Source organism: Gossypium arboreum, chromosome 12 (assembly GCF_025698485.1).
Source record: "Gossypium arboreum isolate Shixiya-1 chromosome 12, ASM2569848v2, whole genome shotgun sequence".
In the NCBI taxonomy this organism is placed as follows: domain Eukaryota; kingdom Viridiplantae; phylum Streptophyta; class Magnoliopsida; order Malvales; family Malvaceae; genus Gossypium; species Gossypium arboreum.
In genome coordinates, this window is record NC_069081.1 from 2,295,647 (window position 1) to 2,584,004 (window position 288,358).

General features: G+C 32.3%; 18 protein-coding genes, 2 long non-coding RNA genes and 1 pseudogene across 32 annotated transcripts; 16 read left to right on the forward strand and 5 right to left on the reverse strand.

Moving 5' to 3' along the window:
- Positions 1–36,341: 36,341 nt before the first annotated feature.
- On the forward strand, positions 36,342–63,412 carry LOC108478545 (MADS-box transcription factor ANR1-like). Of its 3 annotated transcripts, none has more exons than XM_017781007.2 (9): positions 36,342–36,486; positions 36,747–36,931; positions 44,929–45,007; positions 61,355–61,416; positions 62,285–62,384; positions 62,487–62,528; positions 62,622–62,705; positions 62,877–63,031; positions 63,134–63,412. In XM_017781007.2, exons 2-9 carry the CDS (start codon positions 36,750–36,752, stop codon positions 63,147–63,149), a joined length of 720 nt encoding a protein of 239 aa, XP_017636496.1. In that variant the 5' UTR covers positions 36,342–36,486; positions 36,747–36,749; the 3' UTR covers positions 63,150–63,412. The 3 variants fall into 3 exon arrangements, with proteins under 3 accessions (XP_017636496.1, XP_052879283.1, XP_052879284.1); XM_053023323.1 differs by having other exon boundaries at positions 36,695–36,931; positions 63,134–63,403; XM_053023324.1 differs by lacking the exons at positions 62,487–62,528; positions 62,622–62,705; positions 62,877–63,031; positions 63,134–63,412 and having other exon boundaries at positions 36,695–36,931; positions 62,285–62,390.
- On the reverse strand, positions 60,364–64,389 carry LOC108478546 (uncharacterized). 2 transcript variants are annotated; one of them, XR_008276075.1, is made up of 5 exons: positions 64,227–64,389; positions 63,759–63,844; positions 62,962–63,062; positions 60,850–60,972; positions 60,364–60,626 (listed from the first exon to the last, which is right to left on the reverse strand). It is a non-coding gene; the product is annotated as an uncharacterized LOC108478546 (long non-coding RNA). The 2 variants fall into 2 exon arrangements; XR_008276074.1 differs by having other exon boundaries at positions 64,116–64,389.
- A 14,949-nt stretch (positions 64,390–79,338) lies between these two features.
- LOC108479206 (heat shock 70 kDa protein, mitochondrial) lies at positions 79,339–82,897 on the forward strand. Its single transcript, XM_017781666.2, has 6 exons — positions 79,339–79,589; positions 80,139–80,200; positions 80,283–80,361; positions 80,457–81,023; positions 81,111–81,731; positions 81,942–82,897. Exons 1-6 carry the CDS (start codon positions 79,515–79,517, stop codon positions 82,569–82,571), a joined length of 2,034 nt encoding a protein of 677 aa, XP_017637155.1. The 5' UTR covers positions 79,339–79,514; the 3' UTR covers positions 82,572–82,897.
- Positions 82,898–98,538: 15,641 nt separating this feature from the next.
- Positions 98,539–102,074, forward strand: LOC108479482 (heat shock 70 kDa protein, mitochondrial). Of its 2 annotated transcripts, none has more exons than XM_053023262.1 (6): positions 98,539–98,821; positions 99,301–99,440; positions 99,523–99,601; positions 99,700–100,266; positions 100,356–100,976; positions 101,187–102,074. In XM_053023262.1, exons 3-6 carry the CDS (start codon positions 99,590–99,592, stop codon positions 101,814–101,816), a joined length of 1,830 nt encoding a protein of 609 aa, XP_052879222.1. In that variant the 5' UTR covers positions 98,539–98,821; positions 99,301–99,440; positions 99,523–99,589; the 3' UTR covers positions 101,817–102,074. The 2 variants fall into 2 exon arrangements, with proteins under 2 accessions (XP_052879222.1, XP_017637606.1); XM_017782117.2 differs by having other exon boundaries at positions 99,379–99,440.
- Positions 102,075–126,399: 24,325 nt separating this feature from the next.
- Positions 126,400–132,946, forward strand: LOC108465781 (fatty acid amide hydrolase-like). Of its 2 annotated transcripts, XM_053022695.1 has the most exons (20): positions 126,400–126,738; positions 126,850–126,959; positions 127,080–127,140; positions 127,349–127,539; positions 127,619–127,748; positions 127,863–127,940; positions 128,036–128,183; positions 128,348–128,460; positions 128,550–128,625; positions 128,806–128,877; positions 129,074–129,125; positions 129,318–129,398; positions 129,478–129,561; positions 129,662–129,765; positions 129,920–130,012; positions 131,052–131,120; positions 131,507–131,571; positions 131,834–131,895; positions 132,526–132,621; positions 132,718–132,946. In XM_053022695.1, exons 1-20 carry the CDS (start codon positions 126,660–126,662, stop codon positions 132,778–132,780), a joined length of 1,827 nt encoding a protein of 608 aa, XP_052878655.1. In that variant the 5' UTR covers positions 126,400–126,659; the 3' UTR covers positions 132,781–132,946. The 2 variants fall into 2 exon arrangements, 1 of the variants encoding a protein (XP_052878655.1); XR_008275757.1 differs by lacking the exons at positions 131,834–131,895; positions 132,526–132,621; positions 132,718–132,946 and adding an exon at positions 130,359–130,476 and having other exon boundaries at positions 131,507–131,574.
- A 301-nt stretch (positions 132,947–133,247) lies between these two features.
- On the reverse strand, positions 133,248–136,616 carry LOC108458697 (uncharacterized). Of its 2 annotated transcripts, none has more exons than XM_053022697.1 (8): positions 136,316–136,616; positions 136,165–136,216; positions 135,596–135,866; positions 135,429–135,490; positions 134,777–134,975; positions 134,578–134,674; positions 133,994–134,076; positions 133,248–133,567 (listed from the first exon to the last, which is right to left on the reverse strand). In XM_053022697.1, the coding sequence occupies exons 2-8, from the start codon at positions 136,210–136,212 to the stop codon at positions 133,560–133,562; spliced, it is 768 nt and encodes a 255-aa protein (XP_052878657.1). In that variant the 5' UTR covers positions 136,213–136,216; positions 136,316–136,616; the 3' UTR covers positions 133,248–133,559. The 2 variants fall into 2 exon arrangements, with proteins under 2 accessions (XP_052878657.1, XP_052878656.1); XM_053022696.1 differs by having other exon boundaries at positions 136,156–136,216.
- A 1,211-nt stretch (positions 136,617–137,827) lies between these two features.
- Positions 137,828–139,653, forward strand: LOC108458489 (uncharacterized). Its single transcript, XM_017757911.2, has one exon. It carries the CDS (start codon positions 138,242–138,244, stop codon positions 139,394–139,396), a length of 1,155 nt encoding a protein of 384 aa, XP_017613400.1. The 5' UTR covers positions 137,828–138,241; the 3' UTR covers positions 139,397–139,653.
- Positions 139,654–140,686: 1,033 nt separating this feature from the next.
- LOC108459448 (mediator of RNA polymerase II transcription subunit 32-like) lies at positions 140,687–142,693 on the reverse strand. Of its 3 annotated transcripts, none has more exons than XM_053023321.1 (3): positions 142,507–142,672; positions 141,914–142,371; positions 140,687–141,380 (listed from the first exon to the last, which is right to left on the reverse strand). In XM_053023321.1, exon 2 carries the CDS (start codon positions 142,349–142,351, stop codon positions 141,914–141,916), a length of 438 nt encoding a protein of 145 aa, XP_052879281.1. In that variant the 5' UTR covers positions 142,352–142,371; positions 142,507–142,672; the 3' UTR covers positions 140,687–141,380. The 3 variants fall into 3 exon arrangements, with proteins under 3 accessions (XP_052879281.1, XP_052879280.1, XP_017614304.1); XM_053023320.1 differs by lacking the exon at positions 140,687–141,380 and adding an exon at positions 141,415–141,449; XM_017758815.2 differs by lacking the exon at positions 140,687–141,380 and having other exon boundaries at positions 141,569–142,371; positions 142,507–142,693.
- A 23,810-nt stretch (positions 142,694–166,503) lies between these two features.
- LOC108478292 (deSI-like protein At4g17486) lies at positions 166,504–169,832 on the forward strand. Its single transcript, XM_017780735.2, has 4 exons — positions 166,504–166,799; positions 167,413–167,658; positions 168,245–168,532; positions 168,915–169,832. Exons 2-4 carry the CDS (start codon positions 167,448–167,450, stop codon positions 169,154–169,156), a joined length of 741 nt encoding a protein of 246 aa, XP_017636224.1. The 5' UTR covers positions 166,504–166,799; positions 167,413–167,447; the 3' UTR covers positions 169,157–169,832.
- Positions 169,833–170,066: 234 nt separating this feature from the next.
- LOC108478591 (4-hydroxy-3-methylbut-2-enyl diphosphate reductase, chloroplastic-like) lies at positions 170,067–173,465 on the reverse strand. Its single transcript, XM_017781054.2, has 9 exons — positions 172,883–173,465; positions 172,568–172,764; positions 172,250–172,429; positions 172,022–172,153; positions 171,680–171,785; positions 171,487–171,581; positions 171,127–171,312; positions 170,938–171,024; positions 170,067–170,430 (listed from the first exon to the last, which is right to left on the reverse strand). Exons 1-9 carry the CDS (start codon positions 173,145–173,147, stop codon positions 170,365–170,367), a joined length of 1,314 nt encoding a protein of 437 aa, XP_017636543.1. The 5' UTR covers positions 173,148–173,465; the 3' UTR covers positions 170,067–170,364.
- A 2,582-nt stretch (positions 173,466–176,047) lies between these two features.
- LOC128285728 (serine/threonine-protein kinase TOR-like) lies at positions 176,048–184,434 on the forward strand. The gene is given in 24 exon segments (XM_053023633.1): positions 176,048–176,468; positions 176,675–177,013; positions 177,087–177,161; positions 177,322–177,494; positions 177,876–177,974; positions 178,174–178,333; positions 178,446–178,589; positions 178,719–178,888; positions 178,973–179,177; positions 179,249–179,443; positions 179,568–179,720; positions 180,375–180,496; positions 180,565–180,664; positions 180,785–180,880; positions 181,105–181,235; positions 182,359–182,461; positions 182,538–182,720; positions 182,825–182,917; positions 183,036–183,071; positions 183,155–183,253; positions 183,343–183,441; positions 183,549–183,711; positions 184,042–184,166; positions 184,290–184,434. Coding segments are annotated over 24 exon segments (3,240 nt in total). The 5' UTR covers positions 176,048–176,348; the 3' UTR covers positions 184,347–184,434.
- A 207-nt stretch (positions 184,435–184,641) lies between these two features.
- Positions 184,642–192,253, forward strand: LOC108465101 (serine/threonine-protein kinase TOR-like; annotated as a pseudogene).
- A 176-nt stretch (positions 192,254–192,429) lies between these two features.
- LOC128285230 (serine/threonine-protein kinase TOR-like) lies at positions 192,430–195,653 on the forward strand. The gene is made up of 10 exons (XM_053022632.1): positions 192,430–192,453; positions 192,727–192,822; positions 193,047–193,177; positions 194,300–194,402; positions 194,480–194,665; positions 194,770–194,862; positions 194,971–195,010; positions 195,093–195,190; positions 195,279–195,377; positions 195,486–195,653. The coding sequence occupies exons 1-10, from the start codon at positions 192,430–192,432 to the stop codon at positions 195,651–195,653; spliced, it is 1,038 nt and encodes a 345-aa protein (XP_052878592.1).
- On the forward strand, positions 195,106–210,184 carry LOC108479367 (serine/threonine-protein kinase TOR). Its single transcript, XM_053023634.1, is given in 40 exon segments — positions 195,106–195,190; positions 195,279–195,377; positions 195,486–195,648; positions 195,979–196,103; positions 196,227–196,279; positions 196,682–196,805; positions 196,904–196,937; positions 196,940–197,088; positions 198,191–198,340; positions 198,411–198,563; positions 199,074–199,148; positions 199,234–199,368; positions 199,475–199,536; positions 199,711–199,808; positions 200,667–200,776; positions 200,850–201,023; positions 201,105–201,170; positions 201,526–201,594; positions 201,691–201,801; positions 202,558–202,698; positions 202,786–202,867; positions 202,870–202,913; positions 203,053–203,218; positions 203,389–203,603; positions 203,801–204,007; positions 205,194–205,307; positions 205,399–205,602; positions 205,846–205,926; positions 206,306–206,380; positions 206,451–206,517; positions 206,600–206,760; positions 206,940–207,113; positions 207,240–207,368; positions 207,455–207,538; positions 208,200–208,261; positions 208,346–208,418; positions 208,547–208,681; positions 209,038–209,211; positions 209,309–209,577; positions 209,943–210,184. Coding segments are annotated over 37 exon segments (4,347 nt in total). The 5' UTR covers positions 195,106–195,190; positions 195,279–195,377; positions 195,486–195,648; positions 195,979–195,995; the 3' UTR covers positions 209,962–210,184.
- An 886-nt stretch (positions 210,185–211,070) lies between these two features.
- On the forward strand, positions 211,071–214,571 carry LOC108479706 (pyruvate kinase isozyme A, chloroplastic-like). The gene is made up of 7 exons (XM_017782448.2): positions 211,071–212,265; positions 212,406–212,493; positions 212,594–212,784; positions 213,011–213,129; positions 213,308–213,551; positions 213,671–213,905; positions 214,050–214,571. The coding sequence occupies exons 1-7, from the start codon at positions 211,741–211,743 to the stop codon at positions 214,379–214,381; spliced, it is 1,734 nt and encodes a 577-aa protein (XP_017637937.1). The 5' UTR covers positions 211,071–211,740; the 3' UTR covers positions 214,382–214,571.
- A 160-nt stretch (positions 214,572–214,731) lies between these two features.
- Positions 214,732–217,249, forward strand: LOC108479708 (uncharacterized). Its single transcript, XM_017782450.2, has 4 exons — positions 214,732–215,316; positions 215,553–215,782; positions 216,384–216,491; positions 216,901–217,249. Exons 1-4 carry the CDS (start codon positions 215,130–215,132, stop codon positions 217,021–217,023), a joined length of 648 nt encoding a protein of 215 aa, XP_017637939.1. The 5' UTR covers positions 214,732–215,129; the 3' UTR covers positions 217,024–217,249.
- Positions 217,250–239,033: 21,784 nt separating this feature from the next.
- LOC108478860 (phytosulfokines-like) lies at positions 239,034–239,814 on the forward strand. Its single transcript, XM_017781318.2, has 2 exons — positions 239,034–239,267; positions 239,376–239,814. Exons 1-2 carry the CDS (start codon positions 239,139–239,141, stop codon positions 239,508–239,510), a joined length of 264 nt encoding a protein of 87 aa, XP_017636807.1. The 5' UTR covers positions 239,034–239,138; the 3' UTR covers positions 239,511–239,814.
- A 29,338-nt stretch (positions 239,815–269,152) lies between these two features.
- LOC108477253 (uncharacterized) lies at positions 269,153–272,718 on the forward strand. 4 transcript variants are annotated; one of them, XM_053022569.1, is made up of 11 exons: positions 269,154–269,577; positions 269,664–269,737; positions 269,897–270,039; positions 270,116–270,162; positions 270,276–270,384; positions 270,717–270,778; positions 271,048–271,162; positions 271,434–271,603; positions 271,690–271,765; positions 271,848–272,163; positions 272,365–272,718. In XM_053022569.1, exons 1-8 carry the CDS (start codon positions 269,407–269,409, stop codon positions 271,583–271,585), a joined length of 873 nt encoding a protein of 290 aa, XP_052878529.1. In that variant the 5' UTR covers positions 269,154–269,406; the 3' UTR covers positions 271,586–271,603; positions 271,690–271,765; positions 271,848–272,163; positions 272,365–272,718. The 4 variants fall into 4 exon arrangements, with proteins under 4 accessions (XP_017635235.1, XP_052878529.1, XP_052878528.1 ...); XM_017779746.2 differs by having other exon boundaries at positions 269,153–269,577; positions 271,443–271,603; positions 271,690–272,163; XM_053022568.1 differs by having other exon boundaries at positions 271,690–272,163.
- On the reverse strand, positions 271,962–272,569 carry LOC108477254 (uncharacterized). The gene has a single exon (XM_017779748.2). It carries the CDS (start codon positions 272,567–272,569, stop codon positions 272,081–272,083), a length of 489 nt encoding a protein of 162 aa, XP_017635237.1. The 3' UTR covers positions 271,962–272,080.
- Positions 272,719–273,730: 1,012 nt separating the features above from the next.
- On the forward strand, positions 273,731–274,947 carry LOC108478356 (uncharacterized). 2 transcript variants are annotated; one of them, XM_017780808.2, is made up of 3 exons: positions 273,731–274,359; positions 274,456–274,502; positions 274,582–274,947. In XM_017780808.2, the coding sequence occupies exons 1-3, from the start codon at positions 274,101–274,103 to the stop codon at positions 274,714–274,716; spliced, it is 441 nt and encodes a 146-aa protein (XP_017636297.1). In that variant the 5' UTR covers positions 273,731–274,100; the 3' UTR covers positions 274,717–274,947. The 2 variants fall into 2 exon arrangements, with proteins under 2 accessions (XP_017636297.1, XP_017636298.1); XM_017780809.2 differs by having other exon boundaries at positions 274,566–274,641.
- A 5,450-nt stretch (positions 274,948–280,397) lies between these two features.
- Positions 280,398–281,436, forward strand: LOC128285753 (uncharacterized). Its single transcript, XR_008276302.1, has 2 exons — positions 280,398–280,688; positions 281,032–281,436. It is a non-coding gene; the product is annotated as an uncharacterized LOC128285753 (long non-coding RNA).
- Positions 281,437–288,358: the final 6,922 nt, after the last annotated feature.

The window sequence follows — 288,358 nt, forward strand, 5'->3', positions numbered from 1 at the left end:
CTAAGTGTGCAATATCGTTATAGCTTTGGCTAAACATTTATGCACTAAGTGTGCGAGTTCTTAAAGCATTGAAAGATTTCCAAACGATTTAACGAATTGAACAAAGATGTGAGAATGAAATAAATAAATACGGGAAAGTACAGGTATGTACGTTGCCTATATAGTAATTGATACTATGTGTATGAAGCTTGATGAAATTGTATATACATGATAAATGGCCATGGATTTGAATTGAATGATGATATGAGAATTACTAAGTGTTTATTAATTGATGGTTTGTATATTATGAACTGTTGAGTATTTTTGGTACGAACTTACTAAGCTATAAAACTTACCATGTGTTTTTTTCTTAGTTTTATAGAGTATCAAAGCTAGCTCAATGATCGGGGATCATCGGGAACCATCATCACATTATCGACTACTTGTTGGTATTTTTGGATGCTTGTAAATATGGTATATGTCATGTATAAGCTAGTGAGTTGATGTTATGTTTTGAATCATGATTTAAGCCATGAGATTTGGCTTCTTTTGGTTGAAAATGTTGGTATGTATTTGGTCATTTAAGTTGGCCTAAGTGATATATTTGAAAGGTGATTTATGTGATGTATATAATGCCTTAGATATTGGCTTGTTTTGGATATGTTTGATTAGTTGTAGTTATAGCTAAATGGTATGTTTTAATTATGGAATTGAGTAATTGAAATGGTTGAGAATAGATGGCATGATATGTGTGTGAATTGGCATGTTTTGGCTGCCATATATGTGATGAAATGATACCATTTTTGATGGCTAGGTGAGCATGAGAAAAGGGTGGCAAATTGGCTTTGCAAATGGCCTATTTTTGTCTACACGAGCAGAGACGCGGGCGTGTGTCTCAGCCATGTACGACACACGGCTATGTTACACGACTATGTGTCCCCTGGGGTACCCTTTGAATTAAAGTTAGTATACCCTACAGTTTTGACACAGCCTAGACACATGGGTGTGTCCATTGGCCGTGTGTGGCACACGAGTTGGCACATGGGCATGTGGTCGGTCGTATGACCCAAGTCAGTAACCTCCCTAATTTTCCCACAGCCATGGCATACGGGCGTGTCTCCAGTCGTGTGGTGCAAGTCAGTATGTATGCCCTGTTTTCACACGGCCTGTGACACGAGTGTGTCTAATAGCTGCATGAGGCACATGGCCTGTTCACACGGGCATGTGACCCTTAAATGTTAGAAAATTTTATAAGTTTCCTAAAGTTTCTAAATGTTATCAGTTTAATCCCGAATCACTTCTAAGTATGGTCTAAGGTCTTGTAGGACCTTATAAGGGACAAATTAATTGAAATGATTGAATTTTAATTATGATTGCACAAATGTATGATTTATGTTGTGGTTGATCAGTAATGCCTTGTAACCCTATTCCGGTGACGGATGTGGATTAGGGGTGTTACATCTATAGTGAGTAATCAGTGAGTAATCTATCCTGAGAGGCAAGAAATGAGCAGACTCGGTCCATCAATCAACAATGACACAAATTGAATCTACTTAGTGTGTGTCAAAGACAACCCACTAATAAAGTCCACCGTTACATGTTCCCACTTCTACAATGGAATCTTAACCGGTTGAAGAAAACTAGAAAGCAACTGATCCTCGACCTTAACCTTCTGACACATCAAATAGTAAGACACAAAGGTAGTCACATCCCGTTTCAGACCAAGCCACCAGTAGAGTTCTTAGAGATCCAGGTATATTTTATTCCCACCAAGATGCATAGCATAAGGACTACTATGTGCCTCCTCTGGGATTTATTGCCTCAACTCAACGTCGTTAGGCACACAAATCTGACCCCTGAAACATAAAACCCCATCATTGTTCAAACCGAAATCAAAAGTTTCACTCGATTCAATTTGAAGCAGTAATAGTCTGATTTTGACCATAGTCGGAATAGTGGTTTCAGGACCACAAATTTGAGTCAAAAAATATTTAAATATTATTTTCCTTGTTTATGATATGTGAATTAGCATGTGTAAAAGTTTCGTATTAAAATCTAACTGTTTGTGTGCTTAATTTGCAAAAAGGACCAAATCGCGTAAAATGTAAAAGCTATGTGCTAGATGTTAAAGTGCCTATTTGAGTTGGCGTTCCAAAGTAAAGGTCCTTATGTTGTTATTTGTCCATTGGGAATGTTAATGGACTAAAACAACCATCCATTAAATGGTTTTATAATTGTTTACAAAAGGGCAAAATGGGAAAATATTTATTAAAGTCTTTATAATAAAAACAAAACATAAAATTAGGCCATAATATGTTCATATAGCCGAAAATAAGAGAAAAAGAAAAGAGAAAAGCTTTGGCTAGGGTTCGACACTTGCAAGCTTTGATTTAGGTATGTTTTTGCTTCAGTTTTTGATAATTTCTACGTTTTTGAGATCGTTGCTTTGTGTTTTATAAAACCCATGCCTTAATTTGTAATTTTGGTGATGATTTTGAAATGTGCCATTGATGAAACTATGAGTTTTGTAATGTTAGTAGATGAAATATGGAAGCTTGATGTTGGGTTAAAATGTTTTGTCTTTAAATTTTTGATGAAATTGAGTAATTTGGGTTAAATTGTAAAAATGCTATTTTGAGGGGCTAAAATGTGAAATAAATGAAATGTGTGGACTAGTATGAGTACTAGGAGAATTCGGCTAAGCTTGTGTATGTGCAAATTATGTGTATTTTGTGATTTTTTGAAATAGGGACCAAATTGTCGAAATGCGAAAATGTGACAGCTAGTTTGCAAAATGCCCTAAATATGTGTCTTTGGATTGAATTGAATTAATTGGTGAGTAAAAGGGTTAATTTTGAATACATATAGACCAAGAAAGGAGGAATTCAGATTTAGATCGAGGGAAGTCGAAGGTTATCGAGTAGACAATTCAAATCAACAATTCCGAGTACGAGGTAAGTTCGTATGTGATAAATGATGTTAAAGCTATGTTTTTAAGGCGATGGTAATGCATAAATTGTATAGATAATTGATTATGATTTGAGCATAATGATATTCAACTATGCTTGGCACTAAGTGTGCGGTTTAATATAGCTTCGGCTACAAATGGCACTAAGTGTGCGAGTTGGAATAGCTCTGGCTATATAAGGCACTAAGTGTGCGATACTGACTTAATTTCGATTAATTGAAATGGCACTAAGTGTGCGGAGTTATTTTAGCTTCGGCTAACCTTTACAGCACTAAGTGTGCACTAATTGAAATACTCAAGAAAGAGGTGAGAATGAAAGTGAATAAATATGGAAAGATCCAGGTATGTATGATACCTTTGTGGTAGATGATATTATCTAGGTGAAGTTCATTGAATTGTTATAAACATATGGATTGGGTTGGTATAGATGATTTGAGAATTCCTAAATATTTATGTGTTGATGTTTATGTCTTATATATTATTGATGATTATAGTACAAGCTTACTAAGCTTTTGAAAGCTTACTTTGTGTGTGTTGCATTGTTTTATAGATATCGAAGCTATCATCACCACACTATCAAACCTTAAATCGGTACTTTTGAAAATGCATAATTTTGAAGTATGGCATGTATAGGCTAGTAGTTTGGGAAATATGTTTTGTATGAATATGCTTAGCCATGTGATTTGGCTAATTTATGCTTGAACTCATATTTGATAATGGCTTATGATATGTGATGCTAATTTGCATTTGTGGTATGTTTTAGTTGTGGAAAGGAAATGGTGAAATTGGTAAGTTCATGGCATGAAATTGAATGAAGTTTTAGTATAATATTATCTTATGATTGGAATGAATTGGTAAAGTTTAGGAATATGAATTTTGGTGACTATTATATGATATGAAAGGGTCATGTTTTGGTATTGAAATTGGCTGAAAAGGGTGATATATTTATGCTTGTTTCTTTGCTTATAGGATGACCATATTGGGGTGGGAAATTGGCTATTCAAATGGCCTGTTTTTGTTCACACGGGCAGAGACACGAGCGTGTGTCTCAGACGTGTGTGACACACGGCTATGTTGCACGGTCGTGTATCCCCTAGGGTACCTTATAGTTGTAAGTCAGGTTCGCACACGGGCTAGACACACGGGTGTTGGTCTAGCCATGTGACCCTTGTTGGTATGCTGACGTCACAAACAGAATATCCCCTATTTTTGGCACGGCCTAGCACACGGCCTGGACACTGGTGTGTGCATAGCACACGAGCAGGACGCACGGGCGTGTGGTCTGGCAGTGTGGACAAGTCAGTAGCTATGCTCTGTTTTGCCACGGCTTAAACCCACGGGCATGTCTAGACCGTGTGAGGCACACGGCCTATTAGCACGGGCGTGTGACCTTTGAAAAGTAGAAAATTTTTATAAGTTTTGAAACTTTTAAATGTTATTGATTTAGTCCTAGATGCATAGATTAGACCTTGTATGTTCGGTTTAAGTTCGTATTGAATATGAATGATTGGTATTTATGGAAATGAGATGATAATTGATATTTGATTGTTCTGAATTGTGTTATGAGTCCAATAATGCCTCTTAACCTATTCCCGCGACAGTTAAGGTTAGGGGTGTTACAGAAGCAAACGCTGAACCAGAGACTCATCACCTAGTTGTTTAGCTCGAATCTAATCAACCCAAGTTAGTTTAACCTGTAGCTTAGCTAGCAGGCTCTCATCATTGAACAAACTCATACAGGTAAACAACATTCTCAAATCAGTCATTGCTCTACGACTAAGAGCATCGGCCACCACATTGGCTTTGTCGAGATGATACTTTATTGTACAGTCGTAATCCTCAAGCAATTTAATCTATCTATGCTACCTATGTTTAACTCCTTCTGAGATAACAAATATTTGAGTCTCTTGTGATCGATGTAAATCATACACCTTTCACCATATACATAGTTGCTCTCATACGACTTAAGTTGTCGAGACGCATAAGCCACGACCTTACCATCTTACATCAGAACACACTCCAAATCGACATGTGAAGCATCGTTGAAAACCACAAACTCTTTACTAGATTCAAACTGAACCAAAACAGGAGCTTGTGTCAAAACGAACTTGAGCTTGTCAAATCTCGACTACTGCACATCAGACTACACAAATGAGGTTTTCTTACACAATAGTATACTCAGGGGAGACGCAATTAGAGAAAACCCCTCGACAAACCTCCAATAGTAACCTGCCAAACCTAAGAAACTTCGAAGCTCAATCACATTCTTCGGCTATTTCCACTAGATCACAGCCTCGATCTTTTTGGGATCAAACCAGATCTCCTCGGCAGTCACAACATACCCTAAAAAAGTAACCTTTGACAACCAGAAATCACACTTGCTTGACTTAGCGTATAGTTGCTTTTCACGGAGTACTTACAGAACTATTAAAGATGTTCGTCGTACTCATTCTCAATCTTTGAATAAATCAGAATGTTGTTAATAAACTATAACAAACTAGTCCAGATATGGCTGAAACGCCCGATTCATCAAGTCTATAAATGCAGTCGGAGCATTCATCAAACTGTAAGGCATAAATAGGAATTTGTAATGCCTATAACGAGCCTTGAAAGCAGTCTTTGAGCTGATAGTAACCAGAAAAAAAATCAATTTTGGAGAATATCGATGCCCCACAGAACTGATCGAATAAATCGTCGATCCTCAAAAATAGATACTTATTCTTTACTATCAACTTGTTCAGCTGATGGTAATCTATACACATTCTCATTGTACAGTTTTTCTTCTAAACAAACAGAATCGGTGCTCCCCACAGAGACACACTGTAACACCACTAACCCGTATTCGTTGCTAGAATTTATCACTCTTCGATTTAATATTTCATATGAATTCGAGAATTTATAATCAAACAATGCCAACAGGAAAGCATAAAAAAAATTAAACGTTAAACTCTTAACCCAAATGCATTTCATTTCACATACTTATCAAATATGTATACTTTAACTTTGATGACATTTGAATAATTCAAATATAAAATATTTTAATTATCAAACAAATGTTATGCGCATACTTTATACAATCAGACATACATTATTTCCTTTCATATAATGAAACATTCCATAATAACATTTGTTTGCCTTATTACTACATTTGCATAACTTGAATAAATAATTATATGTCATCAACTCAGCCAATTAAACTACTCATATGACTAGCCTAAATTTACAAATAATGTACCCTTAGAAATCGAAACAAAATCCATATTAATCTTTTATTCATTCGGTTAACCAAAATCTACCTATACATATTTGTAGATTTTTTATTAGCTATTAAGCCACATAGCCAAACATATTTTCTTTACATAATAAGCATACACCAAATACACCTTATATAAAGGACATGTATCAATTTACTAAAGCATTACATGTTATAACACAATACTCCTCCATCTATTACCCAATAACCAAAACACATAATCAAACACTATTATATAAAAATACCGCAAGATCATGTACTTACATATAACATTACCATATTATCCACCAAAACATATTAAAAAGAGCAAGAACCTAATTGCAAGGCAAGTATTTATCTCGTCTAAATTTCAGCATATGACCGAACACATTTAACAACCACAAATATCATACCAAGCCTAAAACATATTTGTAGGTATACCATGACCAGTTCAATCTAATCATATCCAAGTTCATCAACGACATTCAATTTATGAAACACATATCACAACTACCTTCCATTCTTGACACATGACATTATATTCAAATAAACTTAAACCATGACAACCAATCATTAATTATACATATCAATAATATTAACCATGAAAGAACACCGTATATTCCTCATATACATATCTTGATTTTTACCTAACTAATATATGAAATACCTTAATTCATTTTACGACTATTATATCCGACCATGGTTCACATGAAAATATATAAGGTCGAACCAAAAAAATCACCACCGAACACAACCATTATCAAAACGAAGCATTAAATCCTAGCATAATAAATTATTAAGCCATTTTCGCATGGCTCATGGTTACATTAACCAAAATCAAACATTTCAAAAGAAAAATCTAGCCTATACATGCCATAGATTCGAAAGTTCACTTCAAAGATACTGAGGACAGTCGATAGTGTGATAGGCTTCTCTAACGATTCCCGAGCTCATAACTTGAATCCAAAATCTATAAAACAAAAACAAACATACACACACAGAGTAAGCTTTCATAGCTTAGTAAGTCATAAGCAAATAAATGACTGAATAACATATTCGAACCATTTACTTTAAACCAAGTTATACTATCGTAGTTAATTTAAATCTTAAGCTTACTATTTCATGTATTTTATATGTACATTCACATATAGATTACTTATGGCCAAATGAACATTTACACATCTTAACAGACTAACATTCAACTTCCAAGTCAAAAATATCTTTACCATATCTGGTACACATACACTCTTATAAACATAAATTCATAAATCAAATGATAATAATCACATACATAATTAAGTTATATGCCGAATACACACCTATATATATACAAAATATCTTTTTGATACATATGGATTACCTTGGTGGATACTCATATAGTTAAATTAACAAATTATCATTAAATTTTTCAAAGCCAAAATGTTATTATATAGCCAAGTATATCACCACTCATAAACACAAGCTCATAATCCAATATATAACTTCATATATGTACTCTAACTATATGGCCGAATATACAAGATTATAAATACACATATTCAAGAATCATTTTAACAACCATTATATTTCTTGTTCACAAAGTCAAATACACATCTTTTGTTCATATACAATCATCATTTACATCACACACAATTTGTAACACATATCAAATAGCTTATTTACCTTATTTCAAGTAGATTATAAGCTAATTCATACCTGGTCATTCAGCTTGTTTTACATTTTCGTTCACAATTTGTCGTTGCCCGATGAACCACTCAGAATTAGATAGGACACTCGAATAATTACACATATTGTACAATGCCAACATCCCAGATGTGGTCTTACATGTAATCACATATCGATGCCACTGTCCCAGACAGGGTCTTACTCGCACATCACATATCGGAATCCTATGTCATGAAATATGTGTCCTAACTATTCCTAAGGTTCATACGGGGCTTTCGGACATTGTAACTCGGTCGAAACGAATTCAGAAACATAGTAGCCAAGCTTATTCCTAAGGTTCAATCTAATCATATCCAAGGTCATCAACCACATTCAATTTATGAAACACATATCATAATACCTTCCATTCTTGACACATAACATTATATCCAAATAAACTTAAACCATAACAACCAATCATTAATTATACATATCACTAATATTAACCATGAAAGAACACCGTATATTCATCATGTACATATCTTGATTTTTACCTAACTAATATATGAAATACCTTAATTCATTTTTCGATTATTATATCCGACCATGGTTCACATGAAAATATATAAGGCCGAACCAACAAAATCACCACCGAACACAACCATTATCAAAACGAAGCATTAAATCTAAGCATAATAAATTATTAAGCCATTTTCGCATGGCTCATGGTTACATTAACCAAAATCAAACATTTCAAAAGAAAAATCTAGCCTATACATGCCATAAATTCGAAAGTTCACTTCAAAGATACTGAGGACAGTAGATAGTGTGATAGGCTTCTCTAACGATTTCCGAGCTCATAACTTGAATCCAAAATCTATAAAACAAAAACAAACATACACACATATAGTAAGCTTTCATAGCTTAGTAAGTCATAAGAAAATAAATGACTGAATAACATATTCGAACCGTTTACTTTAAACCAAGTTATACTATCATAGTTACTTTAAATCTTAAGTTTACTATTTCATGTATTTTATATGTACATTCACATATAGATTACTTATGGCCAAATGAACATTTACACATCTTAACAGACTAACATTCAACTTCCAAGTCAAAAATATCTTTACCATATCTGGTACACATACACTCTTATAAACAAAAATTCATAAATTAAGTTATATGCCGAATACACACCTATATATATACAAAATATCTTTTTTGATACATATGGATTACCTTGGCCGAATACTCATATAGTTAAATTAACAAATTATCATTAAATTTTTCAAAGCCAAAATGTTATTATATAGCCAAGTATATCTCCACTCATAAACACAAGATCATAATCCAATATATAACTTCATATATGTACTCTAACTATATGGCCGAATATACAAGATTATAAATACACATATTCAAGAATCATTTTAACAACCTTTATATTTCTTGTTCACAAAGCCGAATACACATCTTTTGTTCATATACAATCTTCATTTACATCACACACAATTTGTAACACATATCAAATAGCTTACTTACCTTATTTCAAGTAGATAATAAGCTAATTCATACCTGGTCATTCAGCTTGTTTTACATTTTCGTTCACAATTTGTCGTTGCCCGATGAACCACTCGGAATTGGATAGGACACTTGGATAATTACACATATCGTACAATGCCAACGTCCCACACGTGGTCTTACATGTAATCACATATCGATGCCACTATCCCAGACAGGGTCTTACTTGCACATCACATATCGGAATCCTATGTCATGACATATGTATCCTAACTATTCCTAAGGTTCATACGGGGCTTTCGAATGTCGTAACTCGGTCGAAACGAATTCAGAAACATAGTAGCCAAGCTTATTTACATTCGGCTATAGCATAACTAAATTCACATATTTCACTTCAGCATATATATATTTAGCATTTAATTAAAATTAAGTACGTCTATTTGCTTATAAACTTACCTCGGACAATGAAAAATCGGTACGGATCAGCTAGTCAACAACTTTCGTTTTCTCCTTATCCAAATCTGATTTCCTTGGTTTTTGGTCTAAATATATCCAAATTAAGCTCATTCAAACATATTTTCATTCAATTTAGTCCAAAAACACATAAATGGACAAATTACCATTTTACCCCTGACATTTACACTTTTTACAATTTAGTCCCTATTACACCAAACACAAAATTTGCAAAATCTCAAGATACCCATGTTTGGCCAAATATTCCTAGTGTTCGTTCAAGTCCATATATTTCATTTATTTCACTTTTTAGTCCCTCAATTTTTTATTTTTGCAATTTAGTCCTAATTACTCAAAATCATCAAAATCTCCAATATAAAACATGTTAATGTAAGACATGTCTTTCATATTTCATTATCAAACAACAAAAATCACAAGCTTTCATCAATGGCATAACTCAAAATATTCATCAAAATAAAAAATTCAAGCATGGGTTTTGCAGTACTCGAAGCAACGATCTCAAAAACGTAAAAATTATCAAAAATAGAGTAAAAATGAACCTTGAATCAAACTTGGAAGTTGGCCAAACCTAGCTTTCTTTTATTTCTTTTCTTTTGTTTTCATACTAGGTGGATGAACAAAGGAATATAATGAATATAATGGCTTTATTTTAACTATTATATATTTATTAACTAAATTACTTGAATAACCTTAATGAAATAATAATGAAATCATATAATATATGTCTTTTACCGACCAAAAAATGTACTAATGGATTATTTACAACAATAATACTACAATTTAAAAAGCCATTAACAAATCATCCCTTTACAAATTGAACTACCAAATTTTCAACTTACGCGATTAAGTCCTTTTATTTAATCGGACACTCAAACGATAAAATTAAATCACAAAAATTTCACATATATAAATTCACACAAAATAAACACAGAAAATAATTTTTAAATATTTTTATGACTTGTATTCGTAATCCCGAAACCACCATTTCGATTAGGGTCTAAATCGGGCTGTTACAACTCTCCCCCTTAAGGATTTTCCTCCCCGAAAATCTTACCGGTGCATAAGTTCGGATAACGTTCTCTTATTGTATCTTTTGGCTCCCACATTGCTTTCTTAACCCCATGTTTACACCATAGTACTTTAACTAACGTAATCTTCTTATTTCACAACTCTTTAATCTCGTGAGCTAGAATACAAATCGGTTCTTCCTCGTACGTCATATCCGGCTTAATCTCAATCTCAGACGGACTAATCACATGTGAAGTGTCAGATCGATATCTACGAAGCATCAAAACATGGATTACATTGTGGATCTTTTCTAACTCAGGTGGCAACAATAGTCTGTAAGCAACTGGCCCGATACGCTCTATAATCTCATACGGTCCAATAAATCTAGGATTCAATTTGCCTTTACGACCAAATCTGAGTATTTTCTTCTACGGCGAGACTTTCAAGAAAACTTTATCTCTGGTCTGAAACTCTATATCTTTACGTTTCAAGTCTGCATATGATTTCTGACGATCTGATGCCGCTTTTAGACTTTCACAGATCACTTTCACTTTTTGCTTAGTTTCTTTGATCAAGTCAACCCCGTGTATCTTATTTTCACAGAGCTCGGTCCAGTATATTGATGTACAACATTTACGACCGTACAAAACCTTATAAGGTGCCATTTTGATACTCGATTGAAAGCTGTTATTATATGCAAATTCAAGAAGAGGTAGGTATTGTTCCCACATACCTTCGAACTCGAAAATGTAACATCTCAACATATCCTCAAGTATCTGAATGATTCGCTCAGACTGACCATTTGTTTTCGGATGGAAAGCAGTATTGAAATGTAATTTCACGCCTAGTGCATCTTGTAGTTTCTTCCAAAACCACGATGTAAACCTCGGATCTCTATCAAAAACAATAGATATAGGTACACCATGTAATCTCACAATTTGAGAAACATACAATTCAGCCAGCTTATCAAGTGAGTAGTCTGTACGTATCAGAACAAAATGAGTCATTTTAGTCAATCTATCCATAATAACCCAGATTACATCTTTCTTGGTCGGTGTCAACAATAAACCAGATACAAAATCCATAGTAACTCTGTCCCATTTCCACTCAGGTATCATGATTGGCTGAAGTAATCCAGAAGGTACCTGATGCTCAACTTTTACTTGTTGACAGATTAAACATTTCGAAACAAAGTCAGATATGTCTCGTTTCATACCATGCCACCAATAAAGCTGCTTCAGATCATTATACATTTTCATACTACCTGGGTGAACAGATAACCGACTACTGTGAGCTTCAATCAAAATCATTTGAATTCCTCGGAACATATATTCGGTTTCTGAACCTCAGACAACCTTCAGCATCAACTCGAAACTCTGAATCAACCTTCAATTCATCTTAGACCTACTTTGCTAACAAATCATTATCAACTTTTTGAGTATCACAAATTTTACTGAATAAATAACAGTTTTGCTTTTAATTCAACTATTATTGAACCATCATTAGACATAGCCATATGTGCATTCATTGCACACAAAGCAAACAATGATTTTCGGCTTAAAACATCAGTAACAAAATTAGCCTTTCCCGGATAGTAGTCAATCACAAGCTCATAGTCTTTTAACAATTCTAACCATAAAGAATCACAGGATATCTCTGTGTACTCCATTATTAGAATATACTTCAACCCGTTCACTGACACATGACTGAGGTTCGTAAACTCTTCATTCAAGCTAAATCAGAACTAATATTTTTAGTGGATAATGTCTTTGTGCAAAAGAAAGCTTCAACAATTGAACTAACTTTAATTTACCACAACATCTTTTAGATAGAATTGTTCCGATAGACATAATTCTGTATCAAATCCTCAAAAATACAAGTTCTACTTCCATACTATCCTTCAGATCGCACATGTACATTTAAAGTTTATTTCTGATCTAGTGGATAGATTCAAACTCATATAACCCAGTTACATTTTCAATCAAATAATTTCAGATCAGATTAAACCACAGAATCAATCTTTTCGAAGAAATCTTTTCTTCTCGTTAGAAAGAATAATCTAGACATATCTTTATATATATATATATATACTACAATCATCAAATAGAAATCATATTGTCATAATAGGATTGTCGTCTTACCCGTGACAATAGATAATATCCTGACTGTTAACGAAGCATCTAAACCTAGAAGAAAATCAAATATGATTTGAACAACAACCAATGCAGAAACACAACTTTTATAACTATTTCCTTCAAATGGACATCTCTTATAGGTAATCACATAGAATCATGAGAAAACTAGAAAAACTAAATTTTCAACATCTAAAGTTACACTGAATATCAGAAAATTACAACCCATATAGAATGATATCAATCCCGATGATATTCCAGAAAATGTGTAACACCCCTTACCCGGCCCAGACGTTATGGCCGGATCCGACATGCCACATCGAAGCATTCAAAACATTTCCGATCCAGAAAGAAAACTTACTGAGTGTTTTAAAAGATGATTTCATTATAGGTTAAAGTGAATGGAAGCTGTGCACCAAGTAGGAAACCGGAAAAGAGGAGGTGAGTCCATCGGACTGCTTAAGTACCAAACTCCCTTCGGATCCAATCCTAGACATGCAAACCGCCATTGCCATACCTTAACGTCATGTATATTTTTAGGAAACCGATTTGATTAAGTCCTTTTTAGGAAAAGTGATTAATTTTGGAAAATATCTTCATTGCGAAAGCTTTGCTTGTTTTCGTGTTATTTTGAAATCAATTACTGTTTTTGAAAACGCGCCCTAAAGCTATCCAATTTCAACAGTTAAATATAAATATTACCTATCTTAATAAAACATATAAAAACCATCAAAAATAAATAAGCGGCCTTATTACATTTAAAAGCCCAAAACCTCAAACGTAATTAAAAGGATGTCCAGTTCACGGAAGAAAATCAAACTTTTAGAGCGGGTGGCCACTCAAATTCCCTCACGACTCCAAACCCACTATGGTTGGGGATTACTGCGTGGATGAAAATAAAAGGGGTGAGTTTGGGAAACTCGGTGTAAATTAACCCAACCATAGCCTATATCAGCTCAAACCACGAAATAGAATAAGTTGGCCTTAGCCGAATGCAATTGAATAAAGCCAATAGGCCCATAATGAACGAGCGAGATATTACATGTTTATGCGTAAACCCAACCCAGATTCATCCATAACAACCCGTACCAGCCTTACACCATGTGGGAGACTACTCGACCCACCCAACCGCTACACACCACGAAATCGCAATGAGGTCGCCGGATATTGTGACGAAGTCACCAGATACTGAATATTGTGGCGAGCCACCGAATCAGATATATGTGGCGAGCCACCAGATCGAATAATTGTGGCATAGCCACCGGACGCTTCCTCCATAGTATAACCCAAGTCCCCATGCAAGATATATAATCATGGCATACATCATACAGAATCAGATCGTCATGCTTTTCAGTCAAAAGTAACCCTAGGGGTATAATGGTAATTTTGTATCCATAGGGGTATTCAAGTAATTTAACTATTCTTAAGGTTTTCATACATAACATAGCCATTTACGTACGATCAGAAACACTTACCGCGTTTTCTTACCAATTTGAGCCCGTTGGCCCATTATCCCGATTTTGGCCCATTAAGCCCAAAAATATCGAAATGCACAAAATCGCGCACTCTGCAGTCTTATCACTTTAATTTACTATATACATCAAACTATTAATCTCATGAGCATTCACACACTTGCAAGATCTCAAAATACCTGCTTTTCGGCATTTCGGCTTTTCGGCTTTTGCCAATCTAGTCTATGAAAGGGTGTCAGTTACACACCTGTTTGCGACGATATGCTGACGAGATCCACACACGAACTGCCTACAATTGGATTACTAACACGTTAATCTAACTATTCAAACACGAACTACATATTAACCCCATACCATATTCAGCCAACCACACCTACGGATCATAGTAAGCTTATAAGAAATCAATAAGCAACTCATTAACAAATTTTTGTCAATGTTTACCACATAATCAAAATTTCACTGCAAGTTGTCTTCCTGAGCAACAGTCACTAAATCATTTACAACTGGAGCTACGAAACTCCAAATAAAGTTCCGTTAATTTTCCCTGAAAATAGACTCATAAATATTCTATCCATAAAATTTTCAGAATTTTTGGTTTAGCCAATCAATACCAGATTTTTCTCAAAGTTTCGCATGTTTCACTGTTTGACTAATCTGACCACTCTTCATTACGAATCAAATTTCTCATTGTACAGAATTCAAAATATGTTCTTGTTTATTTCATTTGAAACTAGACTCAATAAGCTTTAATTACATAATTTATTCAGCTTCTAATTCATCTCTCACAATTTATGGTGATTTTCGAAAGTCACGTTACTGCTGCTGTCCCAAGCAGATTTATTACCAAATCACTCTTTCACACATAACTTGCATGCATGTTATTTAAACATGTATATCACCAATCAATCATCACATATCTATGATTTTACTTAAGTATAATCTCCATTTCATCATTTTAAAACACAACATGTTAGCCGATTTTTCCCTTTAACATCTAAGGCACATGCATGCTCATTTGTTTGGCTCAACTTCACCTATCTTCCATTTTTCATCAAAAGAACATGAAACAACAACCGTGCATGACTAAATGCTCATAACACAACTAAAAACCAAAATATGCTTCAATAGTTAAGGTAGAATCAAGAAGAACTCATGAACCTCAAAATAAAAGCAAACTACCATGAACTTACCTTCAATTTTCTTCCCTAAGTGACCGAACATTCAAGAGCTTTCTCCTCTCCTTTCTCTTCTCTAACTTTAGGCTATGGTGAATAAAGATGGACAAAACTTTGTTCTTTTCACCCCTTTTTTTTAATAAAATTTCATATTTCATCCATTTAATTCTTTAATACAAAAGACATGAAATTCCCATCATTGAACATTTACCTAACACATTATCATGGAACATTTACCTAATCAATTATCATGAAACATTTACCTAACCCATTATAATGGAACATTTACCTAACCCATTATCAATTTGTATCAATTTGTACCATAAATTATGGATATCAAGTGCACATTTTGTCTACAACAACATGATGGCTGGCCACTTCATGTAAAATGGGAGGTTTGTCATGCCAATCCTCCTATTTTGCACTCCTATTTTGCACTCCTATTTATTTGGCCACTCCTATTTATTTGGCCACTTCAATTTAGCCTATAGCATTTTCAAACATTTTCACATAGGTCCTATTTCATAATTTCACCCCCTTTTTCTTATGGAACAAAAAATTTAACTAAAATTATCGGGTTCTATCTTAAGCTTAGGCCTTCTAGAGGCCCACTAACATAATTAAACCTATTCCAACATTCACAGAATTCCCGAAAATTGGGGCGTTACAAAATGTCTAGAAAGAACAATATTACACGTAAATACTGAAATCCACAGTAACAGAAGCAATATAATCTTCACATATTTTCAATAGAACAATAGCCAGCATAAATAGAGTATTAGCATTATACAGATTTCACCATCGTCTTTCATATCCATACAGAGGAATAAATACCAAAGAAAGACATAACAATGTCGAATACAACCTCAGACAAACCAACGATACTTTCGTCTATTAATATGTTTAGCCAATGTTCTCTTATGATAAGAATTCCCTTCTGAAATTAAACAGTCACGTATACTTCTGAGAATAAATATACACATAGAATGCCCAAAAGGAATCATAATAACTGCCCAACTATAACCACTACACTCAGCCCTCAATACAATTCAAACATTATTTCAACTGTCTAATTCTGCCATCAGAAATTTTCACATTATCCCTTCACTAACAGAAATCAATTCAGAAAAGCTTTTAGCTAATATTTTCATTAGTTAACATACCTAAATAGGCCATTTGATCGGAGATAACTACTTCTTTAACAGTGATGTCACATAATTTGAATAATCTGCAAAACTATCCAATGTCTCTTTTAATACTATTTTCATTTACTGATTCAATCTCTTTTCTGGCCACATTATTAATCTTCCGAACATGAACTTCTGTAACTCCACACTCTTGAGCTTATTCAACCCAGATCTTTTAAATTTCACAGTAACATTTCACTAATAAAGGGGATGAGGGTAATAAAGCCTCAAATTTAACTTACACATAAATACACATAACACATACTTTCACTAATAGTCAATTCATTAATAATTTTACATTGTCAAAACATTTAATAAACATTTGCTTTTAATCACCATTGTTCTTAGCACTTAATTCATATACCAACTCAAATCATTAATTCACAATCAAAACATTTCAGATAGTAATCATAACTCACATATCATAATCTATATGCTCATATAATTATAACATTCGTCAACATCAATATATCATACTCTTCAATCCATACATTTATGAGTTTCAACTCATCATCAACACATTTCCATTCAAACATTCGAGTACACATTCCGTACTATCAAAATTAGCTCAGTTGAAAACTTATCTGTCTCATCAAAATAATTTTCGTTAGAGTCAGGAGATATCGAACTATTACATGTTAAATATGGCATGTATAGCTAGACTCACATACACTATGATAGTCCTAGAATCGACTAAACCATAACTCTGATACCAATCAAATGTAACACCCCCAACCCGTATCCGTCGTCGGATTAGAGTTACGAGACATTACCGATCAAAATGTATCTCAAATCAGACTTCCAATAATAATTACCAAATAAATCTTATAACAAATTATCACTCTTCGATTTAATATTTCATATGAATTTTAGAATTTATAATCAAACAATGCCAACAGGGAAGCATAAAAAAAATTAAACGTTAAACTCTTAACCTAAATGCATTTCATTTCACATACTTATCAAATATGTATACTTTAACTTCGATGACATTTGAATAATTCAAATATAAAATATTTTAATTATGAAACAAATGTTATGCAAATACTTTATACAATCAGACATACATTATTTCCTTTCATATAATGAAACATTCCATAATAACATTCGTTTGCCTTATTACTACATTTACATAACTTGAATAAATAATTATATATCATCAACTCAGCCAATCAAACTACTCATATGACAAGCCTCAATTTACAAATAATGTACCCTTAGAAATCGAAACAAAAACCATATTAATATTTTATTCATTCGGTTAACCAAAATCTACCTATACACATTTGTAGATTTTCAATTAGCTATTAAGCCACATAGCCAAACATATTTTCTTTACATAATAAGCATACACCAAATACACCTTATATAAAGGACATGTATCAATTTACTAAAGCATTACATGTTATAACACAATACTCCTCTATCTATTACCCAATAACCGAAACACATAATCAAACACTATTATAAAAACATACCTAAAGATCATGTACTTACATATAACATTACCATATTATGCACCAAAACTTATTAATATGAGCAAGAACCTAATTGCAAGGAAAGTATTTATCTCGTCTAAATTTCAGCATATGACTGAACACATTTAACAACCACAAATATCATACCAAGCCTAAAACATATTTGTAGGTATACCATGACCAGTTCAATCTAATCATATCCAAGGTCATCAACCACATTCAATTTATGAAACACATATCATAATACCTTCCATTCTTGACACATAACATTATATCCAAATAAACTTAAACCATAACAACCAATCATTAATTATACATATCACTAATATTAACCATGAAAGAACACCGTATATTCATCATGTACATATCTTGATTTTTACCTAACTAATATATGAAATACCTTAATTCATTTTTCGATTATTATATCCGACCATGGTTCACATGAAAATATATAAGGCCGAACCAACAAAATCACCACCGAACACAACCATTATCAAAACGAAGCATTAAATCTAAGCATAATAAATTATTAAGCCATTTTCGCATGGCTCATGGTTACATTAACCAAAATCAAACATTTCAAAAGAAAAATCTAGCCTATACATGCCATAAATTCAAAAGTTCACTTCAAAGATACTGAGGACAGTCGATAGTGTGATAGGCTTCTAACGATTTCCGAGCTCATAACTTGAATCCAAAATCTATAAAACAAAACAAACATACACACATATAGTAAGCTTTCATAGCTTAGTAAGTCATAAGAAAATAAATGACTGAATAACATATTCGAACCGTTTACTTTAAACCAAGTTATACTATCATAGTTACTTTAAATCTTAAGTTTACTATTTCATGTATTTTATATGTACATTCACATATAGATTACTTATGGCCAAATGAACATTTACACATCTTAACAGACTAACATTCAACTTCCAAGTCAAAATATCTTTACCATATCTGGTACACATACACTCTTATAAACAAAAATTCATAAATTAAGTTATATGCGAATACACACCTATATATATACAAAATATCTTTTTTGATACATATGGATTACCTTGGCCGAATACTCATATAGTTAAATTAACAAATTATCATTAAATTTTTCAAAGCCAAAATGTTATTATATAGCCAAGTATATCTCCACTCATAAACACAAGATCATAATCCAATATATAACTTCATATATGTACTCTAACTATATGGCTGAATATACAAGATTATAAATACACATATTCAAGAATCATTTTAACAACCTTTATATTTCTTGTTCACAAAGCCGAATACACATCTTTTGTTCATATACAATCTTCATTTACATCACACACAATTTGTAACACATATCAAATAGCTTACTTACCTTATTTCAAGTAGATAATAAGCTAATTCATACCTGGTCATTCAGCTTGTTTTACATTTTCGTTCACAATTTGTCGTTGCCCGATGAACCACTCGGAATTGGATAGGACACTTGGATAATTACACATATCGTACAATGCCAACGTCCCACACGTGGTCTTACATGTAATCACATATCGATGCCACTATCCCAGACAGGGTCTTACTTGCACATCACATATCGGAATCCTATGTCATGACATATGTATCCTAACTATTCCTAAGGTTCATACGGGGCTTTCGAATGTCGTAACTTGGTCGAAACGAATTCAGAAACATAGTAGCCAAGCTTATTTACATTCGGCTATAACATAACTAAATTCACATATTTCATTTCAGCATATATATATTTAGCATTTAATTAAAATTAAGTACGTCTATTTGCTTATAAACTTACCTCGGACAATGAAAAATCGGTACGGATCAGCTAGTCGACAACTTTCGTTTTCCCCCGATCCAAATCCGATTTCCTTGGTTCTTGATCTAAACATATCCAAATTAAGCTTATTCAAACATATTTTCATTCAATTTAGTCCAAAAACAGATAAATGGACAAATTACCATTTTACCCCTGACATTTACACTTTTTACAATTTAGTCCCTATTACACCAAACACAAAATTTGCAAAATCTCAAGATACCCATGTTTGGCCAAATATTCCTAGTGTTCGTTCAAGTCCATATATTTCATTTATTTCACTTTTTAGTCCCTCAATTTTTTATTTTTGCAATTTAGTCCTAATTACTCAAAATCATCAAAAACTCCAATATAAAACATGTTAATGTAAGACATGTCTTTCATATTTCATTATCAAACAACAAAAATCACAAGCTTTCATCAATGGCATAACTCAAAATATTCATCAAAATAAAAAATTCAAGCATGGGTTTTGCAGTACTCAAGCAACGATCTCAAAAACGTAAAATTATCAAAAATAGAGTAAAATGAACCTTGAATCAAACTTGGAAGTTGGCCAAACCTAGCTTTCTTTATTTCTTTTCTTTTGTTTTCATACTAGGTGGATGAACAAAGGAATATAATGAATATAATGGCTTTATTTTAACTATTATATATTTATTAACTAAATTACTTGAATAACCTTAATGAAATAATAATGAAATCATATAATATATGTCTTTTACCGTCCAAAAATGTACTAATGGATTATTTACAACAATAATACTACAATTTAAAAAGCCATTAACAAATCATCCCTTTACAAATTGAACTACCAAATTTTCAACTTACGCGATTAAGTCCTTTTATTTAATCGGACACTCAAACGATAAAATTAAATCACAAAAATTTCATATATATAAATTCACACAAAATAAACCCAAAAAATAAGTTTTAAATATTTTTTTGACTTGGATTCGTGGTCCCGAAACCATCATTCTGAATAGGGTCTAAATCGAGCTGTTACACACACTCGGTCTAATGAACCCTCGATCGAGAAGTTCCTAAAGTTGAGTTTTTAACTCTACAATCTTGTTTGGTGACATGCGATAGGGCACAATGGACATTCAGTACCCGGTAATAGATTAATACAGAACTCAACTTTCCTGTCCAAATATATACTTGGAAACTCCTCAAGAAAGACATCCAAGACGTTTCTTACAGTACAGATATCCTTAGCAGAATGCTTTATAATAGCAAAATTAGACATAAGAGTAAGGTATGCCTCACAACCTTTCCAAACTAATCTTTCAGCTGTAAGGGCAGAGATTACATTAGAGAGATAATTTAGACACTCACCAATCATAAAAATCTCACTGCTTTCTTCAGTTCTCAGAGTAACCCTCTTAGAAGCACAGTCTAGACTGACCCGATGTTCCATGAGCCAATCCATTCCCAAAATCAGATCAAATTCACCAAAAAGAAATTCCATTAAATTAGCTGAAAATACCATACCCCAAATTTCTAACGAAACTCGTCTATATACTTTGTCAACCCAAACTGACTGACCCAAATGACTAATTACAGAAACTTCTCTAGCAGTACATTCAACAGAAATACCCAAATTTACAAAAATAGTATTATATACATATGAGTGTACAGGCCCAATGTCAATCAAGGAAAAATAAGAAAAACATTATAAATAAAGAACGTACTCACTATAACGTTGGCATCATCTCTATCATCGCAGTGCCTCGTCGCATACACAAGCGCAGACTAACATGCCTCAGTCTGAACTGCACCTCTATCTAGTGCTCTCTTTCCTCTGCCAGAACCATTATCACCTCTAACCATACCATGGCCCCGAGGTGGCTGTTGAGCTACTCTCGGAGGCTAAACGAAACCCAGAGCTGGAGTCTATACCATAGCGAGCACCTGATCTGATCGACAAGGGTAATCTCGAACACGATACTCCATCGACCCACAATGGAGACAAGCTTCTGATTTCCTCCAGCACTCGTCTGAATGATGCCTCCCACAGTCACTATAGAGTTGAATCTCAGTCAGCACAACTGGTGCCTCAGTCCTCGAAAGCCTATCAAATCTAGCATGTTTCTTGGAGCGTTAAGTAGAACTAAAGGGACTCAAATCCCTCTTCACCTTGACATGACCTCTCTCTTGATCTCTTCTCTCGCGCTCAGTGCGCTTCTCCTCTTTCGCTATCTTTGCCTTGTCAACCAAGGCTATAAAAACTCCCTCCCTTTAAGGAGCTATCAGAATCGTAAATCATAACGCAAAATTTCTTCAAACCTCATACACTTATCATAATCAAAAGCAACTAAAGCTCGAGTATACCTACTTAGTCTCAGAAATTCAGTCTCATAGTCGACCACAAACCTCTCACCCTAAACCAAACTCATGAACTCGCACCTGTGAGCTTCCACATACTTTCTTTGAAAGGCGTTCTTAAAGAAATCCCAGATGATCTGTTCAGACTGAGCACATTGATCAACCGCCAGCTACAATTAATAGGCTTTGTTTCGAAGCAAAGATACTACACCCCTCAATTTCTAAACGGGAGTGCAATCGATGTCAGTCATGGTGCGCTCGATGGCCTCTAACCACTACTCGACCACGATAGGTTCGACTCAGTGATACCCCTAAACAACTTAGTACCATTCAACCGGAGTCATTTCGTAACTGGCCCTTGGCCTCCAAATCCAGAATAGGTCCCCGCGACCCTTCCAAGTGCACGCAACATTGCTTGGGATAGTGCGTCGTCCCAATTGGTAGGAGCATGAGATCTCGTTTCAATAGTAGGAGTACCTATCGACTCACTAATGTCAATATTGAGCAAGCTGCCCATTGAGGAAGACCTTACCCGAGCCCTTCCCTTGTGCCCACGGAACCCACATCTACGATTACCATGTAAACTCATTTCAACAAATTATCTACAATGTCAAAAATACGTAGATCAGTTCAGATTCTTTATCACATTTCTCATGCTGGTTCATATCAGAATGCTTAACCACAGTTCCAATCACTACAGTGTCTCAACTAATCATAATAATTGAATACGAATATTTACAGGTTCGACGCTAGAGACTCGGTCCTTTATAAACCAGTTATCAGAGTTATTTGAAAAATTATTTAGTTCAAAGCACATTTTATCGAAATCGAGGCCCAGTCTATACAGTCCGAGTGTTGTATACGTGGCTCTGATACCACTAAATGTAACACCCTATACCGGCCTAGGAGACAATCCAAGTCTAAAAGCTACTTTAAATATTTTCGAAAATCCAATCTTTCAAACACAATTAAATAGTAGTTCGAAACCATATAAAAACATTCATAAAAACTCCAGAAACTTAGTCTAGATAACAGAAGTCTTAGGAAATTCATTTATACAAAATTACTTAAAACATAAAAGCCAATAAGAAGAACGACCGAACTTTCGACACGCCGACCCGATTAATTTAGTGGATTACCTGTAATTCAGTCAATAAACAAAATGAGTTAATAATTCAATGTACGCAAAAATTATAAATTCAAACATAGCTATGAATATATCAACAAATTATTGGATTCAGTTTCAGAACCAGATTCAATGGACATTTCGTACAATTTTAACAGATCAAACAGAAAACAGATCATTATAATTTTAGGTGCAGAACAAATAAAAAATAGATGCAATTTTCCTACCCCTCATTCACTACATACCATCTCCAACCAACCCTACACACCATAAAGGGTATTTAATATCCATTTAGCCCTACAGACCACATAGTGTCAGTATGGCACGTTTCGAAATGATTTAATATCGCCGAAGTAATGTTTAAACCCAATGATTCAAGGCAAAGATAAAAGATCCCAGAACAAGGAAATACCCTTTTCCATTTTCTCAACAACTAGATTAAAATGAAGAATCGAAATAGTACAGGATGGAGCTCGAAGAGAAACATCCATTTTTCAGGGGCAAGGATCTAGGGTTAGTTAATGGAAATCAATAAGTTGGAACAACTTCGTAAGTCTATTTGTGATATAGAAATCGAAAGGATCCGATTCAAACTATTTTCAAATCAAAAAGAAAAGTTGTTGGAATTGGTAAAACTCTTTCGATCAAAAGTGTATCATGCGGGAATTAATCGTTCATATGATTCTTTGATAGAAAAAAAAGACTAATTGTAGTCTTACTGCCAAATCATATTACGAGATATGCCGGATTCAAATATAGTTTATGGTTTAGCCACTGAATTAGTACAAATCACTTCCTCCTTAAACAATAATCACCCGAATGCAATTGCAAATTACAAATGATAGATATCAAGCATGCATATACAATTATATAGACATAGTTTGAAGTCAGACAATATAGGTTAATAACATTATCAGTCATCGCGTTCAATGAACGCACTTATAATGAACGAACCAGTCTCAGATCACAAAATAAAAGTTTATACAGTTCAAGTCAGATCATGCGGATCCTACAAAAGGTCTACGTTCGCTTCAAACGACACCTACGACCCTAGGAAAAATCTCAGTGGCATAGCCCACACGCCCGTGTGGATTCACGTGGCCTGTGTGTCTGGCCTGTGTGGTCCACATGGCCTAGCACCTGCCTGTGTGGCCCCAAATGATGGTTTACATGGCCTGACACACGCCCGTGTCACTGACTCCTGTGAACCCTGCACCAAAATATTGAGGTACACGGTTTGGATTTTTTGTATTAATTTGTATTAATATAAATAATTACTTTTTAAATGATATAATATTAAAAAAAGTAAAAAAGTATAGCAATTAAACATCAAATTAAAACAAATTGATATAAACTTTGCAAATTTTGATTTTGTTTGGAAAAAGGACTAATTTTTTCTTATGGAAAATTGGTTTTGGGTGGAAATCAAAATGTAATATATGTGTGTGTGTGTGTGAAATTTTTCCACTTTAAGTCATATAAGAGAAATTATTTTATGGACCCTTTCTACTACATTATTTATGGTTTCGTCCAATTAAAAGAGGATATATCATCTTTTTTTTCCACATCATATGTACATTTGCACTAAACTTCCAAATCAATGATAATGTGTCATTTTTTAATTGGACGGAACCATGAATGATGTGATGAAAAGAGTCCACAGAATAATTTCTCACCACATAAATTTCTTTGTAAACGAAAATTGAAGTGGGTAACGCAATAGATAGAGTAAAGTATATATATCAAACTGAAAAAGCAAACCTCAAGGTACCAATTTGACACTTTACTTAGGATCAAATTTGGTATTAAACCTCACTAAAAAAAGTATTAAGCCTATTAAAAATTTTGAAATAAATACTAATAACTTTATTATGTAGTGATAATATATAGATTTATATATCCATAAAAATAAATATACAAAACAAGAAAATAAAAGTACACATGCATATGCGTAAGCAGAATATGTTCCGTTTTCATCATTCTCCATTAAAAAATGTAAACTAATATATACATATCTTTGCAATTAAAAAACAAATACGAGTGGGAATTGAAAAAAGGAAAAAAGAGAAAAAGAGAATCACAAGCAATAATGTTAAAGGTAGTAGTTTATTTATATACCAAACTGAACTGTGAAATAAATAAATACATATAAAAATAAAATTGTTTGATTTTCTCTCATTGGGAAATCAGGCGGGAGATTTGATGATTGATAGTTGCAACTCCCAACCAAACGAAGCGGATTGCAAGAAAGAGCAAGATTTGAGGCTTTATTTGGAAGATTTTGGCTCACATGTCTTGTGTTTGCCTCTTTTGGAAACCTTATGGGAGTCGAAAAGGAGTAGAAGAAAATAAAAACATGACTTTGTTACATTTTTGGACTTCCATGCAATGATCAATCTGCCACTTGCTGACCAACTTGCATACCTGAATTCAACAACATCCCTCACCTATATATATATATACTCTTATTATGGGAAATTGGAGTATAAATTAAAGCTTCAACTTAAATTACAGCCCACTTGCATTTAGATTTGTCCACCACCTGAAAATTGAAAGTTAGATTTGATATTTAAGGGGGCTTTAGATAAAGTGTTAGTTTAGAAATTTGGAACTAAATTTTTGTGTGAATTTTTAAGAGAAGCCGAACAATTTATCTTTAAAATACTAATTAAAACTCTTCGAATTTTGGAGTTAATATCATTGGGAGAGATAACTACGAACTAAATATGAATCATAAAATAGACATGAGGAGTATAAAAAAAAGTTATGAGTCAAGTTGAAATTTTTTTCAAAACTTTGAGGTTTAATGAAAATTTTTAAAAGGTTTAGAGGTATTTTTTAAAAAAAAAATTAAAAATCAATGAGACTTTTTGGAAATTTTAAACAATTTAATTAAAAATTTCAAAACGCCCAATTAAAATTTCCAAAGAGTTTATAATAATTTTCTAAATTTTTGAACGACTTAAGCCCTTCTATTCCTCTTACGGTCTCCCTTGAGACTAGGTCTAACTAGCATAAATTTTGCTAAAGCATGGACTATGGGCAATCACAAAAGCTTTTTGATACTTTGCATAGACAGTGGACAAATCCACTTGAATAGTTGCATGGCTCACCAAGCATTAATTCTGCTTAATTGATATTTATAAGATTAAAATAAAATTTTGTACTATGTAACACTTTATAATCGACTTGAATTATCAGATCCAGATATCGGACATTACAACACATAAACACTTAGCAAAATTTTATAATCAAAGTAAAATCATTCTAAAACATACTTCTTCTTTCTTTGCATTTTGTTCTTAAAATAAAAGAGGATGGTTAATAATTACATCAAAGTTTCAAAAACTACATAAGACGTTATAACTTCAAAGTTTGTAAAGACAGATTCTTCATGATGTAATATACTAAGCGCCAAACTCCTATGGTGTTCTCTATGTGCATAATATCGCAATTTGAACTACTACCATGTCACAATCTTGGCTTGTCCCTTCTAGCCTACCAATTCTTTAATCAGAACCTTCACATCAAACAGTCGCTTGTAAGTTCAAATTAACTTAGTGAATTTAACATAGGTTACCTTTGAGCGTCTCTTTTAGAATTTCTCAACTCAAAAATTTCGGATCTCTTTCTAGTCTCTGGCGGTTACCTTCTAATACTGGCGCATACATATACACAACTTTCACACATTACCACCAAAACACACAATTCACTCATTAGGCAGATTTTCGATTTCTCACTTGATGTGGATCTCATTTCCTTTTCGGAACATAGTTGTATTCCTCATAATATATCAATACAAAACCTGTCTTAGATAGATTCTCACTCAGATGGATGTTGAACACTTCACCCAAGATAGTGTACTCACAAATATTATTTTTGGCGAATAGATATACTAACTAATTTTTGAAGATGAACTTTCTACGGATCCTACTCTTGGCGGATTCTGACACTGAATCTGACAACTATTAAGATACCAATTAGATCATAAACCATCCTAGACCACAACTTATTCTGATGGATGATACATTCCAAATCATTTTAGGGAATCCCAGACAACCATATTACATATCATGAGAACTCCCAATTTGGCAAATAGCTTAAACTCCAGATAACCTCTATACTAGCATAAACACTACTCAGACTTGGAAGATAACCTAGAATTTAGATATCTTGCTTATGTAGCGCAGATAAACTCAAGTCTGGCGAACACTTAGACCACCCATAGATATCAATACGCCAAATTTTCTGTACTGACAGGCTACTATAGCTAATTCACTCTTTAGAAACTGTGTTGAGAACTCCTTCAGGAATTACCCCTAAGGCATATTCAATTTTCGTCACAAGGCTAACCAAACAGGAATATCATATATATTACCAAGATCTCTTGTCATAACATCAACTAGCGGAAAAGTCTCAAAGCTTACCCAGATCATGCCACATAGGTGATTAACTAGATTTCACCACAAGGGCGTTACAGAATACGCCATAAAGGCATTACAGAATATGCTACAAAGGCTTTTTCACAGCGAATGTGCAAGTTGTGCAAGTATACACATCGAACAAGTAATAAAGTAATGAGTGGGATCGTCTTCATAGGGATTAAATAGGTATAATTTGGTCGAGTTATTATAGTTAAGTTTGATTACTGCTAAAGCAAAATAATAATAAGAATGCAGTGGCAAAATGAGAAAAGGATAATGGATAAAATATGCAAAACAAAACAAGTAACGGAACAAGAATGCCACGACAAAATCACTACAAAAAAAAAGGTTGAGGAGCTACAATGTTGATTAGGACAGCTGGGATTACTAATGAATCTACCTTCACTAACTATTATTGCCACAACAAATTCGTGAATATTCTACTACTCTATAGGTTTGTACAATAGTCTACTTCTCCTGAGAGCAAGACCTTGGGTTACCTCCCTTAGGGCACTATATATCTATAGGCTTGAATTCGGCTACCACTAATATTTTCTAGCTTCTTTCGTATGAGGCAAGGTTCTATGTCTAGAACTTGCTATAAATAAGTGATTAATCATTCACTCATATTATCCAACTTCTATCCAATTAACCTAACTTTATCGAAATTAAGTTATCTTTACAAACCTGTTGCACATTCGTCAATGTACAGTCTACATATAACGTGAAATACCATTGAATGAAACAGTAGAACAGACCAAACTTAAACTTTAAACATTAATAAAAGTAAAGGTTTCATCAAAGTAATCCCGAGCTTAAAATATTTAGCTCATGGTTGGGCAAATCAAGTTTGAGTTTAATACGATAACCAACATCATCAATAACTAATAAGCTTTAAATGAAGCATGATAAGAAACAAATGAGAAAATTTGAGATTACAGCTTTTGCCTATCCAACTTTCAACACAGGCAGCGCAATGTCTTGTGGCTGCCAAGGTTGTTGTCCCAGACTACTTTAGGGTACCCCTTTAATTAGAGCTCCCTGCTTGGCTTTTATAGGTTTCACCTTCTATGGTAAGTCCATCAGCCCATGATCCTTCCTCTATTTGTCAAGTAGATATATCTGGTATATGTACATATGGGGCCAAGAGCAGTACGTGTTAAGTGTTAACTAAGCATATTCTTGACAGTATCACTGCATTTGCTTTGGCAAACTGTCCATACTTTGCCACGATAAACCTTCAATCTTTACTTTCTCTTTTTCTACACTTTGCACCTACCAAACAAATCTCTTCTACAAGCGGTTAAAAGCAACATGTAATTACAATCAAGCATAATCCAAGCTCTTCAATGCAATGCTTTAAAAGTGTCAATGCAATATCCTAGAATGCAATTCAAAATACTTAAGTACATGCAATTAACTAAGTCTAAGGGCATGAAATATAACTCTTTTCAAGAGTTATTAGCTTTACAGAATATGCCACAAAAGCATCATAGAATACACTACAAATGCTTCACAGAATATACCATAAAGGTATCATAGAATACACCACAAAGGTTTTCCAAAGAATTTCATGTTTACTGTCTCGGTAAACTATCTCTAAGGGTGCTATGGGGTTTCTCCCACATCGTCTTATTCATATCTTCATGTCGTGATCCGCCAATTTAGTCTACATCTCATCGGAGGCTACACCATGAGTATTTTCATTGTCATACTATGCCATGGGTCTCTAGCACATGGTCTTACACATCTTCATGTCGTGTTCTGCTAGTCCAGTTTACATCTTATCGAAGGCTACACCATGAGTATTCTCATTATCATCGTGATCTGTCTGTCCGATTAGCAATGTACCTGCCTTACTGAAGGTATCACAAATGGGTATATTACTCATTTAACACAAAATATAGTTACCTAAATTCGTTCACATACCAGACTAATTCATACTCTCTCATACTTGATTTCACATGCATACATAGCAGACATCATTTTATTCATACATTCACTCATATATCTCATTTGAAAACATGCAGTAACTTTACGATACTTCATGCACACTTGCTCTTACCAGTTATCCGAGATGACATCACCATATGAATTTCCATTGTAAATTAACATACATGAGTCAAGTTAAAGACTCACCTAAAACTCACCTTTACTGTAGTTCAAAGTTCCAAAACCAATCATCCTTCCTGAACCATCTGCAACTGTAACACCTCTTACCTGGCTCGATTTTCGGACCCGAGTAATAAGATGCTATGACAAAATTTAACAATCTATAAATACTTTACTAAACAAAAATTCAGTTATTTATCGTTAGATCACATATAATCAAACATATTTAAAATTTGAACTCTACAAGGACTCAAGGACTTAATTATGAAATACAAGCATGTAATAGAATTAAATTGTAAAATTTTAAAGTTTTAATGTCAATATTGAAAATCAATAGTTGGTATTGATATCGAATCGATACCTTACTGAAAATCAATACCAAAATACAGTTTTGTTTTCTTTGCAAAACAAGGGTATCAATAATTATTTTATGGTATTGATATTTTATGAAAAAGTATTGATACTCAAATAAAAATTGATACCATTTTGGCATTTTGTTTATTTTAAAACTGTTTATATGGCCAAGTATCGATACCAGATGCCAAAATATCAATACCTAAATTTAAAAATGGTAAAATCTTATCTTTAAAAAATTCATTTCATGCCAAATTCATCTACCAAACAAGAAACAATAATATCATCTATTCAAACACTTAAATGTCTAACTAATATGCCTCAAATGGCACCTTAATTAATCAAGTTAATCATGAACACATTCAACATTCCATAATTAATTTTCATTTTAACTTAATAACCTAGATACAAAGGCTACCTAAACTTTCAAATAGATTATAGACATAAATATGTCCTTTACTATAAGAGACTATCTAAGCGCATCATAAAACACAAACCAAGCTCAAACATCAAACAAGCATAATGCCTAGCATATACCATCCAATTCATGAAAACATTAAGCAAATAACGAAACAACTATCATGCTAATCTCAAGTTGGCCATTGCCTTCACACTTATACATTTTCACATAGTATTCAAAATACCATAAACCAAAGATCTCCTAGGTACATGCCAAGACCAAAATAGAAACATCACCAACATTTGAGTTCGGGATTGCTACTGGATGCTGAGTTGACAATTGAACCGCTAAATACCTAACTTACGCGCGGGAAAAATAAAATCGTACACTGAGTATAACTAAATGGTATTTCTATAATCCAAACAATCAAATAATAATATAGGTCACAATTATTCATAAATCTAATAAATATAACATGCAATATGTAATTTCAATACACAAGTTCATATATTCATTCATATCAATTTACATACCCTCTAATCACAACAATTTCAATTATGTTTTACCATATATATATTTTTATTCATATCAACATATTTTCTCATTAACAAAACTTGGCAATTACATTACATGATTCATTCGGTATTTAAATAATGTAATGGCACAATCCAGTTCACTTTACAAGTTCATATTTCTATTGAGCATAATCAATCTATAATTTCATTCTATTCCATTTCACATATTTCATTTCATTCTTAATATTTATTCCTCTATTAACACGACTCGGACTCTGACGGATACACAAATGCAACCAACACACCAGTTTGGAACCCAGTGGCTCATTGGATAAATCTAAAGTAAACAGTTACGTCCAGCTCTAAATTAATTTGACACCTAGTGTCTCATCGGTTAAACCGAAGCAAATTGGCACCTAATGCCTCATCGACTTGTGGTCTAAGCAACTCTGAACTCTTTCTATCCTATGGCATGCCAACTATACTTGACTTTGCTCGAACAGTTAATAGGGTTTACATTTTATGTCTCATTATCATCATTCATCTCAGTTCACACTTATTATCATCATAAAATACATTTAATCAACATAAAGTAATAATAGATCATCACAAACATACTTCATTTCATATATATATATAAATTTACTCACTTTTTATACATATTCATTTTAATCCTCAAATGTATTAATTATTCCAACTCAATTCATTATATTTCCACAAATGACTCACCTCATACTTTTACCATACATAAATAATTCAAGATGCATCAATTACAAAGAGTTCGAATTATAGAAACACAAATTGTGGACTCTGAGCTATTCATCAACTACTTTATCTTTTCCTTTCTTTTTCGAGGAATCCGGGTCAACTTTAGCTACGAATTAAAACAAACATAATAATTTATCAATATATTTCTAATTTCACAATCAATTTCTAATTTATAAAACTTTTGCATTTTATTCAATTTAGTCCCTAAAATCGAGACTAACATAACTTTCAAATTTAATCTCCAATTTATATATTGTTTACACTCTAAGCCTAATTTAACTCTATATTTCCCATTTTTACCACTAAATTTGAAATTTATACATTTTATTCCCTATTACATCAAATCATCAATTGACTTTACAATTTAGTCCTTTATCAACTCTAAACTTAAAATCTACGAAATTAACACCTCAAACTTCAAATATTCAATAATGGTAACATCTTCAATTTTAAAAATACCGAAAAATAATATATGGGTCAGCTAACTCTAAGAACTGAGATTCCAAAAATATAAAAACTATAAAAAAAAAAAGACTAAATTGAGCTTAGAAATTTATAAACCTTAAGGCCGTTCTCCCCCTTTTCTAATCCTTCAATTCGGTTTGCATGCAAGAAAGATGAAAAAATCTTTCATTTTATTCCACTTACTTTATTTTATTAATTAAGTTATGTTTCATTTTATTTATTAATTTTTAATCTTTAATTATAATATTTTTAACCATATATATATAACCCTTATTTCCGTCCACTCCCATCATCATATTGGTTAAATTTCCTTATAAGTCCTTTAACTATGTCCTACGTTATAATTTAATTATAATTCTACTTTTGACACTTACGTGATTTAGTCCTTATACTTAAATTAAGTACTAATTCAACAAAATTATCTATTTAAAATTTAATTTGCTTCTAATATAACTTTGTAAATATTTAATAAAAATATTTACAAGTCTCGATTATAAAACGTGGTTTCAAAATCATACTTTTCGAAACCACTGACTTTCGGGTTGTTACAGCAACAACTGCTTAAAGAACATGGAATCACCATTAACATCCTATTTACAGACAATTTACAAAATATCAATTACATACAAACCCATGTAGGGCCTCCTATTCACTCCCTATTGTTTTTATGTCTTTTAGTTTCTAGTTTAATAAAAAGAAAAGAATATTTGAGTTCAAAAAGAAAAACCTGAATGTAGAACAAAAGGAAGAAAAGTCATTTGAATGTTCCCTTCTTACCATATATATAAATATATACTCAGTTCTTCTTAGTAGATCCTGACAAGTGTTAGATGCATACAGAAATTGTCTCTAAAATGGGCAACAAAAATTTGGAAAAATATAAAAGAAAATATAAAAATTGTCTCTAAAACAAAAATTGTTTGACCAATCAATTCATTTAGTTGAACCCCAACCAAACACATTACAAAACTCACCTTGCACAGCGTTCGAGCAAACCAGGCGTACTACACCTCTCGCGGTAACTCTCATAAGGCGTACTCTTCGTTCTTTGTGCTCTTTCTTCAATTGAAAATACCTCGAGATAAAATCCTTAGATACTTCCACGGGTAGATACATTATGTGCCAAACTTTAGTTCGCTAGAATTCTGTAAATTGGTGGACTATACTACCATGGTGCGCCAAAACAGGTAACATTCATATCTACTCGCCTTCTTCTCAGACTCGCCAAATTTAGGGTGTGACATACTATTTTTCTCAATTCAATGGGGTCCTTAAATATTATCTTCACCAATATCACTAGATATCTGGATATAGTTTTAAACTTTTAACAACTAATTACACGTCATTATGCAGGTGAAAAATATTAAAAAAGAATAATTAAAATAAATGTTAGTATGTCGGTTGAATCTTAATTTAACTGGCACCATTTTTATTGTAGTAACTAAGAGGGAGGAGACGTGAATTTGTGTGTATTTAAATGCGTTTTTCTTCTAATTTAAAGGTTAGGAGGAATTAAAAACTAAAAGTAGGTATTGTATAAAAATATTAGTATAAAAATATTAAATGAATAATGTTTTAAAAGGAAGAGGAAATTAACCATTTTATTATAGTAACTAAGAGGGCAGAGACGTGAATTTGTGTATATTTAAGTGTATTTTTCTTGAATTTAAAGGTTAGGAGGAATTAAAAACTAAAAGTAGTATAAAAAATATTAGTATAAAAATATTCAATGAATTATGCTTTAACAGGAAGAGGAAATTAATTTAAAAATGGACTTTTAAATGTGTTTTTAAAAAATGATATGACATATTAGCTTTAATTTTGTATGTATTATTTGTTTTAATTACAACTATACTAAAATATATCATAAAATTCACACATATGGGATTTCAATTTAAAATTTCAAAATTTTGAGCAGATGTATGATAAATAATTATAATATTTTTAATATGATGTATTTATGTATTTAAATTTCATTTTCCTATAATTTAATTTTTTATTTTAATATTGTACATATTTCAAGTATTGATTTTAATTAGTTTTAAATTATCATATATTTTATTATTTATATTTATTGTATGTTTTTAAATTAACATTTGTTTCCAAAGTATATAATTTTTACACACATATGCTTATATTAGAAATTCTAATTCTAATTTTTTTTCTTTTATATTTCCTAAAGTTAACATTCTAACTTCTAATACTAATTCAGTCATAATTATATCGGTATATTCGAAAGATGGTATAAGCTACAAGCCTCTATTTCCTTTCTTCTTTATGCAACGAAAATAGATTTGACTGTCATTAAACATGGAATATAAGGTAAATTTTGGCCTATCAAAATTTGTTTTAAGATATCTGAGTCAGTCATTTAATAAATAAATAAATAAATAAATGCATAAATATCAATATAGACACAAAATAAAAATTTGTAATATCAATAATTTTAAGTTTTTAACTCACAAGTAGGGGTCAGTATTCAATCAAATCGAATCAAGTAAACAAATTTCGAGTTAGTTAAGTTGACGAATCCTATTTTAATAACCGAACTCAAATTGAATTCTTTTCGAGTTGAATTGAATCGAGTCAAAAAAATTTAAATCGAGTTAACGAATCCTATTATTTATACTCGATGTTGGGTTTACATGGATTGATTATTTAACTAGTAGACAAAGTATAAGATTATTTAACTACATAAACAATATAATGGTTTTGTCTTTTAACTTAATGAGTAAACATTTATCAAATCAATATAATTTTGCTTTAAACTTTAGAAAAGGTAAGCATTGATCAAAATGGCATAGTTTTATTTTTTTTTATTCAGATTTTTGGATAACTCGAATTGTATTATTCATATTCGAATTAAACTGAAAAACTTAATTTTTTATTCGAATTGATCCGAATAACTTGATTAACTCAAATAATTCGACCTATTTAATTTAAAATTTAAATTTTTTATTGAATTTTTTGAATCGAATCAAATTATACTCACCCCTACTCATAATAACTGTCTCACTCTATAAAAGAAAGGGAATTTGGCATTAAAAGCAAATTTACTAAATAAATCATTAAATATTATTATTAAGAATAATATTTTCTACTAACGTTGGTTTACCAACCTAACCTTCCAATTCAATGATGAAAAATAACTAAATACTAAAAAGAACAAGCGCACATGTGAAAACCCTAGAGTCCACCAAAGACATTAGTACACGTGTCAACAGTACGAAGAGTGAGGGAAATTCTCTATCCCCAACCAATCACAAAACGTTAGAGAGTTGAAAACATAAAATAACAGTACGGCCTCGATTTTAATAACCAACGTGTCGTCAACCTATACGTCACACATATTACAAGTGCTTTCAACTTCTCACACTCGCCCACCACGAATCCTGGGGGACAACTCTGAATGTCCTAGGATATTTTCTCCGTTAGTCTCTCGCGTATAGTAATTGTATACTCGCTTTTCCCTGCCGAAGCGTCTTCATTTGAAATCTATCGTTGTGCCTTTAACGGTTTCCGAGATTCTCTAACATGCGTAAATGGTCAATACCACTTTGTTCGATTCACCAGATACTTGTCACTTTGTATGAAGCGAGTAGGAAAAAATTTTGCCACTCTCGAGAGTAGACATTTGGACTTACATGTGAATTCCATATTGAAAACCAGGCGGTTTTGAGCTCCATGTTTTTGGTCTCTATAGAGGTTTTGCCATTAGAAAACCGGTTTTCAGCTTTCCTTTGCAAACGACAACCCATTTCCCTTTTTCCACTTATACACATATAAATATTTTCATTTTCTTTTCTCTAAAGCTTTCTCGAGAAAACATAGAAGGAAAAGACTTGCGTCTCTCTCTCACTCTCTCCGTCTCACTCTTCGCCATAATAAGCTTAAAACAAGTAAGCTTTTTGTCTTTAATATTAATTCTTCGCCAAAAAAACTACGATCTAAATCTTTTTCAAATCCAAAATCATGATTTCGTTTTTCGACTTTGATTTAAACTAGTTTCCACTGTTCTTAGCATATAATCATACACGTTTACCTTGATTTTTTTATTTTTATTCTGTTATTCATTGATTTGGACTTTGTTGGAATCCGGCAAAAAAGAGAAACAAAGGGAGAAAAAAGCGTTATTAAGCAGATTATTGATTTCATATAGAGGATGGGAAGAGGAAAGATAGTGATTCGACGAATAGACAATTCAACAAGCAGGCAGGTGACTTTCTCAAAGAGAAGGAACGGATTATTGAAAAAAGCAAGGGAATTATCGATCCTTTGCGATGCTGAAGTTGGATTGATCATCTTTTCTAGCACCGGCAAGCTCTACGATTATGCCAGCTCCAGGTCAGATCGATATTCTTTCTTTTTCTTCTTTTGGTGCATATATATACATTTATGGTATTTATTGCATTTTCTAATGATTTTATTATCTCTACTTTTTTTTTTCTTGTTTTACAATATTTAAATTAGTCTCTATTTTTTCTTCTGAGAAAAGAGACGAGTATTCAGATTTACTAAGAAATAATCATTATACTGAAACCAGGATAGAGTCTGCCACTTTTTTCTTAAATGTAGGAAACTGAAGGTCTCCCTCTCCATTGTTACTAACATGCATGCAAATTTTGGAAGTTTAATATTATAAAGTTATACTGAGTAATTCAAAAACATTAAAGACATTGCATGTGAAGCATAAGTGTTTCATTTCTTCTAATAAAATGATATACACTTAAAAACATTTTCTCGGAAACAGATTAAGCAATATTTTGAAATTCTTTTTTAGAAGCATGCTTAGAATTATAAACTGTAAATTTAAATGGATTGGAAAGCAAAACTGAAACCATATTTGGTAAGAATGTTTATCATAGCAGTTGAATTCTTTTACCTATGGAATTGAAAACTTCCTAAAATATTATCTTTAAACTAACTGAGCCTCTCATTTGTCTTTGAAAAGCATATATCACATCCTCTTTCATATCACCTTAATTGGCTATTCTAGCTCACCTTCTTTTCTTCCTCAATTAAAGGAGTTGCATGAATATTCTTATAATCTTATTATAAAGAAGATATATTTATGTCATTTCTTTATTCATTCATGAATTGGAGAAAACGATATGAATAGATTGAACAAAGATTGGAATGAATCTTAGTATATTGTTTGTAGACTTAATATTACAACGTTGTTTTCTGCTTTCTTTGTGGCATTATGAATAAATTTGATATTACATCATGGAATAAATTATATTAGGATCTTCTTAAAAGTATAATTTTTAGGCACCAAATAAAATAGTAATGCCACATCATTAAATTTTAAAAATAATAAAGTATTATTATACACTCATTTATATTTAATATATTCTTCAACTTAATTTAACTTTAATTAAATTACTTAAAATAATTATTTTAAATTATAAACAAACATATTTTATTCTTTTACAAATTTTAATTATTTTATTTTTTCATAAGTTAATATTTTTATTTTTGTGCAACCACTTTAAAAAAAATTAGTAATTTTTGTGCAATTTTTTCATGTCATTGACACATAATTTTGGTAATTATTTCATCTTGAATCCTGAACCTTGAACTTGAACCCCAAATCTTGAGGTTTAGTGTTTGAGTTTGAGACTTAAGATTTAGGGTTCGGTTTGGGTTTTGGGTTTGGGGTTCAAAGTTGAAGTTCAAGGTTTGAGAGTTTGGGATTACATGTTTGGGTTCAAGGTTTCATGGTTCAGGGTTACAAATTATGAGTTCGAGATTTAGGGTTTGAGGTTATGGCTTGGGGTTTTAAGTTTTTGGTTCATGGTTTGGGATTCTAGATTTAGGGTTCATGGTTTGGGATTCTAGATTTAGGGTTCAAGGTAAAAAAATTATCAAAATTATGTTTCAATGACATGAAAAAATTGTTGAAATATTATTAAATAATTGAAAAAAGACTATGAATAATGTGGCGAAAAAGGTCTATAGAATAACTTCTCTATTAATGAGTGTATAATAATAATTTCATGTCTTTAAAATTTAATAATATAGCAAAATTTTATTGATACCTAAAACCTTTAACTTTTAGGATAATCCTAGTAGAAGTTTTCCTTACTTTATAACTTTCATTAGCTCCGTTCTATATATACACACATATATATTATTTTGGTATAAAAAGTCGAGGATTTTTGATTAATTTGCGGGAGGAGAATTCAAACTTTACTGTGAGTAGGATATCATGTACCAATCATTGTGCCAACCTCTTTGAGTTCAACCAAAATTGTTTATTAAGCATCTGAGATTACAAAACTAGCAAAGTATAGAAAAAAGTTCCATTTGTAATTCAAAAACAAATTAAAACAGAAAATTAAGTTCCTGCCACCTGAAGAATCTATACTTGTAGATAAATTAGAGCAAACCGCTATAATACTCCAAGCAGAATGGAAACAATAAAAGAATAACAAAACCTATATATATATATATATATATATATATATAAGTATATGAAGCATTATCAAAATGAGCTCAGCATGCATCTGTATAGTATTTGCAATATATAAACGCCTTGTTAACATAGTCTTATATATTTATTTTACCAAAAAAATATTTACAATAATTATGAGTCTTTCTTTATCCATGTGAAGGATCAAGATTTATAATAATAATTATCTTATTTCACCATCAAAATCATTAAAAAATCAAGATTTATGGTAATATGTATACATGTGCATATTTTATTACTTAAATCATAAAACGATTAAATTATTACAAATTTTTAAATCATAATCGAGAAAGATAATATTCCTTCATCTTTTCTTCACCTACCCCTGCCATAGCATTTGTTATAGGACATTGAAATCAAAATAAATATGAGTATCAAATAATAAAGTAAATATGATATGAAGTATCAAATCACATATATTAGATTTACAGCCCCAATAAATCATATTTATGGGGAAGGATTAATTTATACCAGTATAAAATTAAAATATTTTACACATTTTAGTATATTTTTGTACAACCAATATTTTAGCGATCCAATCATTAAATTTATTCATGTAATTATAATTATCATGCATGTAAAATTTTAAATTAATTCGATATCTCTATCTTATCAATTTAAAATAGTGTATATATTAATATTTATTAAACAATCAACTGTTTTTTATATAAAACAAATAGTTAGAAAATTTTAATTTAGATCGAATTTGACATGTATGGTTTATATGAATTGAATATAAAATATAATTGTTGGATCATTGAATATTAATCATACAAAAAGATATAAGTGGATCCTTCCTATTTATATAATTATCAAATAATGGTATATAAATATTATTTTTATATTTAGCGTTGATTTTTAAATTGGAAATCATTTCTATTTAAAGTTCATTTAAATTAATTTGAATAAAATTTGCTTTAAAATTCTTATTAAAATAAAAACCTATTTCTTATAATATTATTTCTTTTGTTTAAAATTTCTTATAATATTTTAATTTGATATATATATTTGAATTACTTCAATTATTAGTTTTAATATACTATTTTTGAATTAATTTTTAACTTTTTGTTTATATTATTTGTAAATATTTTAATTTTAAAAATTAATAGAAATTAATTTAATAGTTTTAATTATTAAATACAATAAATTCATGCATTAGGATAAAACTAGTAATTTTATAAGATGGGGTATCTAAGCATGCATATAATCATTAAAAATAAAGAAATAACAATATATATTTTTGATTTCTTCAAACATATAGTTGAACCAAAATAGAATGGGGGTGTTTTATTTATAAAAATATATAAATAAAATAAGTAAATATGAAAAATAAAAATATTTAATGAAATAAATAATATATCTGCACGTTGAGTAAAATTTAAAGTAACTTTAAAAATGAAATAAAAATAAACGTATTTATGTGCAAAAAAATAAAAGTATTTGATACATATTAATAAATGAGAGGATTTACTTATACCGGTACAAAATTTAATTGGTTCTACACTCTTAACTTTTATACAATTAATATTTTAAAAACCTAACCTTTGAATTTATTAAGATATTTGTAGCGTTATGCATAGAAAATTTTGAATTGATCTAATATCTCTATCATATCGGTTAAAATATTGTTTATATTGAATTTTTACATAAAATGATTAGTTAGAATTTTTTTCATTCATGATTTACATAAATAAAACATAAAATATGATGATTGAATTATTAAAATATTAATAATATAAAATATTAGGAAAAATGTAAAACTATTTAAATTAAATATTCAAAATTAATTATTTTGCTTAATGTTCAAAATTAATTTAATCAAATAAAAAGATATCGAAGAAAAAAGTAGTTAAAAATGATTTATTGAATATCCAAACGGATGTAAGAAAATCATTTTGAAATTGGGATCAAGTTCACTCATATTTTAACATTCAATTACATATATTAATTTTCTTTTCAATTAGATTAAATTACAAGTAAAACAAAAATTTAGGCTGACAAATACATCAAGTTAAAAATACTAAATGAACATAATTATTTAGTATGATGTTATAAATTTTGAGTTGATATCGAGTTAACTTGTAACATCAACTCGATCAACAACATTATTAATTTATACAATTGACGGTGGTAATAAAATGTGCATAATAAAACTAAAATGTATAAAAAATCAAAATAAAACTTTTGTAGAGTGGTAAATTTAAGGTTTTACTAATGTAATTGACGTAGGTCTAAATATCATTATATGCGTATTTTTTTATAAACAAAAAGATACCATTGAATAATATAACTCATTTTAAATATGAAAAATATTTTTGTAATTTTTTTAACCGAATTAATGTAAGTAGTTAAAATTATCAATTGTAATTAAATTATTGATACATATTACCAAACATAGAATAAAATTAAAAAATTCACATTAATACAATCCAATTGAATTGTAGCAAAGTGGTAGTTAATTTTCTTGAACAATTTGATTTTCCCCCTTTTTTGATACACAAATTCTTTTTTTTTAAAAAGGATTTGTTAGAATTCTTAACTACCACTGTGAGTAATAGAAATTAAAATTGGTTGATACTAGGCTTCCTTGATAGGATCAAACCAAAAGTTTAATCAATTTATTGAAAAGCCAGCTTTAAAACCTTAAAATTTTAATCTTCTTGAATTTTCATTTAAGTTACCAAATCATGAATTTAATAGCAAAAGCTAAACAAAAAAATCCATTTAGCATGATATTTTGCTATAAAGAAATTTATTTTCAGAAGTTGTGAAAAAATAATGCTAAATGAGATTAATTAGTACATTATTAGTAATTTTCTCCTACGAATTGTTCTTTAAATAATGCTAAATGAGATTAATTAGTACATTATTAGTAATTTTCTCCTACGAATTGTTCTTTCCCCATGATGGATGAGGTTTTTTTTTTTTTTTTGGTTACAAAGAGAAGCTAAAGAACTAAATAATCACAGTGATTCGTCTCTCCCAAGCCCTTCTAGCTAAATCTTGCTGTAGTATCATCTCTGTGCTTCTTGGTGCTTCATCAAAGAAATATAATTCCAGTGCCATGCCATACATTAGATTAGCCATATAGTTTGCTGCCGCATTAGCTTCGCGATATGTATGCTATAGCCGCACCTCTCATCTTCGAGTAAAAAGATCCTTGATTCTTCGATAAAGTGCCATATTAGATGTCTTAAACTCTCTGCATCCCATGACTCGCAAAGTCTCCAAGCTATCTCCCTCCACTATAACCCGGCTGATCCCCTTATTCCAATGTAGAGAGAGACCATCATATATCGCCCAAAGTTCGACTTAAAGAATATACTTCAACTGCCTATGCTTCTACAATACCCCTGCAGCCAATTGCCATGATCATCTGTTGGCTAAACCTTCTACTGATAATATTTAAATAATTTAATATAATTATACATGAAATATAAATTTTAAAATTTTTTAAGTAATTAATAAATTATATGTAAATTCAATGATACATGAAATATTTTAAAATTTTAAATATAATGTTAAATTATTTTTAAATGATTTAATATAATGGTATTTATAAATAATAACTTGAAGCCAAACCTTACGAGCTAGTGAGCAATCACAAAACACATGAATGAGGCCCTCATTGTTGAATCCGCAAGAATGACATGAAGCATCTGTGGTTATGCCTCACCTGTAGCTCACCCTATTCGTCGACAATCCGTCCAAATTTTGGCGCTTTTGTCACTGTCAATAATCCATCCGAGATTCCTACATAGTAGAGGACAAATTTTAACTAAGGACCTCCATACAAATAGATCATTTAGATTTCTCTATATTCATCGGACACTCTTCAACAATCTTGTATTTTGATCTCATAACAAGTACCCATAGCGATCCCTTGTTGGTCGCAAAGTTAAACTCGAACTTCATTAGGAAAGACTCATTTCGCTGTTGAAGACTATGAAACCCAAGGGCACCGTTTCTGCTTGGTTAGCAGCAAGAATTCCAACTAACAAGTGTCAGCTTCTTACTAGACTCTAAAGAAACCCAAATAAAGTTTCAAGCCGACTTTTCATTTCATCACATACCCCTCAAAATCATGGTAGACTACATAAGTTGGGAATAGTCATAAGGACAAATCCAGCTAAAGTCACTCTCCTAGCCATAGAAAAAAGCATCGCATCCCAACTATTAAGTTACTCGAATTTTCTTAAGAAAAAAATTGAAAGTACCATTCTTAACTCTCTGATGAAATAAAGGCATACCTCAAGTAATTTGGGAATAGTCATAAGGACAAATCAAGCTAAAGGCACTCTCCTAGCCATAGAACTTGCATGGAAGAGGTTGTTATGCAGTTCATTATGATTTGCATCAGATTCTTAGGGTAACCTGCATCTATTAGTGAATTCGGTATAAACTTCCACTGCAATCAATCATAAGCTTTCTCTAGATCCACTTTTAATAGTCATCCAACACTTTTTGCCTTGTTTTGTTCTCATTAAATGTATTACCTCTTGGGACACCAAAATATTATCAGTGATGTTCGTGCCAGCCACGAGACCAACTTAAGCTGTTAGCAATGAGTTCCATTACAAGCATATATAACATCATACAAAGACTAATGGATTAGAGTTGAACAAGGGACTTCGAATTTGCAATCTTAGGAATTAGAACCAAAAGGGTCTTGTTCAGAGACGATTCCATGGTATTAGAACCAAGAAATATAAATGTAATTTCAAGATTCCGCAGCATCCCTCTTTTGATGATTTTGTCAGCATACTTCAACGTAGGAGAGTTTGCGTGAGAATTTGAGCTTTAATTCTCACGCTAACTCTCATATGTCCTACCTTTTTTTTACTTCTATTATTTTTAAATTTAAGCTTTTTACCAAAACTTTTAACATGATAGTATTTTTATAATATTATTAGTTAGTTCAAATAATTAATATTATTGAGTACTGAATTAAAATTTTATATGATTTTTTAAAAAATACAATTCTAACAAATTTTTTATTTTTCCATGATAAATTGAAATAAGTGTTTTTTTTTAAACAATCCATATTAGATATCGAAGTTATTAAGGGTGCTAATTATTTAGCTAACTAATGAGATAGTTTGTTTTCCTCCATTTTTTAATTATAAGTTAATGGTAAAATTGTAGTTTGAATTGTTCTACTATGATCGCACTTAGGATTTAATTTTTATATTTTAATTTAATATAATTTAATCTCTATTTTTATAATATTATTAATTGGTCCAAATAATTGACTTTCTTAACTATTCACATTAAACACATAAAAAATTGTCTTCAACATTTTAATTTAATAATCAAAGTTTGAACCATTTTGATTAAATAATGATATTATATGGAGAAAGCAAATCATATCAAATTAAATATATATATTAAATCCTAAATATAAATAGTAAGATTGTAATTATAATTTGATCTAACACGATCTTATGTCTAGCACGATAATTTATCATTTAATTCAATAAAAGTTTGATTTTTTAATTTTGTTTTTAATTTAATTAAATGGGTATAATATAATTATATGTCTATCCAAAGCCATAGCAAACTAGTAATAATAACTCACGAAATTCGGGTGGGCGCATAGTCCTCGTTGGCTCCCGATTAGGACATTCAAGCTCCATGAAAATATCATATAATTTTAGGTGTAGCAAAAAAAAAAAAAAATCTATAAAAGATCACGCTTTAACAGCGTCACAAACCTTTGATGTGAAATTTTATTACTGTAAATGAACATAATAATTATCCATATATATTCTGTGCTGCCTTACTCCATACAGAAGTGCAGTTGCAGCGGCATCCCTGAGATATACTGACGTTGGATTTTTCTTTCTTTCTTTTTTTGAAAAATCAGCATGAAATCTGTTATTGAACGCTACAACAAGGTTAAAGAAGAACATCACCAATTACTGAATCCCGATTCCCAAGTCAAGGTAATTTTTCCATTCATATCTAATATGATTAGAGATATTTTTTTCTTTTCCTTACTTTTGGTTACATATTTTTCGGCATGTTGTGTTACAATGAATCTGCAAAAGAAAACATCCTGCACGTAATGGGTTTGTAGGCTAACAGTCTTGAGGTTTTGCTTTGTTTCGATTGGTTTTCACTTCACCTACTTTCTCTTTAGATGAAACGAGATGTTGAAAAAATATATAAGAAATTGAAAGAATAAAGAAACATTGCGGCAATGGTAGTGGCTTAAGTAGATCAACTTAGTAAGGCCGGGCAATCTAACATACATACATGACTATAAATTAACTCCCTATATACATATACATATATATATATATATATATATATATCAATCTGCCCTGCTATGTTCTCTATTTGTGTATAATAAGTTTGTATATATAATATTTTAATATTTAACTATCAATAATTAATTTAACTCTTGTGACAGTTAAACACAATGTTAATTGTATTTAGATTCTATTCACTTCAACCATAAAGTATGACTCTGTAAGCTCTTGTAATGTTAGTAATAATATTAGAACTTTTTTAATATTACAAGTAATGAGTGACATCTAGCAATACATCATTACTACCTAAGTTACAAGAACTCGTGATTCGACATAACTTTTCTTTGACAAAATTTTCATGTATTATATCAATTTATCATTTATATCTAAATTGGACACAAGTCATGGAATAGTCACACTTGTATAATTCAATCTCATATTTCTTAATATTTTAGTAGACTACAATAAACAAATAAGTGTGATATCTCATATCAACTTATTTGAGTATGATCATGCATTTTTAGTCTCACTCCATCAAGTGACCTAAAATATTGCTCTTATTATGTAAGAGGGGCAAATCTTATCTTGATCAATTATATCTCACTATATAGATTGTGGCATATCTAACATCAGTCTTTATAGTACAACTTGTTACGGTAGACGTTTGATTGTATCAAATATATGACTCACAATGTTGGGACATTGATGATCTCAAGTCTGAAGATCATATACGCAGTTATCATTATGAGTAATGTTGTGACTATTACATAATAATCTAAGAAACATACTCATAGCGGGTCAATCAAGTATGTTATTCTCTAACACATACTTATGTCTTAATTTTGACATCTCTATGTCAATAACAACACTTTATCATCAATCAACGACACATTAGTCTCAATGCATTATTATTATTCAAACTCACAATAATACTTTACTAAGGACATTTTAAGAATAATCATATTATTCTTATAATTTTATTGTTAATTAGTTTATTTACACACACACAAAAAGAAACTAAAATAACAACGGCAATGTCTTATATTAACAAATAAGGTAAAATGAGTATCTGATTACAATAATCTCATGATTAGTCTTTGGGTATACTCTAATATTATACTCATCATAAAGTTTACAAAATTAATATAAAATCCACTTAGTCCTTATACAAGCCATTTCAAACTCTTCTAACACAAGGAAAATAAAACTAAATTCTCCAAGTCTTTCAAACCCCACACGATAATGTGATCCTTCGAAGATATGCTTTCTAGCTTCATGAAAAAAGTCATCCACCTACGCTTTCAAACCACAAATGTGTTAAGTTTGAAGAGCTTAGTATATAAGGAAATTTGTACCTTACTTTATATTCTTATTAGAGTTGAGCCTTTAAAAGCATAATTCAGTTGAGTCACTTATTAACAAGGATTAAGAGTCGATGTTTTGTTAATTCATCACTAAGACTCAACTCACTTAAGTATGGTTCATCATTTTGCTAACCACTTAGCTCATCTTTCATTACGTCATGCTTATAAATTCATTTTAAGATTCCTCTTTTCTTGTTTTGCACATAATAATTAACACGAAGCTCATTTTTACTATCTCAATTACTAGATGTTTAACCATTACCATTATACCATTATACCATTTCTTGTTCAGTAGCTTCATTTTAGAGCTTAATACTTTTTATCTAATTTATAAGATAGCAAATTTATTAATACTTTCATTTTCACTATTTTATACAGTTCGCCCTTAATGAATCTTATCATCAAAATTTTTATTGTAGCACTTAGCCCATTGTAAACACTAATAGAACTCAGATATTCTATATTCCAACCTATCACACCATATATTTTGCATCAATTGTGCATCCAACTTAACACACCAAACGCATATAGGTCTAAGGTGCACCGAAGTGCTATGCCATAAGGTATCACATCATCATTCCAGAACACATCATCGTTCCAAGGTGCATGCATTAATCATTGTAACATGCCAATTGTACCCTAACTATTCTACTAAGCTTACTAAAACAAGTCACTTAAGAATCACTTGGAACAATTTCAATTATTACAACATTAAGGACTTACATACACATCAAGTTTCACTTATAACAAAATCATTTTCTAATGTTCATTAAGCAATTTATTATCATTTCATAATCAACCCACATATTCCTTTTATATCTAGGAGAGGTCTATCATCAACACTCATCCATAATTACTATCAATAATCATTTTCCATCAAGTCTCAACAATCATATATATATATATATATATATATACTTTTCACTTTTACTCTTATTAACAAGGTGACCATATCACCATTTCTCATTCTTATATATACAATTAATCTTATTATTCAAATTTTCACATATAAGGTATTTCACCTCGTTGTCTCAAATTACTACTTTTAATTCACTTATGACACTTAATTACATTTTATTTTTTACATAAGTTATTATATAACACCATGGCACTGATGTTCTTATAGCATTTTCTAACTCATTTTTATACCATCAAGCTAAGGCTTAATATTATTGCTACAATTCCATTATTAAGTCAAGATTTTCACATGTTAATATACACATAGTCACTACACATATTTATTTCACTAATTTATTCAATTTCAAATTATAATTTTGAAAAAATTAGGAAAATTTAAGCGTACTTATCTTTTTAATGAACTAAAATTCGATAGGAAGATTTTCATCACTTATCTTCTTTTCCTTATCTTAAAAGTAAAATTTTCAAAGATACATCTTAACTTTATTATACAAGCTCAAATGGCTTTTACATACCTAAAATTAAAAATATATATATCAAAAGTTAAAATGATGAAAACATAATTTCTTAAAACTTTTGAAGATTTCTCTTTCTAGCCAAAGCTTTATCTCACTAAACCCATGAAACCCTTAATTTGGATAGAGAACATAATGCTGCAAAAGTATTTATAATTTGATTTTTTTTTTTTAATTGGTTTTAGTAAGAATAAAAGTTTGGAGATTGAAAATTGACATTGATTTGAAGTATATTTTAGAAAAATGTGCTAAAAATTTGATTAATGAAGGGTTGAAACAGAGGGAAAAAATGGGAAAGATCAGCTTGTAATCAATTGTTGCATTGATAAAAATTGATGCATTGTTTACAAAAACAAGTAAGCTTAAATAAGCTAATAATAATAATAATAAAATAATTATAATTTAGCTTAATCTTGTAGCTAGATTCGTATAACTTTCTTCCTCATTGGCTGATTTCAGTCTAATCACATGCCAAAAAGTCTAATAAAAAATCATTATTATTTTTAGTGCAAGTTGGCAACTTGTAGACTAAAGAGCTCGCAGGTATGAGTTCGCCTAATAGAGCTTGCACCTTTGATGTCGTCATAGGTTTGGTGAGCTCGCAATCTTGGTGAGCTCGCAGATATGGTGAGCTTGTAGTTTTGCAATCTGGGTTCGTCAATACATGGATGGTCATTTCACAACACTTCTCTTTGACCTCCATGTTGCGAAGGCCAATATTATAACATAACTTTTCAAACCTCATCTTTCCAAGAGGTTTTGTTAGAATGTCAGCCAACTGATCTTGCAAACTGCAATGTACCAAGGTTATTTCCTTAGCTTGTTCCATTTCTCTTACAAAGTGATATTTGATTTTGATGTGTTTTATTCTTCAATGAAACACTGGATTTTTTACAATTGCAACAGCAGATTGATTATCACATATAATCTCTGTTGTTGCTTCTTGTTTCAAATTCAAATCATTCAGCAATTTCTTTAACCAGATGGTTTGATTTACAACTGTTGTAGCTGCAACATACTCAGCTTTAACAGTTGATTGTGCCATTGTTTCTTACTTCTTCGAGCCCCAACAGAACATACTCGATCCTAGAGTAAAGAAATAACCTAAGGTACTCTTCATGCTTTAGTAGATCTAGCCCAATCACTGTTTGAATACCCAAGTAGCTTGACATTTTCAGTCTTCACAAACTTCACTCCATAGCTTAGAGTTCCTTTTATTTATTGCAGAACTCTTTTAGCTGCCCTATAGTGGTTCATGTTTCAGCAATGCATGTATCTAGACAATCGACTTACTATAAACATTATGTCAGGTCTGGATGTTGTCAAGTAAAGCAAACATCCTACCAAGCTTCTGTAGCTTATTTCATCAACCTTCTCAACATCTTCATTGCCAGTGAGCTTCTCACCTTGAACGATAGGGGTGCTCGCAGGTTTATAATTCTTTATGCTATATCTTCGCAGGATTTTTGTTGCAAACCCCTTCTGGTTTCTGAAAATTGCATCGCGAGCTTGGTTCACTTTTAGACTAAGGAAGTATGTCATTTTACCTAAGTCTGACATTTTAAACTTATCTTGCATCTGATCTTTGAATACAATCACCAGTTCAATTTTGCTACCAATCACAAGTAAATCATTAACATATAATGAAATAATGAGGAGTATTTCATTACCAATTTTCTTGATATATAAAGTGGGCTTGTTGATGCTTCTTTCAAAACTCACATTTGTCATATGGTTGTCAATTCTTTCATACCACGCTCTTGGTGCTTGTTTCAAACCATATAGTGCTTTATGCAGTTTGTACACCTTGGTCTTGCACCTAGGTACTGCAAATCCTTAAGGTTTCTTAGCATAAATTTCTTCCTTCAAAAAGTCCTTTAGGAAGGCTAGTTTTACATCCATTTGATGTATCCTCCAATCCTTTTGAGCTGCAAGAGTTATTAGCAACCTTATAGTGTCTAACCTCTCAACAGGGGCAAAGGTTTCAGTGAAGTCACTCTATATTGCTGGCTAAACGCTTTTGTAACCAACCTAGCTTTATATTTGTTGACTGATACATCAGGATTTATCTTGGTTTTGAACGCCCATTTAACACCAATCACTTTCTTATGAACTGGTTTGTCCACAAGCTCTCGTGTTTCATTTTTGTTGATCATGGTGATTTCATCTTTCATAGTTGTTCATCATTCAGTGTTTTGAGCAGCTTCTTCAAAAGTGACTGGTTCTAGCTTCATTAGATTACACCGTTGATAGATTTTAGTAATAGACCTGGTTACTAATATCGGTTGTTCATCAATTACATCATTTCACTTTGGTCTCTAGTGGCTCGCAAATCAGGTTTTAGACCCCATTGTTCACACATCTCCTCCTCTATTGCAGTCTAATTCCAGATTTTTCTTTTATCAAACTTCATATCTCTGCTTATGATCACTTTCTTAGTGAAAGGATTATAGATTTTATATCTTTTTTTAACACCGGAATATCTAACAAATATCTCTGACTGCGATCTACTGTCCAGCTTACTTCTTTTCTCTTCTGGAACATAAACAAAATAAGTACAACCAAATATTCGTAAGTGTGAAACAGAAGGTTTAAAATCATACCAGGCCTCAAATGGTGTCTTCCCTTCAACAGCTTTAGTAGGTAGTCTGTTTAGCAAGTAAAGACTGCCCAAAATTCATTTGGCAGTTTACTTTCAAACAGCAAGCAGCGAGCCATGTTTATTACAATTCTATTTTTTCTTTCACTTACTCTATTCTGTTGTGGGGTGTTCACATTGCTTAAATGATGATTAACACTAGACTCTTCGCAGAATTTTTCAAACTTCTTTGAGGTGTATTCTGCCTCATTGTTTGATCTTACCATTTTGAGCTTACAGTCACTTTGGTTCTCAACCATGGCATTAAATTTGAAGAAGATCTCAGCCACCTCAGACTTGTTTTTCATAAAATACACCCAACAGAACATTGTACTATAATTGATAAACAACACAAAGTACCTACTTTCATTTAGCGAACTTGTTTTCATGGGTCCACAAATGTCAGTATGTACTAAGTGCAATTTTTCAATGGCTCGCCTGCTGTGTTCGCAGGAAATGGAAACCTCGCCTGTTTCCCAAGCTGGCACTTCCCGTACATCTTCATGGTCAATCATATTTAATAATTTTTTAACCAGGTTAACATTTGACTTAAGGATTTATAGTCAACATGTCCCATTCTTTTATGCCATAACTTGGTTTCATCCAACAAGTTGGTATATGCTACTAAAGTTACTAAGTTCTAGTTGACAACAAAGCTTCTATGAACTATTTTTGTTGAAATGACCTCGCATCCACTTGGATCAAAGATTAGGCATTTGTTATCTTTGAATACCACTAAATTTTTTTCAAGCAACTAACCTACACTCAGTAGATTTTTATCTATGTCAGCAACTAAAAGAACATCTATGACGAGTTTGGTACCTGATGCAGTTTTAATCAAAACATCTCATTTTCCTATTGCTTCAATGTACTAGTCATTTCCAACTTTTACCTTGGAATGGAACCTTTTGTCAATGTTTTTGAAGATGCTCACGTATGTAGTCATATGACTTGTACAACCACTGTCAACCAACCAGTTTTTTCTTACTTTTTTTAGGGATCGCATGATGTTGCGAAGTGGTCTTCACAAGGGGGTTCGTAGGATTCTGCGAGCTGTGCTTCGCATGAGGCTGCGAACATTAATTCTTCTTAGCTTGCTTCTACAGTCTGTGCTTGAGTATTTTATTTTTGTGCGTACTCCTTATTTTTGCACACCCTTTCTTCATGGCCAAACTTCTTACAGTTTTTACATTGAGCATTAGGCCTGAACCAACATAATTTCTCAGGATGACCCAACTTCTTGCAGCGCGAACACGGTAGATGTTTTATCTTTCCGCTATTTTTTTTTACTTCTCCTTCTTATCTGACTAGCTCTTTTTTCCTTTCTGACTTGAGGATCTCGCAGCTTCTCTGTTTCTAGTTTGAAAAAGCTCCTTTGGCGTGCCTTTCTTCTCTACTTGCCCTTCTTTGTTCTAGGGCATGCAAATTATTGATTAGTTCTGAGAGTGAGATGATTGATAGCTCTCTTGAGTCTTCCAGTGAAGATATTTTTTATTTGTATCTCTCAAGAAGTGTGGTAATTACCTTCTCAACTACTCGACTATCCGTGAACTGGTCACTTAGCAGTCTTATCTGGTTCACCACTACCATGATTCGATTTGAATGTTGCTTCAAGTCTCTGCTTCCTTCATCTTGAGGTTTTCAAAATCTCGTTTGAGATTTATCATCTACTACTGCCTTGTCTTCTGTGAACCCTGGAACTCCTCCTAGAGCTTATCCCAAGCTTGTTTGGGAGTATCACAGGCAATGATTCTTGTAGATATCACAGTTGAAAAACCTTTTTGTAGGCAAGACATCACCTTGTGTTTTTTGGCACATTACTCACTGTGTTGTTTCATTTGAGCTAGTGTAGGATTTAGTCTCAACACTGGTGGTTCTATTTCAGCATTTACAACTTCCCAAAAATCAAAGGCTTGAAGTTATCTTTTCAATTTTACTACCCAAATATGGTAGTCTTCTCCTGTGAAAATAAAGAGTGGTGTAAAGTTTTCTGAAGACATTTTTATAAAACCAAGCCCTCTCAGAGGCAAAAAAATGGGAAAGATCAGCTTGTAATCAGTTGTTGCATTGATAAAAATTGATGCACTATTTACAAGAACAAGTGAGCTAAAATAAGCTAAAAATAGTAATAATATAATTACAACTTGGCTTAATCTTGTAGCTAGATTCATATAACTTTCTTCCTTGTTGGCTGATTTCATCCTAATTAGCTGCCAAAATGTCTAATAAAAAACCATTATTGTTTCAATGCAAGTTGGCAAGTTGGCAATTTGTAGACTAAGGAGCTCGCAGGTATGGATTCACCTGACAAAGCTAGCACCTTTGATGTCTTCAGAGGTTTGGTGAGCTCGCAAATATGGTGAGCTCATAGTTTTGCAATCTAGTTTTGTCAATGCATGGATAGTCATTTCACTACAAAATAGAAGAAGGGAAAACTTTCCTATAGGGAAGAGAGGGGGACTACTAGTAAGGGGAGGAAAATATGATATTTTGTCATCTTTTTCCTTTTTTTTTTATCTATTTAAAAGTAAGACCAAGTCAGAGTTAGTTAAAATTAACACAAATGTGTAGTCCGCATTCAATCCTCATATTTTAATCATATTCAATGACTCAAAATTTATTCCAATAATATAATATCTCATCATATTATATTTGAACACAAACTTCATGAAAAATAACTTAAATACCCTTGTATAACTTCTTTTTAACCTTTTATTACTTTTCTTTTTATTGACTTAACACTTCAAATATCTAAACTACTTAAATTACAATTATATTTCAATATTATGTCGTTTAAAAGATGGAGAGAACTAATATTAAAAAAAGCAATGATAAATTTGGCCACTAACGTTTACATGTTTTGTCAAAATGGCCCTAATTGTATTTTTCAATTTTTTCCATTAACATTTGTTCTTTTTTCAAATTACTTTTTTAACATATTTGAAAGTATCGTTAAAAAGTTAACGAGGATTATGTGGATTTTCATATATGAAATATTTTAATGAGATATAATTTATTACTTAGATAATCCAATAAAGTAATTACATGTGGAAAATAATAAAATAACTAATTAATTAACTAAATAATTCTTAATTTAAATAAAATAAATATAATTATCTAAAAAGTTTCAAAATGAATGCACACATTCAGTATTTTTTATTTGATTTATTATGTGTCCTTTTGAAACCTTTCAGTAAACAAATGTATACATTCATTTTGAATTTTTTAGAAATAATTATGTTTATTTTCTTTACATTAAGAGTTATTTTTTAACGATAATTTTTTCAATCTGTTAGAAAAACAATTTGAAAAAAAAAACAAAGGTTGATGACAAAAAAAGGCTAAAAAATACAATTAAGGTCATTTTTTGACAAAATATGTATATGTTAGTAGACAAATTTGTCATTAAGCTAAAAAAATGGAGAGAATTCAAAATAAAAATAAAAATAATTTAGCAAGCATACCGAAAATGAAAAGCCAAAATAAAGGAACCCATTTTTTGCCCTTTGAATATCTGAACAATGAAGACAAACAAAGAGTCTAAGAAGCTGAAACCTTGCTTGAGGGTTCATCGAACGATTACCAATGGGTATCGACTCAAGGATAGTATGAAACTCAATTTGGATTTTTATTTGGAGATATTGGGATGTGTGAGATTGAAGAGGAGATAAAGAGACATAGTTTGGTCTCAATTATTGGTCGAATTGGAAGCTTGACGACAGACGAATGCACGATGGATTTTTCTTGTTTGTTTGATCTCAATTCTTGGTCGAAGTGGAGGCTTGACAACTTGCTGCTTTTTTTTTCACTGTCAATTCGACTTCCTCATAGTTAAAAGAAATGGAAAAGGTAGAAAAACAGGGGAGGAACATAATAGAATTAAAAAAATAAGTTAAAAATATAAATAAAAAATAAATTGCTAAAAATGAAAAAATATGGAGACCAATTTCATAAATTAACCTAAATTTTTTGTTTGAAATGATAATTTAACATGCCACATCAGCTTACCGTTTTGCCATTAACAGAATGTTACAAATTTCAAATATAAGTAACTAAATAAAAATACCCATGGTGTGACTTACCCAAAATGAAATTGAGGAGAAATAACACCACAAACTTAAACTTTAGCTACGTATTAGATATTAGCTTCAGCGGGTTATTTATAGTACCTCTAAACCTAGAAATATTGTACGAGGAAACCTTGCAACATGATGAAAAATGAAAACCATCCAACGCATAGGTACATCATGTCCAACAGAACAATCATATCATTCCTTCACAATCAAAACGCAATTTTGAAGATCTTAGAAACCATCACACCAAAGACAGGACTAAACCCTGCAACCCTTCAGAGTCTCCATGATGGTATTTTGGTGACATCTCAAGTGACTAAAATAATCTCCTCCTGCATCATTCATCATCTTCATGAAATAGCAAGAGTAGAAGCCAGAACTTTTCTGTTAGTAGAAGAGATTAGCTACAGCTACTAGGAGAACTTCCAGTAAGAATTATGATAACGACAGACACTCATACTAGAATCTCCTAGGCAGCTCTTGCACACCAAAATTTAAAAAGCCAAATAGTAAAAATTACAGCAACCACCTATCAGATACCTAAAAATATTTGGAAGGGCCAACAGATATCAAGCATTCTTATCAAATTATGCTTGATAGAGTTTGTAAATGATTAAGAAAATCAAACTCATGCTTCAAATTGTAGAGTTTCCTTTGTCCCACAAAGATACTTAAGCAGTGATACTCTCAGAAGTAACGTTCCGAACAAAAAGCTTATAACTTTCCTTTACAGTACCCAAAGTCACAATTGTTTTTAGACTACACCTGCAGGTTATGTCCCATAGACTCCATTACTAGTGCTAATTACATCCTAAGTGTAAGTAGCCACCCTCTACTCTAAATCTAAGGAAACAATCCTATCAGACTTTCAGCAAAATCAAATACTAGTTACTCAAGCAGGTCAGTAGGCAATCACCAAGTTCCCTTGATTCGTATTACTAGATCAAGTATCTCTTTTTTTGTAACACCCTCAAACCCAGCCTGGAAGTTTAGAACGAATCTCGAAAGTTACATTGATCACCGAAGTAATTATAGGAAAATTTTACAAAAAAATTATCTCAAATTCCATTACAAACACATTTATATCTTTGAACGAAAAACATTTAATCTTTTAGATTTCAATCAAAAATATTATAGTTAAGTTTACTTTATGAACAAAGTAAGATTTACGAGGAAAATAAAAAACAAAACTTGTATCACAGATTTTATAAACCTTTCAGTTCGTAATAGTATACCAAAACGGGAACTGAAAAGAAGAACTGTTAACTTGTTTTTAACCGTGATTGTCTGAGATCTTCACATATCGAGTCCAGCTACCGAAACCAAGCGTACCTGCAAGCGGAAACACTAAGGAGGTGAGATTTACGAGCTCAGTGTGAGTACAAAAGGTGACAAACAACGGACTTATAGATCAAAAATCCAAATAACGTAATAGTTAAGCACACCAAATTACGCACAGAATACCCAACAGATAAACCTGTCAACGATCGATCTAAAAACACTTATCATCATAATCCAAAATGTCATGACGCTAACACCAAAATTCACGTAGGATCAGACATAATTATTATAACGAACAGACAGATTACAGATAAGGAACTCACATCCAAATGCGTATGAATGCAATCAAATATTAAAATCCACCCATCTAGCCAAAATACCACTTCATCCCTCGATCACACCCCAAAAGAGTTGTTTAAGCTCATCGAACCAAACACACCACTAGGACCTCGGAAGGCTCATCCAACCCTACACACCATATATGTGGACTAACCGATTCAGATAATAATACATAGCAAGGCTGGCGTATATGTAGTACAGTGCAATGTTGTAAACTGCTGTTCAGACATGTTGCAGCTTAAACTGTCAGATCAGATAATGGTACGCAGCAAAGCTAATGTACGTCTGATGCAGTCTGATGGCAAGTCTGAATAAGTTCTTGATACAAGCGCCGAGTAGATTTGAATCAGTTTTTCTTCTCTTCACAAATAACCCCCAAACTCCTTTATGCAAGTGCATAAATGCTTACAATCTCACAGAAACAGTGAACACATCGACAGACAGTCAGACAAAAACAGATACGCACATAGGATCAGACATCTCTCAAAACAGTCACAAATAACATATAAGCCGAAGCCCAGATCAGAGTCTTGACTACCCTCACTAAAGCCTAGCTAAGGGTCGGTACACACAGACACATTTTCAGATCAATAACACACAGAACTAAAATTGGTGACTTAGGACCACAAAGTCGTGTGCTCTGGCCGTGTGGTAAAGCCTAGGCCATGTGGGGAGTTAAAACACTTGTGTGTGCCCATGGCTGTGTGAACAGGCTGTGTAACTCTCTATCCATTTGTGCTAAAATAGAATGCAAGGCAGACACAACCATGTGAGGGTCTCAAATGCCCGTGTACCGACCAAACATAACCGTGTGTCCATAACACACACCCGTGTAGGATCCCTAAATCTCCAAATTAGCCACACAATTGTGTGGTCAGGCCGTGTGACACAAAATCGCTAAATCCCTAATTTCTAAATACACATTCCCGTATGCCCTAGGGACACGACCTTGTGAAAATTGACTACTTTCCCCAAATCATCCACACGGTCGTGTGGCACCCAATTTAGCCTGAAAATCCTAAATCTCAATTGCACACAGCCGTGCGAACTGACTGTGTGGCGGCACACACCCTGTGGCCACCCCTATGGTCACGAAACCACACCGAAATTGACTGAAATTCTCATTTTCTGGTCACTAAAGCGACCCCTAATCAAAGTATTCCAGGAACCAACCACAACACACTAAATTACAGGTAATTGAAATGACACACAAGCCCTAATTACTTAATTACCGAAGCATGCAAAAAGACTATCGAATTCCACAGCAATTCAACACTAAATTACACAGTTCAGAACACACACAATATCTCGAATTATCCATAATCAATTCAGTATTTCAATAATGGAAAAAAAGAGTTCAGAACCCACACCTGATTCACAATCAACACGCCTCGAACTCAATTGACAGCGGACGATGACTTAACCCGAAGCTTTTATCGATGAAAGAAAAAAATGTAAACAAACTGATGCAACAAACACAATCTGAGAAGAAAATGAAAGAAAATTGTTTGTGCGAAAAAAATTAAAAGAAAAAGAAAAAGAGGAAAGAAAAAAGTTTGACAGAGGAAAAAGAGAACGTCGAAAAAGAAAAAAAAACTCTCTCTTCCTCTTTTTCAGAATAACAATAAATACAATTAAAAAATAAATAAGTAAATATCTTTAATTTAAAATAAATTGAAATCATATACAAATAATTCCTCAACACACACTCGAAGACTCAAACCTATAACCTCAAGGTATACTTGTAACAGCCCTTAACCCTTATTCATCGCTGGAACAAGGTTACGGAGCATTACCAGACATTTCAGAACAAATACGAACAATTATATTGTAAATACTATAAATATACAATAAAATAATTTATAGCTAAATCATTTATAACACATTCACTTACGATCAATTGCTATCCCAGATAGCTTTTCACTATGTCAACAAATATCACTTGAACCATAATATTGGTTATTTGTATTCAATTCACAAATTCTCGATTCTTACATTTCTATCCATATTTCATTTCATTATTCAATATCATTCATATCAATCAAATTTTCCAATTCATTATATACCCCTATAAACACGACTCGAACTAGAATGGATACACGGATCCAACCAAAACACACCAGTGTGGCACCCAGTGCCTCATCGGATAATTCGAAGTAATAGATTGACACCCAGTGTCTCGTCGGCCTTGCCGAAGTAAGTTGGTACCCAGTACCTCATTGAATTTATCCGAAGTAATAATTTGACACCCAATATCTCATTGACTCGAAGTCAAAGTATCCCTGACCACTTCCAATCCTATGGCATGCCAACTATATCCGACTCAACCCGATACAGTTAATAGGGTTTCAAATTACTTTTCAATTTCCAATCAATATACATTTCAATTCAAATAATCACATATACTCATAATTCAATTCAATTCATTTCATTACCACAATACCAATACTTACTTCAATTCTACTTACCATACATATTAAATAATAAATACAATGACAATTATTAAATTCGGATTATAGAAATATAAACCATAATTCTTGAGCTACTCCTCGTTAATCTTGTCTTTTCCTTTTTTAGCCGAGGTTTCTGACTCAACGTCAGCTACGAAATTAAAACAATTAAAAATAATCAATACAACACAATTTAACATTGAATATTTCAATTTATACACAACTTTTGCCTAAATTCCAATTTAATCCTTAATCAAATCTAACATTATTTTCTTCACAATTTTATTCTTTATTTTCATGCAATTACCACATAAAACCAAATTTAACTCTCTAATTTCACCATAAATCCCTAAATTTCAAATTTTCTCAATTTAGTCCTTATTACTTCAAAACTAATAATTTGTTTTACAATTCAATTCTTTTCTCAATTCTAACTTGAAATTCTATCAATTTAACCCCTAACACTTCAATTTATTCAACATAAAAACTTCTAAAATTCACTAACTTCTAAAATTTCAACATAAATAAAGTAATATTTTGTTCTAGAATTCTAAAACATCAAAATTACAAGAAAAAAAAGCTAAATTAACTTACCAATTAAACCCTTAAATCTTAAACCATAATTTCTCTTTTCTTTTTTTCTCTCTTTCTTTCCCTTTTCCTTCTCTATTTCGTTTTCAATGTTTCTTTCTATTTCATTTTCTATTCTTTTATTTCTTTTAATTACTTTATTTGTTTATTTTATTATTAAACTATTATAATATAATATAATATATTTATACTTAAATACTAAGTAATACTTATTTATTATGTTTTATACATGTGTATATTATTAGTAAATATGTACTCATTTATTACCATAAACTTGTTATGGTTTAATTCTTAATTTAGTCCCTTCACCTTTTTCTATTCGTAATTCAACTTTTGTCCTATTTACAATTTAGTCCTTATACGTAATAACTTAATGAATATTTCTAATAAATATTTACAAATCCATTTTACGAAAACGGAGGCCCAAAAATACACTTTTCGATAATCGTAAATTTCGGGTTGTTACAATACTAACACTCATCCAACCACTAAACCAACAGGCCCATTCTGAGACAAAATCTCGAAAACTAATCCAATTGTTCGATTTAGCCACTGACCCTACTTAAAAATCTCAAAACTCCTAACCCCAAAATCCGGAGTGTTACATTTTTAGTCAAGTTAAATTCATGAAAACAAAAAAAGCTCTACAGCATGAAACTGCATCTGGAAAATTGTTTTTCTGCAATACTGTCAATTTGCTTTAGAATGTATCATGATTCTGTGAGCCCTCCAAGATTTAGGCATATTGGAAGATAGAACACTTAGCATCCATGTGAAAAATAGAACATTGCTAATAGCAATGTATAGCAAGGAAAAGGAAGAAAAATAAAACACATAGAATTTTACGTGAAAATTCTTTCGAAAAAAACACGGGAAGAGGAGAAGAAAATTAACTATGTTAATTCGAATGATACAAGTTTAAAACTTTATACTAATCAAAGTCAAATAAAAGCAATACAATAAAGTTAAAACACCTTATTCTAATCAACATCAAATAGATGATGCAGTTAAAAAAAAATGTCTTATAACTTATGAGCAAATTTTCTGTGGCAGAAAAAAGAAATTGTATTGACCAGAACATTTACGCGGTGATCGGAAAAAGCAGTCCAAACTCCAAATCAATGTCAATGTTCACATTCACCTATGAAATCAAAGAGAAAAGTCATTGCTAGTCAAAGTCAAATAACAAACAAATCAAAGGGAGAGGCATCAATATGCAAATGTCTCAAAAAGCCACAATATGCAAATGAAAAAGAAGTGAAGGTTCGGACAAATGTACAACACAGGTTCTTGGAATCCCTTGCAGATTTGGTGATCGGTGTCGAGCTAATTCATGTAAAATCATAATTAATTCAAAAGATTACCATTTACTTTGCTCTCTTTCCTTCAGCATCTCCTCAACCAAACAAAGGAAAGGAAAAACTTGAGTTTCCTTCTTCTCTTCCCTCATCCATTCCTCAAATTCTCCATTTCGTCTGTATTCTTTCCTTCAAATTAGAGATCAAAGTTTAAAATCCTTGACTGAATCATTATTCAACTCTATTCAACTAAATTGGCATCAAAGAAGAATCTAGCTTGCACTTGAGACTAAGCCTTTAAAAATAATAAGTGAAAATTCAAAAGCTAGATTGAACTTGCAAATTGGTTTCAATTTATGTATCAGACCACTTGGATTCGATCTAGTTGCTATATGAGCGCAACAACAAAAATGAGTTAACTCACAAGTAGTCCACATTGAATTGAGACTAATCCCAAAGTTCATTGACATGTACTTCAATATTACATCACGTGTGTTATTAGTTTACAATACAATACATCACATTCAAGAAATCTGTCTTTCTTATTTAATAATTGACCTGGACTTGATAGTTTTGGCAAAGGGAGGCAGCAAGCTTGAGGCAACAACTACAGTACTTGCAAGACTACCACAGGTACTCAAAACCTCCACTAATTCATTGCTAAAACACTCTCAAAAATATTTCAACTTGTAGATTTAATGCAAGAAGTTAACTAATTTTGTAGATAATACAATACTTTTATCTTTCTAAATTTGCTAAGAATTACATAAATGAATCATGCCCCAACATCAAAAATTTTTAGTAGTAACAAATGGATTACTGTACTCATTTTAGAACTAGATTTCAATGTTCAATTATACTTCCCTTCCTTAAAGATACAAGTATTGGGCTAAACAAGGCCAGGTCTATGATTTATTTTCAACAGGGATAAGGTGATATGTAATATTAAATAGACCAAATACTCTACCACAATCACAAACTATCAAAAATCAAAGAAAAGAATTGCTCACCTGAATATGTTTTAACTTTGCAAGAAAGAAACTGTGCTCCATTCCAACCCCTTGTTTCTTTTTTTTTTTTTTTCATAGACTTACATGTCTTTGTTCTTTTTTCTACTGAATCTTCTTTTACTTTCGTTATGGTGTACAACTTTTTTTAATGGAAAGAACAAGTCAGGTGTTGTTCTGTAGTTTTTTAAAGCTTTGAAAAGTCCCATATCAGTCTTTCCTATTTTACATGTCATAACAGCCTATTAATTTGCAAAGTACCTATTAGAATACTGATTATTTTCAATGTTAATAATGAAGCAATATGTATTTTTATCATTTTTTCAATTTAAATGGCGGCAAAATATAATCTTTAAACTTTTAAACTATTTTTATAGTATGACCAAAGAGACATTAGGATTTCAGTGGGGCCAAATTCTAAATTTGAAGTCTTCTCTAGACTTTAGTAATCAATAACATTGGACATGCATTAGCTTAAATAACATCTGACTCAGGCAATTGATGGGAGAAGAACTATCTGGTTTAAGTGTTAAGGATCTACAGCACCTGGAAAACCAACTTGAAGTGAGCTTGAAAGGTGTCCGCACAAAAAAGGTATGATAGCTTCAGATTTGGATGAAATTATGCCCATGATATTTAAGATCAGAGATGATAATATTTACTGCAACTGCTCCTATGTTGTTGTTCTTCCTCTAGGAACAAATCCTAACAGACGAAATCAAAGAGCTAAACCACAAGGTTTCTTTGAAAGTTCTGCCGCAGATTTTCTTTTTCCAGATTTACATTCATGGATATTTTTTGGTCAAGTAACTTCAATTTATTGAATTGCAGGGACACCTTATTCATCAGGAGAATCTAGAACTGTATAAGAAAGTAGACCTCATCCACCAACAAAATACTGAACTTCAAAAGAAGGTAGTTGCCTAGATAATTTGATAAATATCCCTTATGCACCTCATCCTTCCTCCTTTTACCTTTATTAATAAAATGGAAGTTTACCACCAAGCCAGTACAATGCTTTTGAAATTTAACCAAATGAAAAGTTTTCCTCCTGATACTCTAAACAGCACAATTGTTGGGTTTCAGATTTATGGAACAAGAGAAGCAAATGAAGCTAGTAGAATCTCCCACCCAAATTATACTTTCAACAATGGATATGATTTGCACGCACCTGTTCGTCTGCAGTTAAGCCAGCCCCAACCTCCTAAGAATAATGCACCAGCAAAATCAATGAAGTTGGGGTAATTCTTCCACTCAATACTGTTTTAAAAACTACAGCAAACAAAACCAGAAAGCAAACTATTTCAATATCAATCTAAAATAAATTCTTTAAAAAAAAACAGATTACAGTTGCATTAGAAAACTGGTCAGACAATTATGGATGGACGTCATCACTACCCGACCAACAACTTGGGCTATGGTTAGAGCAAAAGATTCTACCAGTGAGTTTTCATATTCGAGCTATTAGATAAAGTATATCCAGCATAAAAAAAAAAAAGAAGAAGAAGAAGAAGAAGATTTCATATGAAATGTTTAATGAAAAAGAAAAACACTTTAGAAATGCTGTAAAATGAACAGAGAAACAAGTTATCTGATGTGACTTCACATAATTATTAGAATGCATTGTTTTGTGTCTGATGTTACTCAGCTGCCTGGTGAACTTTTGTGTTCAACGAGACTTCCTTACCGAGTGCAAATTGCAACTTTAGTCCTTTGTGTTATTGAATAAAGAAAGTATCTTACTTTTTTCTTCTAAACAACTCCCCATCCTTGATGAAAGAAAAACATAAAAACTGAAAATTAAAAAGGGGAATCAAATGAACTGATAACTCAGTATGCATAATTAACAGGGTACCTAACAGGATAACAAGCAACTTTATTTCACGATGAGAAAGGACTTGAGTGATTCACGTTACTAAAAATTTGCTTTAGTTACTTAGGATGGCCAAGATTTTGTTGGCGGACAACCTTAGGTATAGTCACCATTTAGCCATGTGCTCCTTTACTGCTCAATACCTATACTTCCATCAACTCTCTGAATGACACAAGATTAACTGCAAAGGGAATACAACAGTTTCATCTTCATCAGTAATTGTATTGATTATATTAGACAGAATCAAAACGTATATGAAATCAAGTATTTCTTAGTAATAAATGTCATGAAAAATTCATATAATTACAGAGTATGTGAAAAAATATTGTAGTCAACCGAAGACATTCATGCATACATCAAACATAGCATAATAAGAACTGCTTATCATAATCCAGCAGCATAAGAAAAATTATATTGATCATAGGAGGCTGGGAAAGAAGTTTTAACCATACAGCTAGCATATCCTAGCATCATAATATCCTCAGAGGAATAGGATCTAAAAGAAATGTGGCTATTCAAGACATTCGAAACTCCATATAAATAATAGTATAATCAATTCCCACCAGCCAGGTAAAGACATTCTCATGCTCAATGCAGAAGTGGCAAACCCTAGAATTTTTCAATGTTTTTTAAAGGTACAGGCACTCTTCTCCTGAATTCAATGTGTGTTAAAAAACAGAGATGCGGCAATAAATTCTAGAAGGGGGCTTGTTGGAAGGATGGATGTCAGGTTAGGACCCCTTCATAGCTATAAATAAAGTAGGTAATCTACTTTTGTAATCTTAGGATTCACATTGCACCTAGTAATAAATCACATTGATTATTACAACAATAATTATGAGGTGTAATGTCATGGTTGTTCATTTTATTCATTAACTATGAGGTTGGGGATTCAATCCTAACCCTTAAAAATAGAACACATTTTATGATTAATTATTTACCTCTTTAGAAAGCACTCACGAAAGGATTAGTCATTGCTACTGGCTGGTTCCAACCAAAAATAAAGAATAGTGCACAAAGTATTGAGGTGATGCAGACATGTTTTAGCTAACAGACTTGTCCAACGATCTTTATTAGCAAGAACTAATTTTTTCTATTGAACCACAGCAACCATGTAATGTTAGAAAACAAACCGACTTTTTCAAAGTCAAAAATTGCAGCCCAAGAATTTCTATCAAAATTGGCCTGCAGAAATGATAAAGTTTATCGAGCTTGAAATTTCATGAAAAGTCAAGGATGATGGCAGTAGCTTTAAAAAAGTTACACAGCAAAGAAATTAGCTTGCAAGGTGGATAGCAAGCTGTCAAGAAATCGGTTTGCAACTTGGCTTATTGGCCTGTACAATGGATAAGTATTATCATTTATGATATACTTAAGGAATAAGCAATCATTAAGGCTGTAAACTATGTCTATATATATGTATGTATAGTTCGTATGTGTGTGCTGAAAGATTAGTGAGTTTGAGAGAAAAAAAAAAAGTGTTTTGAATTATAGAAGGAAAAACTAGCAGCTACTAGTATAGAGAGAAAAAAAAAAGAGAGTTTGTATTGTGTTTATTTGTGTAATAAAAAAATTAGTATTTGATTTATTTTTATTACGCTTCCAACAAGTAGTATATGAGCTAGGTTCGTGTTGACGTCACAATGGCAAACATGATTCAACTGCAGATCCTGAAATTAACAAAGACAAATTATGGCAACTGGAGCATCTAGATGAGGGCTTTGCTCAGTTCTCAAGATTGTTGGGACGTTGTCGAAGAAGGATATGTCGAGCCCGAAAATGCAGCTACCGAAGCGGCTTTGACAAACTAAGAAAAAAGAGTATTGAAAAAAGCTTGTAAAAAGGATAATAGGGCGTTGTTCTTTATTTTTCAAGGTGTTGATGAATCAACCTTTGAAAAAATTTCAGATGCGAAGACATCAAAGGAAGCATGGGGAATTTTGCAAAAATCCCTTCAATGAGCGGAAAAAGCCAAAAAGGTACGTTTACAAACCCTTAGAGTTGAATTTGAAACGTTGAAAATGAAACCTTCAAAAAACGTTGATGATTATATCATTCGAGTGAAAGCGGTTGTAAATGAAATGAAAAAGAATGGAGAAACACTTGGTGATGTCAGAGTAATGGAAAAAAATTTTCAGTCATTGACACGCAAATTTGATTATATGGTGGTTGCTATTAAAGAGTCAAAAGATTTATCACAAATATCAATTGACGAACTTGCGGGTTCCCTTCAAGCCTATGAGCATAAAATGAAGCAAAATGATGATAATGGAAATTCAGGCCAAGTCTTGCAAAGCAAGTTGTCCTTCAACGAAAGTGGAGCTAGGGGTAACTTTGGACAAGGTACAAGCAATTGTGGAGGATATCGTAGAGGATATAGAGGCAGAAATAGAGGTAGATGAGGAACACGTGGACGAAGCAATCAATCATATAGTAAAGTCCAAACAAGTGAAGAATATCAAACATCAAGTTGTGGACAATGAGCTCGAGGCAGAGGTAGATTTCAACAAGGAAATAAATCTCAGGTACAATGTTATAATTACAACAAATATGGCTATTATAGTTACGAGTGTAGATTAAATCCCAAGATGGAGAAGAGAAATCATGTAGCAGCAGCTAAAGAAGAAGAAAACGTGGAATCTAGTGTATTTCTCACTTATAAAGAAAGTGAAAAATCAAGTAAAAATATTTGGTATCTTAATAATTGCACCAACAATCACATGTGTGGCCGAAAAGACTTATTTTCAGAGTTGAATGAGAATATTCATGGACAAGTAATGTTTAGAGATGAATCGCATGCCACGGTCAAAGGTAAAGGCAAAGTTATTATTACACAAAATAATGGAGAAAAGAAGTTCATATAAGATGTTTATTACGTACCAGCTTTGAAAAGCAACATCATCAGCCTTGGATAGCTTCTAGAAAAAGGATATGAAGTACATATGAAGGATTCCATGCTCGCCCTAAAAAATAAGAGTGGTGAATTAATTGCCCAAGTTGATATGATGCGTAACCGTCTGTTTACTATTGACATTGAATCTGGAGAGGTGAAATGTATGAAGAATGCAATTAAAGATGATTCATGGTTGTGACATTTAAGGTTTGGGCATATTGGATTTTCCGGTCTGAAGCTACTGTCAAAAGAAAATATGGTGAATAGGTTGCTAGAAATTAATCCTCTTGATCAATTGTATGAAGCCTGCATTAAAGGAAAACAACACAGACAGATTTTTGAAGTGGGAAAAACTCGACGAGCCAGGAGACCATTAGAGATCATGCACTCCGATATAGCAGGTCCTTTTGATATACTATCACTTGATGAAAACAGGTACTATGTTACTTTTATTGATGATTTTACTAAAAAAAAGTTGGATATATCTTCTTAAAACAAAATCAGAAGCATTTGACAAGTTTATCGAGTTCAAAGCCATGGTAGAAAAACAGAGTGAATATTTCATTAAGATACTCAGAACTGATAGAGGTGGTGAGTATGCTTCAAAGCTATTTGAAAGCTTCTGCAATGAACATAAAATTATTCATCAGTTAACAACTGCGTACATGCCACAAAATGGAGTCACTGAAAGAAAGAACCACACTATTCTTGATATGGCAAGAAACATGGTTAAAGGTAAGCATCTACCAAGAACTTTCTAGGCTAAAGTTGTTCAATATGCTATTTATTTGTTAAACCGGTGTCCAACAAAAAGCGTGAAATACAATACGCCAAATGAAGCTTGGAGCAATCAAAAGCCAGGAGTCAGACATCTCAAGATTTTTGGATGCATCGCATATGCTCATATTGCTGACCAGACGAAAAAGAAACTTGACGATAAAGGAGAAAAATGTATTTTCATTGGTTATGAAAAGAGAAGAAAGGCATATGGTTATACAACCCTCTCACAAAGAAAGTTATTATTTCAAGAGATGTTGAATTCGATGAAGCTGATTATTGGAGATGGAGTAAAAAAGAAAAGAAAATTAAAGGATTATTTTTTAGTGATGACAAAAACGACGACTTCATTAATCAAGAACAAGGCGACGATCAAAGCCCTCATCCAAGTCCTATTACAAAAACTTCTGCAACATCATCATCACCAACCAGCAGCAATACCAGCAACTCAGAGGAAACACTGCAAAAATGCGTAGTTTACGCGATATTTATAAGGTTACAGAACCCATAGAAAAAATACTCAATTATTCATTATTTTGTTTAATTACAGAATGTGATCCAATTATATATGAAGATGCAATTAAATATGTCAGATGAAAGAAGGCAATGGATGAAGAAATTGAAGCAATAAGAAGAAATGACACATGGGAGCTAACAAGTCTACCAGAAAGACATAGTCCAATTGGAGTAAAATGGGTGTACAAGACGAAGACCAACAAAGAAGAAAAAGTGGAGAAATACAAAGCAAGACTAGTTGCAAAAAGCTACAAGCAAAGATATGGTGTAGACTATGATAAAGTATTTGCTCCAGTCGCCAGAATTGATACTATAAGGCTTCTCATGGCAATTGATGTACAAAATAAATGGAAAATTTATCAGATGGATGTGAAGTCAGCATTCCTTAATGGCTACCTAGAAGAAAAATTCTACGTTGAACAACCACCTAGATATAGTAAACAATGATAAGAAGACAAAGTTTATCGCTTGAAGAAAGCTTTATATGGACTGAAGCAGGCTCCGAGAGCATGGAACAAAAGAATAGATGAATACTTTTAGAAGAATGGGTTCATGAAAATCACATACGAGCATACTCTATATACAAAGAAAAATAAAGTTAGTGACATCATGATCGTGTGCTTATATGTGGATGATATGATTTTCACAGGAAACAATCTAGGTATGTTCAATGACTTTAAGAAAGCTATGACCAAAGAATTTGAAATGACAGATATTAGTGAAATGTCATACTTTCTTGGAGTTGAAGTGAAACAAATGAAAGATGGAACATTTGTGTCTCAAAATAAGTATGCGGAACAGATTTTAAGAAAATTCAATAAGAAAGATTGCAAGCCAGTAGCTACGCCAGCAGAACCAGGCATAAAATTAAGTGTTGATTTATCCAGAGAGCCGGTAAATCCAACGTTGTTTAAAAGTATCATTGGAAGTTTAAGGTACTTGACTATCACACGGCCATATATCATGTACGCAATGGGAATAGTTAGTAGATACATGGAAAAGCCAAAACAAGATCACCTGATTGTAGCAAAGAGAATTTTGAGATACAACAAAGGTACGATGGATCAGGATTTATTTTATACACACTCATAGAGTTCAAAATTGGTTGGTTATTTAGATAATGATTATGGTGGTGACTTGGATGATCACAAAAGCATATCCGAATATTTATTCCATATTGGTTCCACAACATTTTCATGGTTATCGAAAAAGCAACAAACAGTAGCCCTCTCAACATGTGAAGCAGAATACATGGTTGTTGCAACATGCACATGTCAAGCAATTTGGTTGAAGAATATTTTGGATGAATTATCTATTATACAAGAAGGTCCAATTACAATTTATGTTGACAACAATCTACAATATCTCTTGCAAAGAATCCAATGTCTCATAGTCGAAGCAAGTTTACCAATACAAATGATCATTTTATTTGAGAGCAAGTGAAAAATAAAAATGTGGAGTTAGTTTACTGCAGAACAGAAGATCAACTGGCGAACATTTTTACGAACCCATTGAAAACGGACATATACTCAAAGAAAAACTTGGAATGAAAAGTTCAGTTTGAGGGGGAGTGTTAGAAAACAAACCGAATTTTTCAAAGTAAAAAATAGCAGCCAAAGATTTTCTAATTGGCCTACATAAATGATAAAGCTTATCAAGCTTGAAATTTCATGAAAAGTCAAAAATGATGGCATCAACTTTAAAAAAGTTTTACACGACAAAGAAATTAGCTTGTAAGGTGGATAGCAAGCTGTTAAGAAATTGGTTTGCAACTTGGCTTATTAGCCTGTATAATGGATAAGTATTATCATTTATGATATACTTAAGGGATAAACAATTATTAAGGCAGTAAACTATGTATATATATATATATATATATATATATATATATATGTATGTAAAGTTCATGTGTGTATGTTGAAAAATTAGTGAGTTTGAGAGAAAAAAAGTGTTGTGAGTTACAGAAGGAAAAACTAACAGCAGCTAGTATAGAGAGGAAAAAAAATTTGTTTTGTGTTTATTTGTGTAATAAAAAATTAGTATTTGATTTATTTTATTATGCTTCTAACATGTAATCCATATGCTTTTAAGTCATACAACAAATCATTAAGACACTAATTGAGCGCAAAGCATTTTATAGCAAACTAATTTTTTTTAAATAAAAACTTGGTTTGCAAGAACAGAAACCCTTATGAAAGCTACATTTTTGTTATTGAAATGATTTTAAAAATAAAACTTAAAAATAGAGAATGAAGAAGTAACCTATTTGTGAACTATTAGAATCTACATAAGCTTAAACTTATTCGTAAAAGACTAAAGAGCAACCAATTGGTCTATACTCTGACTTACAAAGTAAACATAATCTTAAGAATCAAGAATCCCAAGCACAACAACATTAAATCAAACAGGCTATATGCCACCAGAATGAAAGAACATTTAACCTCCAAGCTTGATATGAAAATTTTATTTGGTGCTCCAATAAGATCATGTTCTCCACTCCTTTCCAAAGGTACAGTTAGCCATTTTCATCAAATGTCATATAGCATGAGAAACAAAAAGTACAAAATAACTCCTAGAGTAATTGGTAATGCTATGGAAATATGAAAAGGAAACCCAAGAACAATGTAAACAATTGGCAACTAAAGTACAGTAGTGTACAATGGCTTCACATATTTGTATTTCAACTACAGGATTATAAAGGTATTTAAATTTTATTTAATAAATATACCAAAGTTGTACTTCAATTCGGACTCCATAGGAAGAGCATCTCTTGAGGAAGAGTATTATTTCAGTTACGAATCTTGTCCAAACTACACCATGAAAAAATCCAGATTCTCGTTACCACACATGGTTTCACCCTTCGCATGCTCATATCTAATAAAAAAAAGTATATATTTTTTAAAATAACATATATCTAATAATATTTGATCAAGTTCGTTTTCAAGTTGATAACTAAAGAGGAATCAACAAACAAGTGTATGCATCGGAATGACAATTCTAGGAGTTCAATTTTAGCTGAAAATAAAGTTACTTTTGAAACATTAACATAGAGCATTACTAAAAGAAAATTGAAGTTGTAAATTATCCATTAAATATCATTCACTTTTAGGGGAAAAACTACCCTTTTTATTCACTACAAAACCTTAAAACTCGGGAAAAATTAACCCAATGAAAAACTCTTTTACTTCCGTAGCACACATGTACAAAATGCCTCAAATATTGAGTACAAGGGGTGACCCTACAAGTATAAAGGAAATTCTAAGTAAAAACTTGCACCCCAAGTACAAACAACATAGACTTAGTTGCCAAAAGACATACCAATAAAGAACAGACAAATTTTTATCAATAGCTAGAATTTAGACACCTGCATACATCAAGATTAAGGAGGTTCAAGAATTTATTTGAGCGAAAATCTTATGGCTAGCAAGCTCCACCTAAGAATCTAAAAGTAATATTAAAGGAGAAAATATCAATGATGATCTGTCATAATTTGATACGTCAAATTAGACTCTCCACTACACTAGAAGAGCTTATTCTCAAACAAATTAAATGTCTTTTTTTCTATTTTTTTTATTTTTAGATTTAATCACGAATAAACGTTTTTGCTTAGTTTTGTCCCTTTTGAGACTCAAATTGGCCAAATGGTGTCATAGGGAACTTAACAATGTGATTAAGTTGGTGAACGAAGACGATAATGTCCAAGCTCGAGAAAAACATCATTCAGGGTGGGTATTGTGACATTGATGCTATGGAAGTCACGACACCAAGTCGTGTCACCTTGAGGATACAAAACTTCAATGCAAAATCAACATGTAACTTACTGTCGTGGGAATCGCAATACAGAGCCAACGTCGCGATACCGAGCCTCCAAAATTGCGATATCCCTAAAGGTGTTGAAATAAAGAAATTAAGGCCAAGTCCAGTGATGTCACGACACCGAGACCCCCGAGATCCATAAGTGCACTACTATCTAGGGTGTCAAAATATTGTTGTCTGACGGGGAGAAAATAGCTGTAGGGGCAGTCTTTTGTCCAACACCATATCCAATTAAAACACAGATTTTAAGGGCATTCTTGTCGACTTTTTTGGATTATAATTAGATGTTAAAAGTCACTTTTTGCTGAAGATTAAAAGAGCCAACTTTGTCTTTACTTTCTTTCATATTTTAGGCTCAGTAGTTAATCTTCTTCACCATTATTAAGGTTTAGTTATTAGTTTTTTGTAGTTTTGGTTGTTAGTAGTTAGTCTTCTTCACCATTATTAGGGTTTAGTAGTTGGTATTTTTCACCTCCATTACTACTACTATCATCTTCTTTAAGCAACCGTCAAGAAATCTCCAAGCTTTTTTTAACCCTATTTTTGTACTTATTTTAATGTATAATTTGAATATGTGTTGGGTTGTTGTTTGGGGTTGTTGTTTGTATGAAAATGGTGTTAGGTAACTAAATCTATGATGGTTGGTTGATGGAAATGTTGTTTTGTTAATTTTTGGTACAGGGATTAAATCATAAAAATTGGATTAAATCAAATAAACTTTAAATTTTAGAATTTAGAATTTATGCCTCTAGGTGAATATTTAGATAGGTGAGATCGAGAGGAGATCCTATTGAGCACCAATTTGGTTGTCTCGAGTTGGTTTGATGAGGACGAGAGATAAATTAGATTAAATCATCTAATTTGGTAAAATGGAAACCGAAAGGTAAAACTGAGCCAATTAGAAGTTTAAGCCTTTTAAATCTCCAATCCAAAGACTAATCACCAACATGGAAGTCAATCAACCGCTTTTATGTATTGAATTTTTAATTGCTTGATTTTGATTATTTTACAATTTGGTCGTTCTTAGTGTTAGGTAGTCGATTAGTGTAATTTACCCTTGATCATGAATTGTTGTAATAGAATACTTAGCGAGTAGTTAGCTGGACTTTCTATTTGCATGCTTGTTGTTTAGGAATCACTTTAGGAATCACTTTATCCCTAAACTCTCTTGGGTTTGATCATTGGAATACTCGGGTGTTCCATTGTCTTTGGAATACTAGGGTGTTTCATTGTAACACCATAAATATTACAATTCGACTTGCCACACTTACAATACACTGCTAGATTATTATTTGTAATTGTGTTGATTCATAGAGTCAGTGCATGCACGTTAGGGCGCGGTCAAATGACCAATTACTGAGTTGTGTCATAACTTAGATGTTAAATGACCAAACTACTTCAATGTGTACCCAAAAAGAATAGAGCAATGCAAATATATTACCTTCCCCAATCATTTAGATGAAATATTGCCATGATAGTAAAACCATGAATCACCAACAATGACGATTTCTTATTTAATAATAATAACGAAATGCATAAATCTTTCTTGGTATAGAATTGAATGGCAATCAATAACAATAATAGAACCTTTCTTTTGCATCTTTGTAGAAGGTACACCCTTCTAAGTTAACTCAAGAAAAAAGTTTTACTAAGCAATATTTACACATTAACATAGGTTACAAGTTCAATTTAATATTACAAAATTTAGTTTATAATTCAATATCACAAACAAACAATTAACTAAATGCATTGACACAACCTAATTATCACAGAAACAATTCAAGGAGTAGCAATTTAAATTTTAATACCATTAAACTCACTCAAAAGCAATTAGAAAAGAGGATTATATAATGGTCTAAAAAGATGAATGGAAGTAGGAGGTCTAATAGAGAACAATTTAATTTCTTAATTTCCTTGGTTAAAACAATCAATTTCCTTAATCCCTTCTCTTTTTCATTGTTGAAGAGTATTTATAGAAGATCTAACTCAATTTCACTAAATCACTACTACCTTTGAAAATTTAACCGTACAATAACAACAACGACAACATCAATAATAACACCTATACATCAAACTATATGTTTTTTTGTTGTTGTTAAGAAATGTATAAATCTTAGACATTGATTTAGGATTATAATAGGCTAAAATTTAGGAAATTAGTATATTATCTTTCCTTTTATGTATAGTTTCTCTTTTTTTTTTTCTAAGTTTGAGGGTAAAGTAATGAAAAATATGTTTTAATTTTCTCTGTTTTCTCTTCTTTTTTTTTCTCATTTTCTCTTATTTTCTTCCTTTATTTTCCTCTCGCGGTAGCAGCCATGGGTAACAACCACTCTCCTTTTCTTCTCTTCCTTTCTTCTCAAATTAACATGGTATCAAAGCCACTTAAATCTCATCGCTCCCACCACTGAAATACCCATCCTCAGTCGACCCTCCGACCAAGACCCTGCCACCATAATCCACACATGTGAGCCACATGTGCCACCGCACCATTTCTGCTTCTCTCCCACACGTCGATGCATGAGAGCGCACTGTCCTCACTCATATTATCAAAATCGTCGTAAGGAAGAGAGAGAAAAATATCTTCCCCAAATAGACACGAATGATAAGTACCTGTTTAAATAATCAACATGGAACTTTTTTTGTAATTTTCTAAAAACAGAATTAACTAAAATTGTGCAATTAAATAGTTGTTGTTTTGATCCCCTAAACTTCCAACTATATTTATTTTTCCAAGGTTACACTTTAGTTAAAAATTGAAATTTGCCCCATATTTTATTTTAGTTTATGTCTATCATTGTATTTTTAGATTAAAGATAACTTTATCACATTACTTTAACTTGATATCGAATTTTACCATTAAATTTTTGCTTATTCGATTTTATCGCTATATTTTGATTTTTAATTAAACTTTTACTTAAAATTTAATTTAGAAAAAATTGAAAAGAAATTAATATAATATAATATATTTTCAAAATTTCCTTTTAATAATTACAACAATAAATTAGTAAATAAAAACATTTAAAATAATTATTTCATTTTATAAATAAAACTAATTTATTTTTATTTTTATTTAAATTTAAATTTATCAAGAAATTCTTGCATAAAATAAAAAATTTATGTTAATTTCTTAAATATTAAAAAGTTTTATACATTAAAGTATAATTAATTATTAAAATAAAATATCCAAAAATATTTTTTAATGTCTTGATATCATCCAAAATCAATGTTGATTGTAAATTTAATTAAAAACATCAAAGTTTAAAGGAAAAATTCAATTAGAATTAATATTTTATTATAGAATTCAATTACATAAAAGTAAAATGATAAATTTGTCTATATTTTAAAATTACATGAGCAAAAATCAACTACAAAGAAATATAGTGACAAATTTCAGGATCTACCAATGAAAAATTGCATGTTAACCCAAAAAAAAATTCTATTTAGGTTTTTTCACTATATCTTAAAATAACTCCTTTTAAATTAATTTTTCAATATGGATTCATTTAATAATGATGACATGATAGTTTAATATTAAGTCATGTCATATTTAAAAATTTTAAGTATTATATAAAATGTTAAAATTATAATTTGTTAAATTTTTAAGTGATGATGTTGTACAATTTGATAGTGTTAAATCATCCATATTCATGGACCATTTTTGAAAAGGTCAAGTTTTGAACTAACATGGACAAAAAAACAACTTTATCTTATTTATCTTGTACCAAAAAAGTTATTTTTTGTATGCTTTTGTAGCAATTTTTTTCTAATGTAACACATTTTTTTTCCCTTTTTATTTCCCTCTTTTCCCTTTCTATTTTCGATTTTCTAAATCTTGTTTCTAATTGTTTTCTCAATTTTTATGGAGAACAACCTTGTGAATCTAACTATTGAGGATGGTGAGGATGATAATCTAGGAGAAGAGTTGATCTTGACATATTATAAATATTGCTTGGTAGGGTGCTTTCTCTTGGCTAGTATTGTTCATTTTGATTCGATGAGGAAAACCATGGCAAATGTTTGACACTCAATAGGAGGAGTAATAATCAAAGAACTATGTGAAAAAGACTTTGTGTTCAAATATTACTATGAGGTCGATGTTAATAGTCGAATCATTGACATATAGTCGAAGTAACACATACTTGATCTATCCTATGACGTGTCGATTATATCTGACTCTGCCCGAACAGTTAATAAGATAACAACTATTCAATTTTGAACATAATTCAATTTACAATTCATCATATTTAATTCATCAACCAAATAGTGATTCATTATGTATAATATCATGAATCAATCCAATTCAAAATCAATTTCATATTTTTATCAATTTATAGTATTTTTAATTTTATTCAATTTAGTTCTCTATCTCGAAAATCGAACATTTTCATGCCAATTCAATTCAACTAATTGATTTCAACTTACCTCAATATCTTACCATGCTATGTAATGCAATTATGCAACAATTTAAGCAATTTAAATTGTAGAAATACAAACCGGAAACTCCGAGCTATTTGTCGACGGTTTTAGCTTTTTCTTTCCCTCTCGAGGAATCGGGGTCGACGTTAGCTATGGATTAACATAAATATGCAATAGTATCGATATCCATCCAAATTCACAACCAACTTTCATTTTATGTGAATTTTTTATTTTATTCAATTTAGTCCCTAAAACTAGGACTAGCATAACTCTCATTTTACAACTCCAATTTAAAATTTGATTTCACTATTTTCCATTAGGGACCTCCTATTCCTTATTTCTACATTTAATTTTACATTTTATTCAGATTAGTCTCGAATGTACGAAACTATTGGTACTTTTTCACACATAAACTTAGAATCTATCAATTTAACACCTAAAACTTTAAGAAATCATCAATGAAAACTTTCTAAAATTTTAAAAGTTTAAAAAACTGGTACATGAACTAACTAATTCAAGTTCCCATGACCTCAAAAACATAAAAATTGTAATAAAAAAAAATCTAGATTGCACATACCAAATTAAGGCTGAAAGCTTCAAATGTTTTTCTAGGTTTTCTTTCTTTTGATTTCGGGTGAAAGATGAACAAGATGATGAATATTTATTTTATAATTCACTAACTCTATTATATGTAATTAGGCAATTAACTTTATGTTAACTTATAATGCATAATTTAATTTGTTTAATAAACACATGCTTATGCCGTCCACTGTATAATAACTAATTATGGTCTAATTGCTATTTTAGACATTTGGTTAATTGCAATTTAAATCTTTGATCCTTTTACTAAATAAAAATCTATAGCGAATGGATTTTACAATTTAAGCCCTAAACATTAATTAATCACTAATTCGACGAAATTATCTATACAAAATTCAATTCAGCTATATAATAAATTCATAAATATTTTATTAAAATAATTACAGATTCTGTTTAAAAAAATAGGGTCCCAAAATCGCATTTTTCGATACTATTAACTTTCGGGTCGTTACGGGTATCAAGAAAAAAAGGAATATTTAATCATAAACATTCTTCAATGCACTCCGTGATTAAATGAACATTTGGAGTATGAAAGAAAAAATGGCCAATATTAAGAGATATTTCAAGATATTCATTCGACAAGCAAGTTTTAATTATTAATGTAACAATGGTTTTGTATAATTACATTCGAAGACATGCTAGATCAAATGATAGAAATTTTAGAGAATTTGAGAATGTGCCCAACATGCTGCCATCTAGAAGTCATTTTAATCAAGGTGAATCAAATTCCTCTGATAGTGAAGGTGATACTGAAATCGAATTGTTAAGGGAAACTATTGCAACTAGTTTAATGAGTTCGTCTTCCCAAAGAAACGTTGTATCCTAATTTAGTTTTCAATAATAATGAAACATGTATGTCTTATGCTAAAATATTATTCTGTCTTAAAAAATCAAATTCAATACTTTAAAATTTTATTAAGTGTGATGTTATTATTTGTGAAAATAATATTTTACGTTAATATTTTACATTGTTCTAATAAATTAATTAACTATAAAAACAATTTAAAATATTTATCATTTAATATAATAAATAATTTAATATGATTATACAATTAATTAAAATATTTATAAAAAATTATGATACATATTAATAATTTATTAAATAAAATTACAAATTCACATATTTTAAATAATTTCATAAAAATAAAATAATTTAAAATTTTTATTAAATATATTTTTAATTTAATGTTCTTAATAGTCATTTTCTATTCTAAACTCATCGCTATGATTGCGTTTAAATCCAAACGCACACTCGTTGGGTTCAATTTTACTGTTACAATGACTAATCTCTCCACCACCGTTATTTTTAACCTCACCAGAGATGAGCACATCACCCATCCAAAGGAAGCCTTAATAATGTGAAAAAGTTAAATATATAATAATATAAAATAAAATTAATGTATAATGTTATATATTAAATTAAAAATCATATTGATATTTATCTTTTAGAAAAACAAAATTTATATGGAAGCTCAATTTTGTTAACATAGACATTTGGTTTTTATTTTGTAAAACTCTTTCCATTGAATTGAAAAAAAACTAATAACTAAATTTAGGGTTGAGCAAAAATAAATAAGAAATTAAAAATTGATCTAAATTAAGGTATTTAAACAATTTATACGATACAAATTATAAAATCATGATCAACCAAGTTAAATTTAATGTCATTTTTATTAATTTTAATTTTTATAATGTAAAAATAAATATTTTATATTTAAAATAATGAAACTAAAATAAAACTTTTATAAAAAAATTATTTTTAAAGATACTATATAAAATTTATTAATTTTTATTTACTTGAAAAATATATATTCAAAAATATTTGTAAATAATTTTAAATTTTTATCGAATAATATTTAAAAAGACATAAAATATAGTTAGTTTAATTAAAATAAATACAAAAATAAAAATAATATAAAAAATTAAAAATCAAACCCATTAATGAAAAAGAAAAAAACTCAACTGAACCAAATTCATAGTCAAACGAAATAGAAGACTTCAGGAAAAAAGAACACTAAGGGCATATTTAGTAGTGCTTGAAAAAAATACTATTGGCTCCAAAAATATTTTTGAAAAAAAAGTTGTGTTAAATAAGCTGCTTTTGACGGAAATTTTTGATAAACACTCCTAAAAGGATAAACTAAAATTTTTAACTTTTTCTATCCTAAAAGTACTTTTGGTACTTAATTACTTATTTATCCCTCTAATAATATAATACTTTCTCCTTTTATTTTCTTGGTGCTTAATTATAAATATATTAAAATTATTAATTAAAAAATATTTTTTAAAATACTAATTACAAATATTTAATGATTATATTTAATATTTAAAATATAATTTATATATTCTAATTAAATTTTATAAATAATTAACATTTATTACTTAAAAATATTTAAAATTTATATTTCATATATATTTAAAATAAACATTTTATTTTTCAAAATACATTTTAACAATAATATTAAACACTAAAATTTTAAATTAAATTTTTAAAAACATTTTTCCAGTATAATTTTTGACGTCATTTTTCAAAAGCAGAAAAACTCTAAACTCGGTAGGAGTATTAGAAAATACGCGGCTCCATGCTAACCATCAGATGTGATTTTGATTTAATTAACGTGGCGTATTATTAACCATCAGATCCCCATTCCATTGTTAATCTAGAACCTTCTATCATTTACCAGAGAATCTTAACCTCATTAAAAAAACAGTGTTGTAAAGCAAAACCCTAAACCCTAGAAACGTCTTCTCCAAACATTTTAGATTAAGCAACGGTGCATCCTCATTTCTATCTCTGTCGATCCTTCTTGCTCTATTGTAATTTATAGCTATGGCTACGGCAGCTCTGCTCCGTTCATTCCGACGACGTGACATCGCTGCATCTCCTCTCTCTGCCTATAGATGCGTAAGTTTCTGACTCTAATGTCTGATTTAAAGTTTTTCGTGTTCGATTGTTGTGATTTGTCTAAATGAATTGTGCTTCGGGGTGTTGTATTCTGTTTGGTTGTTGAGGAAGCGTAGGAAAAGGGAATTTATCTAGATATTTTTACTCTTTGATCTGTAGGTTACTAAAAGTAATAGATACATATATTTTTTCGTTCATTTAAACTGGATCTTTTGCGAGTATTATTTGGTTAAATTGGAATTGACTATAAAATGAAGTAGATCGTGCTGTCCCATAATATCTTAGGAAATTAAAGGACGATTATACATATTTATTTATTGCTTTGTGTCTCTCATAGCTTGGTTCTCTTGACTAAATTTGAGATATCATTATTACACGTGTGTCTTTTTGGTTCAAGTTCGTTTAAGCTTTACGTTCTGCGGTTTCTTGAATTAAGGGTTGAGATTTGGTTAGTGAAAATGGTTATTTGAGTTAGTTGGCCAATTACTTCAACAATATTCCCAGTGAATGAAAAGGATGGTGCCTCATGCTTAATTGCTTGTTGTGCAGCTTACTAACAATGGCAAGACCTCCGCGGGAATTAATTGGACAAGCTTTTGTAGAGCTTTCAGGTAACGATTGTTTTGGTTATTCTCATTATTGTCTATTTATTGTAAATTTCTGATTGCTCTTTTTTGTTTTTCTTTAATGCAGTTCAAAACCTGCCGGCAATGATGTCATTGGTATTGATTTGGGTACGACCAACTCCTGTGTTGCTGTCATGGAGGGAAAGGTAAGATTTAGACTAGTTGGTGGATGTCCTTAATTTTTTTGTTAGCTTTGGAAGTTAAGGTCATCGTTTCTGATCGAGTTTGTTATTGATGTCAGAATCCCAAAGTTATTGAGAACTCTGAAGGTGCACGGACAACACCTTCTGTTGTTGCTTTCAACCAAAAGGGAGAGCTACTTGTGGGCACCCCTGCAAAACGTCAGGCTGTGACCAATCCAACCAACACAGTTTTTGGAACCAAGCGTCTAATCGGTAGAAGATATGAAGATCCTCAGACGAAAAAGGAAATGGGAATGGTTCCTTTCAAGATTGTCAAGGCTCCCAATGGAGATGCGTGGGTTGAAGCAAATGGGCAGCAATATTCTCCTAGTCAAATTGGGGCATTTATTTTGACCAAAATGAAAGAAACTGCAGAGGCTTATCTTGGAAAGGGTGTTTCTAAAGCAGTTATCACTGTTCCAGCTTATTTCAATGATGCTCAGAGGCAAGCAACTAAGGATGCTGGTAGAATTGCAGGCCTTGATGTCGAGAGAATAATCAATGAGCCTACTGCTGCTGCCCTTTCATATGGAATGAACAACAAGGAGGGTCTCATTGCAGTCTTTGATCTTGGTGGCGGTACATTTGATATCTCAATTTTGGAGATTTCAAATGGTGTCTTTGAGGTAAGCAATAAGCATCCTTTTTTTTTTTCTTAAGAGGGTTTGTCTTAGAGAGGTTAGGTCAGTTGTACTGATAACAATCGTGTCCAGGTCAAAGCAACAAATGGTGATACTTTCTTGGGAGGAGAGGATTTTGACAATGCATTGCTGGATTTCTTGGTTAGTGAATTCAAGAGGACTGAGGGAATTGATCTTTCAAAGGATAGGCTCGCACTTCAAAGGCTTCGGGAAGCTGCTGAGAAAGCTAAAATTGAACTCTCATCAACATCGCAGACTGAAATTAATCTTCCATTTATAACAGCTGATGCTTCTGGGGCAAAACACTTGAATATCACATTGACCAGATCAAAGTTTGAATCTTTAGTAAATCACTTGATTGAGAGGACCAAAGCACCTTGTAAGAATTGCTTGAAAGATGCTGGCATTTCCACAAATGATGTTGATGAGGTTCTTCTTGTTGGAGGGATGACACGTGTACCTAAAGTGCAAGAAGTAGTTTCAGGGATCTTTGGGAAGAGTCCAAGCAAAGGAGTCAATCCTGACGAGGCTGTTGCTATGGGGGCAGCAATTCAGGGTGGTATACTTCGTGGGGATGTTAAAGAGTTGCTTCTGCTCGATGTAACTCCTTTGTCACTTGGTATTGAGACACTAGGTGGAATATTCACTAGGCTAATCAACCGGAACACAACCATTCCAACAAAGAAAAGTCAGGTATGTCTTTGGTGCATATTGTTTGCATTTTTTCCTTAGTGGGGATTATCAGTATGTCATAAGCTTTTTTAGTAGCTCTTGGAACAGAATAAGTTTGACAACTTTAGTTTTTAGATGCATATAAGCATGCTCTAATTGCTTTGAAAAATATTTCTTTGGATATAATTTGTTTTCTTTTTCTATGTTTGATGGGGATTCTTTGATTTTCAGGTGTTCTCTACTGCAGCTGATAACCAGACTCAAGTAGGTATCAAGGTGCTTCAAGGTGAGCGTGAAATGGCTGCTGACAACAAGCTTTTGGGTGAGTTCGACTTGGTAGGCATTCCCCCTGCTCCTAGAGGTATGCCTCAGATTGAGGTTACATTTGACATTGATGCCAATGGTATTGTCACTGTTTCGGCCAAGGATAAGGCCACCGGTAAAGAACAGCAAATTACGATACGTTCCTCTGGTGGTCTCTCGGAGGATGAGATTGAGAAGATGGTCAAAGAAGCTGAGTTGCATGCGCAGAAGGACCAACAAAGGAAAAGTCTGATTGATGTAAAAAACAATGCAGACACCACTATTTATAGTGTAGAGAAGAGCTTGAATGAGTATAGGGAGAAGATTCCTAGTGAAATTGCAAAAGAAATCGAGGGTGCTGTTGCAGATTTGAGGAAGGCAACGGAAGGAGAGGATGTTGACGAGATCAAGGCCAAGATAGATGCAGCGAATAAAGCTGTCTCAAAGATTGGGGAGCACATGTCTGGTGGTTCTGGTGGTGCCCAAGGAGGTTCTTCTGGAGGTGCTCAAGGTGGTGACCAGGCCCAAGAAGCCGAATACGAGGAGGTGAAAAAGTGAGTGATGAGGCACTAATTCTATTCACAGCTTGTATTTTTTTTCAAGTGGAAAAAAAGGCCACTGGAGAGATGATCGTTTTGTTTGATGATGATGCATAGGGTGTTTACTGTTTTGCAGTTTTATATCTAAATGAAGAAGGTTGAATGTAAAATAATAGCCTGTTAGGAATTGGAGTCCACAGACCTTTCAACATGAGATAAATTTTTCCTGAAGAAATGGAGAAATAAGGAGATTCCTTTATTAGTAGAAATTTAGGCTGGATGGTATATAAAAACGTGATGCTGTCAATGCTTTATGTGATTAATAGTTTTGCTTGCGCTGGTTTATCTGCTTTTCTTCATTGTTTGGGACAGATCATGGTTGTGAACTAGGTTAACATCAACATGGAATTGAATGTTGCTGTTGGACTTGGATATACTCCACTTAGTCCGAGGATCTGCCATATACGGAGTACGGAGTTCCGTATGTTTTGGATTAGGAATATATATTTGCGATACATTTGGGGTTCGCTTTCCCCTATATGCATGAACACGTAACATTAGTTCATAAAAAAAGAAAGATACATTCAGTACTTACGATTTTTATAATACAAATTATTATGGGTATGAAAAAATTTAAAGGAAAAGAATCACGTTTGTTTTGTTTTCTGAAATTAGTTTATTTCCATTAAAATGGAGGCAGTAGTATCGTGTTGAAAATATTTTTATTGAAAATATGTTTTGGAAAATATTTTTATTTTTTATGTTTATTTTATGAAAAATAATTTGGTCGGTTGAAAATAATTTACAGAATAATAGAAAATTAAATTCTTTTTCATGTAAAGTGACTTGCTCTTTTGAAAAACACAAGTTATTTTTAGAAAAGTCATCTTTATGAGTGATTTTATTTTTGTATGAAAATTAAAATTTAATATTATTATATTATTAATAATTTTTTTAAAAATATTTAAAATTAATAAAATATTGATATAAAATATTATAATTTTTAATATTATTAAACATATATTTATATATATGAGATAATAAAATAAGGCAATTAATTACTTTTAGATCAAATAAATCTTACATGTGGTACACCGAGTTTGTCTTCAAACAATAATTTCCTAACAGGAAAGTTAGGAAACTCAAAAATAGTAAGATCAACATCATCAATCGAGCATGATTTAGCAAAGCAATCTGCTATTGTATAACCCTCTCTTGGAACAAATTGGAACTTAACTTCTTGTAACTTTCATCTGACCTTATTAATTCTTCGTACAAGGGTTATAGAAAAAATATTTACAAAACTTTCCATTATCATCTCAACAATATTCATGTAGTCACTTTCAACAATAACCTTATTATAATTCTTAATCAAGCTATTTTTAGTCCACTTAAAATAGCCTATAACTCGGACTTACGAGCAGAGCCCTTCCAGATACATTTCCTGAAACCTTCAATCTAATTCCCCACTGAGTATTGCACCACTCCACCATCCATCAACCAATCCATTCACTTTTGAAGACTCATCAACATTGACCTTAACCCATCCAAGACTCAGCGAACGCCATTTTACCCTCACTCCTTGATTTACTCCCAATGACCCTAAGTCCATTTTTGACTCGTGAATATTAGAAACAAAGCAATCTGCCCTGCAAACAATCTCTTCAGGCCTATTTGCTATTTACTGAAAGATATCATTATTCTTATTTTCCATAGCAACCAATACAAGAAAACAAAAATTTCTTCATGAGCATCATTACCACCAAAATCACCAGTCAAATTGACATTACCCAGTTCAAAAGATCTAAACTAAAAAAGTGAGACAAAAAAATCAGGGATATCACCGTTTCCCATACCTTAGCCACAACTGTGTAGTCACGAAAAGCATGAATAATTATTTCCTAATTATCCCCATACAAGGTGCAACCAGTCGTAAGTGACATATTCTTACTAGCACTTTCAAATTTTGTTAAGAGCTTTTGGTGCAAAACTAGCCAAAGGAAGTACTTGTTTCTCAATGATAGCTTGGTCTTCCAAATTCCACTCCAAACACTAGCCTCTACTTGAACATCCATCCGTATTAAAATATTATACGCTGCTTTAACAGAAAACTTCCCAGCTCTATGTAGTCACCAAAGACAATTATACCTACCTGTCACATTACATGGGAAGGGCATACTACTATATACTTTAAGACATCCCTACCTACATACCACCATAGTGCTGACCTGTAACACCCCTAACCCGTATCCGTCACCAGAATAGGGTTACGAGCATTACCGGACTTATGCACTAGCATTTATACAAAATCGAGTCATAAATTTGCATTCCAAATCAGAACTTTTCAAATTTCACCGTAAGGTCCCTAATATAGACCTACGAGGCCCATTACATGTTTTAGAAATGATTTGAAACTAAACTGGTAACTTTGAAAAAAATTTCTTAAAGTTAGGGGCACACGCCCGTGTGGCCAACCTATGTGGCTTCTATTGCCGTGTGGCCAGCCCGTGGGCAATTCTGACTTGTAATTTCTTAAGCATCAAAGGGGCACACGGCCTGGGCACACACCAATGTGGCTAGGCCTTGTGGTAAACTGATTTTTCACCATTTTTAAGCCATTTTCATACGATTTTGACACATGATCATGCTTAAAACCCGTGTCCTTCACATGACCAAGACACATGGCCGTGTCTTTTACCCGTATACTATTCTGACTTTACATTTAAGGATGCAGGGGACACACGATCTATCAACATGCCCGTGTGCAAGCTGTGTGTCTCACACGGTTTGATCACACGCCCGTCTGACATGCCGTATAGACTCAAAATGAACCTTATAGTTCAAATTTACCAACCCTGCACACCTTGAATAGCAAGCAATTTAAAATACAATCTTTCAACCAGTCCAAAACATGATTAAACATATCTAATACACACTAAAACCACTAGTATAACAATTTAACTCACGTATTTAATAACCATTAAACAAAGCAACTTCAAAATTTATACTTAAGTACCATTCAAGTCAATTCAAAATGGACTATATTATAACATACACATTTCATTTATTAACTATCTATTAACATTCTTCACTAACATCACTTATAAACAAAATAACATAAAAAATGACCAAGGTACATGCCATTCCTCAAGATAAGATACATGAGTTCGGGAGTTGGCTTGGATTGCTGAGACATTATTTACTTTGTACCTAACCTACGCACGGAAACAAACCGTACGCTGAGTATACACTCAGTGGTATTTCTATAAACCAATACTTAATTTATGCATTTATACTTAAACTATAGAATCCAATAAATAAACATATCATGAACATTCCGTTAATTGTCTTCATTACGTAATAACATTTATCATTAGAATCGAAACCAATAAGATATTCAATTCAGTCAGTATCATTCAGTTTTCAATGCAGTAATTTATCCCTATTAACATAACTCGGACCTGGACGGATACACGGATCCAACCTACACACCGGGATAGTATATAGTGTTTCATTGGCCGAAGCCAGAATACACCGTAACAGTAACAGTAACAGTAGCAGTAGCAATAGCGGTACACAGAGTACCTCATCGGAACGAATCCGGAACAGTAACAGTAATTGACACTTATAGTGCCTCATCGACACAAAGTCGGAATAACCCTAAACACTTCCAATCCTATGGCATGTCAACTATATCCGACTAGCCCGACACTATTAATAGGGTTTCCATTTCACTTTCAATTCATCATCAACAATCAATATATATTTTAATTCAAATATTCATGAGTCAACACAATACCACAATATCAATACTTACCTTAATTTCAATAGCCATACATAATATTGATAAGATGTATCAAAATAACTATTAAGTTTGGTTATAGAAATACAAACCGTAATTCTCGAGTTTATTCGTTATCTTCGCTCACTTTCTCTTTTTCCTTCTTTGATGACATTTTCGGTGCTACGTTAGCTACAGAAAAATTAACATTTAAAATCATCAATACTTATCATTAAATAACATACTCTTTTATTTTTCATGTAATTTTTACATAAATTCCAATTTAGTCCTTCCACCATAACCATTCTTTCTCTTCAAATAAATCTCTTATTTTTATTTAATACCTACTTTAAACAAGTTTCAACTCTTAATATTCAATATAAAACATCAATTCTACAATTTAGACAATTTAGTCCCTACTATAACAAAATTTATATCTCTCTTTACAATTCAATCATTCTCTCACTTCTAACTTGAATTTCTATCATTTTATCTCATAATTCATCTATTTATTCAGCTTAATTAACATCTAAAAACTCATTGACTTTCTAAATTTCACCATGATTCAAGTAGGGCTTTATTCTAGGATTCCAAAAACATCAAAATTACAAGAAAATGGACTAAATTGACTTACCAATTAAGCTTCAAACCTCAAAACCCTATTTTTCCTTTCTTTTTCTTTCCTTTCTATTTCGTTTTCATTCTCTGTTCTTTCTTTTCTTTATTTATTTATTTCTTTTACTTTATTTTAATTTTACTTTATTTTATGTTTTATTATATTATTAAATTATTATAATAATATATTATATATATTAAATATCTTATACTTAAAATATAAGTAAATACATATATAATTTACATTTATATAAATACAATTATTACAAATGTATTAATTTATACCACACATTTTTCCCTTTTGGTTTATTCACTAATTTAGTCCCTTCACTTTTCTTTAGTCTATAATTAAACTTTTACATTATATTCAATCTAGTCCTTTCACTAAATTAGCTTTAATTCAAGCTAATTCACTTAACCAAAGTCTAATTAACTACATTACTAGCTTCGTAAATATTTCTAATAAATATTTATGAATTTATTTTGCAAAAATGATGACCCTAAAATTTAATTTTCCAATACCCGTAAATTTTGGGTCGTTACATGACCAGCTCCAATGACCATCTGCATTAACCACTTAGCTACTATAACTTGATTTTCCATATTCGATCTGACCAACATGTCATTACGAATCGACCCCAATTCAAGTATCCAAATGCCGTTAAGAATATCTATATCTTTCCCATCACCTATGCTCCAAGAAACATTCCCCCTAAACTAATCCCAGATGTTTGATAAAGATCACCACACATAAGAACAACAGGGTCAATAAATAGATTTAAGACATCGGTCTATTACCCTGTACTTATGCCACAACAAGTGTACCCAAAGAGCATCCACATTGGTCGTAAACTGAAAAGCTACCTTCATAAGAAAAAAGCTATTTTGAAAAACCAATTTCCAGAAACCAAGACCCCTACGCTTCATAGGTTGGCAACATGTATCCCAGTTAACTAAATGCATTTTTCTAGCATTTATCATTGAGCCTCAAGCAAAGCTCCTAACAATCTGTTCAATCTTATCACAAACTTCTACAGGAATCATGGTCGATTGCATAAAGTAACCAGAGATAGTCAGTAGCATTATTTAGCCAAAGTAACTCTACCAACCATAGATAGGAGTTTAGCATCAAACCTATTTAGCCTCTTCTACACCTTAGCTATAACCAATTGGAATGTACTTCAAGTGACTCTTTTGTTGAACAACGATACTCCTAAGTAATCCTTTAAGTCCTTCACTTATTGAAAACCCAATTCCCTCACTAGGCATATCCCTAACCAAGTCATTACTGTTAGTTGAAAAGCATATATTTTTTTATTTCTATGCATTCATTTTATGACTCGAGTAAAGACAGAATTGTTGAAGAACAGACCTCATGGATTCAGCAATTTCCTTGCTCTCTTTTCCAAACAAAACTAGATCATCTGTAAAAAAAAATGTGAAAGAGGAGGCCTTCCCATTCCCAATCGAACAGGCTTCCATGTAGACTTCGTAATTGCCAAATTAATTGCCTGACCAAGCTTATCCATTGTTAGAAAAAGATATATGGAGAAATAGGATCACTTTTTCTTACACTTCTTGAAAGAGTAAACTTATCTGTAAATCACCCATTCTACAAAATTTGCATGGAAGCAGAAGTGACACACGCATAATGACGTGAACTAAACTCTCAGGAAGTTGGGCATAAAAAAAGTGCCCTCAATAAATTCACACATTATCCTATTGTAAGCCTTCTCCATATCAATTTTGATTGCCATCCAACCTTTCTTCCCCTTTTTATACCACATAAAATGTATAACCTCTTGAGCAATAATCATGTTATCTATTATGTTCCTCTCCCAACAAAGCTAGTCTGATTAGCTATAATAAGGGACAACATAATAGGCTTAAGGTGGTTCACAATTACCTTTGTGAGGACCTTGTAGGGCACTACACATAATCTTATAGGTCAGAACTACGTGATTAGCTCCAGATAGCTTACTTTGGGAATTAGAACAATCAATGTCTTATTAAAAATAGATTCAATACTACCTTCATCAAAAACCCTTCTAACCATGGACACAAGCGACTCATCAACGATGTTCAATTGACTTTGGTAGAATTGGGCATAAAGCCCATCCACCCCCACAGCTTTAAGCAGTTCCATCTCAGAAAGAGCATTGTGAACTTTTTGATCAGAAAGAATCCGCACAATAAAATCAAATAATTTTGGCTCAAAAATGGAGAACATATTTTGTATAAGAAATCGACCCATATTAGTCGCATCTATCGTATACAACTTTTTAAAGAAATGGATAACTTTAGCTTTCAGAACATCCTTATCATAGCAGCACCACTCACTGTTTGACAGTCCTAAGGCTTTAATCTCATTAATACGCCTCCTTGAATTAGCTTTACAATGGACATATTTCGTGTTTCGGTCCCTAAGAGTCAACCAATCACTCCGCACCTTTTGCCACCAAAGGCTCTCCTCCATATCCAAAATTCCTTCAAGTTCAACCTGTAAAAATTTCTCAAGTTTAAGTAGGTTTTTAGATCAAAATCTCTTAAGAGCTCTCTAAGTGTCATCAAGTCGATTAATAATATTCCTTTTCAAAATGTGACAAAAAACATTTTTGTTCCACATTTTTGCTGTTGCTGTGAACTTCCTAACTGATTCTTTCGAAGAGCTTCCACTATCCCAATTCTCATTGACCACAAAGTAGAAATTACCATGAGACAACCAACCACTTAAAACTAGAAAGGACGAGGAGTTTTTGTTCTCATCTTGCTTCCAAACGAAATTGAGAATGGATGATGATCAGACTTGATTCTCAGCATATGGAAGAAATAGTATTAGGGAACATTAGTTTCCAGTGATAGTTACATAAGGCTCTTTTAAGACGTTCAAATATGGTCCTTCTGTTCCAAGGGAACTTAGGGCCTTTAAATCCAAGGTCTTTCAACTCATAAACTGCAACAGCCCGATTTTAGCTAAATCAGAACAGTGATTTTGAAACCATAAATCCGATGTCAAAAAATTATTTTAATATTATTTTTGGTATTTACAACATGTTATTTGATATGTGTGAAAATTTTGTGAGCTAATTTTATCGATTGGTTGGTTAATTCAGTAAAAAGAACTAAATCGTGTAAAGTGTAAAACTTGTGTACTATTAGTTTAATGTGCCTAATAGCTATGGTTTATTAAATTAGAAGTCCTTAAGTTGTAATTAGACCATCCTTAGTGTAAGTGGACAATATTGGACATTAAATGGATGTTTTAAATGGTTTGTCATTAAGGTTATTTTTGTAATTTACTTATTAAAGTTAAATTAAATAAAACAAAAATGAAAATATGGTTCATTCATCTTCTCCACCACCAAATTTAGAAGAAAGAAATGTCTAAGAAGGCTTGCTAGGGTTCGGCTATAATATTCATTGATTGTAAGTCCGTTTTTGCTTGATTTTTAATGACTTTTATGTTTTTAAGATCGTTGCTTGTATTCTAGCTAGCCCGTACCTTTAATTTTGAAACTGTTAAAGATTTTAAGAGTTTCTATTGACGATTTTATGTGTTCTTTGGTGTTTGAAGATGAAATATGAATTTTTTAGATAGATTTTCATGTTTTGTAAAGTGATTTTTGACAAAAATATCAAAAAGGGATTAAATTGTGAAATGTGTAAATTGTGTGGTTGAAATGTGAAATAAATGAAAGTTTTGGACTACTAGGGACCTATATATAATTTGGCCAAGCATGGGTTTTGTTGAATTATGTGAATTTTGTATTTTGTGAAATAAGGATTAAATTGTTAAAAGTGTGAAAGTTTAGGGGCTAATGTACAAATAAACCTAAATGTATGTTTTGGACTAAATTGAATGAATGGTTGAATAAATAAGTTAATTTTGAATTCATATAGATTAAGAAAGAAAGAATTCAGATTTAGATTGGGTGAAAATCCACGTTATCGAGTAGTCGATCCGATCCGTCAATTCCGAATACGAGGTAAGTTTGTATGTGATGATTACATTATAAATGTATGTTAAAATGCTTTAACATTGCATAAATTGTTAAAACGGGATTATGGATAATGCATGAATAGTGAAAACGACTCTACGGATGCATTCAATGATAGAAACGAAAAATGTGAAAGCCTGGTTGAACCTTAAGAATAGTTTTGGATACTATTGAAATGTTAGTAAGTGATACGTTGAGTTGGCTTCGGGCCATGATATTAGCACTTCGGGTGCATATTTTACCAATTTAGCTTCAGGACATACATATCGGATGATTTCGCTTCGGGCCATGATAATAGCTCTTTGGATAAGTTACCTTGATTTGGCTATGGGCCATGGTATAGGTTTTTATCGTACGAGACTTCTGGTATCTGATTTCTATTCTGAATGGTTCAACGGGTAAACAAATGATGTGGTTGAGAAAGAGGTTAGTACGAGACGATACAGGTATGTGCAAAACCTATTCGAGTATTAAATAGTGAAAGTTTGATGAGTTTGTATTTGATCATGTTTTGAGACATGAGAAAGGTTTGAAGTTAATGTGTATATGTTTTTGTAATGTGTAATTGGTTGATTTGCATTTATTTGGTGAATTAAGTTATTTACATACGAGCTTACTAATCTATGAAGCTTGGATCCAAGAGTCGTCGGGAACATCATCACACTATTAAACATCTAAGTTGGTACTTTTGAATTATACATATGTGGTATATGGCATGTATAGGCTAGATGTGGTATTTTGGTTGTGATCATAGCCATGAGATTTGGCTTATAAATGATGTTAATATTGATATGTGTTGGCTATTAAAAATGGCTTGTAAATGTATATGTTTTGGTTTGTATATATATATACATATATATATATAGCCATGAGTGATGGCTTATTTTGGTTTGTTTTGGCATGGTTGTAACCAAGACATTATGGAAGTTAAAATGATTACGTGAATTATGGTAAATGAATCATATTGTTTGATATTGTTTTGGCATGTATTTGGCTAAGTAAATGGTAGTGATTTGAGATTTGGAATAGATGAAATTATAATGGTATGAATTGTGCATTTGGTTAATGATTTTGGCTACCTAATTGTATGATGAAATGGTACCATTTTGCCTTGTGTAGGTACATTGAAGTTGGGGTGGCAAATTGGCCTTGCAAAGGGCCTATTTTTGTCCACACGAATAGAGACACGGGTGTGTTCTCAGTCGTGTGTGACACAAACTTGGCAAATCTGCTGGAAAACCGGACAACTAGCAACAATCCATTTCAAGCCACATTTCTTTTCTTCATCTTTAAGCAAAGCATTAAAATCCCCGGAATCTAACCATGGGAGCTGTATATTCTTTGCAGTACAACTTAGACCATACCATAATTCCTTCCTCAGTATTCTATGAAGACTCCCATAAACTCCTATAAAGAACACCCAATCCATAGCATCATCAATTTTAATTTTCATGTGAATAAATTGTATATGGTTAACCATAAACTCTACTCTATCCTTCCAAAGAATCCGAACCTCACTTAAAAACCCTACTGCTTCTATCCGATGCAAATAAGGCAGACCAGTACTTCTAATCGCTTTATTTGCTTCAATGTCACTAATTCTATTCTCACCTGAAACAAAGATACCATATTTGAACGTTTTTTATGGATCCTTATGTAACTCTCATTGGGAGCTGATGTTCCCTAATACCACAGAGAACCGGAAAGGATGAGGAGATTTTGTTCTCACATTGCTTCCAAACGAAATTGAGAGCGAACGATTATCAAATTTGATTATTAGCATATGGAAGACAATAGTATTAGGGAACATCAACTTCTAGTGAGAGTTACATAAGGCTCGATCAAGACATTTAAATATGGTCCCTCTGTTCCAGGTGAACCTAGGGCCTTTAAATCCAAGGTCTTTCAACTCACAAACTTGACAAATTTGCTAGAAAACCAGACAACTAGCAACAATCCTTTTCAAGACACCTTTCTTTTCTTTCTCGTTAAGCAAAGCATTAAAATCCCTGGAAACCAACCATGGGAGCTGCATATTCTTTGCAATACAACTTAGACCTTACCATAATTTCTTCCTCAGTGTTCTACAAAGACTCCCATAAACTCCTGTAAAGAACACCCAATCCATAACATCATCATATTTAATTTTCATGTGAATAAACTGCATAAACCATAACCTTTAGTCGAATATTATCCTTCCAAAGAATTCAAATCCCACCTGAAATCCTAACTAGTTCCACCTGATGTAAATAAGGCAAACCAATACTTCTAATAACTTTATCTGCTTTAATGTCACTAATTCAGGTTTCCATCAGCACAACAGTTCCAGGATCAAAATTATGTAAATATTCCTTCATAATTCTTCCAAAATTAGGGTGCCCAACACCCTAGCAGTTTCATACAAAAATTTTCGATATCATAAAGAACAAAAACAAAGTCGGGCAAACATCAGAGAAATCTATCACTCATTTGATGAATCATCCATAAGTGTCGCATTGCCTTCGCCCTCATGTACCAATCCCGTCGATCCATCCAGTTGCTGCCTATTCTTAACCTACTCCAGCACCACCAGTTCTGTGCTTCCCTCTCGCGTGCCTGCAACCTACCCCTCCATCTCCAAAGGGTCCACCATCTCATGAATAGCTTATTAAATAGGGACTATGCCATCCAAACCACCAAGATTATCCCCATTGCCTTTAGTCTCGATGCTCAGGGTGTTCTTGCTCCACTTTTCCTTCAAAAATGGAGAGAGTGTCGACTAAGGAATTAGATTTTTGATAACCAAATCATCCTCCATTAGAGAAGAAAACTCAACAGTAACATTCAAGTTTTGATTCTCTTTGAAGTTATGGACTGAATGAAATTTCCAGTCCAAAATTCCTTTATTACCATTGGCACTAAATTTAGGTAGCCCAAACCCTACTTTCAGCCCAACTTTAAGACTCCTAGAGCTTATCCCATTTCCTTCACTACTACTGCCCAATTTCTCCACTCTAAACTCTTTCGCGGCCTGCATAGTAACCTGCCCTTTAATACCTATGACCCATTTCTTAAGACCTTTGCCTTTACCAATTTTGCCCCTATTACCCCCATCCAGTTGTTTTCCATTTGTTACTTTTATAACAGATTTAGTAATATTTCCCTAACCCTCACCTAATAAATAAATAGATAATATAACTTATTGCTCCTTTTATTTCCCAGAATTAAAAATACCTGTGCCATTCACGTTGTTATCAGCCTGTGAATCTCCAATTTTAGAAAGAATATTGAATCGAGATTTGGAAAGATTGTTCCCTTTTCCACCCTCTAGTCCATCAGCGTTCCTTCGGCTTTGTCTACGATTTCAGCAATCCACAGCCATCCATTCACCAAACCTTTCATTTTCAACCCTTTCTTGTATCGATCCAGGACTTTTTTGTTGATCCGATCTAACATGTTCCTCAATATCACCCAACCCATTCTCCATTTTATCCACTTTTTGAATTTGGGGATAATCTCCTCTCAAATGTCCAAAGGTTCCACATTTAAAACAAATCGTTGGAAGGGATTCATACTCCACTCTATAAATCCGGCTAGTTATTCGAATTCTGAACACAAGCAGCTTCCTTAAATCTACCTGAACCGCAAATTTGGCAAATTGGCTCCTGGTTCTTTTATCCATTTGTAAATCAATTTTGATTGCATTCCTCACCATTCCAATGTTACATACCTACAGTGACCAATTTATAAGTGTTACGCATGTTTAGAAACTTCGATTTTTGTAATCTAGATATCTTCATTGAACACATATTATCTATTAAGCATGTTGAATGTCATAGAGTTATTGACTTGTTGCATAATAGGCAAATGTTAGTGGGGCAATAAAAACTGCTTCGTTGAAAGAAATAGTCAGAAGAAGCCCAATAATTGGCAAAAACTCTTGAGCTAGCAATAGGACAAATGTGGCAGTTGGAAATGGGTATTTGGATGAGTTGAAGCTCTTGATTTGGTGTTTGGAATGACAGGTACCCATGAAATCTAACAAAAAGCAAGCTGGATTTACCAAAGAAAATCTTGGAAAGGCATCGGTCTACGGAGTCTTTGGTAACAAGAATGCCTGAAAAGAAAAAGCCCAGGTGCATTAAATCTGTGATACGCTATTTATGACCAATGCTTTTGTTTTGGACAAATCTCAACTTGGTCCCCTTTCTCTTAAGCCAAGAAGAAGCTCCAATGAGAGCTGGCGAACAAATATTTGTGGAGGGTACCTGGGTCTTCTTAGATAGAATTACGAGGGTTAATGAAACACTTTTTTGTAATATTATTATTTGTTGTAAAAAAAATCTATGTATGCTAACGATTCCTATATATATACATAATTTGGTTTAGAGATTTCATCTATAAAGATCTATTCTTTCAATTCCAAGAATTGTTAGGACGAAGAATTAGTGTTAAAATTAGATTCTAAGTAGTTTGTTTATCAGATGTTGGTATAAAGCGTAAATATGGTGAAGGAGGAAACATGGTGTACTTGGATTGTTGATGGTATCAATTCTAGTAATTCTTGGTATTAAGGGTTGTAAGAACGTGGTGGGTGGGGATTACTGGCTTAACCGACATGCTGAGTGGCAGGCGGATATGAAGGGATTTTCAAGGATATTTTCATTAGGTTGCTAGTTTACATAATGATGAGGTGCAAAGAGTTGCTTTAGAAGAAGAGAAAAGTATGACGCATAGGAGACTAAGGTTGAAGAAGAAGATCCTCCTTAGATCAAGAATGTGTATTTATAGATTATGTTAGCCATCCCAGGTAATGGGGTTGTGACATGGACACTAAATTTATTATGGTTGGCCATTTAAGAAGCATGGTAGCCTTCTAGATAAGTGGAGATGGGATTGACATGGACTAGGTGAGACTTTAGGTGTGATTCATGTATAGAAGATCTAACACTATTCATAGTAAGGAAAATCGAGGCACTCAACATATTATAATGAATATGTTTGCAAGGTTTTATAGCTAATGAAGTGTAGCCCTTGGGAAAACTCATAGCTAGAAAGGTGATGGTGGCGAAGCCCACATTGTCAAGGTACTAACAACAAATTAGCTCAAGTGGTAGCATAATTATCCATATGTGCCCTATATGTTGTAGGACACGAGTTCAAACTTTACCAAGTGTAAATGTTCACATTTGCTTTCTAGGTGGGGCCATGTGCCATGCACGATCCATCCAAACAAGGCATTTCCACTCCATTGAATCAATTACCTTTTCAAGTAGCTTTAAGCATTCAGGTTTTCATTAAATTTAAAAAGACAAAAACCTTGGTCAGAGACAATACACTATGTTGAAGGGGTCGTCAACTAAGTGGACGACACTTTAAAAACTTCAAAAACTATCTTTTATGATATACAAAAGAGTGAGCAAAAGTTGGATTATAGAAGCTAAATTGATCGAATTGAATCCACTTGATTGAATTGGTTTTGTTTAGTTATTTTTAATTTTTTTGTCCGTTTGAAAGATCAGTTAAAACAATTAAGTCAGATTGATTTTGATTTTGAAATCTAAATCCAAATTAGCTCATTTAAAAAGGGTAATTATTACATTTATATATTTTAAAATACTTAAATCCAATATATCCAAATATATTACTCAAGTTTGAGCCAAATTGACTTTTAAACACTATGCTGATATTTATATGGCTACTGATTTTTACCTAAAATTTTTGGTTAAGTAGATTTTTAGACCCAACTAACTAATAAAAGTTGGATTTCGTTTTGAGAAAAATATAAACTTAATTAAGTAGATTTTTGTTATTTTCAATTCAACCAATTGATTGTTCACTCTCGTATAAAATTATCGATCATCCTATTTTAAGTTATGACTTATTTAATAAGATATTATTATGCATTAGTACTTAAAATTTAGTAATTAAATTTTTATAATCTTCATACATAAATTTATTTTTAATCACAAGCGATATCTAGACTATATATTTTTCTAAGTTGGTGCCTATGTTAGTTCATTCATTTATGATAACAAGAAAAGAAAAAATATTATTTTCTCTTTATATATATATATATATATATATATATATATATATATATATTATTTTGACTTTATATGTTTTTCTTTTTTTTCTTCTTCCTCTTATATTATTTTTTTCTATAAGTGTGAGCATTTTGAATTTAATGATTTTGATCAAGGATTTTACAATCGGATAAATGGTTAAATCGGCTAGGCCGCCAATTCTCGGTTGGATTAGTTCATTCGATTCGATCAAATAAATTATTAAACATTCATAAAAATAAAAATATTTTAAAAATGAAGCAAACTGGTTCAATAAATTTTTTAGCTTGATTCAACTGGTCTGTATCAATTCCTCAGTCAACCAGTTCATCATTGTCTTCAGATCGATACCTCAATCTATTTCTGGTTAAACCGACTAATTCATTTCGATTTTGAAAGAACTTTTTCAATCTCGTCAGATCGAATAAGCAGGCAGTGAAAAAGCTAACCGTGAAGTTGGAAAATAAAATTAATCACCATCTTAGGGTAGAATTGTAGTTTACCAACAAAAATTAACACCACATTTGGTTGGGGGGAATGGAATAGAATTGTAATGGAATAGAGCTGTAATTGAATAGAATTGTAATAGAATAGAGCTGTAATAATAATTCAATTGTTTGGTTGGATGGAATAGAATTGTAACAGTATTCTTATGTTTGATTGAATAGAATAAATATTGTAATAGCATAAGGAAAAAGACTTAAATAACCAAATTACCCTTAGCATAATTTTTTAAGTAAATTTAATATTGTTTTTGTTATTAAATTTTAATAGGATTATTATTATATACAATTTAATAAAAATAAAATATATAATTTAATAAAATTTTAATATAATTATTATTAAAATATGAATTAATAATAATATATAATATTAGACAAATAATATAAAACATACTTTATTATTTTTAAACGCAATGCGTATTTAATGTGTTAGAATATCATTAGGAAATAAATAATTTAACTACCCTCTAAACTAAAAAGTAAAAAATTAAAAGTAATAAATAATTTGAGAATTAGATTTTACATCCAAATATGATATTTATAAATTAACAAAAAGTTATACGATGTCTTTAACATATATGTTACTATCTATAGGTTAAATTTTACGGCATAAAAAAGTTATGCGGGCTAGTGAAGATAAGTGATACTTCAAAAGTTGGATTGCCTCCCTTGTATCATGAATATGCAACTCGTGTAATATTTTGTCGGTATTTTTGAAAAATACAATCGAAAAAACGATGTTAGAGAGTGAGAACGAATGAAAGAACCGAGTTCTTCTGCAAACATGGTCGAAGAACAAGAGGCTAACTGAGTTTAAAAAATGTTTTGATTGAATTCTTCATCTGCTTATCTTTAAAAAAAAATCCCTGCCACACCAAAATCCTTCGTTGGAGTAATTTAACTTGTATATTAACAGTGAATTACCTAACACCGAATACCTATCGGTAGGAGTAATAGAAAATGACGTGGCTCCACGCTAACCATCAGATCTGATTTTGATTTAATTGACGTGGCACACTATCGACCGTACTATTATAGAACAACAGTCTAAAGAGCGGGCAGCCGAGCCCATTCCGTTGTTAATCTAGAACCTTCGATCACTTGCCAGAAAATCTCAACCTCATTACAAAAAACCCTCTATAATAAAGCAAAACCCTAAACCCTAGACGCCTCTTCTTCATTTTATATTAACCAACGGAGCACCCTCATTTCTATCTCTGTCGATCCTTCTCGTTCTATTGCAATTTATAGCTATGGCTGCGGCAGCTCTGCTTCGTTCATTCCGACGACGGGACGTCGCTGCTTCTCCTCTCTCTGCCTATAGATGCGTAAGTTTCTAACTCTTATGTCTGTTTTAAAGCTTTTCGTGTTCGGTGGTTGTGATTTTTCTAATTTAATTGTGCTTTGTGATGTTGTATTCTGTTTGGTTGTTGAGGAGGCCGAGGAAAAGGAATTTATCTAGATGTTTTTACCTTTTTATCTGTGGGTTACTAGAAGTAGTAGATAAAAATATTTTCGTTCATTTAAACTGAATCTTTTGGGAGTATTATTTGGTTAATTAGAGCTTCTTTAGATGGTCAGGAAAAAAAAGGTGGATCGTGCTGTCCCTTAATATCTTAGGAAATTAAAGGACGACTATACATGTTTATTTATTGTATTGTGTCTCTCATTGCTTTGTTCTCTTGATTAAATTTGAGGTATCATTGTTATACGTGTGTCTCTTTGGTTCAAGTTCGTTTAAGCTTTACGTTCTGCGGTTTCTTGAATTTTGGTTGAGATTTTGGTTATGTGAAAATGGTTATTTCAGTTCGTTGGCCAATTACTTCAACAATATTCCCAGTGAATGAAAAGGATGGTGCCTCATGCTTAATTGCTTGTTGTGCAGCTTACTAACAATGGCAAGACCTCAGCGGGAATTAATTGGACAAGTTTTTGTAGAGCATTCAGGTAACAATTGTTTTGGTTATTCTCATTATTGTCTATTTATTGTAAATTTCTGATTGCCCTTTTCTGTTTTTCTTTAATGCAGTTCAAAACCTGCCGGCAATGATGTCATTGGTATTGATTTGGGTACGACCAACTCCTGTGTTGCTGTCATGGAGGGAAAGGTAAGATTTAGACTAGTTGGCGGATGTCCTTAACAATTTTGTTATTAGCTTTGGAAGTTAAGGTCATTGTCTCTGATCGAGTCTGTCGTTGATATCAGAACCCCAAAGTTATTGAGAACTCTGAAGGTGCACGAACGACACCTTCTGTTGTTGCCTTCAACCAAAAGGGAGAGTTACTTGTGGGCACCCCCGCAAAACGTCAGGCTGTGACCAATCCAACCAACACAGTTTTTGGAACCAAGCGTCTAATTGGTAGAAGATATGAAGATCCTCAGACGAAAAAGGAAATGGGAATGGTTCCTTTCAAGATTGTCAAGGCTCCCAATGGAGATGCGTGGGTTGAGGCAAATGGGCAGCAATATTCTCCTAGTCAAATTGGGGCATTTATTTTGACCAAAATGAAAGAAACTGCAGAGGCTTATCTTGGAAAGGGTGTTTCTAAAGCAGTTATCACTGTTCCAGCTTATTTCAATGATGCCCAGAGGCAAGCAACTAAGGATGCTGGTAGAATTGCAGGCCTTGATGTTGAGAGAATAATCAATGAGCCTACTGCTGCTGCCCTTTCATATGGAATGAACAACAAGGAGGGTCTCATTGCAGTCTTTGATCTTGGTGGCGGTACATTTGATATCTCAATTTTGGAGATTTCAAATGGTGTCTTTGAGGTAAGCAGTAAGCATCTTTTTTTTTTTTTTCCTTAGAGGGTTTGTTTTAGAGAGATTAGGCCAGTTGGACTGATGACAATCGTGTCCAGGTCAAAGCAACAAATGGTGATACTTTCTTGGGAGGAGAGGATTTTGACAATGCATTGCTGGATTTCTTGGTGAGTGAATTCAAGAGGACTGAGGGAATTGATCTTTCAAAGGATAGGCTTGCACTTCAAAGGCTTCGGGAAGCTGCTGAGAAAGCTAAAATTGAACTCTCATCAACATCGCAGACTGAAATTAATCTTCCATTTATAACAGCTGATGCTTCTGGGGCAAAACACTTGAATATCACATTGACCAGATCAAAGTTTGAATCTTTGGTAAATCACTTGATTGAGAGGACCAAAGCACCTTGTAAGAATTGCTTGAAAGATGCTGGCATTTCCACAAATGATGTTGATGAGGTTCTTCTTGTTGGAGGGATGACACGTGTACCTAAAGTGCAAGAAGTAGTTTCGGGGATCTTTGGGAAGAGTCCAAGCAAAGGAGTCAATCCTGACGAGGCTGTTGCTATGGGGGCAGCAATTCAGGGTGGTATACTTCGTGGGGATGTTAAAGAGTTGCTTTTGCTTGATGTAACTCCTTTGTCACTTGGTATTGAGACACTAGGTGGAATATTCACTAGGCTAATCAACCGGAACACAACCATTCCAACAAAGAAAAGTCAGGTATGTCTTTGGTGCATATTGTTTGCATTTTCTCCTTAGTGGGGATTATCAGTATGTCATAAGCTTTTTTAGTAGCTCTTGGAACAGAATAAGTTTGACAACTTTAGTTTTTAGATGCATATACGCATGCTCTAATTGCTTTGAAAAATATTTCTTTGGATATAATTTGTTTTCTTTTTCTATGTTTGATGGGGATTCTTTGATTTTCAGGTATTCTCTACTGCAGCTGATAACCAGACTCAAGTAGGTATCAAGGTGCTTCAAGGTGAGCGTGAAATGGCTACTGACAACAAGCTTTTGGGTGAGTTCGACTTGGTAGGCATTCCCCCTGCTCCTAGAGGTATGCCTCAGATTGAGGTTACATTTGACATTGATGCCAATGGTATTGTCACTGTTTCGGCCAAGGATAAGGCCACTGGTAAAGAACAGCAAATTACGATACGTTCCTCTGGTGGTCTCTCGGAGGATGAGATTGAGAAGATGGTCAAAGAAGCTGAGTTGCATGCGCAGAAGGACCAACAAAGGAAAAGTCTGATTGATGTAAAAAACAATGCAGACACCACTATTTATAGTGTAGAGAAGAGCTTGAATGAGTATAGGGAGAAGATTCCTAGTGAAATTGCAAAAGAAATTGAGGGTGCTGTTGCAGATTTGAGGAAGGCAACGGAAGGAGAGGATGTTGACGAGATCAAGGCGAAGATAGATGCAGCGAATAAAGCTGTCTCAAAGATTGGGGAGCACATGGCTGGTGGTTCTGGTGGTGCCCAAGGTGGTTCTTCTGGAGGTGCTCAAGGTGGTGACCAGGCCCAAGAAGCCGAATATGAGGAGGTGAAGAAGTGAATAATTAGGCACTGATTCTGTTCAGTTTGTATCTTCTATTTTCTGATGACCAATTTATGAGTGCGATGCATGTTTAGAAATTTCGATTTTTTGTGATGTAGACGTCTTTGTTATACATAGCGCCAAAATTATGCATGTTAAATGTCAAAGGCACGAAACTTGAGAGAGTTGTTGATTTGTTGTATTATATGCAAATGGTAGCGGGGCAATAGAACCTGCTTCTTTGAAAGAAATAGAAGAAACACAATGTTCGGCGTAGACTCTTGAGCTTACTGTAGGAAAAATGTGGCTGTTGGAAATGGGTGTTTGGCGTTGAAGCTCATGATTTGGTGTTGGAATTGCAGATTCCCAAGTATTCTAACAAAAAGCAAGCGTGATTTAACAAAAAATTTCTTCGAAAGGGGAGTACAGAGTCTTTGGTAACAAGAATTGCCTTAAAAAGGGGAGCTAAGGTGCATCAAATTTGTGATATGCTTTCCTTACCATAACCACCATAGATTTAACCAAGGGTCTTGTTTGGAACTAATCTAAACTTTGTTCCCTTTCTCACAAGGGAAGAGGCTCCAATGAGAGCCAGCGAACAGATATTTGTGGGAAGATCACAACCTAATTTTATGGCTGCTTTGCTTGCAGTACCTGGGTCTTATTAGATAGAATTCCGAGGGTTAATGAGGCGCATTCTTTAACGTTATCTTTTGTTGTAAAAAAAGAATCTATGTAATGTTATAACTTATTTCATCTGCTTGCAGTGCCAAAATTGCTAGGATGAAGAGTTAGTGTTGGAGTTAAGAGTCCGAGTAGTTTGTTTATCAAATGTTGGTATCTAGCCTATATATGATGGAGGGAATATGGTATTAAATCTAGATTGCTAATGATACCAATTCTCATAAGGGTTATAAGGACTTGGTGGATGGGGATTACTAGCTTGGCTGATGTGCTCGGTGGCAAGATTGGTGGATTTGATTGGATTTTCAAGGATATTCTCATCAAGGTGAGCTATGTCGTCTATGTTTTCAGCACACCCAATTGTTAGGAAGAAAGAGGAAAGAGATATAGGATGGTGATTCACACGGTGGTGAGGTGTAGAGAGTTGCTTTAAAAGAGAATTGTATAAAACATAAGAGTGTGATGTTGAAGAAGAAGATCCTCCAGAGACCATTTATAGGTGATGTTAACCACACAGGTCATTAGGCCTTTACATGTGTCCGACGCTAGTTTTATCATGGTTGGCCATTTAGGGAGTGTGGTAGCCTTCTAAATAGGTGATGATGGAATTGACATGAACTAGGCTAGACTCTAGGTGTGATCCATGGATAGAAAGATCCAACACTTATTGTTGACGAGGTAGACCAGAGACACTTAATGTGTCGTGCATATATATGTCTTTGAGGTTTATAGCTGACGAGGTGTAGCCTTCAGGTGAAGTCATAGCAATCGAAGTAATAATGGTGAAATCGCATTGTTTAGGTATTAATAACAATTTAGCTCAAGTGGTAACCTAGTCGACTGGAATGTGAGCAAGTGTCGAGGCTTCGCACCCGAGCAATGTGCAGGAGGGTTGATCATCATCAGGCATCGAGCTCAACCAACCCACAAGTGCCTAGTAAGAGGGGCTAAGGCATCACACCCTAGCTAGACAATACTGAGTTGAACATTATTGAGATCTCATGTACTAGTAATCTAGGTGCGGGCATAGTATCGGGGGCTTCGTGCCTTACAGTGTGCGGGAGCCATGTAAAGTACCACACGGGCAAGTGGTGCATTAAATAGCCAGCATTGTGGAGGTGCGATGAAGCAGCTAAAATGAGTGACAGTGACACTGGCGCGTAGGGGTTCTCTAAGAAGTTCATGAGCAACAGGTTTTATTTGCTCGTCGTATTGGTGTAAATTCTCGGGGTACATGTTCTTTTGGGAATAGGGTATTTGGCTTTTTCCTAGAACACTCAAAAAATACTTTAGAAAAAATATTGTAATTTTCTTTCTTTTCTTTTCTAAGGTGGAACCATTAAAATTTTCGGCCGGTTAAAATTAATTTTTAATTATAATTATGATATTTTCATAAATATCGTACGTGATTAAATGTTGTTAAATCAATAAGCATGTCTATGCATATATATTAAAGCATGTCATATAGATTAGGAAAGAATGACACTTCAACTTACCTGTATACTAAATTATTTATGCTTGAAATCGAATTAAACCTTGCATTGTTTTTTAAAAGATTGAGTGGGAGAATGTCTATAAACAAGACTTACGACCTCCATCAATGGTCTCTGTGCGATAGCATGATAATACTTCGAGTCAGTTTTACCATAACCGTACCCTACAGCAAATATTATCGTATGGATTTACTTAAAAGATTTTCTTTAAGAAGGCAACCATTCATATGTGTTTCTAGTTGAGATTATTTCCTGATTGCTCATAAAAGAGACCATATTTATGACGGATGTTGAGTCTATAGTTATACAATCAAGATTGTTTTAGTTGAAAAACTTCCCAAAAAGTTCTACTTAAGTTAAAATAATAGTCAAATATGAAACGATTGCTAATATGCGTGACGTCTATGGGTTAGTTTTACATATTAACAAAGAATATTACACTGCATTGAGGGGTCAAGTTTTGAATTAATTGATATAACATTTTATATAAAAATATAGCTTAAAAATCAAAAGAAAAAAAAATCAAAATTCTAAAATATGTGATCAGTAAAAATGAAATTTGAAGAGATATGTAAATAATGTTTAAAACATATCATTAATTAAATTAAATGAGTAATAATATAGAAAGCATTTTACATGTACTTAAGTAAATAATAAAATGATAATTTCAATAATTTTAATAACTGTAATGTCTAAATAGATAAATAAAAATAATTAATAATTAATAATGTTTAAATATAATTTACAATAAAATTAAATGTACAATAATAAAATATATTTCAAAGTAGAATTTATCATTATTTATCCATTTACTTAATATTTAATTAATATATTCATTACAAAATTATTTTAAAAATAATTCAACTCAAGTTCAAAATAAGATTTTTTTGGTAAAATAAATATAATTTTTCAATTAAAAATACACAAGTTTTAAACATAAGTTTTATTTAGAGTAAGTTGTTATATTTTTACAGAAAATATTATTTAATTATATAAAACTTGATAATTCAAAAACTTAAATTTCAATTTTTTTAAATGTCATGAAAATATGTAAATTGAAGCTAGTGTTACGTGGATGTTATATTTTTTTTTTGACGTTTTATTTAAAATAAGTATAATATGATTCACAATAATATATTTAGGTTACTCAAAAATAATTGATCTTCTAAAATAAAATATAATTCTAAACCAATTAATGCATCAAAGAAACAAAAATTATAAATATATAAAAATTTGAACTCATTGATTTTAATATTAAACTATTTAATATCAAAATAAACAAAATATAAGTTATTATAATTAGAGAAGATATAAATATAAATTTTTCTTAAAAATATATAAATATACATTAAATAGAAACGACTAATTAAAGAGCATACCCTAAGACGATATAACAATATTTTATATTTAAATTTAAAATAATAAAAATTTAAGCGTTACATTTAGAGGTGTTCATGGGTTGGGCCAACCAAATTTTAGGCTTATTTGTTAGGCCTAGTTTTGGCCCAAAAAATGGGCCTAAAATTTGTTGAAGCCCGGTCGGAATAAAAAGTTAAAACTCGAGCTCGGCCCAGCCCTTAGTAATTTTTTAAAAAAATATTATACATCAAAAAATACTAAAAACATTAAAATAAATATTTCCCAACAAATTGAAAATAAATTTTAAAAATATTTATACTTGAATAACACTAAGATAGGTGCAACTTAACAAGCAAATGCCTCTAAAATAGTAACAAAATTAACAATAAAACAAAAGTTATACAATAACAATAAAATAGTAGCATCATAATAGTGAAATGATAGTAAAATAGTAAAAAAAAACAAGAAAATAACAAAAAGCCTTATCCGAGACCTGACTCATTTTCTAAATGAACCTTATTTTTTTACCCAAATCCCTTTTTTAGGCCTATATTTTTACCCAAACCTTTCTATTTTTCAAGCAAGTCACCCGGCCTAATCCATGAACAGATCTAGTCACATTCTAACTCGATGAAACCACACATATAAATTCACTATTAACCATATAAGAAAAAGAAAACGTAATTAAGAAACTATAACATGTAAAATAATACAAGGGAGTTAAGTAGAGATTTAAAGAGAAATACTTTTTATTTACTTCAAAATAAATGAGGCTACCATGCTAGACCCAGCATGAGATTTCGTATTGTAGTAACAAGGAACAACCCAACATAAATGACTTCACATGGTGCTACTTGTAAAATTTTAAATAAATCATAAAATATTGAAAAACTATCATGCTAAAAGTATAATTCATATTAAATCAATATAATTGGAATATTTAGAGATTGAACTTTAAAAGAAGCTGAGGATAAACTTTCAAGTGAATATTTTGTGTTAAAAATTTTATTAGAAAATTTGTCAAAATTTTAAATACGATTTTGTCATTCCTTTTTTTCCATAAGATAAATATATGAAAAATATTAGCATTATAGCTATTTTGTGGAGGAAACCATAGTTCTCATATATGATAAAAGATGAATTTTGATATTTACGTAAAGATAATGATGAAATTTGAAGAAAAACGAAGAACTCAAAGAATAGTTACATGTATGTGTGTAGTTATGTATATATAATTGATGATTTGTAACTTTAGTTAAAATATCTTCCAAACAATAAAAAATTAAAGCATAATATTAAATTAAAATGTAACAACAATATTAATGCATATAAATAGTTTTTATGTAGTTTAAAGGCATAAAATGTAAATCTAATTAATTTTGAATCAAAATGTTTTTGATTCTTTCTTTCACCCGTACATAATTAATTAAAAATAAAAAAATAAATATATACAAAAAATTATTTATACATAAAAACAAATAAAAATATAACAATAATTAAAATTTATAAATAAACTTTTTTTTGCTTCCATGATAGGACCAAGATGACCTATACATCATTAGAAAAAAATTACAGATAAGTAGATTTATTTATAAATTAAATAATAAATAAAATTAGTAAAATGTAGTAATAAAACTCAAAATTTATAAAAAAAAACTAATTAACTTTTTTGCAAGTTTTAAAATAATCCTTATTAAGTTTTAATGTCTAAATTATCCCTATTGATTTTTATACTACCTAAAATACCCTATTAACTCCTATGACTCTTATGAGTTGGTTTCATATAATATGTAGATTGGATGAAAATTGGTATTCTTGGTTGATTAGGATTACCCCTACATAAACTTAATCAGTGTGGGAATTATCATTACAGCAACTTATAAAATTTTCAAGGTTTAAAATAAGATGCACGCAACATGATTAATACATATCATATGTTGCAAAACTACTTTATTGGAATATTTGCTTAATACAAAAATAATTAATTGATGAATTTTTTTTTTTCATTTTGAAATGACACCAACTCCATTGATCAATATTCTTACTAAAAATGATCTAAATGAAAGTTATAAGTTGCAAAAAAAAACAAGTTAGTCCTTGTTATTAGATTCCTTGTCGCTAACCAACTTGAGACAAGAGTCATTGTAAAGACTTGAATGAGATAGTTCATTGTTGTATCTTAGCTAGGGTAAGCAATATACTTCAAAAGCATCTAGAGAGCTATCAAACTGCTAAAGAGATGATGGAAAAATTGGAAGAAATGTTTGAAGACCAAGTTGTCTTGACTCAACAATTCTCTATAACCAATTTGATGAACTGCCAGCAAAAGTTTGGTGCTTTGGTTGAAAATTATATGCTTGTGCTTATAAGATCATTTGCAGAAGTGAAGGACAATGGGGTTGAACTGGATACGAATATCCAAATTGAAATGGCATTCAAAAGTCTGTCTAAGGACTTTGCAGACTTTACAATTGCTTATAAGTTAGGAAACAATCAATTGGCCCTTACACAACTCATGAGGGAACTTCAATCCTATAAGTTAATGTTGAATGATAGTGACCTAGTTTGAAAAGCAAAAGCGAACTTAGCAATTGATTATTTCTCTAAAGTGAAGGGAAATCAGACTAAGGGTAAGAAAAATGATAAGACTATAGGTCCACCTAAAGTGGAAAGAAAGAAGCTTAGGAAGCCTAAAGACTTGTCAAAGTCTAAATGTTTCTTTTACAGTAAGAAATGATACTTCAAGGTTAACTGAGTGGAAGGACTACTTAGCCACTAAAGGAAAATGTACGGAACTCTTAGTTATTGAAACTTGTTTAGTGGAAGATTTAGTATACCACTGGGTCATTGGTTCTAGAGCCACTAACCATGTTTGTATTTCTTTGCAAGGGTTCAAGGAAACAAAATATCTTCGAGACAACTCTTATTGAGAACCTAAGATGGGAGCAATGTGGCGGCAGAAGCAGTAGGAGAAGTACATTTTCATTTTGATAGTTTTAGGAAAATTATTTTAAAATACATTTTTTATGTAACTAATTTTAAGAAAATTTTAACTTTTGTAGCATGTTTATTTAAAGACAGTTATACCATGACTTTTATAAAGGTATTGCAATTTATAATTTATTTTTTTATCTATAATGGATGGATACAAAAGTAATCTTTATTTTATCAAAGCAAAGATATACTCACCGTTAGAATTTGAATTAGAGAATAAGAAACTTAAAACTTCGCTCTAATGAGGCGTACTTATGACATTTAAGACTTGGTTATTTTAACCAAGATAAAATCACTAGACTTGTAAAAAATAGGAATTTAAGTTCACTAAAAGAGATAAATCTTCCACAATGTAAGTCTTGCTTGGAAGGTAGAATGATTAAGATATCTTTTAATGTGAAAGGTACAAAGGTCATTCAACCCTTAGAACTTGTGCACACTAAGTATGTGGTCCTAAGAACATTATTGTCTAAGGTGGTTATAGTTATTGTGTAACTTTTATAGATGATTATTTCATATATAAGTATGTGTATCTAATGCACAGTAAGAGTGAAACATTTGATAAATTTCAAGAGTTTTGTGTGGAAGTAGAGAAATAATTAGGTTTACTTATTAAAGCACTTTAGTCTAACCAAGATGGAGAATACTTGTCAAACGAGTTATCAAACTAGAATATGCCCTCGCTTTGCTTTAGGAAATCGAATAATATTATTTTTCTATAAAAAGTAAATTTTATTAATGTGTAATAATTTAATATTTCAATAAATAAATTTAAAATTAAGAATGAACAATTATAAGGAACTATGTAAAATATGGGATATTTAGAATTAATTTCATTGAACATCTCCAAACTATGACTCTTGTTTTAAATTGGTCATCAAACTTTAAGCATTCTAATTATATTTTTAAATCATCGATGTTATATTAATAAAGTCCTTCCATCACTAAAATTGTTAATTTAATTCTTAAATGAGATGTTAAATCTTATATGACATACTTTAAAACCCTTAAACCGTATCCGTCTCTTGAATAGGGTTAAAGGCATTATCGGACATTCAGAACAATTAACATTCATTTCAAAAACATCATAGCATCAAAGGCTATACATTATCATAAAGTCCCTTATATAGGTCATCGAGACCTTAAACATGTTTTAGAAAAAGGACGAGACTAAACCGAGCTCATACAAAATTTTTCAAAATTTAAACATTTATCAAAGATGTACAGGTCACACGCCCGTGTGAATAGGCCGTGTGCCTTACACGGCATTAGACACACCCGTGTGTCTAGGCCATGTCAATACAGGGCATACATACTGACTTGCACACACGGCCACAAGACACGCCCGTGTGCTTTAGCCGTGGTCGAGCCTAACTTAAGTCACACGGTTAGCCACACACCCGTGTGCTTTGGCCATGCTCAAGACTGACTTAAAAATATAGGGTACCCCAGGGGACACATGACCGTGCAACATGACCATGTGTCGCACACAACTAAGACACACGCCCGTGTCTCTGCCCGTGTGGACAAAAATAGGTCTTTTGAATAACCAATTTGTCACCCCTCTTGGGTCAAACCTACAAGCATCAAACCAAGCATATTTTTAACATAATTTCAACCAATTCCAATACCAAAACACACATTAATCATGCCATTACATTATCAACAAATTCCATTCTCAACTCATCAACCAAATCATACCAAATCTAAACCAAAATCATACCAAAACATATATTCCATAAACATCAAACATACCAACACATCTCATGCCAAAACCTTATCAAATTGACCATTTCCTTTGGCCAACCAAAAGCACATCATAATGCCACATTTGCATCACATAACATATATTAATATCAACCATAAGTTCTAACACAAACTAGCCATATCACATGGCATAATATATACACAACAAAACATATCTAAATACTCCTAACCTATACATGCCATATACCATATATACAACTCTCAAAATGGTACCAAAATAGACGTCCGATAGTGTGAGTGAGTCGCTGATGATTACCAAATCCGAGCTAGCTTTATAACGCTATAAAACAGAGAACATTTCACACAATAAGCTTAGAGCTTAGCAAATTCGTAGTAAAATACATTTAACTCAACATTTAAAAGCTATAAAACATATTAGCTAACACATAGTTCAATTCATATCACTACTCAACCTCATTCATTACCATATCACATTTCATACCATTTCCTTAGTTCACATATCCTTGTATATAACTCATATACAATATTATCAACCACATAGGTTCATCTATCTCATACACCATATCGTTAACCATAAACATTCATTACATACCTGTACAAACTCATACTTATCTATTACATTACCACTTCAATGCTCGATGCACTAATTCATTAAATCATCTTTCCACGTACAAGAATATCGCACACTTAATGCCAATAATCTAGCCGAAGCTATAGAATATCACACACTTAGAGCCATCATATTAAACCGAAACTATCTCAATACTGCACACTTAGTGCCACATATAGCCGAAGCTATTCCAATTCGCACACTTAGTGCTATTTATAGCCGAAGCTATTTCAAATCGCACACCTAGTGCCGAACATAATCGATTTATCATCGTACTCAAACCATAGCAAATGTATACAATTTAAGCATTATCAAAGCATTAAAACATAAATTGTAACATCATTTATCCCGTACGAACTTACCTCGTACTCGAAATTGTCAATTTCGGATTGTCTACTCTATAACCTTCGACTTTTCTCGGTCTAAGTCCGAATTCCTCCTTTCTTGATCTATATGTATTCAGAGTTAACCCTTTTATTCAAAAATTCATTCAATTCAATCCATAAATACATATTTAGGGCATTTTACAAATTAGTCCCCACATTTTCCAACTTTAGTCCCTATTTCATAAAATCACAAAATACACAAAATTCATCAAAACCATGCCTTAGCCGAACCTTCCTATGGTTTCTAGCAACCCATAACTTTTATTTAACACTTTAGTCCCTATTTCATAAAATCACAAAATACACAAAATTCATCAAAACCATGCCTTAGCCGAACCTTCCTATGGTCTCTAGCAATCCATAACTTTTATTTATTTTACATTTCAAATCCTCAATTTACACTTTTCTCAATTTAATCCTTAATATGCATTTTTTCTCAAAATCACTTTACAAAACATGTATATCAAGCACTAAGCTTTCTTATTCCACCAATTAACATCATAAAACTCATGAATTCATCAATGGAATAACTCAAAATATTCATCAAAATCAGAAATTCAAGCATGGGCTTTGTACATTTCACTGCAACGATCACAAAAACGTAAAAATCATCAAAAACCGATCAAAAATACATACCTAATTGATGCTTGTAAGTGCCGAATGTTCAAAGCTCAAGAACCCTAATTCTTTCTTCAAAATTTCGGCAAGGATGATGATAATGGACAAATTTTATGTATTTGTTTTATTAAATCAACAATTATTTATCAATTACTAGTATAACCTTTTTAATTTCATTCAAAATCCACTAACTCATGTCCATATTTGTCCATGCATTAATTAAATGGTCCAATTGCATCATAAGAAATTCATACTTAAAAAGCCATATCAATTCAGCACTTTAACAAACAGCAGACAACTTTTACATTTTACGTGATTAAGTTATTTCTATCAAATCGACACACAAACGATTAAATTTTCACATGAAACTTTCACACATACTAATTCACACATAATAAGCACGAAAATTAATATTAAAATATTTTTATAAGTCAGATTTTTGGTCCCGAAACCACTATTCCAACTAGGGTCTAAATCGGGCTGTTACAACTAAAGAAAAATGAATATTGTAAAAATGAATGTCGTAAAAATCTTGATTTTCAGGATTTCAAAACTTCTACAAAAATTATCATTCACTCTCTCTTTTTTCGGTTTTATTTTATTTTTAGTTTAATTTTAAAAGTTATATGACAACGACTTACTTTTCCATAATTTCTTTGTTTTAAATTATGTCACATAAGATTTTACTTATCATTTAATAGATAAATTAATAGTTTATAGTGGAAGGACTTCATTGATATAGCATCAATAGTTTGAAGAAGTAATTAGAATGTTTTAAAGTTTGAGAACCAATTTAAAATCAAGATCATAGTTTGGGAATTTTTTACAATTAACTCAGATATTTAAGACATCAAAAATATAAAAAGAATATTTAAAACAGTTTATGACAACAAAAGTAAAATATACATAACAAAAACTATATTACTAAGTAAAATCTATATACAAAATTTTTTTAAATTGAATAACTACATATACTATAGAAAATTTGAAACTATGCGAAAACTAACATGAATATGATACATATAAGTGAACATGCCAAAATTTACATAATCAAATTGTTATTACATAAAATGTTATAATGATTTAAACACACACAAAATAACATGATGATAGATATATAACAAAATATAGCTCAAATTTTAATTGATATCTAAATTTTGAAATGTACTATTTGAATTAATAAAATATTAATATCATATCAATAAGCTCCTTTTAATGGCGTAGCCTTTAGCTTGTATGGTAAATTTAAGCTCAAGTATAAGTATATTAAAAATATGTAAATTAAATTTGAAACATGTATATAAGATAACTTAAATTTAATGTATACGCTTAAAAAATATAATTTTCCAAAATTTTATTGATGTCATATGTTTTTATATTCAAGCTACCTATATGGTGAGTACATATATGTTTACAACTTGATAAGCATGCTTTAAATATGTTCCACGTATAAATTGATGGTTAAGCTAATGGAAGGACTTGATTACTTAATATACCTTAAAACTTAAGGACTGATTCAAATTTTAATTACATATAAATATGTAATTCTTTGTAATTACATAGGAGAGACATGTTTAGATAACCATTGTAATTAACGAGTCTCACTGAATTAGGTGTAATTGGAGCACCCTAATTACACTTTCCAAATCTTAAGGAGAGGGTGAGAATTGAAATAATCGCGTATGTAATTACACAAAAAATTAATTTTATATAAGTGTAAGTTGTAATTTTTATATTAAAAGCATGAACACATAGTGATAGAGACGGGCATGACCAAAGATTTATTATATTATAAATCTTAAAAAATTATATTATAAAAATAATTTATGTATATTTATAAAATTATAACAAAAATTTATATTATTTAAATCCTAATTTTTAAAGTTATGTCCAGAAATTTTTTATAAAAATATGTTATAAAAGTATTATAATATATTTATTTATAAAAAGTTACGGTCAAGATGTATTAACATAACTTATTTATATGTCCATGTTATATATTATAAAAATAATATAATTGTTTGTAAAAAAAATTATTTTAGTTTTTTTATCATAACTTATTTGTAAAAAATAACTTTTTAAAGTGATGAAAAGAATTATATTATTTATAAGAAGTGTTACAAAGTTATTTGACACTTTATAAAAACTTATTTTTATAAAGGATATTTATTATATATTATATATTATTTTTTTACTTAACTTACATGTTATAAAAATATTATAACCTAGCATAATTCTTTCTTTAAATTAAGGTTGTGTTTAGTAGTGCTTTTTAAAAGCACTTTTGATATGTGTCGAAACCATTTTTTTGAAAAACGGGGATCGACTTTATATTTGAAAAGAAAGAATATGGGAGTCTCCACCAATCCTTTTTTGTTTAGGTGTGATCGGCTCACCTAGAAATTTGGGTCATTTTAATAACATATTTCGATTTACTAAAATAACGATTTTGGTTTACGAAATTTGAGAAAATGGGTTCGGGAATCGGTTATGTACGAGGAAGGATTAGCACCCTCGTAACGCCCAAAATTGGTACCTAATTGATTAATTAATGTCTTAATGTCGAGAACTGAAAAACTCGAAAAAAATTTAGAATACGATCCCTTTTATGTTGATCTATACGAAGAATTTGCTTGGGTAAATTGAAATAGACTCTAAAGACTTTCTTGTTCCGAAGTAATAAAATGCCACATCCAGTACGTTAGGACACAAGATTTCAGACCCTCGAGAATAAGTTGGTCTTTTGATTTTCAAAACTCACGTATTTTAATTTTAAAGGTTATTCGGTCATTTGGATCAAACGAGAAAAATCGAAACCCTGTACGTTAGGGCACGATCTCTCGAATTTCCAAATACAAAATATTGCCTTGTTTTTTAAAGAAAAATGTGGACGGAATTTTAAAGGGATGTTTGATTATTTGGATAAAAAAAAAATCAAAGCCCAACACATTAGGGCACAATTTCCCGAATTCCCAAACATCAATCGTCGCTTTTGTTTTAAAGTTTAGAAAATGCAGACGAGATTTCAAAGGGAAATTTGATTATTTAAATAAACGAAAGATCAAAACCCAACACATTAGGGCACGATCCCTTGAATTTCTAAACATCAAAACATCGCCTTTGTTTTATTTAAAATTATTTTTTGTACGAATTTAGATAAAATTAATAAAACATTTAAAAATGATATACATTTTAATTGATTATGTTTTAAAGAAAAATCATTTGAAACATGAATGGGGTTATACTTGACGGATAATGGTAATGTGACAAATTTGACATAATAATGACGTAACATACAAAATACAACATAATATATAACATTGATATCAATAAACTGAAATATTAATATGCATAGATAATAATAATAATAATGATAATGGAAACTATAATGTAAAAAATGATAATCATCGACAAACAACAACAATAATGATAAGAATAATAATAATCATATGATTAAAAATAATAATATAATAATAAAATCTAAAACTTTTAAAAATTATAAAAGGATATAAATACATGGTAAAATAAAGTAAAATAATGATCTAAAGCTAAGAATTAAAAAGGTACGAATAAATAAATAATAATAAAATGATAATAAAAATAATGATGATAACAAAAACCTAATATTTAAAAACTATATAAAAGGATATAAATAAATAAAATAATAACGAGAGTAAAAATAAAATACGATTATTTAAAAATAATAATGAAAATAATACAATAAATAGAAATATAACAACAATAGGAATAGATAAAAAAATTAGATAAATAGTAGTAGCTTTAGAATAAGAAAATAAATAGAAATAGAAATATAATAATAATAGTAATAGTATACCAAATTAGTCTAATAATAATAACCAGTAGGTAAAAAGAAAATAATAATGGCAACAGTAGTGTTAAATTGGTTAATATAATAATAACAATACCACATAAGTAAAAAGAAAATATAATAATAATAATAATAATAATAAGTTTAAAAATAAAAATAATATATATATATAATCTAATATATTTTTCTTTAATATACAAAAAAAGAAGTGATAAATGAACGAATAGACGATAATAAAATAATAGATAATAAGGTAATAATAATAATAAGAGAATAAATAAAACAAAACATAGTAAATAAATATATGCAAGGATTAAAAATAAATAAAATGACAATATACTGAATAAGAAAGTAAGTGTTTAAACAAATAAAATAAATGCATAATGAATAATGAATAACTAAACAAATAAGTAAATAAATAGACAAATACATGAAATAAAAGGCTTGAGTAAAAGTTTAAAGAAATTTAAAGAACAAAAAAAAAAGAAACATAATGAAGCAGGGGACCAAACTGTAACACGCGAGTGAAATAGAGGGTCCGAAAGGGAAAATATCCCTATACTCTTAAACGCCACATTTTATGCAGGACTGAAATGAGATACAAGCAGAGTTCTGTGCTAAAATTAAAAGAAAAAGAAGGAACAAAAAAGGGCCCAAACGAAATGGATCGAAAAAGTGGGAGGACCGATTTCACAAATAACCCATAAGGCGTGAAAACACGAGGGTCATGGCCTCCATCAGGTCGGATCTCCATGGGTCTGCACCTAAATGGTGCCATTTCATGTTTATTAAAACTAAAAAAAAAAACAAAACTTGAATGGACATTTGCTATTTTATACCAGCAGTAAAACAAGTTCTTAACACCCCCTTTTTATCCCTTTTGCTAGGGTTTTGGCCTCAATCTTGGAGCGTCGCCGCACCACCATCGGACTTGGTGGCCGATCATGCGCAGAAAGGACACGATGAGAGGTCGGAGGTAAGTGTTATTCTCCTTTTATTCTCTTTATGCAAAAGAAAAAAAAGAAAGACTAAAAAACATCCAGAAAAGAAATGAGATCCGAAGGCTAAAAGAAAAATTGAAATCGCAAATCACCTTCTTTTTTATCTGTTTTTTTTTGTTTTTTATTTTTTTACTAATATCGAATCCCCCCTTTTACAATCTGTTTTGTGTGTCTTTATAGCCAAATACATGTTACTATTATATCACTATTCGGCCTTGCTTCTGCTGTTGTATTTTCATTGTGTTTGCTTTTTTTTTGGGTTACTTTGCAGGTCTGCTGGGAGTTAACGGGGGCAGGTTTCCGTTTTGGTGCAAGGAGCGGGTGGGAGCCGACCCTCGAGCGGAGTGCTCGTTGGGGACGCACATGGAGGCTGCAGCACCTAGGGTTTCCTCTTCCTCTTTTGCTAAATTTTTTTTTAGATTTTGGGCTACTTGAGCTTAGGGTTTTGTTGTAATTTGGTTTGGGGTGGATTTAATCCATTTGGGCTTTGTATTTTAGCCGGGGCCAAAATTGGGTTGTACAATATGAAAAGTAGTTTTTAAGTAAAAGGAATGCTAAACAAACAACTTTTGAATGTAATTTTTGACTTTTCAAAAGCATTTTTCTTCAAAAGGAGAAGTTAAATTTTTTAACTTTTTTCTCTCAAAAGCAATTTTGATAGCTTAATTACGTTTTCACTCCTTCAGCACATAGTACTTTCCCTTCTCTAGTTAATTGCTTATGTAACGCCCCAATTTTCGGGAATTCTGTGAATGTTGGCATAAGTTTAATTATGTTAGTGGGCCTCTAGAAAGCCAAGCTTAAGATAGAACCCGACAATTTTAGTTAATTTTTGTTCCATAAGAAAAAGGGGGTGAAATTATGAAATAGAACCTATGTGAAAATGTTTGAAAATGCTATAGGCTAAATTGAAGTGGCCAAATAAATAAGAGTGCAAAATAGGAGGATTTGCATGACAAACCTCCCATTTTACATAAAGTGGCCAGCCATCATGTTGTTGTAGACAATATGAGCACTTGATATCCATAATTTATGGTACAAATTGATACAAATTGATAATGGGTTAGGTAAATGTTCCATGATAATGGATTAGGTAAATATTCCATGATAATGGGTAAGGTAAATGTTCCATGATGGGCATTTCATGTCTTTTGTATTAAAGAAATGGATGAAATATGAAATTTTATTAAAAGAAAAAGGGGTGAAAAGAACAAAGTTTTGTCCATCTTTGTTCATCATAGCCTAAAGTTAGAGAAGAGAAAGGAGAGGAGAAAGCTCTTGAATGTTCGATCACTTGGGGAAGAAAATTGAAGGTAAGTTCATGGTAGTTTGCTTTTATCTTGATGTTCATGAGTTCTTCTTGATTCTACCTTAACTCTTGAAGCATATTTTGGTTTTTGGTTGTGTTGTGAGCATTTGGTCATGAATTAAAATGAAGGAAATGGTTGTTGTTTCATGTTCTTTTGATGAAAAATGGAAGATAGGTGAAGTTGAGCCAAACAAATGAGCATGCATGTGCCTTAGATACTAAGGGGAAAAATCGGCTAATATGTTGTGCTTTAAAATGATGAAATGGCGATTATACTTAAGTAAAATCATAGATATGTGATGATTGATTGGTGATATACATGTTTAAAAAAAAAACATGCATGCAAGTTATGTGTGAAAGAGTGATTTGGTAATAAATCTGCTTGGGACAGCAGCAGTAATGTGACTTTGGAAAATCACCATAAATTGTGGGAGATGAGTTAGAAGCTGCATAAATTATGTAATTAAATCTTAATGAGTCTAGTTTCAAATGGAATAAACGAGAACATATTTTGAATTCTGTACAATGAGAAATTTGATTCGTAATGAAGAGTGGTCAGATTAGTCAAACAGTGAAACATGCGAAACTTTGAGAAAAATATGGTATTGATTGGCCAAACCAAAAATTCTGAAAATTTTATGGATATAAGATATATGAGTCTATTTTCAGGGAAAATTAACGGCACTTGATTTGGAGTTTCATAGCTCCAGTTATAAATGATTTAGTGACTGTTGCTCAGGAAGACAACTTGCAGTGAAATTATGATTATGTGGTAAACATTGACAAAAATTTGTTAATGAGTTGCTTATTGATTTCTTATAAGCTTACTATGATCTGTAGGTGTGGTTGGCCGAATATTGTAAGGGGTTAATACGTAGTTTGTATTTGAATAGTTAGATTAACGTGTTAGTAATCCAATTGTAGGCGGTTCGTGTGTGGATCTCGTCAGCATATGTCGCAAACAAGTGTGTAACTAACACCCTCTTTCTTAGTCTAGATCGGCAAAAGTCGAAAAGCCGAAATGCCAAAAACCGATATTTTGTAGATTTGCAAGTGTGCGAATGCTCGTGAGGTAAATCGATTAATGTTTTTGGTAAGCTGCAATGTTTGGACTGCAAAGTGCATGATTTCTGTGCCCTCGATATTTTTGGGCTTAATGGGCCAAAATTGGAATGATGGGCCAACGCGCTCAATTCGGTAAGAACCCTTGGTAGTGATTCTGTTAGTACATGAAAGGTAGGAATATGCATGAAAAACCCTAAAATAGATAAATTACTGAAATACCTTTAAAAGTGAAAAATTTACAGTTTTACCCCTAGGAGATAAATTACCGAAATACCCATAGGGTTAAATTGACCTAAATGCATGTTTGACTATTGTTATTTATCGCATGCCATGTTGTTATTATCGATGCATGGGACTGGGATATTGACGGAGAAGTCTGAAAGTGGCTTGTCCATGTCTTGGAGGATTTGCCTCAATTCTTTGTTAATCGAGAGCAAAGGCCGCAATCTGGAGTGTTGGGCTAGGTGGGTTGAGCTATTCCCCACATGGAGTGTATGGCTGGTACGGGTGGAGTATAGTGGTTGGTGGGTTGAGTAGTCTCCCCAAATGGGCTTGCATATGTTTACTGATGTTGCACGTATTTTGAAATGGGCCTATGGGCCATACTATTATCTGAATAAGGGGCTAAGGCCCAGTTTATTGTAATCTGAAAGGGCTCGCCCAGACCACTTTATTACTGAATAGGCTTAGGCCCAATAGGCTTGAGTGACTTGGGCTTTGAATGGGTTTTCCTTATACACTGAGTTTCCCAAACTCACCCTTTTATTTTCATCCATGCGGTAATCCCCAACCATAGTGGGCTTGGAGTCGTGAGGGAATTCGAGTGGCCACCCGCTCGAAAGTTTGATTTTCTTCTGGTGAACTGGACATCCTTTTTTTTACGTTTGAAGTTTTAGGTTTTTAAATGTAATAAGGCCGCTTAATTATTTTTTATGGTGTTAATATGTGTTACTAAGATAAGTATTACTTATTTTAACTGTTGAAGTTAAAAAGCTTTAGGGCGCGTTTTCAAAAACAACAATTGATTTCAAAATACCACGATGACAAGCAAAGCTTCCCCAATGAAAGTATTTTCCAAAATTAATCACTTTTCCTAAAAAAGACTTAATCAAATCGGTTTCCTAGAAATATACATGACGTTAAGGTGTAGCAATGGCGGTGTGCATGTCTAGGATTGGATCTGAAGGGAGCTTGGTACTTAAGCAGTCCGATGGACTCACCTCCTCTTTTTCGGTTTCCTACCTGGTGCACAGCTTCCATCCACTTTAACCTATAATCATCTTTTAAAACACTAAGTAAGTTTTTCAGGATCAACAATATAAAATGTATTGAATGCTTCGATGTGGCATGTCGGATCCGACCATAACGTCTGGGCCGGGTTTGGGGTGCTACAGCTTAAAAAGTATTTTAAATTTATTTTTCATATATTAAAATATTAACAATAAATTATAATAAATTATTTTCTATATTCTTATTAAAATATCATAATATTAACTAATTTAAACATTATTTAAATTTTTTTTCCTTTATAACACCATGTCTAAAATGGACATTTTATTTCTCCAAAGAATTTTTTGACAGCAATACTAAACACTTAAATCTGAATCCAAACTTTTTAAAAATATTTCTCAAAGTCACTTTTCCAAAATACTTTTTAAAAGATTTCTTAAAAGCAATGCTAAACCAGCCCTAAGTTTATATAAGTTTTTATGATTAAAGCTACAAACTATTTGCACTGTGAATTTGTAACATCCCATACTCGGCCTAGATAACAATATCAAGTCTGAAGACTTATATTAAACGTTATTAGGAAAAACCAAATTTTATAAACGCAATTTAAAACAGTTCGAAACCATCTAATAGATTATAAACAATTATAAAAACCCGATCGATAAATCAGCAATCTTAGAAAGTTATAATACAAAGAAAATATTGAAAATACTGATAACATAAAAGGTGATAAAGCAGAATGACAGAGCTTTCACTACGCCAGTTCGATCAAGACTGCAAGTTACCTGTAATTCAGTCAACAGACAAAATGAGTTGATAACTCAATGTGTGTAACAGATATAAATTCAAACAGAATCATAAATATAACGGTAAATTCCCAAACTCATGTTCAAAATCAAAATCAAAGGATATTCAGTACAGTGTTAACAAATCAGATGAAAGGCAGAACAATTCAAATTCAGATACAGAACAAATAAAAAGCAGATGTAGTTTTTCTACCCTCATTTGCTACACACCATCTACGACCAACCTAACACACCATAAAGGGAATTTAATACCCATCTAGCCCTACACACCACATGGTGTCTGTACAACACGTTCAACGTGATTGCAGACTAGCTGCCAGATCAGATTGCGATAAAACGCCAAATTCATATATAGATTGTGGCTTAGTCATTGAACCAGAACAGATCATATCTTCATTTACACGATTCCCACCAAGTGAAAATACAGATTACATATGTTTGATATCAAGAACACACACACAGTTATCTAGATACAGTTTATAATCAAATAGTACAGATCAATATCATTAACAGTCATCGCATTTAGTATACGTTCAGATAATCAGCTACTCAGCCTCAGATCATTGGATAGCAACTTATACGATCTAATTCAGATCATACGTATCCTACAGAAAACCTACTTTTAAGTCGAACGTCGTTTACGACCCTAGGGAAAAATTTTAGTGTAGCGACGTAAAAATTTTGCTTTCGGTCGTTAATTGAGGCGATTATTTGAAAATTTGAAAATGGGATTTTGGTTTTAAAGAGAAAAGGAGTCGCCACAGATCTTTTTCTAGGTGTGATCGGACACCTAATAAATCCTCTTTTTCTTTTGAGAGAAAATTTATTTTTGAACAAAAATGAAGACCAAACTTGGGTTTACGCAAAAATCCAGAGAAAAATAGGGTTCGGGAGTCGGTTACGCACGAGGAAGGTATTAGCACCCTCGCGACGCCCAAAATTGGTATCTTGTTAAACATGCGTTGTCTTAATTCTTAAAAATACAAGTTTAATTTAATATTTAATTGCGATCCGATTGAAATACGAGAATTTGAAATTTTTGATTTTTTTTAGAAGGATGTCTCGTTTTTAACACGAGCCAATGATATTCACCCAACATAGCGATAAAATCAGTGACTTAATATTGAAATCGGTACGTTGCCTTATTTATTAAAAAACATAAAAAACAATATCATTTGCAATAGGAATTTGTGAATAATGCGAACGATGATACAATTAATGAAAAATATTAAAATGCAATATTAGAATAAAATAACAATAATATTCACCATAAAGAAAATAATAATAATAAATAATGTTCTAATAATATAATATAAGAAATAATATATTTGTAATAATAGTAGAAAATGCTAATATGAATATGAAAATACACATGCATATATATATATATATATGTTAATAATGATGATAATGATAATATGAAAATGTAACAATAGTAAAATAATGATGTTAACACCTAAATATAAACATAAATATAGCACCTAAAATATAATAATAATGAAAATATAAATAGATAAGAAATATAATAGAGGAGTAATAAGAAAATAAATATAGGTGAAAATGTAATAATAGTCATAATACAATAGTAATAGTAATTACAAAAATAATGATGATAACAATAATAATAATAGTAATAATAACAATAATGACAATAAATATTAGCGGTAAAAATAATAAAAATAATAATGATAATAATAATATATAAAATAATACTAAGAATAGTAAAAAAGATAATGAGAATAACCATAATAATAATGATAATAAATAATAGTAGTAAATAATAAAAATAATAATGGTAATAATGAGAAGATTAATAATAGAAATGATAGTAATAGAAAATAAAAAAAATATAATAATAGCAATAGCAATAGCAATAGCAATAAAAATAAAAATAATAATAATAATAATAATAATAATAATAATAATAATAATAATAATATCAATAAATAGATATGTAAAGAATGTACAAGTAAAATGTAGACAATTCAATTCTAAATGTGTATAAAAATAAAGAAATGATGACCACTAGATAAATAGATAAATATGTAATAATAATAATTACAATAATGAAACATGCAAATGCCAGAATGAATAACAATACAAATTTAAAATACAAAACAAACACATAAAGAAATAAATAAATTAATGGATATACGAATAAACAAATAAAATGAAACATAACAATCTACAAAGATTGAAATTAAATGAACAAAGGGTTAAATCGAAATTTGAAATGAAATTTAGAGCCTAGATTATAGTAAAAATAACAAATAAGGACCGAATCGAAATTAAATGAGGTTAAAGGAGATAAATCGTGAAAAAAAAAAAAAAAAGGCTAACATTGAACGCGAGAACAAAGTGGAAGGACCAAGGGGAAAATATCCCTGCCTTTCAAAAGGCTGCACCTCATGCAGGATTAAAATGAAATAAAAATGAAACAATCGGGCCAGATTAAAAATAAAGAAAAGTGAACTGTGGAGTAATTAAAAGGCGGAAGGACCAAATGGGTAAATAGCCCCTTTAAATGAAAACACGCGGATCCTAGGCCTGGAGCGAGTCAGATTCGGGTCGGCCAAGGCAAAACGACGTCGTTTTAAGGCTTATGAGCTTAGGCCAAAACGACGCCGTTTTGATCCCTTATAAAAATTAAAATTTTTACAAAAAACCTTCATTCTTTCATTTCACTTAAAAAAAATACTAAAGCCCCTAAAATTTTCTCTCAACCAGCCTTCTGTAGGAGGAATTCCGACGACTTCTCCGGCGCCGTCCGTCACCTCGGCCACTGCCCATGGTGGCCGGAGCCCCAAAAACGGTAATTTTCTTCCCTTTTTCTTATATATTATTGATATACATATATATAAGACAGTTTTTTTAAGAACATATAAAAAAATATAGGTATATGTATATAATTTTGAATAAGAAATATAAGGAAAGAAATGAAAAAAAGATTATAACCTTCAATAGTTGGATCAATCTCCTCTATTCTTTATTATTTCAAAAACTACCTTTTTTGCATATGCTTGAATCTTTTTGTATTTTAGTCAGTAAAAAAAAATCCCAATACAAGTGATTTGGTGGCTTTTTATAGCCATTTTTGCAACTTGTTTTTTTTTTTAATTTTTCTATCACTTCTGTTGCAGGTGGATGAGGTCAACGGTGGCAGAGTTGGTGGAGGTAGGTGGCTACCAGTGGCATGGGCGATGGGACAGAGGCGGCGGCAGGGGGGCTAGGGTTTCTGATTTCTGAAAATAAGTTGTGGGCTGATGTTAGTGGGTTAGGGTTTGTTTAATTTGGGCTAGTAGTTTAGGTTTGGGATATGTTAATTGGGTTTGGGTTTAATGGGTCTTTGTATGGGTTAGGGTAGGTTTAGGTTAAATTGGGCCTGGGCAAAATTGGTGTGTAACATTTGGTACTTTGACCCACACGCTCATGTGGATTCACATGGCTTGGGTGTCTAGCCCGTGTGGTCCACATTGCTTGGCACATGCCTGTGTGGCCCTTTTTATGTCACACACAGCCGTGTGGCTTACAACAGTGAGTTACACGGTCCAGTACATGGCCACGTGCACACCTGTGTGACTCAAAGCTCTAAATATCTCTTACACGGCCTGGACACACGCCCGTGTCTTTGGCCCATGTGACTCTAATTCACAAATAGTGAGTTACACGGCTTAGACACACGTCCGTGTTCCTAGCCCATGTGACTCTAATTCACAAACAGTGAGTTACATGGCCTAGACACATGCCCGTGTGACTTTAATTTGCAAACAGTGAGTTACACGATCGAACACACGGTCGTGTGGCATCGACAACCATTTTTTCTAATAATTGAAATTCGTAGATAATCGAGTTTTCGTTACACACCTGAAGTAGTTTCAAAGTAGAAACAACGCAGAGAGGCCCAAAACGACCATCCAATAACCAAGTAAACAACTTATTCGACAAAAATCACATATTTTAGCACAGAACTAATTATATCGAAAGTTTCGACACAAATCCTTCAAATGAAAGCAACACTTACTGTCAAATCATTAGCGATTACCCAAATTAACGTGTTGGGAATCACTACCTTTGATATTTACACCTAAAAAGAAAGCCAAACAATCATTTAACAAAGAATTCAAGTTAAACAATAGAAAAACCCAATTTCAAACACACGAATGAAGAATAACAAAAATTTCACAGAAATAGGAGGAGATAACAGCAAAAACTTACTCAATCACCTTCCAATTGACGCAACGATCAATGTAAACCCTCAGTTAGACCCGGTAACAAAATTATTGAAGCAAATCCAAAGTAAAGAAAAAGAAATGAAGAAAATGAAGAAGAAATATGAACAAGTAAAAGTAAAAAAGAAAAAGAAGAAGGAACGTTAAATAGATTTTTTTCTAATTTAACTAATAACTAAAATTTTGACTGTTAGCAAAAATATTTCTTAACGCATGCACTGAGACTAAAACACAGAACCAGAGAGAATATAGAAGCTTAACCATTGAACCAGCAAGCTCATTCTTAACACAAATTCAGACAAAATTAAACTTAAATTGATAGTTTAAAGATAAGGATTAAGTCAAATTAGAATAGCAAAAATTTTCAAAAACAAGGCTCAAACCTTTGACCTCAATCACATAAACAAAGCAGTAAGCCACAGATATAGAGACTTAACTATTGACAGAATTTATCAGATAAATATTCAAATTTTTAGGACGTTAAAGAATCCAAATATTATATGGTAGATGTTAATTATTCAAATACAAAAAGTTTTCTTACACTATCTTGTGGGAATTATGATACGATTTGAGAAAATAGAGCTAGACACAAAAACTAGAGATGACTCGTGAACTCTTTAATTTGAGACATTCAAAACTTCGAAACGTGGTTGAGAGGACATTTGTTGTTCTAAAAAAATATTCCTCATATTAACAACATCTCCTTAGTATAGCTTAAAAAAACAAGGTTAGATTATACTTGCATGTTGCAAACTTTATAACTTCATTGATAAGTGGATTTGGGATGATTCATATTTCGAAGAGTGTTTGAAAGAAAGAGATGTTAATAATCTTAATGAAACAGATTTAGATGATGATGGTGATGAACTCAATCAATGATCAACATTTGATGAAAATGAGATGTTAAATATTAAATAAGGGATAACCTGACAAATCTGGAACATTAGAACAATTAGATAAAAATACATATGATATTTATTTTTGTTGTTATTTCTAGTAGTAATTATATTATCAATTACTTTTTATACTAACATAATATATATAATGATTTAATTTTAATTTTAATTATTTGTTTAATAACTTTTTTATCATGGTAATAATTTTTTATAATAATTAATATTTTTAAAAATATAAATTATGTAATTTGTATTCAAATAAAAATTGAGACGGATGATTCCAAATGAAGTTTCGTTTTGTATCTTCACGTCAAGACTCACGTGCTCCCATCTACTCATTTCTAACTAAATATTTAAAACACAGTGTTATCCTTTCATAAAGCTAAGCATAAGTAGTCAATTTCTAGGTGTAGTTCTATCGATTTGGACCACAAAGTATGAACGACCAATTCACGCTCCCCACCGTAACAAAGCAGCTTTTACGTAACAATGGCTACCAACCACTTCCTTTATCAGAGTGACTGACTCACTTGCTTTTGTTGAACACTTACCATCCAATAATAACAACTCCCAGATTCATAAATTCACGAGAAAATAAATCAACCAAAACACTCATTACCAACGATGGGGAAGAAGCGGGTAATGGTTCCGGCCAAGGAACTGGAATTGTCGACCGTTAAATACGAGAAAGAAACAATCCAAGGTATCAATTTTTATTAATTATATATGGGAAATGTGATACAATTCGACCCTTTGACTTGGAATTTGATAAACTTTTTTGTTCTCTTATTTATTTGGATCGATTGGGGTGCAGCTCCTCATTTGATGGGATCGATACTGAAGTTGTTTGTGAGGATAATTGAAATTCCAATTATAGGTTCTTTGATCATATCTTACATGAAAAAGGAGAATAACATGGTTGAGGTTCGTTATTTTGTGTCGCTCTTTCTTTCGGCTTTAATATCCTTACTAGTTATTACTCAGTTTAAAATAGGGTATTCTTAAGAAAATTTTAATGATGATTTTGATTTTTGGTATTTGCAGATGTTGCAGAACACTGAGATACCAGAAAAACCCATGTTTAAACCTGAATTTCCTCCTCAAGGTTTAGTTTATCACCCCCTTTTTCACCTTCTTTTTCTTGTTTGATTGTTTTTGTAAGAAACTTTTGTTCCTTTGATGAAAAGTGTACCATGTTTCAAGCCATGAATATTGATTCTAGCTGTTGAGTAATTTTTCGATAGTTTTGCATTTTCCCATGTGTCATTGGTCAGTTAGAAACCTAGCTGACTGTTTGTGTGATATCAAACCAGAAGCAGAACCTTCTGTTGTCATTGTGGATGAAGAAGGGGAACCTACTGATAGAGTTCAATCAGCCCTTAAGTGTCTTCCTCATTATGATCCTGCTAGTTGCTGGAGTGGGGATACACTTCCATCGTTCCGGTACTGGAAGATTCGTGACTTTGCTTATGCTTATCGATCAAAACTTGTGACACCTTCTAAAGTAAGTCATATGAAATGCTAGAGAGTTTTTTTTGGCTCTAAATCAGTTACAATGAAGATTCTCTCCTTTTGGTGTATAGATAGCAGAAGAAATCATCACACTTGTTGAGGGGTGTAAATATCATAAGGCCCCAACACCATTATTGATTTCATTTGATGCTGAGGATATCAGGAAGCAAGCAGCGGCTTCAACACAAAGGTTTAAGGAAGGTATATCAGCATTATCTGTTCACGAAGCTTTTTAATCCACATATAATGGTTACTATAGGGTTCCTATCTGCAGAAATCTTGTAAATTCAAATCTCATTGCTGTGAGCCATGCAGGAAATCCATTGTCAATCTTGGATGGAATTTTCATGGCAATCAAGGATGACATAGACTGCTATCCTCATCCAACTAAGGGTAAATAAGCTTAGCATTTATTTTCTCAAAATAAATTTTCCTAGAAATGGTTTTAATGGCAGGAAGGACAGATTAGATTTTCTTTTTAATGACAGGTGCATCAACATGGATGCATGAGGTTAGGTCTGTTGAGAAGGATGCAGTTTCTGTCTCAAGATTGCGGAGCTGTGGTCTGATTTTTATTGGGAAGGCCAATATGCATGAATTTGGCATGGGCACAACTGGAAACAATCCAAATTATGGGTAAATTTTTTGTTTTCCAGATGTATAAAGATGCACACTTGCATATGTTACTTCAGTAATGTTTCTATTGGCAGTTATTTGTATTTACCTTTTTTTGACTATTATTCCACCCAAATTTCTAGAAGTTATCTCATATTTATACTTGTCAATGTATTGAGGTACAGAACAACCAGAAACCCTTATGCACATGAAAGATATACAGGTGGATCTTCCTCTGGCCCAGCAGCAATTGTAGCTTCTGGTCTATGTTCTGCTGCCCTAGGAACAGATGGTGGAGGTTGGAAAAATTATTACCTTAGTTTGAATCTTTTTTATTTCATTTACCATATACTGATATTCTACTGGTTAACTGAATAAAAAAGGCAGGTTCTATTCGCATTCCTTCATCCCTCTGTGGTGTAGTGGGCTTGAAAACAACTTATGGAAGGACAAACATGGGAGGGTAAGCTCTTCTTCTAGGCCGCATAACAAATTACTGATTTATATTTTATTGAAAACATAAGAATACTTCATTGTTGGTTATCATGGAAATTGTTAACCAAAATTTTATAATGCTCAAGCAAACCTTTTTTAAAACCTTCAGGACTAAATTTATTGTTTTTGCAATGATTTATCTGCGTAGATCATTATGTGGATCTGGGACTGTGGAAATTGCTGGACCAATAGCGTCAACAGTGGAAGATGTCATACTAGTGTAAGAACCTGGTGCTTGTCAATAGATTTTACAGTTGTGTGGTAACAAATTGATGTAATCTCTAAGCAGTTAGATCATGCAAATTCTGGATTTTTGGTAAACTGAGCAGCTAAACTTTCTGATAGTGGTGGAACTTGGAAAATATTGATAAACTGGTGTTTCGTAATATTGCTAAGTTTGCTGAGGCCTTTTCCAGGTATGCAGCTATTTTGGGTTCCAGTCCTGAGGACAGAATCAGTTTGAAACCGGTAACCTCGACAACCTTAGTAGTACTTGTCCAAAAATATTACTTCTACTGAATTACTGCTTCTTAATTCCATCTTTCCTATTCCATGTTAAGGAACCGTAAATTTCTTTCTAAGTTACTAATTGAGTTAAGCTAGTCAGCCTTGCATTTTCATTGCATCTGTTAATAATCATTGTTGTAATGTATTTTGTAGTCTCCCCCTTGTTTGCCTATTTTGTCATCACTTGAGAATGTTAACATTTTGGGATCATTGCAACTGGGGAAGTATACAGAGGTAAACTGGAAGTAGATTGAATTCAAGTAATGTTATTTCTTGTAATAAATGTTTCTCAGTGTGCAGTTTTCCCCTGCAGTGGTTTAATGATGTGCATTCAACTGATATCTCTGACGTCTGTGAAGATGTTCTCAACCTTCTGTCAAAAAGCCATGGATGTAAGGTAAGTTGGTTACCATTTTTGTTTGCTGTCTTTTCCCACTTTCTTCAACTTTATCATTTGACATACTCATGTTTTACAACTGATGTTGTTATGTTTCAAGACAATAGAGATAGTAATACCAGAACTACATGAGATGCGTATAGCTCATCTTGTTTCAATTGGATCTGAATCACTATGCTCGCTAAATCCTGATATAGAAGATGGGTAAGCTTCTTTGCTTTAGAATATTTAGCCTAACTAAAACTGGGGATTTATTAACACTAGTGATTGTAAGTATAAAAGTATTATTGTAGTTCCCTATCTTCAATGCCTTATTAGTTTAGACAGATATGGCCTAATTTCCTTCTAAATTTTGTAGGAAAGGTGTGAAATTGAATTGTGATACTCGCACTTGTATGGCACTTTTTCGAACATTCACTGCATCAGACTATGTTGCTGCCCAGTGTCTTAGGTAAGGCAAAAATGACAATAGTATGATTTACAACTCTGTTGCTTGATCTTGGGATCTATAGTAGCTATTTGCAACCAGCAAGCATCTCAAAATTACACACACACGCGCGCGCGCGAAAGAAAGAAGAAAAAAGAAGATTCAACACATAATGAATCCTCAACATTTATGATCCTTGAAGGAGAAAGAGCTTTGCTTTTGTTGGCAAATAATGTCTTTTAGATGTTAGAGAAATTTGTAATCTGGTTTCCATTTAAATATTCTCTTGAAAGATCTGCCATAGCTTGCTGGACGATAGAATGCCGAGTTCTTAGTATCGAACTGTGAATTCTATTTTTTTTTTAAAAAGTAAAATGAAGAGAGGGAAGGGAACAAAAGTAAGGGTGATGGCATAGTCAACCAAAAGAAGGATACAACGAGGAAAACAAAAACCGGGCCAAACTGGCTGGTCAGACTGGAAACTGGAGGTTTGTCTGGAAAATATAATGCATGTAACTAATTTTTTTAAACCGGTAAAGATTAGTATTTGCTTTCTATAGTTTTTTTTTTTTTTTAACAATGATGAGATTGAACCTTCTTAGATTTATATTAAAAACCTTACCACTAAGTCAAAAACATATCCTTATCAATTATTTACTATATTTCCTATTTCTTAAACTTTAAATTTATTTTTTGAATATTTAAAAATGGTTTTGATCAAACCGACCAGTATTGTTTCGACTACTTTTACCACTGGTCTGGTTTTTTTAACCATAGAATGCTGAAGATGTCAGGGAGATAAGGAGCAACATTGCCCTGAAATCTTGGATTTGAATCTGATAATAATTGAGAATGTTGTCTTTACTTGAATTGGAAGTTTAATTAAAAGAAAGAGAAGAAAAGAAAGTGCAGTGTATTGGGCACATTCTTTGAGAGTTCACACTTCTATCATCTTAAACCCACATTTGATGAACGCTTTTCCCCCTCTCCACCCCCCTCACTGACTTAAAACTTGAATGCATTTGTTACTTCCTACTTGGCCTTACTTGTTTCAGCCTTTCAGGCGAAGGATAATGCACCATCACATGGAGATCTTCAAGAAGGTTGATGTCATAGTGACCCCGACAACTGGGTATGTAAACTTAATCGTTTAACTATTTTGATGAAATTCTTATCAGTGGGCTCATCTGTCATCATCATTTGCAACGACTTCTGGTATTGAACTGATTCAAGCCTCTTCTTTGAAGAGTTTAGCCTTTAAACAATTATTCTGTTTGACTAAACATGCCATTCTTGGGTAAGTTATGGTGTTAGGGTGGGACGATGTACCAAGTCATTAGAAAAGGGGAAATGGTGTAACTTGCAAAACTACCAGATACCATTCTTTTGCACGCTGGAGGAACTCTGCTCAAACCCTGCTTGCTTAAGAACTAGTTCTTATTCCCGCATTATTTGCATATGAGAATATCTTTCAGTAATCCTTTCAATAAATGACTCTTTTTTTTTTTTTTGCAACAGCATGACAGCACCAAAAATACCACCTGGTGCTCTGGAAAATGGAGAATCGAACATGCAGGTTTCAGGTTTGTCATCTATTTTGCTTCAACTCTTTTCTTAGAAAACCCATATCTGACACCCATATCTCAAGCATACCCAGACTAGGGAATGGATAGATGATCCTCCAAATACATAAAAAAACTTAGAAACCGGTGTTGGACATATATCTGATATTCAGATCTGAGTCCGAACAATTTAATTCATATCATCATACAGAGTGACATATGGCTTACTCTTTGTATCGTATAGACTGTACTGTCTTCTGATACGTGGCTCACTTTGTTATAGGTTATCTCATGCGGTTCATTCTTGCTGCTAATCTTCTTGGTCTTCCTGCCATTACTGTCCCTGTAAGTGAGATGCATTTCTTTTCTCCGTAATGGTATAGCATTAAATTTAACAATTGACAGGAGAAAGGGTCAAAACTCAAATCTACTATTTCTGTAATGGAGCAGACCAGTTTGATGTACTTACTGGAACCTTTGTTTTTCCTACAGCTTCGGTGCTAAGAATTTGAACATTTTACTTGAACTTTACTCAATTTGACACTTTGAGTCAAGGATCCTGAAAACATTGGAGTGATTTCCATCGCTTTTTCTTGAGCGAATGATTGAAAAAGGCTTGCCTCTTGAATTTGAAAGAGCACTGCCTTTTTACTTGAGATTCCAAAAGCGATCTTATATTTTGTTGGATTTGGTTATGCCTTGTTGCATAACAGCTTGGACTTTGATCAGGAAAACGGAAATGTCAAGAATGATATTTGCCAAAAGAAAGGGGGAAAGAGGACAAAAACTAGTTGAGTCAAGGTCAAACTTTGGGTGTATTTTCGTCAAACTTATTAAATTTTGTGTTCCAGCTCGACCTAGAAACCTAAACCGGGTCGATTTTATCATGTTTTGCCATAAGAATACCTAAACTGTTGTTGTAGTGAAACCATCACCATTCTTGGCTCATTTTCTTATTTCTTTTGTCGATTCCAGGTTGGTTATGACAAACAAGGACTTCCAATAGGTTTACAACTAATAGGCCGTCCATGGGGTGAAGCTACAATCCTACGTTTGGCTTCTGCAATTGAGGTACAAACAAAGTTTATATTCCTTCAAAGATAACGCTCTCAACTTTATATTCGAGTTTGTATAACTAAATATAAGGCAATCATCTGGTGTTTCCAGGAACTTTGTGCTGAATCCAGGAGGAAGCCTGCTTCATTCCATGACCTCTTAAAGACCAAGTAAAAGCATTCATGGACTACGTTTTATTGCAGATACCTATGTTTATATCACCTATGATGATGCATCATGTAAACATTGTTTGCTTATTTGATATCTGCTATCATTTCGACAAACCATACTGGAAATAAACCGATTATCTATTTGATTCATCTACATTGTTTTCTATAAACTACCTGCTGTTATTGACTTCAGTTTTACCACACCATGTACTTTCAGTTGAAGCTACATGGAACGGATTGCTAGGAAGCAAATAGTTACCTTTTCGTTTGTCAATATCAAAATATTTCATCTATATAATTACAGACTAGAGAGTATAGATTCACTGACGGTGTCTGGAAACAGAGAATTGAGCTCAGATAGTGATGAAGCCTTTTTCTCTGCTATGCTGTTATTTACCACCCTTGATATTCTAGAGCTTACTTTCATAGCCATTGCCTACTGTAATCACGTTTCCAATTGATGTTTACAAATTTACTACTCAAAGTGCTCTATAAGTAAACATTTTTCATGCCAAGAGTTTACATGAATTCTATCAAATACATGCATATCTAATCATTAAAACTGAAACCCTGTTTTTTATCACCTGACTTGGCTGTCTGCTTACAATAAAAGGGTTAATTTTCTAATTAACAACTATAAATATGTTTTAATACATGTTTGATTGCATCTAGAAATTTATCAGCGAACAAGGTTTCCATATTACTGGTCAAACTTGAAGCTCACATATATATTATCTATAACATGACGACTTGTCCAGGAAAATGACCTCTTAATTCAGCACTTCATTTACCTGTTGAAACATGAAACCCTAGATCAGTTTCACCAAAATGCAATTGTCATTTCCACAACACGCTCAATTCTACCAAATAATGATAATAAAACATTAGCAAGAACCTCATGCCAGTCTCACACGACAACAAGATTATTTCCTCAGATGGAGATCTTGAATAGCTAAGTTATATAGATAAAAACACATGGAACTTAGGCTTGGTTTAGAATTGACTGTGTTAGAACAAAGACAGAAGCAAACTTGGAGCTTCAAAAATTGAAAGAAAAAGATCGCATAAATTATAGTAACTCTAGTTTGGGGACACCATTTCATATATATCAGTTTGGTTCTTTATCTTCTATTGAAAACATTTCCATTCTTTATTTTTCCTTCGACCCTTTTTGTGAGGTTACTATAACTTATAGTGTAAGTCAAAGGAACACTTACCGTAGTTTTGTCGTACCATTGTGAATTTGTAAATAGCCTTAATTAGTGACCCATAATTCATGGACTTCAAGAGACCCATATGTCTGTTTAAAAAGAACAGATTATAATTAGGCATAAGGGAGCAGATTTATTCATGGAAAAAAAAAGTCTAAAGTTCTAAAATGGCTAACTATATCTCTTAACACGCTAGAACCTATGCAAACACCACAGCAGCACTCAAGCGAAGACTAAAATTGCTTTAAGAATACTTCCAGATGCCTGATCATGCATGATAAAACCAAATCCTTAAAAATCTCGAAGCAAAAATTAACTAATTGAGCTTTTATGTATTTCCTCAATGGCAATCTTTACTTTTTTCCCTTCAAACATAAAACGGAAACAGGAATACACATCCACCGGATCTACATTTATTCATTTTTTTCTTTTATAAAACACATTGATAAATTGCAAGAAAGACCATTTCGAAAGTTTCAGTCTTTCATCAGACAGAGTCCCATTCTAAGCATCATTGATGAAGAAGAAAAAACCAATGGTAGTTTCCATTATTCCAAGTCTCAAAGAATTTACGTTAAGAGAATACTTACACAATCTCAGTGTATTTAATCCTCCAGGCAGGGAAACCTAAGTGACACCTGGCAGGTCCATATACTAATAAAAGATCCGGTTCTGGCCCTCCGCTCCCTAACAGAAAAGATGAAGTTCAAAAGTCAAATTAACAAATAGTAAAAAGAACTGATAATAACACCTATAGTTCACCAAGTTGATCAGACAAGAAAAACAAACCAACAGTTTTGAGTGCCTCGGTCATTTGAGATTCAGTGAAGATTTTCTCTTTCTGATTTTGGTCAGTCACACCTGATTTTGAGTACTTCATAAAAAGTACATTGGCTGCTTTGGCAACTGCTTCTTTCCCATCAGAAAATGACACAAACTCCAGAGTCATATGTTGTTGATCTAATAGCACATTATTTTCATGAGCATCCTGCATAGCATATATGGAAGGTTGCCAGTAGCTTAGTACCTTTCGTAACATCACATCAAAATAGTAATCAATAGCTTCACACCAGTTTGGAGCCAAGCAAACAAAAGGTATAAGGAATAGCTCTAGGATGTAAATTTTTCAGAAAGAAACCTAGGAGTGCAAGAGTATAAAAGCAGTCAACAATAAGACTAATACAAATGTTACAAATATGCATCAAGCTTTTATAGGAGGTTCAAGATTGTGCGTGAAGTTGACATTATAACCACAACTTTTTGGCTGCTTGGTATCATAAAGAACCCTTGAGTATCAAAGATCAATATGCTGTTACAAAACATGCAAGTTTGTTTTGGCAACTGATCAGCAATTTGGTTAATTTATATTGAGTAAACGATGTTAATAAGACATGGTAAACTACATAAAAGAGTGGTTCCACCTTATGCAGAGAGATAGTACCTGAAACAATATTGCACCATCCAAGTTTTCCAAGATGAAATCCTTTGATTTCTTCAGTATTCCTAGAACAACAGAATGTTACAACAACACTATTGCATAAACATAAAAACTGCGGGTATATCATTCAACTAATGAACCTAGTGACAATGAGAAACCGGAACTCCTACCTTCATTATCATAAAGGCAAACATGTTTGACACCAACAGCTTCCAGCCATTGCAAAAGCTCGACAATTTTCAAAGTTTGATAAGCTCCTTCGCTTTCTATCACAATAGCCAGATAGCGGAGCTTGGCTATATGGAGGGATTTGTATCTACCCAGCAGTCCCGAAGAGATAAGATAGCTTTCAAGCACATTAGCAATATCCAATGTAAAGTTGCATATGCTGATAATAAAATGTACGAGATGCCACAATGATCGAAGGAGAAGATTTCCGATCTGCGCAAAACCTTAAACGATGAATATCTAATTCAATTCAAGAAAAATAAATGACATTAAAACAACACCAGCACATCAGCCATGATAACTAGACACAAAACTTTCATCTCTAGTACTCTTTAAAGTCCTTTGTTACACACTAAAATAATTGTTACCCCCAAAAAAAAAAAAAGGTAAAACAATTGATAACGGATCACAATTCAAAGCGTTGAATAGCTATCCATAGAAAATTGAATAGTGAAAAGGGACATCAAAAGTAAAGCTAGTAATAAAAGTAAAAGAAATATACATCACGTACTTGAGCAGAACAGCGATGCAACACCCGTGATTCATTGCTGAAATCCATTAATCTTAGAAAGAAAAAGAAACCCAATTAGTCATCAAAGGAGAATATATATACTTTGAAGGGAATAATGAGTTAAGAAAGTGGAATCAATCAAGATTCTAACATTTAAACCAAGTAGGTGAAGGATAACGCTCTTGTTATTGAGTGGAATCGAAGCTTGGAGCGAAAGGAAATTTATCCAAATCAAAAGCTTTACAAGAGAAGAGAGAGTGCGTAAGACCCGAAGAAAAAGAGGAAAAGGGCATGTTTTGAAGATTAAAGATACAAGAAAAGAAGGAAGAAAGTGAAAATTACGTAACTCAGTGAAGACAGAACTGAAAATTGTATAACGTTTTTGTTTCCGTTTCCCCAGTCGCACCCAACGTTTTCTACTGCAACTGCAAAAATATCTATTAACTGTATGTAAAAGGCTTTCCTTCTTCACACGTGCCATTCATTCAAATTTAATATTTAATTCTTATACTTTAATTTCTAATCAAATTTAATTATTATATTTTTATAATTTTATATTATTTATTAAGTATTTTACTAAATTAGTTTCACCCTCAATTGGGTTATCAATTTAGTTAAAAAATACAAAAATACTCTTTTTAATTAAAATAAATTATACCATTCAATATTTTAGTTTTTCATTTTAACAAAAAAATAATTAAAATATGCATATAGTGAAATTTGAACTCAGGTCAATTGAATTAGTAAAATTTTAAATTAAAAAACTAATATTATTAGAGGGTATTTTAGTATTTTTCACTTTAAAAATTAATAAAATATACATATTGTATGATTTAAACCAGTACCAATGGCATTAGAAAAGCCTTTAATTAACCACTCGCTAAATCTTTATTTTAATTGTAATGCATTTAATATTATTTATTTAATGTATTTATATGTTTAAATATCGTTTTACTCATAATTTAATTTAACATTTTGTTTTAATATCATGCATATTTTATATGCTATTATAATTAATTAATTTTAAACCATTTCATTATTTATTGTATGTTATTTTTAAACACATTTATATTTTAAATCTATAATTTTCACATACATACCTATGTAATAATATTTCTAATATTAATTAATTCATGTAATTTAAAATCATTAAAATATACAAAAAAGTATGCCTTTGTTAAAAGGTGACAGTGATCTTCTTTTCCTATTTCACCTTATAAAATGGTTATATTTTAATTTTGTTATTTTATTATGTTTAAATTTTAAATTTTAAATTTTAAATTTTTATTTTTAACATAATTTAATTTCTATATTTTTATAATGTCATGAGTTAGTTCAAATAATTAATATCATTAACTATTTTAATTAAATTTTAATATATTTTTATAAATAAAAAATTATTCTAACAAAAAGAAGTTCTATTTCAGTATTTTGAATTGAAATAAATGTTTTAATAAATCAACATCAATTGTCGAAATTATCAAAAGTGATAATTATTTAAATTAACTAATGATATCATAACAATAACATGATATAAAATTTTAATAAATATTTTATAATTTTAATAATTTTATATTTTTAAAGATATTAATTTCTTTTGTATGAAAAATATTAATTTTTAATTATTTATTAATATGATATAAAATAAAATAATGCTACATCACCACAACTTTACTCGTGGCACCACATGTAAAAAAAAAAGTTTCATACGCACGTTAGCCGTGATGGAAAACGAGCAACCGCTTTATGCCCGCGTGAGACGTGAGGAAGGTTCTCACAGGCAAATTGTCGAACACATGATAGGCTTTAATCGAGTGGATCCCTAAACTCAAAAAACCTTCTCCATCTGAATTTGCAACCAAATCTGCTTTACCGAAAGCTAAAAGGGAACCTAGAAATGGAGTGAAATGGTTTCATGCGGCAGCAATTAGAATGTGGAAGTCAATTAGTCAAGCGGGACAACAACAATGGACGTTTTAGTAAAGTTAGATTTGTTTGAAATCAAGGTGTGTTTTCGTCTCAGTGTTTTGATCTTAATTTTGCAGTCTTTAGTGTTGACGTTTCAGTTTTAAAACCAATGATTTATTCCATTTTCAAAAACCAAGTCTTCATTAGAAATGGCTCCTGGATTCCACCAACTTGTGCTAAGAATGCGAGTTTTCTTCGAATAATTTCAGCGTTAGTTGTTAGATATGAATCTGGAATCGCAGAAAGTAGACACTGGTTTAAGACTTCTTACCTCATAAACACAATTGGGCTGTCTCCGCAATCTGCTGTATCAGTGTCTAAGAAGCTCCATTTTGAGACCTCTAAACAACCAGACACTGTGATTTCCTTCTTAAAAAAACATGGCTTTTCAAAAACCCAGATAAGAAACATCATTCAGAGATGGCCTGAATCTCTTTTGTGCAACCCTGAGAAAACCCTTTTTCCCAAACTTCAATTCTTTTACTCCAGAAGGATTTCACGTTTTCAACTTCTAAGAATCTTGGCTGTAAACCCAAGTGTCTTCAGAACTAGTTTAGATAACTCCATCATCCCAAACTTCAACTCCTTCAAGGAATTCACTAGATGCGACGATGATCAGGTGTTTTTAGCATACAAGAACGATTCTAGCATTCTTACGCGTAAATTTCAATCCGTTTTTGCTCCTAATCTTGCAATCTTGAAAGAATCCAGCGTGCCTGAATCAACTATTATTGTTGAACTTGTCCTTCACCCAAGAATCTTTTCAGTCAAGCCTGATAAGTTTAGAGGAATAGTTGAAGAAGTAAAGAAACTAGGATTTGATCCTTCAAAACGTAGTTTCCTTACAGCTGTTCAAGCATTCTTACAGCTTAGCAAATCGACATGGGAAAGGAAGATCGATCTTCTAAAACAATGGGGTTGGTCTAATGAAGAAGTTGTTTCAGCTTTCGAGAAGTATCCGAAAACCATGATGTTTTCAGAGCAGAAGATCAGTGCGATAATGAGCCTTTTTGTCGACACAATGGGATGGAAATCGTCGTACATTGCTAAGCGTCCGGTTCTTCTTGCGTATAACTTGGAGAGGAGAATTATCCCCAGGTGTTTGGTTCTTCAAGCTTTGTTATCCAAAGGTTTGATCCAGAAATTCAGTCTTAATCTTCTGGTGGAGTCTACTGAAAAGAAATTCCTTCAAAGGTTTGTCATCCCTTATAAAGATCCTTATTTACTGAAACTATATGAGCAAAAGTTGGGCCTTCCAGAATAAATAGCATGATTGTATGTCACTCCGACTTGTATGTATCAAACTCCACTATAATTAGATATTTCTACATTTTTTCACGCACATGAACACTGATAAGTATGGTTTAGATGCTAAAACTGCCATGATTGTTTGAAGGTTGAGTTTTTCTCCACCTTCTTCATTTGTCTTTTTATTTTCATCTGTCTTAATTTTGTATATTATTAGATGATTTGACAAATAATATAAGTTAAATAGAAAACTAAAATAACTTTTCATGTAAAGAGGGTTAAGTAAGTAATTATGTGTTTTTTTCTATTTTTACCCTTAACCTATTCAGTGAAGTGATGAACTAAGTATTCCAGATTTGTGCATATAAAAAATTAGGGTATTAAATGGTGCATAAACCTGGCAATTTAATCATGTCGATACATTTGAGTTTGACACGGCAAAATTTAATGTTATAAAGGTGTAAGACATTCATTTTCATTTTAATGATTACAATTTTATGAGCAAAAGACACAAAAACTAACGGTTGGGTAAAAATATGATAGAAATCTTTGTATAAAAATTTTCGTATTAAAAGTTGAATTGTATTTTATTCTCTATACTAAAAATGAATAAATTAATTTCTCTAAGTTAAATCAAATAGCAACTGAATTTTTTTTTTAAAATTTTGTCCATTTTTATTATTAAAAACTTATCACTATATGTCAACATGAGGTGTATATGACATGCCATATGTCGCTGTCTAGTTATTTTATCAATTATGTCAGTTTTTAATTGTAAAAATTGATAAATTTTTAACAGAGATGATTAGTTTACTTTTTGGTCTAATGTACAAAGACCAATTTGCTCCTTTTCTTAAGTAGATGAGACAAAATGCTATCTGACTCTTAATACAAAATTCTCAATATACCTTTACCTAAGATTTGTGGGGATGGATGGATTAATGATTTGTGGGGAAGATTTGTGGGGATGGATGGATTAATGATTTGTGGGGATGGATGGATATTCATCGATAAATTGAAAATTAAAATCAAACATCTCCAACTTATTAAGGCTATTTACCAATCATATCCTAAGTTATGGATCGAAGAAAATGTGTATTAGATACTAAAAAACTAGAAAACCTTCAAAATACTCCCATCTTGAATGTAAAAAGAAATCCCCACGTTTCAGTATAATTCCTTTTTTTTCTTTTAATTTGAAAAGTTGTAATTTAGCACACTTAAGGATTAATTTTAAACCAAAGAATTTTCATTAATCAGAATAATAAAGCACATTTTCACGAAATCGCTCATGCAATCATATTCATACGTATCATTTACGTAATATTTCCATTTTCTATGATTCTTCAGCAAGAAAGAGAAGACTCGATCAAGTATATGTTTACAATATCATAAATTGTCAAAAACATGTAGATATGGTAATGTTTTCATCGAGTTGTGGACGTATATGTGTGTGCTTGTGCCAATGAAAATATGAAATATGAGCTATGTCATCAAAACCAGGGGAAGCCTTATTGTCTGTTCTTCATAAAAGTTGAAAGTTTTGAACAGGGTAATATGAACAGTAATTGTCATCAGAAATAATAAAGAAAACTGTTAGATATTAACTGTTGGAAAAATCAACATTGAAGCAAAATAAGCTATTAAACAACATAGTTGACAACGACAGGTTTGGTAAGGCAATCTAGTAACCTTTTTTAACTAATGTGTGTTGATAGGACTCAGAGGTGAGTGTCAGATAAGGATGTTGAACATGGGCACTTAAGGAAACATAAAAAGATCTATCAAAGGATGTTAAAAGTTGAAACATGCACTATAACAATCTGTAAACCATGAATTGTCAAGATGCCCATACACTGTTTTCTACTAACACATGACATTGCTCCATATTGCCACAAATCTTAATTTTTGTTGATGTACCGGAGTCTAAAATCCATATTTGACGTGTATCCGGACATGAGTATGGGGATAATCCTCTAAAGACTGGATATATAGAAAACCTTTTTTTCAAAAAATAAAAGTAAAAGAACATACCAATGCAAAACGCGCACCGCGCACCCCATCCACGCCTCAACCAAGTCCAAGCAATATAGACAACACTCAGTCAATAACAGTAACATTATATACTAGGAACAAAGACAAACGAAATACAGAATCTCATTTCACTTTACTAAACGTCTAATGATACTTGTCCAAAAACAAATGAATTTATTGAACTCGTGATGATAAAAAAGTACATAGTATTGAGATGGGATGCTTCCCAGTAACCAATATCCTGGCAGAGTTGCAGTATGATTTACATCATTAAATAGATTTGTAGTAGTAAAACATAAGATGCCATAGAATGCTACAACATAACCACTCATATACCAACGGATTATTATCACTCCGCCAGCAACTTTAAACGCTTACGATATGTCTCCTCAATGTAAATAAGGAAATGAACATTAGAATTGAATCATAGAACTAACATGGGTCAGCATTCAAAACCACTTGTTGGAGTTGTAGTGTATAGAAGAAGAGCAAACAATACCTACTGAGCAGCATCTTCAGGGAATCTAGCATCGAAAGGTGCCGAAGGGTGGGCATGAGCCGCTGCACCACCAGCATTTCCCGAACCATGCTGCAGCTCAATCACAAGCCACCGTACAGCTTTACTCATCTGCTCCAAACGAACGGCACTGATGGGAGGAAGGCCGGTTGAGTGCTGCCCCGACTTCCCAGCCATATAGCCAGTGGCTTCATCGACAAGGCACTCGGATCCAATCCTTTGTTTGATGGACTCGACGAACTCCTCAGCTTGATCACAAGCCACTCTGAATAATTCCCATTTCTGCTTGAAGTTCTCCAGAGCAGCATCGGTGGCTGCCGTCTTTTGGGCAGCTGAAGATTCCTTAGTTTCGAGAACATGAGCTGCCGCACCAACAAATTCTTGGTAGGCGCTGTTTAAGGAATCTACTATGTTGTCCATTACTCTTCAATTCCTTGTAACTATCAGTTAAATAACAAAAACCTTGAATTAATTTCCATATCTAACTTATACGAACATACCAAAATTACAAGTGTAGGGCAAAGAAATCAAATAATCCCGAAATAGAACCAAAAAATTAGCAATTAATGGGATACCTGGGAATTCAATTGTCGTTGATTGAGAATCCTAAAAAGAAAACCAGAAAAAAGAAACGAGATTTTACTACAGCCGCCGAATGCGGAAGAGAAACTGCCGTAAAATTGGGGAATCACAGTGGGCTTTTGTTCGGGATTCGGATACTAGATCATTAAGTCCTTTGTTTCGCTTATTTTTGGGCTGTATAAATAAAATATTTAAATATGTATTAAATGTAGTGTATTTAATAAAAATATTTTTCAATAATACTTATTATTAGCAATTTTTATTTGATTATCTAAATACATTTGAAAAATAATTTCCGTTTCATTTTAAAAATATTTAAAAATATTTTAATATTAAAAATTGATTTAATGAAAATACATTTTAAAAACATTTATTTTTAAAAAAGTAAATTAAAGCCGTGACTAATAGGGGTATTCAAACTTCAGGTTAAAATTGAATTAACTGATCGAACTGATCTAATTCAGTTAATCGTTCGATTAACCGGTCTAGTTCAGTCAGAAGTTGATTAAAGATTTTTTGAAATTTCAATTAACGGTTAATTCGATTCGAAATCGAGTAATTCACCAAATTAACTTAACTTAATAAATAATATTATATATTATATATTATATGTATTAGACTATTAGCCCACTGCTTATCCAGGCCCCAACCACCAGCCCACCCCCTAGCACTCTTACCTAGTCAATATACATTTAATAAATCCAACCCAATTCCAAAAACTAAAATTAATTTAATAAAAAATCCTAAAAAAATTGAAAATCCCTAACCCTATTTTGATCTTTTATATCCCAAAATTAAAAATCCTTTGAAATCTCCCAAAATCCATATTGTCGATACTCCAACACCGACAACACACTCACCACTAATCACCACCATCCGACATGCACGTAATCCTCCAATCTCTTATGAAATCCCTAACCTAGTAACCATAAATCCCTAATCCCTAATCTCATCTCCCTAAATTAAAAATCATCTGAAATCTCCCAAAATCCCTACTGCTGACAACAACCAGCCACCATTGTTCGGCATTTACCAGGTCACTATCATCATAGTAATATTGACTTTGATATCTCATTTGTATTTGTTCCTATCTATCTTTGCTAGTTCTTTCTAGAAAGTATAGACAAACCGATAGTTATGTTCATAAATTTGATATTTCCTCTATTTTCTCTTTGTTTCTCTTATCAAGTTTATTGTGGCTGTGCTCTGCTTTTGTTTCTTAGGTCCAATTTTCAAGTTTAATTACCTATTAGGTCAATTTTCATTCGGATAAGAAAGAGTGAGCTCTGTTTTCCGAAACCATAATCCAATCATTGACTAGATAACATGTGATCATTTTTTACCTTAATGATCATGAATCCATGTGTTTCTAGTTTTGTTTCATAATTTGTTCAACCATATTAGAGTGCCCTTCTTTTGGTTGATAGAAGAATTATTAATATTTTTGCATCAACTGGTGTATGCTATTAAAATGCTTTGCTTGTGAGTTGCTAGCTTTCATTTTCCAGTTTCGAGTTCTTCTTTAAAGATATTCTTCAACACATTGTAGCAATGTCAGGCATCAAAATTCCAACTCATAATCAAGAATTACAACATGATATATGATTAGATAAATTTTACTGGCATGGTTACGAAAGGGATCAAGAGTTTAGAGATTGGTATGATTACTGAACTCAACATAGCCATGACCAATAAGTCTTATAATTGGTGGTGTAATACCCCGAAAATTTTTACAGTAAAATATTATCCGTGATATAGTAAAATAAGGAAATAAAGTGACAAAAAGGGAATTTTTGAGTGATTTCAATATTGAGAAGTATATTATGATATATTAATTCAAGAAAGGACTAAATTGAAAAGATGAGAAAAGTCTTGTTGCACAAGAGTAAATACTCAAAAATTAAGGGGTTGAAGTGTAAATATAAAAAAGTTGAAGGACTAATAGTGCAAATAATTTAAGGGTGGAATGATCTAGAAACCAAGAAAAATTGATGAATTAGGACCAAATTGAATAGGTAAAAAAAATTATGAGGGACTAAATCGCAATTTTACCAAATTAAGTGATGACTCAAGGATGGAATTCTAAAAGATCATGAAGGGCAAAATGGTCAATTAGTAAGAGAGAGAATTCTAGAATGTAATGATTATGTTGATGATATTTTAAATTAATTAATTAGATAAATATTATTTTATTAATATTTTATGAGATGTTTATTATTATTATATTATTATTTATTTAGTATAAAAGGAAGGAAAGATGAAGAATTATCAATACATTTCCTTTCCCATGCAAACTAACGTAAGATAAGAAGAAGAAAAGAAGTTTTCTTTCTTTACAATTTAGTCCTTCCACCAAAAATTCATTATTTTCACCTAAAATTGAAAGAATTTCCATAGCCATCAAGAGAGAAAGATAGCAAGGAGATGATGGGGAGCAAGAATATCAAGTTGGATTCAAGAAATCGAAGCTGGAGGAGAGAGAAAATCAAGTTAAAGATTGAAATCAATAAGAAAAGGTAAGTACATCAAGATTTCAATATGTTTTTAAGTTTGTTATTATTGATAAAGCATGGAAATAATGTTATAGTAGAGTTTTCTTACATAAGGTCCTATGTTCTTAATATGTTAGTGAAGAAAAATAAGAGAAAGTGATGAGAAATGGTGTAGAAAAAGAAAATAAGGATGTTATAACATGGTAATTAATATCTTGTACTAAAACAGTTTTGAACAGCAGCAGTAGTCTAAATTTGAAAAATCATCAAAATTGTATAAATCTAATTATAGGATGAATAAAATATGAAATTAAATCTTATTAAGTCTAGTTTCTTATAGAAGAAATTATGTAAGAAATGGAATTCTAAATCATGAGATATGATGAATTTTGTGAGACAAGGTCAGAATGATTTCGGGTTCCCCTGTTCTGAATTTGTAAAATCATAAAAAAATTGGATAAAAATAATTAGGGGATTAAATTTATATTTTTAGAATCCTGAATGAGTCTATTTTCAATAGAAACAAATATGAACATCATTCGAATTCTGTACAAGGAGATAATTAATTTTTAGTGAAGAAGGATCACAACTGTCAGACAGCAGAATAGGGGTAACTTTAAAGAATAAACTGTACTTATTTACTAAACAAAAAATTTTGAAAATTTTATGGTAAGAAGATATATGAGTCTAGTTTCAGGTAAAATTAGCGGATCTTAATTTGGAGTCCTATAGCTCCAGATATAAATAATTTAGTGACTATGACAAAGATGGACAGCTTGAATATTCATAAAAGTAAATAATAAAGATTATAGATAATGTTACTTACAAGTGTGCTATATACATCAAGGATGTGGAATGGAGAGGAGGGGGAGGAAAACATATATGAATATTCATTAAGCATGGCTAATTTGCATATTTTAGGCTTAGGGACTAAATTGAATAAAAGTAAAACTTTATGGGTAATTTTGTAAAAATGTCAGAAACGACCAAATTGCATGAAATGGATTATTTTATTATTTAAATTACAAAATTGAATGAAATTATTAATTTAGTTCAAGATCGGGGGAAAACATGTTTTAGGGATTAAATTGAAAAGTGTTGAAATTATGGAAAATTATGATATTTTATAGAATTCATGGACTGTTATCAATATATATGAGAATAATAGCTGGAAATAAGGACTAAATTGCAAGAATTTTATTTTTCTGACCCTAAGGACGAAATCGTCATTAATTAAAAGTTTAGGGGCAAAATGGTAATTTTTCCTAGAGCATTAATTAAATGCATTAGAAGATGAAATGAATGAAAATGATGATCAAATTTATTTATAAAGATCTGGACGACTCAAATATGAGACTTGATCGTGGAAAAGAAAAGATATCGGATTAATGAAATTATAAACACAAACAAGCAATGAGGTAAGTTTGTGTAACTTGAATTGTATTTTAAATACTTGAAATATGTGGTTATGTGATGAAAATATGATTTGAATGTTCAATTCATGATATTTGATGAAATATTGATAATACTCGATATAAATTGAAAATAAATCCCAGTTGAATGAAAGGAAAATTCTATGGATCTCTGAAAAGGAATTGACGGTAAAAGGATCTAGCAGGACGGGTGATCCTATTTTGATATAGCCCTCCAAGAATACGTGTAAAATGGATTTAGCCAGACGGGTAATCCGAATTAGGGTCTGAATTTAGCTTTGATGGTAATTGAGATCCAAGCTCATTAGAGTAATTGTAGTTGCAGGGATTTAGCTTTGGATGGTAATCCCGACAATACTCTATGAGTTTATATTACAAGGATTTAGCTGGACTGGTAATCCCATTGTAAGGATGAGGTTCATGGGAGTGTGCTCTCTGATATGAAATGTGTAAGACCATGGTTGAAAGATACCATGGCAGCCTGATATGAAATGTGTAAGACCATGGTTGAAAGATACCATGGCAACATGATATGAAATGTGTAAGACCATGGTTGAAAGATACCATGGCAGCCTGATATGAAATGTGTAAGACCATGGTTGAAAGATACCATAGCAACCTGATATGAAATGTGTAAGACCATGGTTGAAAGATACCATGGCAACGTGATATGAAATGAACAAGACCATGGTTGAAAGATACCATGGCAACATGACAGAAAATGAGTAAGACCATAGTTGAAAGACACTATGGCATCATGTCAAAGATAAATAAGACCGTAGATGGGAGACGCTCTAACATCTGTTGAACAATTAATATTCAGGTAATATGTATCAGATGACGAATGGTTATATGAAATAAGTATGAAGATAGATAAACGAAATAAGTATAAGTACATGGAATATAATTTATATTAAGTTTGATATAAGCTATTACCTAATAAATATACATAAAATATATGGAAATGATGGAGCATGAAATATTGATATAATGAAATGAATGATATATGCTTATGAAGAAACGGTAAGAGCATGATATGTTTCATGACATGTACATATATGATTATCTTTGATATGTTGATACAAGGAAATTATGTAAGTTGAGACTATTATTAAACTCAAGTGCGATATGTCGAGAAAATAGATATATCAATGTTGAATTTATATGAGATATGTGCAAGTATACTAACAATGTTGTTGTTTGATGCTTATACAAGTTTCAAACTGTTGATTGAATGATAATATATTTATTTATATGATGCATTGAATCGGTAAGTATTTAAATTTTTTTTAGTGATCTGTAAATGGTAGTAATGCTCTGAAACCCTGTTTTGGCAGCGGATACGGGTTAGGGGTGTTACTGGTGGCTCGACTCCGAAGCTATTATCCATGTATGTAATGGCCGACAATAATTGAAGAGTTATGAATTAATGTCAAACCGTGAAGTGCTAATGGGAAACTATTAATTGGTTAAGGTGCTCGGATAAAGGACAGTGTAACTCAACTTCACATCTAAGAAGAAATTGACTTTGACCAATGTGTTGCATGTTCCCAATGTGAGAAATAATTTAGTGCGTGTGAGTCTTCTATGTAATAAGGGATTCAAGGTTATCTTGGAATCCGATAAGTTAGTTTTGCTTAAGGGTGATATATATATAAGAAAAGGATATTGCAACGATGTCATGTTTAAGTCGAGCATTGATATGAATAAAGTTAATTCTTCTAGATATGAATAAAGTTAATTCTTCTACTTATATCATTGAATCATATCCTTTGTGGCATGTGTGTTTAACATATTTTAATTTTAAAATTTACAATATATGAAAAATAATGGTTATATCAATCTAAGTAATGATAAGTTTGTGGGTAAATGTGAAGTTTGTATTCAATCAAAATTACCAAGAAATGGTTTTCTAATAAGTGTGAAAGGAATTCATAAGTGTTAGATTTAATCCATTCGGAAGTTTGTGAATTAAATGGAACTCTAACAAAAGGTGGAAAACGATATTTTATCACTTTTATAGATGACCTATCTAGATTTGCTTTTGTGTATCTTATGACAAGTAAAGACGAGGCTTTTGATATATTTAAACATTTTAAAAATGAGGTTGAGAATTTATTTAGTAAGAAAATTAAAGTGTTTCGTAGTGATAGAGGTGGTGAATATTTTTCAAATGAATTTAATTTATTTTGTAAGGAATAAGGTGTCGTACGAGTGTTCCATGCTTTATGCTCTACCATAAAATGGTTTGGCAGAAAGAAAGAACTATACTTTAATGGATATGGTTAACTTGATGTTGTTAAAAGCTAAACTTCCATATGATCTATGGGTGAAGCATTATTGACTGTATGTTATATCCTTAATAGAATACTATTGAGAAAATTCAAAGTATCTCCATATGAGTTATGGAAGGGTCGGATGCCAAACTTAGATTATTTCTAAGTGTAGGGGGTGTTTGGCTTATTATAGAGTTCTCGACCAACAGAGAATAAAGTTAGGACCAAGAGTTGTTAATAGTGCATTCGTTGGATATACCCAACACGCGAAGGCTTATCGTATTCTTTACTTAGTGTCAAATACGATAATTGAAATGTTGTATTCATTGAAAATAAAGTTTTCAATGATTCAACGGATTCGGAAAAAAGAATACCAACCAATGATCTCAAGTGACAAAACCAAGAGAAGTCTTTGTGACAATAAGGATATAGAGTAGAGGAAAAGTCAAAGAGTGAGAAAAATAAAGGATTTTGGTCCCGATTTCATTTCCTTGCAACCTCTAGCATTCCTTATTGAGGGAAATAGAGAATCTGTAATTAGGAAGATCCCTATAATGTTTAATGTGGATGGTGATCCACAATCCTATGGTGAAGTCATGACTTTTAAGGATGCAACATTTTGGAAAGAAGCGATTAATGATGAAATGGATTCAATATTATCCAACAATACTTTGATTCTAGTTGATCTTCCTCAAGGATTGAAACCTATCGAGTTTAAATGGGTGTTTAAAAGGAAGAATACTCCAACAGGGGGTCCTCCAACCTTTAAAGCTAGGTTGGTGGCTACAGGATTTAGGCAAAAGAAAGACCTGGATTATTTTGAAACCTATGCACCAGTGGCTAGGATGACCTCCATTCGAATTCTTATGGCACTTGCATCTAACCATAAATTACATATACTGTAACGCCCCCACACCCGAGACCGTCGCCGGAGTCGAGTATGAGGTGTTACTAAGCTTAGTTTAACATTTTTAGAACTTTGAATTATTTGTTTCTACATTCACAGCTTTTAAGCTATTTGCATCACAGTCACAAGAAAAATCATATCTCGAGTTACAAAACTCGAAATTAAGATCCATAAATTTTCCCTGAATCTAGACTCATAAAACTATCTACTAATTTTTTTATAGAATTTTTGGTTGGGCCAATTAGTACAGTTTATTAGTTAAAGTTACCCCTGTTTCAAGACTCAACTGGTCTGACCTTTGTTTACTACGAACCACATTTCTCTCTGTACAAAATTCATATGACTATGAGGTTTGTTTATACTAAAACTAGACTAAATAAGGATTCTGAGGATATAAAATACACCACCTAATTATATCTTTACAATTTATGGTGAATTTCTAAAGTAGGAACAGGGGATTCAGAAACTGCTATGACTCTGTTTCACTAAAATTAAAATATCTTCTAACATATACTTCTTTTACTTGTTTCATTTGTTTCATGTGAAACTAGACATAATAAGCTTCAATTTAATATGTATTTCACCACCAAATTCAATTTCTATGATTTTTAGTCAATTTTCAAACTCGCGTTAGTATTGCTGCGGTATTCTGTTTATGGTAAATTTCATCCTTTTTATGAGTTTTTATGCACTAAGTATCTTAATAGTTTTCCTTAACATCAAACATAATCTAAACTAACCATTTTCATAATTTATCATTATCAAGCATTTCCTCAACCATTTCACAACCATACCATAAGATCATTTACACAAAATGGGTATATTGCTATACATGCCATACTTAAATTTACAAGCCATTTACCAAAAATCTTCGGATAGTGTGGTGAGCCTTCGACCTATCCCGACTCTGAGCTGGCTTGTCCAAAACTACAATGAGTAAGAAGGAGGAGTAAGCATAAATGCTTAGTAAGTTCATATGCAAATAATAAGTAACATAACAAGCAGTTATACCACCAACATTAGCATACATCACTAAAACACATATCACATTTTAATCATTCTTCATCATCTTATTACCTTATCGTGGTTGTATCAATACTCAACCCGAGGGTTAAATACATACCTGTCCAAAATATCCATTTCATATCACTTACCAATACGTCTCTTTACATCTCGAAATTTTCCTCCATTTGAGTAGAACTTTACCGTTGAACACATCGGAATATAATTGAATACATGGATAACTTGCACATAAGTGCCACATATTCAATCAAGCAATCATGTAACCCGCCCATAAGCGAACTCGGACTCAACTCAACGAGCTCGGGCGTTCGCATCCATAAGTGAACTCGGACTCAACTCAACGAGTTCGGATGCCTAGTTACATCTCACGAACTCGGACTCAACTCAACGAGTTCGGACATTCGCATCCATAAGTGAACTCGGACTCAACTCAACGAGTTCGGATGCTCAACCATCCTAGTGACATGTCACTTGTATCCTAATCTATTCCTAAGGTTCAAACGGGCTTTTCCTCGAACACTTATCCTTGCCGTCTTCCGTAGAATGCCAAATCAATACTCGGTAACAATTATATTTAACAAGTAGTTCACATAATTTACATATTATTTGAAATTAACCACAAAGCATACATTTCATAATAAAATTCAGCATAACACATAATTAATATCAATAACTTAAAATAACAATTATGCTACATTATTTACACATGAACTTACCTTGGTACCAAAATACAAAGATTTTGCAATTTAGTCCACAATCTTTTCTTTTCCTCGATTGAGGTCGATTCCACGTCTTTCTTGATCTAAAATAACACATTTAGCTTATTTAATACTCACATTATCAAATTAATCCTTAACTCAAATTTTGGCAAAATTACAATTTTACCCCTAAACTTTTGCATATTTACATTTTGCCCCTAGGCTCGGGATTAAACTTTATTCCTTATTCTTATGTTTTACAACATGCTGATCACTTTTCTCTTCTATGGCAACATCAAATTCTCACTCTAACATGTACTTGTGACTATTAGGTATTTTTACCGATTAAGCCCTTTTACTCGTTTTTGCTTAAAATCGAGTAGTACAAGTTGTCTAACATAATTTAAAACTTCATATTCTATCATAAAACATCAAAATACACAAATTTCACCTATGGGTATTTTTCCAAATATAAACCCTAGGTTAAATTATTGCTAACATAAGCTTTATCGAGTTAGGGATCTCAAAACATAAATATCATTAAAAGCGGGCTTGGAATCACTTACTATGGAGCTTGGAAGCTTGAAACAAACCCTAGCTATGGAGAACCCTTGAAATTTCGGCCTAATGAAGAAGATGGACAAAATTGGCTTTTAATTTTGTTTTTAATTCATTTTAATAACTAAATGACCAAAATACCCTTACTACTAAACTTTCCAAAAATTCCTTCCATGTCCTAATTTTGTCCATGAACTTAAAATTGGTAAAATTGCTTTTAAGACCTCCTCATTAATATTCCAAAACAATTTCATACTAAAACTTCTAGAATGCAAGTTTTGCAACTTATTCGATTTAGTCCCTACTTTCAATTTAAGCACTTTAGGCATAGAATTTCATCACGAAATTTTCACACAATCATGCAATCATATCATAAACATCAAAATCATTGTAAAATAATTATTTCTATCTCGAATTTGTGGTCACGAAACTACTATTCGATTAAGCCTTAATTTAGGATATTACAACTCTCCCCTTTTAAAGATTTTCGTCCTCGAAAATCTTCTTGTAAACAGTGTGGGTATTGGTTTCTCATAGTTTCTTCAGTTTCCCATGTAGTCTCTTCTACCCCATGCTTTTGCCACAACACTTTCACAAGTGCAACACTTTTATTTCTTAGTTGTTTGACTTCTCGAGCTAAAATCTTAATCGGTTCTTCTTCATAAGTCATATCGTCGTAGTTCAATTTCTCGGTGAAATTATATGTGAAGGATCTGAACGATACCGACGTAACATAGATACGTGAAACACATCATGAATCTTTTCTAATTCGGTGGTAAAGCTAGCCGATATGCTACTGGTCCAACTTTTCAATTATTTCATACGGTCCAATAAAACGCAGACTTAACTTGCCCTTTCGTCCAAATCTAAGGACTTTCTTCCATGGAGACACTTTCAAAAATACCTTATCACCAACTTGAAACTCAATGTTCTTTCGCTTTAGGTCTGCATAAGATTTCTGTCTATCTGAAGCAGCTTTCAAACAATCTCGAATTATCTTCACTTTTTCTTCAGTTTCTTTTATTAAATCAACTCCATAAATCTGATTTTCCTTGAGTTCAGTCCAATACAAAGAAGTTCGACACTTGCGACCATACAATGCTTCATAAGGTGCCATTTTCAAGCTCGTCTGATAGCTATTGTTGTAAGCAAATTCTACCAACGGCAAATATCTTTCCCAACTTCCTTGAAATTCCAATACACAACATCTGAGCATGTCTTCAAAAATCTGAATTACTCTCTCTGATTGTCCATCAGTTTGTGGATGAAAAGCAGTACTGAAATTTAACTTCGTACCTAACGCGTCTTGCAACTTTTGCCAAAACCGCGAGGTAAACCTTGGATCTCTATCTGAAATAATCGATAATGGTATTCCGTGTAATCTAACAATTTCTTTAATATACAGTTCAGCCAACTTGTTAAGAGAATAATTCGTACGTACCGGGATAAAATGAACCGACTTAGTTAATCTGTCAACTATTACCCAGATGGCATCTTTCTTTTCCGGAGTCAATGGCAATCTTGAAACAAAATCCATAGTAATCTGATCCCATTTCCCTTCAGGAACCATAATAGGCTGGAGTAATCCTGAAGGTACTTGGTGTTCAGCTTTCACCTGTTGACAAATTAAGCATTTGGACACAAACTCTGATATATCTCTTTTCATTCCATTCCACCAATACATTTTCTTCAAGTCATTATACATTTTCGTACTACCCGGATGAATCGAGAAATAACCACTATGTGCTTCCTGTAGGATCTTTTGAATCAATTCCTCATTCTTCGGTACACAAATCCGATCTTTAAACATTAAGCACCCATCAGAACCAATTCAAATCGATCCCGTGACGACTTCACACTTTATTTTCTTTTGGCTAGCAAATCTTGATCATTTTTCGAGTTTCGAAATCTCTTGTAAAAACATTGGTTTTGCTCTTAACTCGCTAGAATCGAACCATCATTTGACACTTTCAACCGAGTGTTCATAACTCTCAAAGCAAACAACAACTTTCGCTCAAAGCATCAAGAACCATATTCGCTTTTCCGGATGATAATCAATAACAAGCTCGTAATCTTTCAACAACTCCAACCATCTTCGTTGTCTCAAATTCAAGTCTTTTTGTGACATCAAGTACTTAAGACTTTTGTGGTCGGTATATACCCGACATTTTTCACCATACAAATAATGTCGCCAAATTTTCAAAGCAAACACCACCGCACCAATTCCAAATCGTGAGTAGGATAATTCCTCTCATGAGGTTTTAATCGCCTCAAGCATATGCCACCACTTTTCCTTCTTGCATGAGCACACACCCCAAACCATTTAGAGAAGCATCACTATACACCACAAATTCTTTACCGATTCGGGCTGTACTAACACCGGTGCCTCTGTTAATAACTTTTCAATTCTTCAAAACTCGTTGACATTCTTCCGTCCATTCAAATTTAACATCCTTTCGAGTAATCTAGTTATAGGAGCAGCAATTATAGAAAATCCATTTACAAACCGCCGATAATACCCAGCTAGCCCCAAGAAACTTCTAACTTCGATTCGTTTTTCGATGGTTTCCAATCAACAATGGCTGAAATTTTACTAGGATCAACCCGTATACCATCACCAAACAATATGACCCAAAAATCCAACTTCCCGAGCCAAAATTCACTTTTACTAAACTTAGCATACAAATGCTTATCTCTCAAAGTTTGCAAAACTATCCTCAAATGCTCAAGATGTTCATCTCATCTTTTGAATAAATTAAAATATCATCTATAAACACCACAACAAATTTGTCCAAGTATGGCGAAATATGCGATTCATTAAATCCATAAACACAACAGAGCATTTGTCAATCCGAATGGCATAACTAAAAATTCATAATGACCATACCTTGTTCTAAAAGCGCTTTAGGTACATCCGACTCCTTTACCCGCAGCTTGGTAATACCCAGATCTTAAGTCAATCTTTGAAAACCATGTCGCTCCTTTTAGTGATCAAACAAATCATCAATTCTAAGAACGGATACTTGTTTTGATTGTCACCTTGTTTAACTGCCGATAATCAACACATAATCTCATAGAACCATCCTTCTTTTTCACAAATAACACGGAGCACCCCAAGGTGAAAAACTTCGGTCTCACAAAGCCTTTATCACCAACTCTTGCAATCTGCGACTTTAATTCTTTCAACTCTGTTGGTGCCATTCTATATGGAGCAATCGAGATCGGAGCTGTTCCTGTATCAAATCAATACCAAATTCTACTTCCTTGACTGAGGCAAACCCGCAATTCTTCCGAAATACGTCCGCAAATTCACACACAACCCAAGACCGATTCAACTTTCTTTTCAACTTCTTTTGTATTAATTACATACGCCAAATAAGCTTCATAACCCTTTCTCGATATCTTTGAGCCGACATTGAAGAAATCACACTAGGCAATGCCTCGATTTATCCGATTCAACCCGCAGAGTTTCACCATTTCCACACTTTAATTCTATAACCTTTTCTTTGCAATTTACTATAGCATCATGCAATGTCAACCAATCCATACCCAAAATAACATCAAATTCATCAAACGGCAACAACATCAAGTCGGCCGGAAAGTAATGATCCCGAATCATTAAAGGACATTTCTTACATACTTTATCAACAGTCACACATTTGCCTAACGGATTCGACACTCTAATCATAAATTTTGTATTCTCAACAGGTATATTCATACTAGACACCAATTTCATGCACACATATGAATGAATAGAACCGGGATCAATCAAAGCAATAACATTAACATTATAGAGAGAAAATGTACCGGTAATCACATCAGGTGAGGAAGCATCTTCACGCGCTTTAATAGCATAAGTTCTAGCTGGAGCCCTTCCTTCAGGTCTAACCGGTGCATCCCTGGCTACATTCTTACTGCTTGTTTCACTTCCAACTTTTCTCGGATACCTTCCCCTCGAGTCTGCACCACTAGCTTTTACATTCTGAAATTTTTCTTTCTCAGCTCTCTCTGGGCAGTCTCTAATAAAATGATCCGGAGAACCACATCGAAAACATTCATTTGCTCTGCACGGACCAAAATGATTTCTACCACACCGCTGGCACTCGGGTTTAACAAATCTTGTATTTCCCACACTAGCCGCAGAAGTAGTCTGAGATTTAGGACCCACATTTCGCTTCTTAAAATTTCCATATGATTGCCCAATGAAACTTGGGAACGAGGATTCATATTTCTTGACTTTCCGGTTTCTTTGTGAGGGTGCATTACTCATTGGTTTTTCTTCCAATTTCGTGTTTGATTCTACCTTTTCTTTTCCTTCATAATTCTTCACCTTGCAAGCTCGATCGACAAGTACCACCATTTCTTTTAGTTCAAGGATCCCAACAAATACCTTAATGTCTTCGTTAAGCCCGTCTTCAAATCGTCGGCACATCTTGGCTTCAGAGGAACATATTCCCAGCATACTTACTTAATCGAACAAACTCTCTTTCATATTCGAGACTGTCATATTACCTTGCTTCACTCAAGAAACTCTTTACATTTCGATCAATAAATCTTTCACTAATATATTTCTTCCAAACTCTTCTTGAAAGAATTCCCAGTTACCCTCTCTTTCGGTACCACCAAATCAAAGTCTTCCACCAATTATAGGCTGAATCTCTCAACAAAGATGTAGCACATTTCAAACATTCTTCGGTGTACAAGATAATTCATCAAATACCGGATAGAATTTTCAAGCGAACTCGCTTTCTCGCATCATCATCAATATTTGCTCTAAATTCTTCAGCCCTTGTTTACGAATTCTATCAACGGGGTTCTGTGAAATTTTATCATATCCACTCCTTGAGGCATTGGAGGCATAGGTTGAGGAATTGAGGGAGGTGGGGAGGTCGTACATTTGGGTTCGTCGAACGAACTCGATGTACCATGCACTCATCATTTGGAGAAAGGCTTCCGATCCCTTTCCTCCTCCCCGACCAACAAGAGGGGTGGGTTTTCGTGGCGCTGCTCCATCAGCCGGAGCTGGCGCATTACTCAGACTTCATCTGCCACAGCTGGATCGAGATCCGTTTACTATATAAAAAAAATTTCATTTAAAAAGGTCAGAAGTCGTCACACTATCACAATTCATACATATGGCATGTATAGCAAAATCCGTACATACAACACGTAGTTCGAGAACCGACTAAACCTGCTCTGATACCACTAAATGTAACGCCCCACACCGAGACCGTCACGGAGTCGAGTATGAGGTGTTACTAAGCTTAGTTTAACATTTTTAGAACTTTGAATTATTTGTTTCTACATTCACAGCTTTTAAGCTACTTGCATCACAGTCACAAGAAAAATCATATCTCGAGTTACAAAACTCAAAATTAAGATCCGTAAATTTTCCTGAATCTAGACTCATAAAACTATCTACTAATTTTTTATAGAATTTTGGTTGGGCCAATTAGTACAGTTTATTAGTTAAAGTTACCCTGTTTCAAGACTCAACTAGTCTGACCTTTGTTTACTACGAACCACATTTCTCTCTGTAAAAAATTCATATGACTATGAGGTTTGTTTATACTAAAACTAGACTAAATAAGGATTCTGAGGATATAAAATACACCACCTAATTATATCTTTACAATTTATGGTGAATTTCTAAAGTAGGAACAGGGATTCAGAAACTGCTATGACTCTGTTTCACTAAAATTAAAATATCTTCTAACATATACTTCCTTTACTTGTTTCATTTGTTTCATGTGAAACTAGACATAATAAGCTTCAATTTGATATGTATTTCATCACCAAATTCAATTTCTATGATTTTAGTAAATTTTCAAACTCGCGTTAGTATTGCTGCGGTATTCTGTTTATGGTAAATTTCATCCTTTTATGAGTTTTTATGCACTAAGTATCTTAATAGTTTTCCTTAACATCAAACATAATCTAAACTAACCATTTTCATAATTTATCATTATCAAGCATTTCCTCAACCATTTCACAACCATACCATAAGATCATTTACACAAAATGGGTATATTGCTATACATGCCATACTTAAATTTACAAGCCATTTACCAAAAATCTTACGGATAGTGTGATGAGCCTTCGACCTATCCCGACTCTGAGTGGCTTGTCCAAAACTACAATGAGTAAGAAGGAGGAGTAAGCATAAATGCTTAGTAAGTTCATATGCAAATAATAAGTAACATAACAAACAGTTATACCACCAACATTAGCATACATCACTAAAACACATATCACATTTTAATCATTCTTCATCATCTTATTACCTTATCGTGGTTGTATCAATACTCAACCCGAGGGTTAAATACATACCTGTCCAAAATATCCATTTCATATCACTTACCAATACGTCTCTTTACATCTCGAAATTTTCCTCCATTTGAGTAGAACTTTACCGTTGAACACATCGAATATAATTCGGATACATGGATAACTTGCACATAAGTGCCACATATTCAATCAAGCAATCATGTAACCCGCCCATAAGCGAACTCGGACTCAACTCAACGAGCTCGGGCGTTCGCATCCATAAGTGAACTCGGACTCAACTCAACGAGTTCGGATGCCTAGTTACATCTCACGAACTCGGACTCAACTCAACGAGTTTGGACATTCGCATCCATAAGTGAACTCGGACTCAACTCAACGAGTTCGGATGCTCAACCATCCTAGTGACATGTCACTTGTATCCTAATCTATTCCTAAGGTTCAAACGGGCTTTTCCTCGAACACTTATCCTTGCCGTCTTCCGTAGAATGCCAAATCAATACTCTAGTAACAATTATATTTAACAAGTAGTTCACATAATTTACATATTATTTGAAATTAACCACAAAGCATACATTTCATAATAAAATTCAGCATAACACATAATTAATATCAATAACTTAAAAATAACAATTATGCTACATTATTTACACATGAACTTACCTTGGTACCAAAATACAAAGATTTTGCAATTTAGTCCACAATCTTTTCTTTTCCTCAATTGAGGTCGATTCCACGTCTTTCTTGATCTAAAATAACACATTTAGCTTATTTAATACTCACATTATCAAATTAATCCTTAACTCAAATTTTGGCAAAATTACAATTTTACCCCTAAACTTTTGCATATTTACATTTTTGCCCCTAGGCTCGGATTAAACTTTATTCCTTATTCTTATGTTTTACAACATGCTGATCACTTTTCTCTTCTATGGCAACATCAAATTCTCACTCTAACATGTACTTGTGACTATTAGGTATTTTTACCGATTAAGCCCTTTTACTCGTTTTTGCTTAAAATCGAGTAGTACAAGTTGTCTAACATAATTTAAAACTTCATATTCTACCATAAAACATCAAAATACACAAATTTCACCTATGGGTATTTTTCCAAATATAAACCCTAGGTTAAATTATTGCTAACATAAGCTTTATCGAGTTAAGGGATCTCAAAAACGTAAATATCATTAAAACGGGCTTGGAATCACTTACTATGGAGCTTGGAAGCTTGAAACAAACCCTAGCTATGGAGAACCCTTGAAATTTCGGCCTAATGAAGAAGATGGACAAAATTGGCTTTTAATTTTGTTTTTAATTCATTTTAATAACTAAATGACCAAAATACCCTTACTACTAAACTTTCCAAAAATTCCTTCCATGTCCTAATTTTGTCCATGAACTTAAAATTGGTAAAATTGCTATTTAAGACCTCCTCATTAATATTCCAAAACAATTTCATACTAAAAACTTCTAGAATGCAAGTTTTGCAACTTATTCGATTTAGTCCCTACTTTCAATTTAAGCACTTTAGGCATAGAATTTCATCACGAAATTTTCACACAATCATGCAATCATATCATAAACATCAAAATCATTGTAAAATAATTATTTCTATCTCGAATTTGTGGTCACGAAACTACTATTCCGATTAAGCCTTAATTTAGGATATTACATATACATCAAATGAATTTTAAGACGACTTTTTTGAATGGTGATCGCGAAGAAGAAGTCTATATAGAACAATTGGAAGGCTTTTTGCTTTCTAAGAATAAACATAAGGTATGTAAGTTGATCAAGTCATTATAAGGTTTAGAACAAGTGCCTAAACAGTGGCAGGAGAAATTTGACTCGGTTATCTTGTCATATGGTTTTTTACATAATGGTGTAGATAAATGTATTTACACTAAATTCACCAATAGGTATGGTGTAATTATTTATCTTTATGTAAATGATTTGTTGATTTTTGGGACGAATATGGAAGGTGATCGTGAGACCAAAAAGTATCTAGCCTCGAATTTTAAGATGAAGGATCTCAACGAGGTATATACAATTCTAGGTATAAAAGTTCAAAAGCATGAAAGGGACTTGTTGGAAAAATGGGTTTGGAAAACGTAGCGGAAAAATAAATTTAGGGAAAAACCAGAGTTTTATTTTTTTTTTTCAAAACAAGATCTTGGTTGCGATATCTAAAGTAATTAACACTTAATTAAAATTATACCTTTTCGATTATTCTAGGATGAGCTCTTTAACCGAGTAGTCTTCTCTACTATTCTCAAGCTCATGTCTACCGAGTGTGGACTCGCTTTGAATTAGAAAATTTTCCACAAAAATTACCAGTGGGGTAATTTTGTAAATTTTCTAAACTTTTGGGTCAAGTTGTAAATCAAAAAAATATATTTAGAAATTTTATGGAATAATCTCTTCAGAGAATTTTCTCTCTACAACTTTCTCTTGAATGCAAGTGTGTGTAAATAATGACACAAGACTCTCTTTATATAGGAGAGTTTAGAGAGTTCAATTATGATTAAATTTAATCACTTTAATATTAAATTTAATCTAATATTTATCTTAATAATTATTATATTAATTTAATATTAAATCTTATTAAAATAATAGAATATTTATTTACAAGATAAACATTAAATTAAATTTAATATTAAGATAATAACTTTAATATTAAATTAATAAATACTATTAAAATAAGTATTAAATTAAATTTAATATTAAACTATTAAAATAATAAATACTATTAAAATAAGTATTAAATTAAATTTAATATTAAACTATTAAAATAATATTAATTTTGAAATAATTAATCTGAAACCAAATTCTCTAGTAGAGCCCCAGTAGGAGTGCACCGACAACCAACTGCCATCGACCACCGGGACGCCATCGTTACAACCACCGGTACCGTCGTGTCTAGTGATGCAAGTGCGACACCCTTACGACACCTCGAGTTGGTTAGGCTATTGCTAGTTCGGTCTAGGTCAATGACGACCTGATCGGTCCGATCTAGCCACCGGTTGGACTATTAGCTCGGTTTCACATACCGAGTGCGATTTGACCAATTTTTGGGTCTTGGTCTCGGTTTTGGGCTCTTTGGCCTAATTTATGATCTTAGGTCCAATTTTCAAGTTCAATTATTCATTGGGTCAATTGTCTGACTTGAAAATTAACTTCTAAAAATATCATATTAATTTTAATCGATTTGATTAATTTAAATTTCCTTGATCAAAAATAATTTTTCCAAAAATCACTTAGATTTTCCAAATTAATTTTTCACAAAAATTCTTTAGTCAAATTCTCTAGTTGAACAATTCTCACGACCACCTAATTTAATTCCACATTGAATAAATTGACTTAATTAAACTATTCTCAAAATCGTAGAATTTTCTTTTAATTCAAATGCAGTCCGATCAAGCTTTTGTTGAGCTAGCGGAGGGACCAATCGGACATATACATTAGGCTCTAATGATTGCAATTATGTCTAGAAGCATTGATCCAATAATTCGCAATTACTTAATTATGGAGTCAGTCTATAAGAAGTATCATGATTGAAAACTCCTTATTATATACTCTTTACGAATGCAATTCATCCAACTATTTTATCCAATGCCCCGTCATGTGTGTGTTACCATCATATGATATCCTTGATTCCTTTGAGTTAAATCTGTTCACTCAATACAATCCTATTTTATCTCATTGTCACCATTGTGTCTTTTTAATAATTATTATTACCACTGTCAATGGATGAATGTGATAAATTGCTCGTTCGAGAAGGAGCAACCCGTAGCCACGTTCCATATTTATCAATCCATACAATGCCAATGAGATAATATAATTAACTCTTTAATTGAACTATGAATTCCACTATTGCTAGTAAAGTCATGCCATACACAAGTCATGTACCCAAAATACTGGCTATAGGCTCAATCATCTTTAGAGCATAAGCATCCACTTATAGCAAATCACATGAGTTGCATACATATGGTCATTGACTAACTTAGGATTTAGGTAAATCACACCATGAACGTCACAAGTGAATTAGTTCAAAAACGGAGTCAAAATTAATTCATCTTTGGTCTAGTCTAATGTATCATTCTACCAATGAATACATCTATGTCTCTACTCATGGAGTCAACTGCTCCGATAGCCAAGAGTAGTCATTTTCTCAATTGAAATTGTAGATGACATAATAATCCTTCTCAGTATTTGAATCAAATGCTCACTTTGATTCTTTTACAGGATTATGGACTCATTTAGATTATCTACTGAAGTAAGTTATCTTTCTCACAATGTAAATGTTCTTTACAATGCTATTTATCTTCGGTTTGAACTTTAGACAAATAATGAGCTAATATTTGCCTGTTACAATTTTGCTATGCATGAAAAATATAAAAGACATAAATACAAAAGACATAATAGTGAAATGTGAAATTAACTTTATTTATTTATTCATCGTTCAAATAAATAGAAAATAGTTACATCTTTACTACAATATGGGCATATTTCCCAACAAGGCTTTGCACTAAGCCAGTCTCACTACATTGAGAAAGTATTGGAAAAGTTTAAACACTTGAATATCAAGAATTTGAACACTCCATACAATTCAAACTTCAAGTTAAGTGAGAATAATGGCAGGGCTATAGTGCAACTTGAGTATGCAAGCGCAATTGGAAGTCGATTGTATGTAATACATTGCACTAGACTCGATATTGCATTTGCTAAGTGCAAATTGTTGAGATTTACAAATTATCTTAGTGTCGATCATTGGAAATGAATTTGTAGGATTTTTGGCTATCTTAAGAAAACAAAAAATTCGAGATTATTCTATAATGATTATCTCACAGTACTAGAAGGTTACTCGGATGCAAGTTGAATTACAAGTCTAAGTGACAATAAGCCCACATCAAGATGATTTTTTACGATCAAAGGTGGAGCCATTAGTTGGGGCTCTAAGAAACAAACTTGTATCTCACATTCAACTATGGAGGCTGAATTTATAGCTTGGCAGCTACTTGCAAGGAAGTGGAATGACTAAAAGATCTTTTGCTAGATATAAAATTGTGGCCACAAAGTAGGCTTGCCATTTCCATATATTATGATAGTGAATCCACCATGTCTCAAGTGTACAATAAGGTGTACAATGGAAATTCTAGACATATAAGTTTGAGACATAAGTATGTGAGACAATTGATTAGAGACGATGTGATAATTGTTACTTATGTTAAGTCAATTGACAATTTAGCGGATCCATTGACTAAAGGTTTGTCAAGGGATTTGGTTAAGAGTACCACCACTAAGATGAGATCAAAATCATTCTAATCGCGTCATTGATAATGGAAACCTTACCTTATTCTAGCCAAAAGTTAGTTTCGAGGTTCAAAGGATTTAGTGTTTATGCTTTAGGAGGATTGGTTTTACTCTTAATGGATGGACATTAATTGCCATGAAATCCACCTATATGGACATAAAGTGGTGTCATTTCAACGAGATTTTATTTATGGTTTTCTCTCGTACATGTTCATGAAACGGAATGAGCACATGGCCATAATGGTGCTAAAGCAAATAAACTCTTACTCTAATATGTTATGGCTATGTGAAATTTTTCCAGTATTAACTTTAAGTGTGATGGTTCAAGCGACTAGCCACCATTCACTTTGTTAATACTTTAAGAGTTTGCATTAAAGGAATGTTTAATCTGTGAACACCCTTCTTTATGCATAATCGTTGTGTACTTATTTTCTGGAATTAGTCATCTAGTGGGGGATTGTTGGAAATTGTAGATTGCAAATTAATTATTCATGAGCACTATTAAAATTAAAAAGTGATAATTTATCATCCAGTGGATACATTTCCATGGGAAATGTTTCTTCTAAGAAGTATGTCCAACATGAAGGGTTGTGACTCTTCAAAATAGTATCCATTGAGTGCATATAAATAGAGAGACCATGATGGTCACAATGTACATTACAGTCAATTCAATTTCAGAAATTAGAGTAAGAGTTAGAGAATTCATCGATTGTGCTAACCAAAAGAAATTCAAAAGCTTCATTGTATCCCGGGAGGACGACCTTTGTCTTAACCCTCTAACAACTTTGTGCGGGGCAAATAGTTCTCTTTGGAAAGCGTTACCCACACCTCAAAGTCTACTGTTTAATTCCATATAGTCTCCAAATATATCATCTCCATTTGATATCTCCAACATTTAGATCATCACTGCTTTGGGTATTGTTTAAGCATTAATCTGCAACTTAAATATTTATATTTTGTTGGCATGACTATATCTTGTTTTCCCAATCTATTACTAAGCTGATATTTTTTTAGATTTACCTATTATAAAATTTGAAGGGCACATATACTGATCTTTGTTGTTGCAAGGAATTGGATTGCTTTTGTTACCAAGGTATTGTTTGTTTTGGAGACCTAAAGTTTATTTCTCATGATCTTACATTTTTTTTGAAATGCATCCGAATAAGGAAGGGCGAGCTTTGTTTTCCGAAACCATAATCCAATCCTTGACTAGATAACATGTGATCATTTTTTACCTCAATTATCATGAATTCACGTGTTTCCAGTTTTGTTTCAAAATTTGTTCAACCATAGTGGAGTGCCCTTCTTTTGGTTGATAGAAGAATTATTAATATTTCTACATTGACCAGTGCATGTTATTAAAATGCTTTGCTTGTGAGTCATCAACTTTCGTTTTTCAGTTTCTAATTCGTCTTTAAAGATATTCTTCCACACATCGTAGCAATTGCAGATATCGAACTTCCAACTCCTCGTAATCAAGAATTACAACATGATATAGGATTGGATAAATCTTCGACATTTCATTTGAGCTAAACCAAAATAATGAATAGGCGGTTCATGGGTATGGTTGGATGGCTTCGGTTCAGTTCATGAGGCTTGTTCAATGGGGGAGTTGGATGGATTTAGTTCATTAGTTTGAATTGGGTTGATGGTTTTAGTTTTGATGTAAGGAATTTAGAACATGATTACTGGATCTCTTCTCAAATCTCTCAATTAATAATTAAACTATTAGAATCACGATTATCCAGATTAAAGTTGGCATATAAAGTAGAGGATTATTCTTTTGTTACAATTTGTATATTTTTTATATGAAAGCTACTATATAGATTGTATATTGAGATGGATAGATGAATTTGCTTGGAATTCAATATGGAATCTACATTATCGTATTTAGGATATAAATATGTGTTTAAAAAAATAAATAATAAATAATAATAATATTTGAAATTAATAATAATAATAATATCAGTAACATATATGCAATATGTACGTAAAATAAAAATATAATTTAAATTACAAATAAAAAGAAATTAAGAAAGTTAAATATAATATTATATTAAAAATATTAAATGTATTCCGATTGTTTATTACAATATCGTAATCGGTTTGAATTGATGTCGAATAGACTAATAACACTAAATCAACTATATTATAAATATATATATATAAATAATATGGGTGAAAAAATAATTTTAAAATAAATATTATGATATACAAATTTTACATTGATTTTATTAGGAAAAGTGAAAAGAGAAAAGTATTCTTACGAGAATACGGCTCATTTCAAATACACAAGGATGGTATAGTAATTTCCCATACAAAATGGTAAATAGAATTTTAATTTTTTTGTAAATTCAAATCTAGTACAGTATACGTTTGCCATCTACCTTACTTAATTTTACCATAAAATATATCTTTTTCTGTGTCTGACGAAATTGAAAAAAGCATCTAGCAAGGGAAAACTAAAATATTCTAGCAATTAGAGGTTTTTTAGGTTAATTTCTGCAATTAATCCCTATATTTTGTGAGAGGTGTGGATTTAATTCCTATATTTTAATTTGATTAATTTTAGTATTTATATTTTTGAATTGAAACTTTTAATCTTTACATTTTTAAATTTTGAAAATTTGATCTTGACTTAAATAATGACAATTAAACTCGCTTTGGTTAAATCTAATTATTAGTCATTTATTATGTGTACAACTGTAGGTTTAATCTATCTTTTCAATTGGATCATTGTAAGTCTCTATACTTTTTAGATTTTGAAATTTTAATTTTATGGAAATTACAATCATTAATCCATTAACCAAATTTCTAATGATAATATATTTGTCGATTAAATTTTAAAAATAGCTAAACTTAATAAATTTAACTGTTATCGTTTGAAAATAAATAAAATTTTAAAATTTAAAAATACAAAAATTACAAATGACCAAATTAAAGTGCATGGATTAAATCCACATCTTCGTAAATTTAACTTTTTTTATTATGGCAGCAAAACAATACTTTACTAGAAATTTAATTTTATACGTGTTTCTCTTAATTTATAGATTTTCAGCTTTCAAAGAAATGTAAAGGACAAATAGTTTCTGTAAACTGCAACTCCAGCTTTGGTTTTTGTCAGAAGAAACAAAAGAAACAGCAGAGCCAAATGTGTGGGTTTCAGCCTTTCAGTTCGCAGCACACCCCCTCGTCTCTTTACTCTGACTCCTCACGATACCTTTTCCCTGCATTTTGGCCAACCTTTCCTTGTGGTGTTCTCAATCATGGATCTCTTCTCTTGACACTTCTCTCCACTGAGGCCTGTTTCTTTCTTTCATGCTTCTTTTTCTCCATTTTTCCTTTCTATCATTGTGTGTACAATGTGTGCTTGATTTGGAGGTTTTCTAACATGGGTTTGGCTCCTTTTATAGTTGGTTGATTTGTTTTTGCATCTTTAGTTGCAACAAATAGCTGCACTGCTCCTCCATGTTCTTTTAGTTGACTTTCATTGTTTAGAGTTAAGATTGCAAAGTACCATTACTTGGTTTCTCTTTAAACTCCATCTTTTGGGGTCTTTCGATCTGCCTCTTTGAAAGAATTTTTTCCCCTTTATATTGCTTTAAGTCTATATGGAGACTTGCATTTCCTTGGTAATGGTGCCTGCATTATATTAGTCCAAAATAAGAAAAGTTCCAAATACAGTAATGCTTGAAATCTTGAATCTAATGGTAATTTATTATGAGATCTGGGGTGTACTTATATATTCATTTAGACTAATTGTGGTATTTTCATTCAACTGAGTATTTTAGCATTGAGGACTAAGAGATGACTTCCATTGGGATCATAAAGCTGTTAGATTGTCAGCTGAATTAAAACCCTTCGCATATTTGTATTTCTCCATACATAATATAGGTGTCATTGTATATCTGCAGGTTGGAGCTAAGTATTGATTTGTTCTTCAGTATCAATGAAATTGCAACCAAAACATGGTTGGCACACTATTATGCCTCTTCGACGCCGAGGCAATTCCGGTACTCAATTTTGTATGTTTCCGAAAGCAAAGTCGGCAGGCTGTAGTCCTGGCAATGCTCCTGTCTACCTTAATGTGTATGACTTAACAAATGTCAATGGTTATGTCTATTGGGCAGGTCTTGGTATCTTTCACACTGGGGTTGAAGGTTAGCTTTGTTTCTTTGTTCATCAGTTTTCTTGGTTATTTATTTGGCTTGAAACTGTTATAATGGTATCTAAAAGTCTTCGAATGCAAAAGATGTCAGTCATTATCTTTCTTTTAATTTGCAAAAGCGCAAGACCGTAATGCAACTCAAGTAACTAGTTATTGCTTTTGCTACTATGCGATAGCATTGGCACCGGGGAAGCATAAGGTTGTTGTCTATTGTTAGGCCGGGAAGGAGGGACCAAACAGTGAATTGGTGCAGATTTATTATATCAGAAACTTAGCATTTGCCCTCTAATTGTTCACCGATAAATGCTCTGCTGGGTCCTTAATAATTTCTGATGTCTGAACTCATCTTCTTTAGACTAACTATGATATGACAAGTAAAAACCTTCATTTTCTCCTTGCTTCATAAATTCCTAGATGTATTCTCAAGGTTTCTTTGGTTATCTATAAACAAGCACGGAAGTGTATCTGATGGCTGTCATGAGACATGAAATTGAATAAACTTTTTTTTTCTCATAAAACAAGAAATTACATAGTTTTGCATTATTTTATAGTATTCTCATGAGTTTGCATGCTTACAGTTCAAGGTGTAGAGTATGCCTTTGGAGCTCATGACTACCCAACTAGTGGTGTATTTGAGGTTGAACCTCGACAGTGCCCCGGCTTCAAGTTTAGGAAATCAATTTTCATGGGAACAACATGCTTGGATCCTGTCCAGCTGAGAGAATTTGTGGAACACCAATCTGCAAGTTACAATGGTGACTCGTATAACTTGATTTATAAGAACTGCAACCATTTCTGTGAAGATATATGTTACAAGCTGACAGGGAACCATATACCAAAGTGGGTGAATCGACTTGCAAGAATCGGTACTATAACACATTGAGCCTAAAATTCTTTGGGGTCAACAGCATATCTTTGCTTGAATGCTTTAGTATATATGTTGGTCTTGATGGAGCCTTAATGAACTATTCTAACCCGAATTTTTAATTTAACACTTTAGGCAACCCTCTATTTGCTTTTTGCCATTGAGAGATGCTTATCACATGTTACTTCCTACTTTTCTAGAGCACGAGGTGTTTAGTAGGCTTATGATATACACCTTATGCTGAAGCTATATTATTATTGTTGATAGAGATGATTTACCAATATAGGTTATAACCGAAGCAGAATCAATGGCTACAGTAACCTGTCTTGTTTAGGCCATTAGAAGTCGGTCTTCACCTTGTCATTTTTGGATCCTCCTTGTAGGTTCATTGTGCAACTGCATTCTTCCTGAGGCTCTTAAAGCGTCTGCAGTGCGCCACGACCCCAACTTCCGACCTGACAGTGAAAAGAAGAGGCTAAGAAGTGCTTTCAGTTGCTTATCCTCAATCTCAATGCCTCAAAAGGAAGTGTCAATGTCTTCCCTCTTTTTGCACTCTCATTATAAAGGCTGTCTACCGCCATGGGAGTTAAAGAGATCAAAAAGTAGCTCATTGAAACAACAGTGAGTAACGCTATTATTGAAGCACTGGTGTCACTTGAAGGGGCAAAATCTGTACAAGTTTTTTCTTTTTGAATGTCAGCAATGGAGTTTTTCTTTTTATATTTTAATGACTCTGTTCTACTAACCGCAGCTTGGGAAGTTGATTGGTTGTTGATGTTAATGTAATACTGTCTGATTGATTCCGGTGTTCCGTATTTTCCCTTGCTTTTAGGTGTTTTTACAGTTTCATCATTCATTGTGTTTTACAAAACCTGAAATTAAAAAACATATATATATTCTTATAATTAGATTTAAATAAGATATTAGTTTTATTATTAATATGGGCTGTACCAGCTTTGTCCTGGCTCCAGCCATCTCAAGCTTATAAGACTGGACACGTAGCCTGATGCAAAGAGTGGTCTATTAAATATCCAGCCCAATAGATTGTGTAGGTAGCTCGGGTCTTGAGCAAATCTATGTCTCATGCGTCTTAAGTGTAGGTCCTTGTGACGATGGAAGAAAATTTATTGGGCTTTCTTTTCTTTCTTTCTTTTTATTTTTTATTTTATCATCATGATTTTGTATAGATTGATTTGCAAAACTATTTATTTGCTAGTTACCGACTATGAGATTGTAACGGAGAACTGGGAAACAGATAAACGCAGGGGACGAGCATCTTCCACTTTGTTTTCCGCACGAAAGGATCATGTTTTGGGGGATAAAACTGTAGTATTAAAGAACATAAACATAATATAAGGCTTTAAACACGATTATGACAAAAAATACTATCACACTTACGCGTTATCAATTTTACTAGAGGCTAAATCAAACATGCATTATTTGTTACCTCTTAAAAATGTCAGATTATAGACTAATCTAAGGTTGCTTCACATTAACACGGATAAAGTTTTTTTAAAGAAAAAAAAAACGCTAACTTCTTTAGTATTCAAATCAAACAGGACGGCTGATTTAACTAGGACGTTGAACTAAAGGCAATGTCTTTAAAACACATGAAAACTAATCCGGTTCACTACTCTTCACCCTGGTCTAGATCTGTGTACTTTGAAATGGGTACTCAAAGTTTACATATATCATAAATAAATAAAAATATATATAGTAACATACAGCATTACAGTTCAAGGGTACATGCTATTGCGCTGTTTTAATTATATTGACAAGATTGTGCTTACCAAACAAGCATCAAAAGGCTGATGCACCTCTGTAAACCTATATTTATGCTACCTGCAACAATTCTTCGCGTTTTATATCAAACACCTTGATGAGGGCTTCCTCGACAACCTGGTTAATACAATTAAGCACAAAAAGGTTAGTTATATAATGTACGAACCAAATTGTGTTATAAAAAAGAATCATGATATCAGCTCATACAACATGTACGGTATGATCATTGCCTGCATTAGCTACAATCCAATAAAGTTGCAAGCTGTGAAGTTCATACTATAAACAAGTGATCTCGAGTCTTTGCAGGAATAAAACATTTAGGCTTTATTAGTAGTCATTAGAGTGAATAGATGTCTTTTCTTCCCATCCATATGCTAGGTAGGTAATATATCTTTTTTATTCAAAATGTTGTTGTCGTTGTTTTTTCCTGATAAGGATAAAAAATAATCATATTTCCTATTTTCTTCCTCCTTACTTTCTCTCCTACAGAACACTTTTGAAAATGTTTTCTCTCACTCTTAAACACACCCCCTTCCAACCTCACTTTTCTACCCTACAAAGCAAGGAGTACAACAAGGACATACAATTCATGCAAATTATAAGTAAACCAAACTGTACAGTTACCTTATCTGGTGTGGAGGCAGCAGATGTAACACCAATTGTGATGGGACCCTCTGGTAGCCAGTTTTCTGTCTCAACCAGCTCCCCATGCTGCCACAACCCAGCAGAAGCATAGTCAGAATAAAAATTGCAATTTTTTGACTGGCATAATTAGAGTTGTTAAGAATTGGATTAGTTTGGATTCAGACTTACTTTCAATTTGTGAGCTATTCTGTTTCCTGGACCTATTCTCTGCTCACTGTCAATCCAATTTGAGGGGATCCCATGGTCCTCTGAAATTTCTTGAAGATGTGAGGTGTTGCTTGAGTTCCACCCACCGACTACTAACATAAGATCCAGGTCTTCCTCCACCGACTTATACATAGCATCTTGTCGTTCCTTTGAAAAAGATGAAAAATCAAGTTTAATTTAATGACTAACAGAAAAATTGGTATATAATCAGTTGAGAGGAAAGAATACGTGAAGAAACAGTATATGCTGTAAAGTCCTCCATAAGAAAATAGATTCAAAAATTTATAAAGGAAACCAAACTATCACAAATGCTTGACTTACTTGTGTTGCATCACAAATTGTGTTAAAGCTTATAAAGTGATCATTGACATTTTCCACTCCATATTTTTGCATCATTGTCCTCTCTACTAATTTTCCTGTTAAACCAAAAACGTAACATGTGGCTCAACTCTCAAATAGCAATTCCTTGCAAAAACAAAAGGTGTTTTGTGATAGGTGCACGAGTGCCACTAACCAATTTCCTCTGTCTCTCCCTTCAGCATTGTTGTTTGATTCGCAATGCCAACTTTTACCAGGTCACGATCTGGATCAAATCCCTTTGAAGTGGCATATTTAAATTTCTGCAAAAGAGCTGATAATCGTCTGAACATTTTCACAATGGCAGGTTCATCTTACATATGAAGAAACTAAAAAACAAAGTAAATGCCTCTTTGGTTGAGCTAGATCCATCGAGTTCACCTCCAAGAATGTAATCACAAACATACATTGCCTCCACAAATCAAACAACATGGAGAAACAATTTTTACAAACAATTATAAGAACACAAGAACAGAATACTAGCCACTTTATGACATACCTCAGTCATATTCTTCACAATGATATATACTCCAGCAAAAGATGCAGTCGCGATTGTCTCCTCGTGAGCATATTTACCATGAATAATTGATGTGTAGTCCCCTTTCTTGTGCTTTTCCACAGTGTTCCATACCTTCAAAAGAAATAAGAACTCGTGATTTCAATGGTCAAAAGTTGATAACAGAAACAAAAATTGCTAAAACAGCAAACCAGTTACAGCAGAAGGTACCTTAGCTACCCAAGGACAAGTTGTATCAACAATTTGCACATTTTTCTCATTCAAGGTCAACATCTCGTCAACTGCAGCTCCAAACGCAGGGAAAACCACAACATTACCCTTGTTCACTACATCAAACTGTTTTTTCCCTTCTTCAATTGGAATAACTTCAACTTCCATCTCCTCTAATCGCTGCATTTAAAAAAACTATATTTATGTAAAGAAACTAATAAACCCAGTAATTCATTAATTTCAAAGAAATTTTGTATCATTTTATAGTATAATCTGAGTAAAATAATACTTGTAGTGGAGAAAAGAGCAAGTATAGACCTTATTAACAGTTGGATTGTGGATAATTTCATTCGTAAGCCAAATTTTCTCATCGGGAAACTGTTTTCTGGCTTCATAAGCGATTTGGACAGCTCTCTCAACTCCCCAGCAAAAACCATACGCTTCAGCCAATTTTACCCTAACATTTCCCCATGTATACTCGTTTCCATTTTCCTTCAACTTTTTTATGATATCACCTGAAATTTTTTTATCCAAAAAATATCAACTTTCTGCCAAAATTCAAATGAAATCCTTTCTATATGTTAAATAAATAAGCGGATTTTCCCCCTTTTTTCTATTTGGAGATTAACTTACTAGTGTACTCCCGATTCATAAGCTCGAGTGTTTCCTCCTTGTGACCGAACCCCTTCCGGTTATAATTCTTGCTCCTCGTCAAGTCACGTCGAAAAGTCTTGGCATCGAAGTTATCGAGATCCACAGCTACGGAAGAGGAAGAAGCGACATCACCGGAGCATCTGACGCTGAGAGGCTTCCGGAAACTTAGAGCTCCGGATTTTCCGCCGAAATTATCGGAAGCGGCGCGGATGCAGAAGCGGTTTACTTGCAGAGAAGTGGCCATTAGACAGAGAAAGAGAGAGAAGATGGGGGAAATCCGGCACAGGGTAGCGCAGGGAATGTTCCAAATTCAGTGTGATTAGGGCAGGGGGTGCGTGCGCATTTTTATCTTTGCACAAGTATGGTGCAACTTCCATGGATTTTGTTTGGTAGTTAATTAGTTATTTCTTTGTCGTTTTGTTTACGAGGATCGTTGGTTTTTGGTTCTCTTTATCGAGTCGACGTTGACGTAATGGCCGTCAACGGTCTTTACTTTTTAGTTCTTACCATAATCGCGATTCACGTTGGAAACGCATTTCCATACAAAGGTGTGTTTGTTTACCTTAAAAAACTTTTACGAAAAACATTTTTATTGTTTTCCCAGAAAAAGAGGTTTTTTTAGGAAAACATCTTATCCTTTTTTTTAGATAAGATACTTTTCGATTTTTTTCTCTTCACATCCCAGTAAATTTCTCCTTCCCTTTTCCCCTTCTCCCTTCTTTGCCATCCCGATCTAGTGCTTGTTGCCAGCCAACAGCGCTTCGCAGCACTAGTCAGTGGCTTTCATCTTTTCTTTCTTCATGATATTTAGATTTTGCAAAAATATATAAACAAAGTAATAAACCTTGAAAGACACCCGAGCTGTAGGTAGGTGGGTATAAAACACAAAAATCAAAGATTAATCTTAAAATTTTTAATTTCATCATTCATCTAATTTAAAATTTATTTTAAAATTATAATTTATTTTATTTTTAAAATGTTAAAATAATAAAACCTATTGTATTTTTATAAAAAATGAGAGAAATATCATTAAATCAAAGAAAAAAATCGGAGAATATAAACTAAGACTTCTAAAATTTAAGTTAACAAATTCATTCCATACACTCAAACTTAACCTTCAACTCTCTTTGCTGAAATAAGCTCAAAATCATTACAAATCAGTTCAAACAAGGAAAAAAGTGGGAATAAAATCTTATTTTGTGTGATTTGCATATAATAAAATTAGTTGTTGAGATCGACTCGATAAAACAATAAGAAAAAAAATAACAGAATAAATTGATAAATTAAACACACAAATTTAACGTGAAAAAATCCCTCCAAAGAGGATAAAAAATCATATTCGAAAATAAAAATTACTAAATAAGTCAAATAATAATAAAATAATATAGACTAATCAAAATTTAATTTAATTGAAACAAATAAATAGAGTTTTATTAAAAGATTATTTCTTAAATTTAACTAAAATAGAAGTAGAAAAAGTGAACTACCTTATTAATATAGACATGTCAAATAAAAGAACAAATATTGAAACGTAGAAACATGGCCAGAATGATTTAACGAAGCATTATTATAAGGTTAATATAATTAAAACCTTAATGTTATAAAATTAAGCTTATGAAGTTTTAGTTTATTGTAATATTTTTAGTTAGGTTATTTGATTAATAAAATTTGTTAGTTTCTTGAATAATTAGTCACTTAATTAAGTTGGTGTCGTGAGTCGATCGATTAACTCGGTTAGTGAAATTACTAAAATATCATTTTGTATTAATAAAATATAATATTTTGATTTTTATATATTTTAATTTTACTCCTAATTTAATTTTTTAATTTTAATATCAAACATATTTCATGTGTTATTTTAATTAGTTTCAAATATTACATTTTATTATTTATTACAAGGTTACTTTTAATTATATATCTAGGTTCTAACTATATGGTTTCCATACACATATTTGTGTGATAAAATTACTAGTATTAAATAATGAATATACGAAGCAATTCATTCGTTCATTTAAGTAATTAGTTTCTAATATTATATGTGCAATTACGCATTTAATTTTTAAATAATATATTTTAATTATTGTTACCTATATAATGATAAATATATATATAGTTTATTTTCTTTTAGTTTTAAATAATCGTCAAATTTCTTTTCAAAACAAACACATGAAATATTTTTCACCACCGAGCAAATAATAGATGGATAAAAAAATAATTTTAAGAGTACTTGCTTCACATAATATAAACTTATAGAAAAGTTAAAAAGAAAAAATTAACGTCAGCTAATTGAGTGATAGTTCGATTGGTACGGCATTGTTGTCAGTGCAGGAGGACGTGAGTTTAAATGTACTAAAGTACATTATCCTCCTATTTAAGAGTAAATGTAATAACAACTTATAATTATATTAATGTTAAAAAAAATAATGTCATTATAAGTCGAATTCTTTATGCAAGTACAACAAAATAAGTCATCAAGTGCTGCTCACAATAAAATTTATAATATTCTTTAATTTAAAATGTGGATTTTATAAACATACAATTATTGTTCGATTTTCCGATACGTAAAGTAGTTAATATTATTATTATTTCATGGATTGCTTCCGGTAAACATAAATTATTAAATTATTATTATTTTTAACTGGAGTCGGTTGCTCTGTGCGCGGTTATAAGTTGTTTCAACGATCGTAACTAAATGCTAGTATCAGTAATTTTTTAATGGGTAAATTTTAAAAATAGCTACTTTTATTTATTTAAAATTATATTTTAATTATTTATGTTCGAAATGTTACGTTTTAGTTACTTATATTATTGTTTTTAAACTCTATTACCTTCCTAACTGTAATCCTATGTGGTAGCCCAAATGAAGTTTAATTGTCAACTTGGATATCCAATCGTTAAGATGAAAATAAGTTTTTAATTAAATAAATTTAATTTAGATTGCCATGTAAGATATTTAAATTAGTATTTAAAATCTATTTGGACTATCACGTAAGACCGTGATTAGGGAGGTAACCTAGTTTAATGGTAAAGTGACCACTTTATAACAAAACGATAAATATAAATAATTAAAATGTAACATTTTACGTATAAGTGACAAAATGTAATCTGAGTTAAATAAAAGTGACTATTTTGTAGTTTAACCTTTTTTATTTGTCGCTAAAATTAAAAAAAAAAAGGCTGCAGAAATTCAAGAAAGCGGCCGTCGTGAAGGGCTCTCTGCCTGTTTTGTCAAGTGAAAGCTTGGTGGTGTGCGGTGTGCACATAGAACGCTTAATTTTAACGTCATTATTGTTAATAATTAGTAAAAAATTATTATCGTTAGTTTAAACTGCAATCCTCTTCAGTTGTTGTCTCTTCGAGTGTCGTTGGGTTCAATGTTTTCAGCGAAGATCTGAGGCACTTGGAACAATAAATACAGTAGATTGGGGTTTTAGGGAGGTCTTACATGGCGGCAACTTTACAGAGCCTCCGCTTCTGTGGGCCCGCCTCCTCTGTTCCGCCTGGCGGAAGCTTCGAAACGCTCAACCGTATACTGGCCGACCTCTGCACCCGTGGCAACCCTAAGGTAATCTGTTTCCGCTTTACTCCCTTGCTTTTTCTCTCCTTTGAAAGTGTATACAATTCGTAATTCCGTTTTCTTGATTCTTGGGATTTTGGCTAGGTACTACTAAACCCCTTAGCTATTAACAATAAGATCACTTCAACAATATATAATTGATTATATTTTCATCGAATGGAGTTCTAATTTTCGCTCTGCATTATTGCGAACAGGAGGGAGCTCCTTTAGCATTGAAGAAGCACTTGGAAGAAGAAGCTCGTGAGCTTAGCGGGGAAGCATTCTCCCGTTTTATGGACCAGTTATATGATCGAATTTCAAGCTTATTGGAAAGTAACGATGTTGCACAAAACATGGGAGCTTTAAGAGCAATCGATGAGTTGATAGATGTGGCACTTGGGGAGAATGCCTCCAAGGTTTCCAAGTTTTCTAATTATATGCGGACTGTGTTTGAGGTTAAGCGTGATCCTGAAATACTCATCCTTGCTAGTAAAGTGCTTGGCCATCTAGCTAGAGCTGGTGGTGCAATGACTGCAGATGAAGTGGAGTTTCAGGTTTGTTGGTATATCCGTAATTTTCGTAGTGTAATTAGGGAAAATTATCAAGTATACGGATCTTATTTCTCAGGTCAAAACTGCCCTGGAGTGGCTTCGTGGGGAGAGAATAGAGTATCGCCGTTTTGCTGCTGTCTTAATTTTGAAGGTGCGTGGGATGTGGAGTTTTTGTTGTTATATAGGAACGGATTCTTGTAAAGGATTATTTGTTGATTTTATAGGGTAAATTGCTCTATTGTTTAGTGACTTTTAGTTTATTTTTGCTGAAAAAATAATTCTATTGAAGCATTGCATTGTTATTACTATAGGAAATGGCAGAAAATGCTTCCACTGTATTCAATGTTCATGTACCTGAATTTGTGGATGCTATTTGGGTTGCATTGAGGGATCCAACATTGGCTGTTCGTGAACATGCTGTGGAGGCATTGCGAGCGTGCCTTCGTGTTATTGAACAACGTGAGACACGCTGGCGTGTGCAGTGGTTAGTTTATTAATTTTTAAATTTTGGCATCTTACTCTTTTTCTTTTGATAAATTTCAACTGAACAGAACATTAGCACTCCTAGCTCTAAGATTTTCTTATATGAACATACGTATAAGATTTTCTTCATGGTTCTTAGTGTGGGCTAATCTTGGTGAGTTCAGGCTTGTTTGCCGTTGTTACATTCCTTATCCTTTTGTTTGTTTGTTTGTCTACTTTTGTGTGTGTGTGTGTGTGTGTGTGTGGGTGTGTGTGGATGAGTCAGGGTTTGTTGTTTCCTTTTTTGTGATTCTTATTATTGCAACTTAAGAACTTGTGAACTTAAATTTTCAAGTGTGTTTTTGGTGTTCTTTTCTATGTTAAACTGTTGGTGTTTCAACAGGTATTATAGGATGTTTGAGGCTACGCAAGATGGATTGGGAAAAAATGCTCCTATTCATAGTATACATGGTTCTTTGCTTGCAGTTGGAGAGCTTTTGAGGTCAGTGTTATAGTCTTATATGTTACATCAGTGCCACTTGAAATGATATATGATTGTATATGTGTTGTTTATTGGTACGCTGGAAGGAGTATTCTGCTTGTGTGCCATTGGCATACAGTGTTTTAGCCAAGTGTCCATCATTTACCTCTGTTATCCAATTCATGTTGGTGTTTGACGTGGATGAACTTAATCTGTTCAGGAACACTGGGGAATTTATGATGTCAAGGTATAGAGAAGTTGCTGAAATTGTGCTTAGATACTTAGAGCATCGTGATCGGCTTGTTCGGCTTAGCATAACTTCATTGCTACCTCGAATTGCTCATTTCCTGCGTGATAGATTTGTAACAAACTACCTGACGGTTAGTGAGTGTTGCTCCTTAATAATTAGATTATTATTAAATGGCATGTAAACCTTTTTCTCTGGCAAGTTTTACTTAAATTATATGCATTTGGTTATATGATATCTTGCAGATATGCATGAACCATATCCTTGCAGTTCTAAGAATACCGGCTGAACGTGCCAGTGGGTTTATTGCTCTTGGAGAGATGGCTGGTGCTTTGGATGGAGAACTTGTCCACTATTTGCCGACAATTACTTCTCACTTACGTGATGCAGTGAGTCTCATAGTCTCATGATTTATGGTTTGTCTTTTTGTTGCATTCTTTTGTGTGTGTATTTTTTATTTAGAGTTTTAAGTTTATGGTATTCTCATTTGTGTTTGCTTCCATATGCTTTATCTGTAGATTGCTCCACGCAGGGGTAGGCCCTCGCTTGAAGCTTTGGCTTGTGTTGGAAATATTGCAAAAGCCATGGGACCTGCAATGGAGTCCCATGTTCGTAGTCTCCTTGATGTTATGTTTGCTGCTGGTCTTTCTCCTACACTTGTTGAATCACTTGAGCAAATTACTGTCAGGTATGTGGGTAGCCATGGCCCTGTACTCAGATGCCCTCAAAGACTGAGGGATATTAATCTCACAACTAATTGGTTCTGTTTCAGTATTCCATCCCTGCTTCCCACTATTCAAGATCGGCTTCTTGATTGCATTTCCTTGGTTCTTTCGAAGGCCCATTATTTTCATGCAAGGCCAGCTGCTGCCTTGGTTCGTGGCACTGCTGCAAATATTCCCCAGCCAGTGTCTGAGCTTAGTGGTTCTGCCTTTGTTCAGCTTGCTTTGCAGACTCTTGCTCGTTTTAATTTCAAGGTTTGCACATCTATATTATACAGGTTTTCTTGTGGAGACTGTGCTAAGTACTAAAATATTCTTTGGTTTAGGGGCATGAACTTCTTGAGTTTGCAAGAGAATCAGTTGTTGTGTATCTTGATGATGAGGATGGAACCACTCGAAAAGATGCTGCCTTATGCTGTTGCAAATTAGTTGCAAATTCTTTTCCTGGTATTGCATCAGCACAATTTGGTTCCAGTCGTTCAAACCGAGCTGGAGGAAAACGGAGGCATCTTGTTGAGGAGGTTTGTTGGCCTGTTCTAATTAGTAGTTATTAATGGTCATGAGATTTATGTAATCTAATTTACCTGTTTCAGTATCTTTCTGATGCATTTTGTATTTTTATAAATTGATTTGGGTCTTCTGCAGCTTGTAGAGAAGCTTCTCATTGCAGCTGTTGCTGATGCTGATGTTACTGTTCGCCATTCAATATTTACCTCTCTCCATGGAAATAGAGGTTTTGATGATTTTTTAGCACAGGCTGATTGTCTGAGTGCAGTTTTTGCTGCTTTAAATGATGAGGTGCAATTAAATCTAATTTTTGTCTAGAAAATTTCATCTTTATATGCCTATCAATTATCATTGCTATATAGGCATATTAATTGTCTTGATGTTGCTTGTCTTTTCTTAAATATTGAATTGCTGGATTTTTAGAAAAGAACTAAAAAATGATGGGGTAACATATGCTTGGCATGAATGGGGCAGTGCTGTTTTTTACAAAAGAAATTAGGAAATTAACAAGGGTATGCATTTTCTTGCTCCAATTTGAAAAATAGGGTTTGTCTACTATTTTTCCCCACAGATAAAGAAGACTTGATATTTCCTGACTGTGTAAATCTTATCTTTGTCACATTTTCTGTTTCTATCATCATTAAATTTATGTGGTGTCTAATATCCACTGACTTGCTTTATCTTTCATTAAGCTCTACTTGAATCAACTTTCTTAATGCTGTTATTCCCCAACAAATTAATATTTTTCTAAATCACTTTTGTTTTCGAAATGAGTTTTGCAAAAAGTGTGGAGACATGAAATTGCTTAGATCAAGAACAATCTCATTTAAGTCAGTTATTGGCTATGGGCAGTATTTACAATGTGTTAAAAATGCGGTGCTTTTTGTTCCAAGTGTTACTTTGTTTTGCACTTTCATGAACACTTGAACGTTTCTCTTGCTATAGGATTTTGATGTGCGAGAATATGCTATATCAGTGGCTGGGAGATTATCTGAGAAAAATCCTGCATATGTCCTTCCGGCTCTCCGTCGTCATCTCATACAGTTATTGACATATTTAGGGCAAAGGTAAACAAAAAGAACTTCTGCCCTTTTTATGTGGCATCAGTTATTCACTTCTCTTGCATTGTCAGCAGTGCAGATAACAAATGCAAAGAAGAGAGTGCCAAGTTGCTTGGTTGTTTAATACGCAACTGTGAACGTCTAATACTGCCATATATTGCCCCGGTCCACAAGGTTTAATTTTTCACCTGGTTTTATTTAGTTCTTTTAATTCTGCTTTCCACTTTTCTTATAGCTTCCTCCCCTCCTTATTTGTGATTCGTTCTTCATTATATTAAATATTTTATTTTTTAGGCTCTTGTGGCTCGACTACTTGAGGGCACTGGAGTCAACGCCAATAATGGTATCATCAGTGGAGTTCTTGTAACTGTTGGAGATCTTGCTAGAGTGGTGGGTCAATTTCTGTTTCTTTAGTTTTAACACATAACACCATTCTTGTAGGAAATTATTTGGCTTAATATACCTAGGAAAGAAGTCATAATTGCATCAATTGTGAATTTATAAGTTGCTGATATTCCCTCTGTTTGGTATCCTAGCTTGCTGTGTAACAAATTGCAAGTTTCCTTCTGTAACTTGTTTTCTTACTATTATTTTTGGGATGCGACTTATTTTAGGGTGGTTTTGCAATGAGAGAATATATTCCGGAACTTATGCCTTTAATAGTTGAGGCACTATTGGATGGGGCAGCTGTCTCAAAACGTGAAGTAGCTGTTGCTACTCTTGGTCACGTTGTACAGAGCACTGGGTATGTAGGACATTTTATGTTGCTTTGCTGTCTGTATGACCATATTGATTGTTATGTTGTCTCATGTTCAATGCTATCTTTTCCAGTTTCTCCGAATGCACATGCTGATCACCTTTTATCACTAGGGCTGTCTCTTGTGGAGCATGCATTGAAACATTATGCATTTTAGGTCAGATGTATAGTAAATGATCATGGCATGCTTATATCCAAAGTTCTCTGTTTTTAAGATTTCAACATGGCAGATTAAGAAGAAGCATGATGGCCAACACTTGTTTCCAAGTTTTGAAAGCCATTCCGTGTCTTCTGTATGTCTTGTTGATGTATTTCTTTCCAAAATCAGTATCTACTTTGATCACATGATATGCTAGAAATTTCATGTTTAATGAACATTGCATGTTATGCAAAACATTGACATTATCATGCTTTATTTTATTTTCTAGTTGTTATGTTATCTCTGTACCATGGAGATGCTCAAATGACACAAACTAAATAAAAAAAAGAAAAAGAAAAAAAAAGAGATTATAGTCTTTTGTCTTAGCTTAGGATTAGGCCATGCACACTCTATATTGTTCATTATTCAGTGGCCAATCTTTGAACTATTATATTTCTGTTAATTTTTCCTTCCTGATTTTGACACTTTATTCTAGTTCTTTCATCAGGTAGCACTGGGATGTTTTTTTCCCTCCTACACTATGTAGATATTACCTAGTCTCCCATCTGATCATTGGCCTAGTAGGTTTAACTGCCTTATGCTTGTGCTGGAAAAACCATTCCTTGGCTACATAGAAAAGGTGTTTCTTGAGGAAATTGGCAAAGCAGAACTTAAAGAAGAGGGAGATGTTACTTCCTTTGAAAATAGTTGCTCATGGAAAATTTCTTGAGGAAACTTAGATTTTGCCTTATGATGCCATATCTATAAGTAGTGTTTCTTTTACAGCATCTTTTGGAGCACATTATCATTGACGTTAGGGTTAAAAAGTTCCCATCTTACTATTTGATGCTTGTTAATGGAATTGTTGTAGGAACTTTGAGACAGATTCACATTATGTAACTTATGAATGTATTATGTTACAATGCTTGCTTTTTTTGGGTTTCTGGTGTTATGAGGTTTTCCTCTTTTCAGGTATGTTATTGCTCCATATAATGAATACCCGCAATTACTTGGCTTGCTTTTGAAGTTGTTGAATGGTGAGTTAGTGTGGTCTACCAGACGAGAAGTACTAAAGGTAATTGTTCTAGCACTTCACATCTAGTTAACTCTTTAGCCTCTTTGTGATGCTCAGTTCACTTGGTTGTCTCCAGGTTCTTGGTATCATGGGTGCTTTGGATCCTCATGCATAAAAAAATCAACAAAGCCTTTCTGGGTCACATGGAGATGTTACCCGTGCTGCCAGTGATTCAGGTCAACATATTCCATCTTCAATGGATGAACTATCCATGGACCTTTGGCCATCATTTGCTACATCTGAAGATTATTACTCCACCGTAGCCCTCAGCCTAATTTATTCTTCTTTCTAGCTTGCTTTTTAAACTTTTTTATCCATTTCTGATGATCCTTTTAATTTTTTTGCTAAAATAAATGAACCCAGGTTGCTATAAACTCTCTCATGCGCATTCTTAGGGATCCTTCTCTTGCTAGTTATCACCAAAAGGTGGTTGGATCTCTTATGTTTATATTCAAGGTGTGTTCTGTATATGTGCCTTTTAAAAAATGTTGTACTTATTTATCTTAATCCTTATGTTTTTAAAAATTTGTTAAAAATTTCTTGAAATCATTGACTTTGTTTTCTGCGAGGTTAGTCAATGGGTCTGGGTTGTGTTCCATACTTGCCGAAGGTTTGTTATCTATTAATTTTTAGCTTAGTTTAGCTTTATGCTTGTCTTTCCGTTGGTTGATTACTACATTCTCTTTTCTGTAGGTTTTACCGGATCTCTTTCAGATTGTTCGTACATGTGATGATCATCTGAAGGATTTTATAACATGGAAGCTGGGTACCCTTGTGTCAATTGTGCGACAGGTATATTTTTAGGTGTTGAAGATTTTCTGTATAATTGACATTTGCTTTCTTTTGCCATTTGATTTTGAAGTTTTGATGTTCTCATGCAGCATATTCGTAAATATTTACCAGAGCTGCTATCTTTAATTTCTGAATTATGGTCATCATTCAGCTTGCCAGCTAGTAATCGTCCTTCACGTGGTTTTCCGGTATGTTTATTTTTTAGTTAACTGGTAGAAATAATTAGATAGATTATTTTCGTTATTATTGTTATGTCATGATCTTATCTCTTAAACTTTCCTACCTCTCTTGTTAGGTGCTGCATCTTGTTGAACAGCTTTGCTTAGCTCTCAATGATGAATTCCGGAAGTATCTTCCTGCTATTCTTCCATGTTGCATTCAAGTTTTGAGTGATGCTGAACGTTGCAATGATTACACCTATGTTCTTGACATTCTCCATACCCTAGAAGGGTTTGGCGGTTAGTTTTCTTCACTTATGGGACTTGAGTGAACTTTTTGCATTTTAAAGCTGCATGTTACCTGTCAACTGTATGGGTTATGTATTTTGTAAGAAGAATAAATATCTGAATGTACCTTTATAAATCTCTTCTTTGTAAGTTACAAAAATTATGGCAGTGAAATTTTCATTTTTTATTCTAGTTGATCTCATTGATTAAGCTTTTAGTTTCCTATCCCAACTAATTTGTCAGTTTTGAAGAACTGGAGCTTCTTGTTTTGCTCTATGTTTCCAATTTTAAGAATCTTAATTGATAATCTGTAAATGATTTGTTATTATGATTACCATGTAGGGACATTGGATGAACATATGCATCTACTTCTTCCTGCCCTTATTCGTTTGTTCAAAGTGGATGCTTCAGTCGAGATAAGACGTGCTGCTATCAAAACTTTGACAAGGTTGATACCTCGTGTTCAGGTAGGTAGCAACAACTTTAGTAACATTGAAGAATCAGTTATTTAGTTTTTTGTTAATACCTATGGATTTATGTTTTATCCAACCACCATTTATCTTGTTTGTGTTTTCATTTTTGTAAATCAGGTTTCAGGTCACATATCTTCTCTTGTTCATCACTTGAAGCTAGTTTTAGATGGGTGAGTCATCTGTTCCTTGATTTAACACGTATGCATCCAGAAAGATTGCCTTTTCTGACATATTTGTGGTCCATCACTTGCCTTTTGTCTTGAGTATTAGTGTGCATGCATCTTTGAAGATCATGTCATATGCTACAATCAAATGACAATTTTGATGAAGAAACTCGTATCAAATCATTTTTCTTGTAATTTTAAATCTTTGTGATAATTTGTATGGAAAGTAATAATTGGTCAGCCAAATAATATGTTTCAAACATTAGAAATTTTATACTAACCATCATAACTGATGGATGGTTCTAATGGGTTGGAACATTGCAAGAGCTGAGAATGTTAAAGGAGGCTCCATGGAAGCCACCTTTCTATTTTTATAGATTATACCTGTAATTAATTTGTTTGTAGGAAAATGATGAGCTCCGTAAGGATGCTGTTGACGACTTTGTTGTTTGGCTCATGCCCTTGGAGAAGACTTCACTATTTTTATCCCTTCAATACACAAACTTCTGTTGAGACATCGCTTGCGGGTATTGCTTCTTACCATGTCATTACTGTCATTATATGCTTGGAATACTTGTTCTCTGCTCCTTTACATTGTCGAATTTAATCAAAAATAAATTTTCAGCATAAGGAATTTGAGGAAATTGAAGGTCGATTAAGGCGGCGCGAGCCATTAATTGTGGGGAGCTCGGCTGCACAACGATTGAGTCGACAACTGCCAGTGGAGGTTGTTAGTGACCCATTAGATGATGTGGAAAATGATCCTTATGAAGATGTCAGTGATGTGCAAAGACATTCTAGAGGTCACCAGGTATCCTCCTTTTCTGATTCTATGATGGGCTGCTTATATTTTTTGTTTTCTGCATAGCTTAGTCGTTAATTTCTAAACATGTCAAGACTGTCTAGTGCTTGTTAGGGGAGGAAGTTTGGAGATTATCTTCTCTGCTTATCCATAAAACTTATTAAATATATCCTTGAGTATAAATTTGATATTGATTTACCCTAAGGATGTCTTAGGCTATCTCTAAGTTGTTGGCTGGACGAGGTATCTAGTTAAGTGAATTGGCTAGGCTACTTTGTTTTAGAAAAAGATAAGATGGCACTGTAGTAGTCTCACAGTTTACATGGAGAAGTTGGATAAAATTGAATGCATGGTCAACCAATCTCTAATTTGGAATTGGGAATATCAAATTTAATGTGGTAGCCGGTAGGAGTGGCAAAATAAGCTTTGACCAAAATCATTCAGAAGCCTGAATCCTAATTGGTGGGAACATAATTACTGTGAAAAGAAAAGTTAACTTAACCTGCTTAAGCTGAACCAGAAATGATCATATAGAAAATCCTAAGGAATTGAACCTGAGGAAGTTCAAAAAACAAAATGGCCTGAACCTGCAAAACATGAACCTGAATGATTTGAGTATGAAAAGCCAAGCTCTAAAAGTTGTTATGAAATGGTTTCATCTTCCATAAAGTCTAAAAACAACTTGACTAGCCTGAACCCTATCTTGAAATGACTCAAACCTGACATGACCTAAACCCGAATCCAGCCCCTTCATTTGCCACCTCAACATACAAGTAATCTGCTATGTAACTTGTTCCTGGGCTTTTTTTGCTGTTCCTGCTGTGAGCTTCTGAAGTGGAAGGGCTTATGTTGCAGTGGTTTTACATGAATTTCTGGGCTGTTGGTTTTTCTACTGTGGATGTGAGCATCAACAATGTGTATACATCATTCTTAATCTTGTGTAGTTTCTCTATGGTGTATGCTTGTTGGACACACAGAATTTGGCATTTCTGCCTTTCACCTTATGCTCTTTATTGATATAATTGTCCTTTCAAGTTACAAGTGATGTTATATTTGTTTCATGTACATTATTTCATGTAATTTAGAGGCTTGTCTGATGTAAAAGTCTGTTTATAGGTCAATGATGGTCGGTTGCGCACTGCTGGAGAGGCTTCTCAGCGCAGTACCAAAGAAGATTGGGCAGAATGGATGAGGCATTTCAGCATTGAACTTTTAAAAGAATCTCCTTCGCCAGCATTACGAACCTGTGTTCGGCTAGCGCAATTACAGGTATGTTATGAAGTATATGTTTGTATATCCTTTACTTTGGGGTTAGGTTCGTAATCTGTTCCTTTTGCAGCCTTTTGTTGGTCGTGAATTGTTTGCCGCTGGTTTTGTTAGTTGCTGGTCTCAACTGAATGAATCTAGTCAGAGGCAGTTAGTTCGAAGTTTAGAGATGGCATTTTCTTCTCCCAATATTCCTCCTGAAACTTTGGCCACTCTTCTTAACTTGGTATGTCCATTCAGCCAATCTCTGTTCCCTTTTTTACCTAAGCTGTCTGATTCCTTTTTCCTTCTATTTTATTTTACTAAGCTATTAGATTTGTTCATGCGTGATCTTCTTTTCAACTCTGTTTATAGGAGAGTGTCCTTTATAGGATTCACTTTAATGGTGGCATACTAATCTGCATGCGATCAAATACTATTTTGTTGTTTTTGATTCTTGCTCTCTGCAGAGTTTAAAGAGTTGATATAATATAACTGTTCCATGCACAATATTAGAAATTTTATAGTAAAAATCAACTTGAGAAAAATATAAGCAATCGTGTGATAATGAAGCCCCTTTGCTGTATTCAAAAGCATTTGTAACACACATCACCTATTTGCTGGGTGAATCTGGATACCATACATTTAATAGAGAATCTAATGTTTGTCAAACTTTAAAATACATTTCACTCAAACAACTTAGTGCCCTTCTTTGGTCATCTACAAATTTCTTTCTTTAAAAAAACAAATGTGTTTCAGGCTGAATTCATGGAACATGATGAAAGACCTCTTCCTATAGACATCCGTCTACTTGGTGCACTTGCCGAAAAGGTATGTGTTCTTTGAGAAAGGCTTTGCTGCATTATGATTCTTTATGTACTTTGTACAGTGAAATATTTATCTTCCTTATCAAATATCAGTGTCGAGCTTTTGCCAAGGCTCTACATTACAAAGAAATGGAATTCGAAGGTGCCTTCTCAAAAAAGATGGATGCTAACCCTGTTTCAGTAGTTGAAGCCCTCATACACATAAATAATCAGTTACACCAGCATGAGGTGAATAAACATATATCCTGTGTGTGGTTTTTCTATCTACTTGCCTTGTCCCTAATATTTTGTCTATGTATTAGGTCTAAATGTATTTTTTTTTTAACCTTTTTAGGCTGCTGTTGGAATATTGACCTATGCCCTACAAAATCTGGATGTTCAGTTGAAGGAGTCATGGTATTGGACATTTGATTTTCCTATTGCTTTACGTGATTCTCTAGAGCTTTTATGTTGCTATAGTTTTCTGCTTGTCGTTCCCATAATTACTGTTTCATACTGCCTTACTCAAATATGAAGGCTTGTCAAAATGGGGGAAAAGAAGAAAATGTAATTACATGTTTGTGTTTATTAGGTATGAGAAGCTGCAGAGATGGGATGATGCTCTCAAGGCATACACTGCCAAAGCCACTCAAGCATCAAGCCCACATCTTGTTCTAGAGGCTACACTAGGTATCAACTTTAGCACGATGACTTGTTTAATTATTGGTTATATTCTTATTTCTTTTAATGCTTGCATGCTCTTGATTACTGTATTCTTCAAAATGAAGGAAAGGAATTATCTTAATTTCTCTAAAAGAATACAAATAAAGATCGCTGCAGGTTTATCTAACTAGGAGGGCATATTGTAATCTGAGAACTTCAAAATTCTCTTTGTTTATGTGGGACAGTTGTATGTTTAAGGTTTTATGACATATTTGAGTTATTTTTCACCATTCTTATTTAGGAGAAAAGAGTTTTGCAACGCTTATTGTTTACACATTGTCCAACTTAGAACGGGTGTGGATCTTTATCAGAAATGAAAAGAATATGTGATACAGGAGCAAAAGTCTTCTTGAATTAAAAATTATATATTATCAGTGCAAGAAAAGCATCAGTAGTCACACTGTGAAGCACTTTACTATAGCAAAACAGACACCGATGGTTTAGCACCCTTTCTTTTCTTTTTTTTTTTTCAAATGGTAAATAAATGTGTATGGAAATATTTAGGATCAGAGTTTTCTTTTTCTTTGAAGGTCTTACGATAGACAAAGCACCTCACTTGTTCTATTGAAGTTTATGTTTCTCTTCACCTTTTTTTTTTTTCATAAGAAATGAGTGTGTTTTCCACTCTGGAAATTATTGTTGGTTGCAGTAGTAAGGTTGTGTAAATCTATCAAATTATCAACAGTTATTTTGGTTTTCATTTGCTGAAGTAAAAATTTCACATATAGTTTTTGTACCTCATAGTAATTTGAGCTTAGAAAATATATTTTACTTCCTATAGTTTCTTGAAACATTTTAATGCACTGTGTATGTTACAGGACGGATGCGATGCCTTGCTGCTTTGGCTCGATGGGAAGAGCTTAACAACTTGTGTAAAGAGTATTGGACTCCAGCTGAGCCCTCTGCTCGATTGGAAATGGCACCAATGGTTGGTTGTTTATGTTGTTGTAGATGCCAAGATATTCCATATCATGCTTGTATTTATGAGTTTATTCTTCTAGGCTGCAAATGCTGCTTGGAATATGGGAGAATGGGATCAAATGGCGGAGTATGTCTCTCGATTAGATGATGGTGATGAAACCAAACTTGGGGTTTAGGAACACTGCTGCTAGTGGTGATGGAAGCAGCAATGGTACATTCTTTAGAGCTGTTCTATTAGTTCGGAGGGGAAAGGTAAGTTTTCTATCCGTACTCTTCCTTTTTTCTATTATTTCTTGTGAATGCTATCATTTACTTCTCTATAACATTTCTCAGTATGATGAGGCACGCGAATATGTTGAGAGAGCTAGAAAGTGCCTAGCAACAGAGCTTGCTGCTTTGGTTAGTCTCCCCAGTCCTTAAAATTTTTAAACTGCTTAGTAGATTGTCTTCTGGGGTACTGTTTACTTGTTTTCTTTGGCATCATTCATTTCATTCTTTATTCTTTGTTGGAGTGACTATTATAAGGTTCTTTCTTTGAATGTAATAAAAATGATGAAATTACATAATACAACTTTAGGATCTCTACCCCCCCCCCAAAAAAAAAAAAAAAAGAAAAAAAAAACGGTTTAGGTTACTGGATGAATAGGAGTTTATTTCTAATTTTTTGTAGCAGTTCCTTGAAAGGTACCATTGTGATTTCTAGTTAAGAAAGTTTACAAATTCTTTTACACTGACTTCATGATTTTTAATACCTTCTTCTAAAGGTTTTGGAAAGCTATGAGCGTGCTTACAGCAATATGGTCCGTGTTCAGCAGCTTTCAGAACTAGAGGAGGTTTATTCTACTTATATTTTTGGATTCAGTTTGTTGCTTTTTAGTTCTTTTCGGTAAGCAAGAATGATACTCAAGGGAAGCCATCATTTATTGCAGGTCATAGATTATTGCACGCTCCTGTGGGAAATCCAGTTGCTGAAGGCATGTGCCCTAATTCGCAATATGTGGACTGAGAGGATACAAGGTGCAAAACGTAATGTTGAGGTAAACAATAACATTGGCAAAGTGTTTTCCACTCTGTCTATTAGTATTGCTGTCGTTAACCTATATTCAGTGGGTAGTTTTTCTGTATCTAATACTATGAAGTTATAATTGGCAGACTGAAATAGAGAGAAATTCTTTCTACCTTTATTTTTATATAATAAATAATAGTTTTAAGTGCTTATTTGGTGTCCCCATTCTTTAATTTCCTCTTTCATTTAATGTAAGGATGTTCCAATATTTACATCAAGTATCTTTTTCAACGTGATACAAGATTGAGCTTTATTTTCTATGGGATCCCAGCTGCCTCTTTTATTTCTCTAGAAGTCTCTTTATCCTCCCTGCCAAGCTTTCCTCCCTACTGCCATGCCTTTTTTCACTGTAGCACTTGTATTTTGCTTTAGCTTAACATTGTTTAGTAACTTTCTTAACAAAACATTATTTGAGGTCTGCATAGGTCAGAATGGAAAGATTTAATACTTCAGATTTCAGTTTGGATGGCAGCTTAATCTGTACTTGCTGACGGTTGTCTTATGATGCATGTTTACTATCTAACAAGTTTGTATTACGGTGCTAATCTTATAGGCAATTGACAGGGCTATCCTTGTAGATCAGCCTCTTTTGGCTGTTAGAGCTGTTGTTCTCTAAGTATTCGCATTTTCTTAAGTGGAATGAGTTTAGTGCTGTTTGTACTCTTTCCCCTGCTATGTGTCTCATTTTCATTATGCTTGTTAGTTGATTATATTTTCAAATATGCAGGTCTGGCAAGTTCTTTTGGCTGTTAGAGCTCTTGTTTTACCTCCAACTGAAGATATTGAAACCTGGCTCAAGTTTGCTTCTCTCTGTCGGAAGAATGGAAGGATAAGTCAAGCTAGGTCTACCTTAATTAAGCTTTTACAGGTCTCTACTTCTTGCATTTTCTAAACCTGCCAGAATATGAAAGTGTGCTTATATTCTTACTTTGACCTTATTTTGGATGTTGCATAGTATGATCCAGAAGCTTCTCCTGAAAATGTAAGATATCACGGGCCTCCTCAAGTTATGCTGGCTTACTTGAAATATCAATGGTCGCTTGGTGATGATCATAAGCGAAAGGAAGCATTTGCCAGACTGCAGGTATCCTCTTTCCATCAAGAGCACTTATCTTTGTTCTAGCTTGTCTTGCATAATCTACTATAATGAGTACACCTTCTGTGAGCATTTACTACTTATTTCTAAGTTCTTAGCAGTTACATGATTCACATCACCATTGCAGAATTTGGCTAGAGAGTTTTCAATTTCCCTAAATATCCAATCTATTGCATCAACTGCTTCAACGAGTGGTACAAATGCAAATGTTCCACTCCTGGCTCGCGTGTATCATAAACTTGGAGCTTGGCAGTGGTCACTATCACCTGGTTTGGATGACGATTCCATACAAGGTAGCTAATAGCTTGATATTACTTCTTTTGCAGTATATCTTCCTCATTTTCATCAGATTACTTGTTATGGAACCAAATAAAAGAAGCATTTTTTATTGGTTCATAAATGCTTGAAATTTTTATCTTTTTTTTCCCTCTTGGTAAATGTTTTTTTTTTTGGTCCCATAGAGATCCTGACAGCATTTAGGAATGCAACTCAATGTGCGACAAAATGGGCAAAAGCATGGCCTGCATGGGCGTTGTTCAATACAGCTGTCATGTCTTATTATACTTTAAGAGGATTTCCAACTATTGCCTCTCAATTCGTTGTTGCAGCTGTCACTGGATATTTCCATTCAATAGCATGTGCAGCAAACACCAAAGGTGTCAATGACAGTCTACAGGTATGTTGACTGTATAAAAGATCATTTCAAAATTATGTTTTAGCAAAATTTAGGCTTAATAATTGTACAAATTCTTCAATGATCGCAATTTTTTTTCTTTGGGATCTTACCTATTTTCTATTACCTTATCAACTTCTACTTTGATAACTTGGTGGGGCCTTTCTAAGCATTTTCTTAAACTCTATTATTTTTCAGGATATACTTCGCCTTCTTACCTTGTGGTTTAACCATGGAGCTACCTCAGAAGTGCAAATGGCCCTACAGATAGGATTTTCCCTTGTTAATATCAACACTTGGCTAGTTGTTTTACCTCAAATAATTGCTAGAATCCATTCAAACAACCATGCTGTGAGAGAACTCATACAATCACTTTTGGTGCGAATTGGGCAAAGTCATCCTCAGGTTTGTCTTGATTATTTATGTTCTTCTTCAAAATTTATCATTTAAGAATGTTAGTCAAGTAGTGTATGAATGCTTTGAAAACTTAAAATCCTCCTTTTTTGTGTTTATCTTACTATTTGTTAGTCCAAGTAACAGATGTTAATTTGCATTTATATATGCTTCAAGTGAAAAGTATGTTATAGAAAGTTATAGGAAGAGTTCTTTTCATGGGAAATTGTATTTTGGGATTAAAATGTTGCTCACAAGTAATGAATGGAATTTGAGATACCCATGAGGAAGAGGCAATGTGGAGTACATTCATGTGGATAAGCAGGATAAGAGAATAGGATGCAATACAACCCTGAGTCTGTGTGAAAATGGAGAGTTCTGGTTGTTGGCTAGTAAGTATGAAAATGAAGAGTTCTGGTTCTTTTATGGTAGTATAAGTCGAGAGGATGTCGCAACTAATGCAAAGAAGAGAGTGCCAAGTTGCTTGGTTGTTTAATACGCAACTGTGAACGTCTAATACTGCCATATATTGCCCCGTCCACAAGGTTTAATTTTTCACCTGGTTTTATTTAGTTCTTTTAATTCTGCTTTCCACTTTTCTTATAGCTTCCTCCCCTCCTTATTTGTGATTCGTTCTTCATTATATTAAATATTTTATTTTTTAGGCTCTTGTGGCTCGACTACTTGAGGGCACTGGAGTCAACGCCAATAATGGTATCATCAGTGGAGTTCTTGTAACTGTTGGAGATCTTGCTAGAGTGGTGGGTCAATTTCTGTTTCTTTAGTTTTAACACATAACACCATTCTTGTAGGAAATTATTTGGCTTAATATACCTAGGAAAGAAGTCATAATTGCATCAATTGTGAATTTATAAGTTGCTGATATTCCCTCTGTTTGGTATCCTAGCTTGCTGTGTAACAAATTGCAAGTTTCCTTCTGTAACTTGTTTTCTTACTATTATTTTTGGGATGCGACTTATTTTAGGGTGGTTTTGCAATGAGAGAATATATTCCGGAACTTATGCCTTTAATAGTTGAGGCACTATTGGATGGGGCAGCTGTCTCAAAACGTGAAGTAGCTGTTGCTACTCTTGGTCACGTTGTACAGAGCACTGGGTATGTAGGACATTTTATGTTGCTTTGCTGTCTGTATGACCATATTGATTGTTATGTTGTCTCATGTTCGAATGCTATCTTTTCCAGTTTCTCCGAATGCACATGCTGATCACCTTTTATCACTAGGGCTGTCTCTTGTGGAGCATGCATTGAAACATTATGCATTTTAGGTCAGATGTATAGTAAATGATCATGGCATGCTTATATCCAAAGTTCTCTGTTTTTAAGATTTCAACATGGCAGATTAAGAAGAAGCATGATGGCCAACACTTGTTTCCAAGTTTTGAAAGCCATTCCGTGTCTTCTGTATGTCTTGTTGATGTATTTCTTTCCAAAATCAGTATCTACTTTGATCACATGATATGCTAGAAATTTCATGTTTAATGAACATTGCATGTTATGCAAAACATTGACATTATCATGCTTTATTTTATTTTCTAGTTGTTATGTTATCTCTGTACCATGGAGATGCTCAAATGACACAAACTAAATAAAAAAAAAAAAAAAAAAAAAAGAGATTATAGTCTTTTGTCTTAGCTTAGGATTAGGCCATGCACACTCTATATTGTTCATTATTCAGTGGCCAATCTTTGAACTATTATATTTCTGTTAATTTTTCCTTCCTGATTTTGACACTTTATTCTAGTTCTTTCATCAGGTAGCACTGGGATGTTTTTTTCCCTCCTACACTATGTAGATATTACCTAGTCTCCCATCTGATCATTGGCCTAGTAGGTTTAACTGCCTTGCGTTTGTGCTGGAAAAACCATTCCTTGGCTACATAGAAAAGGTGTTTCTTGAGGAAATTGGCAAAGCAGAACTTAAAGAAGAGGGAGATGTTACTTCCTTTGAAAATAGTTGCTCATGGAAAATTTCTTGAGGAAACTTAGATTTTGCCTTATGATGCCATATCTATAAGTAGTGTTTCTTTTACAGCATCTTTTGGAGCACATTATCATTGACGTTAGGGTTAAAAAGTTCCCATCTTACTATTTGATGCTTGTTAATGGAATTGTTGTAGGAACTTTGAGACAGATTCACATTATGTAACTTATGAATGTATTATGTTACAATGCTTGCTTTTTTTGGGTTTCTGGTGTTATGAGGTTTTCCTCTTTTCAGGTATGTTATTGCTCCATATAATGAATACCCGCAATTACTTGGCTTGCTTTTGAAGTTGTTGAATGGTGAGTTAGTGTGGTCTACCAGACGAGAAGTACTAAAGGTAATTGTTCTAGCACTTCACATCTAGTTAACTCTTTAGCCTCTTTGTGATGCTCAGTTCACTTCGGTTGTCTCCAGGTTCTTGGTATCATGGGTGCTTTGGATCCTCATGCGCATAAAAAAAATCAACAAAGCCTTTCTGGGTCACATGGAGATGTTACCCGTGCTGCCAGTGATTCAGGTCAACATATTCCATCTTCAATGGATGAACTATCCATGGACCTTTGGCCATCATTTGCTACATCTGAAGATTATTACTCCACCGTAGCCCTCAGCCTAATTTATTCTTCTTTCTAGCTTGCTTTTTAAACTTTTTTATCCATTTCTGATGATCCTTTTAATTTTTTTGCTAAAATAAATGAACCCAGGTTGCTATAAACTCTCTCATGCGCATTCTTAGGGATCCTTCTCTTGCTAGTTATCACCAAAAGGTGGTTGGATCTCTTATGTTTATATTCAAGGTGTGTTCTGTATATGTGCCTTTTAAAAATGTTGTACTTATTTATCTTAATCCTTATGTTTTTAAAATTTGTTAAAATTTCTTGAAATCATTGACTTTGTTTTCTGAGGTTAGTCAATGGGTCTGGGTTGTGTTCCATACTTGCGAAGGTTTGTTATCTATTAATTTTAGCTTAGTTTAGCTTTATGCTTGTCTTTCCGTTGGTTGATTACTACATTCTCTTTTCTGTAGGTTTTACGGATCTCTTTCAGATTGTTCGTACATGTGATGATCATCTGAAGGATTTTATAACATGGAAGCTGGGTACCCTTGTGTCAATTGTGCGACAGGTATATTTTAGGTGTTGAAGATTTTCTGTATAATTGACATTTGCTTTCTTTTGCCATTTGATTTTGAAGTTTTGATGTTCTCATGCAGCATATTCGTAAATATTTACCAGAGCTGCTATCTTTAATTTCTGAATTATGGTCATCATTCAGCTTGCCAGCTAGTAATCGTCCTTCACGTGGTTTTCCGGTATGTTTATTTTTTAGTTAACTGGTAGAAATAATTAGATAGATTATTTTCGTTATTATTGTTATGTCATGATCTTATCTCTTAAACTTTCCCTACCTCTCTTGTTAGGTGCTGCATCTTGTTGAACAGCTTTGCTTAGCTCTCAATGATGAATTCCGGAAGTATCTTCCTGCTATTCTTCCATGTTGCATTCAAGTTTTGAGTGATGCTGAACGTTGCAATGATTACACCTATGTTCTTGACATTCTCCATACCCTAGAAGGGTTTGGCGGTTAGTTTTCTTCACTTATGGGACTTGAGTGAACTTTTTGCATTTTAAAGCTGCATGTTACCTGTCAACTGTATGGGTTATGTATTTTGTAAGAAGAATAAATATCTGAATGTACCTTTATAAATCTCTTCTTTGTAAGTTACAAAAATTATGGCAGTGAAATTTTCATTTTTTATTCTAGTTGATCTCATTGATTAAGCTTTTAGTTTCCTATCCCAACTAATTTGTCAGTTTTGAAGAACTGGAGCTTCTTGTTTTGCTCTATGTTTCCAATTTTAAGAATCTTAATTGATAATCTGTAAATGATTTGTTATTATGATTACCATGTAGGGACATTGGATGAACATATGCATCTACTTCTTCCTGCCCTTATTCGTTTGTTCAAAGTGGATGCTTCAGTCGAGATAAGACGTGCTGCTATCAAAACTTTGACAAGGTTGATACCTCGTGTTCAGGTAGGTAGCAACAACTTTAGTAACATTGAAGAATCAGTTATTTAGTTTTTTGTTAATACCTATGGATTTATGTTTTATCCAACCACCATTTATCTTGTTTGTGTTTTCATTTTTGTAAATCAGGTTTCAGGTCACATATCTTCTCTTGTTCATCACTTGAAGCTAGTTTTAGATGGGTGAGTCATCTGTTCCTTGATTTAACACGTATGCATCCAGAAAGATTGCCTTTTCTGACATATTTGTGGTCCATCACTTGCCTTTTGTCTTGAGTATTAGTGTGCATGCATCTTTGAAGATCATGTCATATGCTACAATCAAATGACAATTTTTGATGAAGAAACTCGTATCAAATCATTTTTTCTTGTAATTTTAAATCTTTGTGATAATTTGTATGGAAAGTAATAATTGGTCAGCCAAATAATATGTTTCAAACATTAGGAAATTTTATACTAACCATCATAACTGATGGATGGTTCTAATGGGTTGGAACATTGCAAGAGCTGAGAATGTTAAAGGAGGCTCCATGGAAGCCACCTTTCTATTTTTATAGATTATACCTGTAATTAATTTGTTTGTAGGAAAAATGATGAGCTCCGTAAGGATGCTGTTGACGCACTTTGTTGTTTGGCTCATGCCCTTGGAGAAGACTTCACTATTTTTATCCCTTCAATACACAAACTTCTGTTGAGACATCGCTTGCGGGTATTGCTTCTTACCATGTCATTACTGTCATTATATGCTTGGAATACTTGTTCTCTGCTCCTTTACATTGTCGAATTTAATCAAAAATAAATTTTCAGCATAAGGAATTTGAGGAAATTGAAGGTCGATTAAGTGGCGCGAGCCATTAATTGTGGGGAGCTCGGCTGCACAACGATTGAGTCGACAACTGCCAGTGGAGGTTGTTAGTGACCCATTAGATGATGTGGAAAATGATCCTTATGAAGATGTCAGTGATGTGCAAAGACATTCTAGAGGTCACCAGGTATCCTCCTTTTCTGATTCTATGATGGGCTGCTTATATTTTTGTTTTCTGCATAGCTTAGTCGTTAATTTCTAAACATGTCAAGACTGTCTAGTGCTTGTTAGGGAGGAAGTTTGGAGATTATCTTCTCTGCTTATCCATAAAACTTATTAAATATATCCTTGAGTATAAATTTGATATTGATTTACCCTAAGGATGTCTTAGGCTATCTCTAAGTTGTTGGCTGGACGAGGTATCTAGTTAAGTGAATTGGCTAGGCTACTTTGTTTTAGAAAAAGATAAGATGGCACTGTAGTAGTCTCACAGTTTACATGGAGAAGTTGGATAAAATTGAATGCATGGTCAACCAATCTCTAATTTGGAATTGGGAATATCAAATTTAATGTGGTAGCCGTAGGAGTGGCAAAATAAGCTTTGACCAAAATCATTCAGAAGCCTGAATCCTAATTGGTGGGAACATAATTACTGTGAAAAGAAAAGTTAACTTAACCTGCTTAAGCTGAACCAGAAATGATCATATAGAAAATCCTAAGGAATTGAACCTGAGGAAGTTCAAAAACAAAATGGCCTGAACCTGCAAAACATGAACCTGAATGATTTGAGTATGAAAAGCCAAGCTCTAAAAGTTGTTATGAAATGGTTTCATCTTCCATAAAGTCTAAAACAACTTGACTAGCCTGAACCCTATCTTGAAATGACTCAAACCTGACATGACCTAAACCCGAATCCAGCCCCTTCATTTGCCACCTCAACATACAAGTAATCTGCTATGTAACTTGTTCCTGGGCTTTTTTTGCTGTTCCTGCTGTGAGCTTCTGAAGTGGAAGGGCTTATGTTGCAGTGGTTTTACATGAATTTCTGGGCTGTTGGTTTTTCTACTGTGGATGTGAGCATCAACAATGTGTATACATCATTCTTAATCTTGTGTAGTTTCTCTATGGTGTATGCTTGTTGGACACACAGAATTTGGCATTTCTGCCTTTCACCTTATGCTCTTTATTGATATAATTGTCCTTTCAAGTTACAAGTGATGTTATATTTGTTTCATGTACATTATTTCATGTAATTTAGAGGCTTGTCTGATGTAAAAGTCTGTTTATAGGTCAATGATGGTCGGTTCGCTGCTGGAGAGGCTTCTCAGCGCAGTACCAAAGAAGATTGGGCAGAATGGATGAGGCATTTCAGCATTGAACTTTTAAAAGAATCTCCTTCGCCAGCATTACGAACCTGTGTTCGGCTAGCGCAATTACAGGTATGTTATGAAGTATATGTTTGTATATCCTTTACTTTGGGGTTAGGTTCGTAATCTGTTCCTTTTGCAGCCTTTTGTTGGTCGTGAATTGTTTGCCGCTGGTTTTGTTAGTTGCTGGTCTCAACTGAATGAATCTAGTCAGAGGCAGTTAGTTCGAAGTTTAGAGATGGCATTTTCTTCTCCCAATATTCCTCCTGAAACTTTGGCCACTCTTCTTAACTTGGTATGTCCATTCAGCCAATCTCTGTTCCCTTTTTACCTAAGCTGTCTGATTCTTTTTCCTTCTATTTTATTTTACTAAGCTATTAGATTTGTTCATGCGTGATCTTCTTTTCAACTCTGTTTATAGGAGAGTGTCCTTTATAGGATTCACTTTAATGGTGGCATACTAATCTGCATGCGATCAAATACTATTTTGTTGTTTTTGATTCTTGCTCTCTGCAGAGTTTAAAGAGTTGATATAATATAACTGTTCCATGCACAATATTAGAAATTTTATAGTAAAAATCAACTTGAGAAAAATATAAGCAATCGTGTGATAATGAAGCCCCTTTGCTGTATTCAAAAGCATTTGTAACACACATCACCTATTTGCTGGGTGAATCTGGATACCATACATTTAATAGAGAATCTAATGTTTGTCAAACTTTAAAATACATTTCACTCAAACAACTTAGTGCCCTTCTTTGGTCATCTACAAATTTCTTTCTTTAAAAAAACAAATGTGTTTCAGGCTGAATTCATGGAACATGATGAAAGACCTCTTCCTATAGACATCCGTCTACTTGGTGCACTTGCGAAAAGGTATGTGTTCTTTGAGAAAGGCTTTGCTGCATTATGATTCTTTATGTACTTTGTACAGTGAAATATTTATCTTCCTTATCAAATATCAGTGTCGAGCTTTTGCCAAGGCTCTACATTACAAAGAAATGGAATTCGAAGGTGCCTTCTCAAAAAAGATGGATGCTAACCCTGTTTCAGTAGTTGAAGCCCTCATACACATAAATAATCAGTTACACCAGCATGAGGTGAATAAACATATATCCTGTGTGTGGTTTTTCTATCTACTTGCCTTGTCCCTAATATTTTGTCTATGTATTAGGTCTAAATGTATTTTTTTTTTAACCTTTTTAGGCTGCTGTTGGAATATTGACCTATGCCCTACAAAATCTGGATGTTCAGTTGAAGGAGTCATGGTATTGGACATTTGATTTTCCTATTGCTTTACGTGATTCTCTAGAGCTTTTATGTTGCTATAGTTTTCTGCTTGTCGTTCCCATAATTACTGTTTCATACTGCCTTACTCAAATATGAAGGCTTGTCAAAATGGGGAAAAGAAGAAAATGTAATTACATGTTTGTGTTTATTAGGTATGAGAAGCTGCAGAGATGGGATGATGCTCTCAAGGCATACACTGCCAAAGCCACTCAAGCATCAAGCCCACATCTTGTTCTAGAGGCTACACTAGGTATCAACTTTAGCACGATGACTTGTTTAATTATTGGTTATATTCTTATTTCTTTTAATGCTTGCATGCTCTTGATTACTGTATTCTTCAAAATGAAGGAAAGGAATTATCTTAATTTCTCTAAAAGAATACAAATAAAGATCGCTGCAGGTTTATCTAACTAGGAGGGCATATTGTAATCTGAGAACTTCAAAATTCTCTTTGTTTATGTGGGACAGTTGTATGTTTAAGGTTTTATGACATATTTGAGTTATTTTTTCACCATTCTTATTTAGGAGAAAAGAGTTTTTGCAACGCTTATTGTTTACACATTGTCCAACTTAGAACGGGTGTGGATCTTTATCAGAAATGAAAAGAATATGTGATACAGGAGCAAAAGTCTTCTTGAATTAAAAATTATATATTATCAGTGCAAGAAAAGCATCAGTAGTCACACTGTGAAGCACTTTACTATAGCAAAACAGACACCGATGGTTTAGCACCCTTTCTCTTTCTTTTTTTTTTTTTTCAAATGGTAAATAAATGTGTATGGAAATATTTAGGGATCAGAGTTTTCTTTTTTCTTTGAAGGTCTTACGATAGACAAAGCACCTCACTTGTTCTATTGAAGTTTATGTTTCTCTTCACCTTTTTTTTTTTTCATAAGAAATGAGTGTGTTTTCCACTCTGGAAATTATTGTTGGTTGCAGTAGTAAGGTTGTGTAAATCTATCAAATTATCAACAGTTATTTTGGTTTTCATTTGCTGAAGTAAAAATTTCACATATAGTTTTTGTACCTCATAGTAATTTGAGCTTAGAAAATATATTTTACTTCCTATAGTTTCTTGAAACATTTTAATGCACTGTGTATGTTACAGGACGGATGCGATGCCTTGCTGCTTTGGCTCGATGGGAAGAGCTTAACAACTTGTGTAAAGAGTATTGGACTCCAGCTGAGCCCTCTGCTCGATTGGAAATGGCACCAATGGTTGGTTGTTTATGTTGTTGTAGATGCCAAGATATTCCATATCATGCTTGTATTTATGAGTTTATTCTTCTAGGCTGCAAATGCTGCTTGGAATATGGGAGAATGGGATCAAATGGCGGAGTATGTCTCTCGATTAGATGATGGTGATGAAACCAAACTTCGGGGTTTAGGGAACACTGCTGCTAGTGGTGATGGAAGCAGCAATGGTACATTCTTTAGAGCTGTTCTATTAGTTCGGAGGGGAAAGGTAAGTTTTCTATCCGTACTCTTCCTTTTTTCTATTATTTCTTGTGAATGCTATCATTTACTTCTCTATAACATTTCTCAGTATGATGAGGCACGCGAATATGTTGAGAGAGCTAGAAAGTGCCTAGCAACAGAGCTTGCTGCTTTGGTTAGTCTCCCCAGTCCTTAAAATTTTTAAACTGCTTAGTAGATTGTCTTCTGGGTACTGTTTACTTGTTTTCTTTGGCATCATTCATTTCATTCTTTATTCTTTGTTGGAGTGACTATTATAAGGTTCTTTCTTTGAATGTAATAAAAATGATGAAATTACATAATACAACTTTAGGATCTCTACCCCCAAAAAAAAAAAAAAAGAAAAAAAACGGTTTAGGTTACTGGATGAATAGGAGTTTATTTCTAATTTTTGTAGCAGTTCCTTGAAAGGTACCATTGTGATTTCTAGTTAAGAAAGTTTACAAATTCTTTTACACTGACTTCATGATTTTTAATACCTTCTTCTAAAGGTTTTGGAAAGCTATGAGCGTGCTTACAGCAATATGGTCCGTGTTCAGCAGCTTTCAGAACTAGAGGAGGTTTATTCTACTTATATTTTTGGATTCAGTTTGTTGCTTTTTAGTTCTTTTCGGTAAGCAAGAATGATACTCAAGGGAAGCCATCATTTATTGCAGGTCATAGATTATTGCACGCTCCCTGTGGGAAATCCAGTTGCTGAAGGCCGGCGTGCCCTAATTCGCAATATGTGGACTGAGAGGATACAAGGTGCAAAACGTAATGTTGAGGTAAACAATAACATTGGCAAAGTGTTTTCCACTCTGTCTATTAGTATTGCTGTCGTTAACCTATATTCAGTGGGTAGTTTTTCTGTATCTAATACTATGAAGTTATAATTGGCAGACTGAAATAGAGAGAAATTCTTTCTACCTTTATTTTTATATAATAAATAATAGTTTTAAGTGCTTATTTGGTGTCCCCATTCTTTAATTTCCTCTTTCATTTAATGTAAGGATGTTCCAATATTTACATCAAGTATCTTTTTCAACGTGATACAAGATTGAGCTTTATTTTCTATGGGATCCCAGCTGCCTCTTTTATTTCTCTAGAAGTCTCTTTATCCTCCCTGCCAAGCTTTCCTCCCTACTGCCATGCCTTTTTTCACTGTAGCACTTGTATTTTGCTTTAGCTTAACATTGTTTAGTAACTTTCTTAACAAAACATTATTTGAGGTCTGCATAGGTCAGAATGGAAAGATTTAATACTTCAGATTTCAGTTTGGATGGCAGCTTAATCTGTACTTGCTGACGGTTGTCTTATGATGCATGTTTACTATCTAACAAGTTTGTATTACGGTGCTAATCTTATAGGCAATTGACAGGGCTATCCTTGTAGATCAGCCTCTTTTGGCTGTTAGAGCTGTTGTTCTCTAAGTATTCGCATTTTCTTAAGTGGAATGAGTTTAGTGCTGTTTGTACTCTTTCCCCTGCTATGTGTCTCATTTTCATTATGCTTGTTAGTTGATTATATTTTCAAATATGCAGGTCTGGCAAGTTCTTTTGGCTGTTAGAGCTCTTGTTTTACCTCCAACTGAAGATATTGAAACCTGGCTCAAGTTTGCTTCTCTCTGTCGGAAGAATGGAAGGATAAGTCAAGCTAGGTCTACCTTAATTAAGCTTTTACAGGTCTCTACTTCTTGCATTTTCTAAACCTGCCAGAATATGAAAGTGTGCTTATATTCTTACTTTGACCTTATTTTGGATGTTGCATAGTATGATCCAGAAGCTTCTCCTGAAAATGTAAGATATCACGGGCCTCCTCAAGTTATGCTGGCTTACTTGAAATATCAATGGTCGCTGGTGATGATCATAAGCGAAAGGAAGCATTTGCCAGACTGCAGGTATCCTCTTTCCATCAAGAGCACTTATCTTTGTTCTAGCTTGTCTTGCATAATCTACTATAATGAGTACACCTTCTGTGAGCATTTACTACTTATTTCTAAGTTCTTAGCAGTTACATGATTCACATCACCATTGCAGAATTTGGCTAGAGAGTTTTCAATTTCCCTAAATATCCAATCTATTGCATCAACTGCTTCAACGAGTGGTACAAATGCAAATGTTCCACTCCTGGCTCGCGTGTATCATAAACTTGGAGCTTGGCAGTGGTCACTATCACCTGGATTGGATGACGATTCCATACAAGGTAGCTAATAGCTTGATGTTACTTCTTTTGCAGTATATTTTCCTCATTTTCATCAGATTACTTGTTATGGAACCAAATAAAAGAAGCATTTTTTATTGGTTCATAAATGCTTGAAATTTTTATCTTTTTTTTTTCCCTCTTGGTAAATGTTTTTTTTTTTGGTCCCATAGAGATCCTGACAGCATTTAGGAATGCCACTCAATGTGCGACAAAATGGGCAAAAGCATGGCATGCATGGGCGTTGTTCAATACAGCTGTCATGTCTCATTATACTTTAAGAGGTTTTCCAACTATTGCCTCTCAGTTCGTTGTTGCAGCTGTCACTGGATATTTCCATTCAATAGCATGTGCAGCAAACACCAAAGGTGTCAATGACAGTCTACAGGTATGTTGACTGTATAAAAGATCATTTCAAAATTATGTTTTAGCAAAATTTAGGCTTAATAATTGTACAAATTCTTCAATGATCGCAATTTTTTTTTCTTTGGGATCTTACCTATTTTCTATTACCTTATCAACTTCTACTTTGATAACTTGGTGGGGCCTTTCTAAGCATTTTTCTTAAACTCTATTATTTTTCAGGATATACTTCGCCTTCTTACCTTGTGGTTTAACCATGGAGCTACCTCAGAAGTGCAAATGGCCCTACAGATAGGATTTTCCCTTGTTAATATCAACACTTGGCTAGTTGTTTTACCTCAAATAATTGCTAGAATCCATTCAAACAACCATGCTGTGAGAGAACTCATACAATCACTTTTGGTGCGAATTGGGCAAAGTCATCCTCAGGTTTGTCTTGATTATTTATGTTCTTCTTCAAAATTTATCATTTAAGAATGTTAGTCAAGTAGTGTATGAATGCTTTGAAAACTTAAAATCCTCCTTTTTTGTGTTTATCTTACTATTTGTTAGTCCAAGTAACAGATGTTAATTTGCATTTATATATGCTTCAAGTGAAAAGTATGTTATAGAAAGTTATAGGAAGAGTTCTTTTCATGGGAAATTGTATTTTTGGGATTAAAATGTTGCTCACAAGTAATGAATGGAATTTGAGATACCCATGAGGAAGAGGCAATGTGGAGTACATTCATGTGGATAAGCAGGATAAGAGAATAGGATGCAATACAACCCTGAGTCTGTGTGAAAATGGAGAGTTCTGGTTGTTGGCTAGTAAGTATGAAAATGAAGAGTTCTGGTTCTTTTATGGTAGTATAAGTCGAGAGGATGTCGCAACTAATGAAATGTCTGTAGCTAGACTTACAAAATTGTGCCAAGTATCTAGAATTAATCAAGAAAAAGGGACGATCTTGTTATACTTAAAATTTGACAGTCACAACTACCATGGCAATCAAAACTTTTTCTACTGACCTCTAAACTTACAATAGATGCCCAAGTTTAGTTACAGAAGGGAAGTCTTAGTATCCTCATAGGGCTTCGTTAATATAGCCTGCTGACATAGCCTAATCATGTTTACAACATTAATTAATAATAGTAATAAATCTGATACTGCTATTGATCTCATGAGAGTGTCATTCCTCTAAATTTGGGATTATTGCCACCTGTCGTGCTCAGCTAATAACCCTTTTAGTCTTAGTTGGATGGATATCTGATGAATATAGTATGTCATGCAAAGTATTGAAATTGAGAGTTGATCACCTATTGAAAAATGGCCTGTCTGCACTAACCTTTGGGCAGTGTTCCTTTTTCAGTATTTACAGTTAGGCAGTGCGAATTACCTTTTTTTTGAATCTCATGAGGGTCTTGCACTTCTTCCAGAACTCTAGTCAACGACTTGAAATCACCAATTTTGAATTGAATATATCTGTTATTCTGTTGCATAGTATAATGCAAGAAAAAAACTAAATGCTCAGAATAACTTTCCGTAACTTAATTGGAGCTCTTGGTGCTGTAGCTACCTCGATTCAAATTGTTTTGAGCCTCTTTATTTGCTCGGCTGATTTAATTCTTGTTACAGGCTCTTATGTACCCTCTTCTTGTTGCGTGCAAGTCCATAAGCAATTTACGTAAAGCAGCAGCTCAAGAAGTGGTTGACAAAGTACGTCAGCACAGTGGTGTACTTGTGGATCAGGTTAAATAATTAAAATTAGTTTATGTTTTATTTTGCTTCATTGTATTTCCCTTAGTTATTTTCTTCATAGCTAGATTTCATCTATACACAGGCACAACTGGTATCCAAGGAACTAATCAGGGTTGCAATACTTTGGCATGAGTCATGGCATGAGGCACTAGAAGAAGCTAGTCGTCTATACTTCGGTGAACATAACATTGAAGGGATGCTGAAAGTCTTGGAGCCATTACATGAGATGCTTGAGGAAGGGGCAATGAGGGACAATACCACCATAAAAGAGAGAGCATTCATCGAGGTTTCTTATTGTTTCTTGCTGTTAGCAAGTTTTTCCACACTAGGGATTTTATCTGTAACTTATGTGTATTCAGCTCAATCAATGGAATTCTGTATTGTTTTTAATAGTGAATACTCCAGACCTTGTCGTATACTTTGGTGCTATGAGTCATATTTTTCCTGATATATTGAAATCCACCTTCCATTTTAGGAGATTTTGAGATTGTGTGTTCATTTAATTCAATTTATTTTCATCGTATTGTAGGCATTCCACCATGACTTGTCACAGGCCTATGAATGCTGCATGAAATATAAGAGAACTGGAAAGGATGCCGAGCTTACGCAGGTATGAAATGTTTGATGACTAGATTACTAGATTATAAAAATATTGGAGTCTTTGCCTAGGTGATTTTGGGGTATGAGAAACTATTCTACTTGCCCAGTGAGCAATATTGTTGTTAGCAGGGCTGATTAATTGCCTAATTTTGGCAATAAAACCAGTTGTCCGTACCTTTGCTTGTAGTGTGACCTGATTTGCCACCTACTTATGTGGAACCTCTTCCTTGAATCTATCTAGCTTTAGGCATGTCCTTCAAGGTATTTATAAACACTCATCTGTCAAATAAGGATGCTGGTTAGAATATATTGGTGGTTCATCTGTTCCTTTTTGCCCATGGGTTACCAGAAGCATGAGATATCTCCTAATTATTTATTGAATTCATCAGGCATGGGATCTATATTATCATGTTTTCAAGAGGATAGACAAACAACTTCAAATTCTTACTACCCTGGACCTGCAGGCAAGTATTTCTTTCTTAATTTGTTCACAACTAACGCAATGACACTAACTTTTCATTTTACGTGCTGCAGTCTGTTTCTCCTGAGTTGGTGGAATGTCGTGACTTGGAGCTTGCAGTTCCTGGGACATATCGTGCAGGTAAGCTCAATGGTTGTTTTACATGGATGTCTTGGTATAAATCTAAGTCGGCTAACTGGAAAAATCCATTTCTTATTTTCAGAATCACCAGTGGTAACCATTGCATCATTTGCACATCAGCTTGATGTCATAACTTCCAAACAACGTCCTCGGAAATTGACTATTCATGGGAGTGATGGTGAAGATTATGCCTTCTTACTAAAAGGACATGAAGATCTTCGCCAGGATGAACGTGTCATGCAGGTATTATCAAGTTTCTTTTATGTCCCTTTTTGTATTTCAGATTCATGCTTGTTGATTCTATGGTTCATGTGCTGGCGTTTGGAGGCTTTCATTGATTCTGCTGTCCTAAACAGAACTTTAATTTACTATTTTCATACTTCATGTATGGGGCTGATATCTTTTGATGGTCAAATTGTCAGCTTTTTGGCTTAGTGAACACTCTGCTGGAGAACTCTAGAAAAACTGCAGAGAAAGATCTATCTATTCAGCAATATGCTGTGATTCCACTATCTCCAAACAGTGGGTTGATTGGATGGGTCCCTAATTGTGATACCTTGCACCACCTCATAAGGGAATACAGAGATGCCAGAAGGGTGGGTTGAAGATTTTCAGATTCCTCCTTTTAGTTCTATTGCTCAGCTAGAATTGTGTTTGTTCATAGCTGATGGTGTTATGGCATAAAAATCACATTTAACTTTACATGTACTTCATGGTTTCAGATCACTCTAAATCAGGAGCACAAATATATGCTAAGTTTTGCACCGGATTATGATCATTTACCTCTCATTTCTAAAGTAGAAGTATTCGAATATGCTCTACTAAATACTGAAGGAAATGATCTGTCCAGAGTACGTGATCTTGATTGTCATATTTATCATATCATTTTTCCAGTAACATTGATTGACTTTCGACTATATACATCTGGATTGGCTAGGTTCTTTGGTTAAAAAGTCGTACTTCTGAGGTGTGGCTAGAGAGGAGGACAAATTATACCCGAAGTTTAGCTGTAATGAGCATGGTATGTGCTTACCTTCTTAGTCCATAATAACTGTAAGGTTCTGGCTGTAAAAGGAGCTGGCACTCTTCACATTTTAAATTAAATTTATTAAGCACTGGGTCCCACTATGCAATCATATTGTCCGTTCTTATGATGGTGATTAATGGTAAAAGGTTTGGATTGCCACTTGTTTGAAGCCATATTGACCCTGATATCTACTGGAAATATAATCTACGATGTTTAGTTTCTTCATTTGTTTTTCCATTCAATTGCTTGATTATTAAGTAAATTATCCCACTTTGGCAAAAATCAAGATAACTCAATGTATTCCTCATGGTTTATGCAGAAAGAATTTGCTATAGACTTCTATGCCTGCTTATCTATGCTAGTAACATGGCATGCAATCACACAATTCTACCTTTTAAGAAACTTGTACGATTAAAAGAATTAGCAGAGTTGTTCACTTTTAGCATAAAACTGGAGCTTTATCCATTATTACTTTTAATGTAGTACGGTGATATCTCAAGGCTACAGATAACTTTGGAGATCTCATATTGCAGGTCAATTACTTGCCCCAAAACACCTAGAAAGTAGATGTTATTTTATATGTTGAACTTCATTGTCTAAACTTACAATTTCATTGTGATTTTGAAATAAGTTGATGATGAATGGCTTTTCGCAGGTTGGTTACCTTCTTGGCTTAGGTGATCGTCACCCAAGTAATCTCATGCTGCATCGCTATAGGTATAAAAATTACAGGAAGTTTTGTGTTTTAGTTATCAAGGATTTATGTACTTCATAGTCTTGAATCTTGATACTGTTTTGCAGTGGGAAGATTCTACACATAGATTTCGGAGACTGTTTTGAAGCCTCTATGAACCGGGAAAAGTTCCCTGAAAAGGCATGTCCAGTGAAACGACTACCAAGTTAATTTTGTCATTATTTTGGGTTGAGGGGTGGGGGAACGGGTTCTGTATCTTCTCTCTGTACAATTGTTTGTGTATGCTGAGTTTAATTCTTTTCATTCAGGTTCCTTTCCGCTTGACTAGAATGCTTGTGAAAGCTATGGAGGTCAGTGGTATTGAGGGAAATTTCCGTTCAACATGTGAAAATGTGATGCAAGTTCTCCGCACAAATAAGGATAGTGTTATGGCTATGATGGAGGTATGAACCTCTAGATTTTAAATTTGTGCTCTTTTTGCTCCTATAAAGCTTTTGAACAGGGGTAAAGATTATTGATTGTTAATCATACTGTGGAGAACTTTGCAATTTTACTAAGAAAAAAAATGAAAAGAAGCAATTATGGTTCCGATGTGGGGCTGCGGGTATTTTACAACAGATATATATAATTTATCAGATAATGTCTGTCTCTCTCTCTCTATATATATATGCATATATATATGCTGATTGTGCTATGTTGAAATCGATCACTATGATGGAAATATTTTATATATATACTTCTGTTTTTGGCTTCATGTGCAAGTTAGAGGCAGTTGACTCTCAAATCGAATCTTCTTCAGGCATTTGTTCATGATCCTCTCATTAATTGGCGTCTTTTCAATTTCAATGAAGTCCCTCAAATCTCAATGTTTGCCAGTAATCATGCCCCTGCTGTTATAAACACAGAAGAAACTGCTCAAAGCAAAGAGCTTGGTCAACCTCAGCGGGGGGCACGTGAAAGGGAACTTCTTCAGGTTTTATGATGTCCCAAGTTTTGCTATTTCCTTTTTTATTATTTAATGTTTATGTCACATGATGGTGCTTAAAAACCAAATTGCTCTCTGTCTCTAGGCTGTCAATCAACTTGGTGATGCTAATGAGGTATTGAATGAGCGGGCTGTGGTGGTTATGGCTCGCATGAGTAACAAACTGACCGGACGTGATTTTTCATCTTCATGCTCATCAATACCTGCATGTTCCATGCAAAACGTAGTTGATCACAGCACATTAACTTCTGGAGATAACCGAGAAGTGGAACATGGTTTGTCCGTAAAATTGCAAGTTCAAAAGTTAATTCTCCAAGCTACATCACATGAAAATTTGTGCCAGAACTATGTTGGGTATGATGCTCTGCTATTTCTCTTCTTTCCTTGTTTATATTTTTGGTGCATGTCTGTCTATATATGTGTTCTAGAATTTTGTTAAAAGGTATATGTTGGATTTTTATTTACATAGTACGATATTTAAATGACAAACAGGAAGGCACCTCAACATATTTTGAGTGTGTACCTATTCTTCTCTTTTTCTTTTTTAGGTTTGATATTCTGTTCAATCTTTGTCAAGTATGGGGGAAGTCCAGTTGGTGTCCATTAGACTTATTCACATATGATATATAAATTTTATGCTTTCTGTGGATGGGTAGAGCCCATTGATAAAGTTAATGAACTCTCACTAATCTTGATATTTCCATGCTCATTTGCTGCAGGTGGTGTCCTTTTTGGTGATCTCAAGAACAAAAAAGAAATGGTATATTTGTGCATAACATTTTGTATACATCTGTAATTTATGTGTATATAAAGTATAGATTACAAATATCTCGTCTCTTTCTGGCCATGTATTGCATACGCATTATTTTAAATTAATAATTTTTTGCAGTGTTCTCACGTTTATTCTCATCGACTACATACGCCTCCGTGAGGTTAATCAAAATCTACTTATTTCGATAAAGGATTTTTTTTTTTGGTTACATTTTTATTTGGTCATAGATAAAAAAGATTTTACATTTTACAAAGGTTACATTTAAATTTTTAATTTTGTTTATAAAATTTAAAAAAATTGAATTTAATTCCAGTTTTTTAGATAAAGAATTTATTTGAATTAAAAAAAAGTATTTTAAATTTATCTAAAATCAAAATTAAATCACAAATTCGAACCGACCTCCAGTGTATGCCCTTCGGATCTAACCGCTTTGATGGTGAAATGGAATTTAGATAATATATATTTATATTATTGCTCGCTGATGTTTAAACACGGTTGGATACTAAGCGGTGAGATTAGTTTACCTCACCACACTTCCTAATTCTCAATGGAATAGAAACATCTTGTTGGTAAAAGTACTCACACTCCCCAGTGGAGTACAGTATTAAGTTTTAACCCCTTGTATTCGCACGTGTTACCTTCATATTGAGCGGAACTTTTTCCTATCAATTAAAAATTAAATACATAAACAAAGTTGTTTTTGTTATTATTTTCACTTTCATATATATAATTTTATTTTTATAATAATTTAATAAATATACACTCATATGAATCAATATTAATATTAATTAATTAAATTTAGAATTTTTATATAATAATAAATAAATACAAACATAATGATTTTTTATAAAATTTAAATTATTTATTAAAAATATTATCTAACATATTTTATTATGAAAAATATTTTTAATGATTTATTTTAAATATAAATAAGATTTAACTTAATGTTGTTAATGATTATTTTTCATTCTATCTCATTGTTACAATTGTATTTAAATCTAAATATATTTTTATTCTTGCTGCTATAATACTTAAACTTACTCTCACGATAACTAATCTTACCGTCTCTGTTATTTTGAATCTCACTCCCATCCAACTAGCCTTAATACAGCGAAATTGGGTAGATGGATTCGTACCAGTTGCGACCTCCCATTGTCAGTTTGTTAATGATGCAGATTTAAAAGTGAGCCACTCATCACCAAAGGCCGATCCAGTTCAGCTTGTTTGCTGTACCCAACCCAACCACTCCACTTGACGACAACTTTCTCTGTTGTTTCTGTGCAGGAAAGTGGCTTGTGTCGTGTCGCATGCACCCTGTCACCTGGTAGTTGACCGTTGAGATTTTCCGCTCCTGTTAAATGCCAGGCGCTCCCCCTCTCTCTCTCCCATTCTTTTTTCAAATAATTTAATGCGTCAAAACAGGCTACGAGGAACACGAGGCAATCGCACTGTTTTTACTTTTGTCCCTATCTTATTTCTTTCATTAAAAATAAATAAATAAATAACTACTCCGATCTCCATTTGAGTTGAGACATTCTAATCTCCCTTCGTAAACGCCGCTCATTAGCTCAAACAAGTAAACAGATTTCATCTGAGATTTCTATGAAATAATTCGAAGATGACTTCGTTCCGCTGTATCCAATTAACCACTTTCCCTATGCTATACACTAATTGATCAAAGCTTTAGTTTTACCTATAGATCCACTGTGTGATATATTTGAGCCTGCTTTTGGCCATTTCAAGCCATGGCGGTAGCCACCAGCGATTCAATTCTTGCTCGTAGTCCTATAACTGATAGAAGATCCACAAATTTTGGTCTAAAAAATGAAGTTTGTAGGGGCAAGGTCGTACCTTGCAGGGCTGGAGGTAAAGTCAAGGGCAAGGGAAAGGGTAGGGTGGAAGTCAAAGCAGTAGTGCAAATTGGTGGTTTAGAGGAAGTAAAGAAAGCAAAAGATGAAATGGGTTTGGATGTAGTATCGGAGGAGGAGTTGCGAGAAAAGGGTTTCTTGGGGATGAGGAAGACAAAGCTTGTTTGCACCATAGGGCCGGCTTGTTCTTCACTGCAGGATTTGGAGAAGTTGGCATTGGGAGGAATGAATGTGGCTAGGCTTAATATGTGTCATAACACCCGGGATTGGCACCGTGATGTGATTAAGAAGATCAACCAGTTGAATGAAGAAAAGGGGTTCTGTGTTTCCGTTATGATCGATACTGAAGGTAGTCAGATCCATGTGCTTGATCATGGTGCTCCTTCTTCTGTGAAAGCAGAGGTATGTATTCCTTTCTTTCCCCCTTCTTTTATTTTCTACGACTTTAGAATCTGTTAATACTTTGCTCTAATTGTGGGAAATACCCTTTTATGAGAAGAGTGAAACAATTTTGATGGCTTGATTCCATGTTGGGATACCAGGAAGGTTCCATCTGGTTATTTACTGCTCAAAAGCTTGAGGGCTCCCCTCCATTTGCAATTCAGGCTAACTATGAAGGTTTTTCAGAAGGTACTATCCTTTGGTGTTAATAATCATTTCAACTAAATACTAATGGTGATATATTTATTTCAGATTAGTTCTCTATCAATGTATTGTGTATGGATGGCAGGTATTGAAGTGGGTGATGAACTTGTGATTGATGGTGGAATGGCTAGCTTTCAAGTAATTGAGAAAGTTGGGAATGATTTGCGTTGTAAGTGTACGGACTCCGGTCTGTTTCTTCCTCGAGCCAAATTTAGCTTTTGGAGGAATGGAAAGCTTGTAGCAAGAAATTCTGAGCTTCCTACACTATCCAAGAAGGTTCAATTCATTATGATTGCTTTCCTGCTTTGATTTTGGAATGTCTCTTAGATATTGAATTTAGTTTAGCCAAATTGAGTTCATGGAAGTCAGACTGCTTCTCATATTGGTCATAACCTGCTAAAAGCTATAGTAGCATATAATTTTTAGTCCTGCCATGCTTTGGGAAGCAATATAATTCCTTTTAGTGCTCATAAACATAAATTATATTTCATCAAATCTACAGGATTGGGCTGACATTGAGTTTGGAGTTTCTGAAGGTGTCGACTTCATTGCCCTCTCTTTCGTCAATGATGCTGATCCTGTTAGGCAGTTGAAGAACTATCTATACATGAGGTCATCCAGGTCAACATTTTCAAATATCATCTTGTCTATATATTTACAATGTGTCTGCATTTTTTTTTCACTTGTGTTAGTATCGAATAAGAAAAGTTGTAAAATTTATTTTTCAGACTAAAAGTAAAAAGGGTTTTCTTCTATATGCTTCTCAAAGTTTATGAAAGTCGAACTTTTCTGGGTGCAGATCCACAAGGGTATTGGCAAAGGTTGAGAGCTTGGAATCACTACAGAAATTGAAAGAGATTGTGGAGGCTTCCGATGGAATCATGGTGGCTCGTGGTGATCTTGGAGTTGAAATCCCTTATGAACAGATTCCGACAGTTCAAGAGGAAATAACTCGTGTTTGCCGAGAAATGAACAAGCCTGTTATTGTAGCTTCTCAACTTCTTGAATCGATGGTTGAATACCCTACTCCAACACGGGCCGAGGTAATATCATACTCCAGTTGATGTTACTGTTGGTATTTGCTTATAAAAGAAACATCATAGGTAACTGGTATTTTGGAGAAATTTCTTTGTAAATATATTCTTCTGCGGTGCCCATTTAGGTTGCAGATGTTTCTGAAGCAGTTAGGCAATATGCAGATGCCTTAATGTTATCTGGTGAGTCGGCTATCGGACCATACGGGCAGAAGGCACTTTCTATCTTGCAGATGGCTAGTAGTCGAATGGAACTATGGAGTCGGGAGGAAAACCGACAAAGTATTCTTCATCAGCGCCGGCTTGGTGTGTCATTGCCTGATCGCATTGCTGAGCAGATCTGCAATTGTGCTGTTGAAATGGGTATTTAATTTTATCTTCATTAGCCTTACTCGAACCATTTTATGCTGTCATGAAGTTAGATTCGTTTGCGTATATGGTTCTTCGTTAGACTTGTTTGAATGTAGGAAAGCTCTGATTCTAATCGTGCACAATCATTCTGTGCAGCTAATAATCTTGGAGTCGATGCCATCTTTGTGTACACGAAGCATGGACAAATGGCATCACTCCTCTCTCGTAACCGTCCATACCCTCCCATATTTGCATTCACAAGCGACAACGGCACCCGTATGGCTCTGAATCTTCAATGGGGAGTAATTCCCCTCCTTGTTGAACTGTCAGATGACGACATGGAAGCGAACATTTCAACGACCATTGAGCTTATAAGAAGAAAAGGTATGTTGAAACCTGGAGATGTGGTTATGGTGGTCTCAGATTTAACGCCAACCCATATAAATTCTACCGCATTTCAATCCATCCAAGTGAAGACGGTTGTTTAAGGAAACTACATTGCTACTGTAGCTACATGTTGATCCTTTTGGCTTATGTTCATAAGTTTGTTTGCTTTCACATACGTTTTCCAGTTGCTATTCATTGTTATGATTCAATTTAAAATGTTTGGACTTTGATTTAAATCTGTGGATTTTGGATGCCTTAACTGAAATTGAAAATTTCCTACTTTCTCTTCTACTCACAGAATTAATTGTGATCTTCAATCAAGATCCGTCTCAAATTTCGATATTGATTACTTTTTGTCCTTTTCCTTTTAAAAAAAAAAAGGAATTAAATTTAATCTGATATTTTATGTTTTTTTGATAGAATGGAGCAATGTGAAGGTGGGTGTGTGTGTGTGTGTGTGTGGGTGTGTGTGTGGGTCATAGCATAGGAGATAGGTGTTTACGATCATTTACAAACCACAATCCATAGCCACAAAGTCCAACTCTTTCTCCCGCGCATTTTAGTAACCCAAAGCCCTCCCGCTCTAATTTGCGCTCCCTTGGTTTCGCTACCAAACAACCACCTGCTTCTCCTTACTTCCTACGTACCTCCTTTCTCTCCACCTCCACACCTTAATTTCCATCAACCTCTTTGTAAAAAAGAAACTCCTTTCCCATTCTTTTGCTAGAAAAGCTGTTCAACTTCCTTTTATTTCTATTTTCTTTAGTTTAAAATTTTTAATATTTCCAATTTTTTTACAAAAAGAAAATTATTTAAAGGTTTAATGCTGAGAAATAAAGGCAAATTGAAATGGTTTCTCTACAGATTCTGAACCCTGTCTTCTCTTCCATTTCGATTTCCCAATCAAGTTGTCCTGGAAAATCTGATTTCAGGAAGAAAATTCTCAACTTTAATAGCTGTAGAAGCTTCAGGTCCTTGCATAGGCAAAGATCTAGAATCTATTGTGCTACTCAAGAAGGTGACAACAAAAGCAATGGTATGTTCCTCAATTTCTAAACCTTTACTCTCTTTTTTTTTTTTTATTTAGAGAAAATTGAAACTAAGCCGAGTTAAGCCCTTCACAAAGAAATTGAAAGCTTTGAGGAAACTAACGAAGAATACATTCAAAAAAAGATGAACATAAATAATTCACGGGGGTTTGAAATTTGTTTGAAGTGGGTGCTTCAATATCTTTACGTGCTCATAAGTTGGGGTGTGGTGTTTTTGTAATAGGGGAAGAGCCTCCTGAGTCGCTGTTTATGAAGGAGTTGAAAAGGAGGGGGATGACGCCCACTTCACTGCTGGAGGATGCCAAAAGATCCAATTATGAATTGAACGAGGATATGAAAATAGGGAAAGAAATGGGGAGTTCCACTACAAGGAATGCTGTCTCAACTGAATACGAGAAAAGCTTATCTAATCAAAGGGAGCGATCCATGGAATTGAACAGTGAAGGCCTTGAGGTTCGCTGAATTTTTATTAATGGTTTTGCGTTGTCTGCACTGATAACCCTCTTGCATTTTCATTGCCTTACAGGATCTTCATGAGTATCTTTTTTAAAGATTTTCTTTCTTGCACACTAATATGGTTCATCTTGCCAATGTGATTTGACTACATAAATTGTAAATTTACCACAATTATATACATTCTGAATTGGAATGGTAGCTAGATTTTCAGAGTTTTGAGGAAAAACGAGAACCTGACTTCACTACATTTTCAGTGTTTTTATTTGGTCAAAAGAAGCCGTGGTCAAGGATAACAAAAGGGATTGTGGGTGCTGAGGGTTGAAGTTAGATATGCTAGATGCTAGCTTTTACGGGTGACTTCATGAACTAACTAACCTAAGCCTCGGGTTCTTCACAGTTCCGGTGTTGTAATTGCTTATTAAACATTTAGAAAAAGTGACCAATTTTCTCTTATGTTCCTTTGGGGATTGTTGTAGAACCAAAAACAACTTTATTTACTCATGTGCTGTTTAGTTGAGCAATTTTGCTGTTGACCCAGTTTTATTTTAATTTCTTTATATAAACTGTCAAAACATGAACTTCTGTTTTCTTTGTTCAGGGGCTAGTTCCGCGGGCTAAACTGTTGCTAACACTTGGAGGAACTTTCTTCCTTGCCTTTTGGCCTTTGATCCTTTTAACTATCGCATTCTTTTCCGCCCTCTACCTTGTAAGCTCCCTTTCTTTCACTCTTGGATTTTGCTATCATTAAAGAATATAGCAGTGGTTCCAGTGGGCTTAGAGGAAAAAACCATTCTTAAATCTCTCATATTGTATTTTCCATTGTTTTAATCTAAGGTTGGAAATTTTTGTATACACTATCTCCATGTTTATTTGACCAGCTTATATTATTGCATTGATTAGTATCATGGACTCTTCTCATTACCCTCAAGAATCACCTTGTTCTTCATTGTCTCTTCCTTTAAAAGTTTGGTTATACTTTTGGTTTGTCGTATCTCTCTTATATGCTAAAGCCTTGCTACTTCTTTTGCGGATTTGCATTTGAAGTGTTGCCGATGCTCTTCGTCTGGATTTTGCTTGTTATGAAGGCTATATACTGATACTTTTGCCTTGTGCAGTATTTTGGACCATCATTCATTCATTACGGAAATAAGACATCAATTTCCCTGCCGCAATACATCGACCCTTACGAACTTCTGGAAGATGAAAGGATTTCTGAAACAGCCCCTCGTTTAAATTGAAGAACAACAACATACAGGAAAGTTCCTCGGACTTAAAAGATTACAGGTTTATGTAGCATATTTCTTTCACCTCCTGTAATTTTGTTGTCTTTGTAAAATCCTCGTATATTGGTAGGAACTTTTCACTCCAATTGAAAGCTCCGTGTCTTTCATACTGTTCCATTATCCAATTTGTTTGCCAAATTAGCTTCAAATATAGATGGTTATATTTTATGTTTCTTATTAATTAGCATGCTATTGTGGGAAATTTAGAGGGAATGATGTTGAATTTGAAAAAGGGAGGGGCCGGTCAACTGATATGAGCAAAACAAGTTTATTTTTATTTGATCTTTAGGTTCCATATTAAATTTAGAGGGATGGATGTTGAATTTGAAAAAGGGAGGGGCTAGGGGTCTAACCGTAGCAACGGGAATGGGAATGTATCCAACATTAAGCCACTCATTGCTAGGGTCAGGCCACCTGCTTTTCAACATGAATATTCCTCTGGCTCCAAGTGTAAACAATCTTTTTTAGGGATCATTGGGATCTACTTGAGCATTACAATCTCGTACCATGTCAAAAGGAATAATAGAATAAGTCTCCAACGAATTTTATAATGACAATCCATTGGTAACTACCTGACACGTCACCACTAGACAAAGAAACTTTTTCTATAAATATCTTCCATGACAATAAGAAAAGGATTTGCTTCCCATTAGTAACCCCAAGTACTCACTCCTTGCACTCGGTCTCCTTTACCTTCACAATAACTTTTTTCCTCTTCTTTTTTCTTTGGTTCTCTGCCTATTTAGGTGAATCGATTTCTTTTGCATCACCATCTTTTCCTCTGTGTCTCTTCTTTTGTCGATACTTCTCATCAATAGCTATTATTTTTTTATTTGCATTTTTATGAAAAAGAAAAAAAAGAAACAATGGAATAATGAAGAAATAGAAGAAAAGTTAAGTATGAAAAAGACAAATTTTGCGGAAAAGTACTTTGGAGGTCTTTGTACTAAAAGTTAGATTGCATTTTGCTCTTCTCAAAAATGGGCAAAGTAGTCCCTACACATTAGATCAAAGAGCAAATTGGTCTTTCTATTAAAAAATTTACCTATTTCTACTGTTAAAAATTAATCCATGTATATCAACATGAGGTATAAGCGGCATGCCACATGTTACTACCTGATTATTCTGTAAATTACATTAGTTTTTAACAATACAAATATATATAATTTTAACAAAAGATTAATTTATTCTTTAATTGAACATATAAAAACTAATTTATCAATTTTTAAATAGAAGGATCAAAATAGAATCTAACTTTTAAAACATGAACTTCATGTTACTTTGTTTTAAAAGTCAATGGAATAACTAACAAAAAATTTTGATTAAAATAATTATGATAATTGGTGACTCAATTAAAAATTTAGCCCATTTGTAGACATCTTTGATTTTGATACGAATGGGGAATCTTCTATGATATTGATGAGTATACCATAACCCACATGCCCTTCAATCTTTAACTTCTTTTCCTTTTTTGCCCTTGAATGTTGACGTGACGATGTCTATAAATTGACCCACACCCCGCACAGTTTAAACCATCCTTCTCTTTGCCAAAAAAAAAAAAACCTCCGGAAGAAACAAAACTGAAAAAAGAGGGGGGGTGAAATGAGTAGCAAGGTCAGCGCCTTTTGCATTATCATCTTTCTTCTCTTCTTCACATTATACTCTGCGGCTGCCGCATCTCAAGATCTGGTATATATGTTATCATTAGCAAGCGTGAAGATATTAATGGGTGGAGGTCTTGGTTTTTTATTTTTCTAATGATTTGTGTTTTGAACATTTCAGGGTAATGAAAAGGAGAGGGATGAAATGGATGGTAGCTGCCAAGGGAATACAGAAGAAGAAGATTGCTTGATGAGAAGAACACTAATTGTAGCTTCCCTTGATTATGGAGCTGTTAGACACCAGACGCCTCGGCCGTGACAACCTCTCTTTTTCATATTTTTTATTCAAGAATCTGTAACTTCATTTGTATCGTTTCCTCCATTTTACGCGGCGGCAGTAACCCATCAAGTTGCCATAAAGCATTTTGGGTTAGATCCTACTTGACAGGCTATCATGTCTGTGATCAATCTCTTCATAATAAAAACAAAATAAATAACCTTCGTCATATGATAATTTATCACCATTGACATAAGCTCAAGGAACTTTCACTTGGTGAAACCAATTGTTTCTGCAGTCTTCAACTCATTTTGCTTGCCTTCATGAAATCGAGGATTGCTTATTGTTCAAGCCACTTGCTTTGCAATTTAATTTTAGGTAAATTACACCAACAGTCACTTAACTTTGAGGTAGTTAATAAAACAGTCACCTACGTTTCATTTCAGTCACTCAACTTTTGAAAAATAATAAAACTGTCACTAACGTTATAAAAAAAGTGATAAAATAAGCACTGATTAACAGTTTCCCTTAGTGCTTTAACAGAACTACTAATGTGGCAAGTTAATTAGCTGATGTGTCCAGTTAACTTGCCACGTAGGATGTCCACATCAGAAATTTAAAAAAAAACCTAAAAAAACCCTTAACAGAGAAGAAAAAGAAGAAACAGCCGTAGCAGAAGAAGACTGTAAAAAAAAAAGTCTTATTTGCCTAATTTGTCTGGGTTTAATTCTTTGCCATTGAAATACCATGTCTTTGCTCTTCTTTTTCTTTTTCTTAGCTCTTTTCCTCTGTAACTCTGTAACCTTCCGCCATTGTTGGCGGGGTCTTGTGGTTTAGCCAAAAAAAAGCAGGATTTTGAAGAAAAAGATACACCGAAGGGAAGCTTCATGCTTAGGAATTTGTATATTTGCTTACTCGATTTGATTAATTTTGGCATTTTCATCTTCATATTGAAATTTAATCAACCAAATCTGTACCAAAGATGAAATGCTTTAGTCGAAAGTTTATCTTCTCAATAAGAAGCAGTACACTTAAACACGCTACTCAAATGATGCCTCTTCGGTTTTCTTCATCTCAGATTGCTTGACCTTCAACGAAACACAACCATATCTTCAAGTGAATCAATTCTTCTACAACATATACTACTCACTGCATATTTTGTTCTAAAAATTTTGCTAATAATATCATTCAAACACTCTAAAAATGCTTCGTTCACTAGGGTAATTTCAGCAAAATTATTGGAAATTATCATTAGTTGTTTCACTACAGACTTTGATGCTTTCTCATTTAACATACAGTCTTATGCAGATTAAGGTTGGTTGTGCTCACCAGTACTGAATGTGAAATACAAATGAGTTAGTTGCCACTTTTTTCTCATCATTATTGCGGTTCCAATGGTAGAATGCATGGGTCCTATTTTAGATTTCCAGTGTCGAATGACCATAACTAGTTTCTCGGAATGCAGAATACTCTGGTTGGGGATCTAAAAATCTGCAGAATCAAAAAACCATTTGCTTAGTTTAGCTAGGTATTTAGTTTGTAACAGATTAACTGTAAACAAGTATCTAAATATCATTCTTGTATTTGTTGCAATATGCCATCAAACTAACATTCCAACTAGACCTGCTTGATTTCCACCATCTCCGTTAGTGATGTAAACTAGAGTTGATTTGTTTGGTACCGGGTAACTTTTGCCACTTGATAATTGTACCTTATATTTGAGATTCGAACATGAAAATACAGAGGAAAGAAGCATGAGCCTTCCTTCCATAAAATAAACCAATGATTGTACAGAAATAGATACAATGGACAACAAATTATGCATGAAAGAGTTCAGTATAAAGAATTCAGGTGGCTCAAAAATGACTTGAATCCATTGATGATCCAAGACCTTCAGCTTTCCTGCACAATGTATGAAGGAACATGTATCAGTGGAGATGACATTCACAATCTCACATCACATTAATTGAGTTTCACAGAAAAGATGAATAAATTGGATTCTAGGTGCTAATGTATGAACCAACCCATAAGTCAATTTTGGTTATTAGTCATAAAATTACAATGTGGCAACATGGTACTGCCAGTTAAAGATAAACATGCTGACATTATATCAAGTGATGACTAGTGAGGTTAACGTAGGGTGGGAGTGGCCTTAGCTTTCAAGGAGACCTCTCTATCAAGAAACCCAAAAATAAAGAAGGAGACTTTGTTTCGTATTAGTCTTGAAGAAAATGCGCCCCAATGTACTTCTGTAGCCGCCTCCTGGTCACATGAGATTCGAACAGTAAACCACATCCCAATCTGGAAAACTCATAAGATCTCGCCAACAATGGCGGAAGGTTACAGAGTTACAGAGGAAGAGAGCCAAGAAGAAGAAGAAGAAGAGCAAAGACATGGTATTTCAATGGCAAAGAATCAGACCTAGACAAATTAGGCAAATAAGGCTTTTTTTTTTTACAGTCTTCTTCTGCTTCTTCTTCTTCTTCTCTGTTAAGGGTTTTTTTAGGGTTTTTTTTCAATTTCTGATGTGGACATCCTACGTGGCAAGTTAACTGGCCACATCAGCTAGTTAACTTTCCACATCAGCAGTTCTGTTAAAACACTAACGAAAACTGTTAATTAGTGACTGTTTTGTCACTTTTTTATAACGTTAGTGACAGTTTTGTTATTTTTCAAAAGTTGAGTGACTGAAATGAAACCTAGGTGACTGTTTTGTTAGCTACCTCAAAGTTAAGTGACTGTTGGTGTAATTTACCCTTTAATTTTTAAACATGTTAGCAAATAAATATAAATAATATAAAATTTGAATAAATAATATAAATAAATATTTATATTTATTTAAAACTTCATATTTAAAAACAATTAAATAAATAAAATAAATGATCACAGCAATAGTATCTTTCCAGAAATTAATGAACAAAATTTTGCCCACGTGCGTTTAAATTTGCATCCCCTGCACGCAAGGAAATGTTTCGAGCCTAATCATTCAATAATTTCAAGTGGGTTCTCATATATATACATATCTCACACTTGGTATTTAACCAATATAGGATCTAAGCTTTTTTTTCCTCAATAATTATTCACAAGTGGCTTATTTTGAGCATCAATTTCTCTTTCATCACTCAACCATTTTGAGCATATAATATACCATTGTAAAGGTCTCATGGAGTAGAATATAGAACTAAATTTTTATGATTCAACTCTCCACTTTTACCAATCAAGAATATGCCTCAAAGTTTCCAAAAAATTACAATTTTTCCGACAATCCCTCACATGAATAAAAATTGATAGTTTTAACAAAAAACATTGACTTGATGTGGTGATAAAATCTACGATCAATAGTTGTATAGGATAAGTAGGCATCCACCCTTGACCTTTTCTTCTGAAAGTATATTTACTTTATTAACTGAATAGTAGACGTGATGTTCTTGAACTATTTTGTCATTTATGTAAACGATGATATACCTCACACAACTACTTCATTGGTAAGGTTTTTAGTTCTCATGGGTATGTTCATATGGCTGTGAACATCTTCCTAGTTCTACAAGAATTTGAGAGAACTATGCCCCATCTGACACCCCAAACTCGACCAGGACGGACTAGCCCAAATTCGACGCGTTACATTAGCCACCTAAGTGACTCTCCGGCTAACGGCCTCAATTTTATCCATTTATTAGTTATTGATTAATGCGGAAGCAATTTGTGAACCAATTTTAAACTTTTTATAAATAATTTAACCTAAGGGTATTTTTATCTTTTTACCACCTACGGTTAAATTAACCTGAATTTAAATCTATAAATTTATCAACCCTCTTTTAGTCAATTTATGTAAGCCCTAAAAATTTCAGCTTAATCTGAGTTTATTTTCTATGTCTAAATCAAGTTTTATCATTAAGGACTAAATCGTAACAATTTCAAACTATCGGTACTATACTCGAATATTAAATTGAGTGCATTTCTAACAAATTTTACAATTACAAGTCTAATCCTAAAATTTTATCAAGTTTCCTTATCAGTTAAGGCTCTAATTAGACTTATCAATTACAAGACTAATTTGTAATTTAAACGAACTAGAAAACCAAGAATTCAAACCCCCAACAGCCCACTATAGTTTAACCTCAATTAAATAGAATTAAACATTCAATTTCATGCATATCACCCACAGGTTAATTCAAACAAGTGGCGTATCTTAGTCGCTGGTAAACCACTCCATGGAAGCTTCATTCAAACAATGGTTAATGAAAACATCATGCCTCACACACTGTGTTACCAATCACCATGTTATCAAGTAATAATAAATCGTAAATTATTCAATAATCAAACCCAAACATGCATATATGATATTATAAACCATCCAAAATTAAAAATGTCTAATGTCCAAGCCCATTTACAACCAAAATTAAACTAAGTCTCGAAAGTTCCACAATGCCCGATTAACATATCTTAAACATGTAACTAAATCTCTACTGAGCCTTAATCTCTTGAAACTCTCTTGTTCGGCTCCTCAACTCCTCAATCTTTTCTGTTAACTGCACGAATGTGAGGGTGTGAGCTTAAAAAGCTCAATGAATGTTAATAAAACAACGAGTAAATTAACACCCAAATCACGCTTAAATTGAAACCAATCAAATACAAATTTTCAATCACAATATGCTCAACCATGTATCAAAAATCATAATTAATCCTGGCATATAATCATCAATTTAGCATATAACAATTTATACATTTATATTGGCATATACAATCATGGCTTAATCGGGTGATTGTACATCGGATAAACGGATCTCCTTACTCCCAATTAGAATCAGAATCAGTCCCAGATTGAGCGTGTCGAGGCCACACGCTCCCTTATATCACCTCAAATCAATCCCATTGAGTGAAGACACAAGCTCAACACTCCCTTATCTACTCCAAATCAGTCCACCTAGAGCCTCATTACTCACAATTAACATATCAATATGGTGAATACTCACAAATCCTATGGCATGCCAACTATATCCAATAGATCCACCATGCTATATTGTGAATATAACCAATCAATCATAACATAATTTCAGTCAATAATGTGCTTAATTTAAAGTGCTAAAATGCATATGTGAATCATGTAACATAGCCATTTTAATATCAAATTAAATCTAGCATACCAATTACCTATTGTCAATGTTCATCAATTGAAATATTAACATACCATGAACCAAAAACTCCAACATGCTTGCTTAGTTCACCATCATAATCAATTAAATCAAGCACATGAAATAACTAGATGCTCACTTATCAACACTTAACAAAAATTTCATCCCTTAAACATATATCAATGATATTGCAAAATTAACCAACCAAAACTCAATTAAATATTTGTAATCAGTAAGTAATCATCCAATTAAGCGTAATTAAGGGTCAATTTACCAAATCGCCCTTTAATAACACTCACCACACAACTAACTCAACCACAACCAAGTGATCAACCAAGCTAATCCAAGCTTCAATTTAAATTAGCTCGATTCTCTTCAAGATTTGAAGCTTCAACAGAGATAAAATAGATATCACCACCTTTCAAAAGATATAATAAACACAAATTTTCATCAACTAGGCTACACGAAATTCTCACTCAAATTTACCTTACCGAATTTGAATCATTAAGTCGAAAACTTGATTCCTCACAAAATCGATCACTCCAGCCCTTCTAGTCACTTCCAAACATCAATACTAGACCAAATAAACATATACTAAGCATCAATTTTATATTTAAATCAATTTCACAAAAATCCGAAAAATCGGTTCATGAAGATGATGAAATTTGAATTTCTTTAAATTACCTTACAAAACATGTTTAATCTTGATAAATAAGATAAAAAAACCTTCTAATAGATCCATTTTGAGTTGGAACATCCATTTATTTGTGGATTTCTACTCAAAATTCAAAATCCACCATTAAAGCACCTTAAGTTTTTAAAGAAGATGATATTGATAAAAAATCATTTAATTATCACTCAAATCATGTAAATATGCTTCTAATCATCATAAAAATAAGTTCAGAAATAATAATTAACTTTGATTCGTTCTAAATCCTTTGATTGAAAATCTTGATTTAAGAATCTTAAGAAATTTCAGAACATTTTTGGCTACTTTTGTGAATAATTTTGGGTGAAAAGAGAGTATTTTAAGAAGGAAGTTTGTTAAATCTATTCTCTGATGATAGATATTTAAAATCATATAAAGAAAATGAATTTTATAACACTCTAATCTGATGTAAATGGTATGAAAAATAGGCTAGATGCATTGTGTTTAAAACTAAAACAACCCACAAGAAATATAAAAATTGGGAAATTTGCCCAATGGTCACTCCCACATCTCCATTACTTTACCAATTGATCATTTCCCTCTAAAATTCTAAATTTAAAGGTTTATTTGTCAAATAAATACTCCAAAATTTCCCTTATTTTACAATTAAATCTAATTTAATTAATATTTAAATTTAACTCAAATTAACCCCAATAAAAATTTTTAAAATTCTTTTTGACCCAAATTAATTATTTTCACTAATTAATTATTTAATTACTTTAAAATTAATTTTCCAAAAATATTTTTATTTTTTGAATTATTGTTTAATCTATTTTAAATGAAATTGACCTCCTAAAATAAATTAAAAATTTACTATTAATCCAATAAATTCCTAAATTTACGCTCGGAACCAGAAAAATATACTCGAAACTACTAGACTCGGTTTAGGGATATTAAACCGCAATAGTCTCCTCGAAGCAGCTCCACTTCACTCTCACATAAGTGACTTATGTTGCTTGGCTCACTAAAACACACAATGGTCATTAAAAACTTTACTTAACCTATCTCCCTTTAAATCATTGTTTATATCATAGGAATGGACTTGGGATAAGAACCCCCACAGTGACCTTACAAGGTCTATGCAATTAGTTTGTCCCTTTGAATTTAGATCTTAACATCTCCAGTCAACTAAGTTGGGTTTTCTTTCACATAGCGTATTTTATTTTTATGAGCTTTAGTCTCATTCCTTTCGATGTTTTGTCAACATGATCTCGATTTAATCCTTTAATTAGCAGATCCATAATGTTATCTTTTTTTTTTTTACAAAATTAATAGAGATAACTCCGTTTGAGATCTGTTGTTTAATGATATTGTGTCGACGACATATATGTCTCGACTTACCATTATACATTACGTTAGCAAGACACCCTTACACTTTCAAGTGATTGTAGGATGGTTTTCTACTTTTTCATAACTCATATGGTGTCTTGTCCCTTTTCTTGCGGGGCACCTTATTTAAAAGGTAATTAGTTGATAGAAAAGCTTCCCCCCACATTTTCTGTGATAACCCAGAGCTTTCTAGCAAGGCGTTTATCATTTCCTTTAGAGTCTGATTTTTCCGTTCGGCTACTCTATTTGATTGAGGATAGTATAGTGGTGTTACTTCATGAATAATGTCATGTTGCGTACAATATTCATAAAATGGTTCAACATATTCACCACCACGATCACTTCTCATCATCTTAATCCTTTTTATTAAGTTGGTTTTCAACTTCCTATTTATAGAGAATAGATTTCCCTATAGCTTCGTCTTTGCTCTTAAGCAAATATATGTAGCAATATTTTGTGCTATCATCAATGAAGGTAATAAAATATTTATTCCCTCCTCTCATTTGAATAAAATTTAAGTCACAAATATCGCTATGTATTAGATCAAGTGGCTCTATACTTCTTTCAACAGTTTGAAATGAAGACCTTGTTAATTTTGCCTCAACACATATTTCACATTTATGATTATAATTAATGTGAAACGAAGGAATGTGTTGTAAGTTAATTAATGTTCGTAAAGTATCGTAATTAACATGTCTAAGCCTACCATGTCATAAATCAAATGACTCAAGCATATAAACAGAGGAAGAAGCGACATTCTTATTCATTGTCTTTGCTCTTACAGAGATTGCATTAAGTTTCCACATGTCATTCAATGCATATCCCCTTCCCACAAACATACCCCCTTTAGACAAAACTAGCTTCTGGGATTCAAACATCATTTTAAAGCCGTGTACACTAAGGAGTGTCCCAAAAACAAGGTTCTTGCATATGTTAGGCACATACAACATATTTTGAAACTTGAGTTCTTTGCCAGAAGTCATCTTCAAGACCATAGTACCCTTCCCCTTGATATTGGAAGTCGCAGCATTGCTCATATAGTGTAATGACCCAAATTCCCGGGCACCGGAAAAACGAGTCGTAGGGCCTCCGTCTTAGGAAATTAAGTCCATAAATATTTATTAAAAAAATATTTATGAGGATAATTATGAGTTAAATTAGAGTTTAATTAAGTGAATTTAATTTAATTAAGAGTAATTAAATAAAAAGGACCAAAATAGCAATTGTGCCATTTGTCCTAAGTGAGGCGGCATAAACATAAAAATCTGAGATTTTTATGTGTTAAAATATATATTAAATTATTATTATCAAAAGTAAAGTAAATAAAAAGGAAATAAAAGAAAAAGAAAGATAGAAAAGAACAGAGAAGCTCACGAAACAGAGAAAGAAAGGAAAGAAAGAAAGAAAAAAGAAAGGAAAGAAAGAAAGAAAAAGGAAAAATTGGAGAATTGAAGCTTGAAAGTTGAATTGGTAAGTTAATTAAGCCCTTTCCTTTCTAATTTTGGTATTTTTAAAGCTTTAGAGAAAGATTTTCTTGAATTCATGAGAAAATATTGAAAATTAATGAAGGTTTGATTAGGGTTTATGTTGAAGAAATGATGAAATTAGGGATTAATTTGATAAAATTCTGAATTTGAATTGAATTAGGGACTTAATTGTAAAACAAGCCATAAGTTTTGAGTTTTAGGAATTAAATTGAAAGAAATTCGGAATTATAGAAAAATGATGAAAATTTGATAGTTATATGAATATTTTGATGGAAATTGAATACAAATAAGGTGTGAATTGGTGTTATAAACTTGGTTATTAGCATTTTACATCAAAACAGTTTTGGGAAGTAGCAATGGTCTGACTTTGAAAATTCACTAAAAATTTTAGGAATTGAATTAGAGTATGAATAAGATATGAAATTAAAGCTTATTGAGTCTAGTTTCTTATAGTGGAAACAATGTAAGCAATGAATTTATTAATCAAGAGATATTTGAAATTTTGTAAGACTGGTTCAGGGTGATTTCGAGACACTCTGTTTTGAATTTGGAAAACCATTAAAAATTGTAAAAAAATTATTATGGAGTGTAATTTATATTTGTGAACTCCTTAATGAATCTAGTTTTAAAATAAATAAATAAGAACCTTATTCAAGTTCTGTACAATGAGATAATTGATTTTTAGTAGAGAGAGGTCAGAACTGTCGAATGGAGTAACAGGGGAGTATTTAATGAATAAACTGTACTAATTGGCTAGACCAAAAATTATGAAAATTTTATGGTGAGAATATACATGAGTCTAGTTTCAAGAAAAATTTACAGATATTAATTTTGAGTTTCGTATCTCAAGATATAAATAATTTAGTAACAATGACTCAAACAGACAGCTTAATGGTGAAATTATATATCTTTAAAAAAAATGGTCAAATTTGCATGTTTATACTCATGAATTAAATTGGATTGTATTATATTAATTAGTTATAATTATGCTAATTTTCGTAGCAAACAAAGGAACCGAGGCATCCAATACAAAGGGGAAAGAGAAAGTAGTCGAGGAATAGCTCGGGGAAAATCGGTTTGTATTATCATAATTCAAAGTATTTATTATTGCATATTTAATTGTAATATATATATATATATATGAATGTGCGTGAAAATGACTAGAATGTGAATTGTTGATTAGTTGTGATTACATTGAGAAATATAAGAGAATTGATTGAAATGTGAAAATGTTTTGGAAATGGAAATATGATCGAAACCCTATTAACTAGTCGGGCTTAGTGGATATAATTGGCATGCCATAGGATTGGAAATGTTCAGGGATTCTTCGACCTCGAGTCGATGAGGCACTAGGTGTGCCATAGATTTACTTCGGATAGTTTCGATAAGGCTTTGGTAGCCACATTGCTTCAGCTTGGCCGATGAGGTACTTAGTGTGCCATAGATCTGATTTACTTCGAACTATCCGATGAGGCGTTGGTCGCCACTCTGGTGTGTTTGGTTGGATTCGCGTATCCACCTTGGTCCGAGTCAGGTTAATAGGGCCTATAAGTGAAATGAGCAAAATTATCTGAATCTGATTATCTGAATTATCGAATGAAAGGTGAAAGAAAATGATGATACGAAATGTGAAAAGAAATTGTGTTGTGAAGTTGAAAGCATGAACTTTATGTTTATGAATTATGTATACATGAAAGTGTTATGAATTAAGTGTTTACATGTTGGTGAAAATTTTATAATCATTTGAATGACATTAATATGACATGAATTGGCATATTCAATTGACTACTTGTGCATTTATGTTTTGAACTTGATTTGATGTTATGAATTGAATTATGATAATACCACTGGGTATTTTCAATGCTCAGCGTACGGTTGTTTTCCGTGCGCAGGTTAGGTAAAATAGAGTCCGGTTCTGCATTCAAAATCATATCCGACTCCAGCTCATTTTGTGGTAAAAATCTTATCTTTTGGTAATGTGGCATGTACTAGGTTTTAGGTGGTCATTTGTATATATTTAATGTTTTAAATGTAAAAGATGGTGTATAAACTTTAAGGAGTTTGACGTATAAAGGGATGATTCCTAAGTTTATGAAATGAATGGTATATAGTTACATGTTATGTGGAAGTGAATTGGATTGGTTTGTATAATTGTGTTTAGTGTTTCAGGGAGGCCTGTAGGGTTAGGATTCGAATCCTAACCCCACGCAAGGTTCATATTAGGTCCGTAGAACCTCGATAAGGGTAATTAACCTTATTTTGAGTATAATTTTGTGGTTATTTTCGATTTGTAATAATAAAGTTTGTCTGTTTTCGGTAATGCCCTGTAACCCTATTCCGGGGATGATTTGGGGTTAGAGTCTGTTACATTTAGAGTGTTAAGATTTCGACCCAATTAAGCAACGAACAAGAAAATAGTGGAATAAATTGAGAAATTGAACATACAAATTTAACGTGGAAAAACCCCTCCAAAGAGGATAAAAAACCACGGGCAAAGATAATTTTACTATAATGGCAAAAGAACGAATAGTACAAAAAAAGATGGAGATAAAAATTAAACCCCGAAAACCCGAAAACAAAGAACCCACAAAACGTAAACACAAAATTCTCTAAATGTGTTATGAGTTCTAATCTTTAATGGGCATATTTTCTAAGGTTGTAAAAGAGCCTATTTATAGGTTAAATTCATAGATCAAATAATAATAAAATAATCTAAACTAATCAGTGTTTGATTGAAACAAGTAAACAGAGTTTAACTGAAAGATTATTTTTCAAATTTGACTGAAAATAGGAGTCATATTTAACAAATCTCCACTTTGACTCATATTTCCACAATGTCATCTTTGCCAAAGCCCGTCACGAGCCTATCTTGAACTATGCAGGGAATTAACTGAGTCGAATTTGTGCTTAAAAACTGGAAGAATTCTAGCTTTCGACTTGTACACTATAAAATCAAAACTAACCCGGGTCTGATTTTCACGAACACAGTGCCCTAACTTTTCAAAATCTGCATCCAAAAGAGAACCTCTCTTCAACAAAACGGTCATACCTTTTTCCCTCCTATGATCAAGTTGCCTCCGCTCTAAACAAGTTGACTTCAACTCCGTAACAGACGAGGGATGTCCTATTTCACTGGTCACTATGGAACCTTCCAGAATATAAAGACTGCCAGTTCTTTTACTTTTTAACAAAACGAGAGCTCCATGAGATGCTTTAATGCCGCTCTACTCGATGTTGATTTTGCGTCCTTTCAAGTCTAAAATACTTAAGGAGATGAGATTCTTTCGTAAATCAGGTACATACCTGACATCTGAGAGTGTCCTAATCGTCCCATCGTGCATCTTAATTTTAACAGTACCAATACCAATTACCTTACTAGATGAATCGTTTCCCATGCGCACAACTCCACCTTCAATCTAATTGTATGTGGAGAACCATTCTCTATTAGGACATATGTGGAAAGAACATCCTGAATCTAGGATCCACTCGGACGTAAGCTTGGTGTTATCACTTGTTGACTCTAACAAGAAATCATCATCATTTTCATCGGCCAAATTAGCACTAGCTACATCTTCCTCGTTACTCTCAGTAGCTTTTTTATTTCGCAGTTTATAACAATCTGCTTTGACGTGACCTAACTTTTTACAATAGCGAGACCTTTTATCTCGTTTCTTTGATGCTACCAAAACGGAAGCTTGCCTATCTGTTTTGCTATCCAAATGAAGCTCATTGTCGAGTTTGTCTCTACTCAACAAATGACCCTTCATATCTTCGACCAAGAGTTTGTCTCTGCTATAAATCAGGGTCTCCCTGAAAGACTTGTATGAAGGGGGTAAAGAGCACAATAATAGTATAGCCTGATCTTCATCGTCAATATGAACCTCAACATTCTTTAAATCATTTAAAAGAGTAATAAATTGACTGATGTGATCTCTAAGAAGCTCACATTCGTTCATGCGAAACGTAAATAGACGTTGTTTCAACACTAAACGATTAGTCAGAGACTTAGTCGCATAAAGAGTTTCTAACCTTTTCCACAAAGCGGATGAGGTCTTCTCCACCAATACCTCCCGCAATACCGTATTCGCGAGGCACAACTGGATGCAGACAAAGCCTTTTCATCAAGCTCTTCCTATTCTGTTTTATTTAGATTCTCAGGCTTTTTCCCAGTAACAACCTTTTTCAAACCGGATTGAACTAGAATTGCCATCATCCGAACTTGCCACAGATTGAAATTTGTCTCACCATCGAACTTCTCAATTTCAAACCTTGTTGTTGCCATCTTTGAACGGGTTGATCTATGAAAATTGAACTAGCTCTGATACCACTTGTTAAGATTTCGACCCAATTAAGCAACGAACAAGAAAATAGCGGAATAAATTGAGAAATTGAACACATAAATTTAACGTGGAAAAACCCCTCCAAAGAGGATAAAAAACCACGGGCAAAGATAATTTTACTATAATGGCAAAAGAACGAATAGTACAAAAAAAGATGGAGATAAAAACTAAACCCCGAAAACCTGAAAACAAAGAACCCGCAAAACGTAAACACAAAATTGTCTAAATGTGTTATGAGTTCTAATCTTTAATGGGCATGTTTTCTAAGGTTGTAAAAGAGCCTATTTATAGGCTAAATTCATAGATCAAATAATAATAAAATAATCTAAACTAATCAGTGTTTGATTGAAACAAGTAAACAGAGTTTAACTGAAAAATTATTTTTCAAATTTGACTGAAAATAGGAGTCATATTTAACAAATAGTTTTTCCCCATTTTCACAAGGCTCCAACTCAGAAAATGAGTCTTTGTCACAACAAATATGACGTGTGGTATTAGTATCAAGTCACCATTCTCTTGGATTTGAGTCAACCATGTTGACTTCAAAAATCACAACACATAAGTCCATATCTTTCATAGCATTGGTGGGAGCTTCCAATTTTTGTTAAAAGTTCAGAAACGAAACCAGAATTAGAAAAATTATCAACTTTTGTTAGAAGGTAGGAATTTAATAAAACCCGAAACAAAGTTTACACGGTCTAATAGAAAGACACAATAAAAAAATAAACCAGGTAAGTAACCCTGAAAGAGAGGTGGTGCACTTGGCACGCTTAAATACCAAGCCTTTTAAAGAACCAATCTTAGACATGCACTTTCATATATTCTTTTTAATTCACCGTTGATAATATTTTTTTCTTTGATGTCACAATTTTAAAGCTACAATTTAAAGTTTCACAATTTAAAGCCATAACTAAGGCCACAATAAATAGAAATTTTAGTTTCCAATTTATATTACCCTTTGATTTTGTTAAACGACAGAATTAAAATTCTAAAACAAAATTAAGATCAATTCTGTTAAACATCAGGATTAAAACCCGAAACAAATTTATTTAATTAAATCTTATTTGGAAACAAAATCAAAATAAAATCTGTTAAACGAAGGGAATAAATCCCGAAACAGAATTATTTAACTAAATCTTGTTTGGAAACAAAATCAAAATAAAATATGTTAAACGGTGGGAATAAATCACAAAACAAAATTATTTGATTAAATATTGTTTGGAAACAAAATCAAAATAAAATCAGTTAAACAGCGGGAATAAATCCCTAAACAAAATTATTTAATTAAATCTTCGTTTGGAAATAAAATCAAAATCTATTAAATGGGGAGAATAAATCCCGAAATAGAATTATTCAATTAATTCTTGCTTGAAAACAAAATCAAAATGGAATACAATCTATTAAACGGTGAGAATAAACCCCGAAACAGATTTATTTAATTTTAATTTTTATTCTCAAGTAGAATACTTTTTTTTTCTTCGCCTTGGTGTCTCATTCGACTCGGATTAGAGAATTGTAAAATAATAAAGGATATGTCTTAAGATTGCACATTAACAAACAAATATAAATATTTATATCAAATACAAGATCTAAACAAATAATATAAATAAATATTTAAATTTATGTAAAAGCACCAAATCTAAAACAAAAACAAAAAAAATTAATAAATATTTAAATTTATTTAAAACTTCATATTTGAAAACTATTAAATAAACAAGATCTTTTGAAATACCGAAATGGAATAAGGGAATCGACTTTAAATCAATTTGAATAAAATCAAATCAAATTGAAAATTAATTTGGTTGGAATCAAATAAAATAGAGATATTTGTCCAAACAATCTGAACATTTTGCATTGCCCACGTGGGTATAAATCTATGCCCTCTGCTCACAAGGTAAGACTTCAAACTTAGTTATTCAATAACTTTTAAGTGGATTCTCATATATATATATATATATATATATATCTAAATTTAACCAAAGTGGAATATAAATTTTTCTTTTCATCAGCAAATATTCACAAGTAGCTTATTTTGAGCATCAATTTCTTATTCATAACTCAATCATTTTGAGCATATGATATACTGTTGTAAATGTCTCATAGAGTAGAATATTAAACAATAGTTTTATGATTCAACTCTTCCATTCACCAATAAAAAATATACTTCAATGTTTCAAAAAATTACAATTTTTTCAACAATTATTTTACCTAACTTTTTCCATTCAAAGAAAGCCGTGTTTTTTATTAAAAAGAAAAGCACGTTTAATTATCAGAAGCTACATCATTCTTGAAAGACCCATATATGGCATGCCACGGCCATGACCTAGGACCAGTCACTAAATGTTGTTATCACTAGGTTAAGTTTCCTTATGCCTTATATCCATGTAATATTAATTCCTCTATAAGTCTACGTATTTATAAATGATTAACTTAAAGTATTATTCAATAAATTAAAAAATTGTTAAAAATTTAATAGTTGAATTTTTAATATTAAATTTTTACAGGTACTAAATTTATACTAGAAAGTTGTTTTGATATATTAAAAAATAAGTACCAAATATATTTATGTTGTTTGATAAAATTAAATTTTATTTTTAAAATTATTTATTTCTTAAATTTAATCTTATTAATATAATTTATTGTATAATTTTGAATAATTTTAAATAAAAGTACATATATTAATTTAAATATTTTACTTTTTTCAAAAAAATTATTTATTTCAAATACATATTTTAAATAAATTCAACTTAATATAATATTTTCAACTGAAAAAGTAACTATTTAACTACTTATATTGTTGAACACTTTTTGTTAAAAATTTCTATTAATTAAAAATATCAAACACATTTAAAAATTAAAAAGTGAAGTTTTATTTTCAATGAAATGTAAATTTTCAATAGTTTATCAAAATCACCTTAAGTATTACATTTGTTATATTATTTTGTTAATTTTTTAAATGTTATTTTTGTTTAACATTTAATAAATTTATATATTCTGTTTTATTAAAATTTAGTCCAGCCTTTTTTAATATTTAAAATTCAGTATTTTATATTATTTATAGTTGATCTTTTGCAATATAATATATAAAATAAAATACTATATTATATTATTATAAACATTAAAATATGTCATTATTTCTTGTACTTTTCAAATTTTTAGTAATTTAGTCCTATACTTTTATTTCTAAGAATTTAGTATTCTTACTTTTCAATTTTTAAAATTTAGATCCAACGGTTGACAACGTTAAATTATTTTTGTTGAGTTTGTTTATGCTTACATTTTAAAATTAAAAAAAAGACTCACTTGGTAACTATGTAATTAACCTAAATCTGACAAAAAAAATTAACAGTATAATAGTTTGACCTAAATTTTAAAATATGAAAAATATAGGGACTAAATTCTTAGAAATAAAAGTACGAGGACTAAATTCCAAATTTTCAAAGAGTACAAAAGTTTATGGCATATTTTTAACTTATTATAAAACTACAAAATATGATAGATCAAGTTCAAATCTTAAATATTAGAGTTGAAACTTATTTTATAGATCTCATTATAGGTTCTGATAATATTTATTCTTTCTAGCACAATAGCTAAAATTACCTATAACCCCTCCTCAACCCAGTGAAGCCAAGGGGCAAGCAGGGGCCTGGCCCCCCCTAAAATGGGAAAAATTATATTTAGGCCCTTTATAATTTATAAAATTTTGAATTAGTAATAGTCAAATTGTACTTTTACCCCCCAAAATAATAAAAATTTAATTTAATCCTTTAAAAATATAAAGATCTAGACAATTAAAATGGCGATGAAATTACATTTTTATTGTCATAAAAATATACAATTTAATTCCGGCCCCTCCCCCCAAAAAAAAAAAAAGAATTTTCTTGGCTCCGTCATTACTCGAACACATATATTCCTATATTAACAACAATACACATACTGATCGAGTTAAGACTCAATCCACAACTTAAACATATAACTTAACTTGTAAACAAACCTACCACTCACTACTATTCTATGCGTTATGGGCATGCCATATAAAGTCATCATAATTTTGCATTACAAGTTTGTCCCCTTAATTTGATGCACCTCATCATCTCATTTCTATAAAATGACTAAATATTAATAATATCCTTACGATTATCTTTAGTTTGCTAAGGATTAGGGAAAATTTAATTTTATTAGGTATAGAATTAGATAGGGAAATTACATTAGGAGAATTAAAAATAAATTATAATTTTTAAAAGAGTTAAAATGTAATTTCACCTTTATATTATCATGTAAGTTTTAAAAATCTTAATGATTTAATTGATAATTTTATCATTTTCAGAGTCAAGTAAGATACTATATATATATATATATATATATATATATATATATATACTATTAATAAAATCATTGACTAAGTTGTTGTCACCCTCAACTGGATTACCAACTTAGTTAGGAAGTTATGAGAATTTTTTCTATAATTAAAATAAGTAATATTATTCAAGGATATTTTAGTCTTTTACTTTGAAAAACCAAGAAAAATATATATTATGGGATTTGAACTCACGTCAAGTACATTAGTAAAACCTATAATTTATCACTCAATTAAAGTTTTATTTTGACATTTCTATACATTTTAATTTTATCATGCATACTTTACTATATCTATCAATTGTATATATTAATAATGTATTTGATTGAGCTGGTGCCACAAGTTAACTCGACATCAACTCAAGACTTCGACAATACCATAATTAACAATTTAATCTATTTTTCATTTTAATAACATAAATATTTCATATGTTATTATTAATTAGTTTTAAACCATATGTTTCATTATTTATTATATCTTATTTTTAAACAGATATTTTTGTATTCTAGATTTGTGATTCTTATACGTATTTTAAGCTACATTTTAAGCTATATTATTTAGTTTGGGTTTTGCATATACATTTATACAAAATATAAATATATAAGATACATTTTTATTTTTAAAAAATTATTTATTATTGAGATTCTAATTTCATCAAAAAAAAATATCTATGGCAGCTGGTAATATAAGTAAAACTAAGTATAATTAAAATTAAACCAAAGATAAATGAAGATGATTAATTAGCAAAGTCAACTCTTTTTCCTTAATATCTTAGTATTCTTTAGTGATTAATAATTATGCTCCTTCACATGTGTAATGATACAATCCTCAGAATAATAACTAGGCGTTGACAATAAGACAAAAGAAAAAGAAAAAAAAAGGCGTTCAACAAAACATGTTTCTAAAGCTACTACATGTTTTTTTTTTTTTAATCATCATTTGGTCAACCTTTGATTGCTTCTTCTTTCCAGCCAATTGGTTTGATTGTGTTTAATTTAAGATAATTACAACCAAACTAATTGGGTTAAATTAATTGAATATGCCCAAAACAAAAGTTAATTGGCTAAATAGATTGTTTTTCTTTTAATTTAGCTGGAAGAGTTTTTTTTGTTGGACACGTTTTTCGATAATTATAAAGAAAGCGCGTTCAATTGAGCACACTTATCTTGACATGTCAGTAGAAAAATTCGTCTAACTAGACGCGTTTTTACACTATTGTGAAGAAAGCACATGTAACTGGACACATTTTCACGTACATTCTCTAAAAACGACATATTTAGCCAATTAACATCTTTTTTTTTTTTACATATATGACTAATTTAGCCAATTAAAATTTCTTCACGGATAAACTAAATCAAGATTTGTAGCATGAAAAATATAGTATTATAGAAAACATTTCACTTTTATTTATTTACATATTTATTTTTGAATTTATTATTATAAATATAATGCATGCATAAGTACAATACAAATAAATATATATAGTTCACCAATTATAATATAAAATCAAATTAATATAAAACATAACGCACAAATAACCGATAAGAACCACACTAAATAAGGAAGAACTAGATTAAACCCAAATATATGCACATAGTAAAACTTAGAATCACACGTCATAATTACATATGATAAGACCCGAATTTAAGTACTCAATAATCCAAAACATTCGCATTAACCAACAAGTCAATGCCTTATTAACATTTTAATAATCTTTAAATCCTTATTTAAATTCCACCTAAAAAGGTGGATTACCTTCCATTAAATACATATAGTCCTGCTATACAATAAAAATACACAAACTCCAAAATGTAAAATTTTCTAATTCCAATATTATATTTTATATTGTTAAAATATTTATATATTTTTACAAACCTAATCATATTTATATTACATATTTTATATGATTTATTTTAATATCATTATTCTTCTTTTATAATTACTTTCATGAAATGTAGCTTAAACTTTTTAAAAATATTATTTACCCAAACTAAGGTAGTAAGTATCGTATTGGTTTAATACTTGTACATATTAATATCAATATGTTTCAATGTATTATTTTAAGTTAACGATGTTTTTAAATATTTTCAAATATATATTCATAGTTTAATTTTTAGTTTTTAATATATTATATATTTTGGTCGAAAAATAAATTATATATTATATATACATGTAAATATATCTCAATTATATTAATATAAATATATATTTATATGTAAATATATATTTTAAAATTATTAATTGTTCAATAATTTCATTTAATAATTATTAGTTTTAAATGTAATTATAGAAAAATTAAAATGGTTAAGATAAAAGATTTTAAAACTGATTTAAAAAAAAAACTTTGTATCAACGGTATGTATTAGTATAAGTTGGTATTGACTAAAATGGATTGAACCACACGGAATGGTCAAAACACATTGAAATTTTGATCAAAATAGAATATAAACTATTTGATATCGGTTTAAGATTATAATAATATGTATCGCTTGATTCGGAATATTTATATTTAAAAGAAAAGAAAAGAAAATTGGAGTTTCTAGAACTGCAAGTGCCAAAATTTTCAAGGATGCATAAATTTAAGTAATTAAGATGAGGATACCTTTTTCCAGAATAAATGATTATTTTTTAATATTTTTATCAAAGTACAAATGGGAATCTTCTATAATAATATTGATAATTGTATTTTATTACCCACTTGCCCTTCAACCTTCATTTCTTATTTGCCTTTGAAAGTTGAGATTGTGTATATAAATTAACCCACCCCTGCACAGTCGTTTCAACCCATCCTTTTCTCCCCTAAAAACTCACCTGAGAAACAAAGCAGGAAAAGAAAATATGAGTTGCAAGGTCAGCGCCTTCTGCATGATCCTCTTCCTTCTCTTCTTCACACTATCTTCTGCAGCTGCTGCCGCTCGCCCACTTCAGCATCCCAATCCCAATACCCCAATCCAAACCCAGAATCCGGTATCTATGTTTTTATCTTTTAATCTGCTTTAAAAGAAACCCTTTTTTTCAGTTTGATTCGGTTCATAATATCATTTTTCTCATGAATTGCTTGTGAAAACATGTCAGGATACGGAAACAAAGAGGGGTGACGTGGATGATGATATCTGCCGAGGAATTAAAGAAGAAGGAGAAGAATGCTTGATGAGAAGAACACTTGCAGCTCACGTTGATTATATCTACACCCAGAAAGCAAACCCTTGACGACCTCTCTTTTTCATATTTATTTCATAAATCATATATACGTTTCTATCAGGTTTTAGTTGGAAAAATATAGTGTTTTGTTCTTCTTTTTCTTGTAGGAGAATTTCCCTGGTTGTTAAACCAGTAGTGTAATACATGGCATAGAAGGAAGATACTAGTGAATATTTTATTTTATACGTTACAATCATTTTAATTACCCAAAGTTAAAGGAAAGGCAAATTAATGGAATAGAGGAGTGGGTTTGGTTCGGATTTATGTATTTTATATTTATTTAAGTTCGGTTAGATTTAAATTACGGGTATAATATTTTGTCAAAGTTTGTTTATATTTGTAAATAGTTAACATTCTCATATTATTTTTAATTTAATATTTAATAATTTTGTATACTTTTATTTATTAAAATATAGTGATTTTAACAAATTTTAATGTTTACATCATAGTAGTGATAACTTTTATGTATTATAATTTTTATAATATATAAAAATAGCATAACATAAAATATTACTAATTTAAAAGTGGATCGGGCCGGGCTAAGCTCAAAATCTTGAATGTTCAAGCTTAAATTTGTCCAATATTTTAAATAGGTTTAAATTTTTTATCTAAATCTATTTTTCAGGTTTAAATTTTTTTCCCAAATCTTCTCAAATATTGAGTAAATTATGCAATAGGGACCAATAAGAAAATTATCTCTTTTAATTACTTCAATAGAACAATAACACAGAAAAGGCTTTGGCAAAAACTATAAATATTAATGGAAGGAATGATTATTCATAATTAAGCATGATTTGGAGTTTGGACAATCCTTCTTGCGTGCTCTTATTAAAAGTATTAAGCTACTTTCTGAAAATTTTAAAATTTATGATATAAACTTTTTTTTTTTGGTAATTTATTACATGTTTGATGTTCGACATATTTTATTAATATTTTGCAAAATGAAGATAGGATTTTATACTTCTTTTCAATATATAAAAGTTTAAAATAAAATTGAATATAATAATATAAAACCAATCTAATTAAAAATAGAGATAAACATTAAATCTATATATGAACTTTCTTTTAGTGTATAATTTGATACATGAATTTTTATTTAGTGTAATTTTATAAATAAAACTTGTATTGTTGTTCATATTTATATATAAAACTTTGATTTTGATTCAATCGTACACATTTAAAAAAGTGAACTGTAATACCCCATAACTGACCTAGACAACAAGGCCAAGCCTAAAGAGTTACAACGAATAACAATCAAAACACACTCTACAATTTATATGAATACTCTTTTAAAGTCATATCAAGTTTTAATAAAGACAAACCAGTAATTCATGATTGTCATTCAACTAACTAGAACTACGAAACAACTAACATTATTAATAATACTAAATGGTGTAAAATGCATAACCGAGCTCCCCATCTACCGACCCGTTCAAGTCTGTGATTTACCTGAAATTCATTCAACAATAATTGAATTAATATATCATAAAGGAACCAACTATATACATATTCAATAGGATATTAGTAAAACCAAGATATCTAAGTGCAGATGTTGACTCAGAATCAAGAAACAGTTCATTCAGTTACAGATCAGAATCATACAGACATATAACAATTTAAACTGTAGTCAGATGTAGAGCAGAACAGAACAGGTGCAATTACTTAATACCAGTCGCTACACACCATCTCTGACCAACCCAACATATCAAATAGGGTATTTATTACCCTTCTAGCCCTACACACCACACAGTGTTGGTCTAACATGTTTTAGAGAATGTAGTCTAGCTGCCAAATCAGAACACAAATACCAGTGATTTAACCACTATTTCAGAATAGAATACTTCCTCCTGATTCAATTCCCACCCGATGTATATGCAAACTTCACATGAAAGTTAATACAGAGTTTTATGCAAATACTCAAATACTGCTCATACTCGAATACAATAAATCAATTCCATTAACATTAGTCAAACAAAATACCCACATTGATAATCATTACTCAAGTTTTAGATCACAGAATATCAGTTTATATAGTCTAATTCAGTTCAAACAACCTCATAGAAGGCTTGTATTTGGTTCGAGCGATGCTTGGGATATGGAAAAATTTCGTGAACTGGCCCACATGCCCGTGTGGTCTCAAAAGGCTTGGGTAGTAGGTCCGTTCACCCCATACAGCCTGCACACGCCCGTGTGTCTCACATGGCCTAACACATGGCTGTGTCCTCCGCCCGTGTGCTCATTATTTTGTAAACAGTGAGCTATACTGTCTGGACACACACCCATGTCCTTGGCTCATGTGAACCCTACACTATTAAGGCGACACACGGTTTGGACATACGTCTGTGTCCCTTGCCTGTGTGGCTCTTACCTGGTGAACAGTGAGTTACATGGCCTACCACACGCCCTGGCACATGACCGTCTGAGCCACACGGCAGTGTGGTGTCGATAGTCATATTTTTTTGGCGTCTGAAATTCATAAAAACTTGGGTTTTCGGTACACACCTGAAGTAGTTTCGAAGTCAGAACAACGTAGAAGATTCCCGAGACCTAAAATGAATAATCCATAACCAATTAAGCAATAATTCAAAAAAATACTAAGATCATCACACAACCAACCTCGTTGAAACATTTCGACATAAGAAAATCCTAAATTGCGTAAAATTACCTACGCACCACCATAATCACGAATCTAGGACATTAGTGGGATCATTATTTTTTAGACCTTCCTCTAAGGACAACCAATCGAACATATAATCAAAAGTTTCGAACCATTTACGCAGAAACTACACTTGGCCAAGGAAGGCAACAACTAATGTTTTCCAAAGTTGAACAACCGAGAGCATAAAATTAACAGAACGCAAACTTACCCGAAAATGGTAGCAAACAATATGTATGAATCTAAGTAGCGATTGAATGAAATAGAAAAAGAACTCAAAGAAAGAGGCGAAGAAAGAAAGAAGAAAAGAAATAGAAAGGTAGGAAGAAGAAGGAACACACTAAGACTTGAACTCAAGACCATAGGGTATACAGATGCTTAACCATTGAACCAACAAGCTCATTCTTAACACCAATTAAGACAGAATTAAATCTAAGTCAATGGCTCAAGAATAAAGGTTAGTTCAAATTAAATAGCAAAACCTCTAAAACCACATTTTGAACCCTTAACCTCAAACACATAAGCAGAGCACATACCCACAGATATAGGGACTCAATTACAATAGAATCCAACAATCAAACACTCAAATTTTTTGGGGCGTTACATGAATACATATATTGTTAACCAGTAAGGTGAAGAAATGAGGAAGATGGTGATTGAACGGAGGAGAGTGGAGAGAAGGCTAGGGAGAAATTTTGGTTTTGGGAAGAGTTGGGGGGATCAGAAAGAATGAGTGTTTACATGTGTCTATATAAGCTATTTGCATGGTCCTTTTATAGTAGGGTTTGGATACATGTCCTAATGTCACTGACTTGGAAGTTTGATTTGATACTTTTGGTAGTGACAGTGATGCTACGTCATAGGATGAGACATTTTAGGGTGATTAGCGATTAATTCCCTGACATCCTCGTGGTCCTTATATATTCTTAATAGAGGTGTCTCTTGTTAAAGTTCATTGAGTTGAGGTTCGTGAACTAACCCAAGGTTTATAGTGTCATTGATTTCATTGGAAAACAGGTGTCTAGTCACATATGGGTCTATTGGGAGATTCATGAGGTGTACCATACATTTATTTTCATATTGGATTAATATAATTGTTTATGTATGTATTATCCAATATAAAATGGTGCCGATTCGATATTGTTGTTGGTAATTTTTGAAAATTGAATTAAATCAAAATTTCATGCATAAAATTGTACAAAATCAAAATCCATATATAACATTACATATTGAATCAAAATCACGTATAATTGTAATATTTATCCCTTAAATTTGTTTATAATCTATAAGTATAATTAAAAGCTATCCCCAAGCATCGGGGTTGCTTGATTTAAAATTTGAAATGATGATATTAGTACAAGTAAGCAGTGTCATTGATTAATGTTTTGTAGTTAAGTTAGATAAAAGTGCAACAATGTTTAATTTAAATTAGAACATGATTTTCATTCACGCTATATTGTTTTCTTTTTTAGCATTGTGGTTTGTGTTATACATATTTAAATAATTTATATTTATATTATATATTAAAAATTATTTTTATAAAAATGGTGAGTATAATGATAAATTAATTTGCATTTTCAAGAAAAAAAATTTAAATTTAAACTTAAAAAATGACATTGTTGGGAGGGTACGACCACAAACCACCAAAAAAAAAAAACAACCATATCTTCCTGAACTATAAAACAAATGTAACAGCCTAATTTTCAGTGGTGTCGGGACAGTGATTCGAGATCACTAAATCAGAAAAATGAGTCGGAAATATTATTAATTTAGTGAGTATAAGTTAAATGTGAAGTTAGGAAAAATTTTGAAGTAGTGAATAGTGTACTAAAAATAAATATTAAAATAATTAGAATCGAAAACGAGGTATCGAGACCTCGAGAATTTTAAATCGAGCCATAAATATTTTTATAAATATTTATGGAGTGTTAATAAGTCAGTATTAAAGTTTCGTCAAGAAATTTTAAAGTTCTGATAGTTAATTGAACAAAAAGGACTAAATTGTATTAAATGCAAAATTATGGGAAATGATTAAATAGCTTAAATGATAAAAGAAAGAGGGTTTAAAAGAAAAATAGACCCAAGGTCTCTTTGGGCTGGACGGCAATGGCATGAAATCAGCAAAAAAATAAGGAGAATTAAGGGCAAAATTAGAAAATTGCAAAATTTACTTAATAAAGCTAGGACTAAAGTGGAATTATCTAGATTTCTCTTTATTTTTCTGCATTCTCATCAGAAAAAACACCATGGAAGAGTTCCATTAAGCTGGTTTTTCATATTTTTACTTCAGGTAAGTTCAATTCTTGATTATTCTTGAATTTTTTGTGTTTTTGTGACTTTTACAACTAGGTCCACTTGTTAAATTCATTAGTTTTTGATTCTATGAAAGAAATTGAAAGTTTCTATGAATATGTGCTGGAATTATATGATGATTTGGCATCGAATTAGAGCTTTATATTGTTTATATGCTGATTTTATTGAAAGAATTGAATAGAAAGTGAATGTTTGGGACCTAATTGTAAAAGAGTTTGAAGTTAGAGTTGTATGTAGAAATTATGAATTTAAATAGTTATGAAATAACTTATAATGTCTAGGAAAAGTATTAATTGAGAAAATTACCTTAATTGAGGGGTTAATTGAGCAAGGACTGAATTGTATGAATTGTGAACTCTGGGGTAAAATGGAAATCAACATTTTGCACTAAAACTATTTTGGACAGCAGCAGTAGTCTAACTTTGAAAAAATCACCAAAAATTGTAGAAATGTAATTAGAGGATGAATGAAATATGAAATTAAAGCTTATTGAGTCTAGTTTCTTATAGAAGAAATGATGTAAGCAATGGAATTGTAAATCATGAGATATGATAAATTTTGTGAGACAAGGTCAAAATGATTTTGGGTTCCCCTGTTCTAACTTTATAAAATCATATAAAATTGGATAAAAATAATTAGGGGCTTAAATTTATATTTTTAGAATTCTGAATGAGTCTATTTTCAAGAGAAACAAACGAGAATATCATTAAAATCTTGTACGAGGAGATAATTAAATTTTAGTGAAGAAGGGTCGGAACTGTCAGACAGCATAACAGGGGAGAATTCAATGAATAAACTGTATTAATTGGCCCAACCAAAAATTATGAAATTTTTATGATAAGAAGACATATGAGTCTAGTTTCTGGGAAAATTTATGGATCTTAATTTGGAGTTCTTTAGCTCAAGATAAAAATAATTTAGTGACTATGACACAGATGGATAGCTTGAATATTCACATAAGTAGATAGTGAAAATTATGGATAATGTTACCTACAAGTGTGTTGTTTTTACTAAGGATGTAGATGGAGAGGAGGAGGAGGAAAATATACAAAAAATATATGAATGACTCGTGTATAAATTAAACACATGCCCGATTATAATCGATAAGTGTTGGATTAGAAATGATATAATGTTTTATGTGGAATATTTATTATGAAATTATGATTATCGTTACAATACAAAATTTGTACTTGTGAGTTTATATGGCTAAATTTTAGTGATTATTTGTTAATTTTATGAATTTCATGATGTGTTATTTCATATGTATTGATGATAAAATCGTGAATAATGTAAAAGCATGAAAATTGAATAAATGATCAAATTGAACATTTCAGTTCAGTGACAAGATAAATTGAAGGAAAAGACCATAGTTGGACCATGGCAACAAGTGATAAGTGATAGCTTCGGCTACACTTATCTGATCAAGGATAAGTGAAAGTGATAAGTAATAGCTTCGGCTACACTTATCTGATCAAGGACAAATGACAAGTGAAAGTGGTAGTTTCGGCTACCTGATCAGTGAAAAGTGGTAGCTTTTGCTACCAGATCAGTGAAAAGTGGTAGCTTCTGCTACCTGATCAATGAAAAATGGTAGCTCCGACTACCTGATCAATGAAAAATGGTAGCTCCAGCTACCTGATCAGTGAATAGTGGTAGCTTCGGCTACAAGTGACAAGTGATTTCCGTATAAGACCATATCTGGGATATGGCATCGGTTTGATATATGCTACTGTATAATATCATATCTAGGATATGGCATCATTGAGATATGTGATTCGTGTAAGACCATAGCTGGGCTATGACATCGATAAATGAAGATGTGTAAGACCATAGTTGAACTATGACATCGAGTAAACGAAGTATTCAATTCCGTAAGACGTTCACTAATTTGACAAAGTTTGGTAAGTGTTACATGGAATTATGTGATACAGGAAGTACGAGTTGATAAGATATGAGTATAGAACTTGGTTGATAAATGAATTCATTTGTGATTATATAATTGTTCATCTTGAATGTTGTAATACCCTGAAAATCTTTACAATAATATATTATCCTTGATATAATAAAATAAGGAAATAAAGTGATAAAAAGGGAAGTTTTGAGTTATGGCAACATTGGGAAGTAAATTACGATATCTTGATTCAGGAAAGGACTAAATTGTAAAAGTTAGAAAAGTTTTGTTGCCTAAGAGTAAATACTCAAGACTTAAAGGGTTAAAGTGTAAATATGAAAAGTTGAAGAACCAATAGTGTAAATATTTTAAGGGTAGAATGATCTAGAAACTAAGGAAAATGGATGAATTAGGACCAAAATGAATAAGTGAAGAACTATAAGGGACTAAATTGCAATTTTACCAAATTAAATGATGACTCAAGGATGGAATTCTAAAAGATCATGAAGGGCAAAATGGTCAATTAGTAAGAGAGAATTCTAGAATGTAATGATTATGTTAATGATATTTTAAATTAATTAATTAGATAAATATTATTTTATTAATATTTTATGAGATATTTAATATTATTTTATTATTATTTATTTAGTATATAAGGAAAGAAAGATGAAGAATTTTCATCATCTTTCCTTTCCATGCAAACTAACGTGAGAGAAAGAGAGGAAGAAAGAAAGTTTTACTTTCTTTACAATTTGGTCCTTTACCAAAAATTCACCATTTTCACCCAAAAATCAAATGAATTTCCATAGCTACCAAGAGAGAAAATGTTAAGGAGAACATGGGGAGTTAGAATATCAAGTTGGATTCAAGAAATAGAAGCTGGAGGAGAGAAAATCAAGTTAAAGATTGGTATCAAGAGAATAAGGTAAGTACATCAAGATTTCAATATGTTTTTAAGTTTGTTATTGTTGATAAATCATGGAAATAATGTTATAGTAGAGTTTTATTACATAAGGTCCTATGTTCTTGATATGTTAGTGAAGAGAAAATAAGAGAAAGTGATGAGAAATGGTGTAGAAAAAGAAAATAAGGGTGTTATAACATGGTAATTAATATCTTGCACTAAAACAGTTATGGACAGCAGCAGTAGTCTAACTTTGAAAAATCACCATAAATTTTATAAATTGAATTAGAAGATGAAAAAAATATGGAATTAAATCTTAATGAGTCTAGTTTCTCATAGAAGAAACAGTGTAAGCAATGAATTTGTAAATTTTGATATATAATGAATTTTGTGAGACAAGGTCAGAATGAATTCGGGTTCCCCTGTTCAGACTTTGAAAAATAATAAAAAAATGAAGAAAAATAATTAGAGGCTTAAATTTATATTTATAGAATTCTGAATGAGTATAGTTTTATTAGAAACAAACTAGAACATCATTTGAATTCTGTAAAAGGAGATAACTAATTTTTAGTGAAGAAGGGTCAGAACTGTCAGACAGCAGAACAGGGGTGACTTTAATGAATAAACTGTACTAATTGGCTAAACCAAAAATTCTGAAAATTTTATTATAAGAATACATGTGAGTCTAGTTTCAGGAAAAATTAACGGATCTTAATTTCGAGTTCTGTATCTTAATATATAAATAATTTAGTGACTATGACGCAAATGGACAGTTTTAAATGTACATATAAGTAAATAGTGAAATTATTGATAATGTTACTTGTTGTATGTTATATAAATTAAGGATGTGGAATGGAGAGGAGGAGGAGAAAATATGTATGAATATTCATCTAGCATGGCTAATTTGCATGTTTTAGGCTCAGGGACTAAATTGAATAAAAGTAAAATTTTATGGGCAATTTTGTAAAATGTCGAAATGACTAAATTGCATAAAATAGATTATTTTATTATTTAAATTACAAAAATTTAACGAAATTATCAATTTAGTTCAAGATCGGGAAAACATGTTTTAGGGATTAAATTGAAAAGTGTTGAAATTATAGAAAATTTTGATATTTTATAGAATTCATGGACTGTTATCAATATATATGAGAATAATAGTTGGAAATAAGGATTAAATTGCAAGAATTTTACTTTCACGTCCCTAAGGATGAAATCGTCATTAATTAAAGTTTAGGGGCAAAATGGTAATTTTGCCTAGAGCATTAATTAAATGTATTAGAATATGAAATGAATGAAAATGATGATCAAATTTATTTATAAAGATCCGGACGACACAAATACGAGACTTGATCATGGAAAGAAAATATATCGAATAATGAAATAATAAACACGAGCAATCAATGAGGTAAGTTCGTAACTTGAATTATATTCGAAATGCTTGAGATTGTATGTTATTGATGTGAATATGATTTGAATGTTCATTGTATGAAAATTTATAAAACATTGATATATTTGATAAAATGGGAAGAAATCCGGTTGAATGAAAGGAAAATTCGATGGATCTCTGAAAAGGAAATTGGCGGTAAAAGGATCTAGCCGGACGGGTGATCCTATCTGATATAGCCCTCCGAAGAATATGTGTAAAATGGATTTAGCGGACGGGTAATCCGAATTAGGTCTGAATTTAGCTGGACTGGTAATTGGATCCAAGCTCATTAGAGTAATTGTCGTTGCGAGGGATTTAGCTTTGGATGGTAATCCCGACAATACTCTATGAGTTTATATTGCGGGATTTAGCTCGACCGGTAATCCCGCTGCAAGGATGAGGTTCATGGAGTGTGCTCTCTGATATGAAATGTGTAAGACCATGGTTGAAAGATACCATGGCAACCTGATATAAAATGTGTAAGACCATGGTTGAAAGATACCATGGCAACCTGATATGAAATGTGTAAGACCATGGTTGAAAGATACCATGGCAACGTGATATGAAATGAACAAGACCATGGTTGAAAGATACCATGGCAACATGACAGAAAATGAGTAAGACCATAGTTGAAAGACACTATGGCATCATGTCAAAGATAAATAAGACCGTGGATGGGAGACGCTCTAGCATCTGTTGAACAATTGATATTCAGGTAATATGTATCAGATGACGAATGGTTATATGAAATAATTATGAAGATAGATAAACGAAATAAGTATAAGTACATGAAATATAATTTATGTTAAGTTTGATATAAGCTATTACCGGAATAAATATACATAAAATATATGGAAATGATGAAGCATGAAATATTGATATAATGAAATGAATGATAAATGCTTATGAAGAAACGGTAAGAGCATGATATATTTCATGACATGTACATATATGATTATCTTTGATATGTTGATACAAGGAAATTATGTAATTGAGACTATTATTAAACTCAAGTGCGATATGTCGAGAAAATAGATATATCAGTGTTGAATTTATATGAGATATGTGCAAGTATACTAACAATGTTGCTGTTTGATGCTTATACAACTGTCAAACTGTTGATTGAATGGTAATATATTTATTTATATGATGCATTGAATCGGTAAGTATTTAAATTTTTTTTAGTGATCTGTAAATGGTAATAATGCTCAAACCACATTACGGCAATGGATACGGGTTAGGGTGTTACATTTAGTGGTATCGAGCTATGGTTTAGTCGATTCTCGGACCAAACGTAGTACATGTGAAGTCTAAAACACATGTCATTATAATATGTGATAGTGTGATATCTTTCGACTCGATGAGATTTGTTTTATTTATAGAAAGAGATGTTTTCAACCAAGCTAATTCGATAATGTTAAAAGCGATACTCAAGTATATGAGTAGAAAGTTGATTATGATGAATCGGTATAAAAAAATGGTATGAATAAATGTTTTATAATACATGTCGATGATGAATATGATGCTATATGTATTATTAAAAGCAAATTATATTACTACATGAAATATTGTGCTGATGACTAAATTACAAAATATATAAAAGTAATATATGAAGTACATGATAAGGATTATTAGAGAATTATGAATAAATAGTGAATTTTGAAATATATTACATGTATGGAAGATACAGAAGATATAAGTATATGAATTATTGGTACAAGGATTAAATTGTAAAGCATGTAAAAGTATCATGCGAAAGGTGTAAAAGTGATATGCGTGCATGAAATAATTTGCCCAAGTAGACAAGATTAGAACTACTAGTATATTAAGGGACCTCAGCATGCTTTCTGATTATTAGCACATTCGCACATTTGTACTTTCTGTATAGCACTTCAAGTGTTTTCTATTTAATAGTGCATAATAATGCACCTCTATATAAGTCCCATATATCCGAAGTGTTCTATCTAGTCTACTGGGCCTCTGCTAAGTAAAAAGTAAACAATTTTCGTTACGAAGTAAAGGATTATCTCGAGTAAAAATGTTAGTTATGATGAAGTAGAACTCGTAAAAGTACGAATAAATGTTTTATAGTTCTTGAGAAAGATAAATGTTATATGAGTAAATATATGACAATTAAATTATGAGACTTTACGATCTATACCCTTTACTAGTACAATTATATGCAATGAAATTCATGAGATTTATATTGATTAAGTTCGAGCGGAAAGTGAAAAACTCAATGGTTGAACAATTGATAATGCAATGAATTGAGAATGAGTTAATAAGTAAAGATGGGTTACGAATAAAGATATCGATTTTTCTTAAACTAGTTGAGATATCTGATATCCTTTGTTAAAAAAGAAGTTATTTATGGGAAAATCGATTTATTTAAATATGGTATTTACTGAATAGTTAACTGAAAATTTCTTCCAATTAGTTTTTTGAGTGGAGTAAATGATGTGAAATTATTGATGACTATACTAGTCAATAGATTGGTGAATAGATTGCAAAAATATTTGAATATAGCCGTTATAACTGGGTATATTATAGTAAATTTTGGGATTTTATATGGGTATCTTATATATATTGATATTTTCGAGGCATATGGAACTGTTCATGTTTGGATGCTATAATCAATATATGAAAAGGTTGGATAAATATGCTAATAGACGAAATTATCGCAAGTCGATTGATTCACAAGTGGTACTACTCTATCTTTCTTTGGTTTTCAAGCCAATATATGTGATAGAATACTTGATAATAAGATTCATATGATATTATTTTCTATTTCTATTGGTAGAAGCTCTGAAAGGTAAATATGAAATATTGTATTGAAAATAAATTATGAAATGAAAAGATAGAGAATGGATATAAATGATAAACTGGGTAAATATGTACAGAAAGAAACTATAGAACTATAGAAATAATGAAATTCATGATCAAAAGAAAACAAGAAAATTTCGAGGACGAAATTTATTTTAAGGGGGAGAGAAATGTAATACCCTGAAAATCTTTACAATAATATATTATCCTTGATATAATAAAATAAGGAAATAAAGTGATAAAAAGGGAAGTTTTGAGTTATGGCAACATTGGGAAGTAAATTACGATATCTTGATTCAGGAAAGGACTAAATTGTAAAAGTTAGAAAAGTTTTGTTGCCTAAGAGTAAATACTCAAGACTTAAAGGGTTAAAGTGTAAATATGAAAAAGTTGAAGAACCAATAGTGTAAATATTTTAAGGGTAGAATGATCTAGAAACTAAGGAAAATGGATGAATTAGGACCAAAATGAATAAGTGAAGAACTATAAGGGACTAAATTGCAATTTTACCAAATTAAATGATGACTCAAGGATGGAATTCTAAAAGATCATGAAGGGCAAAATGGTCAATTAGTAAGAGAGAATTCTAGAATGTAATGATTATGTTAATGATATTTTAAATTAATTAATTAGATAAATATTATTTTATTAATATTTTATGAGATATTTAATATTATTTTATTATTATTTATTTAGTATATAAGGAAAGAAAGATGAAGAATTTTCATCATCTTTCCTTTCCATGCAAACTAACGTGAGAGAAAGAGAGGAAGAAAGAAAGTTTTACTTTCTTTACAATTTAGTCCTTTACCAAAAATTCACCATTTTCACCCAAAAATCAAATGAATTTCCATAGCTACCAAGAGAAAAAATGTTAAGGAGAACATGGGGAGTTAGAATATCAAGTTGGATTCAAGAAATAGAAGCTGGAGGAGAGAAAATCAAGTTAAAGATTGGTATCAAGAGAATAAGGTAAGTACATCAAGATTTCAATATGTTTTTAAGTTTGTTATTGTTGATAAATCATGGAAATAATGTTATAGTAGAGTTTTATTACATAAGGTCCTATGTTCTTGATATGTTAGTGAAGAGAAAATAAGAGAAAGTGATGAGAAATGGTGTAGAAAAAGAAAATAAGGGTGTTATAACATGGTAATTAATATCTTGCACTAAAACAGTTATGGACAGCAGCAGTAGTCTAACTTTGAAAAATCACCATAAATTTTATAAATTGAATTAGAAGATGAAAAAATATGGAATTAAATCTTAATGAGTCTAGTTTCTCATAGAAGAAACAGTGTAAGCAATGAATTTGTAAATTTTGATATATAATGAATTTTGTGAGACAAGGTCAGAATGAATTCAGGTTCCCTGTTCAGACTTTGAAAAATAATAAAAAATGAAGAAAAATAATTAGAGGCTTAAATTTATATTTATAGAATTCTGAATGAGTATAGTTTTATTAGAAACAAACTAGAACATCATTTGAATTCTGTAAAAGGAGATAACTAATTTTTAGTGAAGAAGGGTCAGAACTGTCAGACAGCAGAACAGGGGTGACTTTAATGAATAAACTGTACTAATTGGCTAAACCAAAAATTCTGAAAATTTTATTATAAGAATACATGTGAGTCTAGTTTCAGGAAAAATTAACGGATCTTAATTTCGAGTTCTGTATCTTAATATATAAATAATTTAGTGACTATGACGCAAATGGACAGTTTTAAATGTACATATAAGTAAATAGTGAAATTATTGATAATGTTACTTGTTGTATGTTATATAAATTAAGGATGTGGAATGGAGAGGAGGAGGAGAAAATATGTATGAATATTCATCTAGCATGGCTAATTTGCATGTTTTAGGCTCGGGGACTAAATTGAATAAAAGTAAAATTTTATGGGCAATTTTGTAAAAATGTCGAAATGACTAAATTGCATAAAATAGATTATTTTATTATTTAAATTACAAAATTTAACGAAATTATCAATTTAGTTCAAGATCGGGGAAAACATGTTTTAGGGATTAAATTGAAAAGTGTTGAAATTATAGAAAATTTTGATATTTTATAGAATTCATGGACTGTTATCAATATATATGAGAATAATAGTTGGAAATAAGGATTAAATTGCAAGAATTTTACTTTCACGTCCCTAAGGATGAAATCGTCATTAATTAAAGTTTAGGGGCAAAATGGTAATTTTGCCTAGAGCATTAATTAAATGTATTAGAATATGAAATGAATGAAAATGATGATCAAATTTATTTATAAAGATCCGGACGACACAAATACGAGACTTGATCATGGAAAGAAAATATATCGAATAATGAAATAATAAACACGAGCAATCAATGAGGTAAGTTCGTGTAACTTGAATTATATTCGAAATGCTTGAGATTGTATGTTATTGATGTGAATATGATTTGAATGTTCATTGTATGAAAATTTATAAAACATTGATATATTTGATAAAATGGGAAGAAATCCGGTTGAATGAAAGGAAAATTCGATGGATCTCGAAAAGGAAATTGGCGGTAAAAAGGATCTAGCCGGACGGGTGATCCTATCTGATATAGCCCTCCAGAAGAATATGTGTAAAATGGATTTAGCCGGACGGGTAATCCGAATTAGGGTCTGAATTTAGCTTTGACTGGTAATTGGATCAAGCTCATTAGAGTAATTGTCGTTGCGGGATTTAGCTTTGGTGGTAATCCCGACAATACTCTATGAGTTTATATTGCGAGGATTTAGCTGGACTGGTAATCCCACTGCAAGGATGAGGTTCATGGAGTGTGCTCTCGATATGAAATGTGTAAGACCATGGTTGAAAGATACCATGGCAACTGATATAAAATGTGTAAGACCATGGTTGAAAGATACCATGGCAACTCGATATGAAATGTGTAAGACCATGGTTGAAAGATACCATGGCAACGTGATATGAAATGAACAAGACCATGGTTGAAAGATACCATGGCAACATGACGAGAAAATGAGTAAGACCATAGTTGAAAGACACTATGGCATCATGTCAAAGATAAATAAGACCGTGGATGGGAGGCGCTCTAGCATCTGTTGAACAATTGATATTCGGTAATATGTATCGGATGACGAATGGTTATATGAAATAATTATGAAGATAGATAAACGAAATAAGTATAAGTACATGAAATATAATTTATGTTAAGTTTGATATAAGCTATTACGGAATAAATATACATAAAATATATGGAAATGATGAAGCATGAAATATTGATATAATGAAATGAATGATAAATGCTTATGAAGAAAGCGGTAAGAGCATGATATATTTCATGACATGTACATATATGATTATCTTTGATATGTTGATACAAGGAAATTATGTAATTGAGACTATTATTAAACTCAAGTGCGATATGTCGAGAAAATAGATATATCAGTGTTGAATTTATATGAGATATGTGCAAGTATACTAACAATGTTGCTGTTTGATGCTTATACAACTGTCAAACTGTTGATTGAATGGTAATATATTTATTTATATGATGCATTGAATCGGTAAGTATTTAAATTTTTTAGTGATCGTAAATGGTAATAATGCTCAAACCACTGCTCGGCAATGGATACGGGTTAGGGTGTTACATTTAGTGGTATCGAGCTATGGTTTAGTCGATTCTCGGACCAAACGTAGTACATGTGAAGTCTAAAAACACATGTCATTATAATATGTGATAGTGTGATATCTTTCGACTCTGATGAGATTTGTTTTATTTATAGAAAGAGATGTTTTTCAACCAAGCTAATTCGATAATGTTAAAAGCGATACTCAAGTATATGAGTAGAAAGTTGATTATGATGAATCGGTATAAAAAAATGGTATGAATAAATGTTTTATAATACATGTCGATGATGAATATGATGCTATATGTATTATTAAAAGCAAATTATATTACTACATGAAATATTGTGCTGATGACTAAATTACAAAATATATAAAAGTAATATATGAAGTACATGATAAGGATTATTAGAGAATTATGAATAAATAGTGAATTTTGAAATATATTACATGTATGGAAGATACAGAAGATATAAGTATATGAATTATTGGTACAAGGATTAAATTGTAAAGCATGTAAAAGTATCATGCGAAAGGTGTAAAAGTGATATGCGTGCATGAAATAATTTGCCCAAGTAGACAAGATTAGAACTACTAGTATATTAAGGGACCTCAGCATGCTTTCTGATTATTAGCACATTCAGCACATTTGTACTTTCTGTATAGCACTTCAGTGTTTTCTATTTAATAGTGCATAATAATGCACCTCTATATAAGTCCCATATATCCAAGTGTTCTATCTAGTCTCTTGGGCCTCTGCTAAGTAAAAAGTAAACAATTTTAATTCTGAAGTAAAGGATTATCTCTGAGTAAAAATGTTAGTTATGATGAAGTAGAACTCGTAAAAGTGCGAATAAATGTTTTATAGTTCTTGAGAAAGATAAATGTTATATGAGTAAATATATGACAATTAAATTATGAGACTTTACGATCTATACCCTTTACTAGTACAATTATATGCAATGAAATTCATGAGATTTATATTGATTAAGTTCGAAGCGGAAAGTGAAAAACTCAATGGTTGAACAATTGATAATGCGATGGAATTGAGAATGAGTTAATAAGTAAAGATGGGTTACGAATAAAGATATCGATTTTTCTTAAACTAGTTGAGATATACTGATATCACCGTTAAAAAAGAAGTTATTTATGGGAAAATCGATTTATTTAAATATGGTATTTACGAATAGTTAACTGAAAATTTCTTCGAATTAGTTTTTTGAGTGGAGTAAATGATGTGAAATTATTGATGACTATACTAGTCAATAGATTGGTGAATAGATTGCAAAAATATTTGAATATAGCCGTTATAATTGGGTATATTATAGTAAATTTTGGGATTTTATATGGGTATCTTATATATATTGATATTTTCGGAGGCATATGGAACTGTTCATGTTTGGATGCTATAATCAATATATGAAAAGGTTGGATAAATATGCTAATAGACGAAATTATCGCAAGTCGATTGATTCACAAGTGGTACTACTCTATCTTTCTTTGGTTTTCAAGCCAATATATGTGATAGAATACTTGATAATAAGATTCATATGATATTATTTTCTATTTCTATTGGTAGAAGCTCGAAGGTAAATATGAAATATTGTATTGAAAATAAATTATGAAATGAAAAGATAGAGAATGGATATAAATGATAAACTGGGTAAATATGTACAGAAAGAAACTATAGAACTATAGAAATAATGAAATTCATGATCAAAAGAAAACAAGAAAATTTCGAGGACGAAATTTATTTTAAGGGGGAGAGAAATGTAATACCCTGAAAATCTTTACAATAATATATTATCCTTGATATAATAAAATAAGGAAATAAAGTGATAAAAAGGGAAGTTTTGAGTTATGGCAACATTGGGAAGTAAATTACGATATCTTGATTCAGGAAAGGACTAAATTGTAAAAGTTAGAAAAGTTTTGTTGCCTAAGAGTAAATACTCAAGACTTAAAGGGTTAAAGTGTAAATATGAAAAAGTTGAAGAACCAATAGTGTAAATATTTTAAGGGTAGAATGATCTAGAAACTAAGGAAAATGGATGAATTAGGACCAAAATGAATAAGTGAAGAACTATAAGGGACTAAATTGCAATTTTACCAAATTAAATGATGACTCAAGGATGGAATTCTAAAAGATCATGAAGGGCAAAATGGTCAATTAGTAAGAGAGAGAATTCTAGAATGTAATGATTATGTTAATGATATTTTAAATTAATTAATTAGATAAATATTATTTTATTAATATTTTATGAGATATTTAATATTATTTTATTATTATTTATTTAGTATATAAGGAAAGAAAGATGAAGAATTTTCATCATCTTTCCTTTCCATGCAAACTAACGTGAGAGAAAGAGAGGAAGAAAGAAAGTTTTACTTTCTTTACAATTTAGTCCTTTTACCAAAATTCACCATTTTCACCCAAAATCAAATGAATTTCCATAGCTACCAAGAGAAAAAATGTTAAGGAGAACATGGGGAGTTAGAATATCAAGTTGGATTCAAGAAATAGAAGCTGGAGGAGAGAAAATCAAGTTAAAGATTGGTATCAAGAGAATAAGGTAAGTACATCAAGATTTCAATATGTTTTTAAGTTTGTTATTGTTGATAAATCATGGAAATAATGTTATAGTAGAGTTTTATTACATAAGGTCCTATGTTCTTGATATGTTAGTGAAGAGAAAATAAGAGAAAGTGATGAGAAATGGTGTAGAAAAAGAAAATAAGGGTGTTATAACATGGTAATTAATATCTTGCACTAAAACAGTTATGGACAGCAGCAGTAGTCTAACTTTGAAAAATCACCATAAATTTTATAAATTGAATTAGAAGATGAAAAAAATATGGAATTAAATCTTAATGAGTCTAGTTTCTCATAGAAGAAACAGTGTAAGCAATGAATTTGTAAATTTTGATATATAATGAATTTTGTGAGACAAGGTCAGAATGAATTCGGGTTCCCCTGTTCAGACTTTGAAAAATAATAAAAAAATGAAGAAAAATAATTAGAGGCTTAAATTTATATTTATAGAATTCTGAATGAGTATAGTTTTATTAGAAACAAACTAGAACATCATTTGAATTCTGTAAAAGGAGATAACTAATTTTTAGTGAAGAAGGGTCAGAACTGTCAGACAGCAGAACAGGGGTGACTTTAATGAATAAACTGTACTAATTGGCTAAACCAAAAATTCTGAAAATTTTATTATAAGAATACATGTGAGTCTAGTTTCAGGAAAAATTAACGGATCTTAATTTCGAGTTCTGTATCTTAATATATAAATAATTTAGTGACTATGACGCAAATGGACAGTTTTAAATGTACATATAAGTAAATAGTGAAATTATTGATAATGTTACTTGTTGTATGTTATATAAATTAAGGATGTGGAATGGAGAGGAGGAGGAGAAAAATATGTATGAATATTCATCTAGCATGGCTAATTTGCATGTTTTAGGCTCAGGGACTAAATTGAATAAAAGTAAAATTTTATGGGCAATTTTGTAAAATGTAGAAATGACTAAATTGCATAAAATAGATTATTTTATTATTTAAATTACAAAATTTAACGAAATTATCAATTTAGTTCAAGATCGGGGAAAACATGTTTTAGGGATTAAATTGAAAAGTGTTGAAATTATAGAAAATTTTGATATTTTATAGAATTCATGGACTGTTATCAATATATATGAGAATAATAGTTGGAAATAAGGATTAAATTGCAAGAATTTTACTTTCACGTCCCTAAGGATGAAATCGTCATTAATTAAAAGTTTAGGGGCAAAATGGTAATTTTGCCTAGAGCATTAATTAAATGTATTAGAATATGAAATGAATGAAAATGATGATCAAATTTATTTATAAAGATCCGGACGACACAAATACGAGACTTGATCATGGAAAGAAAATATATCGAATAATGAAATAATAAACACGAGCAATCAATGAGGTAAGTTAGTAAACTTGAATTATATTCGAAATGCTTGAGATTGTATGTTATTGATGTGAATATGATTTGAATGTTCATTGTATGAAAATTTATAAAACATTGATATATTTGATAAAATGGGAAGAAATCCGGTTGAATGAAAGGAAAATTCGATGGATCTCGAAAAGGAAATTGACGGTAAAAGGATCTAGCAGGACGGGTGATCCTATCTGATATAGCCCTCCGAAGAATATGTGTAAAATGGATTTAGCCGGATGGGTAATCCGAATTAGGTCTGAATTTAGCTTTGGGTAGTAATTCGGATCCAAGCTCATTAGAGTAATTGTCGTTGCGGGATTTAGCTTTGGGTGGTAATCCAGACAATACTCTATGAGTTTATATTGCGAGATTTAGCTTTGACTGGTAATCCCGCTGCAAGGATGAGGTTCATGAGTGTGCTCTCGATATGAAATGTGTAAGACCATGGTTGAAAGATACCATGGCAACTGATATAAAATGTGTAAGACCATGGTTGAAAGATACCATGGCAACTGATATGAAATGTGTAAGACCATGGTTGAAAGATACCATGGCAGCGTGATATGAAATGAACAAGACCATGGTTGAAAGATACCATGGCAACATGACAGAAAATGAGTAAGACCATAGTTGAAAGACACTATGGCATCATGTCAAAGATAAATAAGACCGTGGATGGGAGACGCTCTAGCATCTCATTGAACAATTGATATTCGGTAATATGTATCGGATGACGAATGGTTATATGAAATAATTATGAAGATAGATAAGCGAAATAAGTATAAGTACATGAAATATAATTTATGTTAAGTTTGATATAAGCTATTACGGAATAAATATACATAAAATATATGGAAATGATGAAGCATGAAATATTGATATAATGAAATGAATGATAAATGCTTATGAAGAAGCGGTAAGAGCATGATATATTTCATGACATGTACATATATGATTATCTTTGATATGTTGATACAAGGAAATTATGTAATTGAGACTATTATTAAACTCAAGTGCGATATGTCGAGAAAATAGATATATCGATGTTGAATTTATATGAGATATGTGCAAGTATACTAACAATGTTCTTGTTTGATGCTTATACAACTGTCAAACTGTTGATTGAATGGTAATATATTTATTTATATGATGCATTGAATCGGTAAGTATTTAAATTTTTTAGTGATCGTAAATGGTAATAATGCTCAAACCACATTACGGCGTGGATACGGGTTAGGGGTGTTACAATTTTATTTTTTTTTTAGAAAAATTCTTCAAAGAAGAAAAATTTTTTTATTGCTTTCAAAATCTTTCCAAAAAATTCCAAAAATAGAGGGTAATGTAAAAGGAAAATAATGAAAAAAGAATTATTTATTTTTAAGAAATTTTTAGCTTTAAAAAAAAAGAAAAAAAAGGTAGATATAAATGGATTAAACAATTTAATATAAAAAAAGATAATATTCAAAAAATTAATTTAATTAGAATGTCCCTTTTAAAAAAAAAAAAAAAATGTATTTTATATTTAAAAATTATAAGAATTTAAGGAAGGTTAAAAATGAACAAATAAATTTTAATTGAAATAGTATTTTAAAATTAAGTTAAAAAAATTATTTTAATAGGAGGGGAAAATATGATTTTTGTGAATAAAAAAATTTGGATTTAAAAAAAATAAATTTTTTAATAAATTAATATTTAGGAAATTTGGTAATAAATAATAAATTTTTTATGTTAAATGAAAGTAATAATTTATGGCAACTCGATATAAAATGTGTAAGACCATGGTTGAAAGATACCATGGCAACTGATATGAAATGTGTAAGACCATGGTTGAAAGATACCATGGCAACGTGATATGAAATGAACAAGACCATGGTTGAAAGATACCATGGCAACATGACGAAAAATGAGTAAGACCATAGTTGAAAGACACTATGGCATCATGTCAAAGATAAATAAGACCGTGGATGGGAGACGCTCTAGCATCTGTTGAACAATTGATATTCGTGTAATATGTATCGGATGACGAATGGTTATATGAAATAATTATGAAGATAGATAAGCGAAATAAGTATAAGTACATGAAATATAATTTATGTTAAGTTTGATATAAGCTATTACCGAATAAATATACATAAAATATATGGAAATGATGAAGCATGAAATATTGATATAATGAAATGAATGATAAATGCTTATGAAGAAACGGTAAGAGCATGATATATTTCATGACATGTACATATATGATTATCTTTGATATGTTGATACAAGGAAATTATGTAATTGAGACTATTATTAAACTCAAGTGCGATATGTCGAGAAAATAGATATATCGATGTTGAATTTATATGAGATATGTGCAAGTATACTAACAATGTTGCTGTTTGATGCTTATACAACTGTCAAACTGTTGATTGAATGGTAATATATTTATTTATATGATGCATTGAATCGGTAAGTATTTAAATTTTTTTTAGTGATCTGTAAATGGTAATAATGCTCCGAAACCCTGTTCTGGCAGCGGATACGGGTTAGGGGTGTTACAAATGTACTGTCCATATGTATTGATAATTCAAACGTATTAATGAATAAAGTTCCGACATGGAATAAATTGAACACGAGACAAATAATTATGAAATTGAACTCGGAACTCATGAAAATGACGGTTATTGATATATGGAGACATGAGACATTGGTATATGAATATGGAAAATGTTTGATAAATGTGTTTATTCATAATTATGGAATTATATACCTCATGTGTACTATTTGCATAAAGATGATATTTCAAATACTTTGGTTATTTAAGCTTAAATATGAAACAGTATGAAATCAAGATAAGTTGTTATAAAAATATATTTAGATTACAGAGCTATGGCTGACATATGTTGTATGATTACAAAACGTGAAATTGTGTATATATATGAGAAATTTAATGAGAAATGAGCCCATACACGTTTCTTGTTATTTATATGAAGTGTACGACTGACAAGGGTGATGAAGTTATAAACAGAGAGTTACACGGGTTGAAAACACGGGCGTGTGACTCTCCAAAGTGTGAAGATTTTCTAAATGTTGCAAAAGTTTCATATGCTTACGGTTTGGTCCCGAACCACCCTGAATGTATATTTTGGGCCCCATAGGCCCATATAAAGGACGTTAAACATATGTATGAAAGTTTTTAATTTAGAAAAAAAATTATGGCTGATTTTTACATGATTGATCATATTAAGTTCGGTAATGCCTCGTACCCTATTCTTGGCTCGGAATACTGGTAGGGGGTGTTACAACAAACATGAAAAACACATTACTCGCTAAATACATGACTTTTTTTTTTACCTAAATTACTACTTTTTAGTTTTTACTTTAAATTTTAAGTTTTAATAATTTATTTTACTTTTTATGGTATTTAAAAAGAATTATTTATATGTTATCTTATAAGATTCATATTTAATTTGACTGAAAGTAAAATAAAAAGATTAATTGTTAATTTATTATTGCTTGGTGTTTCTAATTGGATTGTTGAGTATGGTATTTGACCTAGAAAATTAAATTAAATTGTTTTATTTTATTAATTATTTTTTTTAATTTAGAAGATTTTAAGTATTTTATCTTTTAAAAGTTTTCAACTATTTTATTTAATTTTTAAATGATGTTTTTAAAAGATGTTAACTTATGAGTTGATTAAGATATGTATTATTAGAACATTCTAAAATATTATTTTATTGATTAGGTATTTTATTTATATGATTAATTTTTACTTTTTAAGATGTTTGACTGCTGTATTTAAATTTTATAGTTATCTATATGATAACTCAAGAGTCCATTTGAAATTTATATCTAACCTAATAAAAGAATCAAAGTTAAAAATATTTTATTAATTATTTTATTTTATTAATGATTTTATTAATGCTTAAAATGTTACGTTTTAATTACTTACATTATCGTATTGTAACATTTTAATCATTGAGAATTAATTATCGTTAGTAATGTAACATTAAGTTGACATGACAAATTAAATCATCGTTTCAAATAAAAATTTTAGGTTAAATTATACAATTGGTCCCTATATTTTTTTCGTTTTGAGTAATTTTATTTGTTTTCTTTGAACTTTTTTTTCTTTATCTTCCATTCTCTTCTCTTTCTCCGCTATTTTCCTCCTTTTTCATTTCTTTTAACGTAATTTTTCTATGTTTTTCATTTGCTAAAACTAGTCTATATACTTTTATTTTTCAACAATTTAATTTTTTCTTTTTATTTCTTTATTTTCCTTTTTTTCTTTCCTTTTATTTTTCTCTCTCCTCATATTCTTCAATGCAGAAACAAAATATTTGCCCAACAAATAAATCAAGTCCTTATTTCTTTCACATGATTCCTAAATTGAATTTCACTCAAAACCGAATATTAATCATTTTTAATTAAATCTCGACTTGAATATAACCTAATTTTAAAAATAAAACTGGATCTAACTAATCAATATAAAAAACCACATCCTTAAGCAAATCTAAACATAAGTTGAATTCTTTATATTCAAAACAATTTTTTTTCCATTTCTAAACTTTTACAAAATCGTATAGATTATTTCTTTCATTTTCTTTTATTTTCTAATGAATAAAATTAAGCAAATGATAAAATTGATCTAAACTTTCTTGAATATCACAAGCAAGCTTTATTTGAAGCAGAGCATGTATGAACCGAAGAGAAAAAGGGAGTACGGAACCAAATTGGTTTGGGTAAAGTTGGGAGTAAGTTTCGTATGGTGGTCATTTTAGTCATTGAGCGTGTAGAGCTCATTTGAAGAATTTGTAAAATAATGTAGTTTCAAGAGGGCAAGAATGTTGTAGGTAAGATAAATAAGTTGGTCGTGGGGGTTGGTTAGGAGGTTAAAGGAAAGGGCTCAGGAAGCTTTGTTGAGGGTGGACTACCATAAGTCATGACTGACGAGGTCTTCGAATGAGGCAAGCTTGGGGACTAGGTCATTGAGATCGAGATCCAAATTAGTTCGTTAAAACTATGATAGATGATGAGAGTTTGTACTTGTGGGGTGAGAACATGCGAAACAAGTTTTATTTTGGTTTCAGTTTTCGTCTTTTCTTTTTTCATAAACATAAAAAAATTTTAACAAAAGGAAAATATAGAAAAACTATATTAAAAGAGATGAAGAAGGGAGGAAAACAGAGAAAGAAGCAAAAGAGAATGAAAAAAAAAAGAAAGTTAAAAGAACATAAAAGAAAAAAAATTAAATTGCTCAAAACGAAAAAATATTGGACCAATAGTATAATTTAACCTAAAATTTTAGTTTGAAATGATTTTTGAGCATGGGCTTTTTCAGTAAAAAAAATCAAATGGATTCAAAATATATTCAACTAGGGTTTTCTGGACCGTATCAATAAGCTAGACCTATAGTTCGAGTTGTTTCATGCCATAAATAAACTCGAAAGCTCAAGAAATCCGTTGGACAAGCGGACTCACATATCTTACAACCAACACAATCTTCTGTTCTTGAAGCGGAAGCAATTTGCTTAGCTTTACATCCATCTCAAGGTATCATTTCTAACACATCGGTGAGGCAGACTCGGATACATTGAGTACACCCAATACATGTATCATAAATTTTTACTGAATGTGACATCGGATCTATAAATTTTTTAACATCATAAAATTTCAATCTAGTAAACTTGTAAATAAATATAGTTAAACACCAGATGAATCAACGATTTACCAGAAATTTTCTAATCAATTTCCTTCGGGATCAACTCATAAGAAAGGACCAAGATACTTTGATTTCTTACGTTTTCGAAAACATGATGTAAATTCCAACATATTGTACATGCTAATTCAAATTGGTGAATCTTATAATTTAATATTATTAATATTACTTATTCAACAAAGTTGATTGATTGATACGCGTTGATTTTTTATTACGATAAATCGATGACACAATAGTCGATCTAATAGTTTGCTTGTAATGCAATAGCTATAACAAAAATTGAGAAAATATTTCCTTTTAATTGCCGACTGTCATGTCAGATACCCGTGTTTCTGTTTTGGTCACCAAACTTGAAAAAAATTCAATTTAGGCACTAATGTTTGAATTTGTTCCTGTTTTGGTCATCCGCTATTAAATTGATAACAAAAAACCTTTTTCTAACTGGTATAATAACACATTTGGCCCTCAATCCTTACATATTCTATCGAATTGATCTTAATTCTAAATAATTCAATAAATTTAACTCTTCACATTTACAAACTCTTTTAATTTGATCCTCAAATTTTCTAACTAAAGCTTTCACTTTTAAAATAAATACATTACACATCTATTAATTGTTTTATTTATGGTTGAAATTATCCAATTCAAGATATAATCCTTTTTGTTTTTTTAAAGAAGTTATTATTAGAGATTAATAAAACACCATTAAAATAATATAAAATAAAAATTTTAAAAATATAATATATAATAAAGTTATATAAATGATTAATATTTGTAAAATATTATTTTTCACTCTAACTAGCATTATTTTAGTTTTTTATTAATTTGGTAAATGATTTGTCACTAAATCAGATTATTAACGATAAGTATTGTTTATTATGGATTTAAATATTAAAAATAAATAGAACACATAATAAACTTTTAATCGGGTTATAAAATTGAAAAAATCATTACCAATGTAACAAAAGAAAATTCAATTAATTCTTTCATATTTTTTCTTATGAAAAATTAAATGTTCATAATTTTTCTTATATAATTATTGATTGAACAATTGGATTCTTCAAATTCATATTTTCTAACTCTAGATTTAATTTCCAATTACAATGACTAACTTCGAAGACTATTTCTATGTATCTTGAAGGAAATATCATACGGTTAACGACAAAAGTAAATCTAAAGTGGTCTTTTTAAAGGTTTTCTCAATTTCTTTGGCTCGAAAAATGGCTCGTCAGTTGAGAGAAGTTATTATTATTATTATTATTATTATTATTATTATTATTTTGAGTTTTACAAATTTATAGATGAGAAATGCCTTTGTTTTAAGAGCTAAAAGCTTTGGTTAGGAATTTTGAGGATCAAATTGATAGAACTTGCAAATGAGAAGGGTTAAATTTATTGAATTATTTAGAATTAGGATCAAATTGATAGAATATATAAGTATTGATGACTAAGTATATTATTATACTAGTTAGAAAAAGACTTCCTATTATCAATTTAACGACGAATGACTAAAATAGGAACAATTGAAATGTTAGTACCTAAATCGAAAATTTTTAAAATTAGGTAATCAAAATAGGAATACGGACATAATTCAATGACCATTTGTATAATTTACCCAAATTAAAATATAAAAAAGAAGTGGCTGACTTTTCAAATTTCAGATTAAATCTCCTTTGTAATTTCCATACCCTTGTTTGTTTTATGTAACTCCTTTATCGTCTTGATCGCATTTTCCAGAACATTAATGTTCATTTAATAATTAATAAACAAAAGCTAATTCTTCAATATTATTTTATTTAGCTATAATTATGTATAGATTTAATTTGCTTCAATATGTACATAAAATAATGAATTTACTTTTCTCCGTTCTTGTAGCACGTTTTTATTATTTGTGGGAATTGATCTCACAACCACGTGGTTAAAAACTACACATCCTATTAACCAAACTAAAATAAACATTTTGTAATATGATAAATATAATAACTAATTATATTGTAGTCTGGTGCCGCCAATGTGTTTGATGGCACCAATATTTTTTTTTTAAAAAATTCATGTGGTGCCGCCAACCAATCAGGTGGTACCGAAAAATATCATAACAAATAATCAATTTCGGTAATTAATTTGTAAGGTGACCCATTTTGATATTTAATTATTTTTTTAGATTATTAAGGTAAAAAAAAAAACCTTAAACAACGTTATAAAATTCTTATCATATTTTTAATAGAGAAAATAATATATTTTAATTAATTATACAATCAATCTGCACATTGTACAAGTAAGAAAACTAGTATATATACTTATATAAATGTTATATAATATATAATTTATTTTTCTGTATATATAATATATAATTTATTTTTCAGCAAAATAATAAATAATTTATTAACAAACTAAAAATAAACTATAAATGTATACGCAGAAAATATTTAAATAGTTATATAATATATCTCGTAATTAAAAATTAAACTATAAATATATGAAAAATATTTAAAAGTATCGATAAATTTAAAATAATACATAAAAAAATCGATATTGATATGTATCAATACCAAAATAGAAACGATACCGCTATTAATACGTTAGTGAATATGTTGACATAATTTTTCTTTCCTTGTATAGGTATGTCATCTATGTATAAATTCTCTTGTACTAATCATTGAGAAATATAAAGATAAATTAAATTCACTTTGGTTGTTCTTCACTTTCCTACTACTTTCATTTTTATATATATAAAAAAAAATTCGAATGTTACTATCTCATATTAAATTGCATCCAAAATAATAAAGTTATGGATATTGTTAGGATAATTCATGTCAAAGTTTAAGTTACAACTCTTAGAAAGAGACCAATTACAAAGAAAATCGGCTAATTTGTTATAACGACGGTTAACCCATTTGATTTCCCTTTTTTACTACTCTTTTAAGGGAAGGTGAACCCTTTTTCAAATATTAAATAGGGTAAATTTCATACAATGTCATTAAATTATTAGTAGATTTACGTTTTGGTTTTTTAACTTTGAAAAATTATAGAATAGTCATTGAATTATTCAGAAGTTTTCATTTAAATCACTGAGATGTTAAAATTGTTGCTAAATGGCCATCTGTATTCACATTGCTTGCACCACTCGAAAGCTCTCATTCCCTTTTCTTCTACAATTTAGATTTTTTTTATGAAATAACTTTGAATATCACGAATCTGCCAATCAAAATCTAAACAACTTTCTTCTCCGATCTGTGATACTGGCCGTCCGATCTACTTGGATCTAAGATATTTTCTTTTACTTGTGGATAGATACTGATTCACCATATGACATTCGAATCGTCGCTTGGAGCTCGCTAGCCGAACTTAAAAAAAAAAAAACTTAATAGCCCATAAACTTAAATGGAAACTTTTGAATAATTCACTGACTTAAATGAAAACTTTCAAATAGTTTAATGACCATTTTGTAGCCTTTTGAAGTTAAGTGACCAAAATGTAAACTTACTAATAGTTTAGTGACCTTGTGTGTAGTTACTTTATAAAATATGTAATAGTTTAAGGCTAAATTCTATTTAAGGTCACTAAGCTATTAGTAAATTTACATTTTGGTCTCTCAACTTCAAAAAGTTACAAAATGGTTATTGAACTATTCAATAGTTTTCATTTAATTCATTAAGCTATTAAAATCGTTGTTATATGACCTTCGCTGTTTGCACTGCTTGTAATAATCAAAAGCTCTTCTTCCCCTTTTTTTCTACAATTTTTTTTTCATGAAACAGTTTTGAATTTCACAAATTCGCAAACTAAAATCCAAACAACTTTCTTTTCCAATCTCTAATACTGATTATCATATCAACTTGGATTTGAATATGTTCTTCTACTTGTAGATGTATATTGATCCATCGTACTGATTGTCGAATCGTCACATGAAGCTCACTAGCTAGATTTTTTTTAAAAGAAATAATAGCTCAATGATTTAAATAAAGAATAGTTTAGTGGTCATTTTTGTAACTTTTTAAAATTGAATGAACGAAATGTAAACTTACTAATAATTTAGTGACAATAAGTGTAGTTTATCAATAGTTTAACTAACCACTTTCTTTAGCATTTTTCGAAAAATCTATGGGACGCTCCGGAAAAAAAAAAGTGTATACCAAAGTTCTAACACTTCGGTTAGAAATTTTGATATTTTTTTTGTACAAGGTATATAATAATTTTTAGCCATTAATACAAATATTTAATATATGTGATGTGATGATTGTTCATTTTATTTTTTAAAAGGTTTCGATCCTTCGAAAATATATCACATTTTTATGAAAAATAAAGCATGGAAAAGTGAAAGGAAGAGTAGTGTATCACTGTTACTCTACTTCTACGTAACTTGGCTCTGGCATTTTCGTGAGCATTTACTGTGCAACGCCTAAACCCTCCCATGCAAAGGAAAACGGCACCGTATTGCTATTGTTTAGTTTTACTGCTACATCTGAAAACCCAAAAGCCAAAACCCAGAAAAAGTGAATTGCCTATCCCTGCTCGTTTTTTCGAGGAAAAAAAGAGAAAGAAATCGAGTTTCCGAGAAACCAAACGGAGCCTGAAGGGTTTTCTTTTTTGTTGCTAGGAAATGCAAAGCTTAGGACCTTTACGACCTCGAAGCACAGTGCTGGTGAAGCGTCCTTGGCTTACTAAACCAATTAACTGGAGAGCACTCTCGTCTATTCCTCCTTCTGATTACTCCAACCAGTCTCGCGGTGGCCTGCCTCGCTTCTTCTCTGAAACTCTTCCTTCTTCCAAGGCAAAATCTTCTCTTTATTCAAGTATTCATCTCTTAACCACCACTCGAAATCTTTTTTCCAATTGTTTGCAAATTTATAAATGCAGGGCGGTGTTATTCGCGTTCAAGGAGATGAATTTTGGCATATGACTAAAGTTTTAAGATTGAAAACTGACGACAGGTACTGCTTGTCATCATTCCATGAAACAATTTCATTTTTCATCCAAATTTGTAACTGTGTTTTTTTTTTTCATTTTATGTACTAAGCTTATAGAAACTCTGGGTTTTGGTGGAGTTCTTTTAATATGTATTTGTTGAATTCTGGCGTATAACTATACAGGGTAGAGCTCTTCAATGGGAAAGGCGGTCTAGTAGAAGGGTTCATACAAAACATTGACCGTTCCTCTATTGATTTTGTGGCTTTGGAAGATCCAAAGCTTGTTCTTCCACAGACCCCACAGTGGCATATATTTGCTGCTTTTGGTAAGTTATCGAGTTACAATAACAAAAATGGAAGTTACAAAAAAGTGGTTCATTTGCTAAATCATTTCCTGTTTAGGTTCACTGAAGGGTGGTCGAGCTGATTGGCTTGTTGAGAAGTGTACTGTATGTCTCATGGAAATACAAACATTTCTACATACATGTATATTTCTTTTTATGTTGGTTGTGTAATTGTGTTACTTTTTTTCACTAATAATATTTTGTTCTCTACATTCTAGGAACTGGGAGCTAGTAGTGTAACACCTTTGCTCACTCAACGTTCTTCTACCATCTCTGACAATCGGGTGGAGAGATTGCAGCGTGTCATTTTAGCAGCAGCTAAACAATGTATGTTTGATTTTACTTGTAATTACTACATGTTTTCTGTTAACTTTACATTTTATTTTCATGTTTGAAGTTAATATTTGCTTCAGTGGAGGTCTAGTTGGGATATATTGCGGTGTTGTGTCTTTTTCTCGTCTTTCATTGCATTTTAGTTTCTTTCTTTTTATCTGTTGTTAGTTATTACTTTAGGTGTTCAATACTCTTGTGAATGTTGATGTTTTCTGCCTTGTATGTATTGTGATTTCTTCTTCTTGTAGGCCAACGGTTGCATGAAATACTCTTGTGAATGTTGATGTTTTCTACCTTGTATGTATTGTGATTTCTTCTTCTTGTAGGCCAACGGTTGCATGAAATGAAACTGAATCATCCCATGAAGATTGATAATCTTATACCTCTTGTGAGTTCTTCCTTTGTTATACTTAAAGCTTTAGTTACTTCATTTGAAAGGTTTTATTTTTCTGATGCTGGTTTGCAGATTTTCACCATATAGCTTTTTTAGCAAGCACCACAAGTTTACGAGTGATTACTGATTCTAGTTCCTTAAAGATAGCTGTTTTTATATATATGCTTCGCATTGTTGTATTCGGGGTTGGTGTAATTTCTTTTTTTACATCCTCCTATATCTTACCCTTAAAATGCATTTTCTCCACTCCTTTTGCTTTATAGGTTGCCAAGTCGAAGCAGTCTTTTATAGCCATAGCAGAAGGTACTCCTCTAGTTAGTGCATTGACTGCAACAACAAAGGAACCTAGTGGGCTGATAATAGTCGGACCAGAAGGGGGTTAGTAATTTAGTATGCACATTATATTAGTCCAATACTTTTGCTGCATTTGCAAGTGTGAATGTCATCTATGGGAGGAAGCTGGCATTCAAATTGATTCTCTGTATAAATATGATAAATAGAAAATAAAGTTGTACTTTCTTATATCCTACTAATTTAAGTTTAGATTGGTTGAGATGACACTGGCATCAATAATTGAGGGCTTCTACTTTCTGCTTTATTTTTGGAAGTGTAAAGACAATTAGTATGACTTGTGGTTCTGATGCTTCAGACTTTACAGAGAAAGAGGTGGATTTGATTACAGAAGCAGGAGCTACAGCTGTTGGTCTTGGCCCTCATCGTTTGCGTGTTGAAACTGCAACTATAGCTATTTTGGCAACCCTTACTCTATGGTCTGGCTCTCAGCAAATCAGTAACTCTTAAGGACTTATGCAGATAGAGGTAGTTCTTATTTTTTTGTCTCTTGCATTGGTGCTGCAACATCTATATCATCTCAGTAACCTTAGTGTCTTCTTAATATGATGAAGATACTGCTGACAGTGGCCGGTAGAGGGAACAAGGAAGAGTACTTGCTTCTTTTTAGCAGAGATGTCAAGTACATTGGTAATTGTCATTTGCCTTCCATTCCTAATCAAGCATATTTTTATAAATTTGTACAAGGGTTAATGTTTTTTTTCACTCTCAGAAAGGGAATGGCTGCAGCTCATTTCATTTAAACTTGACCATGCTCTCTGTGATAATTTATTAGTTTTACACCTTTTTTCACACTTTTTTCTTTTTGTGTATATGTGTATGAATATAGAGAAGCCAATTCCATTTAAGAAATGGATTGATTTAATCCAAAATACTCAATCTAATCAGTCTTTCACACACACACACACACACACACACACGCACACATGTATTAATTGTCCTTCTCTAGAGATACACTATCAGATTCCTTCTACGTGGATACATCAGATCTGCCATAGCAGAAATTTCATCTTCCTCAAAGGAACAAGGTTTGTCCTCATCAATTCTCCCAATCTTTCCAATCCCGACACTATAGCTTCTCCTTCCCATGATAGCTTCTGTTCCCATGGTTCTTCCATTCACCCTTGAGTGTTGTTTTTGTTGCATCTTCTGCTCTACTTTACCATCTATGCCATGCTTAGCTGTCACCCGTAGAAATTGTCTAAACTCTTCACCGTTGTTTGCCACAGAAGAACCGACACTAAAGCTCTTAGGCAAGCGTGGAGCTTCAGGAGGAGTATGACAAACTATCCCTTCACCGTAACCAAGCCTGCCAGAACAATCAACCATATTCTTGATGTACATGTCTCTTGCCTTGCATAAAATTCTGATGGGTAGACGCGCTGTTTTCATCAACTTGCCTCGCTTGTTTGTTTTGCAACCTTTGCTTCTCATTTTTTTAAACCTGCCGTTCCTGTATTAGTTTTCAACCGTGTCGCCAATGATAAAGTCAATCGTAAAACAAAGATAGTATCGGCAATGAACAAATTGCTTGTACTGTTGAAGCAATTAAACGAGGAGGAAATGAAGAGGGTTTATATAAAGGTGGTGTTGGGAATTTGATTACCATATGGACATTTCTTGGAAGTAACTTCGACTCAAAGGTCGTTTAATTGAAACGGTAATTAGCGTGTTGTAAACTACTTGAAATCATCAAACTTCAGCTACTACTGCAATAAAGAAAGATATTAATGGAGACCAAGTAATATTAGAACAGGAAACAAAGGTTTTTTTTTGGAAAGAATCAGACAAACAAAGAGTTTACTAATAATGATCAAAACATAATTTAATGACTTTTTAAGTTGAATTTTTTTGAATAATTCAGTAATTATTTTATAAATTTTTTAAAATTAGAATGATCAAGTAAAAAACCAGTTAGCAAATATTTTTCTCTTAGAGAAAGAGATTGATGTTTGAAATTGACTTCTTCATGGTGAGAATAAGTAAAGTGAGGCTCCAAAGCATTTTAAAGTCAGAGGGGCATAATACTTTTCATCCTTTTGACAAAAATCTGTGTTTATGTATTTATCATATTTATATTAATGAGTTTAGGTGGATAGTTATACATATTTCAAATAATCAGTACAACAATAGAAATTTTCAAAAAATATAATTGATATTGACAGTATTTAATAAAATAAATAATCTATAAATTTATAAATCATTTCATATCAAAATAATTCTATTTTATTTCCAAATACAAAAATGTTATATCATTTCAAAGATTAAATTATTACATATTCAAATAAGTAACCGATTAAAATTTTATGTAAATTAATGATATATAATAATGTTATATGCAAATATAATAATTAATTGGTTTTATGATATCTAAGATTTATTCTTAATTATAAATAATAATGTGTAAAATTGCTTAATTGTAAAAATGTATAATTTCATGATAAATAAGAAAATAAACAATTTCCATAAAAAAGATTAAATTAATCTGTAAAAATTACATAAGACTTTTTTTAGACTTAATTAAATAGGAGATACTTAAATTATACCTTTTGTTTGAGTACAATACTTCAAATTTTCTTTTGGTTAGACTAGGCACTTAAAATTTATTCCATAGCCGGAGTTGTCCCTGCTGTTACATCGGTAAAAAAAAAAAACCGTACGAACAACCGTCTTCTTTTATAAAATGGTGCCAGTTCTTCGTCAAATTGCAACTGATATTGAAGCGAATTAACATTTTAGCAAAGATGAAGGGTACATTGATCCAAATTTACGTGTCTTTCTTCCATCATTTCTTTTTGTCCTTTAGTGTCTTAACAAGGAGAAAGATGTAAATATGAACCGACTGGCGTAGAGCCAAACAACACAAGGAAACCTCATCCTTTTATCTCAATATCCTGAAAACAGAACGAGTGGCTGCCTTCTTCCTTGAGAGAAAAGAAAGAAGACAATGGTGTAAGGGTGTGCAATGGGTTCAATAGCACAAAGTGTTTTAATGGCACTGACTGTAACAGTCAACCAGTTTGCTTCTTCAAACGTGCATGCAGTTCATAGGAAACAAGGCAAATCGCCATCCCCCACTTCTAAACCAAAACCAACCAATACAAAAACAATTACAGCCGCCGCAGCAAACGCTGGTGACACCGGAATTGCAAGGAGAGGTCTCATTTTATCCGCCGTGGCTTCCGCTCCTCAACTCAATGATTCCAGAACCGAGCTTCTCAAAAGTACCGTACCCACTTTTCTTTTGTTCCTTTGGTTTTTTTTCTTTTTTTGTTTGGTAATGTTAAAAAAGACTGAACGAAACAGTAAAAATTTGACAGAGTACTTGAAGAAAACAGAGGAAAACAAAGCCAAGAATGACAAAGAGGTATGCTTCTGAATTGGGATAATTTAAGTAAATGGCCCATTTTCTCCATGATTTGCTTCTTAGTTTTTTTGGTTAGCAGAGAATGGAGAATTATTACAGGCGAAACTACAAGGATTACTTTGAATTCGTTGAAGGGACATTGAAAGGGAAGGACGAGCAGCAGCTAAGTGAAGCAGAAAAGGGTATTCTCGATTGGCTTAAAGCCAACAAATAAGAGATTCAGTCCATCAATCTTTGGACACGTACAGGTTCCAGTTGTTAGATATTTGTAACTCTTAAGTATAATCATGCTGTTTTTGCTGCAAATTGTAGTTTTTGACATTCAATAGATTTCTATTTGGTTATTTAATTTAATTTTGAAATAAATGTAAGAAAAAATACATCACACTCAATTGGTAGGACTCAATTTATAAAAAAAAAAAAAAGCCATAAATTAGTAATTAAATTATTTGAAAGGTATTTTTTAAGTTAAGTGGCTATTAGATGTCTCAACTGCCCGTAAGTTTATAATTTGATTATTCTAATTATTGGTAAGTTTATATTTTGGCCACTCAATTTTTGTATCATTACTCCCTAATCTGATAATCTAAATAATATTAACAACTCAAGCCCCAAACTTTAGCAAAGTCACTATTAACCCCATGCCTCATCTCTAACTTGACCAACTCGTCAACCTTTACTTTTTAACCCACTTACTATTTCCCCTTCGGTCAAAGAGGCTCAAAGTATCGGATTCAGTCAAGAGTTAGCCGGAGAGATCCAAGCAATGGAGGCTTAATCGAAATAAGTTTTAAAGTCTCATTGAGAAGAGGAACATGTCAAAGTCAAGTGACCATTTGATTAGGGCTTCAAGTTTAAATCAACGAAGTTTTAGGCTTCAACGAAAGTTAAACCATAAAGCTAAAAGAGGGAAAGACCTCTGGTTTGGTCTGTTTCCTTTCTAGAGGAAAAGGTTAGGAGATGGCGAGATTATTGGAATACGACTGTGAAGAAGGTCCCCTAAAATCCTAAAACAATCGAATAGTTCAGTGACTAACTTTTAAATTTTTTTTTAAAATTGAGAGGCCAAAGTATAAACTTATTAATTGAGTGACATGTGTAGTTTACCCTATGATGAATAACGAGTTAATAACTATCGGACATCCGTTAGCAACTTAATGACCTAGTGACTTAAACGATAACTTTCAAATAGTTCAATGATCAATTTATAACTTTTTAAAATTGAGTACCAAAATATAAACTTATTAATTGTTGATTGACCTTGGTGTAATTTATCCAAATATAATAGAGAAAAATTAAAGACTTTTAGGATGATATACACTTTTCTTAACGCATTTATGATTTAGTTTTAGAATATATTAGAAGGCCTAAGTACTAAAAAAGCTCCTCTAAAATAATTTAAAAAATCAATTGAGCCCTTCGTTAAAAAGTGCAATCAATCGAACCCTTAATCGAAAGTAACAATCAGTTGAGCCATTGGAATATGGCTTAATTGATTTTAGAGATTGTATAAAATTTTAAATAAATTATAAACAAGATAAAATATGTTAAAAATTTATAAAAGAAGCAACAATTTTAAAATATTTAATCATTTTAATAAATTGTATAAATTTTTATATTTTCCTATTTTATAATTTTTAATAAAATTTTAAAAATTAATAAAAATTATTATTCATTTATGTTTTCCCTCACAAATTGCAATACATCATATCTCAATCTGTCTTTATAAACTTTCCTCGCACCACTTTTTTTCAACCAAAATCATTATTTATCACTTACCTTAAGTTACCAAACACAAAATTCATTATCTTTCAAGTCTCTTACTCGGCACCTCATAAAAATCTAATCACCACCACATTTATAAACTCCCATTAAAGTGAAATCCAAATCTTCTAAACAACAAAAATATAGATCAAATTTGCTGGTTCATTATTAATGTAATTCTTGAAAATATGGATCAAAATTTTTTCCATTTATGAAATTAATTTTTTAATCATAAAAAATGGTATTGAAAAAAAAGAAAAGAACAGATAAAGCACCTACCTTAGTTTTTGAAAATGTTGGGTAGGAAAATGTAATCTTATAGAGAAGTAAACGAGAATACGCATAAGCCACGACTATTTTAAGTACTAAAATTATATTGATTAATATAATAAAATAAAAGGGTATTTTTGAAATTACAGAATAACTAAAATGTTGACAATCCAAACACTAAAACAAGGGAAAGGAAAGGAAAGTAACATCTTTTTCCTTGTTTCGATAGTTTCTTTTGTTTAAGCAAGAGAAAGTAAAGGAAGTTGAATTTCCTTGCTTCCCCTTGAATTACTCAGTTTTTGATTTTACCCAATTTGGGGAAAGAAAAGTGATGTTACTTTTTAAGATATAAAATACATTTTATCTTATTACTTTCCACACAAATTATTTTATAAAAAAATTTTAAAAAATTATTATAAACAATCATTTCGATGTCTAGACACGAGTTTGAACAAGACAATAAACAACGACAAACAACAAATAGAGTAAAGGAGGAGATAGCACACAAAGTTTGTTCAATCCAACTTTTCGAAGCTTCACTCAATGAATAGTTTATTTAATAATTAATCCAACTACTTATTGACGAAAACCCAATCTACTCTCGCATAAAAAATAATTTCAGCCCCAATAAATAATTCTAACCCAAATAATCTCGATCATAACTGTTTAATACTCTCCAATAAAGCCTATGAAAAGAGTGCAAAAATACAAGTAAAAACCAACAGCAAAAATACAAGTAAATCCTTATTTGTTATAAAAAAATAATTTCAAAGATAAGACTAAACCTTATTAGTAGATAAAGTAGCAAGTAAAAAAGCTAGCTTCATCCTTATTAGTAACTATAGCTAATTAAGTAGAGTGTTAATTCTTTGTATTAATTAGTTTCTGGTGTTGGTTAACTGTTAAGGTAGTTATTTGTTAGTTAGTAGTTGTTAATGTTAGTTAGCAGTTTGTTAAAGTCAGCTAGAGGTTGTTGAAAAAGGTTAGCTAGGTTTGTTGTTAGTGATAATCATGCTTTAACACTCTAAGCTTTTTATAACAATATGTGTCTTGTCCCTAATGGAGATATATTAGAGTTTATGAAATAACTAAACATATTATTATTATTTTTAGGCTTAGTGATAAATTTGATCACTAATATTTACATGTTTTGTCAAAATGATCATAAATGTATTTTTGAGCCTTTTTTGTCATCAATCTTTTTATTTTTTCAAACCGCTTTTCTAATGATTTAATTAAAGTAATGTTAAAAAATTTAACGGGAACGATGTGGAATATTTTTAATGAGATGTAATTTATTACTTAGGTAGCGAATAAGACAATTACATATGAAAAATAATAAAATAAATAAATCATATATGAAATTAAAAAATAACAAAATGTATGCATTCATTTTGAAACTTTTTTAGATAATTTATTTTCTTTAAATTAAGAGTTATTTTTTAAAATTTCATATATGATTTATTTATTTTATTATTGTCGAAACCATTTTTTGAAGGATGGGTCGACTTTGGTTTTGTAAGTGAAAATTAAAACGGGAGTCGCCACCGATCTTTATTAGGTGAGATCGGATCACCTTGCTTTAATAAAACGTTTTAGTTTATTAAAACGGTGTTTTGGTCTACGAAATTTGAGAAAACGAGTTCGGGAGTCGGTTACGTACAAGGAAGGGTTAGCACCCTCATAACGCCCAAAATTGGTACCTAATTGATTAATTAGTGTCTCAAAGTCGAAAATTGAAAAGTTTTAAAATAAATTTTGAAATACGATCCCTTTTATGAATGTTGAGTTTAAAAGTGCTTGAATTGGATCAAAACGATTGCTAAAGATTTCCTTGTCTCGAGACATTAGAGAATTACATCCCGTAAGTTAGGACGCGATACCTTGAACTTCCGAGAGGACGCGATACCTTGAACTTCCGAGCGCAAGTTTATCTTTAATTTTAATTGAAATTTCATGTGTTTTTAAAACTCGAAAGGATATTTGGCTATTTAGAATCAACGAGAGAATCAAAACCCCGTAAGTTAGGGCACAATTCTTCGGTGTTCCAAGACACGAAACATTTCCTTATTTTCAAAATTTCTTTTTGTTTTAAATTTGGACCTAAAAGTTTTAATGAAATATTTAAGAGGTATACGTTTAGAAACAAATCATGATGAATAATCCAAATAATGAAACGAATATACACCATAAAAGTCATAATATCGAAATATTTAGACGCTGTTGGGATGACAAGACTTTACAAATCAATATATGTTTTAAACATATGGGCCACTCGATGAATGGGTGAACCGGGTAAGCGTACACGGTATTGAGCATACACATTTCGAAGTAGAAATAATATATAAATAACATAAATAATGAAAAGACAAATAAAATAATATGGTAAGCGAATAAATAACAATAACAGGTAAAGTGTTGGACTTGAAACATAAAACGTACAAGGGTATAATAAACGAACAAATAAGACAAAATATAATGAAAGTGCAATCATCTAAAATCCAAACATAATTTAACCGATTTTACAATGGAATTTGGAACAAAAGGAATTTGGAACAAAAGGAATATACATGTATATATATATATATATATATATATATATATATATATATATATATATATATTCAAAGTGGTGATAAATGTAAAGAATTTTAAAGTAAATAACATACACAATAATTTAAACCAAGTAATTCATATAGAACTCTAAAATAGAATATACATAAAGATTTAAAGTACATCATGTATATAAAAAATTTAAAATAAATAATATGTAAAATAATTTTCCAAAATACATAACGATAAGAAGTATGTGAAAACAATTTAATATAAGTAATATATGAAGTCTTAAGGTAAATAATGATAAAAGGTTTGTAATAAATAATAACAGAATTTAAAATTGTTTACATATAAAATAGTATAACAAAAGAACATGTAAAAACTTAAAATATGCAAAATGGTTTATCATACATAATGTATAAGATATTTAGAATAAATGGGGTGAAAAGAAAATTTTGAGACAAAACAATGTATGAAAACCAAAAAAAAAAAAGTATGTATATATATAATAATTTAGAGTACAAAGATACATATAAAAATTTGAAATGAATAATACGTATGATGATTTAGAAGAAATAACATATATGCAAAATTTTTAAAATTGATAATGATTTAGAATATATGATATATTCAAAATAATGCCAATAATAATAGTAATAATAATGTAGATAAGAAACAAAAAATAATATAATATAATATGACAAATTTAATATAAAATTGATTGATTTGATGACATAGTGGTGATACTAATGATAACACAACAATAATGACATAGAAAACAATGATATCAATAAAATAAAAGGACAAAAATAGCTCCAATATTAACAATAACGACAATAATAGAATAACAACAATAACATATAAAGAATAATAATGATTATAACTATAATGTAAAAACAATGATATAAATAGTAACAACAATGATGATAAAATATAAGAAATAATAGAATAATGGCAATAATAATAAGTAGTAATAATAGAATTAATAATAAAAATAAATTTGATTAATTAATAACAAAATGGTTGAATAATTAAAAAAAAGGACTATATTGAATTTTGGAACACAAATTTGGGGCAAATTCGAAATAAAAAAAGAGGACCACATTGGAACGCGCCAAGAAAGTAGAGGGATCCCATGCACAAATAGACCATCCGGTCAAAATGTGCGGATCCTCCGTGGGCGCGGGTCGGGTCGCATTCGGGTCAGATGAAATGGTGCCGTTTCGGCACTTAGACCACCCACCCAAAACGCTGTCGTTTTGTGAGTGTATATAAGGCCCAATTTTTGTTACAAAAATCATTTTAGCCTTCAAAATAAAAAAAAAAAAACCCTGAAACAATCCCTTAAACTCCCTCTCCCTCCTCCATTTTCTCATTTCGGCTAGAGCTTCAACACCTATCATTGCCGCCATCGTCGTGGCTTTTTGAGGCCACCGTAGTTCCCACCGTAGACAGTGGTTAAGGGTATGCGAAAAGGGGCTTTCCACCTTTGTTCAAGGCGCCCGAGAGTTTATGAGGATAGACCCCTTTTTATTTCCCTTTTGAATCGGTCTCAATCACAGAGCAGAGGCTCCGGCGACGCGATTCCAGGCTTCGGTAAGTCCCCTCCCTTCTCTTTATTTTTGTTTATTTTCGGATGTCTAAAGAAATAAAAATTAAAAGAAAACAGAATATATGAATTTTAGAACTTAAAACGAAAATGGAAACGAAATCAACCTTTTGGTTTTCTTGCTATTATGTTTGCTTAATGTTTTCCCCCTTTTACAATCGGTTTCCTTTTTGAATTCGAAAAAAACCCCCCTTACAAATGATAGATTTTGGCTTTTTAAAGCCGATCTACCAAACATTCATTCCATATTTTTTGTTTTTGTTCCTTTGTTTATTTTTTCTTCCATCATTCGCATGCTTTCTCTTGCTGTTGTTTTTGTCTCTGTTGTAGGTGCCATGCGACGTGTGGAAGAGGCGACGGTCAGGGCGTGGTGGCCGAGGTGGCATGCATGGGAGGAGCGGCGGCTGCAATGCTTTGGTGGCTAGGGTTCTTTTTTAGCAGAAAATATTTTATGGGCTAGGGTTTCTAAGCTTTTAGGTTTATTGGGCTTCTTTTGGGTTTTAAAATTTTTTAGGCTGGTGTGGGTTTTGCAAATAGACATTTATTTTATTTATTTTATTTGGGTTTTGTTACTTTAATGGGTTTGGGTAATTTGTCTTGGGTTGTTTAACATTGTAAATGGACTTGAAAGTTGGTTATGTGGATTTTTATTTTTTGGCTTGTTTGCTTGGGCCAAAATTGGCCATCACAATTATTTTTCACATGTAATTATTTTATTAGGTTCCACATAAGAAATTCCACATCATCCCGTTAACTTTTTTAACAGTACTTTCATCAAATCTATTAAAAAAAGTAATTAAAAATAAAAAATAAAATTTGATGGCCAAAAAAGATTTTAAAATACAATTAGGGTCATTTTGACAAAACATGCAAACGTTAGTAGCCAAGTTTATCATTAAACTTTTTTATTTAATCAAAATCATGTTTTTAAAGCTTGTAATAGTGGGCTTTTAGCTTTGTAAGCTAAAAATGAAACTTTTAAATCAAGCTCAACTCCTTGGGCCAAGAAAAAAGGGGAAAGAAAAGGCAAAAACAAAAAAACGTTTTCCGCTGCCTAAAATTTCATATATTAGCCATACTAATTTTTCATACTATTGTTCCACAGTTAATGAAAAATGCATCAAGTTTATTGCTTTTACATGGTATCGTAGGTCAGGTTCTAAACCCTACCCCCCCGCCCACCCCCACCCCCAAAAAAAAAAAAGAAAAAAATCCCAAGCCGTCGACTGCTTTTTTCCTTTTATCTTCATCGCAGCTTATTTGTCATGTTTGAGACGCAATCTACCTTGACTCCTACTCTTGTTAGTGTTGTGACGCCTGATTGAGGGTCACCTACATCCTTTTCTCTCCATATTTCTCACTAGATACAATTGAAGCTCACTTCTACAAGCATTCTACTTTGGAAGATGCAACTTATGCTAATGGTTTGAAGGAAATTCCATCCAAAGTCACAGCATATGGTTAGATTAATCTGACTTATACATTATGGGTTTATTACATTTAGATGGTTCTTGGACCTTAATGGACCGTTGCTTTCGTTTTAAAGTTGATCCTTTCTTGGATAGTTGGCATAGATAATTATATATATGTATATGTATGCACTCACTCCATCTTTATAATTATTTGTGACAATTAGATTGATCTCTAGCCGTCTTTTCTTTCTCAATCATAACAAAATTTTACTGAAATCCGATAAATATAAAACTAATCAAAATGTCAATAAAAATATTGCAATAAATACATTTGACAAATCATAAAACACATCGATTTATAGGACATTCTACTAAATAAAAAAAACTCCTAGAAGCAACCTATCACACCTCAATACAAACAACCTAGAAAATCTTGAAAGCAACGAAATATTGTAGCAAGAATACGTCATAAAAGCAACCAAGCTCAATAAGAGAGTAAAAGCAAAATAACAATGGAAATTAAGAATCGAACGCATTCCTTAACATCACAAAATATGCAACTATGAATTTCCTTAAAAAACTCTAAACACGGACACATAAGTCAAGTGCTACTATTTAACATACATAAAAAAATTGGACACGAAGAATACCAAAAAAAAAATAAATATCAAAGAATTCCCTTGAGACGTAAGCTTACAAATGTCTCACAAAAGTAAGATTAATCTCGAATTTCCTCCTTGAGCAGCTTCCCACACCATCACCTACTCACCTCAAATCTTTGTAGTCTTGTTGCTTAATTCAATATTCGTACGTGCTCTAACTACAGTAAGATTTAATTTTTTAACCACAGCCCAAGATTTTTCATCCTTCTTAAATGATATTTGTGTTAGAAGATGCAATGGTGTCAAGGGTCAACCTTGTTATTTCTTGGATTGAAAAAATCCCCTGTTGATCTATAGATTGTTATGCAGGGATGTTTCGAAATTAGGATCTTCACCGATATGAATTAAGTTGGTTCATGATGTTTAAGCTAATCCTAGAAATTTGGATGCTTATAATTTTGGTAAGACTCTGTAATAAGAAAGCAATATATCAGAGTGATGCTTGTATTTTCTTCTGTACTGTCTATTGGAACCCACCATTCTTTGAAAAGTCAAATGGGGTGGGCACCGAAAGTAGAAAGTAATATTGGTTGGCAAGTTGGGTTAAAAGTTGGCATGGGATAATTGCAATTTTGGTCCCTAATTGTATAGGGACATTGCAAGTTGATCCTTGAACCTCAACTATAAATAGGCCTAACCATTTCTTACTTTCTTCATCCCATAATTGCCATTCTCTACTTAAGGCATTATTCTCTCTCTATTTGTAAATTTCACTTGTAATTTTGGAGTGAAATATATTTGGTAGTGCTTAGGGGCGTAGACAAAATTTGTTGAACCTCGTTAAAATTCGGTGTTCTTTATTATTTGTTTTGCATATTTTGTGAATGTGATTGTAGTGATTTATTGTGCTATTAAATTACGATAGAGGATATTCGCTAGGAAAGACTTGGTATTTAAGTGATCTTCGTGATCTACCTCTCTTTCCGGAATTGAACTTGGTGTGATTTTTCAAGACAATAATTTTACTCTTTCACACGCTCCGCAAACAATTAGTACCGAGCCGATTCGTACTTGGGGAATACGACCGTTTACGGTACTATTTACGTATCTGAAAGACTATTCACGTATACGATTACTATTCACGATACGGCACTATTTACTTAATACTGATCGTTCACGTATCTGATGTTGGGATTGAGAAAAAAATAGCAGCACAGATCGCCATCGAGAATGACTCATGTGACAAATGCAAAATTTGAAGTAGAGAAATTTGACGGTACCAATAATTTTGGTATGTGGCAATGTGAGATCTGGATGTCTTATGTCGCAAGAGCTAGATATAGCCCTTGAAGAAAAACGACAAGATGGATGACAAGGAGTGGGCCAAGATCAATAGACAGTGTGTGGTACAATCCGCCTATGTTTGGCCAAAGAGCGTAAGTACTCATCATGAGGAGACATCAATGAAGAAGTTATGGGATACACTGGAAGAAAAGTTTCTAACGAAAAGTCTTGAAAATAGGCTTTATATGAAAAAGAAACTTTATCGATTCACATATGCACCGTATATCGATGAATGACCATGTGAACTCATTCAATAAAATTTTAGCAGACTTGCTAAATTTGGATGAGAAATTTGAAGATGAAGACAAGGCATTATTGTTGTTGAATTCCTTCCGATGAATATGATCATCTTACCACCACATTGCTTCATGGAAGGACACGATCACATTTGATGCGATCAGTAGTCGTTGTATAGATCTGAGACTCGAAAGAAAGATAAAAGAGATCACAAAGATACAACCGCGAAGTCTTAACAAGAAGAGGTCATTCACACAAAGACAAATCTGGTAGAAGGGAAAGTCCAAAGGAGACCCGCCAAAGATGAATGTGCCTTTTGCCGTGAAAAGGGCATTGGAAAAGAATTGTCCTAAGCTACAAAAGGGCAAGGCTATTTCTAATGCATGTGTAGTGAGCATGATAAGGAGTCGACTTTAGCTTGGTTGGCATGGCAATGGCATGTCAAACGGATGAGTGGATTTTGGATTCGGGATGTACTTACCATATGTGTCCTAATAAGGACCGGTTTTCTAGTCTTAAAGAGCTAGAAGGTGGAATTGTTCTTATGGGCAATGATAGTGCTTGTAAAACAATGGGAGTGGATGCAGTCCAATTGAAGAATCACGACGGCTCAATCCAAGTCTTGACAGATGTTCGCTACGTACCTAGCTCAAGAAAATCTCATCTCATTAGGGGCCCTAGAATCTAAAGGGCTCACAATCACTTTGAGAGATGGATTACTAAAAGTAGTAGTGGGCAATTGACGATGATGAAAGGCACAAGAATAAATAACTTGTACTTTTTAAATGGAAGTACGTTATTGGATCAACATCAACAATTTCTACAAAAATGTAGATTCAGAGGCTACCAGATTATGGCATATGCGATTGGGACATCTTTGGTGAAAAAGCTTTGCGAGACATTGGCGAAGCAAGGCTTGTTGAAAGGTGCAAATTCTTGCAAAATGGAATTCTGTGAACATTGTGTTCTGGGCAAGCAGAAGAGGGTAAAATTTGGTCCAGCAATTCACAATACGAAAGGAATTCTGGACTACGTTCACAGTGATGTGTGGGGACCTACCAAAGTAGCTTCTTTGGGAGGTATGCACTATTTTGTTACTTTTGTTGATGATTATTCAAGAAAAGTATGGGTGTATCTAATGAAAAGAAAAAGTGAAGTTTTGGATGCATTTCTGAAATGGAAGAAGATGGTGGAGACTCAGACTGGTCGAAAGGTCAAACGACTTCGATCAGATAATGGTACTGAGTACAAAAACGATCCATTTCTACAAGTATGCCAAGATGAGGGCATTGTGCGACACTTCACTATTCGGGATACACCACAGCAGAATGGGGTGGCAGAACGCATGAATCGAACTATACTGGAGAAAGTTCGATGTATGTTGTCCAATGCTGGATTGGACAAAGAATTTTAATGAGGCGATTACATATGCGTGCCATCTAATTAACCGCTTGCCATCACCGCAATAAATGGAAAAACTCCTATGGAGATGTGGATCGTAAATCACTATCGATTATGATTCTTTACATGTATTTGGTTCCACTTGCATATTATCATGTAAAGAATCTAAGTTAGACCCAAGAGCAAAGAAAGCATTATTCTTGGGTATAACTGATGGAGTAAAAGGATACCGTCTCTGGTGTCCTAATACAAGGAAAATTGTTTTCAGTAGAGATGTGACTTTTGATGAATCAACCATGTTGAAGTACAATGATTCACAAAAGGATGACAAAACCAGAGTACTTTGCGGCAGTGGAGCTTGAAAAGGTTAACGATGATCCAGCTAATATTGGAGGGACAAATGATGAAGAGGTTCCTACCCAAGAACCTCTACAACAACAAGATTCAATTGCATATAGAAGGCCAAGAAGAGAGATTCGTAAGCCTGCTTCGCTTTGATGATATAGTGGCCTATGCACTTCCAATTGCAGATGATGATGTTCCTTCTACTTACACGATGCGATAGTAACCACGATGGTGTAAAGTGGAAGCAAGCAATGAATGAAGAAATGCGTCTCTTCATAAAAATAAGACACAGGAGTTGGTGACACTACCCAAGGAAAGAAGGCAATTGGATGCAAATGGGTATATGCAAAGAAGGAAGAATTTCCGATAAAATTGAAATTGATACAAGGCTAGATTGGTAGCAAAGGGTTACGCTCGAAAGAAGGAATAGATTACAATGAAGTGTTTTCTCGGTTGTGAAGCATTCGTCTATTCGGATTTTGCTAGCCTTGGTTGCGCAATATGATCTTGAACTAGTTCACTTGATGTGAAGACCGCGTTTTTACGGTGATTTGGAAGAGGAAATCTATATGACTCACCGGATGGATTCAAGGTTCTTTGGAAAAGAAAATTGGGTTTGCAAACCGACAAAGTCGCTTTATGGATTGAAGCAATCTCCGAGGCGATGGTACAAGCGATTTGATCAGTTCATGAAAGGGCAAAGGTACACAAGAAGTAAATTTGATCATTGCGTGTATTTTCAAAAGCTACAAGAAGAAACTTTCATATACTTGCTCTTATATGTTGATGATATGCTAATAGCATCTAAGAGCAAAGTTGAGATTGAAAGATTGAAGACTCAACTCAATCTCGAGTTTGAGATGAAATATCTAGGAGAAGCTAAAAGATTCTCGGCATGGAAATATGGAGAGATAGAGCTCATAATAGAGTTAGCTTGTCTCGAAGCGATTTTGAAAAAGGTACTACAATGAGCTTTGGCATGAACGAAGCGAGACAAAACACATGTAAGTACCCGTTGGCTTCTCATTTCAAGCTTTACGCACAACTATCTCCTTCGACGAATACGGACGAGAATACATTTTGCAAGTTCCGTATTCTAATGCATGGGTAGCTTGATGTATGCAATGGTGTGTACAAGACCCGACATTTCACAGTGCGTTAGTATAGTGAGCGGTATATGCATAATCTCGAAAAGGACATTGGCAAGTCGTGAAATGGATTCTACGGTATATTCGTAAGACCGTGGATGTTGGATTCTTGTTCAAGCGAGGATAATACACTTGGTAAAGGTGTTATTGGATACGTTGATTCGACTATGCGGTGATTTGGACAAGCGAAGATCAACCACCGCTTATGTGTTTACACTTGCGGAGGACCAATAAGTTGGAAGTCTACACTACGCCTACTCTGCTTGCATTGTCAACCACGTAGCCGAGTACATGGTCATAATGAGAACGTAAAGGAGGCTATTTGGTTACAAGGTATGGCTAAAACCTTGGGGTTGGTTCAGAGCATATTAACGTGTATTGTGATAGTCAAACTGCTATTCATTTAGCAAAGAATCAAGTCTATCATGCACGTACAAAACATATCGACGTACGATTCCATTTTGTGCGGAAAATTATTGAAGAGGGGAAAATTTGTCTTCAGAAGATCAAGACTGCAGATAATCCCGCAGATATAATGACCAAGGTGGTAACAGCAACCAAGTTCAAACATTGTTTGAACTTGATTAATATCCTGCAAGTTTAACAGTTGAAGAAGGCACTATCAAGTATTGTTGTCAAAAGCAGAAAGAATTGTGTGAAGATAAGATTATCCTAATCAAATCTTCAAGGTGGAGATTATTGGAACCCACCATTCTTTAAAAAGTCAAATGGGTGGAGCACCAAAGTAGAAAGTAATATTGGTTGGCAAGTTGGGTTAAAAGTTGGCATGGGATAATTGCAATTTTGGTCCCTAATTGTATAGGGACATTGCAAGTTGATCCTTGAACCTCAACTATAAATAGGCCTAACCATTTCTTACTTTCTTCATCCCATAATTGCCATTCTCTACTTAAGGCATTATTCTCTCTCTATTTGTAAATTTCACTTGTAATTTTGGAGTGAAATATATTTGGTAGTGCCCGAGGGCGTGGGCAAAATTTTTGAACCTCGTTAAAATTCGTGTTCTTTATTATTTGTTTTGCATATTTTGTGAATGTGATTGTAGTGATTTATTGTGCTATTAAATTACGATAGAGGATATTCGCTAGGAAAGACTTGGTATTTAAGTGATCTTCGTGATCTACCTCTCTTTCCTGGGAATTGAACT

Excerpts from the sequence above, each read along its gene's own strand:
- LOC108478545 (XM_017781007.2), top strand. The coding sequence starts at position 36,750 with ATGGGAAGAGGAAAGATAGTGATTCGACGAATAGACAATTCAACAAGC. Across the intron at positions 62,385-62,486 it reads AAGGTGTCCGCACAAAAAAG|GAACAAATCCTAACAGACGA; the intron begins GTATGATAGCTT and ends TTCTTCCTCTAG. Across the intron at positions 62,706-62,876 it reads ATACTGAACTTCAAAAGAAG|ATTTATGGAACAAGAGAAGC; the intron begins GTAGTTGCCTAG and ends GTTGGGTTTCAG.
- LOC108479206 (XM_017781666.2), top strand. The coding sequence starts at position 79,515 with ATGGCTACGGCAGCTCTGCTCCGTTCATTCCGACGACGTGACATCGCT. Across the intron at positions 80,201-80,282 it reads AGCTTTTGTAGAGCTTTCAG|TTCAAAACCTGCCGGCAATG; the intron begins GTAACGATTGTT and ends TCTTTAATGCAG. Across the intron at positions 81,732-81,941 it reads TTCCAACAAAGAAAAGTCAG|GTGTTCTCTACTGCAGCTGA; the intron begins GTATGTCTTTGG and ends TTTGATTTTCAG.
- LOC108479482 (XM_017782117.2), top strand. The coding sequence starts at position 98,747 with ATGGCTGCGGCAGCTCTGCTTCGTTCATTCCGACGACGGGACGTCGCT. Across the intron at positions 99,441-99,522 it reads AGTTTTTGTAGAGCATTCAG|TTCAAAACCTGCCGGCAATG; the intron begins GTAACAATTGTT and ends TCTTTAATGCAG. Across the intron at positions 99,602-99,699 it reads TTGCTGTCATGGAGGGAAAG|AACCCCAAAGTTATTGAGAA; the intron begins GTAAGATTTAGA and ends CGTTGATATCAG.
- LOC108465781 (XM_053022695.1), top strand. The coding sequence starts at position 126,660 with ATGGGGAAGAAGCGGGTAATGGTTCCGGCCAAGGAACTGGAATTGTCG. Across the intron at positions 129,562-129,661 it reads CAAAAAGCCATGGATGTAAG|ACAATAGAGATAGTAATACC; the intron begins GTAAGTTGGTTA and ends TTATGTTTCAAG. Across the intron at positions 132,622-132,717 it reads GTTTGGCTTCTGCAATTGAG|GAACTTTGTGCTGAATCCAG; the intron begins GTACAAACAAAG and ends TGGTGTTTCCAG.
- LOC108458697 (XM_053022696.1), bottom strand. The coding sequence starts at position 136,212 with ATGGATTTCAGCAATGAATCACGGGTGTTGCATCGCTGTTCTGCTCAA. Across the intron at positions 135,867-136,155 it reads GTTCTGCTCAAGTACGTGAT|ATCGGAAATCTTCTCCTTCG; the intron begins GTATATTTCTTT and ends GGTTTTGCGCAG. Across the intron at positions 134,976-135,428 it reads ATGGTGCAATATTGTTTCAG|GATGCTCATGAAAATAATGT; the intron begins GTACTATCTCTC and ends TATGCTATGCAG.
- LOC108458489 (XM_017757911.2), top strand. The coding sequence starts at position 138,242 with ATGATTTATTCCATTTTCAAAAACCAAGTCTTCATTAGAAATGGCTCC.
- LOC108459448 (XM_053023321.1), bottom strand. The coding sequence starts at position 142,351 with ATGGACAACATAGTAGATTCCTTAAACAGCGCCTACCAAGAATTTGTT.
- LOC108478292 (XM_017780735.2), top strand. The coding sequence starts at position 167,448 with ATGAAATTGCAACCAAAACATGGTTGGCACACTATTATGCCTCTTCGA. Across the intron at positions 167,659-168,244 it reads CTTTCACACTGGGGTTGAAG|TTCAAGGTGTAGAGTATGCC; the intron begins GTTAGCTTTGTT and ends GCATGCTTACAG. Across the intron at positions 168,533-168,914 it reads GAATCGACTTGCAAGAATCG|GTTCATTGTGCAACTGCATT; the intron begins GTACTATAACAC and ends TCCTCCTTGTAG.
- LOC108478591 (XM_017781054.2), bottom strand. The coding sequence starts at position 173,147 with ATGGCCACTTCTCTGCAAGTAAACCGCTTCTGCATCCGCGCCGCTTCC. Across the intron at positions 171,025-171,126 it reads GAATAGCTCACAAATTGAAA|CATGGGGAGCTGGTTGAGAC; the intron begins GTAAGTCTGAAT and ends GGGTTGTGGCAG. Across the intron at positions 170,431-170,937 it reads CTGCCTCCACACCAGATAAG|GTTGTCGAGGAAGCCCTCAT; the intron begins GTAACTGTACAG and ends TGTATTAACCAG.
- LOC128285230 (XM_053022632.1), top strand. The coding sequence starts at position 192,430 with ATGGAGAGTTCTGGTTGTTGGCTA. Across the intron at positions 192,823-193,046 it reads TTGGAGATCTTGCTAGAGTG|GGTGGTTTTGCAATGAGAGA; the intron begins GTGGGTCAATTT and ends GACTTATTTTAG. Across the intron at positions 195,011-195,092 it reads TGTGTTCCATACTTGCGAAG|GTTTTACGGATCTCTTTCAG; the intron begins GTTTGTTATCTA and ends TCTTTTCTGTAG.
- LOC108479706 (XM_017782448.2), top strand. The coding sequence starts at position 211,741 with ATGGCGGTAGCCACCAGCGATTCAATTCTTGCTCGTAGTCCTATAACT. Across the intron at positions 213,552-213,670 it reads CTACTCCAACACGGGCCGAG|GTTGCAGATGTTTCTGAAGC; the intron begins GTAATATCATAC and ends GTGCCCATTTAG. Across the intron at positions 213,906-214,049 it reads CAATTGTGCTGTTGAAATGG|CTAATAATCTTGGAGTCGAT; the intron begins GTATTTAATTTT and ends CATTCTGTGCAG.
- LOC108479708 (XM_017782450.2), top strand. The coding sequence starts at position 215,130 with ATGGTTTCTCTACAGATTCTGAACCCTGTCTTCTCTTCCATTTCGATT. Across the intron at positions 215,317-215,552 it reads AGGTGACAACAAAAGCAATG|GGGAAGAGCCTCCTGAGTCG; the intron begins GTATGTTCCTCA and ends TTTTTGTAATAG. Across the intron at positions 216,492-216,900 it reads TCTTTTCCGCCCTCTACCTT|TATTTTGGACCATCATTCAT; the intron begins GTAAGCTCCCTT and ends TGCCTTGTGCAG.
- LOC108478860 (XM_017781318.2), top strand. The coding sequence starts at position 239,139 with ATGAGTTGCAAGGTCAGCGCCTTCTGCATGATCCTCTTCCTTCTCTTC. Across the intron at positions 239,268-239,375 it reads CAATCCAAACCCAGAATCCG|GATACGGAAACAAAGAGGGG; the intron begins GTATCTATGTTT and ends AAAACATGTCAG.
- LOC108477253 (XM_053022568.1), top strand. The coding sequence starts at position 269,407 with ATGCAAAGCTTAGGACCTTTACGACCTCGAAGCACAGTGCTGGTGAAG. Across the intron at positions 269,738-269,896 it reads AGATTGAAAACTGACGACAG|GGTAGAGCTCTTCAATGGGA; the intron begins GTACTGCTTGTC and ends ATAACTATACAG. Across the intron at positions 271,163-271,433 it reads AATAGTCGGACCAGAAGGGG|ACTTTACAGAGAAAGAGGTG; the intron begins GTTAGTAATTTA and ends CTGATGCTTCAG.
- LOC108477254 (XM_017779748.2), bottom strand. The coding sequence starts at position 272,569 with ATGAGAAGCAAAGGTTGCAAAACAAACAAGCGAGGCAAGTTGATGAAA.
- LOC108478356 (XM_017780808.2), top strand. The coding sequence starts at position 274,101 with ATGGGTTCAATAGCACAAAGTGTTTTAATGGCACTGACTGTAACAGTC. Across the intron at positions 274,360-274,455 it reads CAGAACCGAGCTTCTCAAAA|AGTACTTGAAGAAAACAGAG; the intron begins GTACCGTACCCA and ends AAAATTTGACAG. Across the intron at positions 274,503-274,581 it reads AAGCCAAGAATGACAAAGAG|AGAATGGAGAATTATTACAG; the intron begins GTATGCTTCTGA and ends TTTGGTTAGCAG.